This window comes from Carassius auratus, chromosome 32, assembly GCF_003368295.1.
Source record: "Carassius auratus strain Wakin chromosome 32, ASM336829v1, whole genome shotgun sequence".
Lineage (NCBI taxonomy): Eukaryota > Metazoa > Chordata > Actinopteri > Cypriniformes > Cyprinidae > Carassius > Carassius auratus.
In genome coordinates, this window is record NC_039274.1 from 32,525,588 (window position 1) to 32,813,945 (window position 288,358).

Sequence of the window (288,358 nt, forward strand, 5' to 3'; positions counted from 1 at the left end):
CCGTAAAGATCCTGTAATGACACATGACATCAGGGTGTGACGTGTAATGTACGAGTCAACAACGTTAGGCACGTTATACTTTCACTGAAGCAAGCGAGCGATCTCGGCGTCAGCGCGGAAAGTGAGGAACTAACTGATCTCTGCTTCATTACAGTTTGCACATATTTTTTTGTCGCGAACGTTAATCTTCCTTCCAAACAGCCGGTAAAAGAGTTGCGCGATATTGCACGTCATCACTTCGACACGGCATATGATCTGGTTTCTGTTCACACAGCGCTCGTCCCGGGTTGAACCCGGCAATGTTACTAGGTCCCCGACCCGGGTTCAATGCCGGAACCATTACCGGGACATGGTTGCTTTCACACAGAGGGCGACTCGGCAATGTTCCGGCAATATGCCGGGTCCGACGTGCAGTGTGAAAGGGGCTTTGGTAGCCTCTCTGACGACCCAGACAGCAAGCAGTCATGGCCCAGAACCGCCATTTTTTAAATAAACCAAGCACAAATTCTGCAAATGCAAATCTGCAATGATATTTTTGCCACAATGTACTAAATAAACACACTTTACCTACAATAATTGGGCAACTAAATTATCAGTTATATATACTGCATGAATTGCATTGCATTTATAAACCACTTTGCATTTGTCCCCTCAATTTGAATGGGGATGATACTTCTGGTTGGCATATTTTCTCTCTCTCTCTCCCTCTCCCTCTCTCTCATAGTCTCATAGTCCCAAAGCTCTCATATCCCTCCATCTGCCAACCCTCCATCTTCCCTTCTGTTTTGCTGTCATCCATTGCTCTGTGTTGCACATACCCTGATTTCCTTCTCCAATCTCTCTCTCTACCTCTGTTTCTCCTTCTTTTCCCATTTCAGTCGCTTTTTCTTGACTGAACGTGGCACGGAATAAGTTTCTGAAAGCTGGGGAAAGCGCACCCCTGGGACTCTCATGCACTTTTCATTTTGTAGAAAGAAATTTCTGAAGAGAGACAGTGGAAACACAGCAAAAAAAAAAAAAAAAACCTACAGGGAGAGAATAATGCAAAATGCGAAATCAAGCGAAAATCAAGTTCAAGGCCAATCGCCCTTGTCGAATGTTCGTTGAGAATCTAAGCCATTTGCCTAACTCATGAATAATTGATTAGATAATGGAAGTCGTAATGAGGGTGATATTTTAAATTCAAATTCAAATCAAACACTGTCCACGACACACAGACATACTTCAAGATGGCAGTTGTTTGCAGCAGGATGCTGATTGGTTACGTCATGTGTCATGTGACAAGGCTGCAATCATTGTGTCTCGGGATAAAGATGTTAATTTCCATGTCACGTACATAAACGCACACATCTGAAATGGTGAGATACAGGTGCCGAGAGGCCATGGTAAATACACATAAACCATATCTTTGGTTGAAAATGTGACTTGATGGCAGAAAATGTGGGAGCTCTGATCTACAATGGCAGATACATTCCTTGAAATTGTGAATTGTCATCAAGTGACTTTCCTTGATGAATAATTCACAAAGCCATTTTTCACCTGAGAGTGTTTGTTTGCTATAAACTATATGTAGATGGTTATAAATCTGGCCCAAAAAATTATGTAAGCATGTGTTCGATATGAAATACATGCAATACATGTCTGACCTACCAGAATGCAATTATTAAGTCACTTCCCTTATTCTCACTCTGTTGCTCCATCTTTCATATTTCCCCTCTTCAAACTCTGCTTTGATAAATGCAATCCTTTACTGCTCAAAAGTAACACAGTAGTGTTATTAATGGCTGCTCACCTTTCTCCTTCACTCATACTGTTCCCTAGCTACCCCTCTTCTTCTCCACCTCTGCTTCTCCTCCCTCGGTCTGGGTCACTGTTGACATTGAGCTGTCAGTGCAGAAAGAGAGAAAGAGAGAGTTGTAAGAGTTTCTAATTCTCACAGATATTGGAACAGAGAAAGTGGCATGGGAATGAAAACATCACTGCACACACACAAGCACTCACACGCTGTTTCTCCTCCCTCTCATCATTCTCCTTCTTGATCTGTCGGATTGAAGTGGTTTCATTGGAAAATTAAAACGCAAATTTAAATATAAATTAATACGCAATTACAGACATTAACCAAAATACCAACTAACTGCCAAAATAAAAATATGAATTAGACCATCAAAGTCCATGCATGCATTTAATTCTTCATTTTAATGTCATGAATGCATTTACTAAATTTGGTGTTATATATGTAAAATAAAAATAAAAAATATTCTTAATATTTAATAATTTAGTGATTAATTCAATGTCATCGACATGTTTACTAAATTTGGTATTATAATTGTTAATAAAATAAAATAAAATAAAATAAAATACACACACTCTCCAATTCCCAACTGTGATCAACATGTCAGAACATATCAGTGTTACACAGCCACATAAACACACAGTGTACCTCATGTGCACTACATACAGTCCCACACTCAGACATTTCCTCAGCCTTGCACTCCTGTATCAGGACAGTGCAAGAACGATTCTAATTAAATATTCATATAATAGATTTGCCTTGTTAATTATTAAGCAGGCCTGCTGTGTGTCTGTGTATCGGTCCATCTGCAAGGGACCCAAATCTCCCTATTATGTCACAGAAAAGCACTATGTATTTGTGCCCAACATCACAATCCCGATGCCACAGAAGCAGCCACTGATGCACTCACACAGACAGGACAGTGACGAAATGAATTTAGACTTCTTTTTAACTTCATCCTTACCTCTGCCATCACTAATCTGGAGTCTCTCTCTCTCTCTCTCTCTCTCTCTCTCTCTGCAGTCTATTTCTCTCTCATATAGCTCTGATAAATGGCTAGCGGTCGGAGACAATCACAGATCACTCAACACAAGCAATATCTGTAGAGCTCTGCTGCAGTCATTAACTACAAGAGATAAAACACACGCTGACTCCCTTACACACACACACACACACGCATACACAGTCCTCAATCCTGCTAGATCCCACCAAACAGGAATTGACTGTGCAGGACTCTGCTGTATGTATCAGCTGATGTGATTTTAAGGATGGCATAGACGTGGAGGTGAATAAAATAAGGGGTAACACACACATAAAGAAGTGATCGCTGTCTATTGATCAACTCAGACAGACTTAATTATGGCACAACTAGAACACACACTTACACTGAAAATGTAGCATGTTAAAGTGCAAACTGAATGGTGGTGTGTGTTTCTGTATTTTCATTACCTGTGGTGTGAAGTGGTGGGGTGTACATGGGGTTTCAGTTTAGTTTGGTGTGTGTGTTTTGTGTGACAAGCCATCACCATGGTAACGAAGAGACAGCCTTGTTATCCTTGCAGGTGCTAATGGAGATAATGAACCCGCACTTATACTATTTTACCTCTCCTTTCACCTATACCCTAAATTGCCCTCTCTTTCTTTTCTTTTTTTCTTTTATACAGTACATTCACCTTTGGCTTCCATTTATTTTATTTTGTCATGTACATCACATCAGCCCACATCTTTATTTAATGTTCGCTCTCTGTCTCTCTCCATTTTCCTGCCAAAAATGTGATGATATATGTCTGAGGGACACAAAAGATCCAGTCCAATTTGAAATTAGCTACTAATTCACAAAATACAAGTGGCTCATAAACAGGTAGCAAACAGTAGCTATTACCTCAGTTGCTTAGCCTTTTTCCCAGTTAATTTAAAAACTTTTCTAAAGTCTAGCGAGACAAAATCCAACAACATTGTCTACTGTCATATTGTATTGCACAGCTTTGCAATCGAAAGAGCTTTAAAGCTAAAGGAAATCACCAGAAACACTCTGGAAAGGTGGATTCATTAAAGTGAATTGGATCTTCTGAATGATTCATCTAAATAATTGATTCTCAGATTAAATCAATAAGTTATTTTTAAATAAAATATTTAGCTTAATGTTGCTATTCATTGTTGTACTGTATTTTTAGCTCAGTTATATCAATTGGTTGTTGTTTATGTTTATTTAATGTTAATTGTTTAAGTTTAATGTTTAAATCATCTTGACCATCTTGAACTGTTGATACAAGACTGGATAAATTAGATTCTGGCCCAACCATCTGAATGTTGCAGCAGAAATCAAGACTCATCAGACCGGGCAACCTTTTTCCAGTCTTCTGTTGTCTCGTTTTGGTGAGCCTGTGTGAGTTGTATCCTCTGTTTCCTGTTCTTAGCTGACAGGAGCAGCACCCGGTGTGGTCTTCTGCTGCTGTAGCCCATCTGCTTCAGGGTTCGATGTGTTGTGCGTTCAGAGATGCTCTTCTGCATACCTTGGTTGTTGAAGTGGTTATTTGAGTTACTGATGACATTCTAACAGCTCAAACCAGTCTGGCCATTCTCCTCTGATGCTCATTAGATATTTTCTCTTTTTCTATCCATTCTCTGTAATCCCCAGAAGGTTATGTGTGAAAATCCCAGTAGATCAGTACTTTCTAAAATATTTAGACCATCCCGTGTTTAAAGTCAATTAAATAAATTATATAATCGGATGGTAACATATTTAAAGACACTACCACTTTGAATAGCTTAAATGTGGTTTGCTGCATTTTGTTTGTAGCTATAGTGCATAGCTAACTAGTGTTTAAACTATTTTGAATTGCACTGTAGCTGTAATTTAAAGTAGTTAAACTCTAGCCAAGCTAACTATTTTTGACTAAAAGTTTAACTACCTTAAAGGGATACTCCACCCAAAAAGTACAATTTTGTCATGTAGCTAAGTAGCTTACAAGCTTTGGGGAAGTCGTGGCCTAGTGGTTAGAGAGTTTGACTCCTAAGCCTAGGGTAGTGGGTTCGAGTCTCGGGCTGCCAAGACCGTGCCTTAGGGTGTACTCACACTAGGCACGGTTGCCATGAACCAGGCCCGAGTACGATTGTCCACCCTCCCCACTCCCCCTCTGGCCTGCACTCACATATAGGGTTTCAGTATTCGTGCCGGAGCACGCTTACGTCATTATGGTGCGACGGTTTCGGGATAAACAGGAAGAGCAGCGCTCTCTGAACACAATGGAGTCCATCGCTCTGTTTTCTTTGTGGATAATTTTGTGTAGTTTGGTCCACGGTGGTCCACAGCCCTCTCACAGCCTGTTGTTAAACAGATGTGTCGCCTTAGTGGCGCGAAAATTTTCACGTAATCGTGCTGCTCGTATGAGGATGTTTGCAAGGTACCAGCTGAAGTGCAGCAAGGACTTTGCAGTTTTTAGTTTTTATGCGTTTTGCACCTCTGCCGTAGACCAAAGCGACCCTTTCCCTGCCATGTTGGTTTTGGAGCGTCGCATAACCGCGACGCAACACGTCCTTTTCCGTGCTCCAGTACGATTAGCGCTCACACTGCATGCGAACCGCGCTTTGGTGGTCAAACGCACTCAGGCACGGTTCAAACTGCTAGTGTGAGTACACCCTTAGGTGCCCTTGAGCAAGGCACCGAACTGCTCCCCGGGTGCCGCAGCATCAATGGCTGCCCACTGCTCCGGGTGTGTGTGTTCATGGTGTGTGTGTTTACTGCTGTGTGTGTGCACTTTGGATGGGTTAAATGCAGAGCACGAATTCTGAGTATGGCTCACCATACTTGGCTGTATGTCACTTCACTACACAGCTAATATAAAGAAGCTAACTACATTGAGTCAATTCAAAAGAGCAATACAAACCACTGGTGAATGAAACATTTTCAAGGAAAAATGTTTATGACCAAAACCAAAACATGTTCAAATCATTTAATTGTAAAAGTGGACAGGGAGATAAAAAGAGAGAAAGATAACGTTAAATACAAAATATTAGTCATATTTTGCTTCTTCAAGTGTTTCTGTTCTATGTCATTTTCTGTCTCTAAACACAAACTGCCTGACCCTGAAACCACTATTTCCTGCTCCATCACAATACAAGCTGCATCTTCATTGTGGATCCTGTGGTGGCTTCACTAACCCATCAAGTGGAGTGCAACCTCGCTGACTATTTAAGACCTGGTCTTCACATAACAACACACTTATGCTGCTGCACAATTGCAATTTTAAACACACACACAGAGAGAGAGAGAGAGATTTATTCTGCATGCAACTTTGATATATGAATAAAAAATACTAAAACTCTAAATCAAGTGGTCAAATATCCAACACAACCATAAATCTACATACACAGGAGTAGATTATCACACAAGTAATAACATAAATACGCAGATTCTGATCCACACACAAAGAATACATATGCATTTGTCTGGCCACATTAGTATTTACTATGCAGATGGGGAATGTGTATACTGCATGTGCAATCTTCACTCATGCATAATATAACCTGTTTAGAAATTACAGACAGCAGGAGATGAATGTCAAGTCTTCATCACAAGAACTAAGCAGATGCACATTCAGAAATGCTCCGATATTAAGTGTATAGTGAACAGACTCAGATACAAGACCAGACATGAATGCACTTTCAGTATTCATTTATTTTCTCTATTCATCTTATTAAGCTGCTTCCATAGCCTGAAAAACAAGCACTGCTACTTGATTTGATATGATATGAGACAGATTCTGAAATATGAACACTTAAAAACCAAACAAAGATGTATATTCCACTATGCAGTGCATGCTATTAACATTAAATGAAGATCAAATATTTAATGGTATGCTGAAAATTGAAACCCGAAAGAGCTGCAAAAGATGCTTGAGTTCAGAGCACCATGTCTGTAAAGTCACTCAAGCTTTGAATTGTTGGAACCATGGCACCCAAAAATAAAAAAAAATTTCTTCTTCATTGGAACAGAGAAATGTAGCATTACACCATCTGCTCACCGATGGATCCTCTGTGGTGAATGGATGCCATCAGAATCACTGTTGCTAACTCTCGCGAGACAAATAAGCAACCGAAGCTTCAAAAACAAGCCCAATATTTGTTGATGATTTATCATCATCAATAATATTTAATATAAATTATTTATTAACAATAAATGAGTCTGGAACATACTAAACGGAAATTACTCTTTTATCTAAAAAGTAAAAACATTAAAAAAAAAATATTTTACAAAAATCAAAGTGGGAACAATACTCATCTCCAGAATCGGATTAGAGAGATGGAAAAGGAAAAGAACACAAGAGCTTCAAAGGGGAGCTGTAACAGTCAATAAAATATATTCAAACCAAATGTATATACTGTATATATTACCATAAGCCTATTTGTTTTTTGTTTTTTTTGTTTTATTACAGCCCGTGATAATACATTACAAAAACAAAATTATCTTAAATTACCTTAAATTACCTAAAATTACCTAAGTCATGGCCTAATGGTTAGAGAGTCGGACTCCCAATCGAAGGGTTGTGAGTTTGAGCCTCGGGCCGGCAGGAATTGTGGGTGGGGTGAGTGCATATACAGTGCTCTCTCCACCCTCAATACCACGACTTAGGTGCCCTTGAGCAAGGCACTGAACCCACAACTGCTCCTCGGGCGCCGCAGCATCAATGGCTGCCCACTGCTCCGGGTGTGTGTTCACTGTGTGTGTGTGTGTGTGTGCACTTCGGATGGGTTAAATGCAGAACACAAATTCTGAGTATGGGTCACCATACTTAGCTGAATGTCACGTCACTTTCACTTTCACTTTTATTAAAAAAATCCCTCCCGCTCCTCTATTACGTCTACTATCATCACTTGGATTACAGCGTCACGCTCCTTCATCTTGAACATGATGGGCAGAATATTTGATGAATGCACATGCAGCACGTACATTATTGAACTAATTGACCTTTAATTGTGAGCAGACAGATATTTTAATAAATAATGATTTATTTCTTTTTGGCCAATTGTAAGTTATGCCTCAGATCACCTAACTCAACCAATAATCTCACATTACAGCAGGTCGTACATCTCAACATTTCTCCTGCACAAACTCTTACTGACAGGTAAAACAGCAGGATACGTTAAGCCATGAACAGAAATAATCTAAAGGTTAAGACATAATACGACATGCTTTTTCTGGTCGAGGTTCAGTCAATATCTCTCCTTATCACAAAGCCTGCTGGGAAATCACTATAGCAACCAATTTAGGGATTACCGGTTCAACACGTTGACTGTGTCCTAAACCGAATGTAGACAGGGCATTAACATGAAAGCACCTTCTAAGAACCAGTTCTAAACAAGCACGCCTGTCACACACCTGGACTCATTTAGTGTGTTTTTGCCCGTGACCCAGTTTGTGTCTTCGGTGTTTAGTTTGATTAGTTCCCAGGTGTGTCTATTATCTTCCTCATGTGTTCCATGTCCCTGTTAATTTAGTTATTCCATCCACCTGTGTTTCCCCATTATCCTTTGTACTTAAGCCTTGTCCTTTCAGTTCTGTTTTGTCGGGTCTTCATTTGCTACTAACGTGTGCCTACCTCTGTGCTCCATGTTGGATATCTCCTGTGTTGGATATAATAAAAGCCTTATTTCGTTTATCCTCGGCTCCGTGTTCCTTCAGGCAGCGAAAACCGTGACAGAAGACCCGACCAGAAAGAGAAAGTAGAAAACTGCGTCTTTCCCTCCGTTTTGCTTCCGTTTTTTCTCAGTCTTTTTGTTTTGTAGTGTTTCTATGGATCCCCTCTATCGTCCCGAATTCCTCATCCTTCTGCTGAAGCAGGAAGGACGTTCTCTCGAGGACCATACCAGACAGTTTATTCTATTAGCTAATGCCACCAGCTACCTGGACGACGCGCTCTGTACCTTCTACAACACCAGCCTGAATTCCAAATGCAGAGCGTTGTCGTCCGAAGATGGTCCTCGAGAGGATTTCGCCGCATTCGTGGAGTGGACTCTGGCGAGAAATGGCTCATCTTTCACCATCTGCCCCATAGAGGATCTCGCCAGTCCCACTCCCGACCCAGAGACCAGCCAGCCACCATCACGCCGCACGGAGCCAGAGCCCACCGCAGCCGCAGAGCCCGAGCCATCCACTGACAGGGAGCCGGATCTCGAGAGCGCGACTGACCAGGTGTGTGAGCCGGCAACACCGTGCATCGTGGGAGTCCTCGTGGAGATCGAGGGCGTGGAGGAAAGCCCTGCCCACACTCCTGCGACTGAGGGTGAGCTGTATGCAGTCTCTGAAGATCATATGGAGCAAGTTCTGGATCTGATGGACTGGTCTATGGAGGTAATCCCTAATTTTCCTGTTTCCCCGCTGGTTCCGTCCAGCCCTGATTCCCCTGTATACCCTCTCAGTCTCCCACTCCTACCTCCTCCAGTCATTTCCTCTGCTCCATTTCCGCTGGTTCCGCCCAGCCCTGAGTTTTCTGTTTCTCCGCTGGTTCCGCCCAGCCCTGAGTTTTCTGTTTCTCCGCTGGTTCCGCCCAGCCCTGAGTTTTCTGTTTCTCCGCTGGTTCCGCCCAGCCCTGAGTTTTCTGTTTCTCCGCTGGTTCCGCCCAGCCCTGAGTTTTCTGTTTCTCCGCTGGTTCCGCCCAGCCCTGAGTTTTCTGTTTCTCCGCTGGTTCCGCCCAGCCCTGAGTTTTCTGTTTCTCCGCTGGTTCCGCCCAGCCCTGAGTTTTCTGTTTCTCCGCTGGTTCCGCCCAGCCCTGAGTTTTCTGTTTCTCCGCTGGTTCCGCCCAGCCCTGAGTTTTCTGTTTCTCCGCTGGTTCCGCCCAGCTCTGAGTTTTCTGTTTCTCCGCTGGTTCCGCCCAGCCCTGAATCTTCTGTTTCTCCGCTGGTTCCGCCCAGCCCTGAATCTTCTGTTTCTCCGCTGGTTCCGCCCAGCCCTGAATCTTCTGTTTCTCCGCTGGTTCCGCCCAGCTCTGAATCTTCTGTTTCTCCGCTGGTTCCGCCCAGCTCTGAATCTTCTGTTTCTCCGCTGGTTCCGCCCAGCCCTGAATCTTCTGTTTCTCCGCTGGTTCCGCCCAGCTCTGAATCTTCTGTTTCTCCGCTGGTTCCGCCCAGCTCTGAATCTTCTGTGTCTCCGCCGGTTCCGCCCAGCTCTGAATCTTCTGTGTCTCCGCTGGTTCCGCCCAGCTCTGAATCTTCTGTGTCTCCGCCGGTTCTGCCCAGCCATGAATCTTCTGTGTCTCCGCTGGTTCCGCCCAGCCCTGAACCTTCTGTGTCTCCTGTATTCCCTCCCAGCCTCCCTCTCCCGCCTCCTCCCAAACCTGCTGGTCCCTCTACTCCTTCGCTGGTTCCATCCAGTCCTGATCCTCCTGTCCTTCCTCCCATCCTTCTCCTCTCTCCTCCTCCTAGACCAGCCAGTTCCTCGCCATCCCTGCTGGTGCCAGTCAGTCCCGCAGCTCACCCTCAGTCCGCGCCATCGGGGCGCGGTGGTTCGCCGCTGGACTGCCAGTCTCCAGCTCCGCCTTGGCGTGTTAAAGCCCTGTCTCCGCCTCCAGCCTCCGAGCCCTGGACTCCTCCTCGGTCCTTCGACCCAGCGGCTCCGCCTTGGCTCTTAGCTCCCTCGTCTCCACCGTGGCCTGTCATCCCACCTGCTCCACCGGGCTCCCTCGTCCCTCCGGCTCCACCTTGGTCAGTCGTCGACCATCCGCCGCCTCGGGACTCCTCTCCTCTGGTTCCACCTCGTCACTCCATCCCTCCGGCTCTGTCAGGCTCCTCCTTCCCTCCGGTTCCACCTCCATCCTCGGTCACTCCGGCTCCACAGCGGTCTGCCGGGACCCCGCCTCCACCTTGGTCGCCTGAGCCTTCAGCTCCACCTAGGCCCTCCGGATCCTCGTCGTCACCCTGGCTCTGCGGCTGTGCTGCTCCATCTTGGGCTCCTCACCCACCGGTGCAGTCTCCGCCTGTCGGCCCCCTGGTGTCGTCGACCCTTCCTTCACCATGGCTCCTCCCGCCGTCGACTCCACCTTGGATCTCCGTCCTGGCTGGTCTCTGGTGGACCATCTGGCTCCTCCTGCTCCTGTCTCCTCCCTGGCTCCTTCCTCCGTCTCCTCCCTGGCTCCTCCTTCTGTGGTCCCTGTCTGCTGGCCCCCTCCTGGGAGTCCGTCCTCCACCGGAACCTCCTCCCAAGTTCCCACCCACGCCTCCCCCTGTTGTTTCTACGGTGCGAGGACGCACCTACCGGGAGGGGGGAGTACTGTCACACACCTGGACTCATTTAGTGTGTTTTTGCCCATGACCCAGTTTGTGTCTTCGGTGTTTAGTTTGATTAGTTCCCAGGTGTGTCTATTATCTTCCTCATGTGTTCCATGTCCCTGTTAATTTAGTTATTCCATCCACCTGTGTTTCCCCATTATCCTTTGTACTTAAGCCTTGTCCTTTCAGTTCTGTTTTGTCGGGTCTTCATTTGCTACTAACGTGTGCCTACCTCTGTGCTCCATGTTGGATATCTCCTGTGTTGGATATAATAAAAGCCTTATTTCGTTTATCCTCGGCTCCGTGTTCCTTCAGGCAGTGAAAACCGTGACAACGCCATGTCAAGACGAGACCACGCAGAAGAAATTCAAGAGCGCTAGAGATAACCAAGCAAACGTTCAGTGACTATAATTATTTTCAGCCGCTCCATCAGGCATTTTTACTCCACTCACACAGGATTGTGGGATGTCACAGATAGTAGAGGATACATGCTGCTCTTCATGTAAGTAAATAAATATTCCCCATGCCCCACAATGCCCTTGTAAACTGTAAGTGTGACTAAACGTTTCCTAGGAAAGTCTGTCTGGATCCCAACTCATGTAAACTAGAATCGAAAGAGATCACGAAACATTTCCACTTTTTTTTTTACCCTCTCTGTATATTCATGTCTGTTCTCTTTTTGCTCATGTTGTCTCTCACTCTCTCAGTGGATGAAAACCAGGTGTGCCTTCACACCCTGTCTAGCCCCATCTGTTTCTCACTGTCTGAAGGAGTGCAGGAGCGAGGGAGAGGAACGTAAAGAGAAAACGGAGTGCAGAAGATATTCCCAAAGGCAAACAGTAGTAAAGACATTCCAGAGGTGTGAATCTCTTCCTGTGCTCCGCCTACTATCCGTTCAACATTCTACCACTTGCCCAATTCTGACTACTGTTCCAAGAGCCAGAGGCAAGGTATGACCCTGAAACACACACACACACACACACACACACTTACAACTGCAGGATTGAGATGTCATCTGTCAACAACAGATTCAATGCTGCAAAAAAGAAGATACATCTTTTAAGTAAAAAATATATTCGCATACAACAGTTATGTTTTCCTAAGATGCCATAAGACATTTACTCTGTTTATATATTAAGCACTGAGCAACATAATCAAATCATTCACACACACACACACACACACAAAAAGATGAGCATAATTAAAACAAGTGCACGTAAACTAATCTGCATGCGAGGGAGGCAAACACACACTCACACACACACGTGCAGTATTTGCAAACATTTGAATTGCTAGTTAATGGCCTGCAGGGCCCGGGAAGTGCACACTTAATAGTCATAGGTGTGACTATTTCCTTGAACTGTCAGTCAAAGCAGAGGGGAGAAACAAAGAGAGGTTTGATCTCAGTACCCACACACACATCTCATTCACTCTTTCCATCTTCCCATCCGTGAGCTTGTGTAACTGTCCAAGGTCATTCGGAAAATCTCCATGTTCTCCAAAACTGCCTGACATCTGAATATGACACAGAAATGCAATGACCTCCCCTTCACCATGAAGTACCGGTGGGATTTTTCCACATCCTCATAGGCTGTTTTCTAATGCTCGATGCTGCCAGGATCACACACATACACACACACACACAGGGAACGAGAGGCTCAATGTGCCATTAGTAAGAAAAATCTCATAAAGCAGCAATAATAAAATCAGAGAAGTCACAAAGGACTCCCTCTCTCTCATTGGTTTTATTGGTTGCTCTCCAAAACTCTGGGATTGTAATTGCAGTCACACACACACACACACACACACATATAAATGGCATTTGGGGTTTTGGAGGGATACATGGTTTGGAGAGACAGAAGCAGCAAGGAACAGAACAAAGGAAGAGATGGTAACAATTAGAGTCATAGAGAGAGCAGGATACAGATTGTGGTGAGGCCGAGTCACCATTCAAAAATTGGCACACTCAAGCTCTGTTCCAAAACCTAGTGATTTGCCCACCTACACAACATTTTAAAGGATCATATGTATGCTCACAATATAAAGATAGCCTAATGCTGCCTTCTAAGACATCTCAACATGACATCCATTGCGGAGGAGGCAATACTAGAAAGCATTATGACAAGCTAAAAAAACATATATAAATAAATAATAATAATTCCAAAATGGCAGATGAGTTCAAAGAAATATCGATTACAATTACAGTATACTAAGGCTTCATTCAAAACCAAAAAAAGTCAAATCTAAATTAAATTAACTATTCTACCATTTGAGTGTGCTACAGAGAGACAGATAGATAGATAGATAGATAGATAGATAGATAGATAGATAGATAGATAGATAGAAGAGAGACACAAAATGGCAAATAACACCAGACAGAATGACAGAAAATGCAGAATGATAGATATATGATAGACAGAACAACAGATAAAACAACAGATAACAATAAATTAATAGATAGAAAGAATGATAGTTAGAACAATAGATAGAATGATAGAACAAGCTAACAACTTAGGATACTAATTTTACATAGCATTAACTGGTTAAGAAAGACTCTTTTAATTAGCTGCAAGATACCATTATAACATATTACATTTCTGATCAGCCAATGAGGAAGGAGGCCAGAATCGCTGTATGAGTGAACGCTCCGCTCCGCTCCCTCACTGCAGGCCCGGCTCACTGTGATGATGTTGTAGCTGCCAGTCACACATCCACACAGCTGACACTTACATTACAACCACATCTTATTGGAGAGAACACACGTGAGCTCTGTGACTGAGTGTGTGTGTGTGGCTCAGTTGTGGATTAAAGCAGGGGGGTGAAGAGGGGCTCGTCACAAGCAGAGGGGTGGGGTTAATTAATGTCTCTCTCTCACAGCAGATGCTGGGAATAACGTGTCTCTGTGTGTGTGATTATAGGTGCATGTGCATGTGTGTTCTGCTTCAGATATGAGTAATTGCACTGAAGTCCACAGGGAGAAACACACAGACTCAGATTGATATATACAATCAAGAGAGCATGTCAGATTAAGAAGCACTAGAAACAGACTGACATTCTAGAAAGAGAGAGAGAGAAAGACATCGTATTTAGCGGCTAATGAACACTAAAGTTGATTAAAGAAAAATAATAATAATAAGTGTTTAATTGCAACATTGGCAGGTGTATGCACTAATGGACAAAATTTGACAGAATGAAAGATAGACTGGTGGATACTGTATGTAGATATAAAGATTAATTTAAAGATAGTAAAATCACATGCATAACAGCTGCTGAAATGAATTTTATTTCCCATAGCTGTATATTCATATAATAATTTGAATATGAATAAAAATGAAAAAAAGACCTAAATCTGTAGAATAAATGTTTATTTGGTAAAATAAACCATGAGTGCACCCAGTAATCTATAAAACATTTAACTCTGTTATAACTTAAATCATGGAATTAGAGTTTATAAAGTTTATTAGATATTCAGAGTCTTGGTTTAATGAAATATATGCATATTTGCTGAAAACTGACAGTAGACGAGAAAATAGTATATGCAGATAATTACAAAAATCAGATACACAGTGTACACAGTGTCTAATAAACACTAAAGCTGATTAAAGTCAAAGAATAATGCACTAATGGACAAAACTGCATTAAAAAAACACTCCAGTAGAGGACAAAAGTGATGGACAGAAGAAAAGTGCAAATTAAAAGAGAGCTCTGTCAGAGACAGACAGATAGCAGGAGCTGAGACTGATAAACAAAAGGACAGATAAGAATGAGGGACGTGGGGAAGAATAAAGATATAGACAGATATGAGAAGCTGGGAGGAGATTTTAGACACATCACATCCACGTTAATCTCTAACACACAGACACACACTCCTGTGATCTCCCTCACTTACCCCCTCCATCATTATCTCTCTCTCTCACACACACACACACACACACACACTTCTTGAGCTGTGGGTGTGGTGCTCTTTGAACCCTCCATATGGGACACATGTCATCATCAAATATTCATACTATGGTTTTGTCTCATTAAATATTCAGCAGCGCACACACACACTTAAACGTACAGCATGGAATTAAACCTCCAGTCCGTCCTCCCGGGGTGCGTGCTGTGCATCTGCTCTTGTATTGGAAATGGAAATGGTGCGCTATATAATTCACACCAATCTCTGCGAAGAGCCCCAGCAGCACAGGGTCAAGAGAAGCAGACTGATCTCAATGCTGTTATCACTCTCTCTCTCTCTCACTCTCTCTCTCTCTCACACACACACACACACACACACACAATGGAGTGCTGCAACACCAGTAGTGTCAAACGTCCACTCATACTGTATATTCCATACAGTCGTGCTTTTTCTCTCTCTTCAGGCACACTAGCATGTGGGGATCTCCCATTCAATTCCATATCACTGCATAATATAAGCTAATTCTAATTATGGGCTAGGACCGTCAATCGATTATAAATGGTAATTACATGACAAGCCGATTAATTAATCGAATTACTTATAATTAATTGCATATATTAATATTTGCCTAGATAAGCCCTCAAATGAAGATAATTCAATGGCATTACTGTGGCAACTGATTGAATAATCTTCACAAAAAAAACAACAAAAAAACAACAACCTTGTATTATTAAAAAAGAGAACTGACTTCTAACTTTTGAATGGTAGTGTGTATATCCTTAAATAACACAAAATTTTAGTTAAATCAGCAGTTGTAATGCTAGCTAACAGTAACCTGAAAACCCAGACGTTTTTGCATGTTTAGATCTGAATAGAGACAATAATTATGTCCCCTCAGGGTTTTGATTTCATATTCACTTGGAAAAGGAAATACCTAAAAGATACATAAAACTACAGATAAAACATTCACTGCATGAAGTCATGGCCTAACAGGGTCAGTAAGTTTTCATCTGCCTTGGAACTAATTTCCTCATCATTTTTTGTTGTCTCTCTCTTTCTACTATAAATACAAAATAACCCACAACTTTATCAAGTGCAGTATTATTACAATATAAAAATATGGTTTCTATTTTAATATCCTTTAAAATATAGTTTATTTTTGTGATCAAAGCTTAATTTCCATCAGCCATTACTTCAGTATAAAGTGTCACATGATTCTTAAGAAATCATTGTATGCTGATTTATTATTAGAATTATCCATGTTGGCAACAGTTGTGCTGCCTAATATTTTTTTGGAAACTGCTATACTTTTTTAAGATCCTTTGATTAATAAAAAGTTAAAAAGAACAGCATTTGTTTAAAATATAAATATTTTCTTATCTTTTCTGTGCTAACACTCAATCTAACACATCCTTGCGTAATAAGTTTTAATTTCTTCCAAAAAAGGAAAAATAAAAAAGTACAGACCCCAAACTTTTGTACAGTAGTGTATATTGTTAGAAAATATTGCTGTTTTAAATGAATGCTCTTTTTATTCATTAAAGAATCCTGAAAAAAAGTATCACCAGCTCCTAAAACAGTTTTCAGCACTGATAATAAATCAATAGCAATAGATTTGTTTTTAGTAGACGTCTTTAATAGACATTATTTTAGTAATAGTCACAACATCAAAGATTTTCCTGTATTTTTGATCACATAAATGCATCCTTGATGACCACAATGACCAGTGAAACACAACAAACAGCGCTTATCTGTGTTTTGTCTCCAGCTGGCTCTGGCCCAGTTTAATGCTGTCATAAGCACACAGGTAGCCCGAGGCACAATGCAAGCTCTGCTCCATTATACTGTTATACTTCACAGCTCTGTCGTCACAATGTGAGTTTAGCACACCAACTATATATAGTAGCTATTAGCATAAAAAAAGACAACCAAAAGAGAGTGTGTTATGGAAAATAAATCAAGAAATGGAGATTTATTCGTGACCCTTCCATCAACCCCACAGTTCAACCTCATCTGTGTTTTAGGGTCTGATGTCAAGGAATTTAAAAACTTGAAATGAAAATGATTTAAAAATGGATTCAAAATTAATTTAAGACATTTGTACCTTATTTGGTTCCTTCCTTGTTTTACTCTCCCTCATATAATCTTCATATAATTAAAAAAAAAAATTTTTTTAAGAAATTAATATTTTTATTCAGCAAGAACACATTAAATTGATGAAGAAAAAAACAGTATGACTTACAATGTTTTAAAAGATTTATATTTCAAATAAATGCTGTTCATTTCTATTCATCAAAGTGATTGGTAATAAAAATATTTTTTATCTGTGCATGCTGCAAATCAGCATATTAGAATAATTTGTGAAGGATTTCATTTTAAAATACATTAAAATAGAAAACCTTTTAATTTTTTTTATATTTAACAACATTACTGTTATACTGTATTTTTTATCAAATAAATGCAGCCTTTGTAAACATAAGAGAGAGAAAAAAATAAAAATAAATCTTAGCAAACCCAAACTATTTAGCAGTATTTTTTTGTTTGTAAATGTGATGAAATTTACAACACAAGAAAAGAACATGAACATAAAGAACATAAATGTGAAAGAGAAACAGACGGAGAAAGAGAAAAGGCAAGCTGGAGTGAGTGAGTGAGTGAGTGGGTCTGGATTAACCCGACTGACCCACTACTGCTGTGGAGTTCAGATCACACGCAGCGAGATCAAACCTCTACTCACTGTCTCCATTACTGCTCCTGCAGCTCTCAACTCCAAACTTGGACCTTGGAGGTGTTGTGTAAACACTCCAACTACAAGAACGTCTGCTATTCATGCATCTTTATTATTTATAATCACCAAGACAATAATTATCTTTCGTACAAACAAAGTACTGTATCTTTATAATGTGACCACAAAAGAGCTGCTGTGTTGCAGTATACTGGATGTGCAGGACCAGTTTTACACAACATCAAAACCTGAAATCACAGTATATTGTGGAAGGCAGCCAACTGTTCTCATGGAAAATTGATTAAAAACATGATAAAACTAGATATATAACATTTAAAATATATATTTAATAAGAATGTACAAAAAAAAAGTACATCTGTGAAGATTAGATTTAGAACTAGGACTGAAATGTACCATTAGCTACAGAAACAATAAAAATCAATAGATACAAAATAAAAATAAAAACACCATGATAGAAAAGAAAGTGTGTGTGTGTGTGTGTGCGTGTTTGCGTGTGTGTGTGTGTGTGTGTGTGTGTGTGTGTGTGTGTGCAACGCCAAAGAACTGATTAGCAATCAGTGGCATTGTGGTAGATTTCGTAGGGGTTTCATACTGCCTGTGTGTCATAATCTCCATTGAGTCTTAACTGTGTATGTGTGTGCGTGTTTGTGTGTGTGCGCGCAATGTGCTGTGTGTTCAAGCATTCATATATTGCATCAGAACATTTCAGCACATTGATGTATGTGTATGCATGCGTGTGAGTGTGTGTGTGTGTGTGTGTGTGTGTGTGCATGTGTGTGTGTGTGTATGTGTGTGTATCTGTGCTGTACAGCATGTAGCTGTGTTCAGTACTGCTCCTAAATTGCAGTGTGTCCAGGGAGTTTGATTTGTGATAGCGCTATTTTGGATATTCATTATTAATGGACACTGGCCTAATTCAGACCACAGCTTTTAGCACTCCATTCTAAATGAAACACACACACACACCATAAGTGTGTCTCAAACAAATTGCATCTCCCTTTAAAGACCTGCCCTCAAAATTTCTCCCTCTTTTAATTTTCTCCCAAAGTCTCTCTATCATATCAGCTCTCATCTTTCCATCACTCTCTCATCCTCTGATCTATTCTCTCCATCTCTCTCGCTCCATGTATGTTGCAGCATTAGCCGTGTGTCTCCCGGAGGAGAGCTATCTGTCCCTCTTTGCTAATAATGCCACTTCATTAAAAGCAGCTCATTTCTCAGCGGGCCCATCAGAGGCAGGCCTCTCGCTCAGACAGACGGCACTGAACGCGGAGCTATCTCTCCATCACAACACCGCGCTCATGCTGCAAGGAATCTCAACATGGAGCTCCAAATCTTCACAAAACGCATAGTGAGGCATTTCATGTATCATTCAGTTTTACACACAGACATTTTCTCTACTAGCACATTTTGAGAACATCACTATGAGCTAAAATCTCACATTTTTAAGAACTCTCAAACTGTTCTTCCCAAATCTGAAAATTGTGTCTTGATTTACTCACCCTCAACCTGTATGATTCTTTTTCATCCGTGCAGCACATAAATAGAAGAATATTTTCCACAACAACAACATGCAGTGACTTGGGGGGGGGGGGGGGTATACCTAAAAAACAACAACAACACACACACAAAAAAAATTTTCTAAGTGTGGTCAGTCTCTTTGACAAACTTACTTAGGAAAACATACGCTGGCAAAGGGCTTTTGGATTTCATCAGTGATATTTCATTCTATTTACGAAATGAGATTAATCTGCTATATTTACATACATAAACACAAGATTACTTTTGCAGTCAATGAAACAGGTAAATTATATAATGGGATGTCTGAACAGTCCCTAAGTATGAAAAGTGAAAAATACAATACAGTCAAAGCTGATAATTATAATTTAAAGGGGGGGGGGGGGGGGGTGAAATGCTTGTTTTCACTCAATATCCTGTTAATCTTGAGTACCTATAGAGTAGTACTGCATCCTTCATAACTCCAAAAAGTCTTTAGTTTTATTATATTCATAAGAGAAAGATAGTCTGTACCGATTTTTCCCGGAAAAACACGACCGGCTGGAGGCGTGACGTGTGGGCGGAGCTAAAGAATCACGAGCGCCAGTAGGCTTTTGTGTTGAGCGCGTCTGGAAGCTGTGACACAGATCCAGAGGCTGAAATTTAACAAGAGCAGCATCAGCAAACGACGTCTCTATGTGGTATGTACTGAAACTGTATATATTTGCTTAGCGGTTTTGGAAAATGACTGAGTTCCACTTTATGTCGTCTTTTTTTTTTTTTTAGCTGTACATGTGGAAAGTGCAGTTTGATGACAACATCGCATATTGTTTACTTGAAGTGCTTACGCGCGATAGCTAAGTTAACAAGAGATATTTGAAGCAGTTTTACTCACCGGTTCCAACATGCGGTTCCAACACACGATCGTGACCCTTTTTCGTTGGGACTGCATTATCCTTAAGAAATAAACTATGTGCAAACCCGGCGTCAAACTGGACCTTGTTTGTAAAACAAGCATCTTCGAAATGCAGGGAACAAACACAAACACTTGCACAACTCCGTTGATGCTCTGTAAAAATAAACTCCATCCACTGGTCCCTTAATGCTGTTTTTTTTTTTTTTTTGGTAATCTGTGCAGGGTTGTCTTGCCCTGGCAACAAAAAACACACTTCTGTGACATTTCACGACGCTCTCGCTCTGATCAGTGATTGTCTCTGCTCTCAGTGCTCTGCTATACGGGAGCGCGCGCTCTTCCGGGAGAAGTGTCCTTAGGACCCATATAAGGAAATTCCGCTCCATCTAACGTCACACAGAGCCATACTCAAAAAAACTTCCCGAAACTTGTGACAAACCGGAAGGAGTATTTTTGGAACAGAAATACTCCTTCAAACGTACAAATTAATTTTTGAAACTTTGTCCATGTTTAGCATGGGAATCCAACTCTTTAACAGTGTAAAAAACTCAGTATGCATGAAATAGCATTTCTCCCCGCCCTTTAACAATACTGGTCCATGTAATACACTACACCCAATGTACCATGTGTGATTTTGCAAAAACACAAACTTTATTTGAGATCCACAGCAGAAGGGTCAGTTTCACAATAGAATTTTTCTCTAGAACAAATAGGTGGGAATATTGCTAGAAAATGTATTTGTTTGACAGAAGACACAATCAGTTTTGGAACACAAATACAGGCGATGATGAAAGAACTCAACTATTGCCCTTCAGAACATTTGTTCATAACATTCACACAACCGCAGGTTTTAGTCCATTCCCTTTTACATGGGCAGCCGCTTTTGATGAATGTGAATCACAGGAGAGCATTGTAGTGTTTTTCGACCGCAGCATACTGCTTCTGACAGCCCCACCGGACGACCACGACTGTGTTTGTGGAAGCGTTAGGTGTGGATTTACCTGCCTGTGACATAAAAGCATAATATACTGACAGGACACACATCTGTCTCCCCAACCCCTTCACGCTTCCCTCTCTCTCTCTCTCCCCGTCAAGATTTTTCCATCTCCCCGACCCCCAGGTATCCATTCAAATGAACTCAGTTCCCTTGACAACCTAAGTGTGTAATGATTACCAATAATGGCTACCTGTAGCTTTATGAATCATGATTCATAAAAAGGAAATGAACTAGAGTGACACACCATGGAAAAATCAATACAGCAGGAAATGAAAGATAAACGACATCAATCAAGACGCCCATCGCTCTGTCAAATTATGAGAGAGGACTCGGGGTGTCTGTAAAATGATCGGGAAAACATCAAGATTGAGGCAAAAGATCTATGTCTAAATTTACAGTTTTTCTTGTCTTGTACTAACAAACAATAATAATCTGTGGCGGTGCTGCTTTATATATATATATATATATATATATATATATATATATATATATATATATATATATATATATATATATATATATATGTGTGTGTGTGTGTGTGTGTGTGTGTGTGTGTGTGTAACTGATGCATTGTGCAGCTTTTCAATTCTTAAAAAAACATGTTGGAAGATGTGCCCATGTCCATATTCCAGGATGACAGTGTCAATGTTCATTGGATCCAAATTGTGAAATAGTGAATCATTCAGCATGAGGAATCATTTTCATGTATGAGCTGGCCACCACAGAGTTCTGGGCTTAACCCTATTGAAAGTCTTGAGGATGTGCTGGAGTCGACTTTACAGAGTGGCTCAGCTCTCCCATGTCAATTCAAGATCTTGGCAGAAAAAAATTACAGAGCTCTTGATGGAAATAGACATTGTGACGTTGCATAATGCTGTTGAAACAATGCCAAAACATTATTAAAGCAAAAGGCAGTCAAATGAAATATAAGCATTTGCAACTTCAATCATAAAACGTTAAGTATTTGTGACTTTTCTTTTTGCTAGGCAGTGTACATACAGTATATATTCACATAAACACATTCCTGATCATCTCTGGTGCTTCCAATTAAATAATGCAATAGTAATATTAAAGTAAATGAAAGAAAAAACATCTGAGCTGTCTTTGCGAGGAGAGTGAACAAAAAACACATTCACATTCATACAGGTGTTTATGAAGAAATAATGCATGGAAGCTGTTGTGGTTGGAAAGAAATGAGAGCAGCCCAGGATGTTTACAGACGGAGTGAGTTCTGATGAAAATTTGAGAAACTAAATGTCATGTGTGGATTGACAGTGAGACAAACAGAGTGAGGACACTATACAAACACACATCTCAGAGAGACGCGCACGCAAACAAGCGGTGAAGCACAGAAGAGAGCTGGTTTCCTTCACCCCTCCATTTTCCCTTCTTCATCTCTCCTTCCACCCTCCATCACTCCACATGTGAGACATGTTGTCGTGGAAACGGCTTGGAGCGCTGTGTGTTTATTAGAGGAGGAGAGGCTCTTTCAGTCTCTCTCTTAAGCTACCCGCCTTTGAAACCGAATAAAGCGAGTCGAAGAACGAGAATATTAGAGTGAGAGAAATGGAAATGAATAATCTTTCTCCATGTTCTCCCTTTTATCTGTCTTCATATGTACCTCCGTTTTTTAATTTCCTTTTTGTCTCAGGTCATGACCCGCTTCAGTCTCTCTCACTTTGATAATAAGAACCAGGATGAAGGTGAAGTCTTATTCACTCAAAGATGTGTGTGAGAGGTATATGATATGTACAAACACACTTTAACCTGTTATACTTGATTAAACATGTTCAGCGAGGGAAAACATGCACATTTAGATTAAATAATTAGCCTCGCATTTAGTGGCACTGCTGAAAACAAAACAGAAAAACTTCTGTTGGCTGGTTTTAGAGGGGAGTCCCCTTTAGTTGGAAGACCCTCTGACTACCCAGCTAAACTCCAGCTTGGCCGGGCTGGGAGACCATCCTAAACCAACTGAGATCAGAAAACCATATTAGTTTTGATTGCAGAATTTAGCATCTTGGTAAATCGGCACCCAGTCTGAGACACTGTTGAAATTTCTTTTGAAACTAGAGAAGCTACATGTGAAATTTCCTGGGTCTTTTTTCTTACAAAAGCTTGAGACATAAAAGTCTCCATTTGCTTTAATGAATTGCTTTGGTGTTCAGGAGAAACAATAGCGATATTAACAAGATCTCATTGATGATTTTTCTTTCCAATGTCTGCTTGGACAATTTTCAAACGTTCAAAAGGCATGATGGCAGAAGATGGTGACTGTGTGTGTGTGTGTGTGTGTGTGTTAACTTGACACTATACCGTAAAACCTCCTGGCCCTTGGCTTTTAGTTTTGCCTGGTATATTCCTGCATAAAAACCATTATGTGACTGTCTACTGACACAAATAGACACACACACACACACACAATTGGCTCATATTACATGTATAAAACACAGATGTCTGTGTGTATATAGCTGTGTTTGTTCATTTTGTTTTGTACCACAACACTGACTCGAATAAAACAAAAGCCCATTAATCAAGCATGTATGTCTACAGAGAACTTCACTGACAAGAGCAGTAGATCCACCTGTCAGCGTACATTAAACACACTGTGTGTTTGTGTGCACGTTCATTAATTACACTCTGCCTTTCTATGGCATTTTGTATTTCGACAGTTATGCCAATAAAGCGCTATTGAACTGAAACTACACTGTGTAAGAGTGTGTGTGAGAGAGAGAGAATAAAAAAGAGAGGGAAACTCTGTCCGTCCATGTGTGTTTGTGTCAATAATAATATCAGTCTCATGAATGGATATATTGAGAGTTTAAAAAAGTAAATAGACTGATTCTATCTCTCTCTCTCTCAAACACACACACAAACACACACACACACTTCACCTTTCCTCCATCTCAAATCTTTGTCTTTGGCCAGACAGACCACTACACTGTTGTCACGGTTACCGCTCCATTGTGTATCCCGTTGCCAGGTAACCAGTCGCTGTGGCAATGATGGAGAATCCTAACAGTGGGGTTCTGATATAAATCTTCCCTCCTGTTTTAATTTCATGTTTTTCTTCCTCCCTCTTTCTCTGTGTCTCCCATCTGCTGTGTAAAGGGGCAGAGCGACCTGTGAGAAACTGGACACACAAACAATGAGAGCAACGGACAGATGTCTTGTTTATTTTCTTTTCCCATTTCATCCGTCTTTAATGAATGTCTCGAATGAATGTCTCGATTTTGTTATTAATATCTTCTGCCACTCTTTCCCACTTTTTTGTGTCTCAGCTGTCACTTTGTGCTTCCTGTTAATATCAGTGATGTTGAAAAGAAAAATACCCTAGCGTCAGGATACCACAATTTTGATTCAAACAACACTCAAAAGTTGTTCTTTCGTACTTTCTATTAGTCAATGCTATTATTAAATGTATCACGGTTTCTATAAAAACATTAAGCAGCTCTGTTTTAAACATTGAGGATAAGAAATTAAGCACCAAATCAACATATTAGAGTGATTTGATGCTAAAATGTATAATATGAAATCTATTAAGTTTGTTTCCTATTCAAAATTTCAGTCAAAATGTTTGTGCATTACTATGTTAAACACCTAGCACCCACCTGTAACACCCTAACAACCACACAGGACACTAAAAACCACTTCAAACATATACACAACCACCTATGATGCTCTTGCATTATGATAGTGAGCTTTGCAGGAACAAGCACCTATCATATCTTCTTCAAACTTCAAAGTTGTAAAAATCTGTTTTTTTGTAACTTCTGAAACACACAAACTTGCCATCTCATTTTATTCGCTCTCATAATACACTGGCAACTGTCTGTCTGTCTGTCTTGTCTGTCTGTCTGTCTGGTCTGTCTATCTATCTGAGTGTCTTTCCGTCTTGTCTGTCTGGTCGGTCTGTCTGTCTGTCTGTCTGTCTGTCTGTCTGTCTGTCTGTCTGTCTGTCTGTCTGTCTGGTCTATCTGTCTTGTCTTGTCTTGTCTTGTCTGTCTGTCTGTCTATCTTGTCTTGTCTTTGTCTGTCTGGTCGGTTTGGTCTGTCTGTCTGTCTGTCTTGTCTTGTCTAGACTTGTCTGTCTGGTCGGTTTGGTCTATCTGTCTGTATTGTCTGTCTGTCTCTCTGGTCTGTCTGTCTTGTCTTGTCTTTTCTTGTCTCTCTGCCTGTCTGGTCTGTCTTGTCTTGTCTTGTCTTTTCTTGTCTCTCTCTCTGCCTGTCTGGTCTGTCTGTCTGTCTGTCTGCCTGCCTGCCTGTCTGTCTGTCTGCCTGCCTGTCTGTCTGCCTGTCTGCCTGTCTGTCTGTCTGTCTGTCTGTCTGCCTGTCTGTCTGTCTTGTCTTGTCTGCCTGTATGTCTGTCTGTCTGTCTGTCTGTCTGTCTGCCTGCCTGTCTGTCTGTCTGTCTGTCTGCCTGTCTGGTCTGTCTGTCTGTCTGTCTGTCTGTCTGTCTGTCTGTCTGCCTGCCTACCTGCCTGTCTGTCTGCCTGTCTGCCTGTCTGTCTGTCTGTCTGTCTGTCTGCCTGTCTGTCTGTCTGTCTTGTCTTGTCTGCCTGTATGTTTGTCTGTCTGTCTTGTCTTGTCTTGTCTTGTCTGCCTGCCTGCCTGCCTGTCTGATCTGTCTCTCTGTCTGGTCTGGTCTGTCTGTCTGTCTGTCTGTCTGTCTGCCTGCCTGTCTGTCTGCCTGTCTGTCTGTCTGTCTTGTCTGTCTGTCTGTCTGTCTGCCTGCCTGCCTGCCTGCCTGTCTGGTCTGTCTGTCTGTCAATCTGTCTTGTCGGTCGGTTTGGTCGGTCTGTCTGCCTGCCTGTCTGTCTGTCTGTCTGTCTGTCTGTCTGTCTATCTATCTATCTATCTATCTGTCTTGTCTTGTCTGTCTGGTCGGTCGGTTTGGTCTGTCTGGTCTGTCTGTCTGGTCTGTCTGTCTGTCTGCCTGTCTGTCTGTCTGTCTGTCTGTCTGTCTGTCTGTCTGTCTGTCTATCTATCTATCAATCTGTCTTGTCGGTCGGTTTGGTCTGTCTGGTCTGTCTGTCTGTCTGTCTGTCTGTCTATCTATCTATATATCTATCTATTTATCTGTCTGTCGGTCTTGTCTTGTCTGTCTGGTCGGTTTGGTCTGTCAGGTCTGTCTGTCTGTCTGTCAGTCTCTGGTGTTGTGTATTATTTGTTTACGAGGGATCTCCTGTCTATGTGTGATGATAATCATGATCCAATTTGGCCTTCATAGTTACAGGAGAACAGAATGGAGTTTGCATCTGATGTTTGAATCTGAAATCAGCGAGTGATATAGTGCATTTCTGTGTGCATGTGGCGCAGACGCTGAGAAGATGCTTCGCTGATTTGTATGGTAATACCGCCTGTTCACGCAGCAGGTTCTGCCTTCTGAAACCATCAGAAAGACAGAGAGGAAGACAAGAGAGATAAGATCAGTCGCTGTGAAAGCGCGTGGCACCATGAGTGGGCCGCAGGTCAATAATGTCCACAATGAATGTATGTGTGAATGGATGTCTGCTCACCTATATATGTGTGAGCTGAAGTATGGACTACTGTAAATCCAATCTTAGCTTCATTACAAGAGTGTTGCATGTGTGAGACGGGGAGATGAAATACATGAGTTCCCTATGGATTCCATATCTTTTTCTTTCCCTCGAGTCGGCTATTTACAAAGTATGTGTCCTAAGGGAATATCGAACATCTTCTAGCAACCAAATAAACACCTTATGGTGCCTGTCTTCCTGTCTGTCTGTCTGTCTTCCATCTGCGAGATGTGAGCCTCCCACCTCTTTTTCATCTGCAGCATTTGCTCTCCCTGTCTGTTTCCTCACACTCATCTTCTCTCTCTCTCACTCTCTCTCGAGGGCTGAGATTGAATCAGCGTCTCGACCCTCAGCACAGCACCTGCGCAGCTTCAAATGACTAACCTGATAGGAGGAGGGAAAGAATTATGTGTATAAAGCATACTACTGCGTCTTTCGTGCACAATAGTTTCATTATCTGCAATATTGTTACTTTTCCATTCAGACTTTTTCAGCTCCTGAAACAGAAACATTCAAGAGTTATGACTCATTATGTGAATCAGAGAGGGATCTGACCTGTCTCCAGTCAAAGGAAAGAACAAATCATAAATGAGAGATCTTGTCTCAACGTGTCAGTTGTTTCTCCTAGGCAGCTATGAGATTGAACTGAGAGGAAATGTAGAGTCTCTTGGTTTAAAGAACTTTCTCCTGAAAAAAAAAAACCTTAGCAATTATTATTCCCCACTGACGATCTCAATGTCTCAGATTTGCCAAAACATCAAAAAAATAAAATAATAATAATTAATGAAGTCAGAATAATTAAATATATACTATATATAATATAAACAAAACAATATAGTCCAATTATACAATAAAACAATTAAAACATGCAATTAATGAACATATTAGGATGACTTGGAAGACTGGAATAATGGTTGCTGAAAATTCAGCCTCTCATAATCACAGAAATAAACAATAATAATTAATTAATTAAATGTTGATAAAAATAATACAGTCTTATCTGTATTTTTGGTACTTTTAAACAATATTATTATTATTACTTGTATAATTACTTGTTTTTTATTACACATGTACACACAAAGGTCCACGTCTGAGGTTTATTTTGAAGCAAACTGGAGCACAAGACCATCTGTAAATGCCACCATCATAAGTACTTGGTTAAAGTTGAGTGATATAATTTGTGTTCTTAGCTAGTGTTTTTTTACAGTGACAATGGCAGTGAAAATAATTGATATTATTGCTGTGTTTGTGACAACATCATGCATGCGCTTACTTAGCCTTGGGCTTGTAGTCCTATGAGAGATACCTTGACAGTCAACAGAGCAAAGTGTTGGCAGAGTAGGACACATTACATTAGATAGGCCTCATACAAATTGGGGAAGCATGTAAAAATCACTCACGCACACCACAGGTTATCTGTCTCAGATAAACCAGAATTTTGAACAAGGTTTCTTTCATTAAAAGAATAGTTTAGCCAAAAAAAAAAAAAAGAAAGAAAATGGTTGAAAATATACTCACTAAATTTAGCATTACATCACTTGCTCACCAAAGGATCCTCTGCAGTGAATGGGTGCCATCAGAATAAAAGGTCCAATTTACAAGATGTTAATTGATGGACAGTAGTCATGATGTAATATTAAATTTGTTTCAGTTACATGTTCATTTCAGGGTGAACTATTCCTTTAACCATCATCTCTCTCTGACTTTATTCATTGTCTGCATTCATATTTCCTGTTTCCTCCTTCCCCTCGTCATCTCCATCTCTCCCTCGGCCCGTAGTGACCCTGTTTCCCTCACTCTCCAACAGAAGGTGGTGGTGCCTCTCCAGAGACAAACCCAGAAAAAATGAATGGAAATGGGACAACGGCTGAATACATTTGCCAAAACTGAAAGAGGGAGAATGAGATGAAAAGATACATAGATGGATTGGACTCATCTTATTTTACCTGAATGAAACGTGTGTATGTGTGTTTGTGTGTGTGTGTGTGTGTGTAGCCTCTCGTTCGTACACCAGACTTTGCCACTGACGCATCATAATTATGACAAGCTCTCTGCTGTACATCATACTGTACGTGGATCGACACACACACACTGATTTATCTGGTGTCCCCCTGCAGGCATCACCACATTCATCAGCGCAGGATTAGAGAGGCATCAGGCTGAGGGACCGATCAATACTGAAACATATAAATAATCACTAACAACTGACCCGAGATCAGTGGCTGAGGCAACAAGTTGCGGCTGCAGCACTTCACTCCGACAGCAGATGGAGAACAAGAACTGCCCACTGTAAAAACACCACACAAAAAAACGTTACTACAGATCAAACACATGCTCATAACACAAAAGCAAACATTAACACTGCTATTGCTGCTTTTCAAACTAACTCTTTCACGAGTTAGCACATAACAGCTGGCAGAGGGCACAGATGTGTGTGTGTGTAAGAAAGACAGATGAAATAGACTCCACAGCTGCTTTTCATTGTGGAGTATGGAATATGAGAAAGTTGAGCGGCGTTTTTATGAAGCAAAAGCACGCAGAGTAGGATGCGCACGGTCCTCGCACACACTTACTGGCTGGAGGGCACATGCACAAAAATACAAACACACATACTGTAGTGTTCGGTCCTGAAACCGAAAGCTCTGAGATTCAAACCTAATGGAAACCATATTGCCGGAGAAAGCAAGTGTGTTTTCCATGTGCATTAGTATGTGACTGATGGCTTTTGCATTCTGGTGAACATAGACTTCCATATTCTGTTAATTAAACAGACTCATTTAGTGGGTCTGTATGAATTAATATCTACACACACACACAGAGTTGTATGGAATAATATTAGCACTCTAGTGCCGTGATGCTCACAACTGTAATTAGTTGAGCACACTCAGCTAACTGAACAAACTCACTCGCTCTCTCCATCCACAAATTTGGAGAAACTAGAAGAACGCTATTTCCAGGTACATATCTGCATAATTAAACCTGTCACAAATGCATTCAATTTAAGGCCTGGAATTAGATTTGAAAGGACACCTTAATTATTTCTGCCTAAAATGTAAAAAGTGACATTGGGAAATTGCGCTTTTCAAAGCTTGATGAAGCTATTTTTGGATAAACTGCACAGACATTTGCAGGAAACAGTACTTTACCAAGCACTAAAACACTCACACGCTGGTTTCTATGATGGAGACTTTACATCTGTTTTTATATTCAGCCAACAAACCTAAAAATATCTATAACATGAACCACTGTGCATTTTACATCTAGTCACTATTATTACTATGTTTTGCTTAATGTAGGCAATTTCGGATTTTAATATCCTTGAGAAAATTAGTCAACACAATGTATAGGCAACACTTGCCCAACTCCCATAAATACACTTAAAAAAAAGGAATCACTGAGAAATTGATATACAGATATACAGATGCATCTCAATAAATTAGAATGTCATGGACAAGTTCATTTATTTCAGTAATTCAACTCAAATTGTATGAAACTTGTGTATTAAATAAATTTAGTGCACACAGAATGAAGTAGTTTAAGTCTTTGGTTCTTTTAATTTTGTTGATTTGGGCTCACATTTAACAAAAACCCACCAATTCACCATCTCAACAAATTAGAATATGGTGACATGCCAATCAGCTAATCAACTCAAATCACACAAAAAAATATATAATTTTCTTGTAAAACATTACTTTGCTATCTATAGTGAATTCTTAAATAATAAAACAGTATTGCTTGTATATGATCATATTTTTGAGAACATCACCAAAAGCAGTTGTTGTGGTTTCTGGAAGCATTTTAGAAGCACATTTTTCCCTAACTACAAACATGCATACTTGCACATACACAAAGAGCCAAATCATAAATACAGCAATGAAAAACACATCACATTCATCATTGTATCTCATACTTCTCTTAAATGATGTGTTACACACCCACAGACACATGGTCTGTTAACGCTACGCTGGTTTATGTGTTGGATGGTGGACAAACTCCACGACAGAGCACTTTAAGAACAAAGAAGAAAATCTCTTTCTCTTTCCACTACAGTGAACAGTTTGTGTGCATGTGTTTTCACAATCTTCTCACAATCTGCACACTGAAAAAAACACTATCTTTGTTGCCTAGTACGCTGATAAAAATGATTCTGTGGTGAAGTAAATATACGGAAAAACATGTAATTTCCACATTAAATTATTTAGTTAAAGCAAGAATTTAAAGAAAAGAGTAAATTCTTTATTAGTACTCATTTCAAGCTTGTAGAAATTAAAGTTTAAACTTATAATTAATAAGGTTGAATTTTTTGCTGTTTTTACACAGTATTTTGGTTGCTTTTGTTGTTAGGTTTAGTAACTTGCTGTTTTGGGTGATTGGGTCATTTTTGGGGGGAGAACCATCATATATATTTTGGATTCTGTCTTCAACCACTTCAACCGATTTTAGTATCATTGAGACAGTATTATAGTTTTTAATAATATTTTAATTTTTAATTTTCTATTTTGAAGTTAGTTTTTAATAATTTTGTGGTGTGTATTTGTCATTTTTAGTAGTTTAACATATTTTTGTTTTACATATGTTTTATACAAACATATTTATTTTAAATGTTTTTATGGTTTTAATTTCAATTTTAGTTCTTCAGCAGTCACGTGTAATTTTTGCACCACTAATGGTCCCAAAATTGTCACAAAGTGTGAGATTTGGAACAGGGACTAAAACAGAATTGCAAAAATATATATATATATTTTCAAATAAGTTACCCAAATACTCCCTATTTACCATTTGATATTTGATGTGCTCTATGCATTTTGATCATTGTTTAGATATAAATAACAGTCTAAATTATATCTGTTCATCATTAAAAGCAGTCAGATCTCTTCACAAGACTTGGTTTTACAATGCCTTTATGAGATTTTGGGATTTTTGCTTACCTGGTTTTTAAATGGAGGGACAGAAACCGCTCAGGTTTCATTAAATTACATTTTTCTTAGGAAGATTAATCAAAGTCTCACAGGTTTGGAATGACTACTATATCCATTTAAGCTGTGCTAGGAGAACACATTTCCTTTAAGTATAAAAACCTCAGACAATAATTATTGTATTACTCATTTTTACAGTAATGCTGTGTGTTTAGCTGCAATAGCAATATTTTAAAATACTGTATGAGTAAAACACACATACTGTGAACGCCTTTTGTGTAATGCTTTTTCCTGCTCATGTGATTTTCACATCATATATTGTTTCCATATGGACATAACACTCAATTAAACTACAGAGCAGAACAGAGTTTACCTAGAGAGAAAAGGAGAAAAAGACATTATACCTGCTCAAATGCACAAAAACAGCCTTAGATCAGTCTTATTCTATAAAAGAACTAAGCATAGTTTACAGAGAAAACTCTACCTCCCCTTACACACAGCTGCAGGACAGAGAGAGACAGGGATGTTCATGTGTGTGTATTGTAGACTCATATTAGCGCAATATTGTTCCAAATGTCAGGGATAAGACACCAGCCCCACAGAGACTGCAGGAGCTGTCAGCACACACGCCTCTCCTCTCTTTTCCTGTCCCACTCAATCATTCCATCTTTCTTTCCCTCCTTTCCTGGATTTTCAACCCATAACGCACAATCTCTCGCTTTATCGCTAGCTCTCTCAGTCACTCAAACACCTCATCCCTTCATTTTACAGAGGTGAGGATATTTTAAAGGCCACAGATTGTGTGGTGGTATATGGCCAATAAGGTCTTATGGGAGATTAGAGCTCATGTCAGATATTGCTTTTTCCTCCTGTCATAATGAATCCCGACAAGTTTCAAGAGAATTACATGTAGAATTCACACACAAACTCCTAAATGGTGAACCAACATACACATACTGCTTGAATTTTTAATTTTTTTACCCTTCACAGAATTTAGTTGGATGATTTGAACTTCCTGCAGTCATGTCTGAACTGCAACAGGTGGACCAGGACCACCAATGGTGCCCCCTTCTAAAAAACACACGTACACACACACACACAACAAAAGCACCCATAAAAGAACAAGAAGACTGATGTGAAGCTAATGATGACCCAAAAGTCACATAAACACACGCTCGCACTCAAAAGTAGCTTTTATTAATGTGACCGCAATGACACTTTGAGAATTTATGTCTTCTATCTACCGCTTAGCAGCTCACACAAATGCACACATGCAACGACAAATAAATGCACACATGTGTGGAGCATGTGTAACGGTGGTTTAAATTAAGACAGTTGTAAATCTCGTTTCGGTTAATTAGACAGAAATGAAGGTTTAAGATAAATGTTGCCATGTGCTCTACATCACAGTGTGTGAAATGTGGTGGTCCGGCTTCCTGTTTTAAAAGAGCCGCATATGAGGGTGTGTGTGCGTCTAACAAGGAGGTGTGGCATCAAGGGTACGGCCGCAAAGGCTGGTAAATGACGCCATCCAGATAGAAATACCCACAGAAAGCCACTCAGCATTGGTGACAGGATCACGCTGCAGCATGTCTCCTCACAGGAATTTAACAGCAGATTTTTTTAAAGGGATATAAAATGAAGTGGGAAACTCCCAGCTAGCATTTAATCTGAAGACACACATGCTCACAAATGTTTGAGCTGTGGGATCGGAGTCAAAGGACCCGTTGTTGATTCATAGACTGGGCCGAGAGTGGTTTTTGCGTGTCCTAGGGCTGGTGGGCTGCCTGGATATTAACTTTAGACTCAATCCTACAGAGGCTTAACCCCTAAACCCCAACTAACCAAACCTTCCTTTAACCTCAACAAACCTCCCCCATGACCTTATGCCATCGGTTTCTCTTACAATGACCTCTGACCTCACTCTCCGCCTTCTCCCTGTGCACACACACATCCCCATCCACATGTTTCTCTCTTCTCTACAACAAGATTCCAAATTGGGATCCCATCTGAAAAAACAGGCCGCTCAGATAAGCACATCGGCCCTGAATGATGCCGTTACGTTGATTCAGCGTTGATATAGCCTCGATATAATACAGTAGATAGCCAGGTGCCTGCAGTGCAGAGATACCGTAACAATTGCAGACTGGACAAATGTTTCCTTAAATGTAAGGCATCAAGCTGGAATCTTGCTGGTCTAAACGTTTTTTTTTTTTTTAAACCAGATAAAAGAAGCTAAGCTAGAAAAGTGGGTTGCTTTTAAAAGCGGCGAGTGCATCAGTGTGGCACAATGATAAAGTGTGTGCGAGTTTGCGTATGCATGTGTAGAAAGGGAAGAAAAAAAAGGAAAAAGGGACTTAATGACAGCAATCACTGTAAAGAAGGTGCGAATTGGAACTGGCAGCAAGATCAAATCAAAACTCCACAGGAGAGAAGAAACGAGAGAGAGAGAGAGAAAGAGAGAGCTATGTACTGTTCCTAAGAAAGGGACAGAAGGGCAGAGAACAAAGAGAGAAGAAAAGACAGGAAACCAGTGAATGAATCATGAGGAACAAACAGACTTTAAGAGGACAAAAATAAAAAAAAATAAAAAAGTCAGTGAGACTTTTAGAGGAAGAGAAAAATTAAGAGGAAGAGCTAAATTTATGTTTGAAAGGGAGTGCATCATGTCTTTTTTAAACTACATTTGAAAATCATTCACAGATCATTCACTGATCTTTTTTTTTTTTACAACACTGGTTGACTAAATAAATACCAATATACCCGGCTGAATATGTCAATATGCCCTTGTAAATGATGAAGAAGAGTTATTAGTGGACAAATGCTCATTAATAATATTTCTACAAAGCCATTCGAATAGCTGCACACAAGGGAATGGTTTTATTAGCTGAAAATCATACCCTCGTGAACCGTATACCAAAATATGACATCAGTGATGACAAACACTTCCGGTTCTCATGTGTGACGTATTGAATTTGAGAGCTGCAGCAGAGGGGAACAATTTAAGTGAAAAAAGTCATACAGATCTGGGACGAGGGGGCGTAAATGAAAACAGAGGATTTCTTTTTGGGTGAATCATTCCTTGAAATAAGTAAAAAAAAAACTTAACAGAGAAGAAGAGAGAGTCCAAGAGGAGAGTGAAGGAAAGAGAGCGAACGGGTAGGGAGGTTAAAGCCAAAGTCAATTGAACAACTAATGTGAATCGATCAGTTTCCTCTGCCATGCTCTTAGGGGAGGGGATGACATTTTACTGGCATATTTTATTATTGAGAGGAGAAAGAGCAGCTCCTTCTGAACTACTGCACTCACACCACACTGACAGCTGGGCTTTCCTGCAGGAAAAAAGACGAAACTGGGTGTGTTTGTCAACGTGTGTGTGTGTGTGTGTGTGGATATTAGAATTATTTATTACTACTGAGTGAAATCTGGTAGCCCTCAGAGCCAGCCTAGAGTGAAGACGAGAGGAGAGAGGAATGATGGGGGGGGTGAGAATAGAGCTCAATTAAAAATTAAAGCCCTTTAAAACGAGATCCACCCTGCTGCCAGGGGCATCGCTCCCAGAGGACGACTGTGAGTGTGTGTGTGTGTGTGTGTGTGTGTGTGTGTGTGTGTGTGTGTGTGTGTGTGTGTGTGAGAGAGAGAGAGAGAGAGAGAGAAAGAGAGAGAGAGAGAGCAACTGTCACACAGAGGAAGAGCAAAATCTTTTCTTTAGTTCTTCCTTATATAATTTTCTCCTCCAATGGATAGTCAATAAAAGCTGTACTTACAGTATGGAGGCTCAAACCAGCAAAACTCTGTGTGTGTCTGTGTGTGTATTAATGTGAAAGAGCGGATATTTGAAAGAGATACAGAAAAGAGAGAGAGAAACTAAAAGATGGCAAAGAGGAGACAAAGACAGAAGAAAATGGGAGAAATATTTTTAATGCACGCATGTTCAAGGATGAATGCTTCAAAGACAACACAGATAATAATCCCTCACACACACTCTCACAGGTGCTTGCACACACACACACACACACACACAAAGAATGAGAGAAGACATACGTACACAAACACACCACTCACTCTCTGTCGTGTGTGATCAAGTGAGAAATTAAATTTTTCTGATGAAAAACTTGTCATCCCTTCCCCTCCTTCCCCCTTTTAATTTATTTACTTGTTTATCAAACGTTTGTTTCTCTGGCACAGAAAAATGAGAGCCACATAGCTGTGTGGACCATGTCATGGAGATACTCCGATTATCAATGGGCGTTTGAGTTTAGTAAACTAGTTCAACTTTAAGACAGGTACCTATACAGTATAACAAGTCTACGAACAGTAAACAGCTACATAGAGTGTAGATGTATTCAAACAAAATTTTACTTGATTTGATTGTCTAATTAATTATCTCTTTTAATGGGGAAACATCAAATTCTCCAAAACGGTTCACCAAATTTACAATTACATTTCATTTTTGAAATCACCAATGAGTCCCGACAACAACTGCCTCATAAATGTTGTTTACTATGCTCAAATAGTGTTAAAAAGGCATATTTCCAGGATATATATATATATATATATATATATATATATATATATATATATATATATATATATATATATATAATCTAAATGACAAAAGCAGATAACAAAATTACTAAAGCTAAAATTTTAATGAAAACTGAAATTATACAAATAAAAGCTAATTTAAAATATGAACAAATACTGCTTTATTACAAATAATACTAAAATAACTGGTTTTAATTAGGGAAGCACCAATACAGAAAGCATGACTGTTAATTATTTTTAATTTGTAGCCTAATTTTAATAATTATGTCACGTTGGTTTGGCATTTGTTTGTGTTCTTTTATTCTGTAATTCATGCTCCCAGTTCTTCTTCCTGTTTGTCACTGGAAGACAAGTCTGCAACCTTTAGCCAAAAAAGCCTAACAACTAATGTTAACACTTTCGCTTTAGCAGTAACTTACGTGGGAAAGGAGACCAGAGGCCATCTTTATTTTTTTTTTATTTTTTTTTTATGGATGTCAACGGAGGATAGGCTTCACTATGCTGAATAAACAGATTTTTAGAGGAAATGGCTTATCATTTAATGAAATAACAGCCTGTCTGCTAATCTTCATCATGTTTTACACTAAACGATGCTTTTGGATTTAACTATTTTTAGAGTAGAGTAAAAAGCTGTTTTATAAGAGAAGTCACAGACTTTTTGCGACAGGTGGGATACAGCTTACAGCGTTTCTCATTCATTCCTATGGTGTCCGTAAACGACGACTGAGTGTCGCACTACATCATTCCCTGAAATTCACTGATGTCAAGGATGTAATGTGATTGGTTATTAAAGCACACATGATCAAAGTTGGCCGTTACGCTTTCTCCTATAGTAAAGGTGCATTCACGCCATATGACAAACGCACTTGCATGTGTTACTCTGCCTCGACAACGATTTACCAATGATAAACTTTATGTCAAACAATAAAGTGTGTCCACATCACTGTAAGAGCAAGTACATTTTTGTATATTTTTTATAGGTGCAACAGACCTTGGATTCACTATATGCACACCAGTGAACTAATCTTATAGATATACTGCCCACTATTAGAGACTAATTAACACTCATTAAGTCATTAAAACTGACCAACATTAAAATGTAAACCAACATTAATGTACCAACATTAAAAGCCCCAATCTAAAGTACTGTATAATTGCATCAAGTGATATTATGTTAAAATGGAAAACAGCTTTTAATTTAAAAAAAAGGCACATTTTTATTTTCTCACAAATGTAGATTTACTTTGAACACTGAAATAGACTAATTATTGATGCATGTGTCTTTAAAAAAAGGCAAATGGAAAATACAGCATTCAGAAACTTACCATTTTGTACCATGGTACAAAAATACCATGTGTCAACATTTATATTAATTTGTGTTAAACAACAAGTAGGCCAACTTAAATTAAAATATATGTGCATGTATATATTTGGCTATACTTAAGATTAGTTATTGGCTTTGTTTATTCAAAATTGTAATAAAAAGTTGGTCGAATTAAGGTACCTCATGTACCAAAAACATTTAATGTAAAAAAAAATCTGAAAGTACCAATAATATCCAAAAATGCAATTTAAATCGAAAGTAAGATCTACAATGTCCAAAAACGCAGCTATGATGATGCAAATGCACCTATGATGATCAAAACAGTATTTGAACCAAATGCTGCCAAGAGTGCTAAGTTTTTGAAGCAGAGCCCAAGTGTGCATTAAGTGGTTCAGTTACCCCTTTCAGCAATCTTGCCTGGCAGCAGTGCACAAAGTGTTACTCGTTGTCTCAGCAGATTAAAACCGTCTCACTGCACATCTTCCTTTACCCCCCTCTCCTTCAACAAATGCACACACTCAGATGAACATATGCAAGGATCCCTGGAAAGATGTAGATCTTGTGCACTTGTGAATGTGTTCTACTCTCATTTCATTCCATAAGACATTGTTAACCGGGTAACAGACACCACACAATTTAACTTTGTCCTTAAACATGAAGAGCATGTTTGTGTGTGAGTGTGTGTGTGGTTAGAGAGTCCCATACCAGCAGGGATTGTAGGTGGGAGGATGACTTAGGTGAGACCCAAGAAACCGAACCGCCAACTGCTCCCCCTGCCCACTGCCCCAAATGTGTGTGTGTGTGCACTTGGATGGGTTAAATGCAGAGCACAAATTCTGAGTAAGGAACACCATTACTGGCTACACGTCATGTCTTTCATATATACTGTGTTAATATATCTACAGTAATATGCCCACACTCTCTCTCTCTCACACACACACACATACACACACACACACAAACTCACACACAGACCTACATGCTATAACATACTACTGAATACTTATGTACTGTACACTGTCTGAGAATAACAGTGTGTGATATTATTATATATTTATTTAATTATTCTAGCTGACATTGTTTTCGTAATGAGATTATTATATTAGATAAAAAAGGCATTTTGATAAATTGCTTATGGAAAGTTGAATAAAGGGTATAAAAGAATAAAGATTCAAATAAAAGAATAAAAAGTACACTGTGGGTGCTAGTTGACCAGAATTGAAAATTGGACCAAATTTACCAACAGTTAAATATCTGGCTTTGTGACACTAGTCCCAGAGAAGCATGAAGTGCCAGTTCTAAACAGAGCTGTTCTTTATATCTCTTTATTTCTGTCTTCTTGCTTTAAATAAACATCATGTGTCTCTGAATACACTTAAAGCCATGACATGCTTTCCAGAGTTCTGTTGCGTCTTCCTGCCTTTCATTCAATCCGTCTAGCAATTATTCCATCATTCAGTCTATCCTGCCAGACACGCGTCCGTCTGGTATTCCCACGCCCACGTTCTCCCAGCATGCATCAGGCTCTGTTGCAGTGGGTGACTCTGTGCAAACATATGCCCCCTGCACAGCGCCACACTTCTGTCTGCATTCTGCCTCTCTGTAAACAGTGGGCGAATGGAGGCAGGGTCTCAGTTTTTGACAGATAGCTCTGTAGGTTGTGGTCAAGCCCAGACATGTTAAAGACCGGCTGGGCATCAATTGAGCTCGTTGACATGCTGATTGGTGGAATGTTGTCATTAAGTGGCAGTATATATGTGTGTAGGTGGATGGCTCCATGTTCGACATGATGCTCCTGTTTAGATTGGACAAGCCTAACGCCCACAACATCCATGCCTGTCATTCTCCGCTCCCACTCCGGCCACAAGGCCTCACAGACAGGAAAAATCCCCTTTTGCGCCCCCTGTCAGCCTATAGATCAAGACTGATTGACGTCTTGTTTAAATGAGTTATAGAGCAGTCTCGCAGCATTGATCAGCCGATGTAAAAAACACTAATCAATAGCTAGTCATGGTGAAGAGGAGGATGAGGGCTTTTTTACCCCCAGATTTACCAGTTCTCTAAGGTCACTCTGGAGTCATAACAACTACTTAAACCATCAATCACATATTGATCGCTTGTTAAAAGCCTACAGCCAACATCACCCATCATCTTTCTCTGCCCAGATCCCAGCTAGTCAGTCTAGGGTCTAATGGACATACACATGATATACGTCAGCCACAAACAGATTTATCAGCCAATCAGTGACCTGTCTATGCTTTACATAAGCCAATCTAAATTATTTATCAAGCCATTATCAAGCTGTAGTTATGCATAAGATGACATACTGATGTCACATGCGTGTATGTCAGACTGGTCACTAGTGGGGTGACTATAATTGCACAGAAATTTCAGTATTTCATTTGTTTTATTTGGATTGCTTATTTGGATTATTTTTCAATTATTAATTTGAATTGAATTTTTTTTAGATGTAATTATTAGATTTTCATCAATTTATGAACCCAGCGCTTAGGTCAAAATGCAGTCCAAACGAATCAAAAAGTATTCAGATTATATCACTTAAAATGTGAACAGCAATTGATTGTTACTAACTTCGTTTAATTTGTATTCATATAAATATCTGTATGTAATGAAAACATTTGTAGACAGTAAGTGATGTTGTTTAAAAATCTATTCGATCACAAAACAATGTGTGTGTGTATCTTAAACTACAGAACATGTTGTTATATGAATAATAAATTACAATTATTGAACCTTGTAGATAAAAAAATACACAAAACCGGCTTTACTTTGAGACAGACATGACAGAAAGTAATAAGTAGCCATTTAAGCGAATCAGTGATTGATTTGGTAATGAAGCTGATTCAAACCGGTAGTTCATTAACGATTCATTAAAATAACCATTTAATGAAAATCATTTGCTTGTAAACCAGACTACTCTAATCATGGTGTGTATTTGCATGCATCACACGTAAACAACTGTAGAAAGGCATTTCTTGGTATTATTTTCAGTGCACATTTTTTCCTGTCACCACATTCAGTTGCAGACTGCAAACACATCTGTGGTTTTGGTGTGGAGCTGTTGATTCTTCAGCTGTGGCGATCAAAGCAGTACAGTGATGTATGACCATTGTTTATCTTCATGGCGATGGTCCAAATCCTTTGAATATACATATAATCAATGGTATTGAATATTTGCAGCTGAATATTGTAGCGCTGATGAAAATACCCAGACTAATCTGTGTTAAATGGAACGAAGGAACTAATTAGGAATGTGCACATAGATTGTCTACATCATTTTCATGATCACACTTCATCAGTCTATTTACAACAGTTATATTCAGAAAATAAGGTGTGAGAGGCAAATCATCCCATTACAGTCTTTTTTTTTCCCCTGCTAACCATGCTCCTTATCTTCTAGGGTTAAAAACAGAGCGTGATTTTTTCTTTCTCAAATGCATGACATGCAGTGAGAGGAATTGACATCTTAACACAATAAAGAGCAAAATAAACAGAATAACCCTCATCGTTATAATTATCCCTGAGGCTCAACTATGAATTATTCATTAGTAGTTAATTAAATGCATGTGTGAGGCATGCAGTGACAGTACGTCACAGGGACGTAACATTGATATGTGACATTAAGGAAATAAATCTTTGTTTATTGCAATCACACCCAGCAGTCAGCTCCTCGTAGGAAGGGAAATCTGAATTATTATCTTTGTTCAGAATTGTATTCTCATACAATAGAGCAGGATATTTATGACTTCTGAGTTTCTTTGCAGAATAAGCCAAGCTATTCGGGTCTTGGTTGCTAATATTATGGACAAAATGTGATCTATTACAACCAGACAAAAGGTCACATGGGCCTCTTTTCGTGGCTCAATGCTTTGGTTTAGTCTTCATCACATACAGTATATATGACATAACGTCACCTCACCCAGTCCACAGTGTCCAATTCCATAACTCAGAAATATTACTATTAGTCACTACTTTTATATTGTCATTATTAAAAGAGAATGTATGTGAAAAGAGAGTCTATTACGTTCTGACGTGTGCATGTGTGCGTGTGTCCAAGACCACTAATATCGCAGTCTGGTCTGTACTGTAATAACATTACACTCCATTCACTTTATTACACATTACAGGGATTGTGGTCGGATTCATTTTGCCCTAATGGCTCTTGGTGGGTTTACTAATCAGTCTCTAGGGAAGATTTTGTCTCCAGACTACTCTGATCCTCTAGTATCTGCATGCACACACACACACACACTCAGCCCGGTAAACAGGATAGATAACACTACACTCATGCAGCATGGGTACAAATCATGCCATCAACAACATCAAGAATCTTGCATCAGACCAGCTGAAGCATTTAAAACTCTCCTGTGGTGTTTCAGGCTGCTTTCAAAATACAAGCTGAATTCTTTTGAGGAATAAAAAAAAATAGATCCACATTTAGCAAAATGTGCAATATGCACTTTAGCACAGGGTTGTTCAAAACTAAAAATTGTAGAATTAGCTTCCTTTCAATTCAAGAGTGTGAATGAGAACTGAATTTTGATTTGGACAGGAATTTAAATCAGAATGAAAGCAAGATGAAATTACTGAATTGCAATACAAAGAAATTCAAAAGATGCAATGCATTCTGGGAAATGAAATGTTCTTTTACTTCTATCAATCAAAGCAGTTCTTAACCAGAGAGCAGAGGCAGTCTGGGGGTGAGGCCTCAAGATTATTTACAATTATTTAAAATATGAAAAAAAAAAAACATTAATGCAGCAATCTGTTCCAAAAACTGTGCATTTCATGCCAGACACTGCCGGTGAGTCTGAAATGGTTTAGTTTGCTTTCAGCACTCCTTCACACCTTCCACAGTAACCACATCGCATACTTTTATCAAGCACACATGTGTCGTTAATGAACGTGAAGGTGTTAGATGATAGTTGCAGCTCAGAGAAAAATTAAAAAAGGATGTGGCAGTCAAATCTCTCTTACATTTACCTCAAGCACCTACATAAAATGTTTGCTAGAACAAATCAAGTCTCCACATGAGCACAAATGTATCTTGCCATGAACAATTGAAGACACAAACACATAGAGGGCAACAAGCTCAAGGTTGAGCACCCTGGGGGCTCTTGGGTGGATTTGAAACTCAAGACGGCTAATGTTCTTGGCACTAAATCTTCATTACTGATTCCACCAACACACCATCACCGCCCTCGTTCCAGCTGGGTCTCCCGTACCGACAGACTGGCAGACTTTAAGATGCCCAGGTGGCACAGGAAGCCCTGGAACTACGCCTAGACGAGTGGACACATGCAAATACACACATTAACAACGCAGTGAATATAATACATTTTGCACACAAACACAGACGAAAGTGTCACTCCACCTTTGCGCAATTAGCGCGGCACACATTGCTCGAGGCACGGGAGGAAATGAGTTTTTTGCTAGGCGTGGGGAAGATGGGGGAAAGGAGGGAGGGATGAAGAAAGAGAGAGAAGGGGAGCAGGGTTCAGGAGGATTAGGTAGGCGGTGGGATTTTGCTTGGAGGAGGAAATATAATGCATGGTATGGGAGCATGTACTCAGTAAGGTAATCACCTGGCACCCATATATATATATGTGCACATTTATTTATTTATTTATTTTTAAACTCTGGTTCCCACCGCTCTCCTCACATGTACCTGTCTCCATCTAGTGCTCGTGCTACCCAGCCCTCACGTCGCACCTCTCGCACTGTCACGCCTAATTGCAGGGAAAAGCGGGATGGTGACAAAGCAAAATGCATTGTAAAAGTGAGCTGTGCTTAAACAGGCTAATTAACTACTGTCAGCCGCCTTTTCCACATGCGCCAAAAAGCAGTGGGTTTAATGGGATTTAATTAAAATTTATCAAAAGGCAGTTCATTAAAAACACTCTTGTTTCCACATTATGAATCATACAAATTTCTACAAATAAATGTGTCACGGGAAGGACGTACAGTTATTTATGAACTCTAATACTGGCTCACTGCACAGAGGAACTCCAAATCCGAGGTTGTGAGATTCTAGGTTAGGACTACAACTGTCAGACTATCAGACACATCTGCCCTTGCCGGTAAATGATCTTCTGGGATAGGAGAATACATATGAGGTCTTACACACACTATCTCTGCCACTCAGATGTTCAATCCCAAATCTTGCGGAAGTCAGAACATGCTTTAAAGCCACTTTTGAAGGAACAGATCATGCTTATTTCTGCCGTTATTTACGTACCCTCATGTTCAGGCCGCTTTAGATCCCATAGAGTAGATGTCTGCAATGCCTGACCAAAAAAAAAAAAACACAAGGTGTATAAAAACATATCATTTGCGTTGCTTATTTTATATTTGGAAAGTTTACCCAGAAATCATGTCATTTACTCACCCTCTAGTTAACCTTGATGAGTTTCTTTCTTCTGTTGAAGGTAAAAATATATTTTGAAGAATGTCTATTTTCTAGGTTTTTTAATCAGGCAGTGAATAGAGAATGCATTAAAGTGAACTATTTTTAATATACCAAAAAATTTGCATTTTGCATTCCCATTTCCCACACTAATTTAGGACCATTTTGAAAAGATTTAAAATTGTAAGATGCAAGTCTACACGAATATGCACACTAAATTAAGGGGGAAACCCATTCTGTAGACATAAGTGAGAAGAAGCTGAGACATGTTTGGCACATGTTACTCACCAGTTAATTTCATATTCTTCTGAAATGAGGAAATGTCGGTGGGCCTTGCGCAGAGGACCCTGGTGTTCGGCTTACTTTGGCAGTCTTAGGGTGTGCAGCCTGAGGCTTTGGAGGCCCCTGGCAAATTGAGGTCCTGGGGCATTGGGCCTACTGGCTCTATCCATAATCCAGCCTTGCACATGTTGTTTCAAATCTGTATGACTTTCTATCTGCAATGGAACACAAAAGGAGATGTTTTAAAGAATGTTTTTTTTTTTTTTTCCAAACACTGAAAGCATTTTGTGAACATGATCTGGCAAGCTTTAAAAAGGGCCAAAAATGCTATAAAGGTAGTTCATACATATTGTACAATCATTGTTTGTTTTTGATATAATTAAAAGAGAAGTGTTGCAAAAGAAAAATCACACCAAATCGTAGTTACTGTTAAAGGTACACCATGTAACTTTCACCGCTCTAGAGGTTAATAAAAAAGAGCATGTGTCTTTAGCTGGAACAACTTCTCTCTGTTTATGAACATGATGAATCACACAGGTCTCAGCCACTCCATAGTGGTTGGCATCCCACTCAGTCTAAAATAGAAGATAAACGCTTATTATAGGTGTACTGCAGGATTTGTGATGTACTCGCTCATTATATCATGTATTTTGTACATAAAAAAAGTTACACAGTGTACCTCTAACTAAAATGAAACCTATTATAAAGTGTTCTCATTAACTGAAGTACAAGGTATGGAGGCTATTCTGTAGTGTGAAGGTGCTAAATTAAATTAGCTAAAGTACTAACAATGAAATAAAAATAAATCTAAATGGAAATGATATAATGACTAGAACTTAAACTAAACTTAAAATGAAAAATGGAAACATACAAATAAAAGGTAATTGAAAATATTAATCAATTATATAACAGTACACAAAAAAAAAAATTCAAACAACGGCTTGGCCAAAATGCGGTCAACTAAAAGTAAAGAAATTGTTTTTTGCGTTAACTATTCCTTTACATGCTTCTGGGTTGTCCCACAACACATTTCAGCAACCATCTAATTACTTTAACACAGAACTCTTGTAGAATTTGAAAAACACTTCTACCCACTCCTTAACAAAACATAAATATGCCAATGAAGCGAAAGCAACTGAGTTTGAGTCAGTAATGACCGACTTAATGAAAAATATTGGCTGGAGAAGAGAAAGGAAAGTCATTAGTGTTTTTCAAAAGAGAGAATGGAGGGAGGGCCTGACATTTGACAGTCTCCTCTCTGTCTTACTCTCGCCTTCTGTCCTGTTGTGTCCTGATGGCAGATGGATACTGCATGACAAGAAGGTTATGAGGTCACAACCACACAGGGCGACACGTGTGTGTGTGTGTGTGCGTGCATGTGTGTGTGTGTTCCCTGCCAATCTAGTACATGGATGAATGTGAGCATTACATGTGTCACCAGACGGGTGACAGCACGGCATTCATTAATAAAAACAAAAAGAGTTTAGCTCCAGCAGTGCAGAAGAGGGGCTCGAAAAGGGGTGCAGGGAAAAAAGGGAGGGATATGTTTCACAGACAGGCTTGAGTGTTCAATACTGACACGGTTGTGAGCTTTCTCTATCACTCTCTCTCTCTCTCCTTTTCTTGCACCCTGACAGAGCCAACAAAGAGCTCACACTCCAGTCTATGCTGAGGTAAGCCAGATCATAATGAAGCTGAGGTCTCAAAGGGGATTCCCTTGTGTGGCAGCACAACTCAGTGTGTGTGTGAGTTTGTGTGTGTGTAGCTACACACGATGAAAGTATGTACCCCTGAATATTATGTCTCCAGAAGTGCGTTCAAACATCTTGGAGTGTTTAGTAGCAATCCAAGCTCTCTCCCTCCGTCTCCCATCTGTCTGTTCACTGCTGAAATGAACAGGTTTTCTTATTAGGCTGCTTTACTTACAAGTCTACATACTGTAGGTCAATGAGGCTATACTAGCCCAAGTTAGATCAGCACTTAAACCAGAATGGAAGTGATAGGTCACCCAAAAAAGATTAATTTGTTGCTGTTTATTTACTGTCTATACAATGAAAACCAAATGGCTGTACAATCGATTGAATTTTTATTTTTTTTATAATAATTACACAATGTATACAATTTACATCAATACATGCACTGCATGTTTTATATTGTGATGCACAGCAAAACTGAATAAAAACTGCTTATAAACAGTTTGTTGTCCAAAAAAAGCTTGAAAGTTTAATGTTTGAAAATTAATAAAGACAGGACTTAAATTAATATACAGGACTGCAGCCCAGTTTAGTATTACAGCTATATATAACAGAGAGGCTGATACATTATTCTGTTCCGGGACCCTGCACAGCCCCAAACCACTGCAGACTGAAAAGCTGAAAAAGAACAAATTAGGAGTGGAAGGAGGTGTACAGGGGGATGTAGTTATGATTGGGAAAGAAAAAATGTGCGATCAGTTATTTTTGGACATGCATCATTTTCCCTGCAAAGGAGCCTGGCAGCTGCTGCGTGAGCAGGAAGGAGGTGCTGGGGCAGATGGGGGTCGGGGAGGAGCCGAGGAGAGTTTGGGTGAGCTTTTGCTGGTGGACGAGAGACCCTCCTTCAAGCATTGTTTGGAGAGAGAGAGAGAGAGAGGGAGAGAGAGAGGAGGAGGGGATGGAGTGACTGAAATCACAAATGAAAAGGAAAGGAGGGGGTGTTACACAGAGACCACCTGTTTTAAAACACACATTTTGAACTGATAAATGAAATAAAAACATTTCCCAAAAATGATTTATAATTAGTGAGGATTTCTAATTATTAGTGATCTTGGGGATTTGAACAAATCCGTAACTATAAGTATTCAACTCTAGCGTGTGATTCGTCCATTTGTGCTACAGACATGACTACATGTGCTATGTTGAGGAGAGGTGTGCAATCTAATGATTTTCACCTGGAAGAGAATAAAACAAGCAAAAACATCCCACAGACTTATACCACAAGAAGGATGTGAGTCATATCTGGAGGCTAAATTACATAAGGTAATTTATGCCTGTTCTGACCCACCTCAGATTCTAGTATAACTGTTTACGGTGTACAAACTGCTGTGTAAAATGCATTTACTGTAAAGCCACCTCTGAGCAGCATTAAACTGTCTGTGCCACCTTTGCATTTGGCAATAAGGCCTTAGGTATGGGCTCCTTTTGACCAAAAAATAATTACCTCTAGAAGTGCCCTAACAAGCACACAGGAACGTACTGGCAACCACCCAGAACCAACCAGTGTTTGGTTTCATCTATCTGATCAAAAATTCCTGTGATGGCAGAGCTGAATTTACAACAGCCATCACTCCAGAATACATTCTTTAGTGTCCTATGATCATTCAGAAATTATTCTAAAATGTTGATTTTGTGCTCTAGAATTTCTTATTATTATCAATGTTGAAAGGAGTTCTGCAGCTTAATACTTTTGTGCAGACTGTGATTTGATGAACAAAGTTTAAAAATACAGTATTTATTTGAAATGTGTTGCATTATAAATGTCAAGCCCAAACTTTTGAAGTGTACTGTAGATTTACACCAAGAAATGATCAGGATTTATTTTTACTGTCCAAAACCTACTTGGCCTTTCCAAACTTTTGGACTGCGCTTTCTGTTAATCATTGTTTTTGTGTTCATGAGGATTGAGATCAATGTGTAATCTGTTGAGGTTGGAGACCTTAAGACTGTCAGTGGCATATATGGAGGAAATTATAGGTTTAGTTTAGCCAGGATAAAGAGATTTAGGGCCTGCCCAACATGGGGCCGTCAAGTGAATCCCATCAAACATTCCCAGATGGTAGACTACACATATACATCTGCCTTCTGCCACAAAGATTGATAAAACCAAAGAGTGTGTGAAAGAGGATTGAAAAGAATATCGCTAAACTGCCCGCATGTATTTTTGAGGCAAAGTGTGACGCAACACCTTTGTCTCTCTGTGGCCTACACACACACATTCCTTCTCTGACACTGCTGATGTCATTTGCAGCAGTGAATCATTGGGCCCACAGTCCTGCTGTGTGTACTGGGCCCCTCACACACGTCTCGAACCAAACATGGGCCCATCTTTTTGCTTCACTTTGCATAGGAAGTCAAATATTTATGAGGGTGCCCAGTCAAAACAAATATTCCTTATCTCTTTTCTCCTCTTCTTTTAATTTAAACCTTTTCTCTCTTCTCTCACTGTCTCTCCATCCCCCTCACCGTTTTAGCAAGCTAGCACGACTCATTGGCCCTCTGGACACACTCTATTCTGCCACTCCATTGTCGAGCCGACAGCCTTTGTTGTATGAAGAAAAAGAGACCCCCGCCGTTCTTTCTCTCTTACACACACAAATTCCACAAGCACAGAGGTCAAAGGGTGCAGCTGCCTCAATAAAGCAATGGGAGTTTGTGTGTGTGTGTGTGCGCGCGTATTAAAAAGAGAGTAAGTGGGGGAGTAAGGGAGGTGGCAGATTCATTTTTACTTTTTTCTCTTGTCTGGGCTGAAAGAGTAAGTGAGGGAGGGGAGATGAGTGGACGCAGGGTAGCTATTCTGCTGCTGAAGGACTCTTGTCAATTGGGGAATTTTTGAGAAAACTTTTCAAATTGAATTTTGAGGCTTTGTGGGGTCCGTTATTGCCACAATGTTTGGTAGACCATAAGCGTTTGTGCATGTCCATGAGACTAACAATTTTGTCCTTTTTTCCTGTGACATCTTTTTCAATGTCAAAGAAACACCATAGAACACTTTTTCCTCTGGGACTCGAAGAAATCCCTTCAGACGAAGGTTGTATTGATTTTTGTTGTTGTTGTGCTAACTCAAGGTGTTGAAGTGTTAAAGCAAGGTAAGATTGACCTCAGGTCACTGGGCATCAAAACAGGTTGTAAAGATGAGAGATGGACGGTTGGTTTAGGAACAACATGCTGAGTGGATGCTCTAGAGATGGAAGATACATGACAATACGGTTTAGAAACAGACAAACTTTAAGTGAACATACAAACTGACAGATGTTTTACCAAGCAATTCTGTTAGCTTCACAATCCCCTTAAAACATGTAGTTTTCCACTATCACTGAACCACAGATACATCCATTATGAAAACATTGTGAAGTTAAAAAAAGAGAAAAGAAAATGTGATGCATTTCTGCAAAAATTAACAAATAAACTAATCAGTCAGTATGTCTCAAGTCTCATGCTCATCAAGGCTGTATTTTATTGATCCAAATACAGAAATAAATCATTAATATTGTAAAATATTATTGCAACTTAAAAGAAACTGCTTGATTTTAAAATATATTATAAAATATTATTTATTTCTGAGATGACAAAGGTGAATTTTCAGCAGCCATTACTTCAGTCTTCAGTGTCACATGACCCTAACACACTGATAGAAGTTACAATCTATATAAAGGTGACTTGACTTGATGCTCTAGAAACATGTCTTACAGTATTATCACTGTTGAAATAAATTAAAAACTGCTTTCTGTGGAAAAAATGATACATTCCTTTTTGGATTGTTTGATGAATAGAAGTTCAAAAGATCAGCACTTACCTGAAATATAAATATTTTGTAACATTATAAATACCTAGTGTGATCAATTTTAGGTTGATTATTATGCTATAATTTTATTATTTTTATTTTTTGTTTATTTATATGGATATTTCTTATGCATTGCTGTCATTTTTTAATTGTTCGAAATAAAGATTTCATTCATTCATTCATTCATTCAATTTAATATGTCCCTGCTGTTTTTCAAAAAAAAAAAAAACTATTTGCTAACCCCAAAATGCTTTCACAGGAAAAAATGTGTTCTACCCATCAAGAATTGATTGGACCTTGAAAAGTGGGTGTTTAATACCACAATATTAGGTACAAATTTGCAGTAGATTTTTGTGAAGATTAAATTTTTGTCCTAGGCATCAGCACATATTTATTTGAGCCACTGCCAACTGGGAACCAAGATGGTGGAGAATGAAGGTCAATATCACCCTTAAGAGCAACTTGATGTATCCCAGTCACTTTATTTGCTCTTATTGCTCTAATCTTTACATTTACACAACCAATCTACAGTCTATTCAAGCTATACATTTTGTCAGTTCATTTGTTCTCTGAGACTCAAACCCGTTGACTTCGGCATAGCACCATGCTCTACAGTTTGAGCTCCAGAAATGTTTTAGGTTGTAACAAATTTTAAATGACAGCTTGGCAAAATTATAAAAAGGCTGAGTGACCAACAACAGCAGCCTCAAACAAAGTCTTGGTGACATCATACAAAAAGAAAAGTTGTTTTAGAGGTGAAGCAAGTTTGAGGAAAGTTTGATTATGAAGAACAAACATTTCACTTCTTTAGCACGATGTGCATAATTGCTCAAAATAAGACCAGAGACTTGCGGTAAGAAAGTAATACGCCAATTTAGAGTTCCCCTCAACTCGAATAACATAAGCAACCAAAGTATCAAAGATGAAAGAAACACTCTAGATATAATGTGAATGAATGATGGGTGAGATCATGGGACCTCCATGCAATTTTCTGTGTGAATATCCGAGGGCAAATGATTACCCATAACTCACAGCCATGTTTGCGAATGCTATCATATAGATCTAAGAGTTTGTGAGAGTGTGCGGTTTGTGCAGAAAGTGGAAGGGAGAACATGAGACTGTGTGGGTGTATGAGCTGTATTGTATCGGATATTTGGCTGGTATGGTATCATGTTAATGAATTAATCATCTGAAATGAACACCCTCTGACTCTCTCTCTCCAACTCTGTTGCTTTATCAGCTTCATTTTTACCAACCCAGATGTACTTGTCATCGGACCCGTTATTAACTGTAGCAGTTTGTTTTTCTCTCTTACAACATAAAGAATGCAAGGCTTGAGCAAGAGGAGAACAAGGGAGAGATGTCAAAAGAGGGAGAAGAAAGAAATTCAGATGGAGTGAGAGAGAGAATGTCCCTGTCGGAGATCAGAGCTGTGGTGGCTGTGAGACCGAAGCAGAGATTAAGCAGAGGGGTTCCTGGAGCCGTCTTTTCATCAGTCACTTCCAGTCGACGCTGCCTACAGGTGCAATCAGAGACAGAAAGAGAGAGAGACACTTGACTTTCAGCCCTCACCTTTCCTCACCTCAGCCTTTAGAAAGGAAACGCAGGGAAGGTGGCCAGTACTTCATTCTCCTCTCCCTCTTGTTTCTCTCTATCGCTCATTTTGCACATTTGATATGCAGATGACTGACCAGCTTTTCAAACGGCCAAATTGCAGGCGTCCAGGAAACGATATCTGGCTCTCTCTGACCTTCAGGAGGGTCCCCATAGCAACGCGGTCTTAAGGCTCCTGTGGCGACATTCAAGTCAAGCGCGCCGGTCTTTGGGATTTTTAGCCTTGCCGCCAAAACCTGTTCAAATCTGATTATAGAGGATTATCTCCTAATTGATTTCACTCTAGGCCAAGTTTGAGTTTTTTTTTCTTTCTTTTTTAATAACACAATAGAAACTGTGCTCCTCTACTTCACAGAAAAGCAAAGCTGTTGTCAGGAAAACAGCAGAATGTGTCTTTTCATGGTATATTAAAAAGACTTAATGCATATATTGTGGTAAATATATGTAAATAATATATATTTTTTTACAAATAATTATTATATACACACCAACACAAACATTAATTTAGTTCATTATATTAGCTGTTAACTATTATGTTTAAAATACTTAGTTATGAATCGATATTAGTAACGTTATTCATAACTGAGACATTGGTCATGATGGTATTTGGTATGAAACATAGCATTTATCTCACGCCACAATACTCTACTCACATTAATGGGGTAATGATGTCGTTGAGAAGCCAAATCCTTGTTTTTCGAAGTGAGTGACAGCTGTGTGAGACGCGCCCGGAAGTTGACGTGACGTTGCAGAAAAAAGCATTTGTTTATTAGTAGATGCGGATGAATATTAAGAGCACTTTCGCTCTTAATGTGAAAGTTGTTTTTTATGTTTTTGTGACTATGCGTGATGCGAAATATTATAGATCCAGTTTAGACTTGTTTTCATGTGAGTGGCGAGGCAGAGCCAAGGGCTTTTCCCTTATATCAATTGGCTGTCTGATCGGGTCTGATATGCATTTCTATATATATATATATATATATATATATATATATACATATATATATATATACATATATATACATATATATACATATACACATATATACATATATACATATATACACATATACACATATACACATATATACATATATATACATATATACATATACATATATACATATATACATATATACATATATATATATATATATATATATATATATATATATATATATATATATAGCTTCCCGACCAGGATTAGGAAAATTTATAATTTAAGGGCTGCCTTTGCCTCCTTTCAATTGACTGTGCTGTGTTTATTTAACGGCCACGCCCACCGAATAATGAATTATAATTTGAAAGGAAATATACCAAAGTTGATTTATGTGCAAGGCTGATGAAATATATGGAATATAAAATACAAATGTATTACGTATGAAAAGTGTATCTTGGTGAGATTTCAAACTGCAGGCCACAGGTTCATGATTATGTTAACACATTAAACTAATAAAATGTCTATTTTTTCTAACTAAATATATCATATTTATATTATCAAAATTTAACACGCACATTTTTATCACTATATATATATATATATATATATATATATATATATATATATATATATATATATATATATATATACTGTATATATATATATTCCAAATAATGTGAAGATCTGCTAAAATCCAATACTTTTTAACAAAAGGTTAACATTAAGGACCTATTTAAAATTCTAGGGTACTTAAAAAGGGTTTTATGACTTTTTAATTTCTTTTTGAATGCAGATTGGATGTATTTGTTTCTCATTTTGAAGTTAATCATAATTAATTAAGGTCCTATGAGTTCAACTGGGGAAAAAAGGTAATCACTCTCAGAGACAGCAATGATTTTAAATGGAGATTATTTTGCTTTAGATTTTATGAGCTCTAACATGTCTTATTACATTCTTTCAAAACCTAATTTTCGCAATCCACATTCATTTTTATCACTAATTATATCACTAAATTCTTGCAAAAACCTAATTATCTATGCAATCCACATGAATTATATCTCTCTATTGATTGTACCTCAACAATAATTGTCTAAATTTGCTGAGGTTTCATTTTTAAATGAGGAAACTGTAGGAGAAAAATCTGAGACACAGCTGAGAAATTCTCTGAGCAAACCTTGGGCAACAAAATGCTCCTCTAGGTCATTAAAGTTATACAAGCACATTTTAGAAATAAATATTACGTGACAAAGATTACCACAGAAGCCTATAAGGACATTTTTAAGTGTTTTTGTTTGTCTCCCTTGTGTTCCAGAACCTTCTCCTTCACACTTAAATCACGTTAAACCAATGAAAGGATTGTTGAATGACATAAGCGTTCCCAGGCCAATAATACAGCCGTCCCCTCTGCATCACCTGTAACTGTGTGGAAACCTCACAGGGACAATCAGTACCAGATTTCGCAAGTTTTCATAAAAATGAAATTGTTGCCAGAAGGCAATGAATGACATTATGTAAAACATACAGAAGGATCTAAAGGAAAAAAAAAAAAAAAAAAGTTAGATACAGTCTTGAACAACTAATACGACTAAAGGTATTACTGTGCACTTAGAGAACACATTCATTTCTTAACAGACAATAGATGATGACTGTAAAAGCCAGTGTTTACTTTAGAGAAGATGAAATACCAGGAAGAAGAGATTTATGGTAGAGTGGAAAGAAAAATAAGAACATGGTATCTCTCTGTCATTCAGTTGCACGTTCAGTGGAAGGCCACAAAACTCAATGCATTTGAAAAATGAATACACACAAAGTAAAGAAAATCCAAGAATGCACTGTAAAGTTTTTTTTGTGTGTGTGTGTGTTTTAATCAACATTTCTTCAAAGGAATGTATTAGTTGTTTAACCCTTTTAAAGGCATGTTGGCAGGAGGGAAAACGAGAGGGGTCGTGAGGATGGGAGATGGAGGGATGGACACGGAAAAGAAAACAGCACACACAAACATGGTGGTTTACAAACGTCTGAACACATCACTGGAGAGGAATGGAGGTCTTTAAAGTGGCCGCCACCCGCTGGCTATTGGCACAGAGAAACACGTACACACAACCGAAGCGTTCTCTAAAAAAAAAAAAAAAAACACTTTGTTGTTTCGTCCCCGCTTGTGTCTGCGTACAGAATACTGGTCCCAGCGTTTGTGGTGAAAGCAAGTGCACAAAGAACTGCTCGATGTGAAAGATAGAATATGGACATTTCTGAGGTCAGATGATCGATAAACGAGACCTAAAAAAGCAAGGATGATGAGCAGAGAGAGTTTGTGTCTCCTCGTGTGTCCTCTGTGATCCGAACGCAACAGCACACCCTCTGCATCAGTCCGTCCATCTTTGAACGATGTCCACGTGTGTTTCGGACATACGCACACCTGCACGCACACACATACACACAAACGTATCCAAGTCCATGTGCACAGGGTCAGAGACATGGCTTACACTGATTGATTTAGTAAATGCAACAGAATTTGAACAGAAATCGAACGCTTATATATATATGAAACAGCCCACGAATACAATAGCGCCGAACAAACGTAACACCTCCACATTTTAGGCAACTTGATATTGAAGTAACAAAATCCAAATTGGCGTGTAAGAAGAAAACATCAATGTGACAGGAAAACAATGTCGTGTTTCTTTTTTCTCACAGTCTTGATGCACCGGAGTGACACAAAACGAAATGCTTTTGAGAGACAAATGTTGAAGCTTTCTAGGCAGATTGAAAACAGTAACAGATTGTTCAAGTCCCAACGTCAGTCTCAAATCACATCTGCAAAATAAAACCACCAACATATTTTGGTATGAATATCTTGTTATTATTTGCATGTATGCAGTGTATTTCTTAGCGATAACATTCTTTTACACACATACAAAACACACGGTGACAATTGCAGTGAAACAAGGCCAGAACCATATGCTTTGCAAGTATGTGGACGCTAATGTTTGGTCAACACATTGCAAGTGCAAGAACGTTGTGACCTGCTAAGTTTAGCTTTTTTTGGAATACTATACTAGCTTACTACTTTTGTTATGGCGTCCTGCACATTATATGTGGAGGGGAAAAACTGATCACAGATGAAGAAATCCTATGATTTATTGATTTGTAATTAATTTGTCCGGACCTCCCCACCACCCCACCCTCATGTATGGAGCTCTGTACTTACTATTTCTGCCATTTAGCTCATTTTCCTCTGCTAATTAGCTAAAGCTAGTCAAAGGCTGTATTCGTAATAGTATACTAGTTTATTAGTATGCCGGGTGCTTTAGCTAACGTTTCAAAACAGCATAAGTTAGAAATAGCACATACTATATGACAGACATTTTAAGAGTAGTATCCTACTCCAAATTCAGCCATTGACTAACAGCAGCTAACTAGCTTTCTAAGATTCTTTCCCAAACTGTTGATCCGCCATGTCAGAGAAAACTGACCATACAAGATTTAAGTTTATGTTAATATGTCCTGAGAATGCAACTGTTCTAACACAAGCGTTTACGCTCACATACTTGCGTAGAGTATACTTCAGGCAGAAAAGAGAGATTTTCATTGGCACTAAAAGAGAGACACACACACACAAAGCTAGTTACAAGGCTGCATGATTGAATGTGTGTATGTGTGAGTGTGTGTGTGTGTGTGTAAGAGAGAAAGAGATAGATAGAGGGAGAGAGAGAGAGAGAGAGAGAATGTGAAAGAACAACGCTAATCATGGCATTTGTTGAGGTAAACAGCATATATGCCCAATCAGAATGGCTTTTGATTGTGTTTTGGAGCTGTTCATGTGTGTGTGAGATGAAAATCTCCAAAAGAGATTTTCTTTGTGCCATGGCCATCAAGTCGTTCTCCGTGTGTGTGTGTGTGTGTGTGAACATGTCTACTTAATTGAGATGTGTCCCATACTCAAGAATTTGAAATGAGTCTAGAAATATTTCCACTTCACTTCATGTGAACAAAAAAGAGCACTGTGTGTCTGGAAAAAAGTAATTCTGTGTCCATCTATCCTGTTGTCCATCTGAGAGAATGAGTTTCTTTCTTCCCCTCATCTGTCTCTTTGTACCTCAGAAGACCATTGGGCCCAAATCTGCGTCTTCCACAGCTTCAGACGAGTTTATTAAAAACCTTTCCATCCCTCTCTCTCACTCTGTCTCTCTTCTCCTTCAATCAGCTTTTGACTTTACTTTTCTCCCCCCACCTCCCTCTCCCCTATTTTTTTTCTTTTACTGTGTCATTCTTCCATAGTTTCACAGTTTTACTAGAAGTTTCCTTACTCGTGCGTTTGCTTTCACGACAGGCCGTGTTCGCATTTTTTCTTTTTATTTCACCCTCATCCTATTCTTCCCTCCTTTCTGTTTTTTCCCCCTTTTTTCCCCAGCGTCTTTAAAAATAATAATAAAAAAAAACCTTCTCGGATTGTTCTACCTCAACACATTCACAAACGAGGTCTAGCTTCAAAACTACATCAGAGTACAAGGAGTAATAAAAATATATGTGTAGGAATGACATTTTTCCTCCTGGGAAAGAGGAAAATGAGGGGGAACCAGACAAACTCCGTTTCCGCAACAGAATGAAAGCATTAAATTAATTTACAACTCAAAAATGGAGAGAAACAAGGTCAGCATGTCATAAAAAACAGGGGGAAAAAATTAGGCCTAGCAAACTGTAACATTACATAAAAAGGAAATCTAAAAATTATTTTACTGAGTATTCATATATAATTATAATCTATTGTGTTGAAAGCGATAAAAAACCTTTTGTGATGTTCGCTCATATTTTTGTATTTTGGTTTTAAAACAGTCTAACAAACACACGCGCCCATGCTCACGCTAACACGTTTACTCAAACACACACTCATTCACGCACAAAAACACTCGCGAGTTGTACTGAAGCACACCAGTCGCAACGTGCAACAGCAGTGCCGGAATATTTATCCTACACACTCACAAAATACACACGTTATTAAAATATACAAGATTCTCCACGCCACTACAACTCCACCAATCAAACACATGGGTCCTAGATCACATGACTGCAGCCCTGTGTGACTACTGGCTGAATCAATGGCCCCTCCCCCTTTCGAAGGAGTTTAACACAAACTAGACTGCTATTTGTGAGTAAATGTAGCATTCAAAGTCAAAGTTGTCTTTGTAGGTTTGGACTGGTTGAGTTTTCTTTTTCTGTGTTTATAGTCTCAGTTTTTGGAAGTACATCAGAAAAAGTTTTGATGCTTGTGCTCCATAAAGCCCCCCCAAAAAAGGAGTTTTCACTTGGCTGAATCACTCCAGGAGTCTTCTCTAGCTTTAAGAATTTTTCCCCCATGTGGGACGTCAGAGAGAGGGAGGCCCTCACATCAGGACATTCTCTCTCCAACAAAAGGCCGAAGTTGGGGAGAGTTTGCGAAGAATTGTAACACACACACACAGACACACTCGACCACGGGCGGTCAGTGTGTCGGAGAAATGCGTGTTAAGGTAAAAGGATCTGATCTATAGGGGTGCAGACTGTGAGGGCGGGATTTAGGTCGTTGTTTATTAAGGTGGGTGTGGTCTTAGCAGATGTTGTCGGTAAGGTTGTCTCCAGTTTCTCATACTTTATAGTAGATATTGGCGGGACTCTGAGGGGGCATTTCCTGTACGATGTAGACCGGATGGCCGTAATCCCCGCTCACTTTCTCATAGTGTGGGCAGTAGGCGGAGTCAGAAGTCCGCAGAGGGATGATGATGTCGCTAGGCTCCGAGCCATTGTTGTTGCCGCCTCCTACGCCCCCGACGCAGCCCCGTTTAGGCGAGGTCAGGGAGGAGAGGGAGAGGGGAGGGTGGTGTGATTCGGAATGCTTGGCGTGTCGTCGTCGGTAGCACACTACGCAGATCACGGCAGTTACGAGCAGCAGGAAAGCTGAACCGCCTGCTGCACCTGCGATAACTGCGATGTTGGAGGGGGGAAGAGGGCCGTTTTCTCCACCAGGACTTCTAGGGGGAATTCTGGGATGCGTTTTGTTTCCAGCACCTGCAAAACAGAGAAACATTTGATCAGTTCAACAGACATATAAAGACACTCTATATATATGGGACCTGCTCCATCATTTTGAGTCATTTTCACCCAAATATATTTATTTCAAGATTTCAAGAAAGTTATATAAAATAATGAAGTATGTAAGAATAAAATGATTATTTCAACATCATTAATAATACTTGTTCAGACAACGGCCTCTTTTTCGGACTTTGTTTAGGAGTTTAGGTGATTTATTATAACATTGTACACTACCAATTAAATGTCTGGGGTAAGTATGATTTTTAATATGATGATTATAATAGTATTTCCCCATATTGTATTTTTGATTATACACAGACACACACACACACACACACACACATATATTTATATATACACACATACATACATACATACATACACACACATATACATACATCCATACATATATATATATAAAATAAGCTATGGATATTGAATGACTTTCAGCAATGCAGCAATCTGTCACACCATTTTAAAGAGTGACAAAACAAAATTTATTGTTTGTATTTATAATTTATAATATGAATGCTGTGAAAGCTTCAAATTCATCAAAGATAAAAATAAATAAGCTTATAATCACATTTCTCCACAAGCAGCTCACATCTGCCAAAATGATAGAGTGTGTCACATATACTGCTATTGCTTCTTTGAACAAACTTTGACATTAGATTAGTTTGCATAGCTCCCCTAAATTGATGTCCCTTGGCTAAACAGTTTTCTAAAGTTCATTGCTTTTTGTTAGGGAAACTTTTCTGGATTGCATGTGGTGATGACACCCATTAGTGAGATGACCACCTTTAACTTGTTCCTGTATTGGATTGCAGACTCAGAGAAGTGCCCTCTGACACTGACATGAGTATTAGTCTGATGTAGTTGGTTCATTAGCGCTGCCACATCCTGCCCTCTAGCATCGCCTTCCTCTGTCTACCTCATCATCTGATGGGCTAGTTAATGACTTTAACCAATCAAATGGAACAAATTAAACGGGTCAGTCATCTAACCCTTTGATTGGCTTGTTCGTGTCCTTAACAGATCAGACCGAACCAATTAGAGTCCTCTGTGTTCACTCAAACTGTCAGAAATATGAATAAAATTTGGAGGATGTTGTAAAGTACTGGAGTTTTCTCTGAACTCATTGACCAGTGATTCACATCACAATGAGTCAAGGTGGATTGGGTTTGCGCAAACATGCATGCTTTGGCACGGGCGTAAAACACGCACTATAAACCTGTGGTCAGCCAGTGGTCTGGCAATGGAGATGTGAACTGCAATCATCAGACCGTTGAGTTGAAAAATAAAGATGAGGGGATGAGTATTTGGACACAGCATTAAGACCTGTTCACATGAAATAATGGTTCAGTGACAAATCTCAGACAAAAGGTCTTTTAACAATGACAGTAAATTGGAAAAACCTTCCATAATCTGGCAAAGTTTAATCTCTAATATGAATAGTTTCAAACAAGGACTCGTTTTTTTAACTCAAAGTCTCTTGAGTGAATATCCAACCATGCTGGATATTTGCTCTCTTTGTGAAATTTGGCCTTTACAGCGCTTGCGGTTAAGGCCACACCATGAATTATTCTTAATATAGCAATGTTTTTTTGCTAATGGAAATTGTTTATGTATATATAATTTTTTTTTTTTTTACCATAAAAGCTGTTAAACACTCAGAGGATGCCCCAGGGAGCAGCAGCTCTAAACATTCTCCGCTGCATTAAAATAAACATAATAAATAACTTTTTTTAACACATAGCAACATGAGCTGTGGTTTATGTGCTGCAGCTTTAAACACAGGAATCGTGTATTTAGCCTCTTCTATGAACAACAGCTGAGAGTGCATTTTAATAGATGTGGGATCTATGAAGCTATATTAGTCATTTATCTTTACATAACGGGATTATGGTGTGTGGGAGGCGTTTTGCATTGGAAATGCAAGCCAATCTAAACACTGTGGCTTGATTGGGCTCTTTTGACACATGAAAGTAGTCCATATGATTGTGTGTATATTTAAAGACTTCTAAAGCAATATGATAGCTTCGAGTGAGCAACAGACTGTTATTTGAATGAGTTTTATAATGTAAATCTTGCTCTCTGTCCCCCATCATGTTTGGTTGTGCAATATGTAAAACCAAGGGTGTTAGGTGAAATCAAATTAGCTTGAAATGGCAACTTAAATTAATTTTCAAATAACAACAACTTGATACGGTCACTTCTGGCTCCTTGATTGTAGCATTTGAAACATTTTCTGTAAAGCACAATATATGTTGTGAAAAGTGCTTTACAAATTAATGTAAATTGAACTGAATCAAACTTAAAATTTGGTGTTCACACAAACCTTCTGTATGGCTTCAGAAGAATTGAAATATGACAGTTTTATGGACAATTTTTATGATACTTTTTGACAGCCCATAGTCACTGTATACTTCTGGTCTATGTAAATGGCCAGTTTGAAGATTTATCAAAAAAAATAAAAAAAAACTGTTGGGTGATTTTGGGTGAACCATTCCTTTAAAAAGGCAAACTATAGCTCTGGCAATGGGAAACACAGATTGGAAAAATACAACAGATTTGATTACACACACACATTAAATACAAGACATGGAACAAATGACCATTGTGCCTACTTAGCCGACATAGCTGATGTTTCAGCGTGTGTATATGTGTGTGTAGTGTTGATCTCAACAGGAGACATTGAGAGCCCCTGCCGAGCAAGAGAACAGTCAGAAATACAGGGATCTGACTGAAGGCACTCTCAATTGGCCTATCATTATTCTTGACACAATTCCTCTCGTTTTCCTTCCTCAATTCTCTCGCTGTCCCTCACTCCTTTCCTCCACCTCCTCCTTCGCTCCGTGTCTCTATGACTGTCCGTGTTATTGTGCTCATAATGACCTGCAGCCCTCCCAAACCCACCTACACCCTTCACCACTCCAACTGATGACAGCCAGTTAGATAGATAGACAGACAGACACTCACATAAATAAACAGACAGACAGAAATACACTCACAAAGACAGACAGACAAAAAGACACTCAGATAGATAGACAGACTGAAAGACAGAAAGACACTCAGACAGACAGACAGACAGACAGGCACTCAGATAGATAGAAAGACAGACATACACTCAGATAGATAGACAGAAAGACACTCAGACAGATAGACTGACAGACAGACAGGCACTCAGATAGATAGAAAGACAGACATACACTCAGATAGATAGACAGATAGACAGAAAGACACTGACAGACGCTCACATAAATAGACAGACAGACAGACAAAAAGAAACTCAGATAGACAGACGGACTTACAGACACTCACATAGATAGACAGACAGAAAGAGACCCAGGCAGACAGACACTCAGACATACAGATACTCAGATAGATAGACGGACATACAGACTGACAGACACTCACATAGATAGACAGACAGAAAGACAGACAGACAGACAGACACTCAGATAGATAGAAAGACAGACAGACACTCAGATAGATAGACAGACAGACAGACAGACAGACAGACACTCAGATAGATAGAAAGACAGACAGACACTCAGATAGATAGACAGACAGACAGACAGACAGACAGACATACAGATACTCAGATAGACAGACAGACAGACACTCAGATAGATAGACAGACAGACAGACAGACAGACAGACAGACACTCAGATAAATAGACAGACAGACAAACAGACTGACAGACACTCAGATAGATAGAAAGACAGACAAACACTCAGATAGACAGACAGACAGACACTCAGATAGATAGACAGATAGACATACACTCAGATAGATAGACAGACAGACAGACAGACAGACATACAGATACTCAGATAGACAGACAGACAGACACTCAGATAGATAGACAGACAGAAACTCAGATAGATAGACAGACAGACACTCAGATAGACAGACAGACAGACACTCAGATAGACAGACAGACATACACTCAGATAGACAGACAGACACTCAGATAGACAGACAGACATACACTCAGATAGACAGACAGACATACACTCAGATAGACAGACAGACACTCAGATAGATAGACAGACAGACACTCAGATAGATAGAAAGACAGACATACACTCAGATAGACAGACAGAAAGACACTCAGATAGATAGACAGATAGACATACACTCAGATAGATAGACAGACAGACAGACATACAGATACTCAGATAGACAGACAGACAGACACTCAGATAGATAGACAGACAGACACTCAGATAGATAGACAGACAGACAGACACTCAGATAGATAGAAAGACAGACATACACTCAGATAGACAGACAGAAAGACAAACAGAGATAGGCAGACAGACAGAGATACTGACAGACACTCAGATAGATAGACAGACAGACAGACAGACAAACAGAGATAGGCAGACAGACAGACATACTGACAGACACTCAGATAGATAGACAAACAGACAGACTGACAGACACTCAGATAGATAGACAGACAGACAGACACTTAGATAGATAGACAGACAGACAGACAGATACTCAGATAGATAGACAGACAGACAGACACTCAGATAGATAGACAGACAGACAGGCACTCAGATAGACAGATAGAAAGACAAACAGAGATAGGCAGACAGACAGACAGACAGATAGATAGATAGATAGATAGATAGATAGATAGATATTTTTTTTGTCTTTATGTCAAAGAATAAAAACAGAATAGGACACAAGGCACCAGTCTTGCACTCCCAAATGTCAAACCCGTGCAAACAAAGTGAGTAATTTACTCATTCTATCCTCCCACACTAATCATCCCCCTTTCCTTCCCATTTTCTGTGTCTTTCTTCCTTTCAGGACCAACTAAACCCAAGCAGCTAAACTAATGGCATGAATAAGTCTCCAAAACAACAGCTCTCTCCTCCTCTCATGCTTTATCTTTCCCCATGCGGCCATTACCCCCACCGCATTCTGCTTCCAGTTCACGGCTCCAGGGCCTCTGTAGAAGACACTGAACGGAGGAAAAGAGGGGAAAATGAGGGGATGTGAGGAGGAGAGAACAAACAAAAGGGGTGAGTATATCAAAAAAGAACCCGAGTGCCAAGACGCCTGTTTCTCTCCATCCATCTGTCGCTTCTTTCCCTTGTTCCTTTAGTTAGTTCTGTTCTTTTATTAATGTTGTGTCTGTTTGGTATGAGCCATGTCCTCTTGATACCAAAGGCAGCTGTGTTTACCTGGATTTGGGTTGTTGATACGGTCCGCAGGGTCAGGTTTGGGAGATTTGGCTGGCAGACCATATGGACCTACAGATACATGATTGAGAAACCGTTTAGTAATTTTAATGGTTCAGTCAACGTGCACACAGCATAACAAAAACAAATATGCTACTGTATCACAACCATGTAAGTGATGAACTGTGATTTAAATGCAACTTTGCAATCAAAAGATAAATTGCATTTGAAAATATATCAAGTCAGAAAATAGTTATTTTCAATTGTAAAAAATTTTTCACAATATTACTGTTTTCACTTTTTAACAGTAATTAAAAAGCAAATTTTAAAACCCTTTAATCAAATAAATGCAGCCTGGGTGAGCATACAAGACCTTGTTTTCTTTTTTTTATTATTCCAAAATTTTTACCAGTAGTGGATATATCAAATCATACATATATAATTGCAACTTTAAGGAACAGAATAAAGCAAAAAAAAAGTGTAGAATATGGTTCCTTTAAGATGTTTCACACCATTGTGTTATTTCATAGGGGCTACCGCTGAGGGATCAAACACTTTAGACAGCAAATAGACATTTCACAATCACACACACACACACAAACACAGTCATCTCTGAGCTTAGGGTGAGCTGTCACACTTGTCAAAATGCCATGACAGTCTATGTGTGCGTGTGGGCACATATCAGATATCTCCAGCTGAATCGCCCTTTATTTAGATGACAAACAAAACAGACATGACCTTTCAGCCACGAAGCAGATAACAACTACAGTGAGGGAGACCAACAGGGATTTTTAAGAAAAGTCAATAAATGTTGTGAAGAAAAAAAAAAAATCTAATTCAAAGCCAAAGATGGAGACTGAAAATAAAAACATCCAGGTAAATAAATACAAAATGTTTCCTAGTCTTTTTTGCTGTGTTAATCCTCTCTTATTCAACAGTGCATAGTGATAAGCATGACTGATAAATAACTCCAAACACACAACAGTCACGAGGGGTGTACTGTTACGGCTCAGGGACTTGTATCCACAGTCTGTTTGGGATTCACTTACCGCTGTTCTCCTGAGTTTAATAATGAAAACTAACAAAGGCCTGACAGAGATTGTGTTTGCGTGTAAACAAAAGCTATTGGTCACGAGCGTGGTCATGTGTGGCACAGAGAGAAACACTTTACTGAGCCTATGTTTCTGCAAATGCAGCATCCGTAACTGTTTCAGGTGAGCAACCCTCTGGATTTGTCTGCCGATATGCTCCCAAGAGTGTGTGTGCCGGTGTGTTACTCACTCTGTCCCACTTTCAGCACCACCTTCATGCCCTGTGTAGCACAAACTCCTCCTCTCATGCTCTCCAGCCCCTGACGCGTCCCATCTGATGTAGCTGTAAGAGAAAAGAAGAGATTTACTTCTTACTATATCATACATGCTGCAATGTAAAATAATGATTTCTTAACCAGTTTAATTAAAGGTTTTATGACTTGTTTTCAAGTATAAAAAAAGATAAATACACTTGAAATGCAATACTGCATAACATATTAAGCCTTGTCTTCATATATTCTATTTGGAATGTAAGTGTACCTATTCTGGTATTTTTACAGCAAGTGTAAATTTGTTTTACTGCACTGGGAGATTTTTTTTCATGTTTAAATTTTTAACATGAAAAAGTCTTGATATCTTATGCAGTGTAGCTTCTCATGTAAATTTTTCTTATTTTCAAGACAATCATACTTAGCACATGCACGGAATATGCAGATCGGAAAAAGTCACGGAAACGGAAGACTGAAACAGATGAACTATTGAAAAAAATTATGTGAAACAATATGAGCTACGTTATTCTATATCTTCAATTCAATGTTTTATACTGAAAATTCTAAAACTTAATTTAGCAAGTGTCAAGCTGCTGATACTTTGGATATTAATGGGTTTTATTTTTCCTTTAATTTTGAATTCAAAATGTTATTCTTAATCCAAATCTGTGTAAAAAATATATATACTTTTGGCAGCCTAATCAAATAATGAGTGACTCTCTGTACTTATATAATGCACATTTTGGCAAATTGCCATCTGGGTTTTTTATGACAAAAAACACAAAAAATGTACTCAATGTGAACAGCATTCATAGTGCAATTTTTTTATATATATATATAAAATGGTGTCACAAGCAGACTCACAGACAGATCTGATACTGTAGCAATAATAGTTCCTACTGGCACACAGTCAGCCTGCACAGATATTTGATCTAATGTGGATTAACACACACAAATGTCACTATGCATCATGGTGCAGCTCTAACGAGGCCTAATTTCCGGTCCCAGAGGAGGTCATTTAACATCCTAAATCGCTTCAAACTGCATCACTCACTCACTCACTCACACTCACACTTACACACACACACACACACACACACACAAACTTGCTTAATCCAGGACTCCTCCAAAACAAGGATATTGATAATTATATTGGTGAGTTTCATGGACCTAAGTGGGCCAGCGATGGGCGCTCCTGATATGAAGTGGGCTGCAGGTGGACGTCATGTGAGATGCATGTGGGTCGAGGCCGACGGCTGGTTACATGTGGGCCAGACACACGGGCCAAAGACAGGACAGCTTGTCCTTGGTAATAAGGTCTGGCCGTCTTAAATGAGAGAGAGAGAGACAGAAAGAAAGAGAGAGAAATAATGATCTGAGGTAAGTGAGAGTGCTAGATTTTATTTACTGAGAATGGAGAGAGAGAGAGAGAGAGAGAGAGAGAGAGAGAGAAAGAACTGAAATGGAGGACAAACAAACCTCTGCCCCTCACTTGTGTACTATGTTATCCAGTCTTTCAAAGCCTCTAGATTCTGATTCCTTCATTTATTTAAAATCTATCACTCACTGTCAGTCTCACATGGACTTTTTAAACGTTTTGTCCATTTCAGAAAAAAATACCCCTGGGCAGCAGACTAACATTCCCACCGATGACCCATGGAGGGTGTGAAAAAAAAGAGACCTTCACACCTTCATCTCTCCCTCACTCATGCTGTCAGCCTCACTGAAGGACTGCACAGTGTGTTCAGACAGGGGCATAAAAAGACAGACACACAGACGGACAGACAGACAGATAGTGAAGGATACAGGGAAGAGCAGGAAAGTCAAGGTTAACTGTAAAGTTTTCACCCTAAAATTGAGATATTCTTAGCCATTTTGTGAGATGGAAAGAAAAGAGAGACATGGAGAGAGGGGACACTGATGGTCTCTGACAAGCTGTTACTGATGTGATTGAGATGAGAGACGATAGGAGGTGATGGAAAGACCCAATGTGTGAGCAGACGACAGAAAAAAAATGTGTAAGGAAGAGTGGAAAGAGAGAGAGGGAGGGAGTCTGATGACACGTATAGATGTGGCTCTTCCCTATAATCCGAAATGTTGAAAGGTCTTGGGGCAGAAAAATAAAACAAAAGACAAGCAAGAACAATAGTGTTTATTTTAAGTAGCAAAGTAGCGACTCTCCTTTAAAGATAAATGGGAGGCATAGAGACAAACAGAGGAAGAGAGAGATAAAGCGGTAAAAATTGGATGAGAGACTAATGGGAACACAAGAACTAGAGAGGAAGAGAGAGAAAGAATAAAAGAAGGACAGGACAAGTAATTTAGACAATGATCAGCACTGATGGCGGGATGAAGAGAAATGGAGGATGGAGTGGCAGAGGAACACCATTCTCCAAGTCCCATGTAACAGGAACAGAAAGAGACGAAAGGCTGAAGAAACATAGCAGTCATTTGTTCTTAATCACGATGTGCATGTTATTCACTTCAGTGTTTTATTTCTCCGGGATAGGAATACAAACTTTCATAAAGACAGAACCTACTGCATGTCACAAAGATTCAAGAGAAAAGAACTGATAAAAAGAATGAGGTGTAAAGGAAAGAAGAGTGAAAACAACATACAAATAAAGTCGAGGAGGTTGTGTGTGTGTGTGTGTGTGTGTGTGAGTGTGCATCTCCCACGCATGTGTTTATGTAAAGGGTTCTGGGATGCCTCTTGTCACACTAATGATGGTGATAAAGCGCAAGTCAGTCAGACGTGTGTGTTATGTGTGGGTGTTATCCAACGGCTATTATTGTGTGTGAGTGTGTTTATGAGAATTACAGACAGTGAGATAATGTGTGTGTGTGGGGGGGGGGGGTGCATATTAAATGTAATTGTGTAGCATGCGTGTTAGATATATTTTCTATATATTTACAGATTAAAAATAGTCACGAATATTGAAATATTGTGTGATATTTCTAACCTGTCGATTACCACGTACAACAATTTTCATATATATATATATATTTGAACGTGTATTTTGGTAATCAACCTCATGCAAATGCAATATTGATGTTAGATGTTTTGCAGAGTCCATATAGTGAACGTGAATGGTGACCAGTGGCTGTCAAACTCAAAAAATGACAAAAACTACCATATCAGCATAATAGATGGATATGTCTTCTGAATCCATAGTTCTGTGTGTGTGGAATACATAAAGATTTTATTTGTAAACTGGAGCAAATCCACAGTGTTTAGAGTAACATCAGTGACAGTAATTCATTCTCAGTTTGCATGTTTAGGGAAACGATCCTTTTCAGAAAATTCCAGCTTCACGTTTCTGTTTTCATTCCCTCTGGCCCATTTCGCTTCCACTCAAAATGCATATATAAACAGACTAAAAGCATGTTTTCTCTGTTACAGACCGAGGAACAGGTCAAAATTAATGTTCTATGTAATCGGCAGCATTCCACACATGCTCTTCATAGACAATAAGCTGTAAATAACCCACAATATTGCATTCAAAGTGCCCAGATCTCAAAACACATCAATTATTGAGCTGCAAAACATAAAGTTAGTGTGAGAGTGTGAAATACGATGTTTTTTTTTCTTCAGCACAATACTGAACCAGGAGAGATTTGCACTGCTGTCCTCAGCCAAATATTCCCTCCTTTGGCTCACACTTCATATTTCCTGAAACCAAATAAGACTCAATAAATCAGCAGCAACACATTCGTACGGTTGATTTAAACCATTAACAAAGCCTTCATAAGCAATTAAAAGAGTGCTGACAGCTAAAAAGAGAGAAGGACGGAAGAATTCACACACACACACACACACACAAAAATGCCACGTAAGACATGACATGACATGACATGAAATCATAATGATTTCCATTAACTTTATAAGCAGGAGAAACGGCACCAAGTTCTTACGAGGTATAAGCCATTATCAACTGAAACAATAACAATTTATGAAGGGAAATGGCTGCTGACTTCGAAACAAATGCAGATTTTTATGGCACTTCTCTTAATGTTTCCGGAGCAGAGCGGTCTGTGTTCTGATTGGTCAGTTTCTGACATCCACAGAAGAGGCACAAGAATGGAGGACAGAGTCAGTGTGTGCTGTATACAACATTCATCCTGATGTGTGAGACAAGACCGCACTGTCATTATAATGGGCCCTGTGTGAGTTTAAGATAAAGAAGCACATTTGAAAGCTTACAGGCTAACTTCAGATCACGTGTGTGTGTGTGTGTGTGTGTACATCTTTGTGTGAGCAGGATAGATTAAGGAGACTCTTGAGGTAGGTTTGAGTATATCACACTGACAATCTTGGCAATGATGCATAACTGCAGCTCATAATGTCCCAGATGATCACATGCACACAGTCACACTAGAATACAGTTGTCAAAAGCAAACATGTTTAAAACATAAACGACATATGAGAGTGTATATAATCTACTCCCCTCACACACATATAGGCAGGGCTGTAGCTAGGAATTCTGGGAACTCCTGACTGTATATTGAGCTGGGCCTCCTTTTTTTGTAAATGTAAGGAGATAAAACATTTACTGATCCCACCTAAACTGCATTACAAGATTTTATGTTTATCAGTATTTCTCTCAGGAGACCGTGGATCAAACCGAATAAAAACACTTCACATAGTTTCTGAATTAAGTGTTTTTAGGTAATATTGCAGGCTCAATAAATGTTAAACTTAATCGACAGCAGTTGAAGCAGAAGTACCACAAAAAATAATTGACGTGTCAATTGTGTTTTATTTTTTATTTTAGAGGACTTTAAAAGCATTATACACTATTGTTTATAACTTGGGGTCAGTAAGATTTTTATTTATTTTTTTATTTTTTTGAAAGAAAGATATGAATACTTTTATTCAACAAGGACATATTCAATATTTATCAAATGAAACAGTAGACTTTTTTTTCTATTCATCATAGAAATGTGGAGTAACTTATCAGTTTCCACAAAAATATTAAATAGCACAACTGATTTTAACAAAAAAAAAAAAATTGTGAGCAGCAAATCAGCATTATTTTTTAAGGATCATGTGACAATGAAAGCTGGAGTAAATTGAATTTTTAAATTAATTTAAAAAACGAAAATAGTTATTTAAAACTTTAAATAGGTTAATGTTATGTAAAATGTTTTAGGTTTAAATAATAGTTCATGCTGTAACTGTAGGCCTTATACATTATGTTCCCTATGAACTGCATATGTGAATATTATGTAGATATATTGTTTAAATCAAATATATGCTTTAAAAGTACGGTAATCATAGCAGGTTTCATCCATAGTCTGTCCATTTAAATGTTTAGTGTTCAGCTTCAAATGGTGTATTTGGAGACAGTTTTCTACAAATATGATTTGCATTCCAATTCTGACATTTCTAATAATTCATTGTCTGTATTTCATGGATTTCATTTATTTCCCTCCACTTGTTACCAGTGTTTTTCTGCAACCACAATATATGGTGCAGCTGCAAGCGACATAACTGTGACTTCTACTCCAAACTGGTCTATACTATTGAAAGAATTAATGACTTGACTTGTATCGAACCTGCAATATTTCTCATATTCTGACGTAAAATTAACATGCGGTCATTCGCACCTTTGACCCTATTAGCTACAGCCCTGCATGATCTTTCCTATACGATCAATGACATTTTCACTTGTGGCCAGTTATACACGTTTCTACCTATCCAGACAGATTACGGTCATTCCTCTCTCGCCCCAGGGGTGGCACAGCGCTGCCAGCTTCTTCAGGGGGACGCGACCACAGACACGCAAGGAGCACATATACTTCCTCGTATATACACACATGAAAACACACTGTTACAAAGTCACTAAGCTGAATCCAAAGCATGCATGACACCACACTGGTGCACTGCCAGCGCATACATTTCCATGCTGTAAATGGATATTGGAGTGTCAGAGCGAGTATGAGGTTAAAGGCTCCAGTGGTTGAGTACTAAGAGAAGGCTGTTACTGGAGGCCTGCCAGGCAGGCTCGTGAACCACTAGAGAGAGTTTAGCCCGTCTGACCTCTTAACCATTCCATCTCTAATACTGCTCCAGCTGCCAGCCCATCAGCCTGTATGAGTAAACACACAACACAAATAAAAACTCCAGCAGAGCAAGTGTCCAAGAGAAGAAAACAGCTTACGAGGGCAGAGGTAACAGTGAAAGAGAGACAGATCTGAAAAATCCCTCATCCTTTTCTTCAGATAAGGTTGCTCTGAGTTTAAACAACTCTATAAATAAGCGTGTAAGCAAATAAAGCATTTGGTGGCTCATGTAATGAGATCAGACAGCTCTAATCCTGTTCAGACTGTAAAATCTGCTGGACAGTAAATCAGTTGTGGGATCTACTGAATATCAACACCATCAAGGCTTATAAAGCCTCTAAATATATTACATAAAATACAAAACAGATTAAATTTAATAAGCTGATGGAATATGCTTGGTGCAAAAAAAAAAAATCCATGATGCAGTGGTTAAGTGCAGACACACACATTGAGACGTGATCATATTCCCTGTCATTTTTTAAATAAATAGAAATCAAATATATATATATATATATATATATATATTTTTTATTTCGATATACATTTCAAGTATTTATACAAATATATACTGTATTACAATGTGCATTATTTGCCGACTTGCATATAGGATAATTAATTCTTCTTCAATGAATAAAGAATATCATAATGCATTATAAAACAATTACATGCAATTATATGATAGGTAAAAATTGATAGCCTCAATCAACTGTAAGTCGCTTTGGATAAAAGCGTCTGCTAAATGCATGAATTTAATTTAATTTAATTGAATATGCTACTAAAAGGCCTTTCCAGATAGCAGCATTCTAGTAAGCAACACTATTGCGGAGTACAAGAGTGGAACAAGGCATGATGGGATATCTCCGCAGGACTCCTAGGTTATGTGGGGTTACAGAAAGAACGTCATCGGCGTTCAGGCACAGATCTTTCGTAACCCTGGAAGAGTGGCGGGCTGACAGTGAGGATGTGGGTTAGAAAGGAGGAAGGACATCCAGCCTAAGTGGGTCATGTCTGTGGGCAACGACGTTTGAGTGGAGAGCATGCGTGTGGATCTATGTCTTGTGCACTGCAAAACGAATCTGGATATATCTGTGTGGGTTCAATTCAAACCGGATGAGTCATGTCTGCATGAGTCTAAACATCCAATGAATTTTAATTATAGAAAGACAAGAGAAAGAAAGACTGAGAGAGGCCTGGATGAGATCAATGTATTTGATGCTCAACAACACCTGTATCTGGCCACCAATATATCTGTAATATCATCCATCCATCCAAACTCTTGCCTATCTATTGGTTTCTCTCTCCATTTTGTCTAATCAATTTGGGCTGTTCTTACACTCCTCCTTGACCTGCTGCACCACACGCTCAACAACTTGTTAAATGAAACCTAGCCACATAAAATACACAGCGCTGACGCAACACAGCCAAAACATTTGTTTGCCCTCCGGACAACTTTCACTTCAAATGCGGAGACGATAAAGTTGTTGAGGTGAAGGACAAAAGTGTGGATGCAGAGAAGGAGCAAGAAAAGAGGGAAGTGGGTCAATGGTCTGAAGGGAGGAAGGAGATGGCATTCGGTGAAAGAAAACGAGAGGGAGAAAGAAAGAGAGATAAAGAGATGGAGAAAGAGGGAAGGAGGGGGTTGCTATATAAAGAAAGATGCCAGCAAGTATGAGACTGAAAAAAATGGAGAGGAGTAACAGAGCGGAGAGTGTGGCTGAAAATTCTGGTGGACTGTTCGTTTCTGGGTCATAACAAAGCCAAACGGCAAACACACAGGCACACGGGAGGACAGCTAAAGTGGTTTCAGTGAAAGTAAAATAAAATCAATAATCCAAATAATTTTCTAAATTGACTGGTATTTCAGATTTAAATTTTTTTTTTCACAACATCATGGACACAAATGAATAAGACTCATAATAGTGCAGAAAAAAACAAAATGCTAATCAAAAAGTGAAAAACAAAAGATTAACAATAAATAATAAACAAACATGACTGGATGATTCAGGATTTTAAAACGACATACATGTCTTGGGGTTGGTAAGATTATTTAGATATTTTTTAAAGGGGTCATATAATGCTACATGCACTTTTACAAGTTGTTTTAACTGAAATGTGTGTTGGCAGTGTGTGTACACAACCACCCTATAATGATAAAAAATCCACCAAGTGTTTTTTTTTTTTTGTAATCTCATTAAAAGTTTTCCCCTTTCTCAAATCGGGCCATCTGACCGTGTGACGTCACACGGTCGGAGGCCCCTCCCCCGATTGTTTGATTGACAGCAGCGCTTTAGCACAGACTGGACTTGTGTCTTACCTCAGACCCACCCTGAGTGAGCCGTCATGAGTCCGAGATGCAGACGAGCATGACTCCTAAGTGATTGAGGTGTTTTGTTGGTGGATGTAATAATGAACATAGCATTGTCATTTACTCCTGACATCTGAATGACTGAAATTGCAGGGGATTAACTTACGTTTGGATCTACAGGAAATGCGCTCTTGATTTACTTAAATGCATTTATGTTCGCGCAAATCATTCATGATCCAGCCTCACCTACAGAAGCAGTGAGTATAATGTATTTTAATGAATCACTTCTCATTGCCAACCAACTAAGTTGCTAACAGGTTAGCAACTATGGTTTTGGGAAACACACCCCAGTCTGAGAGCAGTTCTAAAGTGAGAGGCGGGGTCAGCAGAGCTCATTAACATTAAAGGAGAATTCCATAAACCAGCGTGTTTTGAAAAGAGCTGTTTTTACAGGGTAAAAAATTTGTTTTTTACACTACCATTGAAAAAAAAAAAAAAACTACGTTACAGACTTTTCATTAAGACCCTAAAGAAGCATATCAACTCGTGGAAAATGGGCATTATATGACCCCTTGAAAGATTTTAAAATGTGATCCATTCCTGTGACGACAAAGCTGAATTTTCAGCAGTCATTAATCCACATGATCCTTCAGAAAAAAATCTTTTTTTAGCATTCTTCGTTGAATAGAAAATTAAAACGATTTTTTTTGTACCATTATTAATGTTTTACTGCCACTTCTTATCAATTTAATGTTTCCTTATAGAATAGAAATAGGAATTTCTTACTGAACCCAATCTTTGAATATACATATTCAATATGTGTGCATGTATTCAAAAACAGTATTCTACCTCAGAAATCAGCACTGCAGGATCTCTACCACCCGACAAATTTCTACCATTGCACAGAATGAGCCAGCGAGCCACCCAACCCTACTTCAGTGGGTGCCGAACACTGTCAAACATCTTAAAGACTGTAATCACATTTCACTGTCGTTTTAATTACAGGTTCTAATGAAAGCAAGCAGATTACTGGCAAACGAGAAAAGCAGTACAGCAGTGTGTCTATGTGTGCACGTACTTAAGCCAAACACAAAATAATGAACACACAGGAAAAAAATCTGAATCCACTTTGGCCCTTCTGTTTTATAGAACAGCCAGAACCACACACACACACACACACACACACACACATTCATACAGTCCAACATCTGGAGTACTTAAGGGCTGGACAGATTCTAGAGCCAACCATAATTCTCTGGCCATGTGTGTGTGGAGAGAGCGAGACAGACAGACTGAGAGACCAACTAGGGACAAAATGTTCACATTCTGTGAGAGATCCTGTCGAGCTTTTAGCTCTTCTTTTATCATTTGTATATCCGACATCACTATCAACATGATGGCACAGGATGGAGGGGAATAGAGACCGAACACAGAGAGAAAGGAGGAGAAATAGGAGAAACATGGGAGGTAGCCAGTCGAAATAATGCATCCTGACATCTGTGCCTGCTTAGGGCTCGAGGGAGAGAGAGCGAATGAAAAAGAGGGAGATGGACAGAGAGAATCAGTGGAAACAGAGATGATGGATTGTGGGAAAGAGAATGAAAGCCATAACTAAGATTTGTATGCAAGTACGTGAGTGCGTGTGTTTCTACTGTGACAGGAAATATGTTTGATTAAGGCTTGTTTGTGCGGTTCGATTTGCTGAATGTGACATACTTTCTGTTGTCTGTTTGTCCTCTGTGGATTCACAGAGCAGGAATAGAAGAATAAGGGCTTGGACGGCTGGGAGGGAAGATCTTTTGGATGTGTTTGAGTGCGCGGGGGAAAGAACGACAGAGAAAAGCGGCGTTGGTCTGTGTTTAAGTAAAGCAACACAGTGTGTTATTCAAGCTTGTCCAAAGCCACATTGTCTGAACAAGACTATGCTGGTTTTGCTGTAATGACAGGATGTATAAGAATATTTAAGTGTTTGTGTGTGTATCCAAGAGAGAGAAATCTATAACAAGAGAAAGACAGCATTTAAAAAAGATTAATACGGTTTTACGTTTCCTACACAAAAACACTGCCTTTCCTTCTGACTATGAAAGAATAGTTTTCTGAAATGCATTATGAAAACCCACATTGAAAAACTATGGGAAGTCTGAATAATTTAAAATATTTGGTTCATTTAGACAGATTTGTTCATTTGTTTAGGGCAGACATACACACACACACACATACAAAAGCTACAATTCCTCATACACAGTAAAAAAAAAAAAAAATGATGTATAGTAAATGTAACATTAGGTCCAATTCATTTTAATGAATCAAGCATTTGGACACTTCATTTCAGTGAATCATTTCCAAAATACAATTAACTTACCACAAAATTTCTAAATGTACTTATGTGTGTGTATGTCACAAACAAACATACAACATCTAAACACACACATAGTCCTAATCGATACAGTAATATTCTGACTTAAAATTTGTTTCGTAAAATTGGTTCATTTGGGACCGGTTCAAAAAATTTATTCACCAACTCCCACGCACACATAGACATAAGCGTTATAAAAGATATTAAAACTTAATTTTGCACAGTCAGAATCGTTTGAACAAAAACCTGTTCATTCAAATTAATCTTTCAGTGAATAAAAAATAAATAAATACATAGTGTTCTAAGAAATAGTGTTCTTTTAACACAAAGTTTTTAATTATACTTTGATTACCCTTATGAAACAAAAATATATTGCAGTATATTGGAAAATATCATGTAATATATTAGGCATATATTCTTATATATATATTTATTTTTTCCAATATATTGCAATATATTGAAAGCGGCAATCATTTGTATATTTTAAAATATATTATATAATATATGTATCATCAATATATTATTAAATGCATTCAAATATATAAAATATTAGAAAATAAAAAGGGAAAATAATATATTACAATATATCACAATAGATTTTAAGAAATATATTGGTAAATATATTTTCCTTTCATAAGAGTAAGGTATTTAATCTACATATTTTTGCTGTTCACTCTATTTCAAACCTTTGGTTAAGTTGTTTGCTAAATAACCTGCTCGAATAAAGTGTGCTATTGGATCCTCAATACGTCACTGTTCTACTCAGAATTCTCCTTTACAGATGCTTTGTAGGTTGATTCAAATGAATCATTAAAAAGAGTCGCTCACAATGTTCTAAATCATACCTTTCTCCATTTCCTTGGGTTTCCATGCCTGAGGAGTTTCTAGAGCCTGAGTTTGAGAGCAGTCTGTTAGCTACAAGACAGTGGATCCCTGGCCCACATTATCTGAGACAGCTTTGTGTTTGGAGTGTAGGGCACAGGGATTAAGTCAGATCTATAACCGTGAACGGAGGAGTGTTGGGTTCCTCTCTCCCACAGAATTAATTACCCTAATTAGACTCCTTAATTGCATGCATTACAATTCTGGTTTCAGAGGGGAGGAACAGGCTTCAAACACTGAGCAGAAGGTGCGGTGGCACAAACCCAGCTGAGACATGCATCTTCTGCTCCATATTAATAAACTCATTCGCACAGCTGTAAATATATGGATGGAATATTAGCACTCAAAAGAGCTCATTAGTCAGTAGAAGAGCATATTAACCCATCGCACAGAACATACTGTGGAAATGTCTAGTCTTTAAACGATGGCTGATATAATCTGCCCTGGCTGTGGTGATGGTAGGGTTCTGTCCTATTCTATTTTCAGCATTTGGCTTCAAGCTTTACAGATCTGTTGATTATAACAGGAATAGTCCCGGCCTCAGACGGACGACCGGATTCACAGATGGATGCATATTGCACAAAAAGTGCCAAGAGCTTTCTCAAATTGGCAAGCGGCATTTTTGGGAAGTCAGGGTACTCAGGTTTTTATCTGTCCCACAGGAACATCATGTTTACAATCTCCCAAACTTACAAGTCTCTTTCTGTCTAAGTAGTCGGTTTGTGGCCAACACAAAAATGCAAAATGGATGACTCAATGTGAGACTGATATTTTGCACTTTGTTGGTGTGTGGGGGGGTCCACTTTGTTCAGATCTTGGGTCTGATTTACTGTATTTTGCACAAAAATGTAGGAAGGTTCTCCTCCAGCTGGAAACCTACAATCTGATTGGCTGCCTCAACGCAATTTCCGGGAGTCGGCGCGCAAATGTTTATATCAGTGTGCTGGGAAACAAAAACTGCTATAATGAGCACTTCCGAGAAAGAACTAATTGCTGGATTTGCCAAAGCTTGTAAGGTTTATGACACTGAAACTTTCAGAAAAGACACTCAATATGAAGTAAATAAAATATCAATGAGCACACCTATATACAGTATTTCGCTTTGCTTGTTTATACCAGGTATAAGATAAACCTAAACCAATCTAGACATCATCTAAAAAGTAAACTGTGCTGGGTTTTGAATGAATAAGATAAAAGAGGTCAGACGATGCAAAATAGGAGGAACTTCATGTACTTGCAGTGTAGAGAGCTCTGATGATCATAACGAGAGTGTTTTAGTGTAATGAGCGGTTGTGAGTCAGGTTGTGAGCTTTGCTGAAATGCTCCTATGGAAGTGTGGGCGAGAGTTGTACATACACACACTCAAAAAATGCCTGTGTGGCTTTGCATTTTTTAAGTTTATTAACATCTTGGCACACCAGCCAATGCGCTTGGTGAATTATTGCTCTGGCATGGAGAACGGCACAATGAGAAATCTGCCAAAAAAGAAAAATGGGGGCTAAAATGGGATAGGAAGAAAGAAAGACTACAGCAGTGGTCAGATAAGGGGAAGAAACTACTTTGTGCTGGTAAGATACACTAGCTTACAGGAAAATAAATAGACTAAGATTAAAAGATTTATCTGAAGGACAGATGAGTGGATGAAGATCTGGAAGGAGATGGAACAACAAATCAGAGCAGAAAGAGCCAAATGAACGTTGAGATTAATGCGTCCAACAGAGGGGACTGAGTGCGAGTTAGGATTGAGAATTAAGAAAATAAACTTGGGAATAAGAACTTTTACTAAACAGACAAAATGCAGCACAATCTGTTTAGTCTGATTTACAAAAAAAAGACTATTATGACTAGGTTATTTTCATTACATCAGTCAAAAAGACTCACAAGTCAGCCTCCTCAAAGTACTCAAACAGCTGATAATGTAACCATTGACAGAAAGTAGCCTATTTAAAACCCTTTTTTTACTTCCATAATGTGTCAGATTTCCATCCAAAACAGGATATTTAATAAATAAAAAAAACGGTAGATTAGAACCAGATTTATTTTATTAATTTTATGTGTTTAATATGTTCTTCTTATAAGGCTACATTATATCATATCATCATATTTGATCAGAAATAGAGTAAAATTGTAACACTGAGGAATATATTTACAATTTAAAATAAATCTTTTCTATTTCAGTATATTTTAAACTATAATTTATTTTTTGATGGCAAAGCTGAATTTTCAGCAGCCATTACTCCAGTCCTCAGTGTCACATGATCCTTCAGAAATGCTGATCTGATTCTCAAGAAAATGTCTTATTATCATCAATGCTGGAAACAGTTGTCCTTCTTAAATATTCTGTGGAATTCTCAGAATGAAAACAAAAGGACTAGGTGACATCAGCTGAAAAGGCAAATCGTTTCAGAAGCAGAGAAAGTCGATACATTTTGATGAAAGATTACGAGGACAAGCATTTCTTTCTTTGGAAGAACATGACCAGCAATGCACATTAAAAAGGTAAACAGAGTCCGTTTTTATTTCACATTGACTATTCATCCAGAATCAGAATCTAAACCAGAATTGCTTGATTCCTTTCTTGCTTTTTCAGCAGCACACACTGCAACCATTTCACTCTTTCTTTCTCGATCTGTCCGTCTTTCTCGTGGACAGCTGGTCAACCCCAATCCCACCCCACCTCTTTAATCTCCCTCCACACACAGTAAACATCCTCTCTGCCTAAAGTCTGTTTACCCAAAAAGCGTGTTTGTCATGTGAGTGTGTGGCTGATGAATAGATGATCTATGAAGATGATCTAAAGAGCTTTGTGGGCTTGTGTGTGTGTGGTTATTGTGTGTTTCACATGTGTGAATTAATATGAGGGATGATTTGTTTGTCACTGTGCATTCACACACACACACACACACACAAGCTTTTGTGGCAGCTGTGTGTGTATGTGTGCTCGTCGTTCATCATTACTATTAACGGGTCATGTTTGTGTGATCTCGCACACTAAATTGCTGATATGTCATCGTGTTTCTTAATTCGGCCTAGTGAGGCAATGTCAAGGGTCACACGCTGGATAAGCACCCCCCAAACCCTACCCACCCCCCACCCCCCATTCCCGGGAAACACATCCCTCAACAAGTGGTTCCTCAGCAAAGTGAGGCACAATGCCGGCTTTGTCTACTACTGCATAGACGAAAAAGTGGAGGCTGTGTGTGTGTGTGTGTGTGTGTGTGTGTGTGTGTGCGCGCATGTGAGGTTAAATGAATCACACAATGTTAACTAGTGGAAATCCAATTAGTGTGGTCTTTTTTTCTGTCTGACCTTTGGGGAGTATCTGTCCAATCCATCTATCCACACACATAAACACACACACACACACTGGTTTCACTATTTCTCATTTCTCAACAGAAGTGATGATATTTGCTAAACTGTAACCCTAAATCTGACCCTCACACAAATCTGTCAATATTAGTAAATGTAAAAAAAGACGTCATCAAGCCAAAAACTAAAGGGGTCATTTATACAAAAACTACGTTTTTCTTTTCTTTTTTTCCTTCTTCTGTGGAACACACACAAAACAGAAACATTTTGAAAAAAATATAGCTTACTTTACATAAAGCCTTGCCTAACTTTAACAAAAAGCAATATGATAAGATTATTTAATAAAAGCACAACTGCTTATGTTAGTTCATGTTAGCTCAGGTCCTTTACATTAACAGATATAACTTTTGATTTTGATAGTGCATTAGTAATTGTTGAAATAAACCTTAAATTACATTAATAAATGCTTTAGGAGTATTTTCACTGTTAGTTAATGTTAACTAATAGAGTCATCTCATGCTAAAAATGGAATCCTATTGTATAATATCTTTATATGGGATGGAATTAGACTCAAAATGATTAATAGATGCATGCAAAAATATCCCATAATACTATCCCTTTAAGATGAATTCAAGTGTCCTCACAAATTGGTTTTGGTCATGTTGTACTATATTTGTTAGGACCTTTTCAAAGATCTGCCCCTGACAAGTACAGCCAAACCTGTGCACACACAGACACATAAACAGTGCTGTTCTGATTCTTGACCTAAATTGGTGAGGCGACCTGTCACATTCACTAACTCACTCCATTCTCTACAGACTCTTTAAACCCAAAATGTTCCATATCTGTTCCACAGAATCTGCTAGAGCTGGGCAAAAACTTGATTTTCTAATTAGACCAGATCTTCATTTAAGTGATGCTGATAAACGTGCTTTAAGTCCCAAGACTACTCTGTCAGTGTCTTCTGCACTGCTTTCAATGGCATTGCACCCCGCTGCTAAATCTACAGCCCATGAGTAAAAGAAGTCATATTTTACCTGAGTTTACAGTCTGAATTGTATGTGATAAAATGGAAAGCTGTCTCATTAAGTAATGGCTTAAAAATCTTTACGTTAAAGGGTGAAGTAGTAATCCGAAGCACAAATAAATGACTCTTATCACTGTCATCACTCAGCGAATGGTTGTGCTCATCAATATGCACCAAAATGTTCTGATTGGCTAAAGCCGCGAAATGAATTTCTTCTGAACGAATCGGAAAGTAAGAGCCATAAAAACAACTTGCTCTGGCAGAAGACACAGACTGCTGGGAATTTAAGTGTAAAAATCTCTTTCTCTCTCGCTCTCATTCACCTTTCTCTTCTCCCTGGTGTTTGTGGTTAGCTTTTGTCTCAGTAAGAAGGGAAAACTTCAGTCTGGAGGCTTTAAAACGTTCAAATATTCATCAAATATAGATCTCTCGGAATCCCTCGCTCCCTTTGCTCTTCGACCGCCTCTTTTATCTGTTTTCTTCTTCTTCCCACCTTCTATTTCTGTCCTTCTTGTGTTGCTCTGTTCACTCAAATATTATAACAGTCACCATTAAAGAAGCAATTCATACGGATAAAAACAACATGGCACCATGAAACACTCAAGGCATCACACGTACACGCACAATAATGATGATTCACAGAGTCATAAAACAACCATACAGAGATTTTTTTTTGGCATCTGCGTGTGTGTCTGAGCTGCTGTTCTTCATCTGTCCATCTTGTTCTTTCTTCCTCTCTCACTCACTCTCTCATCCTCTTTTCCTCTTGAGTTCTCTTCTCTCAGTTTGAGTGACAGTTAGCCATCTGTCTGTGTCCGCTGCCACAGCAATGCCACGGTGATAAGAAGCCCAGAGCAGCTCCACAGTCAGGTACCTCAAATCCCTCACGCTGACTGACAGCAACATGTGTGTGTGTGTGTGTGTGTGTGTGTGTGTGTGTTTACCAGCAACTGTAAGCTGTAAAAAAGATACTGGAATGACTGCAAAGCCAGGAAAATCATGTTTAATGGAATAGCTAAGCCATGTACTCATCCTCATTTCATTCCATTCGTACTTTCTTTAATAGAACACAAAGAAGATGCTTTACAACAAAAGCACATGGTGACCGTGAGCTGTCAAATTACAAAAAGTACCATAAAACTAGTTTATATTGCTATTGTGTGCTATTTTCACTCTAAAATAAAAACATTCTGATGTTAAATAATTTGTTTATGCATTAGTTGCATGGATATTAAAATTCTGACTGACACCATTTAATTGTATGGCCAATTACCAGTAAATGAGTGATAATGAAATTATGCGATTTTATTAAAAATATATATATATAATAAAATAAAAAATAAACCCAATGGAAAATAAAATAAAAATTACATTTTGTTTTTAAATTATAATGCAAATAACAATAATTGGTTAACTCATTTTCAGTTTATTGTTATCAAGTAAAACTAATATAAACAATAAAAAAAGTATAAATATTAGATGAAAAACTGAAAAGAAATTGAAGTTTTGCCGTCAACTAACTGAAATAAAATGTTTAAGCACTAAAATTAGTCAAACTAAAACTGAAATCAATATAAATTAAAGCTTAAAAAATATAAATAAATACAAAACTAAAATTACTAAAACAATTCTAAATAAAAATATAGAATTAAACATTGAATCTAAAATTCTAATTATTAATAGTCTATAAATTATACTAAAATAACACTGCTACAGGTTTGGACATGAAAGTAAGCAAATGATGTCACTCATTTAACAAATGATGATCATTTTGATTTTGGGGTGAACTGTCTCTTTAAGTGTATGTGTGTGAGAGTGTGTAAACACTGTTATTAGTGACCTAAGGGCGTCTTCATGACCCATGTGATAATTAGACAACGAGATTAGAGCAGCCATAATGACCTGTCAATGCTCTCTTCCACATAAACACACACTCTCTCTCTCTCTCTTTCTCTCTATTTCATGAATCATTCCTGTTCCAGCTCATTTGAGCTAGGCTGAATAAATTAGCGCCTGTTAAGGTAGGTTAATTAATACCATTCTCCTTAAGTTTCAAATCTCTAATGCACACATACCCTTACACACACATATACGCCAACACATGGGCATAAAGATGTCAGAAGCCATCAAATGTGTACTCTTAAAAAAAAAAACAGAATATAAACCAGTTATGACAGATGCTGTATAAATGCAGCCAAATCGCACACACAACTATTTTTTTAACACGTATGCACACGCATAAACACTAAATTAAATGTTCAATGACCCTTAAAATCACTTTTCTCCGTTTTTCCATGAGGACGCTTGTTTGATATCTCGGTATCTCTCGCTCTCTTTTTCCATCTCGCAGCCTGCGTGTGTTTGTGTGTGTGTGTGTGTGTGTTTATTCCTCTGATCTTGCATTTGAGGACTGTCGATCGATTCGTCAGGCCTGTTGGAGTAACGATAAAGCCTGCATTGTGTGTGTGTGTGTGTGTGTGTGTGTGTGAGTGTGTGTGTGTGTGTGTGTCACTGACACCTACGTTAAGGCTTAACAGAACACGGAAGCGCCTTGGAAACTTCCTGATGTCCACATACCAGAAAATGCACACTTGTTTGCCCATTAAGCAGCCAGTGGAAGGAGACAGATTCTTATCACAGAGTCACAGTGTCTATGAGACCTGCAACTGCTAAGATTAGACACAAAGAACCCACCACACCTTCACACACACTTTGCACGTCATAAAAACAAACACCAAAATATAACCCTGGGCTCCTAGCACCAACGATCTATTATCTCCTGTGTTTGAAATGCGTATAATATCATTATCTGGTTTTGAAAAGTATGAATAGAATTTGACTGATAACTAAACCTGGTGAAAGAAAATCTGACACATCTATAAAGCCATCATCTCTATTTTTGGTCTCATCCATTCTTTCTCTCCCAATATTTCAGTTCTATTCTTTTTCTTTATGTGAATGAAGAGCTCACACACCTTTTAGCTAATCAAAATCCTTTTTACTTGTCCATGTTTTTTCTGGAAAAAAATATATTATAGATATTGCTAGAAGAGATTCCCACACATAAGGTGCGAATCTTTGGGAAATAATATATTTAAAGAAATTTTGTGAAAAGTTTGTGGTAAGACTGGAGTAATGGCGGATGAAAAAATTAAGCTTTGCAATCACAGGGATAAATTATATTTTACATTTAGATTTTAAATGACAGTTATTATAAATTGTAATAATATTTTACAATATTACAGTTTTAACTGTATGTGTGATCAAATAAATGTGCTTTTAAACTGAGGATTTAGGGATGCCAAACTAAATTAAACAAACATAACAAACTGGACTTTTCCCAGACTTTTAGGATTTTTACTACACTTCCACTGAAAATCTTTTAGAACTCTAAGTGAATGACTTTTCCTGGTTTTCTTTGACTGGGAGAATTCTGGCAATAGATGCTAAAAATATGCCCATTGCGCGTTTTGGGTCTAAGCGTGTTAGGACATCACTTTCCTGTGTCAAATCTACTTTCTGAACTGTTGATATTGACGGCTTTCCGTTTACGTTGACCTCATTCCCTCAACAGTAAAGTGCACTGAATTAAAAAAAAAGCCCAGTAACGCAACCCAAAATAAGATGGTTCCAGATGATAAAGTCACAATCAGCCGAAAATTTTAACTACGTTTACAAGCCTGAACTAAAAACAAACCCAATAGAAATGCAGTGATGAAATACCATCATGCCATCTCTTCTAACATAAGTGTAAGTCAAAGTCTATTACCAACAGAAGAACTTTTCACAACTAAAAGTTTCTGGTCAAAATAATCAGAAGTTGTGATGTGTGTCGACAGACATGCTTTGGTGCCCTCACTCACCGATGATGAAGTAGTCCTGATTGGTTTTAAATTCGTGACCCCACAGGTTGGGCGAGTACTCCTGAAACTTGATGGTGAAACGCATATCACTGTTGGGCTTATCGCAGGTGAGAAGCAGGTTGGGGGCTCCGGTGACTTCACACCTGTCGGCCTGTTCCCGTGATGACACCAGGTACAGTTTATAGTACTCGTATTCGGCAGGGGAACGGGGACCGGGCGGCTCAGACGCGGGGCAAATGAGGTCCAGGCGATCCCCGATTTGAGGGTAGAGGACATAGCCCTTGTCATCACTAAACCTGGAGAAAAACAGAGAGGGAAAGAGAGAGATTTCAATGTCATTACATTAGAAACATACATTTAATGGCAAAAAAAAAAAAAAAAAAAAAATAGCATGGCTAAAAACCAATAAATAATTTAAAACCTGAATACAAACATTGTGTGTCTTAAACAACAAAATAATTGACTTTTAACTTTTTAAGCTTTTATTAATAATTAATAAAATAGGCACTTTTGCAAGTCATATATGTAAACAAATTAAATTATAAAAATACAAATAATTTAAAATAACTGTTTTCTACTTTAATGTATTTTAAATTAAAAAAAAACATTATTATCAATGTAGAAAACAGTTGTGCTGCTAAATATTTTAGTGGAAAAAAATGTCTTCATGATTCTTTAATTAATAGATTGACATTATAAATTAATCAATGTACTTTTTTTGGTTGTTTTGTAGTTCCATTTAGCTCAATTCTTGTTTGTAACTCTTTTCACCATTCAACTGAATACAAAATTCAATGCAAAATCAAAAATCACAAAAATTCATAATTTTTTCACTTATTATCTCTAGTATTATTCATATTTCACACTACACCAAAATAGACTGTAAATGGCTCATCACATTGTCTATATCAGTTTGTCTTCATTTAATCAGTGAAATGCACATCCGGCGTTTACAACATGATATACAATAAAAACATTCACATTTTTATCTTTGTCTTTGTTTGTGGCAGAGCAAACTTGCAAAAATCTGTCAATTATATGGATCAAGGGGGCAAGGATGCATCATGGGATACGAATGACTGGCTTAATATTGCACTATAACCCTTCGCTTCAGGACATTCACTGACATCACCACACACTTCACATGAAAATATCTGTGGGTGATGCTAGCTGCCTCAGGAACAAGCTAGCATTTACTGGCGCAGGTGTGGATCCAAACATACCCCACACTCTCACTGTGTTTCTTCATTCACTAAATTACCTTCTACAAGTAGAAACTCATCCTCTTCTTTTACACTTCATTCATCTTCTCTGCTCGTCTCCCTTTCTGTTTATTCATAGCCCTAATGAAAGTGCTCTCTACCGCTGTGTAAATCATCTGAAGGTGCTGAGACTTCAAAGTTTCTGACAACTGAATTCCTAAAAATATGATATTTTGTTTTCTAACTTCAACAAGTGACTCTAATGAGAATGAATGGGCCAGTCAGGATCCAAATCCCACCCAGAAACGCTTGTTTCCAAAGGAAACCGTGTCAGATCAAAGCTCAGCAGAGGACGTGTCTGGAGATTCCAATTTCCAGGAGAATTTGGCTGTTGCGGAATCTCAGCGAGCTTCCTTTGAATTCTTTCTATGTAAACAAATGACTAAACGGCTCACATATGCTAATTAACATTTTATCATCATCTCTAAACAGCCGGCAACTCCAACGGCTATTTACATGTAAACAATTTAAGGCAGTTGGGCTTTGTTTTTTTGTTTTTTTGTCTTTTGTTTTTTTTTTTACGGGCTTCATGTTTCCATGTGAAAAGAAATGCAAAAATATGTGCCGTAATGATGGGCGGATCCATTTACAAATCACATACATTACCATAACATGCTAACCTAGAGCATGCTAAAGCTAGTCACTCTTGCTCTTAAGAAACAGAAGAAGAGTACGTGAATTTGAAACTGTGTGTGAGAAAAAAGGCTTCTCTCTCTCTCTCTGTGTGTGTGTGTGTGTGTGTGTGTGTGTGTGGATTTCCTATAAGAGAAGTGCTTTTGTCACACAGGTTATGAAGGTTATCAGTAGCTCTTACAGTGGAGAGAACAGACACTCAACACACACTTCACATGCTACAATTAGACTGACCAATAGCCGAACACACGTGACTTTAAAGGAATGTTTTTGAGTTCAACACAACTTCAGTATTTGTGGCATGGAAAACAACGGACCTGTGACTCAGGCAAAATTTGTATTTACAGTAACATACAGTACACTACCAGTCAAACGTTTGTTGTATGTGAGATTTTCAATGTATTTGAAAAGTCTGTAATGCTCACAAAGACTGAATTTTTTTATCAAATAAAAACAGCAATAAAGTAGGCCTAATATAATATTGCAATTCAAAACAACTTCAAAAAATGTCATTTATTTGGGTGATGGCAAAGCTGAAATACTCCAGTCTTCATTGTCACAAGATCCTTCAGAAATCATTCTAATGTGCTGATTTGCTATTGTTTTTGCTAATGTTGAAAACATCAATGTTGTGCTCAATGTTTTAATATATTTGATGAAGAGAAAGTTCAAAAGAGTTTAATTTATTTGAAATCAAAACTGGAAGATTATAAATGTATTTAGAATCATTTTTGATCAATTTAATGCATCCTTACTGAAAACTATGCTAAAAAAAAAAAAAAATACTGAGCCCAAACATTTGAAAGGTGGTGTCCTTTGTTTTTTAAAAATGTTTAATTAAAGCACTTACATTAATTATTTAACATGTTATTTGAGCTGTAAAGTTCAAATGTCCCTTATAAAGTGGGACTAATGTTCTAGGTTGATGAACTTCTGATTTTGCATTAGCAATGTAATTCCTGTGGGTTTTCTGTGAGTCTGTTGTGGCATTCAGTTCATGTCAGAATGATCATATTTTCAAGTTGAGCTCATAATCATTGAGTCAAAACTACTAGCGGACAAATCAGGACTTTCTTCAGGCTCAAATGGTTAGAGCTGTTATGACGTGTGATTTCAAGAATTACGATTGAAGCAAATTGCCACTGATCACGACAATTGTGAATGTTAGCAGTAAAATCAGAATGTATTCATTTTGTGTTCTAAATACAGCCAGGAAATATTATTAATTTAGCTTGTTTATTAGGAGACATACTTGTCACCTCAAACTACATTTCCCATCATTCTCTCCAGCCAAACTATTATGATAAAACACACAAATAAAGCATCAATTACACATTTAATGTGCATCCTTCATTATGTTGCATTAGCATTAAAAAGCTTCCTGGTTTTGTCAAAATGAAAAAGAGAGAGGAAAATACAATAAATGTCCTGTTAGTCCATTTTGTTCAGACTAAAATTACTTGAACGTACATCATGTGGAACACATGTTAGGAGAGAATTGTTAGCTTGAATGCAATGTAAGTCGCTTTGGATAAAAGCGTCTGCTAAATGCATGAATGTAATTTAATTTTAACTACCATTTCTAAACTCATGAGTAGGAAAGTAGAAGACCTGAATGTAGCATTGCATCACATTCCTTTCAACCACTGAACACCAACACAAGCCTTGTGGTTACTTTTAAAACAATGTGCATTTTAATGTTTATTCTATGTTTTATTACTGCAACTGCAATTTTGGATAAGATAAAAATAAATGGATAAATTTAAACTTTCTGTGGTAATCCACATTAAATGCTGTCGAATGAACTAAAGCTAACAACTTATCTCTAACCTGTCCTTCAAACCAAAACAAACCAAAACAAAACACAGACATGCCGTTGCGAAGTGTTTTTTATTTTTTTATTTTTTCAGGTAGACAATATATACACTCCGGCAAAAACTGATGCACATAATTTCAAAACATCCTGCCGATGCAAAAGACATTTTTTGCATACACATTCTGTTAGGTAAATTTTTGTCTGTTGGTTTATCTCAGACATGGTCACAGGAGACTTGACTTGAAGAATGGAAAGAACAAACAAAAAGACAAACGGAAAGAGAGAGAGAGAGAGAGAGAGCAAGAGAGAGGTGCTGCAGATCAAAGGAGAGAATGAAAAGGCTGAATGAAAGATAAAATAGCTTACAAAACCGAGAGGAAAAGAGCAAACAGAGACGAACAATGAGGGAGGGAAGAAACAGGTGGACACAGAAAGAGAAGCAAGCAAGCAAGCGGCGGATGCAGCAGATAAGGGAGCTGCTCACTCAGTTCTGGCCGTGTTGTTGACATGGTCACGCCGGTCTGCTCTAACCCACTGAACTCTCTGCTGAGGCCCAGACACACAAGCAGAGGAATACTGTCCTTTATCACCACATTCACACCTTCTCTCTCTTTCCCTCCCTCTCACGCCCTCTGTGTCAGCGTGACAGAACAGCATTTAGTCAAACTCACACTCGCTGCTAGCAAACACGCATGTACACACTGCAAAAGCTAGATTGCTCACGTTGGGATCAAAGAAGCGGTCTATTAAACACAATGCCAAGAGCGGCCATGTGTTAGCTGTTCTTACCTGGTTAAGGGCTGTTGCAAAGGACACAACAAAGTTACTAAAACGAGCTAATATTAAAAATAAAATATTCAAAATATTAATTTTTAAAAAATGATCTCGATACGGAAATAACTTAATTGTGGCAAATTGTTTATTCTTCTTGTTAGTAATAATAATAGTCTGAAAAAAAAGTAATTAAGCTCATGATCCTTAATAGGCTGCTTACGGTTGTCAAGCAACACAGCACGTTGAATCCCAAATAATGTACTTTACACTCAGCACTCTGACTTTAGAAAGGAAGTCTCAAATGGAAGTATTTTATTTAATATTTAATATTCCCAGAAGGAAATTATGCTTCAAATGAACCTGATGTGCCAACTTTAGCACTTCATTTTCATCAACCTAGCACTATGTCTGCTACAGAATGACACACAAGTATGCAATTATAAGGTAAATTGCTATATTATACAGAACGTGCTCAGCTTTGTGGATAAAAAAGACCGTATGCAAAAAATTATACAACACAATTTTTTCTATAGCTAGTGTCAGCAACAACCATAATGGCAAAGCAACAGTTTGAGGAGAACCTTGTTGAGAAAGTTAGTCACAAAAAGTCTAGTTAAACAAAATTATGAACTCAAAAAAAAAAAAAAGAAACAAATACATGGATTTGAAATTTCATGAAGTGTAAAAAAGTGAAACTGAAAAAGCAGTCCAACACAACAAGCGCTGTGATCCATCAACGTTCTTTTTAAGGCATGTGTGCGTGCCAGACCCTTTCGCACAGCCTGTGTAATTACATATGTTTCAGCACTGGACTGCATTAGCCTTCGTGATTGAACAACTGTCAGGCAGCGATGTCTAATGAGCAAACTCAGGGTTAAGCAAGCACTCGGCAGATAATTAGAGAACGTTTGCAGAACCTCGCCAAAGAATTTCTGACCCGCGTGTCAAGCTAGAAAAAAAAACGAAGGAAAAGGGACGCGTATAAAAATGTGGCCACAAAGTCAAGTTTGAGCGTGTGGAACTGAAGCAGGATGAGAACACCAGAGTTATAGCAGTCGTGTGCGTGTTTGTGCTCGCAAAGCTCCAAAAAGCTAACCACACACACGGGCAGGCCTTCAAAGCACAGATTAAAGCGAAATCATATCGACTTCTCTGTTTACTCTAAATATAAACATGATAATACACTCCTCCAACCATTCCTTCTCATCCCAAACACTCATCATTCCCGTTTTGCTCTCTCTCCCACCCTCCCTCAGTTTCTCTCCCTTTCTCTCTTGCTCTGAAACAAAGCTGGCATTCATAGTCACACACTGAAACAAGGAGTGAGGGGATGGAGGGGGGCAGAGGTGACAGGAGTGTGTGCACCAGCCTCGTTTATGAGGGCAAAAAAATCATTTTGTCAAACTTCGCCGACACCCTTCCCTGACCCTGACAGCTCTTGAAAAGAGCCGAGTGTTAGTTTCACCCCGTCCCACCCCTGACAGCACTGACCCTCAACCCCCCCACCCTTCCACCCAAACCCACCTTCTCTTGTCCATACACCCCTCCACCATCCTCTTGTTCATCAGTATTGCATTACAAAGATTCCACAAGAGAAACTCGAGCTGTGTCCAAGAACAAGCTCGGGGCGCAGGTGCAGTGAGGTGGACCTTTAAGTGTGTGTGTGTGTGTGGGTGTGGGTGTGTGCGCGCATAAAAAATGGAATGTCTGAGAATCCTTCACATGATAAATGCAGAGGTTTCAACACACCCTAGTTGAGGACATTAGCATGTCTGCAAGTACATTAATATCACATATCACAAACAAATTCTGGAAACTGAATTTTTAAAGAAAGGAAAATACGGTGGTGGCCAAGGTATTGCTTAAGCAATTGCTTAAGGGTTTTGTATGTGGTTCTTTATTAGCTCAAGTCAAAAGACATATAAATACATGAATACATAAAACATAAAAAAGCAGCATAATTTTAGGCCTCATTCATGCACATAAGGTAAGGATTATTGGCCTGTTGTATCAATCACCAGGTAAAAATCTCTAAATTAAAAAATAAATAAATAAATAAATAAATATATATATATATATATATATATATATATATATATATATATATATATATATATATATATATAAACAAATGCAGCATCAAATGCATGAGGTCTCATTCATGTCTGTAGCACAGTTTATGTTTTTATTTTATTTTTATTTTTCATCAGGCAAAAGAATAAAATAAAAAATAATAACACTCTCTTCTCCAAGATGCATAAATCTGAAGCTTCATTCATGTCCATTAAACAAATGGTACAGAATGAGTTAGTGTCGAAATTTAACGCTTATGGTTAAGATTTGCTCCAATCTCTAATCCTAAACTATGCCCTCTTTACCAAACACCACTAAAAATGTTCTCCTGCAGGCTCAACAACTTAAACCCCACCAGTCAAAAAAAAAGCTTTCCAGATTTAAGAATTAGATCTAAGTCGGTGATTACATGTGATAACAAGCTATCGAGCTAACACCAGCTGGAATCCTTCAGTTCAAATCACTTTGAAATACCGTGAGAATGACTTTTGACTTCTGCAATTTCCACTTCATTTTCAGCTTCTATTCCACTTCACTAAGCTGATTTTACCTCCAAGCGTGCATTGATCTCATCAGGAGCAGGGCCATGGAGGGACTGGAATCACGGCCAGTGGTGGTCCGGAGATATCAGCCCTCTCAGAGGATGAGTAAATTTCCCATCTCTCATTCTCTCTTTTCTCCTCACGGCTATATCGTCAGCTTCCAGGGCCTGATTAAACCCTGTCCAGGGTCTCGAGTGACCAACACCTACCAGTTAGACATCCAAGCCCTTATTACACCGCATATAGACCAGCAAAAACAGAGAGGAAAAAGTGAGAAAGAGAATGTAGCTATTAAAAACAAAAATGTATTAGAAAAAGTAGAGCTCGGACTAGACAGACAGAAAGACAAGCAGACGGAGAAATAGATAAAACGATCGGATGATTGATTGATTGATAGATAATGTGTGTGTACCAAAAAAAGTGTGCAAAAACATTGCAAACCAAAACAGAACTTTTGCGTCATGGTTGATCGCATGCAGCCACAGTCCCATCAGAACCCACAACCATTTAACCATCTTCCATTCTTTTCACATTAACTATGTGCAAACATCACACACAAAAAAAAAAGATTACAAAAGTACGCGCAGAGACTAAAAATGAGGTCATATTATGCCGATTAGCATCTAACATCCACAAACACTTACGTCTTGAAAATGATTTGTGATTGTTTACAGACAGCTAAAGGTCAGTATGTAAATACGACACGGTACACTCAGGTGTTGGTACAGACTTGCCAAACTGTCTGACAATGAGCAGATCACATGTGGCCAATTATCACATGACCTCGGCAAACAAACTTTGAAACCGATGGAAATGAGGACAAGGAAAACAGGTGAAAGATAAAAGGGGAGGAGAGGAGGGAGAATGAAGGAAGGAGAGGCTGCTGTGAAGAAAGAGAGAGCTGGAGGCACTGCTGGAATGTTTGTGGTGAGAGAACAGCGGGTGAAATGGCTTCCATATGGCCACTCCTGGAGGGAGAGAGAAAGTGAGGAGAATTACAGAGGGAAACAAAAGAAAAGGATTCAAAATTAAGTTAACGTTAAGGAAAAAAAAGAGGCTTGATGGAAGGGAAAACTGGAAAAAGATGCAAATGGAAGACAGGAAGTGTGCTGCAAAAAATCATATTAAGTTTGTTTTTGACTTATTTTCTACTAAAAACATCGAACCATCCTCAAAACACAATAAATGTACATCAAAAGCAAAACCACATAAGACATTGTTTTAAGATTTGTGTTCAGATAATTTGTTCAGATTTTTGTTCAGAGTTTTTAATTTCCATTTCACGCCAAATTTAAAGCAGGGTTATTACAGGTAACTGAAACATTATCTGAAATAAAATTAAATATAAATATTTTTATTTCAGTCAGTTGCCAAGGCAGCATCTCTCATTTGAGGTACTGAAATAAAAAAAATATATATATATATAAAATTACAAACAACAACAAGATGGCAAAAGTTTTAACTAAAATTAAAGTGGAATCAGAAAATATAAAAATAAACTCAAATTCAAAAGATTAACAAAAAGAATAATGGTACATCAATGAAATTGGGTGTGATTTGCACCAATAGTCCAATAGTGGCACCCAAAAGAATTGCAATCTGTTTATTAATCTTGATGTGAGTGGGATATAATAACACTCAACAATATTGAATATTACTTTTGGGAATGAAAACCATCAATTTACCTTTAAGCCTAAGGAAGTATTTTAGAATAGATTATAGTATTTTTAGTTGGAGGGAAAAATATGTCTTTATCTTGTCCCTTTAATGGAAAGCAAAACAAAATCGGTGTTGTGTCTGCAAGCACAAAGCAGATGAACAGAGAATCTGTGTGTGTGAAGGTAAGTCTGTCCTTGTCACCATTACAGTCATGCCCTTTCCTGACAGGAGGAGGTCTACATCGTTCCAGCGCCAGTGTCATATCCCTCCACGCTACGCGCTTTCAAACCAGAAAGCAGAGAAACTGGATTTCCTTGTGTTTCTTATTCAAACATCCCTTGTTTTCAACAGAGTGATCCTTTCCACGCCCTCGGAAAGCAGTCTGGAAAGTTTAGCATTATTCACATGTGAAATAAATGCTAATGAACGGCCAACCCCCTCCTTCTGGCCAAAAAAACGAAATCAAAATCCATCAAGACTGACAGAGAGAAAGAAACGAGAGAACATATGCTTTCCTCCTCTCATTGTCTGTATTTCGTGTCCTCAGATCAGGCTTGTATATTTATGCAGCCGTATGTTCTCAAAGCCCCCTGTTCAGAGAAATTAACATACGTGTGAGTCTGTATGTGCACATGAATATGATCCACGGCATAATTAATCATAATGCCGTTTAAAGACGTGAGCGTTCATGCCGGATCAGAGGAACACACACAGAGCGTAGGTGTGGATGAGGGGGTTTTTAAAGAGTGAAATGAGTCTTTCAGCCCAGCTGGTGTGTGACCGCAGGTCTCTGTGTCAATGCCCGTGTTATTCTGGGTGAAATTAGTGTGTGTTCTTTTTAAATGTGTGCATATGAATGCGGTCTGTGTGTATTAGTGTGAGGACTCTATCCTCGGGGGAGATGACTACATGTTAAGCTCACTCTCTCAAACATAACGGTCTTATTAGACCAAGTCACCGGGGGTCAGAGGTAGACAGAGGGGCCACATACTGAGGGGCCCCGTGGAGACCCGCCGCTGCCCCACTGTCCACCTCACAGAGTCCAGAGCATCCACAAGGCCTATAAACACCCCAACAAGCGTCTCAGATGTCTTTGGGGCCCAAAAACTGTTACTCAAAGGTTCACCTGACTCCATGTGCATGCAGAGATTATGAGCTACTGCGTACAATTCCTGAAAGGAAAAAACTGGACCGATGAAAATCACAAACAGATTTAGAGTCCTGGGGGTTCCTAAAAGAGACAGAACACATAAAACAATGTGCTATCGGCTTTCAACGTCTACGCACTTGCAGTCAAAGGATCCAGAGAGAAACACAATTCACAGCTTGATGCCTCTAGAGAACTATTGCCAAATAATTATTGCTTTAGCAAACTCAAATTTCACATCTAGCTCCATTTTGGTATAAATATTCCCAATTTTTCTCACTTAAATACATTTCTGATTAATAACATCTACTCAAGTGGATATGCAAATCATTTGGCAGAAAGATGGAGCAAAGCAATTTGTAAATGCTTTAAAAATGCAATTCATTTATTTAGTGCGCATTTAAAAGTACTGAAATCAACGAGTTAATGTTAATTTGAGTGAACATGTCTAAAAATCCTTGAAATAAGATATAATGCATAAAATATGAACAATTATACAATACAGGTAGATATTTGTTTAAAGCATAATCAGATAAAAACATAAGGAAAAACATGTGTGACACTAAGAAAACAAGTCTTAATGTTTCATAGTGTTGCTTAAACAAAACAAAATCAAATTAAATCAATTTTTATATAAAAAATTTTTTATGAGATTTAAGTATCAATTGATCAAATACATTTATTCAAATATTAAATTGCATTTTCTTTTAAAAAAATTACATTGATAAATTATTTACCTTTCACTTCTTTAAATGTGGCACTCCTAGTTATCCACTGATTAATGTTGACTTTAAATTACATTTAAATTAATTCATTTAATTTATAGAGTGCTTTTCAGGGTACTCAAAGGCAATTTACAAAAGATTGAAAAACAAGCAATATAATAACAATACATCCTTAAAGATCCATAAAGCTATAAAGCAGAAAATACTAAAACTTAAAACATTTCTGAGCATTCTTATGCCAACAAACCATGTATAATAGTGAGGGAACGCCGGCTTGACCATTAATCTGCTGACGTTATGTGGCATCCTTCAATTTGTGAGCTGTACAAATCTCCCAGAATGTGTTTTTCAGAGTGCCTCACCATACAAATCCTGTTTCTGTAGGTCTGCAGGTCTCTGATTTCTGGCCTAACAGGACTGTGTGGTGTGCGGGGAGAATCAGGGCCAGTGTGGAGTGATGACAGGCTGCTATTCCACACCCTGAGGCCCAAAACAGCCCTCCGGCTTCACAAATCAACCTCACCGACTGTCCCAGCATCTGAAAGTCATTTCATTCTCTCCCTCTTCCTTCGACACTATTTCTATCTTTCTTTTAGCATTTTTTCCTTCTGATTGCCTCCCCTTAACTCCATTTATTCTCCCTCCGGTGGGTCTAGCGCTGTCAGGCCAGGGTCCCGGCTGGACCCGAGGTCGAGGAGCCCTGTGGTAAAATCAACAGCTACAGATGCAAGAGAGAGAGAGGTTTCAGCACACAGATGAGACTGACTACTGCTTCAAACACCTCTGCTTCCAATCCTGTCAAGATATGCATCATGCCCGTCTCTGCTGCGATTGTGTCTGTGTGTGTGTGTGTGTGTGCGCTGTACCACAGGAATCTCATCTCCTCCAGAGTGCCGAAGGGCATCTTTTTAGCACACAAAACTTTCATCTCAAACTCATATAGGGTCACGGGGTCTTTATAACATTCTTCTCTCCCCGACAACCAATTAGAAACAGCCTCTCTAACGCTGTTCTCAAGAGCACTTCCTGTCGGGGGGGAAGATTGACAGCTGAAGAGATGATTGACAGGCCTCTGGCAAGACAGGACTCGCAGGCTTTGGAGCTGCGCGGTGGTGCATGGGAAAGTTTTCTGCCGGCAACCCCTTTCATTTACATGAACGAGGGATGCTGGATAAATAAAGAGAGCGAATACATTTTGGAAGTGAAGAACATGCATCCCATTGGAGTAGAGGCACGTTTTCGAGAATGCAGTGACGTTTAGTGTCCCGTGAGAAGAATACCACAACAACCGATCTATTCACACACACACACACACACACACACACATAGAAAGAGAACGACAATTTCAATCTGCTACAACTACGGTCACAAACAGGACATATGCACACTCTTTCTGAAAAGATGCAGCAAATCCCTGATGATTACGATAATTAAATATGAAAGGGTTTAAAAATACCACATTTCTCCCTTAGTATCATTGAATTCTAAAGAGACCATTCACAAAAACAGTGAACATGGAAACCCTGAAAAAAAACTGAAAGCAAAAATTCCCTATTCACCCTTTTCTTGACTCTCTTTCTCTCTCTCAGCCCTTCCCGCCCCTCTGTCTCTCTCTAGAGAGAGAAAGAGCGAGAAAAAAATGCCTGATCATTATTCCTATCAAAGTCTCAGGGAAAGAATGTTCACACCAACTTGCTGACTAGGTTAACAGACTGAGTGACAGAGAGAGTTAGAGAGAGACGGGAAAAAGGGTGTGACGAACATGAAAATGTGTTAGATGTTAAAATTCACTCCAAAAAATCCTTTACAGGATTACTACCGTAATTTAGAGCCAATCCTAAAAATCCTAATGGGATCATATAAGAGTCCCTTAAAGATCAAATACAAACTTTTTGGATAAATGGAAATTAACACACACAAAAAAATTGATTTTCTTTCTTTATTATTTTTCTGTTCTTAATGGATAGTCTCTCATGCTCAGTAAGGTGGCATTTATGTAATTGAAAATACTGCAAAATAGTTGTTCTGCTTACTGTTTTTGAGGAAACATGATACTTTTTTAGGTTTCTTTGATGAATAGAAAGTTCAAAAAACAACATTTATTTAAAACAGAAATCTTTTGTTACATTCTAAATGTCTTCACTGTCGCTTTTGATCAAAATGCATTCTTGATGAATAAATAATTTACAAATAAATATAATGTTGTGTTGTAAAAAGATGGATGAATAGGATTTTTTTTTTTAAAGGAATGTGAAAAAAGAATGGAACAGGAAGAAATTACTGAAAAGAATAGACAGATCTGCTCCATTGGTAAAAATCAGACAATAAAAACAGAAGAGAAGTGGCAGAGCGGAGCGAGGGATGGAGAGACAGGGAGAAAAGATGGGACGCAGCGATGTCCTGCTGGGTTCAGCCAGGTGTCTTCAGCAGAGTGTCACGAGAGGAGAGATAGGAAGAGAAAGAGAGGAGAATAATTAGTCAGACCTCCAGCCGCGGAGACTGACAGGTAAAGAAAGAGAGGCAGAGAATGGTGAGGTAAGAGACTAAAAGCGCGACAACTATGGACGGACAGAGTCTGAAAGTGAGAGTGCTGGAAAGAAGAAAGAATGAAAGAAGAGAAATGAGGAGACGAGGGAAGGGCTGTGGAAAGAGAAAGAGCTTGAAAAATGCCCTTTGTCATCATTTTACAGAAGAATGGATGACAAAAGGAGACAAAGAGGGAGAGAAATCTCAAAAAATGCATGACCCCGGCCCCTTTTGGACAACAATGAGCACTTGTCTATCCATCAATTCAGCTCAGTGGTGTTTTTGGTGACCTAAACACACCGCAGAGATTCATTGTAACATGATGGCACTTCCTGTCAGCATCTGCCCTCAGAAAGCCTCCCTGAACTCAATGCATAAGCATGCTTATTAGTAAGAATAATTACTTCTACTTAGACTTATACCGGTATTCGGTAATGCGATATATTACGGTAATGAATATGCACAATATTGTTATCGTGGGCACTTATAAATACCGCAAATAATTATATATTACAAATTATTCAGAATTTGAAATGCATTTTAAGAAAACTATTCCAATCAACTGGTCAAACTGCAGAACACTGAGATGCCTGAAAGACTGTGTGAGCTCTGATGTAAACAAGCACTTATAAGAAGCACATGGAGGAACGTGAGAGACATTGTGGAAAGAAAAAAAAATTGTAATTGTAAGCTAAGTTTAATCAAAACCTAAACCAGGGTAGAAGGCATATTTTAAGGGGGAGATGTTAAAATACTTCTCATACTTCTCCAATCCCAGTTTTACATGAAGAGACGGCTATAAGTAAATGCTTTCATTAGGCTTGTTCAGTTATATTAAATACTTCTTTGACTGAATAAAACCAGCTAATCAAAATTTTATTAACATAAAGTACATTTTAACAGACAAAAATTTTTTTTTACAGCGACGGAAGTAATGTGAAAATTACAGCTTATTCTGTTTCTAAAGAGCATTGCCATAAAGAATCCTCAAGGTCACCATCATAGATGACTATATATAATTATTATTTGATTATTATTATATATATATATATTTAATGTTATTTCCTCAGAGGCACAAATATGCACAATTATATTCAGGACTGAAGACGGGCAATATTTCTCCCCCTCCAGCCCCTAAATAAACGTCTGCATTGACTCTAGAAAACATAACTTCCTGAAGCTCCTCCATCTTCACCTAAAGGTCCCCGCGGGTTTCAGTTAACAGTTTGCCACTTGATCCTCAGATCCAGCTTGTGTGCGAGTTTGGTCCGGAGCCAAAGGTCGTGTCTTGTTTGTGCAGAGGTTGTGGTTTGATGCCTCTGAACTGGTATTAAAGGGGCTGTTTCATGAAGCACGGGCACCACAGCTGGCACACGTACACACAAACTTCCCCTTCCGTTCAGACACCTTTAAAAGGACCGTTTCAGGTTTAATACAAGAAACCCTCAAATAGCATTTGTGGCATAATGTCTGTTACCACAAACTCATTGGGTTAAACTAATTGTCTGCAGTTAAGCCACAAATACTGTCAGTAGAGCTAGAGTTCTATAAACTCCAAACATTAGACTTCTCTGTAAAGGTCATGCAGGAACATATGCACAAGCGACACACACTCAGTAAACAGTCAGAACTAAACAATCTTTCACATTTATATCACTCCTTCTTTCTCTCTCCTCCATGCCTGAATCTATAGCAGCTCATCGCAGTGTAATTAACTTAAGAGTTCTTATTAATTATCTATGCGCGAGATAGTTCATTACCGCATCATTTCAGGCATAGCAGACGCCACTTAACACAACCCACTTCCTCCGCACTACCTCCCAGTTTACATCTTTCACTGGTCTCGAAAGACAAGCGACGTTTTCTAGCCCTTTAAATTCATATGTCTCTACTGATGCAGGGAGGTTTTTTTTAAGGAAACACAGAGTTATATGTTTCTTTTAAGTATCAACTTGGCCTCAAATGTTTCTCCTAACATTTCTTGACAGTATAAAATAGAAACACATTAGACAGTTGACAAAGTAAAGAGTGCAGAGCTATAAAATTAATATTGATAGCCAGGAGCATAGTCTCCATATGTAAGAGAGGGCATGATATAAAATTGATCAGCTTTGTTCATTAATATTAACTGCAATGTGACATTCGCCAGGAGAAAGTGTAGACCGATTCACAAACAAATGACTCTTATGAGCTCATTCTTTTTAGTGAATTAAAAAGCGTGTAATTTAAATATATGTCAAGTCCATGCAAAAGAAAAACAGCAATGTTTCTTATTTTGTTTAAAATTTTTCTTTAATAGAAATTCAATCAAATGCTTGTGTATTTGGAACTGAATTGAATTGGGAAATCTGTATCTTCTGAAATCTGACGTTCGACTTTGGTGTAGAGCTGTTTGTGAGATCGCTACTGAAGCTTGTCTTTTCTTGTGGGAAAAGAATCAGAGAATTCTTCATTTGCTCTACAACTGACTCGCACCGCTGCTGCATTCTAAACAATATTCTTTCACAATACTGAAAGAATTTCAAAATTATTTTTGTAAATGTCATTTGCCATCCCTTTGTATAAGAGAACCAGAATCCCCATGGCAACAGGCATCCCTTTCAGAAACGGGCGCTGTGAAATATCACCCTCCCATAACATGTGCACCACGCAATTACTTTCCCTGTCTAGCATGGCTCTAATCTCTGTCACTGGTCCACCTATTATTGCTTTTCCAAGTCTCTTTCCATCCATTTCTTCCCTTCAACCTCACCTCTCGTTTTCCATTTCTTCCACCGCATCCCTCTATTCTGAAAGCAGGAGCACTTTCCTCTCTTTCCCTCGTTTCTTATCTCTCATTCACCTCAATATACAAGAGTGGAACAAAAACAGAAAGAGAGGAAGAAAACGAAAGAGAAGGAGAAAGGCCGAGAGTAAGAGAGGCTCTGACGTTAACAAGATAGCTCGTTAAAGCAAGGGGACAGGAACGAGAGAAAGAGAGAGAGATGGAGAGAGAGAGAGAGAGAGAGAAGTGGATGTAATTGGTGGCTTTTTGAAAAGGAAAGACAGAAAAGACAGAATTAGGTTTTCCATCTGCGGCCCTGAGTGTGTGTGTGTGTGTGTGTGTGTGTGTGTGTGTGTGTGTGTGTGTGTGTGTCAAATTGATGTCTGTGACAGTTTCAGATATCAACAGGTCAAACACACAGTGCTCACTTATCAGGCTCTCTATGTCTCATTTATACACATGCGTCTATTATTGGAGTGAAGCATATTCAAGCATCTCAAATTTGTCACTGTATTCACAGTATAATAAAAAGGGACTAAGAGAAAGTGGTACAGCCTACTTCGGTTTCTAGCAGAGAACGCATAAAAGGTGTGTGAAAAGCTGCTTAGCATCGGCACGGCATCTTCACGGACTATTAATAACATGAAAACATTGCAATTAAAGGTAAATGCTGCTTTCGTGTGTTCAGTTTCATTGCAATAAGTGGTTTTCCGGCATGCATATAAACGTACTTCTTACACTGTGTTCAGCATTTCCTTGAGGAAAAACTAAATATACTACACAACCAGTGTAGAAAGATTCTAGAATAAATGGCTATTTTGAACCCACTCGTTTCAGTGACTTCTAAATCATGCTACGCAACCAGTATATAAAGAAAAGACTCCCATGAATCAGTTCTTGTAATGAAAAAGCTTTAACTGCTCCAACTCTCTCTCTGGTGCACTCTGATTGGCTGTCAGCTTTTTATTGTTACTCTGCTGGAAAAAAAATTTGTTCTGAAAGTGATTCCAATGATTGTCTTTAACGTTTTAGAAGCTGTGTGGAAGTCTCTATTCTTACAGAATTTGAACCATTATTAAAACATTACAGTTTTTGTAATTACTATAGTTATTGTACTTGTTGCGAATGGACCTTTACTAATTTAAATTAAGTCCAAGAGAATCGGAGAGAAAAACTCTGAGAGAATCTATTTCATATAGCCTATATACATAAACAGTAACATTATGATGAACTGAAATATACCCAAATGTATCAGAATCGAAACTAATAAAAAATCTGAATCTAATTTATACTTTGGATGTGCTAGTCCTATTTAAGAAAATGTCACATGTCACATTTTTTTATTTTATGTAGTATTGGATTGTATGAAAATCAATCAGAACTAGGTCTTTGTTTGTAAATTTTAGGAAGTTTGTGTGTGGCAGGCTCAATTTATGTGTATGTGTCTGTGTGTAATTCTTCCTAATCCCATCTCTGATGGGCTCCTCTTATCCTCTTCTCTCTGTGCCAGACACAGCAATATTCTGCCAATGTCAGGAGCCAAGCACACATGCACTAACACTTACACAATATCCTGAAATATCCCTGCATCGTGTCTATGCCACAAGCGAGCGGCGTGACAAAAGTAGATCACTTCCTTTATAATCAATGAAGCCAAACTGCATATGTGTGAAGATTTTAATGGGAGCGATCCAGTTTTGTCGTGTTACATCACTCATTTGATGTAAGCATAAAGGCCTTTCGGTCCGCGGGAACCTTTTCATAGTACCAGAATACTTTTTGCAGTTTTTGTATTTTATTTCGCAAGTATGATGAACAGCGATAGATGGACGGATGCTGAAGTGCAGGCACTTGTAGCAAATGTAGCACTGCCAGTTGTCGTTGGAGATTCTTAATCCTCTTTTCCGTTCTTTCAATCACTTTACGTAAACGTCGACATTTCATGTCCATTATTGGGAAACCCGCGAGACACAACAAAAACACAGCTCCGATCATAGCGTCCTCCTGCCTCCTGTTGTTAACGTTGTTCTTCTTTGTTTCCGTTGTTGAACGCCGTGCACAAATTACGTAACGGTCAACCGGCTTATGTCACGTCCTAGTACACACTGTCGGTGTCAATGCATCCCTTTAAATGGTACTGGGAAATAGTTCGCGGAAAATCGTCCCACTACTTTAGAACTGTACATTTAGTACTAGAATTAAAGCGGTGTGATGATGCGGTGTACTTTCTTAATGCATGTTCTTGGCCTTATTTGTAAAAGATTTAGTTGACCTCAAGGAGAAACTGAACATGAATTGAGACAATTACACTGATAACCACTTACTTAACCACAAAAATGCATGAAATTAAGCTTGCGTACTTATAAAAAAAACCTGATGATGAAACGAATTTGCTAGTAAATTTCATAAAATGTAATGGCAATAAACGCATTGAATGAAACATGAAATTTTGATGTAGAAAAGACTGGAATAATATATTCTTGTAAAACATTTGTTATATATGAGTCTTTGTTATATTTACAACTTTGAAAAATAATTTTTACAGTATCATTTTTTACTCCAGTTTTGCTTGTGGATACAACAGTCTTGAACACCTAATCACAAAATTATGCTAATGCAAATGCAAAAATAATTTTTTGGCAGCCATATTTGTCACAAATGATTAATTTGTTTCACAAAATGAATGTGTTGAATAACATGCGGGTAACCAAGATAAAGTGAATAGAATTCAGCTGGCCTTGTGACAAAAGTGGGGCCCACTATAAAGGGGCCCCTTATTATGAATAAAACCGTTTTCAGGCATATATTACTCTTAAAAGTGCATTTTGTTTTAAAATTAATATCCCAAGGAAAAAATTACCTCAAGTCACCAAGAAATTATGATACACATGACAATGACGTGAGTCGCACCACATTTTCACCGCCCCCTCCCCAAAAAAGCCACACCACAATCCGGCCTTGAGAGGGAGAATAAGAGAGAGGAAGAGTGATGATTTGACACAAAGACGCAGCCGGCAGCTCGCCATGACATGGCACTATGAAACGGTTAATGACGCAGCTTTCGGCAGGATGGATTATCTCTCTCCTCCTCTCTCCCCCGTTCCTTTATTGGCTTTTGTCTGATTGTGCTACATTAGAGAACAGCAGTGAGCTGAGTTTAAAGGAAGCTGCCATTCTCCAGAGGAGCCATAATTAATAACGCAAGCATATCCATCTGTTCTAGACTCCTATACGTTCTCTTTTCTCCCTTTTTCTTTCACTCCTTCTTTTGCTTAAACATTCCACTCTGAGTGTATTGTGTGTGGCATCTCACTCTTTTGTCTGGGTGTGTGCATGAATGCATATGGAATGTGTGCGTTTAAAAGAGAGGGAAAGAACACGTGATAAACTAAGCTCAGCCTTTCTTCAACATTTAAGAATATAGCACACTTAGAAATCGTATATGCATCAATGTAATTTTAGTATTACTGAAATACTATAATAGTTTTTGTTCTGATTTTGAATTAGATTAAATTTTTTATTTATATTTTCTGTTTTCATTTTCATCTTTGCTGATGTTTCAGTAATTTTATGCTTTATATATATGTCTATATATAGTTTCTAAAGTTGTTTAGTTAGTTATTTAGTTAATTTAGCACTTCAACTTAATTTTTTTATTCTATTTTATTAGGTAAGGTTTATGTCAAGTAATTTTTTAATGTAATTTTGAAACTTTTTTATGGTTTTACTTTTAGTTAATGATATATATTATATATATATATACAAAAACATATTCTTATAAAAATTATGCACGAGCACACACTTTTTAAGTAAAAAAAAGCTATACAAATTAAAAAGAGTTAACAGAGTTCTGCTTTGTTAAAAGAGTATATACAATATATGTGTCTCTGGACCACAAAAACATAAGGGACATAAGGGACAATTATGAAATAAGCTTTCTATTGATGTATGGTTTGTTAGGATAGGACAATATTTGGCCGAGATACAACTGTTTGAAAAATCTGGATTCTCAGGATGCAAAAAATTGCATTTAAGTTTAAGTTGTCCAAATTAAGTTCTTAGTAATGCATATTACTAATCAAAAAGTAAGTTTTTATATATTTACGGTAGGAAATGTACAAAATATATTCATGGTACATGATCTTTACTTAATATCCTAATAATTTTTGCCATAAAATAAACATCAATAATATCAATAATATATTCACACAATATTCAATGTATGTATTCCATGTCTCTCAAATAATATAAAATCATAAGAACTGCATGTATATTAAACACACAAATTAAATTAACTGTAAAATACTTTCAGATTAGTATATCACAATAACTTCAGCTACCCACAGAAATCTGAGAGGAGACAGGCAGAGAAGATTCAGCTAGATACATATGAGTCTGGATCTATTCAACATCAGGTTAATGAGGAAGGTAGAGTAACATAGTTGTTTGCAGTGTGCTTATTGAAACTGTTGAACTTATGGCCTTGCTTATTTAGACGAGAGAGAGCGAGCAAGCATGCCTAACTCTCACTTATGACTGTGGGTTTAATCAGAGCATCAATCTCTAGCAGAGGGGAACAGAATAAAAAACAAATCTAATTACAGCAGATCATTCAGAAGATGAATTAAAGACAGAGATAACGTTACAGACAACCACGTTAAATCACCCCGCACTTCCTCTCTCTCAACACACACACACTCACAGCTCCCTGTTTTTGCAATAACAGGAAAATGGTCTCTCTCTCTCTGAGCTCCAATCATGAAGGATTAAAGCCTGTGCTTATTCCTGCTATTTTATCTGATTATCATGTTAACCTCTAGGAATGAGCCCCAGACATTCACACTACCAATATTAGAAAGACAGAAAGTTGAAAGAAGGAGGAAAATCTTATTCAAACTTTTCTACAGCATTATAACATCAGCCCTGTGTGTGTGTGTGTGTGGCCACATGAAGGACATTGTTATTGCTGATATGTTGCTCTTTCATAGCTCAAGACATCACAAACTTTCTGATTCCACAGACATTTGCCTTATTCAAGTAACTTTATCAGATGCTTCTCTTAAAATTGCTTTGTTTACTTTGTTGTTGTTTGAAGAGATCCAATATAAAACTCTAAAGTTAATGCAAACGGCTTAGCTAAGAAAATCAGGTTTGAATTTGATGAGAAATGCTTGCATTCAAATTGAAATATGTCAATGACTTTTGATTTGGTGTGGGTTTTAGTTTCTCAGAGGATCTGAGTGCCGTTGTAAATCAAGATCTGAACTGAAATTTCTAATAATATAATAAAAATGATTCAAAATAATAAAATCATTTAAACATTCAGCTCAGTAACTTGTTTTTAATCGAAGAACATTCAGTTCTTGCAATTTCTAGTCACAAAATGAATCAAGGTTAATTTAATATCAATACTCCTTTTTTGTGGATTTGAGTGAATAAATTATTGTTATTATATAAAAATAAAAAAATCTAAATTAAGATGCTAAAAAAACTAACTGAAGATGTAAAGTGAAATGTATTTCTTACATAATACTAAACTTCCTGAATACAAAATGAATCTAGCTAATTATTTTAATATCAATACTCCCATTTCTTTTTTCTTTTTTTTTTTACAAACAAAGCTTTGTCAGAATTACAGCAGAAATCCTGGAAGTAGCTAATTTTAAGAGACATTTAAATATTATGCTGGACAACAGGGGCCTTCGAGACAAAAAGTTTAAGCACCACTCATCTAGGAGACACAATTGAGCGATTAAAGAGATCACAGTAGTGATTCTTCTTTCCTGTGATTTGTGTTGGTCTGGACGAGTTCAGGATGATTCTTGGCATCCCTTTTTGCAGTCCGCGTGTGTGTCTGTCACTGCGGCTCCTGGCACAGCTGAGCGGCAGCACCCTTGCCAGACACCCCTCCATCTCTCCCACACAAACGAGGGAAGAGGGACGAATGGGATGAAGAGATAGAGCGGACAGACACACAGAATTGTTAGAGAAAGCAGCTTGAGAGGAAAAGCAGGTATGGCGAGAAGATTACAGCCAAGAGGTGAGGAAACGAATGAGAAAAAGAGAGCGAAAATTAAAGAAAGAGAGAAAAATGAACCGGATTTAAACACAGCTGCCAATGAAGGGAATAAGTGTATGAGATAGAGACACACAAGAGAAGAAAAAGAGAAAGAGAGAGGTCTAGAGGAAGAAAGACAGGGTCCTAATCCTGTAACAGACAGCTTTGTGGCGTGATTGACAGCCGAGTGCACTACACTGGGGCAGCCCTGGAGGGGGTCTCAGAGGGGTGTGAGTGTAGGGGGATTATCCACCCATCGCTCATACACCCCTAAGACAGGGTCAAGTGGTACAGGCCATTGGCTCTTGTTTTCCCACTCACTTTCACACGTCCATTGAGCGACTTGCTCTGTTTTGTGTATGGTTTTGGTTTGCAAATGTCGCCTTAATATGGACAGATAATTCAAAACACCCTCTCTCTTCCCACCCCTGTCCTTTCAGTGAGCTGACATAATTATCTTTGCTTTTAAAGACAGATCCTCCCAGTTTAGCCAGCTGTCAAACCGTTTTGTGACTCAAAAGAAAAAATATATATATTTTGAGAGAATTTTAACAAGATATAACTGCGATATTTCTCATATTAAGTGTACTTTATTAGGATTTGCATCAAAGTGTACTTTAGGCTAAAATTGATGCATGTGTCTTTCTCTTATTCAATGAGACACAGAAAATAGTTTTCAATGACAAAAAAAAAAAAAATGAATCAATTGAATTAGACATCACACAGGACCTTAAAGCTACAGTTCACCCAAGATGAATGACTTTTGAATTAGATGAATGAACACCATTTTCTTTCCCAGAGACAAAACCATCATGTGGCTTCGAGTGGACTTGAAATGCAGAGCACACCGACTTCTTTATTTTGTGTGCTTTTTTTGGTAACCATTCATTTTCATTAAATGGAAACGAGCAACTTTACATGAGAAAATCTTTTTAAAAAATTCAAAATTTGGGGTGAACTGTTCCTTTAAGACATCACACCAAAGTAACTCAGTGTACTTTTATCTCTCAGAGCCTCATTGTGATTTGCATTAAATAAATAACACTTTCCAATACTGCCACAAAATCTCAATGGACTTAGTTTTCAAATTCAAGACACCAAAATGGCACACAAAAAAAACAAACATTTAAAGGGGGGGTGGGGGGGGTACAATGCTGTTTCATGCATTCAGAGTTGTTTACTCTGTTAAAGAGTTGGATTCTCATGCTAAGCATAGACAATGTTTCAAAAAACGATTTGAATGTATGACAGAGTGCCAACATTTTACTTCCAGGTTGATACAAGTTTGCCTCCATCGCAAAGCTGTATCTTTCTTTTATAAATATGATAAACTAAAGACTTTTTGGATATATGAAAGATGCAAAACTACTCTGTATGGACTCAACAATAACATGAGATTTGGTGAAACTGTGTGTGTTATGCCCCCTTTAACACTACACAAAAATAGTTACACCCTGAACAATCCCATTTCAAGATCTTACAGGAGGACTTTACGAACCTGATCTTGTCTGTTCCTGTCTGTGCTCCAATTCCGATGTGAAGAATAAATACATTATCTGTACTGCAGGGACTGGGGGAGGGTGCAGCTATGTTTTCCTTCATGATGTGATATTTCCCTGAGAAGAGAGATGGCAGCACCCTGCGGCCTGAGATGTGAGGGAGGCAGAGGGAGAGAGAGGGGGAGTGCACAGGGTGAGGACAGACCAGTTTCATCTGCACCCCATTTCCCTTCCGAACCCAAGCGAAACTCAATATCCCGCCTCCTACTGAGTGCGAAAGACAGATACAGGGAATGCTGCTGCTTGACGATGCCTATCAAGCCCCATTCAGCCCAGATCTGGGCACTTATTCATGGAAGGAAAGAGAGAGAGAGAGAGAGAGAGAGAGAGACTAACATAAACCAGGTGGGTAGGAATACATGCACAAATAAAAACTCTGGAATGCCAGGCAAAGATAGTGTGTTGCACTATATGAAACAAGGCACACTGTACCAATCATACTAAGTGAGTGTTTGAAAGCATGCATGTAGATTAGAGGTCTTCACAGTGCACCCGAGACCCGTCGACCCCGGACCCGACCCGGGACCCGTACGGGTTCAGGTCTATATTTTAAATCATCAGCCGGGTCCGGGTCGGGTCCGAATCTATTACCTCGGGTCCCGGGTCTGTTTAACATTGTGTGTAATACCCATGCGATCGGAGTCATCGGACTCGGAGAACATCCGGCCGTGATCAAAGACTGCTTGTGTTTTTTGTAACTTGCAACTTGTAAAATTAGGAAAAGAAAAGTGTGAGCCAAAAAAGGTGATCTCTCTCTCTCTCTCTTGAGACTTGACACACTCATGTTTAATATATTTCAAATCAGCAACACAATCTGAGGTGAACTGTCACATGAATGTTTTCTATGACGATCAAATTGCGTTAAAGCATTTTAGGTTGATAAAGCTAGCACGCATGTGCAGTTATGTTTCTATGGCAAGCAGTGAGGGACACTTCGACCGCCAAACCGCGTTTTACATTTTCTCCCGTTTTTATAATATTATAAATGAACCATTTAATCTTAACGTTTTAGTGGTTCAGATTCAGACTCGATGCAGAGCAGAGAGCACAGAGATCAGATGATAGCAAATAAATAACGTCAGTGGCCATGGCATTGCACGAGCGATCGTTATTATAGTTCAAAAGGCAAACAGTGTAAGTTATTATGCGAATTAACTTGAGTCAGAATGTACATGTGCACAGTAGCATTTGTCATCCGTCACCATGACATCAAGTGGACTTTTGAAGCTGAAATAATGAGTGGATTCAGCTTGGACTTGGAATAACATGAATAACTTTCTTGACGGAGGATTGTAATGCATCACAGGCAGTCAGGTACAAGGAAGAGAGACCACGGCTCTTTAAATTAGGTGATATGTGAACGTCGGGTCCAGTCGGGTCTGTCTTCCCGGCGGGTTCGGGTCCAGATTTAAAATAATAAACGGGTCCGGGTCGGGTCCGGGTAGGCATTTCTCAGATCTACACGGGTCAGGGTCCAGCTTTTGAAATAATAGACGGGTCCAGGTCGGTTCGGTGTAGTACATTACGGTCTCTGTCGGGTTCGGGCACAAATTTTTGGACCCGTGAAGACCTCTAATGTAGATATATGTGTGTAGCATCATGTTGGATGGGGCCACCCATGCTAAAATTTCCAGTGAACACAACAACAAAAAAGTCACTGATTGCATATTTGTGTGCATTAAATCACAATATACAGTCTTTGTTTACATTTGCTGTCCTGACTAACCAATCAGACACATGATAACTCTCAAAAAGCAAGCTGGACCAATCACAGAATTAAAAACGCAATTACTTACATGTTCATGATTCTAAATTGTTGTCACTTCCTAGCATTCAAATGGAGACAGATATCTTGAATTTAGACCCAAACACACTAAATACACATGAACCTGTCAAAAATGACCTTCAATTATATTATAAAATTGTCCAACTAAAAAAATCCATCTATTCACCATGGATTCAACCCAGACACACTATATACACAACTCTACACACACACAAAGCTCCATCACTTCTGCCCAGTAAAAAGCTAGGGGAGTCTTTGTCTCCATCACCCCACAAACCCTCACACCCTTCCGCCTGGCATTTTAACCCCCCTTTCTTTAGGTGGACAGACAGAAAGAAAACCTCTCCATCTGTTCTCCCTCCCATGGCTTTGGAGTTATACTACAGCCGGACTCCAACAGAGAGAGAGATGTTGAGAGAAGGAGAAACAAAGAAAAGTGCATAAGGACGGGGTAAAGGAAAGGTAAAGGGGGATTGATTTTCTTGTTGTCCAGCGGTACAGCACTGAGAAGGTGTGAGTCACACGGTCACACGCTTTTCTGTTCTGATTGTGGAAATACAAAACAAATAAAATAATACAAAAAATAATAATTTAAAAAATCTCAAGTCAACTATAAAATAAAATACATTTACATAAAATAAAATAAAAAAGTTAAATAATTTTGTTTGCCAAGTAAGAGGGCCCAGATATTTTGGGTGAAACAAAATTACAAAACAAAGCTTAGGCATCAAAACAAAATTGGGTTTTACAAATAAAGAATTTGCTAAACATTACACTAAACATAGACATATAACGTTTTTAAAGATAAACTTGAAATGAGCATCTAATATTGGGTGATAATCAATATGATTCTGACGCATTGTGTTTTGCGATCTTGAAACAGCAGGTGCGTTTTCATGGACACTTTTTACTTCCATCGGAATGAATTCAGTCTGACTGATGAATCCGAACGTAGTCTTTACATCCATCCGATCAAGTGTTTACATGTCCTCTCACTCGGATTAAAAAAGGGATAAACCACCCCTTACAATCCAATCAAAATTTTAGTCGGATCGAGCCAATTCAATCCGACTGACGTGTTTACATGTGACATTTTTATTCTGATTGTGCTTCTAGTCCTATTACGATCGGATTCGAAGGGTCCATGTAAACGCAGCTAGTGTTTTGCCAACTTGCTTTTAAATGACTTTGACTGACAGCATAATCAAATTTACCATAGAAGCATTCAAAGAGCATGAGACACAGAACTTTCTGACGTGTCCTGTGGCTTTAAACATCAAGTGCATTCACAAGAACAGCTGTGTGTGTGAAAGTGCATCTGAGGTGTTCGGACTGGCACAAACCCGTCAAACCACCCACTTCAAAAAGACAGACAACACAGAGGAGGAACACAAGCAACTATTTAAACCCAGCACACACACACACACACACACACGTGTAACACGAGAGAGCAACTGGATTAAGAGACAGGAAAACTAATAGAAAGAGAGATTGAAAAAATGAGGGGAAGGTGGAAAGCAGGGGGGATTCATTGAGCGAAGCATAATTTTTGGCAAATGATTAAGTGTTTTAGCTGGAGTATGTTTGTGTGTGTGTGTGTGTGTGTGTGTGTTTGAGGTCTTTCAGCGAAGCTTTGTTCTGAGGGGAGGAGAGGGAGAGGGGGCAGAGGAGGAGAATCTCCAGAAAGCGAGAGCGATACGCTACTGACGGAGTGAGAGAGGGAGTCCGGCCTCCTAGGAAATTTAACCCCGAAGTTGGATGTGATCCAGCGCTCTGAGCTATAACATTTTTTAAACAGATGTACACATTAAAGCTTTTCTGCAGAAAGGAAAGGAACAGAGAAACAGAAAAAAAGGGGTGAAAATCATAGGCGACTGCACTCAGAAGTGCATCTCAAGGCTGGGATGAATTATAGGAAATATTGCAGCTGAAATGCTGAAGCGATATTAAAACATGGCATCAGCACCGGGGACCAAACTGGAGCTGCCGTCCAGCTCCCGAATATAGGGTTCACCCTGCCGCCCCATTTAAACACACACAAATACATAAACGCTTAACAGTTCCCTTACTGTTGAGGAACACTGATGTGAACTATGCCCAGAAACCCTAAAAAGATGGCGGTGTCATCTGATATTATAGTCATTTAATGAAAGCTTAAAGGATGCATACGTTTGAACTTTAAAGGAAGTTCATTCAAAAATGAAATGAATGTACCTAATGTCATTCTAAACCTCTGTGACATTCTTTCTTCCGTGAAACACAAAATAAGAAATTAAGTGAAATGCTGAGAACCTTATTTTATATTCAATTAAGGGCTGCCAAACTTTTAACAGGACAAAAGATCATACGAGTAATTCATATTGTGTGCTATATGCGAAAATGAAATTGTAATCAGCTGAAAGTCTTTCCATCCAGTGCAATTCTTAAATCTCAGTTACGCTCGTATTCAGTTTAAATCTAGCATGGCAAGACATATCACATCAGGTTTGACACCAATGATATTAAATGTACAGTCATTTATTCTCATTACTGTTGTAAAACTGTGCTGCAACACTTCTTTAAGTGCTATTATGAGATGTTTAGTGCATTTTCAGCACATTAAGACTTAGATTTTTCAAGGTTCAAAGAAGTGTGTAACATTGTATATTGTTTGAGTCGTATGGAGTCTAAGAAAAGTGTCAAAGCTCATTATGAAAAAGAGTAAGAATGCACCAAAATTTTAATTCTGGCTTATAATAAGAAGGTGAAAATTAAATAAACAAAATAGTGTAGCATTAATTCATAAACACATGAAAATTATTAAACAGGACAATTAGTAAAATCAAACATAAAAACACGAAATATTAAAAATAAATTACTTAAAACTTAAATAAATCATACAACCGCCTCAAAGCTTATCATGTAAAAGAAGAGGAATTAACCGATATTAAAATTCTGGTTAATTACAAGCTAAAAATTAAATATTAACAATTGACATATACATAGCATTTCTATATTACAAATAACAAAAATTATTTAATATAACAATTAGGAAAAACAAACAAACAAAAAAACACTTAAAACTGAAACGGAACATTTTAAAATCTAGTGAATATATTCAATATCAATCAAAACCTTATCACTTCTAATATTAGCTTAACTTACTGGAAATCATGCATCCCTTTTAAAAGAGCACTCTTGAAATTCTGGAATAAACTCTTTGGGTGCTCCATGAAGATATAAGTCTCGTAAGGGTTTAGCGGCATGAGGGTGAGTAATTGATGACAGAATGTTCATTTTTCCTTTAAGGGAACTGATTCAGAACTGATTACAACTGTTGACGGTAGTAATTATAGTCTCCATCATTTGTTTTGTCCCTGTAAAAAGTGATCAGTGACAATAGCAGGAAACAGCACTGCTGGTGGGACTGGTTTATGTTTCCTAACATGACGGATTCTTCAAGCTGAAGTGTGCAGAGGAGCCGTGGGAGGCCCATGAGTTCTCGTTAGGCTGGAACGCGGCCCTAGCGCTGTCACCAAGTGTGAGTGCTGCGTTCTGTTTTCTAGAAGGGAAGACTGTGTGTGTGTGTGTGAGGCAGGAAGTCTTCAGGGTCGTGATCCATTGACCATCTCTCACACTCTGTAAGTAGGTCACGTCAAACCCAAGGCCCCCTAACTGACAATTACAAACTGTCACACAAACACACATGCAAGGGCATTTTGGTCATTTTGTCTACTCAAGAACTTACAGATAACTGATAACTGATTACTTGAGAGTAGTGGACGGGGTGTAACATTGTAAATGTTGTTCATGTGTCTGATTTATAAAATAGAAAGTAAGAAATATATATATATATATATACTATTACCCTAGTATATACATACACACACACACACACACTTCAAAAGTTTGGGGTCAATAAAATTTTTATGTTATTGAAATAAGTCTCTTATGGTCACCAAAGCTGAATTTATTTGATAAAAAAAAAAGTAAAAGCATATATATATATATTTTTTTTTAAATGTCATTAATTCCTGTGATGGCAGAACTGAATTTTCAGCATCATTACTCTAGTCTTCAGTGTCACATTATCTTTCAGAAATCATTCTAATATGCAGATTTGGTGCTCAAGAAACATTTTTATAATTATCAATGATGAAATGCAATTTAATACTTTTGATGAAACCAACCTTTTTTTCAGGATTCTTTGATGAATAGAAAGTTCAAAATAACAGTATTTATTTGAAAAAAAAATTGTAATAATATAAAAGACTTTCACTTCAACCAATTTAATGCGTTCTTTCTGAATAAAAGTTTAAAAAAAAAACACCTTTTGAATGCTAGTAAGTAAACATATACCCTTGGCCCTACAGAACCATATTTGTTCCTGATATATTTCAGTTTATCTCAAATCTTCAAGAGGACTTCATAAAGAAAGAGGCTTTAGAAGTCCTAATACACACACACTGTATTTTTAGCACACGCATTAACACAAATCATAGGGGCCTCATTCAAAATCAAACAACACAGAACTACAACTTCACAATCAGACGACAGGAGGACAGGAAAGGTTTGCACATTGCACACTCTTTGAATACAACTGCAGATAACACAGTTTCCGTTGATAACTGCTGTTCCTCTCATGTCTTCCCCTGACTTTTTGTGTTTAGCTGTAGAGACGACGATGCAAATGAAGTCTGGCTGCCAGGTCTGTCTCTCATTTACAGCTCCGAGATCAGTCACCTTCAGCCCAAGCAGTGACACTGACCCCATTACTGACCCAGAGACCGAACCGCTATCTCACACAGATTTTAGCCCTAGGACCTTTAGATCTGGAATCAGCCATGTAAAACTTGTTTTTTCTTTGTTTTCCATAACAGAGCTGATTCCAGATTAAGACAGACAGAGAGACAGCGGAAGTCGATTAAAGTGGGCCCGGGTGACATGGGCTAATCTATAGGAAAAAAGTGGTTTTCCTCAGGCTAATTACATTTACAATTCATCTAATCAACAAGCAAAAGCTTCTAATGATGCTATGTTGTGGTCAGTAGTTGCCAGGGTGTTGCTATGCAGTTGCTAGAATGTTACTAGAATGTTAAGGAGCATTGCGTAGGTTCTGAAATTTCTAACCGTTACTGACACCAGTGGCCGTTAGAGGAACTGCAGCCAGTCTCAGTGCGCACGCTCATACGAGCACGACCACATCAACCAGGGTTCCCGCAGCAACCACTGACGGCTCATCGAGATTCATCAGCATGTTTGAGGTAAGAAAAGTTATAGTGCTTAGTATAGCATAGTACTTAGTACAGTATAGTAAGGTTATTGTTTGACAGACCATATTTTAGTAGAATGTTGCAGTGCTACTTTATATTATCAACTAAAGTCTACTTCTAAAAGTATTTTAACACTGTAACACACACACTCCCAACACTCACAGACCTCTTATTTTGACTATTGTAGAGTGACGCTAAATTATATAACGGAGTTGAAGACGTTATGCTTATTTTTAGATTTAGTACAATTACTATTGTAGTTGTACTACTATACTATTTGTAGAATAGCAATACCATTATGGTAAGGTAACTCTAACCTTGATGTATGAGCTTGTCATGCTTTAATTTCATTCAGAATACCACATGAAATGTTGCACTAAAAACACTTGTCAAGAATCAAATGCCGCTCCGATGTTGACTCTTGACTTTGCCCGACGCCGGTCGCTCTCTCTTTTTGCCACACTAGATAGGTTTTTTTTTTTTTTTACATACGAGGAGTGTCCATGGGTGTCTGAATTGTGCTGCCAATAATAAGTAATATTTATTAAACAATAAAAGACAATAAAAAGTTATATTTGTTTTTCCAATTAAAAAACTGGAGCTGTTTTCTATTTGAATGTACTGTATATTTATTATGTAATTTATTCCTGTGATTCCTGTTAACGGCTGTAAAAAAGGAAAACATTATCAAAAACATTCTACTAACTGAAAACAGTATATCACATTAAAACTTAAATTTAGGGGAAATCGTGGCCTAGTGGTTTGACTCCTAACCCTAGGGTTGTTGGTTTGAATCTCGGGCCGGCAATAACACGACTTAGGAGCCCTTGAGCAAGGCATCGAACCCCCAACTGCTCCTCGAGCGCCGCAGCATAAATGGCTGCCCACTGCTCCGGGTGTGTGTTCACTGTGTGTGTATGTATGTGTTCACTGCGTGTGTGTGTGTGTGTGTGTGTGCACTTTGGATGGGTTAAAGGCAGAGGACGAATTCTGAGTATGGGTCACCATACTTGGCTAAATGTCACGTCACTTTTTTTTTAAACTGCAAGCTAGAAAGCAAAAAGTAAGAAAAAAAAGAACTTCCCTGTCTCATTAGCCAAATCCAGGCCTGATGGTATGTGTATGTGCGTGTGTCTTTGACCCAAGCTGGACCTTATGGCAGCAGGAGAAGATGATCCTGATTAGTCTGTGTGAGAACTGACCAAATCACACACAAATACACAGACAGAAAGCCTCCTGTCCAACGCTCATGTGACCCTTTAAACCTGTGAGTGGAATTAGCCAAGAAAGAAAGAGCGTGAAAACAGAAGTGAAGGTCTCAACATCTGTAGGGTCAGGTGGTTGCAGACCTTGATCAGCTTTATTACAAGAAAAAAAAGAAAAACAAAAGGAAGACAGCAGAGATTGAGCTGAACTGATTCCCTGTTTCCTATTCGGTCTGCGTTCTAATATTATGGCTTAAGTGAGGAGGCCCAGTTTCCGAGAACTGTCATCACGTACCTGCACACACAAATACAATGATTCAAACAAACACAGAGTGATGAGGGATGTTCAGAGCGAGACCACACACACACCACACACACACTCGTACCATGCTGCAGGGGTTTAGGAGGCCCGGGTCCCCTGGGGGCCCGCTCTCGGGAACAGACTGTTCCCTGCCCGTTAGCATGAGTTTAATAATCAAACAGTGTGTGTGACGATTTACGTCCTTTCAATTATTTCTAAATAGTTTCAATTAATACCCCACAAACGTCTGGATGTATTTCGGCACACAGGAGTGTGTTTGTGTGAAAATGTGTTCCTTGTATTTGCATCACACAGCCCCTGAACACACTTCTGGCTGTCTCCGCAGGGAAGGCGCCTTTGTTTCCTCATTATATTGCCTTGTTTGTGTGTGTGTGTGTGTGTGTGTGTGTGTGTGTGTATGTGTGTGTGTCTGGTCTGCAGGCAGGCTGCAGTTATTCTGCCACATCAGCTGAGAGCCATTTTCACAGCTCCTGTTGCTGAGAGCTCGTAAAACCTCTAGCAGACCCAAAACCACACACAAACACACACAATTTTCCCCATTTCTCACTGTAGGGTCCTGAGCAGATGCTCAAATGCTATTTCACACACTTTAAAGCTATCTAAATTACACATACACGCACTTATTTACTTAGCAATCTAAAAGAGGAGAAAACATATATTGTTATTATGTTTTTTTTTCAATGACTAACCAAAAATCAAGCCTAAAACAAGTTTCCCTTGTGCAAAAGTTGAATCCAGTCAGGAAGCTTAAATGAATCTACTCAGTTTAGCAAATTAACAGATTCAATCCTCTAATCCATTTGCATGTTAAAAAAAAACAACTCTCTATGTTTGTTTCTACATTTACATTCATTTGGCAGACGTTTATTATGCAAGGCGACTTACGAATTAGGACTTTCTGCACACAACCATGTCTGTCAGTGACCTATTGAGAGTGTCTCTATTCTAATCCCTTCTCCCAATGACCTCCCTCCCAAATTTCCCACGTACTTTGCCTCATCTTAAGCCTTGACATCAGTCAGCTAGCGCTTTTATCCAAGCCCAATTACCCTGCGATAAATTAATTATTAAAAATCCAGTGGGGGTAACATATTTCTTTGAGAGCGAGCGCTGATACAAAAAGCCCACCACGCATACACACACAGACCCATTTATGGTAACACACAAATCCTTACAGTTACCCACATTCGCTCGTCTGAATTCATTATCAGAAACCACATGTTTGAGCTGGATCTGAATCTCTGAAATGCAATTACCGAAAGGCACAGTGATTTAGAAGAACATGGAAGCCTTCTGAACCGTAAGTAACCGTTTGGGATCAAATTACCCAATCCACATCTTAACATAGTCAATTGTGAGAATTACACAGCCCTAACTGACCCTTCAGAACATCAGTCAGAGATGTGTTTGCTCATCCAGAAAGAGCCGGGTACCAAGGACACACAAACACACTGTCTTTCTTATGTGTATACAATGTATCAGGGGTGTGAATGTCAGAAAGTGAAGGACGCTTCCCAGACAAAGCTGGCTCACTGAGAAACACCATTTACTGTAACTGTACACAAAAAAAGCCCTCCAGTTTCATGCCTTTTCAGTCTCAAGAAACCATTTTTCATGTATGCCGCCTTAATTAAATATACATTCCGGGAATTGCATTAAACTGTGAAACAAACACAATTTTTCCTTTATAGATTTTTTACCCTAAGCAGACAATTTCAAGGTGATCTTTGTGCTGGACTTGCATTTTCTTAAGCCTAACTCAAACTGACATTCATGGCTTAGAAGATATTGATTTCTGTACATTTAAGGATGCGCCCCGCTGTTCATCCCTCGCCTCCCGATCCCTCTTTCCTCCCATCACTTCTCAACTCCTCTTTCGTTCCTCTGAAGGTTACACATGTTTCTCATTTCACCCAGGGAGGAGAGTGGCAGCACCATCATGAGAGGGTGAGATATAGTAGTAGTAGTGACGGAGGGAGTGATGGGACTGAACGGGTGAATAAAACATTCTACAGGTGCAGGACCTCATCTTCAAAGCACTGAGGAGCAGAGGTTCACTGATCCCTATTAAATATACAGCACTGCCAACAATGTAACCTGCGTACAGCTACTTTTAGAGGGAACTGTGGAGACTCCTGTAGCCTGGAGCAAAACCACAGGGTGCAGATGTCTTGTAAGTGCACGTGCGTGTCTGTGTGAGCAGCCAAATTTACTCTGCACATATTTTCAAATCAAATAACGAATATGGAGACGCTATGTTTATGTATGTGGTTTGTACGGAAAGAAACCAGACTTTACATTACAGTGTTCAAGCTACCATGTGACACAATAATAATTAAGTGGTTAATACAAGCAAACAGTCCATGTAGCCTAATGTATAGTGCATTTGCGGCCAAATTAATCTGCCATTATATGGCCACTTTGATATTGTGAGCCATTAACCATGCTTCATTTGCCAATTCAACTGACTGTCCATTAAAAAAACAAGACATTTTCGTTTTCATTTTTTTGTGAAAGGTTATTTACATGTTAATGTGTAAAATGAACACTTACTGCAATGTACAGTTTCAACAAAAATGAGACTCCCCCCTTAATTGTGACCTTTCCCATTTGGAAAATAAGTGAATTAGGATAATTTAAAGTGTGAATAATCTGTGTGAAAACCATTGCTCACTGCTGATCGACATACATTGATTACAAGTGATTGCATCAGTTAAAAACGATTGTCAGCGGTGCTGCTTCTCTCACTCCCAGGTAAAGGTCACGCAGACAACGCGCGGTCACGGTCATGCCTCCCAGCCGCGCGCGCTCCCGTTTCAAACGAGGTCCCCACAAACCCCTGCTCGATTAACACAAGCAACACCAACAAGAACCCTCATTAGGAGCGTCTGCCAGCGGCCGCTGGGACAGAATAAACCCCCTCCATCCCCCCCGGCAGCATCTGTTGAAGCGCAGAGCCCGGTATATGCGCCACATGGACACATTAAAAACCTATTCGTCTTTCAAGAGCTCGTGGCACCACTAATAGCCCCTCATAACCCACATACCGATTTAGACCGGGCACACAAGTGCTCCCACGACGCCGGGTGTCCATTTAAACAAGCTCAGTAATGACAGAAGGACGAAAGAAAGAAAGGGGTCTGCTCGGCCATAAATCGTCGTTTATGCGCCGGACACGCCGTTTGCATGGGTTTCTTTTGCTCCTCACTAAATGAATTCACAGTTGCTGGGTTGCAGAAACCTCCCCCTTATTTACAGATATTTTCAACGATAAATCTAGCCGTAAAATAGGCTACCCACTATCCCTTCCTACCGCAGAGAAAATCGTGTCACCTCCGTGACTGGAGAATAAATTTTGCAGCGTGAAATGGCACTTGGATTGACCATTGTAAGTTAAACTTAACACTTGCGTGTGAAACTTTTCACTTCAGGTGCTTCCACGTTAACTAGTCCAGTGGAAGGTGTTGACTATTTTTTTGCTTTAACTCCTGTCATAACAGCAGACAAGTTGCTAACTAATAAAAGTCCCCAAGGAGTAGCTAACTACGGTGCTGTTCCTTCACGCTTCTAGTTAAGGATACATTTTAGTTTGGTTCAAAGTTCGAGTTGTATTTTACAGAGTTGTCACGTTGCCTATAAATACAAGTGCAGATGGTTTCAAATTCATGTAGCCTAAACATGTATATATGGCCGGTGTAAATAGGTGTCGACGAAATCTAAAGTTTACAGTCTCTTTTGTTTTAACTGCTGTCATGACATAAGTTAAGCTGGTGACTAAAACAGCTCTGACTCACAAGTTGAAGCAAGAACGATTTACAAAGGTTGCATTGTTTAAATGGCATTAAGACGGAAAAATACTTGGTGTTGAGCAACTAAAATTCATGCCAATCGAACTGGAGCGTATCTAATAAAGGAGAGGCAGTGAAACAGTGCAGCGTCAATAACTGGCGGCTGTTGTCGTAAAATTCCTCAAATGTGGCACTTATTAGTCTGGCGACATTGATGCTCGTAACTCCTGCACACACTCGTGGTTATCCACTAAGGGGCTTGTCTGCGTAATAGCGCTTAACAGCTTTCTTTCCCCCTGCGAGAGACGTTTCAAAGCCGTCCTCCAACGACTTGTGCGAAAACACGAGGTGTTTCCAACGCGAAGCTCTTCTTAAATAAACGGGGAATAAACGCCGTGCCCGATGCCTTTAGTCGCGGCTCTTACCTTTTGTTCACGGAATTCCAGTAGATGGGCTCCATGTTGGTCGCCGTGATCCCGAGTAAATCCACTAAGAATAGCAGGAGAATTCCCAATCCATTTTCACAACCCCGACTCGCCATCTGAAATCCCGAATTCCGTCTATGTACTCCCATCAAATCTGCGTGGGATACTCTCCCAGAGGCTGGAGATCTCTGGACTCGGAACAAAGCGTGTGTGCTGCAGGTGAATCCGTCAGTGTGATCAGGAACAACGTGTTTTGGGAGCCAGCATGGGTAGCATATCTATTAAAACACACGCACGGGAGGATAGATTGAACAAAGGTGCTGTCTATATGGATCTATGTAAACACTCCACAAAAAAAAAAAAAAAAAACACGTCTTTTGGGAAAGTAGCTCGTGGACAAAACTCCGCCACAATATCAATTCCCACAGCCGTTTTGCTTCAATTTTCCATGCAAGAGTTTACTTTTCCAGTATTTCGTTATGCTTATTGTTTTTCTCCCCCCGCTGGGTTTAGACTGAACCTATCTTTCCCATTTCCCTTTCACTCCCGCTTCATTCTGTTTTTTTTTTCCCCCCGACGAATGTGATTGTAGATGGATGATGGTTTGGAATGAGCTTGTCCTCGCCTCTTCAGAAGAACATGTTGATGCTGGACAGATCTCTCTGCTTCTCTTTCTCTCCTCCAGTTCTCCAATTAAATTCTCCTGCTTGATTCCGAGATGCCAATAATTCCGTATGCACTTGAAATATTGAGGCGGGCAACAAACATTCCAGATAATTAGCAAAAAAAAAAAAAAAAAAGCAACACGAAACTAATTAATGCAAATGAAAAACAGACATCTCAATTGGATACAATTAGAAAATGTGTCGGGACTGACAAAATTATTGCCAGATTTTCCAGGGTGGAAAAAAATATTGCAAACCTTAATCATGGGTCTCGGTTGCAGGGTATTTGAGAATATGCTCGGATGTGGCGAGTCAGATAGTTCATTTCTCGCCTGCCCTGCTTGGATTCTCTCGATGTCTCTCTCTCTCTGTCTCTGGCTGCAAACCCGACTAGTGAGACTTGTTCCTAACGCTCGGTGCACACTGACAGACTGAGTGCGTTGTGTGAGAGAGAGAGAGAGAGAGAGAGAGGCGGAGGGAGGGGGAAAGGGGAGGTTGTGCGCGCTCGAATAAGAAAAATCCCATCTTCCGGCTGGAGTGCGCACTAACGGAGCGGATTTTTCTTTGGGGGATTTGTTTTTCCGCATGTAGAGGTGCTATTAGCTTAAATCACGTCAGTCACGAACACATCCATATACCATGTAAACATATTTCCCCACGCTCATGTAAAGGATTCTCTATATCCATAAATAAATAATAACAGTCTCAGAGCTCGTCTTTTTTGTGACTGCTTCTTTCTCGGTTTGATATGATGATGATCGTGAATTCGTGATCCCCGGCACCCGATCACACCGATCAGCGCTGTGCATTCAGAAGCGACGGCTTATAGCGCTACAGCGCCCCCAGTGCATTCACTGCTAACGGTGCATGTAATAACATTTCATGCTGGTGGTAACGACACTAATGACAAGCTTAGTAAGATGTGCAGCAGATAAAGAGGTTGTTTAATAAATATATCTACCGTCCAATTGAAACTGGAATGATTTCCAGCGCTCTGCGTATGTGAGAAATCGGTAATTAATTGTGTTTGTATGCTTGTCTATTACAACTACAATTAAGAAGTGTATTATGGACTTAAGTGCTGCTGATGGGACCCAAGGAGTTAAACCTTGCCTACACTGACACCCAGCGGTGAAGTATCTCTTTACAGACAGCACGCTGCAAATCTCGACGCCCTTTTGGACAGCCATATCAATTTTATATACTATATTAATGTAATTGTATGTTAGAAACGATTAATCCATTAATTTTATCCATCCATCCATTCATGTCACATTTCTTTTAAATGTTACTGTCTTAATTCATCAAAAGATTTCGAATGGCATTTAAAAAAAATGTATTTAAAGCAGAGTAGTTACTAAATATCTCGTTTTTTTAACGACTAGCAAACGTCTAGTAAACGAGGTAATTTTATTTTAAAAAATTATTGAGGCTTGTAGCAACAGCCCCAATATATAAATATTTGGATCAGTGAGTAACATTACACACAATGCATGTTAATGTAATTAAAATATGACAACATTAACAATATGTAAGCTGCTCCAGGAAAATATTACATATTTAATATGTTTTTGTTCATCAGTAGTGTCAATCACTACACTATAATTTAAAATAAGACTAATGGGGTTTTAAATATGCTGAAGTATTTATGAAAATGTGATCTGATAAACCAATTAGTTCAATATAGTCTTACTACAAGATTTTATCTTGCAACACTGCAAAAATGTGCAATTTATTTATTATGAAAGAGTTGACATGTTTCATTACTAAAAAAATACTTTGTTAAGATAAATGTATTAATGAAAGTATATTTTAGATGCCACAATCTTTTAACATTTATACGTTTCAAATGGTTTTAGACAAAGTACAGCGTGTAGTGTAGGACACTGCTTTGACTGCTGCTATGACATGTCATACTCAGACAGTGTACACACTGCCATCACAAATTAGGAGGTGATCTCATCAGTCTGTGTCGCGGTGTCCATGAGACCTGGCTCTCTCCCCAGTCTGCGCAGCTTTAAGAGGTAATCAGAGTGGAGCGAGGAATCAGTCAGGTCCACAAACCGCTTGTAGCTGGCCTGCACCTTCTGAAAGACAGAAAGAGAGAAGGAAGCACACAAACATGCTGATTCAGTTTTAGTTCAACAGGTGCAATTAGTAAGACAGGTGGATCATCATAATGACCAAAGATGGAAACGTCCTCAAGCAAAGAGTCAAATGTCAATACTGTTATCTATTAAGACAAGGAGGAACACAGACTCATGGGGAGAAACAAACTAAGCTTAATAAGAACCAAATGTCGGAGGACTGTGCTGGCATGAGAAAAGAGAGAGTTCTGTTATTCCGTCATTTTGTTGCAGGGTGTTGCAGATGCTGGATTTGAGCGGGTCCCTTTTTTAAAGCAGTTCATTTATTCACGATGACCTCATTACAAGGGCTGACCTTAAACTCTGCTTCGTACTGAATGCGCTCCCTGCAGGCCTGCTCCAGACTGTCCTGCAGCTGCTGTATCCTGGAACACACACGCAACGTCATGCACGACTTTGAAACATTATTAACAAACAAAGAAAGAAATTCGTGGAGCAACGGTGCTGATGACGACAACAAAATCTATAGGATTCTGGTAGAAAAGGGAGAAGGTAGAGGGATACAAAGAGAGAAAAAGTATGAAATTTACAAAAGGCCGTGAAGGAGAAAGAGAATAGCTGAGATGCATCACAACATGAAGCTGGGGTGCGCAGGAGAGTTTCATGTGTATTTTTACCAGTTTTGTAGCTTAGATATCTTCTCTTCATGTCTGTCCTGTAGGGCCTGTTTCTCTCTTTCTGCCTCCATGTCACACTCCTCACGAATACTTTTCTCAGCCTCCTGCACACACCTCCTCACACACTCCTGACACAGGCAGAGGAAGGAAATGAGCGAGGTGAATGACTCACAACTCTACTTGATTCTGATTGCTTAGGTTTTAAACTTTTCATATGTTGTTTCTTCACCTATTTGCGTAGTTGATGTATTAGTTAAAACAAATCAGTAGTCGCCTAACTGTTAATTATTATTCATTGTGTTGTGTCTGATTTGCATACAACAGAACCGGGTGCAAATTTTCACTATGGCCCACGCATAATGTTATTCATTATTTACGGTTTCATTGGAATTAAATCAAATATGCTACTTTATTTTGTATGGTGTATGACTTATAGTTTATCATGTCACATAATTTAGTTGATTATTTTTTGCACTTATTCTTACCTGGCAAACCAGCTCGTGGAAGCCCATGCATACATTTCTTCATGTGATTTTTGAGGGGATGGAAAATCAATGAATGAAACAAAATATTGTCTTCTCAATTCTCAGCCATACAAGCCAAGTCAGTGAAATGATCTGTGATAACTATTAAGTTCGACCCAACTCTTCGCGAATGCGGCATTATTTTGCGGGCACAAACATGCTTGCAGACCGCCAGCAAAACGGCCTACATTTGGCTGCTTTCCTCATCAAAATCAACGTCAAATTCAGTTTTAATACTAATACATTATTGTTAGTGTTCATCTTGTTGTTGTTGTTTGAAGAATTCCCGATTTATTATTTAAGGGTAAGTGGAATAATGTATAGCTGCCAGTCCTTATTGCTAATTAGATCAACTGATTATACATTATCCAGCAATTATTTTCTGTATCTTATATTTATATTACCATCAGTTGGTCACACCAGTTGGTCTCAGAAAACTGTTGGCGAGTGAAAATCAGGCCTAAAATCATGTAAGGGATACCCGGCATGAGAGAACCACCTTAAGGACGGTCACCCCAATGTAGGTTTATCTGATTTACCTACTGTATTGTGTGAAGCAAGCATCCCACCTGTGTCTCTTCTCGTACAGTGTGTATTATTTTCTCCCTGGTCTCCTCTGCTTCTTTGTGCAGCTGGTCTTCCAGCTTCCTGCAGGCCTCCCCTACGGCTTGGACCTTGTCTTCCTCCATCTGAGCCCTCAGGCCTTCAAATTGAGCTCGGAACTGGGCCTGCAGCTCGACCTGGAGCTCTCGCCTCATTTCAGCCTCCAGCCTGTCCCTGGCTTGCAGGGCCTCTTGAAACCAGGCCTGCAGACTCTGGGAAAGAAGTGATGGACAACAGAGGAAAAGGGATTAAAGTGGATGGGGAGGACAGAGGAGAATGAATTGAAAAAGGGAGAGAAGTAGAGGAGATGAAGATGTTGGGGTGAAACCGGAAAGTGGGAGATGGAGAGGTAGAGAGAACACAAGGAGACAGAGGGCGTTAGGGAGGGAGAGAAAGAAAAGGATGGATCAGCAGTGTTGGCAGTGCAACTGTACTGGGCTTTTGAAGAGGAGAATCATCTCTGAGTTTGGCTGTTGCTTGCTTTCCTTGGAGAGCAATTACACAAGCAATTACATCCCATTACAAAAGCTCTTCTCATTTCTCTGACACAATGGCAAAGCTTTGACTGATACTGGCATTGGAGTAGTAACCGGATCATTCATAAAATCTGACACTCGGACGCAACAAGGAGAGAAGTTGAGGATTATGCTGCTGGACACGATTAAAGAAGTTGAATAAGAAGCTGACTCTTTTTATCAGAAAGTTTTAATCAAGTCCTAATAAAATCTCTCCGAACTGCTCCCCTGGAGACTGAAATATGGATTTTTGAATTCCAGGCAACAGGGTGTTACAGTCTAATGTGTCTGTATTAATTACTTTTTCAACATGGTTCACTTAAGGATTGCAAATATTCACCTCCTCTTGGAGTTTAAGGGCAGCATGTTTCTCCTTCTGCGCCAGCTGCTTAAATTCCTCCATGGCGGAGACATCAGGCTGCTCTCGTTCAGTAGCAGGCCGTGGATTGACCAAGCTCGGAGCCAGTTTTAGGTGGTCATCTGTTCTAACACGGGAAGATGACCATGGACATAACTGTTCTCCTAGTTCTGAAAGAAGTGGATTTGGCATGGGAGTCAGTGGTTGATGCAGGTGGCAACTGATCACAATCATAAAAATTACATGTGGCTGTTAAATATTATATGTTATAATGAAAGCTCGTATGCATGTCACATGAGGAAATGTCTCAGATGCACATAGGAAAGAAAAAACATAAATGTTATCTCTAATATCTCACTCGTTTATCTTGGACACTGACAAGATTTAATGGAGAGCAAATGAAAACTTTGGTGTAAGTCTTTCCACATGTTCCTCCTGTGGACAAAGACCCACTTCTAGACCCCTCCTTCTAGAGTTTCAGAAAGAAAAGTTTCAGACTGTGCTCAGATTTTCCAAGTTACCGAAGTCAGCAATCTAATGAGATTTTTCCAAATATTTCTCATCAAGTTCTTACAAGACTAAAGAATGTTAGAATTTCTGTCCACATTCATTTACAGTGCAGTTCTATTCACGCAATGACAAAAACTGTACTATTTGTGTATACTTTTAATTTAAGGAATTTTAGAAGAAAAATTACTTACATACTTACAAGTCACAATTAATACATAAAAGAAACTAAACCAAAGCTGTATTATAAGGACAGTTCACCCAGAAATAAAGTGTCACTTCATTCCAAACCTGCAGGATTTTCTTTCTTTCATGAAATATTAAAGAACATATGTTTTTGAAAAAAAAAATTCCATTCACACAATGAAAGTCAATTGTCCACTTTTGTTTTGCTGTTTAACAACAAAGTCATCCAAGTTGAGGCTCAATAGAATTCAATTTTTTGGCAGAAATATTCCTTTAAGACTTTGAGTAAAATGTCTTTTTGAGTTATAAAAGAGCAGCTTCTAAGCAAGTAGGCTTTCCTTTGGGTGAATATATATATTTTTTGACCCTCTATTTGTACATTTCTCTATATGTGAGACAAAAGTCCAGCAGACATTGCGGTAGTAAATGCCAGAGTCATTAGGCTGGATGTAGGGAGGTTGATTGCACTGTGCTTTGCTCTAGTTGTCCAAGGCAGAGAATGTGCTGCCCTTCGGAAAGAATTCAGGTTACACTACTGGAAGAGATCCTAGATGCGATCTGGTTCGAACTAATGTCGGCTTGAAGAGACATGTGTTTGTGTAGTATTAAGGCTACACTCACCCAGAATGTGTGTGTGGAGCACTCTCTGTGTGCTTAGAGTCGTCCTGTTCACCATCTTCTCGAGAGATCTTGTGTCCCACATTTTGCCTTCACAAACACTGCACCTTGGTCTACACAGAAGCACCAGAGTTCTTAAAAACTCACTATTTCCTGCCCTCCACCACGTCTCGTTTTCTTTTGGGATTTGTCTTTTCTCTCAGCCTGTGACTAGCTGATGGTCGCTTGGCAACATGGACAACAAAACAACAGACTGTGCTGCTTAGCATTCAAGAATGATTTGATCCAAGAGATTTGAGACAAGATGCCTGCCAGCGTGTGTGTGTATGGGTGTGTGTTTGATTGTGTGGAAGTGTTTTATGAGCAGCCTCCCACTGCGCTAGTCATTTGAGATGTTTTGCTTCAGGGTTCATGCTCATTTGTGGGTCACATTTTGTGCAATCTAAAGAGCCCAAAATGGAATATAATGGCCAAAAAGGAAGCTCACAGATATTTTGAAGCCATAACATATAAGAAGATGTGACAGAAATACTTTGAAACACTAAATCAAATAAAAAAATCAATCCAAAAGCTAAACATCCATTAAAACAAACATTATTTTTAATAGTAATATATTAAAATAAAATGAAACTAGTTTGAATTTTCCTAAAAACAATATAACTGTTGCTTGCCCATGCAAAAGTTTCTGCCATGAGCCATGATGCTATCTGTCCCTACGGGAAATGCCCACTGGAGTGCCACAGGGCTCTGTACTTTGCACTTTAATTTTCCATTTAAATAAAATCAGTTATCGTCACCTCTAAAAACTAGGCATCCTCATGAATCACTGCATTTCTGATAAGTATTCATGTCTGGATGAATGCTCATCATGTTAAGCTGAATTTAAATATAAAATTAAAAAAAAGAAGCCCTGTAGGAACAAGCTTTGCCAAGATCTCATTGTTCTCAGTTCTTTTCACCCACACATAAAGCAAAGAACCACACATCACACTCAACACTCAACAACTGCCTGTCACTGCACCCACATACAAGTGACATTTATGCTGTATACAATACAGTTTCAAAGCTGCTTCAAAGTAATAAACCGCAAAATAACAGACACACATTTCTTTAAATATGAGAGAAATTCTGCAGAGCAGCTGTAAAAATAAAGACAAGTATCATTATGGATTGCAAGTCACTTCAGTTCAAAAGCTGTCAATGTTGCAAAATCAATCCATTATGAAACAAATTTGATTCTTCTGTAAAGAGCTGGCTTATACATGGCTAACCATAAACATCAGATTCGTCCAACAAAACATCCGCCATGCCACCTGGGACCATGTCGCACCTTAACTTTGTCTTCAGATGCAGACTCTTGGAGCTGAAGCACTTTTTGTAAGTTGATATCTGCATAGTTTTAAATGGTTTTTAGTATGGTGCAATACAAAGCTCTTAAGAAAATACCTAAAAAATGCTTAAGGATTTGCACCATGGAACATCCTTACAAAATTCTTAGAACTTTCAAAAACTTTCTCACATATTTTCTTAAGACAACTTCTGTGAATCAGGCCCATGATTGCTTTGAAAATCTACATATAATTAATGTATCCAGGACAAATACAAGTAGTTACACACCTAAGCATGAGCAATAGTAATAGTGATTACTATTGGCTTTGCAAACACCATTAATTACAGAAACAGAATTACAGTTTTAATGTAAACATGTTTATTAATATTTTCAGCCACAGTGATCTACCTGTTGTAAATAGTTCCTCCAAATAGAAAGAACCACAAGCAAATTTGAATGATGTGGCTTACAATCCAGAGAAACTGTACAAAAAAGATCTGTATTATGTATTTGTACAAACAACTGAAGCTTTCAGCAGTGAATGTAATATGATATTCAGCAGTCTGACTAGAGCATGTTTGGCAAGCCTGAAACATTCAAACCCACTGCTTTAAAGAGTAAATTACAGGCACAAAGCGCGCGCGCACACACACACACAAATTAAAGCTGTAAAAAGTGCACATTTGTAAAAACGTACACCATTGTATCAAGATTACAGCTAAAATAGAATATGTAAAGGCTCTCTCTCTCTCTCAGACACATCCACAAACAAACATAAACACAGGTTATTATAAAAAAGAATGTGCAGCCTCAGCTAAAGCAATTAGGTCCATTGAAAGACAGGAAACCAACTACATTCACACACAATAAAGCAGATTACTGGCTTACAAAAATATATTCACAGTTGCCCACTGCAGCTCTATGGCACATTTAACATAAGATAAACCGTCTCAGTCCATCACACATAGCCTTCCCATAGACAAAAATGGATTAAACCTGCTCCTGAAATAACTGCACCATGTTCACTGACAGTCCTCAAAGTAAATCCCAGACAAGACTCAAAGTGTTTATTGAAAACCATCTTTACATGGTGAAAGAAAAACAAACCAATGCAACTTGGAAAATAGGCTGCACTGCTATTTCGGAAACCTGAGAGGCATCACACTCCAGCAAAGACAGAGCATCCTGAAAGCTTTGCTGGTAAACAACCTAAACATCATTTTGGGGCCTGTCCAAACAAAATGACTGAGTCTATGAATGAATTATTCATATTCCAGATCAGTGTTCCAGGTGATCTGAATTGTAATATGCTGTCAGAAAGGGTTTAAATTCAATGGCTTTTGGAGGACTTCAGTCTAGACTTTCTAGACATTCATGGAAAGAGGTTTACAAACCCAGCAACATGCCCCCCCCCCCCCTTTTTTTGCCAAAAAATTTGGGATTTAAAAAGGGACTATTCTACAGTTAAAATTGATACTACCCTTCACCTAAACGAACAGTATTACAGGTTTGGCAGTATATTATGGGTCGTCATCACTACAGTTTTACAAATTAAAAGTTCTAGCTCTTAATAACTTCTGACTCCTCCTCCTGCCCCCTCTCATTGGTTGAGCCCAATGGGCCGGCCCACCACAGCACCAGAGCATTGTCCTGTCGTACGCCATTGGATGACATCACATTCCCCTCGTCTGAATCGGACTCTGAGTCCTCGCTGTCAGACGGCCAACAGAACTTACGTTGACCACTGGATGAGGCCACCAATGGCATGAAAGGGTGCACACTGTTGAAATGAGAGAGTAAGAAAAGGAAGCAAGTAAAATGAGCAATATTTACTTATTGGCATTCATCTATTTTGCAGATGTTTACATTTCAGTTGTGTTACAGGTGCGATGCCATCACCTGCAACCTCTGGCAAACATATTAAACATAGCCCTATTGACAGTATCTGAGTCATCCTTCAAGTAGGGGCACATCTTAAAAAAAGGCAATTATTATTTTATGTAATATGTACATGTTCATTTAAAACACAAATTGGATTTACACTAGCGTTCAAACATTTGGTGTCAGTACGATTTTTCTTTTTTGAAATAAATGCTTTTAGTCAGCAAAGATGCATTTAATTGATCAAAAGTATCAAAGACTGTTACAGAAGAGATCAAGCAAATGTTCTTCTTTTTAAACTTTCCACTCCAAATCACAAAATATTAATATTTTTCAATACTGAAAATAATAAGAATATCATTACAATTTCTAAAGGATCATGTGACACTGAAGATTGGAGTAAAGGAGAACATTTAATTTAAACCGTAATAATATTTGACCAAATTAATGCAGCCACGGTGAAAAAAAAACTTACTGACCTCAATTTTGTTTCTCCAAAACAATGCATTGATACAACATAAACTGATAATATGATTTTTAAGTAGATATTACAAATGATAATTTCCATAATTTTAATAAGCATATTTCAGAAGACACAAAAGGCTGGATAGGGGACAAACCCAAGAGAAATGCTGCTGCAAACAACCTTTCAGTACTCCTTTAATTAGGAAAATGAGTTAAAGAGCTATAATAAAAGGTGATTATTGATAAAAGCCATGATTTTAAAGAGTTCATGACATTTACATTTTATAAATCACTTTAAGTTTTTATATTTCCAACATTTTATTTAAATTATACTAATTATACCTGATGCCATTAGCACAATCGGTGTGTGCCTGAAACTGTAGCAGTGGCGGTAGTGGCTCCTCATTCCCATCAGGTGGCGCTGTGAGGGTGTCCCACACTGACACCACACCATCTGTGTCCCCACTCAGAAGATATCGGCCAGATCTATTTCAGACCCACAAATATCAACATAAGCAAAACATAAATGGGTCTAAAACACTGTTGTATTTAATAAAACTGTGTATCTTTATCTTACTGGTCCAGGTCAAAGTAGATCCGCTGGTTTGTGCCGACGTTCCTGTGCATGGAGAACAGAACTTGTCCCGGATCTCTGAGGTCCCAGCACAGGATCTCTGAATCCTGAAAGCAGGAATGTATTACATTAGCTAGAGAATCCAAGACTTGCAACATATAACAGTGTTTTCTAATTGGTGGATGTATCTGTCATAGTGAACTAGGCAAAGTAAACCTGTGAGGTACAGAAGTACAGTACATATGAGCCCCCTGACCTTGCGACCACCCGTGTACATGTGATAGCCGTTGGGTGAGAACAGCAGGTGTGTAAGGCCTCCGCGGTGTCGAGCGGGCAGCAGAGTCAGCAGAGAACCGTCCTCACAGGAGTAAAGGCCGGCCGAACGAGAGTATGACCCACAGGCGTACATGGAGTGGCACGAACTGAAGGCAATACAGGAGATAATGCCTGTCTGACCCTGTTTCTTGTCTTAAAAGGAGAATGAGGAGGTGTAAAATGAAAGGAAGTAAAACAGGAACAAAAGTTAATTGTAATTAGTTTGGTTTCATATTAAAAATCCATGAAGAATCACTGAATAATGAGAAACTACGGAGCCAAGTGTCCAGACGAGGAAGAAGCTGACTTTAAGAAGTCAAACAACACAACTTTAAACATTGATAGAGTTCAACTGATGTGCGATCACAGGTGTTCAAAAGTTTGAAGATTCTTTCATGTTTTTGAAAGAAGTCTCATTTTCACCAAACCTGCATTTATTTGATAGCATGTTTTTTTTTAAACATAAATATTGTAAGATATTATTACAATTTAAAATAGCAGTTTTCTATTTTAATATATTTCAAAATGTCGTTTATTCCTGTGATGCAAATCTGAATTTTCAGCATTATGCATGTATATCAGCTGCTTCATGACTACATGTTATGTGGCTCATCCAATGAGAACATAAAGATGAAACTATATTACCCATTTTACAATATAAGTTTGTGTTTTTTTTTCTCTTTTACATATTTTGAAGGTTTTTATCCAATCCAGTCAGATATTTTATGAAAAAGAAAATGTCTCTTCATTTGCATTATGATTAAAAACTGAACATGATATAATATAATATAATGTAATGCAATAGGCAGCATCTTTCAACCTTTCATCAGTCTGAACAAAGATCTTTAATGTCACATCCAGACCAATAATTACAATAACAGTCTTGAAACACAATGAATTACTCAGTCACTGCAAACATCCTAAGATAATTATATCCAGAGCTACTGTCTAGATCAGAGCCACGCATGCCATGCTAGCTTAATCAAGCCAAATATGTGTTTCCCGCCATGAATGTGTTTGGAACGAATCCACCCAAGCAAACAAAAAGAAATGAAATAGGATTACAGGCATTCCTCACCTATGCCAGCCAGCCGTCTTAATGACCCCGGTTAAGAACCATTTGAAGAGCAAGCGTGATTAATAAAGCGGTTATTCCTCTACAAGAGGGACCCTCACCCGTGGTGGGCCTCTGCTCGCAGTCTCTCCCAGGACAGTCGGTGTGGAAGACCCTGACTATTTTGTCAAAGCCGCAGTAGAGCTGAGAGCCGTCAGGAGAGAAACACAGCGAATGGGCCGCTGTCAGCTCATCCAGATGGTTGTAGGGCCGAAAAGACGCTCGGAGGTCCCCGTAAAACGCATCCCATATGTGGACAGGGTTGTCCCGGCTACTGCTGGCAATGCTGAAGGGGAAAGAAAAGAATGAAGGAAACTGGAATATATTGCAAAATCGTAAAACTTCACCCACCCCACCAAAAAATCTATTGTTTTAGGACAAACAAGAGATTGCAACATCAGACCTGACAGTCAGACTGGCTTTCTTTCAAACTCGCAACACAAAAGACCCATTCACAACAGATAATCTAACAAATGAAGAGCTAAACCATTTGAAATGAAAGACGGCGTCATCTGCTAGATAAAAGAATAAGGCATACGAGTATGTGGTTTATAAACCATCTGATCGGTTTGGCACGGAACAAAATGCAAGTTCTCATACGAATACCTGAGATCATGCAAAGTTTAAATACTCTCATGAACATACTGTGGATGCTATGATTTTACAGAAACACTGATAAATTACAGTGATGGTTTTTCACCAAATTTGCAGCTTGTTTTGAAAGTAACTTCTGTGTGCTGTGCTTTAGGTCACAACATTATCGACAACAGACCTCTTGTGTCTATATTTTGCTAATGTGACCACACATTTAAGGAAGAATAAGTCCATTCATATTCCCGATCGTAGGGATTCCTGTTGAAATGACTAGATTTTTTATTAAATGGATATTTATTAAATGATCTCTGCTTGTGTTTCACAGTTCAAAATCAAATGCATTTGGAATGACAAGAGGGTGTGTAAATGATGTCTGAACTTCTATTTTTGGGTGAACCATTCTCTTAAGTACAGATCTGATGTTCTGTCCCAACAGGAGGCCAACACAGTTTAAAAGTGTATAATGAGAAACCACCACATGCCTGGAGTCGAGATGGAGGAAGTAAATGACCTGAATACTAAGCATCTCCCCTGGAGGGAACAACCAATGATAAGTCAGAGATAATGATCAACCCCTACTGACATTCAAGCTGCTCTTCAGCCAATGACAGCAGTCAGAACATCACGCTACGAATGCCTGGAAGAGCTTTACACGAAAACTGCTGCGTTTCACGATGCTACAGTTATACCTGTAAACAATATCACTGCCACCAGGCAGAAGATGACACATTGTTACTGAGCACGTCTCATCTGACTGCCTTAACCTCATACTCTTCATCTTCATGAGTTCTTTATCAAGTTTACAGTTTCGTCCTTGACCCACAACTTGTCATTCCTTTCTTTTCTTTGTCATTTTCAATTGCTGCAGGGCAGTTGCTGTAATGCCAAACAACGTTTGATCAGAACTGATGCTGCGTGTGGGTGCCACAGTCAACGAGCCCTCGATAGTAACCTGCTGCAGCTATACGTGACGACACAAAAAACATAACCATCAAAGACAACATCATTAAACGAGAACTGAAGTGACAGAGGACTGGAGAGGAAGAACAGGAGACCACTTACATCCTCCCTAAACAATTCCAGCACTACTTTCAGTTTACTCTAACACACACACACACACACAACAGTGTTATATAAAGAGAGAGAGACAGGGCTGGGAAAAATAACACGTTAATCTCTGTGAAATTATTAATGCAGCATCAATTTTCACTTCCTGAAGTAGCTATGCTAATGTCTTTTTCCCCACAACCATTCTCTTGAGCAACAATAAACGATCACACTTGTATTAATTGTGAAAATTAAATGTGCAAAATAAATTAATGGCAAAAATTAACTGACAGCTTAAACAAAGAGCTGACAGAACACTGGGTTATACTGGGTTTGTGTGAATATTGTTTTAAGTTCACTTAAAAGTTATGAATTTATGTTCTGCTTATGTTAATGATAAATAAAACATCTGATAATTTGCAGTTTAGGCCTGATTTTCAATTACACTGTAATGTTGAATGCTATAAAGATTCAGTTCATTCACATTTTTATTATTAACAACATTAAGCAACATTTTTCCAGTCTTCTATTGTCCCGTTTTGGTGAGCCTGTGTGAATTGTATCCTCTGTTTCCTGTTTGTGTGGTCTTCTGCTGCTGTAGCCCATCTGCTTCAGGGTTCGATGTGTTGTGCGTTCAGAGATGCTCTTCTGCATACCTTGGTTGTTGAAGTGGTTATTTGAGTTACTGTTGCCTTTCGATCATTTCTAACCAGTCTGCCCTTTCTCCTCTGACCTCTGATATCAACGAGGCATTTTCATGTTTAAAGTCACTTAAATCCCCTTTCTGCCCCATTCTGATGCTCGGTTTGAACTTCAGCATGTCTTCTTCACCACATCTAGATGCCTAAATGCATCAAGTTGCTGCCATGTGATAGGCTGATTAGCAATTTGTGTTACCAAGCAACTGAAGTTCAGTTGTACCTAATAAAGTGGCTGGTGAGTGTGTGTGTGTGTGTGTGTGTGTGTGTGTGTGTGTGTATATATATATATATAAGATATTTCAGAGCCAGAACTAATTTTTTTTTTCACAGAAGGTACAGAAACAAGAAGGGAATGTGAGCAGACTCAAATACAAGCCTTGAAATTTTCATTCTGGGCTGAATCCAACAATCTCTGCCAGAGGAGGAGACAAGGCTCATCAGCACTGATCATAACAGAAGGGAAACAAAGCAATGCTGATCCAGAACAATAGCAGCTTAATTAAACAAAACACAATCTCTTTAAAGACATGCCATGTCTCTGGAAAGAATTAACTGGGTCACTTTCTAATGCAGACAATGGAGACTGTAAAAATGTGCGTGTGGACATCGGTGATTGAAACATGACCATTTGTGTTCTTTATCAGCAGCACTGCTGGACGGATAATGGCCTACAGTTTGTTCTGCTTTCTTTCTTGGCTGCTAGCTTTCAGAACATCTCTTGAGATAGAAAATGAGCACTAATAATGAGGCTTTCAGTCCACCCAGTAAACACAGTCCTTCACATTCCACACACAAACCACAGTGACAGTGATTCTCAAAAGAGCCGAATTAATGGAAAAGCCTGTTCTTAACGCTCTTAATTAACCCGAAGACAACAGACATTATAGAAAATATGAGAAAACTCTCATTTTAGAACTAACTCATTTTAGAACTAATTTTTTTAAATTAATTAAATCTTTTAGTAAGAAACAACGCACTAAATTGATGAAAAGAAAAAGTATAATAAAATAAGTTTATATTGTTACAAAAACATTCGACTTCAAATAAATTCAGCTCTTTTTAACTTTTTATTCATCAAAGAATCTTGACTAAAACATCCACAAAATGATATTATATTAGCACTGTACGATGATTTCAGAAGGATCATGTGACACTGAAGACCGGAGTAATGGCTGCGGAAAATTACACTTTAAAATATATATAAAAAAGTTAAATATAATAAAATATAGATAATAAAAATATAAAATTGTTATATTAAATTGTAATCATTTCACAACATTGCAGATTTCAAATCAGATAAATGCAGCCTTAATTCGCCTTTTAAGAACTTTTGAATGATTGAATATATATATATATATATATATATATATATATATATATATATATATATATATATATATACACACATACATACATATATACATATACACACACACACAAATATAAGTGTATGTGTGTATAAATCAAACACATATCACACACATATACATACATAAATATGACCTGTTTGATGCTTTTAACTGTTGATTTAGGAGAGCTTAAAATGGGACAGACAGGAAAACTTACAAACATGTGTCTGGGTCCATAGAAGTCATCTTGGGGAACCAGCAGTAGTCATAGATGGTGTCTCCTTCTGTCATCTTCAGCACTGGACTCTGAGAGCACACAAACAGAAGCAACACCATTATGGTCCCACATCCTGCTTCCAGCAAATCAGATTTATATGTGTATAAGCATATCAAGGGTTTGGAAGTAAAAAATGTATCCTTTCACTCCAGAATTTCAAAATGAAGAAGCCAACATTAAGTAAAATCCATATTAAAATTTTGTCACGAGACATTTATCATCTTGAACACTGGCCTAAAGTCATACAAAGGAAACTGATCTCAGCCTAGTATTTTCTACTTGTACAGATAAATGTGATAGGATATTCTAAAAGAGGCTGACCATCTCAGAGAGCATGTCCCAGTGGCTGCTGTACAGCTCAGGCGGGAGGTTATACACACGAAGAATGTTATCAGCGCTGTTTGAGACAATGCAGGAACCATCCGGAGCCCTGCAGAGAGACGTCATGAAGAGAGATAGATGGTGCATTAGCATCTCTGTGAAACAGTTTCTACTCTACAGCCATCAGAAACAGCTTGCTTTCATCAGCGATCACCATTTGCAGCCTCTGAGGTAATTCTCAGCGGTGTGGGTGTACTCGGCCCAGGAGCCCGTCAGCATCTGAGGGTTCTGGCTAAAGTCGAGGCTTGGACTGTGAACACAGCAAAGAGACAGCATACACTGACTGACTGAAAATATCCCTGTCCCGCTGTAACATATTCGTTCCCACCATATTTCCTTTCACGGCAAATTAAGAGGAGCGGTACACTTACTAGCACTGCGCAACAGAGTTGTCTTCTGAATTGTTCTTCTCAGGCTCATTTGCTCCGTCCTCTTCATCTAATCCATGCGTTTCGCTGTTCTCTGCTCCGTTTTGATGCCATTCCACGTCTCCTTCGACTTCCTCAGGTCCCACAGCCTGTCCTGATTCATCAGTCTGATGACAGGCAACTGACAGAAACAAATTAACATGGACAGCTTAGGTGACAAGTAAACTAAGACACTTAAGTGCTTGTATTTACAGAATTTAGAAAATTTTTTTATTTTTTGTGCATTTGAAATGGACTTTAAAGCAACACTATGTAAATTTTGGTACTCGCTCATTATATACATTATGCACATTTTGAACATAGAAAGAGTTACATAGTGTTGCTTTAAATTGGGAAGAGAGGAATATTGTCAGCAATAATTTTAAGGCAATAATCATCTCTATTTGTATAACATGGCAACATTTACTCACCTCATTCTAAACACACGACTTCCTTCTTCTATAGATAAGAAAATTAAGTATGTTGCTCTATGTAGCTTAATGGTCGCAACAATTAAAATAAATGGGAACTGTGGCTTTTAAGCTTCAAAAGTATCACGAAAAAATAAGAAAATGTATATTTTTGTGTCAAGAATCTGATGTCCAAATCTTAATTTATAGTATATAAATTTTTTACAAATTCAATTTAATAAACACGACATAAGCCAAATATTATTTTGTATGTTTGTACTAGGGCCAAAATACAATTTATTGAAGCACTATTCTCTACTTTAAAGTGTATTACTTGCTACTTTACTGTTACTTGACAGTTATACTGAACAAGTGAGCGACATTCAATGGCATGCACATGTGACAAACCATTAAAAAAAAAAGAACTCTGAACAGTATAATCACATTTCATTTCAGAGCCAAGAAAAATAACGTCATCCAAATTTATGGAAGGAACCAGCAGTTCACTCACAGAGAGCTGCTTAACTATAAAATTAGATGCATATGAAAGACTAAAGCACAAAATCCATGTAATTCTTCAAATATGGCAGCAAGAGTACCACATATGGAGTTTATATCACATATTAAGACATCAGAAGGGCATACTGACAGTGTGCCAAACAAGATGCTGTATATCAGACGTTAGAAAGTGCTTGTTAAAAAAAGACAAAGGCTCACCTTCCTCTAAAGTCCCAGCAACACCTTGGCTCTCACAGGTGTCCACTGAAGGCACCACAGGCGTCTGTATCATGTGTAAATCAAGACCTACATCTTCCTGCTCCAGTCGAGGCTGTTTTGCTGCTGGTGGTGCTTCCTCTTCTCCATCCACATCTCCCTGATGAGAAGCCTCATCATGAGGAGGTTCTCCATCAGCTTCTGCATCCTGTCCTGCACCACCATCACTGCTCTGAACTGCACCGGACATCCTGGTCACAGAGGTATCTATATGTTCAGTGGCCTGTGGAACATGCACAATTTATATCAGGTACAGATTATATACACTGGCAGTGATATACATAAGCATACACATTCAAAGTTATCTGATTACAATTTAAAAGAAGATATATACCGTATTTTCCGGACTATAAGTCGCACTTTTTTCCATAGTTTGGCTGGTACTGTGACTTATAATCAGTTGCGACTTATCAAAATTAATTTGACATGAACCGAGAGAAATTAACTAACAGAAAACATTACCATCTACAGCCGCGAGAGGGCGCTCTATGCTGCTCAGTGCTCCTGTAGCCTACACTAATCAGCATAGAGCGCCCTCTCGCGGCTGTAGACGGTAATGTTTTCTCTTGGTTCTTTGGTCTAAATCAGTGGTTTCCCAAACTGGGGTGCACGCACCCCTAGTGGTGCGCAGACTGACCACCGGGGGTGCGCGATAGAATGTTTGTAATGGTGGGGGAAAAGATTGTCTCTTTATTATTTTTACGTATTTAACTGAGGTAAACTTCACATGCGAAAGTTTTATTAAGAAATAAAATTACACATTCCAAGCTATAAATTACTCATGATTTAATTTCATTTTACAAACACATCTGTCACAATAGCCCCACACTGTTCATATTATGCGATAACTGATCATTCGTACATTTATTTTTCACTTACTACATTAATCAAAATGGACACCTGGTTAAAAACAGGCACTTTAAAGAAATCAAGGGAGAAATCTTTTGCATTTATAACAGATTTCTTTGTTTTCTAATTTAAAGTAAATATTTGTATTTAGTTATTGCAAATAAAAATGTGAAGTTTAAGCGGAATATTTATATTTAATTATTGCAGTTAAAAATGTAAAGTTTAACCAGAGTAAGGTGTTGGGGGGAGCTTGACAGGTGTCAAACTCTAGAAAGGGGTGCATGCTGCAAAAAGTTTGGGAACAACTGGTCTAAATAAATGCGACTTATATAAGTTTTTTTTCCCTGGTCATGACTTATTTTTGGACTGATGCGACTTATACTCCGGTGCGACTTATAGTCCGAAAAATACGGAAGTAGTTTTACAGTAATGTATATTATTTATATTACAAAAGAGTTAAAACAGTGACATTGCGTATAATAAAAGGAAACTCATTTATGAAGCCCATGAATTCCAACTGAAATAACAGTTTCTGCTATATGCATATCAAAGTTTCAAAAGAAACTAGGAAGAAAATACTACGTTAGGAATCCTTTCCCTTTTGAAATCAAAGTACTTTATCGTTTCTAAATTATAACGAGGCAGGAACTTCTCAGAATTTTCTTTTACTGTTTTAGAATACATATAATCAGGTTTACAAAAATACTTAGGCCTAATATATATATATATATATATATATATATATATATATATATGTATATTATATATATATATATATATATATACTGTATATATATATATATATATATATATATATATATATATATATATATATATATATATATATATACTGTATATATATATATATATTTTTTTTTTTTTACTGCCAAAATGCATTTAATATGAACAATATACATGCATTGTTGACTCCAAGTTTAAATAAGTAAACAACTTATGTATTAATAATGCATCATTTCACATACAACCTATACAAGAAAAAAAATGTTTACCTCCAAAACCACAACTGCTAAATTATAATTACAATTGGTACTGTCCTGATAATTCTAATAGACATGTTCTTATATATGCTAAAAACACATCTCTTCCATCTTTATTTCAGCCTTTAGCTCGATCAGTCTATTTTAATTTTATTCTTTAAAAAACACCCCCCTTTTAGACTTGCACTGTATTTATTAACTACCATCTTGTTTTCTTAAAAAATAAACTAACAATAGCTTCTCTAATCTTTTTGTATTCTATTTGTTTTCTTTTTTATTTATTAAACAATTAACAAAAGCAAAAAAGGCATTAACACTAACCTGCTCTATTCTTTTCCTATTCTATCCTTTTATTTATTTTTTCGTTTTATTTTTATTGTATGATTAAAAAAAAAAAAAACTTGCTACCTGTACTGCATTAAGCTAACTGAGACTTGTCATAGCACTGGCATATTATTGCTCTTTTGTTGATTTTGATTGCCTCCATTGAACTCAAATGTGAGTCGCTTTGGAATGCGTCTGCTCAATAACCAAACGTATATAAATTTATGAAACGTATGTGTGTGTGTGTGTGTGTGTGTGGTGTATAAGTTGTCAGGTCTTCAGGGTTGTGTTCTTAAAATTACGAATATTTTCCAGTGTACAACAGCAATAGAACTCGTACAGCAAAAAAAAAAAAAGGAAAAAAAACACACACACACACAAAAAAGACCACTCTACCTGTTGTTTCTTTGATTCGTATCAGTCGTGTTGTGCTCTTACAAATCAGACAAAATTCCTCAGTGTATGTGTTTTGCTAAGTTCAGAAGACAATGTCGGAGCATCTCAACTACAAACGCATTGCGATGAAACCATGGACTGTATGAAACCTACAATACACACAGGAACTCATGCGTCGTGTTTATAAGCACAGAGCGCCGCCATGCCTGCTTTGCCAGGTCACCTGACTCTCGCGATATTTGCGAGATAATCTCAGGAAAGATTTCAGGAACGTAGTTTATATAAATTCTCATTGATTAATGATTAACCATATTGACATCAAATAATTGTGTGCCACCCGCATTGCAGCATCTTGTTAATGGTATAAAACTTATTATTTACTTATACTTGATTATATATTCCGTTTTTGTCTATCATTGATTTTCACACATATTTGGACAATTGTAAATAATTACGTTGTGTGAGTCTCTACCATTAAATCCTTACCATGTTTGTCCAGCATTTGGTTTCTGTACTTCATTTGGCTGATAAGTACTGATAACAAGTAGACAATCAAACCTTATTTATGACAATACCTTTGTACATACTTTATAAAATCTGTTTTAAAATGCATAACAGAAAATGTGACGAATGATAAACCATCAACACACTGTAGACAGTAAGTACTGCGAAGAAAGTTGAATGCATTTTTTAAAATTAAGATTTTATGCTTCTGACAAACATTTCTGATGATCATTTCTACATGTTCTTAGATGTGTAACATGATATGTCAAATCAGAGGACTCCACAAACTAGTGTGGCATCATTTTGTGCCTGTCACAGTTGTCTAAAATATTATTTGTGAAGGCGGATCCAATCCGAGGAACATAAGTTTAACAGAATAATTTAAAATGAAGTGAAAATATTCCTTTGGCCTGATATGAGAAGCAGCGTAAGGCCATAAAAACCTCAATGGCAGTGATTCTCAACTCTGATCCTCAAAGTAAATTTCCTACAGTATTAAGACCCAACATTGATCAAACTAACTGTAACTTTGTAGTAATCTTAGATCTTGATTTATTTGCATGTTCTGGTGTATTTTTTAAGGTTGGAGCTAAACTCTGAAGGAAAGTTGACCTCGAGGGCCAGGGTTGAGAACCTCTGCAATAAAGGATTGGCATACCTGTATAGTATTTTACTTTATGATCATCGTCCTGAGTTCACACCACAGCAGTCAGTTTTCTTCTCCACACATAAGTCACATTCAGTTTGTGAATGACACTTCATTTTAATTTGTGATGTCAAATGCCTAATAGTAAAAACAAAACAAAAACAAGTGCTTCTTTCTTAAGTATTTATTGTTTTCTTCAAACAAACCATAAACCCCCAAAAACTATTTACATAATTTTCAAACATTATTGTCAATGGTTTATTACCTTTTTTTAATTGTTGCATCTCTGGAAATTTCAAAAGACATCCACCTCAGATGTGTGATAGCATTGATGACTAGCATAAGATTTAATAGTTTAGAATCAGCCAATGCCTCTGATATTCAGCTGATCACTTTACCATGAACACACACCTCTGTGACAGTCAATACAGTATTGCTGCTTCACACACTAAATTAATAAATATAAGAAGCATGTATTTTTATCATCACAAACATTTTAAACCATGGATTTTTGCATACCAGTAAAGACATTAGGCATCTCTAGTTAAATCTGACCTTCAAACCTTACACAATTAATTATCTTTAAAGGGCTATACTTACTATGATAATGTCGTGCATCACTTACACCAACAAATCCCATCCTTTCTGATCTTAAGCTCAGTAACAGCTGAAGCTGACCCTCAAGCATGTGTTAGTAAAAGTACTTCTGCACAGACATCTTTTTTTTGAGATCAAAAATGAAAACATTTAATATTTCTGACCTGGAAACAGTTTTTGCCTCTAATATTGAAACTGCAAAGCACTGTTTGTACATTAGGTTGTATCATCAAAAATACTTGCCCATTTAAAACCAAGAAGTAATTGCATGTCTTTTGTGGGGATAATTTGTAATGTCACAAATCATTTTGCAGGTTCATAATGTTTCAAGGGTTTATTAAATAAAATCACACACTACAATCACAGAGCTAGTCTCGCTGACTATTAACACTTTTTTTTTTTTGCTTTACGCATCTTAAGTCTGCCTTAATAGGCAAATCTGAACTGTTAAGGCATGTCATTAAAAGAGAAGAAAAAAAAAATCAAACCTGAAACCCAGCAGAGAAAGGGAAAAGGGTTAGGGATATATAGATTATTTACATGGCAGCCAGAGATGAAGTGTAGTTGAGCCATGTCAGTGTTCGTGTAATCAACAATACATATTTGGATGTGTATGTTTGTGTGTGTGCAGGTGTATTTCAGTTATTAATAATGTGTGCACAGTGTTTAACCCTGGCTGCACTCGAGCAGAACTATTCTGTGCATGTTTGAGATCTCATAGTTCTCTGTTCCAGCATTCACAGTTCACTCCCTCCTCCTAGCAAAGAAACATGTTCCTCTGAGTAGTCCGAATACGGTGCAATGAAGCTGCAACCCTCCACTTCCTCCTGGGCTTTTAGTTCTCGTCATGCAGTCGTCATTTCATGTGCTGTTTGAAATTCCTGACCTTGGGATCTATCTCTGAAAGATGAGAACAGGACACGATGCACTGGAGAGTCTCGGTCTTCATCTGAAGATCTGGAACAGCAAAGATCTAATCAAATCAGAGAAAAGGAGGAGGAATTAATTGGGTTGCCGAGTCATTTTTTGTTAGTTGAACAAACCTTAACCTGAAGTTGCTCAACAGTTATTGCTTTAGGATAGGAGGAAAATCAATAAATTAATGAAGCAATTAATGAATGAACATATATAACCAAACAAATGTGAATAAATAAATACTGTTCATTACCAAACAGACGGTCTTGTAGGGCAGTAACTACTTCAAGCCAAAGGTGAATTTCAGCCATGCAGTCAGCAGGTGGCGGTAGAGATTTATCTCCAATACACACTCAAAGAAAAAATGTTTTTTTTTTTTTTTAAGCATTTCTCAGTCAATGAAATAATTCCAGTCCACAAAAAAAAAAAAAAATCCATTGGCTAGCACCCTGGACCGAGCGATTTAATCCTTTTTACATAACGGAGAACACAGTTGAGTGAATCGGTTCTCAGTCTCCATATTTCAACCAAGTTTGGAAACTGTTCGTATAGTCTTAAATATCAACATTGTTCAGTGAAAATCCTCCATGAGAAAACTCCAATGATTTTTCCTCAAGTCCCAATGTGTCTGAAACTTCCCTTATCTATACACAGTAAAGCTTGCGTGGAGGCGTTCTCAAGCAGACTGAGAAACAACCACCGGAAGGAGAACGAGTCTCATGCAAGGGTGTCTAAAACTCTCCAAGCGTCCATCTTCTGACAGAAACGGCCAACTTGCACTCTGTCTGCGTTCCCCAAGCCCAAGTGAAAGTTCCCCACAGTTTTGAGCAAATGAGAAAAGTGCATTGCGAGGGTATCAGGGCAGTGCTAGTCCCTTTGTTAACTTATGAAGATGATGGCCATGACACCCCGTCCAAAACAATTATCTGGCAGATCTGAGGTCATACATACGTTCTCTAGTTGCTCTTCTCATCAACATCCATCATAGATGTGTCCATCCAAAATAATCCAAGCCAAAACAAAAAAAAATAGATTGGGTAAAAGGGAAAAATTATAAAGCATTCAATATGCATCTTTAAGTACCAAGAGGTCATCTGTGCGGTCTTGATTTTTGCCTTCTTTCCAGGTACATAAAGCATTTCTTCTGTGTTCATCAATGTGAATCCATTACAAAAGAAGATTAGACAAAAGTAAACAGAAGTTTGGTAAACAAAATATGGTCGCCTTTATGATTCTTAACAACACACCCTGTCCGTGAGATAAATGTACAAGAAGAAATCTTTGATGGAAATCCATTACTTGTGTTCCAGCGATCCAAGTTTGTTTCGGTCAGCAAGTTATATAGGCTGCGTTCATATCCACATGCAAAGAAAGGGTCTGACATCATGCCATTGAAGTCCCCCCCCCCAAAAAAATATTCTGAAACTGCAGAATCACATATTCAATCATCACAAAAATAAAGGGGGAAAAAAGCACCCACAAATGTCCGTGTGGTTTGTAAACAACCAAAACTCCAGTATGGAATAGAATTTCTTTGAAGTTCTCCTTTTCATAGTCCAAGTCTTTATGAACAGGATTGTAGAGGCAGTGTGTTTTTGTGGTAGCCTTTCGGGAGCGATTTTCGATTTAGCTCCTGATGATGTCCTGCTGATTACACTTTAATATCCTGTGTTGAGCAACTCCATCTACACCGTTACATTTTGGAATACATTCAACATCTTTTTAAGAAGGAAAGAAAAAAAAAAGTACACAAATGCACTTCACATGGTGGCAAAAAAAAAAAAAATCCAAGACGAACAAAAAAAGTAGCAGCCCCAAGTGCTCTTCCTTTGTAGTCCAATACTTTGTTTATATTCAGATTCATATAGTCATATATAACATTAAAAGAAAAAAATGAATCACCATCATTGTCGTTGACAACAATGAACAAGTAACAAAATATAAACATTTTGTGCACTGCTAAGTGCACTTGCACAGTTTGCTGCGATCATTTTTTTTTTTTTTTTTAAACCAGAAATAGTCAAAACCTCAGTCACTCAATAAGAAAGTGGACAGAAAGGCAATGTTAGGTCACAACCTCCAAATATCAAACAATTCTTTCATCCGCACATCCCCAAGCTACAATAGAACTGTACAGAAATAGGCTCTTGATTAATAAGCATGGGAGGCATGTGGGGGGCGGAGCCTTCCAACAGAAACCACTCCCCTTTGCTAAAAAAAATCATGTCTCAATGGCAGCAATGAAATCTAAATCATTCTCACTTTAGTTCTTAGGCACACGTGGGGACAGAAAATAAACACACTCGCAACATACGTACCACAAGTAACCATTTCCTAAAGGTATACAAGACTGAGCTCTTCAACAAAAACAAACAGAACAATGACATGACATGTTCTTAAACCTCACAGAGGCAAGATGGAGTGGAGGCAGGAAAAGACGTCTCTTGCCCTTCCTACCATGAAAACTAAGAGTGCTGGTTGGCGCAAAATGGGCTAAAGCTTTTGAGTTTGAATCTAGAGGTCATTCTTTGTTGGGAAATTGAAGGGCTGGTGAAAGAGGATGTGTTGTGCCATTGCCCCCTCTCTTTGTCTTTCATTTGTTCATTCGTTCGTTCACTTACATACTGCACATTTACAAGAGGAGTAATACACACAGTTCCTCCTGTACACAAGCATTCACACATTCAGTTCATAGAATAATAAAAAAAAATGATCATACGTCCAAGCGATAAAAAAAAAATACATTGTGCAGACTGGTATGTTTATAACACACACACATACGCACACACTCTCATTCTTGAAAAACATGCGTGCATAGACATACACACACAGGCACACGATCACAAAAATATTCATCTATTATATCGAACTTTTTTTTATCTTTTTAACTTGCATTTTATTTGAGTGCAAATCTTCAAGTTTTATAATCAAAGTTTTTTTATAATAGCTTTACGTTTTTTTTTTTATAGAAACTTTATATATATTTATATGCATATAAAAAAACAACAGTGTTCGTCTTTAAAGAGAGGATTTGTTTTCTGATAATATCTGAACTAAAACACACAATGGTCCCCCAATCGCCACCATTTCCTCCCAGCACAAACTCCAGTTCTGATTCAACACACACACAGTATATATATATATATATGTGGTAATATTTCTGAAGCATACCACATAAATATACAAGTAAATCTTCTCAAAATAGAAAAAAGGAAAAAAAAAACCTATCTTAATAAAGTGCATTAGTCTGAGTGTAAGGTGCTTAATGCTGTAAGTGCCAGAACTTTTTTCACCCCCCTTCCCCTGAAAACACACACACACAAAAATAAAGTCACACCTGTTCCCTTCCCAGGTTGAATTACATTCTTCTATTCCCAGCGCAAAACCCACCCACCCCTAAACTGATACCTTACTCCTGGCTTATCCCCAAAGCCCTCTCCCTCAAAGCAGTGCACATTCGACTTGCGGAGTCTGATTAGGTGGACCCGCGGGTTTAAAGGCCTCGTGTAGCTATTGCTGTGTATTCAGTAATCCTCCACCATCTCCATCTCGTTTAGACCATACCGATCAGGACCACCATGGAATGAGTACCCTAAAAAATACAGAGAGAGACAGACAAATTCAGTTTTCAGAGGTTCTCGAGAGGATGCATGCCAAAATACCAAACAAATCAAACATACAGTGGATTAAAAGTCCACTACCATTCGAAAGCTTGGAGTTGGTAAAAATGATAACTGATAAATCCAATATTGTAATCACGATTATTTGGATTAATTGCACAGCTCTACCAGCTAATAGAGGAGTTACTTGTTCTGGAAACAGCTAAATGTACACAAGGAAAAAGGGTTACCTAAGATGCTTGGGTCAGAGTGCAGCATCGTGGGCTGTTTCTTCTTCAGCTTTGCTGCCTGTTCATAGGCCCCACCCCCCTTCCCAGAATGCATTGCCTGGAACAGGGCACTGGGGTTCATTCCTCGAACAGTGTCCTAACAGACAAAGAGTGTGAGAACGAGAAGCAAATATAAGACTTAAAAATCAGATAAACGACTAATGAGACTTGGTTCTGCCCATAATGCAAACACAAATCTGTTCATATAGAGTTGCACTCGTACCTGCAGAGAGAAGTTGTTCATGCTAAGTCCAGCCATCTCTTTGGAGAGCTATAAAAGAGGACCAAGATCTGCATTAGGAGTAGGCAAACGCAGACAGAAAGACTTGACATCTTCCTGTCTCTCACACACACACCTGCTGCTGCTGTCTCTGGTGGTTAGCTTTCTGTTTGGCACGGCGCTCCAGGAACTGTCTGGCGAACTCTTTGGCTTCAACAGTGTCACCCAGGTAGGAGCAGATAAAGTTCAACACTTCATACGGGGACTCCACCTCCTTCAGGTACGCCACAATAGTAGGCACTGTGAACACAAACACACGCTCCCATTTCTGCTTCGAATCTCTTTGTGTTTGTTTTACAAACAGTCTTAATGACTTCCCACCATAATCGTCAGCTTCAGCAGATGTTGTCAGAAGAGAATTAGTATTTCAGATTCATTTTTAATACAATGTGTCCCAAATGAGACAAAAGCTGGTGGGTGTGCAAATGCTAAAAGAGAGATGTCTTACCATCCTGGGAAGAGGAGCAGTTACTGGCGGAGGTGTTGAGCGCATGCAGCATCTGTTCACACCAGGTGGTGAAGCCGTCCTGAGACTTCACCCCCTGCAGGAGTTTCAACAGCCGCTCCTCTTCCTCAGTGCGTTTACGGCCTCTCATCATGTACTGCTCACTGTAGAAACACAGCAACACCAAGGTCATGGGTTCAAATCCCGGTTTACTTTTTGGCAAATAAAAACGATTTGAGTTTAATAAAAATTTCTTATTATCAATGTTAAAAATATGTTGTGCTGCTTAATAATGTTGTGGGAACCATGCATAAATGCAAACAAAAGATTGTATTTTAAATTACCTTTTTTGTCATTTTTGATTATGGTATAGACAATTTTAAAAACACTGATTCAGATCGATTTGCTGGTTAACCATTTAGACCATTTTTTGAACCAGTAGGGATGTGTAAATACTAAATGTGTACCTTGAACTCAAGGTATGTCGCTTTGGATTCAAAAAGCATCTGCTTAATTCATACAATTTAAAGATCTATTATAGACAATCAAATATTTGTATCTACAGATATAAAATTTATATCCGTATTATAGAATCTTCTTGATTTCAGTAAATATTGTTAAAAGAAATTGTATATTACAGCACTTTTGTGTTTATGTCTCATTTGCGAATGCAAAATTTGCTCTAGATTTTGGTATATGCCACTGTGGTTTTTGTTTACCTCAGTGAGGGACTGCTCCGGCTGTTCTTCAGCCCTATGTTGCTGCGAAGTGCGCTCTGGTTCTTGAGGGCCTCGTCCCAGATTCCCATCCCTCCTCCAGAAGGGCTGCCACCTCCACCCACCTTTCCATCCAAAGATCCAGCCGTTCCCCACAACGAAGAGGCATCACCCCACTGCAGAGCAAGACATTCATAATGCATTTTATTTGGTTTTCAGGAGTGCACAGCAGTGCGGTTTATATGTGTGTATCTTACCCTCTGCTGCTGGACTCTGTGCTGTTGTTTGTGCATTCTTTCAGCCTCCTGCTGGATTTCCAGGAGGTTGTGGGGCTTGGTCTGCTTTCCCAGCCCAGGGTTGGGTCCTCCGCTCCAGCTCGACCCGGAGCCTGAGGAACCCTGACGCTGAGTCTGCTGGAGCAACTTCACCAGCAAATCCTGTTGCTGAAAAAAAAAAAAAAAAGTTTTTGACAAATGAGATTGAGTGTAAGAGAGAAAAATATACAAATACATAACTATATAAAAAAAAATGTTACGCCATCATTCAAAAGTTTGGAGTTGGTAAGATTTTCTTTTTAAAATTTGAAAGATGTCTCTTAAACTGCATTTATTTGAGTGTGTGTGTGTATGTGTGTGTGTGTGTGTGTGAGAGATTTATTCCTATGCTGGCAAAGGTGAATTTTCAGAAGATTATTATGATGGTCTCAAATTCATGATTCAAGGCTCTTAAACCTGTTTGCGCCTGTAAATCTCCTCCTCCTCTCTCCTTTTCTGCTCTTCTCGCCTTTTCTCATCCCTCCGTTTTCTCTCCTCATCCTCACGCTTGGCCCTGAGTTCAGCTTCTCTCCTCTCATGTAGCTGAAAGACAATAGAATGCAGTGCAATGAGAACAGAAGTCTGAGTCCAGAGCATTTCCTCAGATCACCAGGAGAGGCCATCAGAGACAACTCTCACCTTCTGAAGCTGTTCTAGAATTGGACCCTGAGTTGAAGAATTAATTAAGTCCCATAGACTGGCCTCACCACCTGCTCAAGGAAGAAACTTCATTTATTTTCAGATGTGAGTGTGAGGGCAAGTTGTTCTTTGAATGTGTTCCTCTGGGTGTACCTGCTGGCTGTGAGGCTGAGGTATGCATGTCCCACATGGACCCTGTATCTGGCACTGACATCGACCTGTTTAACGAAGGCATCATACCCTGCTCTCCACACCTACATGAAAAAAAAAAAAAAAAAAATTCAAGAAGTTTGTAACAGTATTAAATACACAAGATGTACTCCGTGACACTGTAAAAAGACACACAAACAAACTCACCTGTTGATGAGCTGGAACAGCTGCTGTTGCTGCTGGTAAAGAGCCTTGGCAGCAGCTAATTCCTGCTGTTTCTTCAGCCGCTCCTGATCCATATTACCCTGAAAGACACAGAGAGGGCAGTTACACATTAACCCATGACAGAAAGATCAAATACATGTTGTAATGTAATGAGAGAGAGAGAGAGAGAGAGAGAGAGAGAGAGAGAGAGAGAGAGAGAGAGAGAGAGAGAGAGAGAGAGAGAGAGAGATGCATGAGCACATTTGGAAAGAGTATTCGCATGCTTCAGGAAATTACATTTCAGTTGTAAAAACACCAATATAACTAAAAAAATGAAAGATAATATTTATTATATTATTCATATTTAGTGATTAAGTACCGGTTTTAACACATCGAAAAAAAAATCTAGTGTGGTTTAAGAGTATTTTTTTTTAGCTTAAATGGTACTTACTTTGAAAATCAGTATGATGAATGCCATGTTTTGCAAAATGCCACAAAATCAAGAATGGTATTTGTTCATTCTCTTTAACCTTATTAACTGAAGTAAACATTTTTTTTTTTTATGTTTTCACTGGCAAACGTCCCAACTTTTCTGGAATTGGGTTGTAATTTTATTTTAACAGATAAAAGGAAAAATGGCTGTTCTAATTTCTTTGCTTTCAAACATTAAACCATAGCTATTATTTGAGCAGAAGTATAATAAAAATGTAGGACCTACACAAACACTAAAATTTTGTTTTGTTTTGCTAATTACAAAATGTATTTATAGTTTTATATTTTGGAAAGTGATACTTGAATACTTTAATATTTTAAGCCACCCTGCACAAATTCAGAGTGAACAAATATGCTAATTTAGACAAACATACGTAGAGATAAACACATTTACAAACAAGCTTACTGAATTAAAATAAAAATTAGCAGACGGAAAAACTCCCCAGAATGCAAATAACCCAATTGAAAATAACACCCAGACATTGACTCTTCCACCCTGAGACTCACGGTTGCCCCCTGGGGTGGGTGAGGGCGAGGGTGGGCTTGATTCCTCACCAAGAGGGGCGGAGGGGAGGGTCCAGGGGCGAAAGGCACACGCCCCCACATCTTAATGACATCCCCCAGTGGCTGAAATCCCTCATCACAACCACGTTTAACAAGCAGGTTCATGTCGAAATACCCCGCCTGAAACCATTCACACATCTCCACTGTACTGAAAGGTCCTGAGATAGAGACAGAACAGACAAAAGACAAGAAAAAGAGACCGTATTAATGGACTATACTCAAAACACTGCTCCATATGCATGAGTTGACCTCCTATGAGAGAATATGCAAGCGTACCCTGAATCTCTCCTTGCGGGTCTTTGTAAAACCATTTCATGGCAGAGTCATGGGAAAGAGGAAGAGCAGAGGCTGTGTTTCTGCCCTCCTGAAGAGTCTGGGTGAAACACTCTTCCTCTAGAGATGTGTCCTGGAGCGCTGCCACCATCTTCTCTGCCTCCTACACACATAGATCACCTTCAAAAACTTGCTTCCGCTAAAAGAATGAAAGTGCGCTACAAACAATGCAATTTATTTAAAGAGGAATTCTACACTTTTTATAGCATTTTATTAACTATAACTGGGGCATTTATAATGTGAATCTACCTTTCTAGCATAAAAACATGCATTATAAATAATTCTAATAAAAAGCATAAATAATAATTTAGTCATAATTTAGTTTAAGTTAGAATTTTGTTTCTGAAACAAAAACATTATGAATTATAATAGAAAATATAAAATTTGTCAGTTTAGATTGAGTCTATTTATAAATGTTAATCCAGGTTTCTAGCACAGAAGATAATTGATTAGAAATAAATTATAACAAAAAATATAAATAGTTGAATTTTACAGGATCAGTTCCCTACCCTCTTCTCTAAGAATTAAGCAAATGGTTTTTGCTCTTGTATATTTAAGACACCTCTATGTAAATAACCTTGTTGTGATTGGCTAACCCTCACAACTGTGAAATGTTTAACAATGACCTCAACAGGTCGGTGAAGACTGAGCATTTAATAATATAATCAATTCAGTCAATGTTAATATTAATATATATATCCGATAATCAGTGAGATATGGTTACTCTCAGAACTTGTTTTCTGTGGTACCTGTTGCAGGTGCTTCATGCCCTCATCGTCCTCAATATCACCCCCCGGTGGTGGGAGGTCAGTAGCAGCAGAGGACAAAGAGGGAGGCGATGAAGGCAGACTGGAGGAGGCACTGGGGCTCAAATCTAACATGGCCTCTAATAACACTACAAAAAAAAGACAGTACACAAGTGAAGCATCATGCATCTATACAACTACAAGAAGAAGAAAAAAAGAGGGGAAAAACACCTTTTTACCTTCACTTGGTAGTTTGTTGGGAATGGAGGGGGCAGGCTGAAATTTCTCCAGGCCAGAGGGGGCAGCAGAGGGCACAGCCTCAGTGACAGGAGGTGGAAGAGTTGGAGGGACAGGAGGGAGAGGAGGAGGAGGAGGGGAAGGAGAATCTGGTTTCACTTCAGTTTCAGACACTGGAGCAGAATCAGTCACATCTGTAGAAAGAGAAGAGAGAGAGAGAGTGAGTGATGAAATCAATGGAACACAGATATCTTTAAAAATACATCTATTTAAAATCATATTTCAATTAAATGCACAATTTTTAAAAACTCCACAATCCAATTTCACAGCAGTGTTTAAAGTGTATCTGTGTACAAAAAAAATTATTCAGTCTGTTCCTCACATTAAGCAATCGTATACTTTTTTGCAAGAACTGTGATTTAAGAATCACATTTATTCAACTGTACAGCGTTCCCACCTTTCTCGCTTATTTCAGCTCCAGACTCATTTTTCTTCTCTTGATAAACACTGTCCTCCTCCTCATCCTCCAACCCCTGGAACTCAAACTCCTCTTCTGGAATGGGGTCTTTCGGGCCCTTCTAAGATAACAGAAGAGGGGAAAAAGTGAAGAACACAAAACCATAGATAAGAAGTCATTAGACACTTGATCGTATGGTCTCACCTTAATAGACATAAACGCTCCAGAAGAATCAAAGGTTCCCATTTCTCCATCTTCCTCATCTGTGCACCACTCTGGCAGACCATCTCTCTCATCCTCAGCTCCTTCGCTTCCTGCTCTCCTTCTGCCTCCCTCAATCCCTCCATCCCGGAAGTCGAAGTCAAACTTCCTGCGGCGAACTTCACCTGGACCAGAATGCTCCCGCCAACCAGCTGAGCGAGGACCACCATCTAGGAAGAAGTGGCACAAGTTTATACACTACCATTCAAAAGTTTAAGCTCAGTAAAATTGTGAAATATTATTACATTATTATTATTTTTTTTAATGTTTGGTCAAACTGTTCCTTTTAAATGGCAAATGTAAACGTGTACAGTTACCATCTCTTCGTGAACCGGTGAGTCTCCAGCTGACACCAGTCTCTCCTGCGTCCTCCTCCTCCTGTTCCTCTCTCAGTATGCGCCAGTTGTCACTATCAGAGCGCATGAACTCCTTTCTGCCACCTGGAACCCCCTCCTCGAAACCCAGGCGCACAGCTTCTCTCCGCAGAGGTTTCTCAAAACGTCTTTCACCTCTGCAGAATGAAAAGAGGTAGAGGCTTATCAAGATGCTTTATAACAGCAATCTGAATCTAGATTGTATGCTGATGAAAGGATTTTTATACTCGTTGCGACGAGCTAATGCAACAAACTGGGATAATAATATAATTTCATAGAATTACTTTTTAAAAATTACTTAAAATAAACAACTAGAGGTAACGTAAACATGCAATTTAGACTAAATAATATTCAATAATTGAGACTACCTGTCATCCCAGCTCTGACTGCGATGCACCTCTCGAACGCTACGACCAAAACCGCCCTCTACTTCCTCACTGCTTCTTTGGTAGAATCCGATCTCTCCTCCTCTTCCTCGACCTAAACACACAGCATGACATAAACTTCAGCATCTCCGCCAATACATGAATAATTTAAATGCATGTACACATAACTAGATCAACTTGCCTCGACCGCCTCTCACGCTGCCTCTTCCTCGGTTCACCCCGGCCGGGACGGCCCCACCCCCCTTACCCATAAGCCTCAGCACAGCCACACTGTTGACAGACATGGAGAAGTTCCTCTGCAAAGAGAGAACACACATGAAAACATGACCACACCAAAAACCACAAAATCTGTGGAGATAAAATCATTGTAGTGCCGAAGGCATTTTTCATATAAGGGAGTGTTTACGGTTTCTAAAAAATGTGCTCGCCCCACCTCTTTCACAGGATAGTGTGTGTGTGATGCATGTCTAATCAGCAACAAGCTCAAAATGCCAGACGCTAAGTGTGTGCCTCTCACCTGCTCCTCTTCAGTGAGAGCCAACAGTGCCAGTGGCTGTTGAGGCTCATCCTGCAGAATAGCAGCAAACTCTTTATCCTGCATTTCTTCAGGGACCTGAAAACACACATAAGACTATGACTCACTCTTCTCTGGCAATTGTTGGATTCAAAAAAATCTGAAAAATTTACGTCTGGAAAGAAAAACATTTGAAATGTACAAAAAATCTGGACTGTGCTGACCTGAGTCAGGTTTAACCCATCAACATTCTTCTGAAATATTTTGTACAGCACATTTTTTTGTATGTCCAAAAGGCATTTTGTGCCCTTATAAGGGCACAGCATCATAAGTGTTTCTGCCCTATAAGGAACTGTGACTATTCAAGGGTTAAGTTTGCGCAATGCTGACATAGCTTCCTATAACAGACACTAACTAGCCAACCTTTAGACATAGTCAAATCAACTTTCCAAAATAAGAGAAAAATCTAAACATTTCAAGGTTCACTTTTAAAAGCCGTTTTAGATTAGTATTTTTTCACAATACCAGTCCAACGCAGAGACTCTGGAGTGCCTGGATTTCTTGAAAACGCTTTTCAAACACTAAAAGTGTAATTACAACAAATATCCATGCTTGATTAGTGCATACTGAATATTTCTTCTGCAATAAAAAAAACATGGTAAATTATTATCTTAAGGCACAGTTTCTGCAGTCTATTTTTGTTGCAACAGAGCTCTGGAGCTGCCGTTGCCAGTGGAAACCTTTATGATTTGTGTCAGTACTGGTAAGAAATGTTTTGCATTTTAAAGTCGACCAGTGGAAACATGTACTAGACACATATTGCGTGTTAAATCTCAGGCCATGTGAATGCCACAAAAGACATCCATTAAAGGGACCTGCAAAAGATCCCTCCACAATCACTGTGTCCATGAAACACTTATAGAGTGACATTTACAAACACACAGAAAGATCAACTGTCCGAGTATCTAATAACTTTATCATATAAAGCAAATTACGTTTACAAAAGTAAAGAGATCAACTGATCAATGACCAAATGTCACTCAAAATACTCTTGTTCGTTCTTTGGAATTAACAACTACAAAAACAAGTTATTTAGCAGTATTTCCAGTCTGCCCTCTTCCATTTAAATGTACAGGTTGTAGGACCTGCCACTAGAGGGCACACTATCAAAACAATAACAATCGCGTGGTTTGATGACACTAAAAAGGAGCGTGGAATGATGGGATTTGTTGTTTTCTACCCAACTGCTGACGGCCATCAATCAGACGGAAAGATAATTCATGGATTTAACGCAAGTTCAATGATTTGCGCGAGTAGATTACATTCAAAAGTCAATGCAAAGACGCGATCAGACTATGGATCAGAAGCATCCTCGCGCAGATCTAGAGACGCAATGCCCCACGTTTGGCGTGTATGCACCATAATATTAATCTTGTTGATCATTATATAATAGCATATGTTTTCTGTAAAGATACGTATCAAAACAACTCACCTGTCAAGTAAAACACAAGCAAGATCGGCATCTCTTTCTAGTTGATGTTTGTTGCGAAGCTACTTCCGCATTTGTCCACAACACTGCCGTCATGTGGCTTACATTTTTGGGAGTTGCATTTGCAAGTTTTGTATCAAAAACTGACCTAAAGTCTATACTTTAATTCTATATATGTATGTATCGTTACCACTTCCATTGTATGGAAAAATGCATAGACAAATGATAAATCAGAATGGCGTTCCACAGAACAAAAACTTGTTTGGAGCAACATAAGGGTTATTACAAATACTTTTTATAAAACTGACTGACCAATATAAGTTTTCCCAGCGGCCGATGTAGATACCAATATATAAAGACCAGGGCAACCGACCAGAAATGTAGAACAATGTACCACCAGCAATTCAGATGAAGACAACATTCTCCTTATAAAAACTTGATTTATAGAAATAATTTAATTATTATCTAACAGCTGTTAGCTGATTGAAATCGCCCAAGTAGACGTGAACAACTGATGCCTTTATTGGCAGATCACCTGGCTAAATACATTTAAAATAAAATACGTTTAATAAACAATCACTCTTATGTCAAGAGGTAAAGATGCAGGTACAATCATTGCAAACTGAATGCTGGGATATCACCTAGATTAATAATAGGCCAACACAACCCAGGATTGTTTTAAGGCATTTTCCCACCTTGTTGTCCTTGACATAAAGTGCTAGCATCTCCTCTCGCCCATAACGGTATTCGGCCAACTTGTACTTTGGCATAGCAGGAGAGGCAGGAGGGGAAGACACATTGCCTCCACTGGAAAGTGCACGGAGCCTGAGAGAGAGAAAAAAAATCATTGAGCAGCAACAACGTGGAAGCTTCATTGAGAAATACTCAAATCCTGTCTACCATCTCTACATCCTGCTTTATTTAGGACTTCCCTTTTCCAAGAAAATGATGCTGAAGCTTATACTGATGCTTGGGCAGAGGAAACACCCTTAAGAACTAAAAAAAAAAAAGCTAGAAGTTATGCCCAAAAAATCCATATCACTTAATTTACAACTACACTACCTTTAAAAAAAAAATTGTGACAGATTTTTATTTTAAGAAATTAATACTTTTATTCAGCAAGGATGCAAAAAAGGTAACAGCAAATCAAGGGGCTGGAGTTGCATTGTCAGATACCATATATAAGAACTGTGCTTACACTGTAAAAAGCTCTGCTGATTGAAATGGAAGCAATCTGGTTTTGTTTTGTGTCAGAATCGCCTGAGTTTTTGTTGTTCTGACGAATCTACTTGGTGCTGACATTATCTCGCCCCCAGCATTTGACGTCAGCAGTTCCTGATTCAAGTCCAGCAGCTTTTAGGGGCCAATGCAATGTTGTTTTTCCAGACTGAAAGCACTTTTCAGCAGTGGAAACATGTAAAAATGCCCAGGTTGAGGCACCTTGTTGGTGGGAAGGGGTTTCAGAGCTGTGGGTGGCTTTGTAAACTTTACATAAATACTACCCCACGGAGATAATTTGATGAAGAAAGCTTTGAGGAAGCATACCACCCCTGCATTGTACATGTCAAACCCAGGAATTCACTTCTGTTGGCTGGGGACCAACTATGCACAGAAGAGCCTCAGTTCAGCACAGGACCACGCCTAATGGTTTAATTGCTGCATAATCATTTCGTATGTGCCAAGAGGAGATACAGAGAGAGAAGGGGGTTGGAAAGAAGGGAATGACTAGAGAGAGAAAGCCTAGCAAATACATGGGGAAAGTAAAGAGCAGTGCTGAGGAAAATACTTTAAATTGAGTAGCTCGTAGTATGGTAAGGGGTTCGTTAAGATTTTTAATATAGATTTGGGAAAAAAATAACAGTATTTATTTAAAAAACATTTAAACATTTGAATTAACTTTTGATCAATTTAATGCATCCTTGTTGAATAAAAGCATCGCTTCCATGAAAAAAAAGAAAGAAAAAGACCACCAAACTTCTGAACGCTAGTGTGTGAGGGGCAAGACATTCTATGAGAGTGCTTGATTATGACCTGTACATGTAATCCAAATAGCCTTTTGTCACTTTGCCTAAAGTAGCTTATTACCAGAAAATATAGTGAGGTAATAACATTACTGATTGCATTTCATTTCTCCAACTGTGATAAAAAAAATGGAATAGAAAAAGAAGCAATGAAAAACAAATGTACAAGAAAATTTGAAGAAAGAAAAGAAAGGAAGATCTGGCAACAAGTGAATGAGACACAGAAATAGAAAAGAAGGGATTTTACCATTCTGGGCCAAAGTTAAGTGTTTCAGCAGTCATATTCTTCCTTCCTTCTCAGAGGTGAAAGTCTACAAACAAAAATGCCTTAGCGTGAGTATGCAACACACTGAAATATGCCGCAAGCATACTTCTGTTCATAAGTACACACATATTCTTTTATTACACTGCAGTGTAATGCACACACGATTGACAGACATATCAATACAAGCAATATGTTATTCTTACCCTGTCCAGGGGAGTGGCGCAGGCAAGACTAGGCTGGACCAGGTCTGAGTGAGAGGGCTGAAAGGTTGTGTGTGTGTGTGTGTGTGTGTGTTTCAAAGTAGCCAACTCAAGAGAGACTAGGGTTATAGCTGCCTTATTCAGGGTATGTGTGCAGGAGAGCAAAAACACAAAAGTTCAGACCCGGTAAGAGCTCTCTTGTTCACAGCCAATGAAAATAAAAATAATAATAATAATCAAGCCCGCCTAAAATGAGTAATACCTGTTGGACTGCAAAAACTGCAGAGCTTTGATACTGATGTCTAAAGTCGATCGACTACAAGAAACAAACAAAATAGACGAACAGACAAAAAAATAATAAAAAGAATCTAACTTGTTGATAATACAGCTGCCAGAAGCAGATATGAACCCAATAAGCTTCTTTCTATCTCTATGCGTGTGTGATTTTAAAACTTTTTTTGTTGTACTGGCAATGCTGTGTGGACCAGGTCCCAGCTGGTTTCCCCGTCCTCACGCCGACAATCCCTCTCCCTCCTTTATCTGCAGGAGAAGAGAAGAAATGAACACAGGCTATAACTGAAGCCATTAAAACAGAGAAAAGAGGACAGTGCACTAGTGTTACTTCAGTTTTATATACCCCATTATAGATGTAATTAATATTCTGAATTAGCTTTTATTTTTATATTTTCAATTTTCATTCTAATTGTAGTTATATTTTTAGTAATTTTGTTATGTGCCTACCTTTTTGTTTAAATACTACCATTTAGCTTTTTATTGATTGTTTTCTTTTAGCTTTGTTTCAATGAACAAAATGTTTTGATAGTTTTTAGTTCTAGCTTTAGTTAACTATAGTAACCCTACAGTGCCCACTGCCCTACAAGCTCCTGTGATAGTATCATATCAACTTAAAGACCAAGGGTACATGAAAATAATATCTCTCCATTTTTATTATGAGAGATATTTTCTTTAAGAAACAGGGGCCACAAACAAACCATGCCTTAGGAAACATATAGTAACATATGTTCATTTGTGGCAAAGTTTACCAAAACACTTTTGGAAAGGGGAAGTGTGCGTAACTTCCTTTGCAGGTAGATTTAGGCAAAAATCTTTCTAAATTATTGACACTGCACAACTAAAATAGTTATTGCAATCAGGACAACATGGAGATGGAAAATAAACATCCCAGGGGTTTAACAGCACCCATAGATGTCATAGCAACAGAAATATCTAAGCAACAGAACAAACCCTTGAGAATAAACAGAATTGATTGGGGGAGTTAGGCTCTTTGACATAAAGTACAATATGAGAATATATTTCATGTCAAGAAAGACACCTGTAACTTCAACTGCAATTAGAAATACACCAGTATGCATGAAGTCATAATTCATCATGGAACTAAAGCATTTGCAACGTCCATGTGAACAAGCTGCCAAATAACAGCGAATTGCTCAAGTCTGAAAGGACAAGACGATCCCTGACATTTTTTCATGCACTGAATGCACTTATAAAACTACATAAATCACAAAAGCATATTTATTTTATTTTTAAGGATGTTAACTTGTAAGATCAACTAATAAGGGTGTTTTTACGGTCATTTCAACGCCGTTCAGTTTGTTGCAGACATAAAGTCTATAACAAATGAAATACAATTTGCACATACATGAATACTGCATTATCTGACACTTCTTGATTTGAAATGCTCATAAATATATTTCCAGCATGTTTTATTTGTAACAATCATTAGTCGAGTGTTTGAGAAATCCTTCTGTGAGATTATGTGGCTTCTTACACAGAATAAGGCAAGCAACATATTTCACAGTATTCTAAGCAGTGATTAAAGTTATGCTGATTAGCATTGCACTATCATATACTTTATTATTATAATAAAACTTTTAAATAGGATTGGACACAGATAAACCATATATTGTCACAGTTGTGTGTTTATTAGTCAAGTTGAATCAATGAAAGCAGTTAAATCTTCTGTTTATTCAGCAACCGCTATAGAGTTTTCATGATTTCTTCTGAGGGGCACATTTAAAGTTTTCGTGTCTGTTATTGTGGCGACATTTCCACACCCCAAAGCGTGATGCTTACCAAATCGATCTGTGATTGTTTGTTTGACATGTCGGTCAAACGGCCTCATGGGTGGGCCTTGGCCAATGAAAGCGGTCATGAATTTGCGACTACTGATCACATAACCAAGCATCACTAACAGATATGCATGCCAATCGCAGCTTTTGCCTTTGCGATTTAATTTAAATTAATCGTGCAGCCCGAGGAAAGGCCATGTGTGGCAGAAGTACACGATCCAGTGTTTACAAGTGTGGAAAAGGAGGGCCGTTCAAAAGTTGTTATATGTTGACTGTACGGCTGGGAGAAATATTGAATATGAACTAAAATGTCGCAATAATTTTGACGACAATGTAAAATTTTACAATATTGTGAATATCGAATATTTCAAATTCAAGCATACTTTCCCAAAATACAGGTCCTTCTCAAAAAATTTGCATATTGTGATAACAGTTCATTATTTTCCATAATGTAATGAAAAAAATTAAACTTTCATATATTTTAGATTCATTGCACACCAACTGAAATATTTCAGGTCTTTTATTGTTTTAATACTGATGATTTTGGCATACAGCTCATGAAAAACCTAAAATTCCTATCTCAAAAAATTAGCATATTTCATCCGACCAATAAAAGAAAAGTGTTTTTAATACAAAAAAAGTCAACCTTCAAATAATTATGTTCAGTTCTGCACTCAATACTTGGTCGGGAATCCTTTTACACAAATGACTGCTTCAATGCGGCGTGGCATGGAGGCAATCAGCCTGTAGCCCATTTCCTGCACACGCCTGTGCACGGTGGCTCTGGATGTTTCTACTCCAGACTCAGTCCACTGCTTCTGCACGTCCCCCAAGGTCTGGAATCGGTGCTTCTCCACAATCTTCCTCAGGGTCCGGTCACCTCTTCTTGTTGTGCAGCGTTTTTTGCCACACCTTTTCCTTCCCACAGACTTCCCACTGAGGTGCCTTGATACAGCACTCTGGGAACAGCCTATTCGTTCAGAAATTTATTTCTGTGTCTTACCCTCTTGCTTGAGGGTGTCAATGATGGCCTTCTGGTAAGCAGTCTTACCCATGATTGCGGTTTTGAGTAATGAACCAGGCTGGGAGTTTTTAAAAGCCTTAGGAATCTTTTGCAGGTGTTTAGAGTTAATTAGTTGGTTAATAGCTCGTTTAGAGAATCTTTTCATGATATGTAAATTTTTTGAGATAGGAATTTTGGGTTTTCATGAGCTGTATGCCAAAATCATCAGTATTAAAACAATAAAAGACCGGAAATATTTCAGTTGGTGTGCAATGAATCTAAAATATATGAAAGTTTAATTTTTATCATTACATTATGGAAAATAATGAACTGTTATCACAATACGCAAATTTTTTTAGAAGGACCTGTAATGCGCCGAACGTCCAAAAACAGAACATGCTATTGCAAACTGCTCTACACTCCTCTACTATGTGAGCTCTCATGAGGGCGGTTGCCAGATTTCAAGAGTTCAAATCCCCAAATCAGAGCTTCGCTGTTACATGGATACATTTTTTTACTGGTGTATTGCTTATGATCTGAAAAACAAACAAGCTAGAGTTTAGTGATCTAAATGAAAGCATAATTCAGCCGGTCTGCGTTCCATCATGAGATCTCGACTGTTTTGTTTGCGATTGTGGTCATTGTATAAAAGCAATGTATAAAAGCACTAACTCAATTGCTGTTGTATAATAGAGAAACTTGGGCTATGGCAATGTGGAATTACTATTAGGAATTTCACTGTTATCATATTTTTCATTTGTTTCATTTGTTGTACCAGTTTTCATAATATAGACAGATATGTGCTACAGCACATAGCTCCCCATCTGAGAGGGTTTTTAGTGCCAATGGGAACTTAGTTTTATGCCACAGAACTTCTTTTAAACCAGAGACAGTAGACAGACAAACTTGTGTTCTTAGCTAAAAACTTGTAAAAAAAAATAAATAAATAAATACATATCCCAGTTTATTTTTTATGTTGGTACCCCCAAATGCACAGTGTAAATTGGGAATTGCAAAAAGTTGACAGAACAAATGTGTTCATTTAAAAACCAATAAGTGATCACTTAGTCTAGTTTTTTTTTATTATTTAAATGCAAACATATTGAGATATATATTGAATATCGTAAAAATTGACAATAACTAATACATATATATATATATATATATATATATATATATATATATATATATATATCTCGCCCAGCATAGCTGACTGGCACAAATTTATGTCTTTGTCTTAAAATGGTCAGTTCGTTTGCATATCCTGAATGCATTTACATTTTTTGAAACCTTAGAAAGGTCTTCATCTAGGAAAATGCCTGACCTATCCAATGTGATTGCGTAATGTGTGAAGTCATGGACGTGCATCACAGAGCTAGTGCAAGATGAGCATTTGTGGTTAAAAAGTATATATATTTTTAATTTAGAAAAAGACCGATGGTTTCGCTAGATAAGACCCTTATTCCTTGGCTAGGATAGCGCAGGGCCCTTTGAAGCTGCACCGAATCTGCAGTTTGGACCTTCAACCCATTGATTCCCCATTGAAGTCCATTAAATGGAGAAAAATCCTGGAATGCCAAATTTCTTTTAGACTGAAGAAAAAAATGCACGAATATCTTGAATGACGTGGGGGAGAGTAAATTATCAGGAAATGGTCATTTTGGAGTGAACTAATCCTGTGGAATAACTTACTTTTCGTCTCACAAGTGAAGTCCTCGATTCACTCCAAATGCTCATGATTCTCGACTTATTGCGAATCTGACTGATCTCAATCCAAAGAGTCAGCGAGCTGATGACTCGACAACCTTTCAGACGGATTCGGTCCGGTTAGTGAGTTCAATCGAATCACTGAAAAGATCCGACTCAAAACAACGAGTCGTTCACGGATGGGACGAAACTACTAACTAACTACTCGCCATTAGGCCAGAAATATAGTTTCCTCGCGCTCAACGCAAACATACGCCCAGAAAAAAGGGCTAACGTTATTTTGTAAGACATGCGAGATGTCGGTGTTTAATACTTCTCGCGTAAAATGAAAACGACCACTTCTGGTGTCGTTTCACAACTGATTGGAGGAGGTTTGAGGGGCGTCGCATTCGCAAGGAGGGGGTGTGCGTGTGCATGTGTGTGCCCTGCCTGCACACCCCCCTCCCTGCCCACGCGGCGCCCCTCCAAACTCCACTCCGCTGCTTCCCGTGGCCTTCAACCAACGGCCACAGCTGCCTTACCAAACACAAAAAACCTCACAGCTTAAAACAGCGCCATTTATTCCCGCACACCCAAACGCTGGCCACTTAACGTTTCATATGCACTAATATGCATTTGCTGTTCCACTGCCCTTCCCCTTTCAAGATAGCATGAAACTTAACGCAACACCCATCTGCCATTAACGCCTCAGACATTCAAGGAGAGAGAGGTACACAGTTGCTGACCGTATTTCTGGAGCTGTCGATGCGATTTTACTGTCCAGTCACCCCGTCAAACTCGACGATCTTCACTTTGGATTCATGTGCAGTTGTTTGTGTTCCGTGCTCCTCCTCGAGAATCGTGCTCCGTGTTTACTGTTGGTTTGCTCTCTCTCTCCCTCTCCAATGGTCGGTGCGTGTTGATGTCTAGTACGCTCTTGTTGTTTGTGTTTTAGGGAAGATGGCTGTCCTACTCGGTCAGACCACGTGACCAAAGTGTCGCGTTGCTTTTAGAGGAGCGTGAAGATACTGACCCCTGTCGAAAGATTTGTATAGCCTATAGCCTATAAGTGCCTAAAGGACAACAAATACATTGTATATCCCATTTAAACAAGTAATTGTTAACTAGACTATTACTTTGTTACAATAATGTTATCAACGAACTCTGCATGTGTCGATAATAGCACAAAATACAATTTTACAAAAATTGCCTAAAATTTACTACGCCCTTGCGTTCATACCATGGATGATAACCTTAAAGTAATTGTAATAGTATGTAAGGGATGTTTATTAAAAAAGAAGAAAATCTGCTGCTTTGCTCTTGGGAAGATATTAGCGCTTCGACTGGAACACTTGCATTTAAGAACGTCATAATCACGGACTTTTAATTTGAAAATCTCGTGAACGCGCTGGCGTTGGGTTTTCCGCGAACATGGAGGCGGTTGTGTCAGAACTAGTGGCACCTGAAGATCTAAAGGTAAAATATTTTATTCTTTACTTTCATGGCTGTAAATCCAAAACGACATCAGTTTCGTCTTGATGACAAGCTTGTATTTGGTGAAATTACCGAAATCGGGTTTTAATCAGGAGTTTCACCAAAAGTCAAAACAACAACATTCATCATGACATGTTGCTACCCATAGATAGACTTATATAAGAGTAGACCTACTATTATACCGCGGGATATACATGCACAATACATTTATCAGCGTATTATTGTTATTTTATCATCTCACCTACTATTTTAAATGTAATCAGACGTTTTTCTGCTTTGCAAATTCATGCTGTAAAAGGTTGTCTGAGACAGTCGGCCAGGGGGAGCACATGACCGTAGCATCATCCATCCACTGAGTGCATTTGATTCTTATCTATCCATGACTTTTTGTCTTTTAGAGATTTGAGAAGAAGTATAACACTGAGCTGGTGAAAGGACCCGTTTGCAGGGAAACCACATTTGAGTATGCCTGGTGTTTGATCAGAAGCAAGTACTCCAATGACATTGTGAAAGGCATTCAGCTGCTGGAAGGTCAGTGTTTTTGGTTAGTCACGACCTGCTTGAGCTCCAGCGGTAACTACCTGTTCTTGATTTTAAATTATTTAAAAATTAATCCAGGTTTCTTTTACTAGAACTGGTTTCTACGAGCAAAAAAGATGATCAGAGAGATTTTCTTTTCTACCTTGCCGTTGCAAACTACAGACTTAAGGTGGGTTACCCTTTTCCTTTTTTTGGTATGTGATGATTTTGTCACTGCTAATAAATGTTATTTATATCACATATCTTTGCACGAAGACATCTCTGGCATCTAGTTAAATCAGTGTTTCTCAACTCTGTTCCTGGAAGCACTGCTACACTGTAGTTTACTGCATCATTTCTAAATCAAATCAGATCAAATAAAGAACTTTATTGTCACGTCACCATATAAAGTAGTGTAATGTGTAAACGGTTCAATACAAATATCAGATGAAGTAAACGTAAAAAAGTGAATCTCTCAAACCTGTCAAGTACATGTCCAAGTAAAATTTTACCCAAAAATCAAGGGAAATGCATAATTGAAATACACTACCTTTCAAAAGTTTTGGGTCAGTGAGTTCTCTCATGCTCACCAATGCTGCAATTATTTGATAAAAAAAAAATACAGTATGAACTTGGCTTGGAAATACTTGGATTACATTGAATTAGTTTCCATTTAATCTCTCTCTTTGTTTTGCTCTCTTTACCTCCCTACATCAAACTTTTTGTTCTTCTATCAGGAGTATGAGAGAGCACTGAAGTACATTCGTACTCTGCTGAAGAATGAACCAGATAATAAACAGGCCCTGGAACTGGAGAAACTCATCAACAGTGCACTAAGAAAAGGTGAGATAAAAGATACTTTGGGGTCAGTGTTACTTTAAGTTTTAAAGAAATAAATTATTTTATTCAGCTAGGACTCATCAAAATGCTCAAAAGTGACAATAAAGACTTTAACATTGCTAAATATATATTTACATTTATGCTATTATAATAATGTAATACGGTTACCATTTGTCATGTTAAAGCAGAAGGACAGTTTACTACATAAATAATAATAAGAAATGTTTCTTGAGCACCAAATCAGCATATTAGAAAAAAGGAGTTTTTCAAGATCCATTTACAATGAGGAAAAGCGTGAGGTGGTGACTGCTTTTACGTTCATATTAATATTCCGATGTTAATCAGAATTTAGCAGTTGGTATTCAGACATGTAAATGCCACAATCCTATTGCTGTCTTTTTTTTTTTTAAGACCATTATCGGATTCCTCAAATTCCGATTCCCATCCCTGGAATATACGTTTTTTAATCAGAAATTTGTTGCATGTACCTTAATCAGAAAATCCACTTAAAAGGAAATTGATGTGCATGCTCCACAATATATCCCAGTTTGACAGCAACATGCACTGCAACTGTTTTCATCACATTCTCAAGGATTGCACACAGTTTGTGGTATTTCAATATTCTAAACAATATTCACATCTTTCTCCTACCAATCCTTGCTGCAAACTTCCATTCACTCTCTCTTGTTTTGTTGCTGAGATACCAGCACATGACTGCATGTGCTTTTTGGCGATTGCCAGATTACCTCCATTTTATGACGTTATGATGTTATCAGGCATTTTTAAAGGCGAGATATTAAAGGCGAGTCCTTATCAAATTATAGTCTTGAATAAGATTATACTGTCATACTTGCAGATAATTTGATGTGCATGTAAACAAATTTAAAGGTAAAAATCAATAGTCTGAATGCACTGTAACTCGCTTTGGATAAAAGCTAAATGCGTAAATATAAAGGCAATAGTGAATTAATCTCAGCTCTTTTTTTTTTTTGTATTCTTTTTCAGATGGTTTAGTTGGCATGGCGATCGTCGGCGGTATCGGTTTAGGTGTGGCGGGATTGGCTGGTCTTATTGGTTTGGCTGTGAGCAAAGGTCCTAAGTCCTAATATGGAGTTCCTGAAGAGCGTACTTTGATTCTGTTCCTCTCCAGAAGAGAGACTTAATGATCTCGTATAATCCTATAATCACAGAAAACCATGAGGAGGCCCGTGCTTTTTTTATTTTGTATTTTTCTGAAATGACTTCAATGACATTTTGAGCGCTCATATTTTATCATGTTGCTTTTTGCTTTACGATTCTTCAGCTCTTTTTGGTATGTGTAGAGATGTGGGGTTGGGATAAAGTAATAAGTTATGGGTTTTTCCTCTGAAACCTTTCATTTTTCAAAGGAAATTAAACTTCAGAGGCTTTTCCAGGGACTTGCAGTACAAGATAAGATGTATTATGATAATATGTACTTTTTATTTAATATATATAAATATACTTACACTATAGATAAGTAATATGGAACATTTTTGATAAACTACATTAAAACCTCATGTCTGTTAATGAATTAAAATGTGTGTTGACTGAACTAATAAGGTGTGTTTAGATGCATTGCACGTGTGACCAGCCTTGCAGTGCATTTTCTTACAAGTAATCGTTGTCAGCACCTTGTTTATTACCTATTGGTTTAAGTGTGCTGTCAAGTGTATCATCTTCCCTGCCTTGTGTGCATTTTATACTGAAACAGCTGCAAAGGAAAAAGCACATTTTGGCCAGTGTTTCCTTTGTCCTCCACACATTGTTAATATGGATCAAGAAATTGGAATCAAGGCCATCATTCAACAAGCAAGGTATTTTAAGACAAGGAATAGGCAGATGAAGGGATTTATTGAATGAAATCTTCTAAGACAGGGTTCCCATGTTAAAATTGTGATTTCCAGAATATTTAATTGCCTAGAATTTGCTCTTAATGAGTGCAATCTCTATAAAGTTATTAAGAAAGTCTTAAAAAAGAATTAGTCAAAAGATCTGGGAATCATGTTGAGAAAAAGCTGATTGCGGTCTGAAGCGGCTGGTTAAATAAGCACTCACAAACTGGTTGTCCTCCATGCATCATTAGACCAGACACTCAGATGTGGGAGTATCTCCAACACTGATTTAAGTCAACAACTACAAGGCCTTGAAAGTAAAAAAATGTGTTGTAAAACATGTTTATTTAAGATAATAGCTGATAATGGCATTCAATTTAATGTTGGGTTCAATTTGTACTTCCCACATTATTCATCGCAGGCACATGTTAAGACATCTCAGCTTTACAATGCTGGCTTTATGGTTGCCATTAGTAACATCATTTTATAACACAGTATTCAGGTTACTAATTAACAGGTAAAGCAAATGATGAGAAGTCTGATGCACAAGCTGTTCTCTCTCCTATTTGTGACTTTGCTGGCATTACATTCTGCTGGCCGTGTCTAAACTTTGTTTGTGGGACAAACTAAAATCTGCAGTGAAATGAAAGGGCGAACAAACTTGTGAATAAAGATGTGATAATAAAGATTAAAGTCATGTTCCCAAACTCAGAAAGAAAAGTGCAAAACTGTCACTGGGGCAGTACCCTTTTAAAAGTTACCGATGTTTGCTCTTTAGCTGCTAATATGTAGTAACATTTAGCAATTAAGGATTAATCAGGTAAAAAAAAAAAGCTTTTAGGATTCTGCCTCAGTGACAGGAGGTCATTAACAAATGTGCATTGTAGATTATTTCGAATCTGTTAAACAATACCAATGCAGAGGTGTTCCTGGTTATTTAATAATTTGGCTAGCCTCTTGATGTTACAAGACGATAAAGAGATCATAAAAAAGATTTACAACAGCCCTGGGTTCAGAGCTCGATCATAATTTTCGTCTGTCTCAAATTTCTGTAAAGCAATTATAAGACACTTTCTGTGTGTATAACACGCAAACAAATCTCCCCACAGCGTATTCTTGTTTACACACATCTATACATTTATATTTGTCTTGTCCACTGCCATGTTCCTAGCTAAATTACAGCCATGACTCAATCTTGCTCCTGGAAATCAGCTTTTAAATGACACTTATCAATAAATTATGCAATTTCATTTAACAAAGCAAACTTGGCAGGGATCCTTCATCTCTGATAGAGCTTTATGTTGAAGTTGAATTAACCCTGCCGAGTTTGTCGTGTGCGTTAGAGCAACGAGGACTCAGCATCTGCAAAAAGTCTGCTTTAACAGAATTATTTTATGAGCTCTTTTACTGGCCCCATAAACGTCAGATCATTGAAAGTGTCATCGTCTGTTTTAGGAGATGCATAACCATGTGGGAAAACTATTGTGTTTGTTAAAAGAACAATTAAAGTTGACTTACAGCAAAAAGCAAGCCAGCTAGTCATAAACATGACCTTTAAAACCAAGAACAATCATCAGCTTATCACACACAGACGATTCAACACAGCGGCTTTACCTAGTCTAACTTTTGTCCTCTCATTACTCACGTGTAAAAGAGTTAAACATTTATTATATATTGGTTTATATATATTGATTTTTTACATTGATACATTATATGTGTATATATGTGTGTGTATATATATGTTGTGGTCAGAATTTGACATAGCCTACACTTTGCAGTGTCTGCAAAATGTTAATTATTTTACCAAAATAAGAGGGACCATACAAAATGCATGTTATTTTTTATTTAGTATCGTTATGAACAAGATATTTGACATAAAAGATGCTTATACATATGGTCCACAAGTTAAAAATAATAGTTACATTTACTAAAATCACCCCCTTCAAAAGTTCATACGTGCTTAATTTTTTTTTTTATGATAGTTGTTCATGAGTCTCTTGTTTGTCCTGAACAGTAAAACTGCCCACTGTTCTTCAGAAAAGTCGCTCAAAGTCTTTCTTTTTCCATCATCTCTTGTGTATTTGAACCCTTTCCAATAATGACTGTATGAGTCAGAGATTACTTACATGCAGCTATTACAAAAGGTTGAAACGTTTGCTGATGCTCCAGAAGGAAAAACAATGCCATCAAGAGCCAGGGATGTAAACTTTTTGAACAGAATGAAGATGTGTACATTTTTCCTATTTTGCCTGTATGTCTTATATTTTTCATTTAGTTTGAATTTACCCTGATCTTCAAATTCAAAGAGTTTTCAGCTTAAGGCTCTTAATGCATTGTTCTTCCTTCTGGAGCATCAGTGATCACTTGATCTCTCTCTCTCTCTCTCTCTCTCTCTCTCTGGCTGGCCATGACAGAAAGCTGTAAGAAGGGCATTGCATTTGCAGTCTGGTCGGAGTGCCATGAATGGTGATGACCTCCGTTCATCACTGAAAGTGGCTACAAGGGGCATGTGATGGTCAGAACTGGACCATGTAATGGAAGTAATGGAAGTAGCTCTGAGGAATCATGTTTAGATCAGGAGTATGGTTGGGTACATGTGTGTTGTTTACCTAAGAGATGGCAGCAGGATCTGGTGGATTGCTCTGGGCAATGTTCTCCCGGGAAACCTTGAATCCTGGCATTCACGTTGATGACCTCCATAAAGTTTGTTGCAGACCATGTAAACTCCTAATGGCGAAGGTTTTTTTATTGCAGTGATCTCTTTCTGTGCAATATACACATATATTTGAATACACTGCATTTGATAATTTAGTTCTACAGAATTTTATAATGTATAGTAACATATCTGCTTCTTTTTACTGGGAATCAATTAGGGAATCAAGGTTTAAACTTCCAAGATACGGTTTGCCATTTTGTCTATTTCCTGTACTATTCACTCAAAATACCTTACAGTCTCAAATCAATAAAATAAGTTAATCACTTATAGGTTTTTATACAGTAAGGATAAGTGATAGTTACCTGGTTATTAATGCTGTTAATGCTTAAAATCAGTAGGTTCTGTGTTGTCCAGAGCGATTTCACAATAATCTGAATACTTATTATGGTCAAATCTGTATGTTTTAGTTATTGCCACATGAATTTCGCCTCTGGTGTGTCCAATTTTGTTAACATCATCTGTTTTTTCAAATTTTTCCTTCTAAGCCATTAAACATTAATGGAATATTTGCATGTCATGTAACGTTTTATTTAAACTTGTCGATATCATCGATGACTAAATCCTAATCAATCTCTTGAATGTTGACACTGTTATTCTAAAACACTGGCAGGAAAATAATGCAATATTTGTTTAAAATAGTTGTAGTTACGTAGTTAAAGTTATCTTTGTGAATATATTTTCTTAATATATCATGGATTATACGTTGAACAATGTTTCTCTTTTTTTCAGTCATGGGCAGTGAAAGTTCTGTGCACCATTTACAATTGAAGAGAAGTTTTTCTTCACTTTATTTGTGGTTACATGCAAGATGTGTTCTTACTGTTCATCTGTACTTTATTTAAGTCTCCCCACAATCTTTTCAGTGCTCAGTGAACCTTGTATAAGAAGTGTCAATTACAAATAAACAATTTTTAACCACTAGACAAATTTATCCATGGTGACTCTTGAAGTGAGGTTTCATTTGGTGACTATGAACGCGTTGATCTATAAGCCAGCAGATGAATATATGACGTAGAGAGACAGATGAGATAAAGGCAGTAGATAAACACTGTCAGTAGCTTCTTCAGTTGCTCATTTAATCACTGCACCCAGTAGTTCCCCTTTTCCCTCTTTTGATAGTGTTCTCTGAAGACAATTCCAGAAAATATTACTAAAAACTTCTGAGTAGCCTAAAATCTGTTATTAATAGCTCAGGTTAACATTTGAACGTGTTTAGTCATAGCCGGTTTTTATGTTATTTTTTGTTTTGTTTTTTGAGACGTTCTATAATTTGTAACCTAAAAGCACTCAGTTTTACCGGCTCTTATATGTCCCAGTGCCAGTTGTTTTGGGGTTTAATATTAATTTATGGGCAACATTCAAATGTTTGGAGTCAGTAAGATTTTTTTATTGACTTATTTAAACTGATTAGGAGAAAAGAACAGTAGGCCTGTTTCAAATGAAAGCAGTTCTTTTAAACTTTCTAGTCATCAAAAATCCTGAAAATTAGGTTTCCATAAAATTATTGAACAGCACAAAGTGTTTTCAACATTGATAATAATAAAGCACCAAATTAATCATCATATTAGAATTATTTCTGAAGGATCATGTGAACCATCATAGCCATCATTTAAAAACTATATTAAAAAATAGTTATTAGAATAGAAAATACTAATTTTAAATTGAATTTCACAATATTACTGCGTGGTTGCTGTTGTTGTTTCTAATCAAATAGGTTATGTAGCTTTAGTGAGCATAAGAGACTTCAAAAACATTTTTTTTAAAGTCTTATCAACCCCAAACTTTTGAACAGCAGTTTATAGTTATTTCAGAGCCAACAAATATTTTTTAATAAGGATCAAAGCTTACTTAATTTTTCTGTGATCACTGGTGTCTTTTCGCTTTGTTATTAAGTAATCACATTTTACAGTGTTCAATGTGTTTGAGTAGACCTGAAACATGATGGATGCATTGCCAGTGAAGGTCAGGGAACGACCATTGAACTTTAGTGATAACCAGCTGTTGAGTTTCGGGGTGTAAAATTCAAAAGCGAGACATGCACGCGAGAGAGGAGGGCACACAGAGGCTATAAATGACCCATCGCTCCTTGTAACAGCACATTTTATGTCAGACACACTGCTGCAATCTCGCTCTTAATGGAAAACCTGCCTCAGCTCACGAAACGGCTCGAGAAATCCACAAAACCTGCTTATTTTTCCTAATTTTTTGCAGCCAAATCTGAACACATTTCGAAAACAACTAAATAAAGTAGAGAATCACGTACGAAATAGACGATTTTGGCTCATTTTGATTTTTGGCGTCTTTATAATCTCAAACAGCCATGGATCCGGTTATTGAAGTCGTTGCTTTATTTCTTGGCTTTGTGAGTTGGATAATGGTTGGCATTGCAATTCCGAACCGTTACTGGAAAGTATCCACGATAGACGGGACTGTGATCACCACCTCAACCATTTACGAGAATCTGTGGATGTCCTGCGCCACGGACTCGCTCGGAGTGCACAACTGCCGTGAATTCCCCTCTCTGCTCGCCCTGTCTGGTAGGACAAAAACAGCATATATTATCATCAGTTGTAGCAACTTGATAGACACCAAGAAAACACCTGTAAATAAGTTTGTTTTTGGCTGAAGCGTTGGTTTCCATTTATTGCCCCTCACTGTTAGCACGTGATTTGAAATAATTTAAAGTAAATATTTTCTTTTATTTTCTTTGTCAGTCTTATTTATGTCTTAATGTTTGTCTTATGTTTTAATCAGGCTCCAATATTTATGTTTGTCAATTTCAATTAATTAAATAGACTGGGACCTATAGATTGCCTTTGCATTGTAAAAAATAATAATAATAATAACCTTAAAAATTAGAGGCTTTATATATACATGCATTGAAAGAGAGGCTTTATACATGCACTGTTATCTATCTATCTATCTAGTACTTATTTTGTATTAATTTGTATTTCTTTCATCCCTTCCTTCCTTCTTTTTTATTTATTTATCATTTCAAATGTTTTATTTAGGCTATTTGTTTTAATTTTTGCTTATTTTCTTACTGCTATTTACATTTAGCTATGTTTCCTCTGCCTTTTATTTATTTATCAATCATTCCAGTTAGCTAATTATTTTCAATTAATTTGACTTGCCTTCCTTTGTTATTTCTTTTTATTTATCTTTTCATTATTTTATTTTTGTTAATTCATTTGTTTAGCCATCAATTGGACTTTCTCTGTTTATGCTGTTTATTTCGTGCGGTAATTATTTACTAGGCTATAGGCTATAATCCTATATATTTTATATTCTTTTTTCAACACTGTATTCAGATCTTTTAGTAATGACATTGCATTAATAAATATATCGATTTGTGTTTCCTCAGGTTATATCCAGGCGTCTCGCGCTCTTATGATCGCGGCAGTGGTGTGTGGCACATTCGGAGTGGTGGCCACCCTCATCGGCATGCAGTGCTCGAAGGCCGCCGGTGACAACTACGTGCTGAAAGGCAGAATCGCCGGTACTGGCGGAGCATTTTTCCTCCTGCAGGGTAAGACACATTACTATTTAAAGATGCACGTGCATTGCATAACGATGACTGGAGTCTCCTAAACAGCTCTTATCAGTTTCAAATTCCGAAAGCTTTATTGCTATTATATCTGTTAATCTTTAATGTGTTTTAATCCCATCCAAAGGTTTGTGCACGATGATATCAGTCTCATGGTACGCGGCAAACATCACTCAAGAGTTCTTCAACCCGCTCTATCCTGGCCAAAAGTGAGTGCTCCATGGACTATTAAAAGCGAAATGCTGCCTCCTGCTGTCTGATCTCATACTCGACCAACTACTCTCATCCAACACCTGTTGGTGGTGCTCATAAGTTTATAAAGTATTAAACTTAAACTGCAAATTATAACTAAATTGCTGTTTTTTGCATGTGTTTGAGCACTCTCGGAAACTCTCAGTTTTTTTGTACCATTAATAACATGCACACTTAGGTACTAATATGCACACACGAGGCAAAATTATGGTAGAAATGTGTACCCTTTGAAAGGGTGTCCCAGTGACATCTTTCGTACCTTTTTTTTTCTGAGAGTGGATGATGGAATCTCCTGTGTTTGTGTAAATGAAACTTAGCACAGTGTGCTGATGGTGTTGATGAGTTTAATTTAGTTTTAGTGGAACCGATGTTTGTTAGACTGAACCTTATTTTTGTGGTGTGCTATAGGTATGAGATTGGAGAGGGTTTATACATCGGCTGGGCCTCTGGTGTTCTTGCTATCTGTGGTGGAGCCTGTCTCATGTTCTCCTGCAAGTTAGGCACAAAGGAGAAGACGTGAGTTTCTTTGTTGCAGTGTCTTACACTCGCTCAAACACTTCTCCCTTTCACACACTTTCTCAAATAACATTTTGGCCGTTGTTGTTATTTTATTCATTTGTGCATGTGTTTGGGAGCATGGTTTTTACATTCTGCATCTTCTCTTGCAGTTACTACCAGCCCACACGTGAAACAGTTTACTCTGCGTCCACCTCCAAGAGGGACGCTCAGAGCACTTATGGAAGAAATGCCTACGTCTGAATGAAGCAATTCTGGTCAATTTCATGGCCAAACAAATGTAACATAAATAGTTGACTGTTAATATTCTATCAATGTTTTATCTGTGAAATTATGTAAATATTTATACTGTATGCACAGGTGGTTTTTTGGCACCTAAAAATAAGTCATCAATCAAGTAAAATGTTACAAAGTCGTTTTTGCTGTGCAAAACATCTCAGAGAACATTATACAGAATGAAAGTTGATTTAGTTGAAATTTCTTCAATTTTGTTTTGAATTTTGAATTATTTTGTTTCCGTTACATGAATAAAGATTTTTAAAAAATGAAAGAAAAAAAAAGATTTATAACATGTTAATTATTTTGTCATCATTTATTTGTACAAATGACCCTGTTTTATATGATGTTTTTATACAAACAATAAACAAACATGACATTAAAAGGCCATTATGTATTTGGGGATATTTTATTTCTTGACCCGACTCACACAGTGACTACAATAATACAACATTTCATATTTCATTGTATTCTCTATTAGTAAAAACTTTATAAGTTACACTATTTTATTTTATTTTTTCTGGTTTGGTCATATCAATAATAACAGCAAATTAACTACAGTTGTGGAGGCCATGGTTATTGTAGGACCCTGTTTAGGGACCAACATAAGAAAGCCATTCTAGAAACAACAAAATACAACAATATTTGAAAGGCTCTATTCTATTCTATTCTATTCTATTCCATTCTATTCTATTCTATTCTATTCTATTCTATTCTAAAGCTTCTTACTCTGTTTAAATCAGGTCCCAGATTAATATTTCGAATGATACTACTAAGTAAAGTAATAATGATAACTGAAGCAAGAACATGACATTTAAAATGCCATTATGTATTTGTGGGTGTTTTATTGTTTGACAGAGCTTACACAATAACAACAGCAATACAATACAAAATGTCATATTTTATATTATTTTCCATTCTTGCAAAACTATATAATTTACATTACTTAATAAAGCCCTATATTTATTTATTCTGATTATACATATAATTAACAATAGCAATTCATTATAGTAATGGAAGCCACAGTAAATATTCGAAAGGGTCTTTTCTATTCTATTCTATTCTGTTCTATTCTATTCTATTCTATTCTATTAAAGCTTTGCAGTTTGAAGTGGGTCACATTAATTTATTTTGATCTTCAGTAATAATAATAACTCAAGTGTAGTATGGCATTTTGGTGGAAACCTTTGTTACTATTTTCCACATTCTTTTAAACTGTATTCTGTTCTATATAACTGTGTTATAAAACAGCATTTAGAACAGAATATAATAGAATAGGTCAAAAAAAAGAAAAAAAAAAGTCCATTGTTTTTGGGAGTATGCTCACATAATCAATTAAAAACCATATTTACCATGGTAAATATTTGAAAATGTCTTACACTGCAAGTAGCTTTTTACCAAAAAATTGCTATAACTTAAGTGTATTATGGTATGTTGGTGGAAAGTTAACATGGGACATTTAATAAGGTTCTATTCTGTTCTGTTGTGTCATATAATGCTATAAGAACATAATAGAATAGTATAAAATAGAATAGAATAGATTATTTATCATAGTAACCACGGTTTCCTTAACTATCGAGACTAAAGGACAGGAGAAAATAAACATATCAGCTATCAGTCCATTGCAGGACGAGGGCGTGTCCGTCCAGTGCTCTTAAATAATTCGGCCAATAGGACGGGACCACGTTTGTCGGCCAACACGGATGTGAGCAGCCAGTCACCGCGCTGATATGTAGGGCGATTTGAATTGTACACCCAGGAGGTTCAGAAAGAGACTTCTAAAAGTACGTGGCAGACACCTGTTGTGCACGGTCACTGTCACTGTCACACTGGGCTAAGCAACTCCCTATAAATTACAATACACGTTTTCTCCCCCTCAGCAGTCGGGAGAGTGTTAATTTTTGAGACACGCGGAACTAGAGTTGCGCATTCCTTCATTCCACTCGGAGATATTTATAACCCGGACAACAAAAACATCTCCCTTACTACTGTCTATGCTCCCTTATTGCCGGATATGTCGCTGTTATGATGATCTGAGTATACGTACTCTTTCTGTCCTACTGCGAGTAGCGAATTAGACTGGAAAGGCACAGGGTTGAATATCGGGTGTGATAAATGTGATCATGGAGTCGGGACGGCGGAGAGGTCTGAGCAGTGTCCTGTCCTCCCTGTCTCTGCTCTGTGTGCTCCTGGACCTACAGCTGGACGGTGAGACTTTACTTTTCATTCACACCTGAGAGCTTGCTTAGATTGAAAGGAAACCAGTCCCACCCCCACCCCCCAGTTGGTTTATCATAGTATTACCATGTACCAAGGATTATAGCAATACTATGGTATTCTTTGAATTATCACTTAACATTTTAGTACAGGAATAAGATAATAATTAAATATCCTATATATCAGAATATCATGCTACCATCATCTCGTACTATAATTCTACCATGACACCTCCACAGGTGCTCAACTGTTAGAGTCAAGAAAGAAGTCTTTCAGATAGTAGTATAAAATATCATATTAACTTTTAAAACTTAAAAAAGGTGCCTATCTAGACAGTATTTTGATGCTACCCAAGTAAACTGTTTAGGTTGACATCTCAGTAGGATTTGGAGCACAGACGTTATTTAAAACTACTTTCCTTGAGAATCTGATTTTGTTCAAACAATGAAGCACCATAGTACTACCATGTTATTGTTATTGGACATAAACACTGATTTTTAATTATTTTTATTAATTTATTTATTGATATACTAATGTACTACATATAGATCTAGAGGTGATAGTTTGTTTTTAATTAATTACGAATGCATTATAGTGACATTCAAACATGTAATGACCAGGAGTTGTTAATATCATATATTTAAAGCTTTTAAAAATCTTTATTGGTTAATGTTGAACAGAAACTGTACTAGAGGGAACAGAGGTGCAAAGCTGCCTCAAAAAAGCAGGTGTCATGTGCAAGTCACCTGTCTCCTTATTTCAGGTGTGTTAGGAGCAACACCTGTTGAGATTGAGCATCATCTGGAAATGGGCCGTAAGCTGCTGGCAGCCGGACAGCTGGCTGAGGCCCTGTCTCACTATCATTCAGCTGTGGGTAAGACATATTCAAACATAATCGCACATGAAGGCTACACTGCCAGTCAACATATTAAGCTCAGTAAGAGCTTAAGTAAGTTTTTTTTTTTTCAGTAAGCACTTACCTCCATGTCGGTCCAATCGCATAAACAGCTCAGTTCGTCTTCAGAACACAATTTATGATATTTTTTCTGAAAACCTGGAGGCTTGACTTTATTCAATAATTCACTCACCGTGCTGCGTGAGCTCTTCTCTGTCCTCAGTCACAAGGATGTGCTGTTTTCTTTCAAATCAAAGAAATAAATAAATTATGCTTTAAAATAGAAAACAATTTCACATGATTTATTTCTTATTAAATAAATGCAGGCTTTGTGAGCAAACAAGACTATTAAAAACATTTAAAAAAATATATATATTACTGAATCCCGAATTTGTTGTTTAGTTCATGGCTTATCAGTATTAAAATGCATTTAGGTTCAGTTTTATGTAGATATTTCAGAATAAAGAAAAGCTGCAGTTCATTAACAGATGCATACGTCTTAAACAGAGGGTGACTCGAAGAACTACCTGACATACTACAAACGAGCTGCTGTGTTCTTGGCTATGGGCAAGTCCAAGTCAGCGCTGCCTGACCTCAGCCAGGCCATACAGCTCAAGCCAGACTTCCTTGCTGTGAGTTTATTTGTGTTGTTGTGAAATCAAATGAAGGTATAGGTGACTGTACCTTATATACATGTTTATGGTGTGTGTTTTTCTTTTGTTCAGGCCAGACTGCAGAGGGGTAGTATTCTACTCAAACAGGGAAATACTGAAGAGGCCAGGGAAGATTTTCTAGCAGTAGTGAGCGGAACAATTCTCTTATTCTTTTAGAACCCACCAACTTAATTCTCAAATCAGATCACATTCTGAATCAACTTTGTGCTCTGTTCTATTTCCTGTCTACTGCTCTCTTAACTTTTCTCTCGTGCAGCTGAACCGTTCCCCGGATCACGAGGAAGCACATGATCAGCTCCACAAGGCCGATGATCTGGAGTTGCTCCAGAAAGAGGCACATGAGGCCCATCACCGTGGAGAATTCATCACTACTGTCCAGGTGCTGGAGAAAGTCATAGAGGTGAGTTAGTCTGGAGATCAAAAATGCACATGAAGCAACAGGTGTTTAAAATATACATTGCTGTAATAGTAATGTTAAAGGAATAATTCACCCTAATAATAAAAAAGGTTTTATCATTGTATTGCAAATTAAAACGGTTTTATTTTTTAATAGATTTTAATTTATTCATGGTGGTAAATCTGAATTTTCAGCAGCCATTATTCCAGTTTTCAGTGTCACATGATCCTTCAGAAATCTGATTTGGTGCTCAAAAAACATTTCTCATCAGCAATGCTGAAAACAGTTGTGCTGCTCAATATTATTATTTTGTTGTTGTTGTTGTGGAAACGTTTTTAATAAATAGGATGCATTTATTTAAAAATAGAAATGTAACTTTACTGTATACATGTCTGTACTGTAACTTTTTATCAGTTTAATGCATTCTTACTGAACAAAAGTATTTTAATGGTATTAAGTCATTGTTCACTGAAAATATGAAAGTTTTGGACTATGTTTAGGTGAAGTGCTTTTTAATTATTTAACATTTTATCACATATCACTTTATTTCTGTATTATTGAACTTGATTTTCTTTGAGTTGTTAAATTAGTGGCCCTACAAATAAAATGCAAAAAAAACAAATAACATATCAAACATTGTAGTTTAAACTTAGCATGTCTCTGGAGATTCAAAAACACGAATGCTGCATTGTCATCTAGCTTTGTGCTATGTAATCTATTCCTTTCTTTCCAGCTCTCTCCTTGGGACCCTGAATCTCGAGAACTAAGAGCCGAGTGCTACATCCGACTCGGGGATCCACGGAAGGCCATCATGGACCTGACACCAGCAACACGTCTCCGTTCAGACAACCGAGCAGCCTTCCTCCAACTCAGTCAACTACATTACAGTTTGGGCGAACATCACGACTCACTCAGGTATGCCGTTCATTATGAATGACAGACAGCCTCATTCTTTGGTTATTAAACCATACAGCATCTCCTGTAAGCCGTTTCAAGGACAATTTTACAGTCATAACTTTATTAAATACAGTTGTCAGTCCCACACACTGACTGTGTGTCCATGTTGTTATACAGTAGTTATAATATACCAATCTTGTGTCAAGCTAAAAGGAAAGTTGTCTCCCCCTTTTGCTGCTGTTCACTCTGTCTTTCCCTCTTTGTTTCTGTTTTCAGTCAGGTCCGTGAGTGTCTGAAGCTGGATCAGGATGATAAGGAGTGTTTTTCTCACTACAAACAGGTCAAGAAGCTCAGCAAGCAGCTGGACTCTGCAGAAGAGCTGATCTCAGAACAGAGGTGCTGAAAACATCTCTTCCCTCTCACTTCTAGAAATTACCTTTTAATTCACGTCTAGGCTCACTCAAAATCTTTTTGGAGTTTTTGGCTTTTGTTTGAGATTTGTTATATTACAGTTGTTCATATTTTTAAAATGTGTAATATTTTATTTTTGTGCTATATTTATTGTTTTATTTATTTGATCACACATTTAATATTTATTGCATGCACTAAAGGTTTGAAATTCTTTCAATCTTTATCAATAAATCAGTCAAAACACACTTTTTTTTAAGGATATATATATATATAGTGGCGGGAGGAGCAAACGATAAACACAGTGGGTCCAAATACAAAATGCCAAGATATATAGGCTACTGTATACAGCAAATCAGCCAAAAAAATACAGAGATATACATTTTTGCTCATATTGCTCGTCCCTGTATAGAAGTGTACTGGAGTTTTTTTCTTTTTTTGGAAAAGCAAAAAAAAAAAAAAAAAAAATTGCTAAAATTAACTAAACCGTTATGGTAAATCGTAAAAAATACCCCTGCATTTTATCAGTTTAAGAACACACACTTGTTGAGTACAAAAAGTGCATTTATTTTTAAAAATATAACTGATTTGGTTTTGAATGGTTTTATATCTCCATCAGTTTTTTTTTTCCCTCATTTGTATTATTGCAAGCTCTACAGTTCTCATGATTTAATAATAATAATTGTCTTGCGTTTACGTCTCCTCTTGAATGGCAGGTATCAGGAGGCCATTGAGAAGTACGAATCTGTGATGCGAACAGAGCCGAATGTGGCATTCTACACTAATAAAGCAAAAGAGAGGATCTGCTTCTGCTTAGTCAAAGTACGTTCATTTTCAAATTGTAGTTTAGCTTTTTCACAGCTTTTTAAGGGGATGAAATGCCCTCTAGTCTAGCTGTCATGATAATTGCCATTTATAATGTATGTGCACAGAAGTTCATAAGAGTAAGAACATCAAGAGTCTGGTTTCGGTGTCTAGCCTCACTGGTTATGGTTTCCTCTCCCACTCTCTTGTGACTCCTATAGATGAAGAGTGCTGAGGAGGCCGTAGACATCTGTTCAGAAGCCCACCAGAGAGAACCTCAGAATATCCACATCCTCCGGGACCGAGCGGAGGCCTACATCCTACAGCAGGAATATGAGAAAGGTTATTACTATAAAGATTACTATATGATGTACTGAATATTCTAACCTTTTCATTTTTTTTTGCATGAACTCATGTTTCTTCCTCTGTTCCTCTTCTCAGCTGTGGAAGACTATCAGGAGGCACGGGAGTTTGATCAGGAAAACCAAGAGCTTCGTGAAGGTCTTGAACGAGCACAGAAGCTCCTCAAGCAGTCTCGCAAGAGAGACTATTACAAGATCCTGGGGGTCGGCAGGTAACGCAATGACTGACGATCGAAATCGTGCCTGAAATCGTTGCAGACCGTGTTACTACCTTAACTGTTTCTGTCCTGTTTTATGGGAATGATGCAGCAAATCTGCTCAAAGGTTGTTGCTGGGGCACCTGCAGTAGTAACAATATAGTAACAGTGTGTATGCATGTTTGTGAAAGCCAAAAGAGGATGGTTTGACTGAAATGCTTGTTTTTTTTTCACTTGTTTTCAGGAGTGCCAATAAACAGGAAATCATAAAAGCGTATAGAAAGCTGGCTCAGCAGTGGCACCCTGATAATTTCCAGTCTGAAGCAGACAAGAAAGAAGCAGAGAAAAAGTTTATTGATATCGCATCAGCAAAGGAAGTACTCACAGATCCAGGTAGGAAAATGAACGCAAAATCTAAATGAACCATGAAGCCCTTATCAGTCTGTTATAAGTCAGTTATTGAAAATTTCTATTGTTAGTCAGTCATATTTTTTTTATTTTTTTTTTACATTTTGTTTCCGCTTGTTTTATCGCTGGATGTACATTACTGGTCAAGTGTGGCCAAGGCTACATTTTTCTATTACATTTTTTCGAATATTATTTAATATTATATTAATATAACATTTTTGTGCAAACCATGATACAGTACCAAGTTCAAAAATTTGGGGGTAAGAAAAAAATTAATTCATACTTCTATTCATCAAGGATGCATTAAATCGACCAAACTTGACTGAAGTTATGGCTTCTGAAATTTCAGCTTTGCATCACGGGAATAAATTACTTTCTAAATATATTACAAAAGAAAAAACTTTTAGAGGCTTCTTTCAAAAACAAATTATTATAACTATAAAAAAATAGTGTGTATGAAGATTAATTTCACATATATGGATGATTCTTTGTTGCTTTCTATACAGAAATGCGTCAGAAGTTTGATTCCGGCGAGGACCCCCTGGACCCTGAGAATCAGCAGGGTGGAGGAGGTGGAGGAAGCAGAGAATGGCCCTTTGGCTTCAACCCCTTTGAGGGTGGAAACTTTCACTTCAAATTCCATCGACACTGATAACCGTGGCTGATGCAGTATAAACGGACAATGACTTGGACTAAGAAACCTGGTTAGAGAACCAGCTTTATCCAAACTGAACTTTGGAGGAATCTTATCTTATCTATTGGAGGAGTTTTTTTTTCTTTGTTGTTCTTGAGACTTGAATCCACCGGCTGCTGGACTTCTCCAGGAGCAAATGACTTGATCTGGCAAACACTATTAGTTTGGTGTTTTATTTAGGATTAGTTCACTTCCAGAATGAAAATTCGGTCATCATTTACTCACACCCCACTTGTTCCAAACCTGTATGAGTTTCTGTCATCTGTTGAACACAAAAGAAGATATCCTTAAAGATGTTGGTATCCGAACAGTTGACAGTATTTTTTTTTTTCTGCCGTGGAAGCAATGGTGCTCATCAACTGTTTCTGATAAGCCAACATTTTTCAGAATATCTTCTTTTGTACGTGTTCAACAGAAGAGAGAAACTCACACAGGTTTGGAACAAGTGGAGGGTTTGTAAAAGATGGCAAGGCATTCGATCTGGAAGTGAACGAATCCTTTAAACCCAGCGGAGTCATTTCGGCTCAACATTTTTTATCCTTCATTGACTTATGTGCCATCTCTATTATTACTTTATCTCTCTCATGCTGTCATATGCTGCCTTTTTGAATAACACTCCAGAATTTAGGGTTGTGGTTTCTTTTAGACTGTGCCATAATATTTTTATTACACTTCCAACTGCATAAAGCCACCAGAAATGACCATGCCCTTGGGCTGCTTCATAGCCTGACACCTTTGATCTGATACCAGTTTGCACAATAGTTTTTTACTGGAATCGTTGCTTAAAGTTTACATGTCTGTTGCTAATGATGAACCAGATGGCAGTCTATGAAGCAGCCTTTGGTGGATTTAATTTTCTTTTGTGGAACAAATCAAAAATATGTTGCACAACAAAGCTTTGAAACCATTATGTAAACTTGTTGAGTTACCTCTGCACTTTCTAAATTTGAGTTGAAGGTCTATAAAATGAAGAAATCCCTTGCTATTTGAGCATTTTTTGGGTTTATGCTTGTTAGGTTGTGCTGACATGCCAATGCAATGTCTTCTTTGACCTTACTGATGTTAAGGACATGGGTCTTCCTAATGTTTCATGCTTGTTTGTTTTGTTCTAAGCTAAACAAATACATGAAGATCTCCAAGATATACTGTATTTAAAAAAAGAGAGTATTGAAGACTTGTCAAGTGTCCTTTTTAATTTATTTTTTAAGACTTTTTTTCTTTCTTTCTAGGATATATGTATGGAATTGAAAGTCGAGGCCAGCATCAGCATTTACTTTTATTTAATTAAGGGTTAGAGGTTCTCCATATTTCTTTCTTTTCCCTCTTTCTTCCTTTCTTTATTTTGTACTTCTACCCAAAGGGTGAAAAAATATGATTGAAAAAAATAAATCCAACATAAAAAATACATAAGAAATTTTATAAGCAAAACTAATAAAAATAAAAACTAATAGCAGCACTGTACAATAAGGAACCATTAGTGATCATGACATTACTTTAAAGCATTTCTTCATCTATGTTATGTTAATTTGAACATTTACTAATAGATTAAGTATATCATTGAATGGACCGTTGTTAATTTTAACGAATACATTAACTAACGATGTCTATTTATGAAGCTGTACTAAACTTGTTATGAAAACAATTGTGCTACTTTTCAGGGCTTACGTGGGTTGCGCGCGCGCTCCTCTTCCTGTGCTTCGGTTACCACAGCAACAAGTGAGCTTGTGCGCGCTTCCGTGGCCGCCTCGCAAGTAACAACAAACAACCGCATAAACAGTTTTGTTTCTTCAAAATAGGAGTTTTGTTCAAATGCGGCGGCAAAAGTATTTCACGCCGACGGAGGTATCCCTTCACAACACTCTCAAAGATATATGGGTGTCGTACCTGGGCAAAGTCTACGATCTCACACCGCTGCTGGAGGAAAACAAAGGCACGTAATAATTATGTTGTCCCCAAACTTTTGCAATGTAGTATGTATTAAGTGTTTATTAAAAGCAGTATTTCTCTCGTATAGGTGATGTGTTGTTGAAACCCATCATAGAGTGTGCAGGAAAGGACATCAGTCACTGGTTTGACCCGAAGACAAAGGATGTAAGCCACTTTAAACATTTACAAAACTTATTGAAAGTATATTTTAATATTTTTATGTCATTTAAGACAACCAAGGACTGTACAGGAAAATATCCCACACAACGAACAAGTAGCCTAATTAGTTAATTAAGTTTTTCAAATATATTTTCATACTTGTAATGATCATATCAAAGATAAGAACCAAAACTAAAATCTATATCTTTTTGAAAAATATTTACATTTCAAAAAAGTTTTTTTTTTTTGCCTTAAAGGGAAAATTTGATTATTATCTAGTTGTTTTGTTAAAGTCAACATGAAATCAAAACTGACAGTACTTTTTATGGAGCATCGCAGTATTTGTTATAAACTTGTTTTTTCCATGTACATCATTATTTTTAATTAATTTGCCCTTGTAATCTTTAATAATAATAACAATTGATAAATTTCCCTCACTTTGCAATGATCTCTTCTCTAATGAGGTGTGGGCCAGCAACCTGTCACTCACATGAAAATGTTGATAAAGTGGAAATGTGGTAATTAGCAAATGACAAAGATCCGGTCAACTCTCAAAGAACAAATTATTTCATGATTATGGGGCTGATATTTAAGTGGATTCACAGTGTTGTGTTTTTCCTTTTTAGATTCTTACACATGTTGACCTGATGACTGGCTGCATCAAATACTACACCCCTAGGGGGCGCTTTTTACACATACCCCCTCCCTGCCCTCGCACTGACTGGGCCAATGATTTCGGGAAGCCGTGGTGGAAGGATAATCGCTATGAGGTTGGGCTGCTGTCTGCCAAAACACGCTGGATCCGCATTATCAACACTTTAACCGCCCAAGAGCAGAGGCTGGAGGTAGGCCAATATTAACCTGGCATGGGTTGTAGAGAGCATGCTGACTCATCTGCAAAATGACTTCAGGATTGTGCCCCAAAATATGCTTATTAATTATTTAAGCGTTCCTGAGATAAAATGCCTGCACGGAGCACATTCCTGATGTCTGATTGCATGCTTGCACTGTGCCACTGCATACCGAAGAGGGCAGAGTTGCACTGTTTCATCGCTTTGTTGCTCCTCTCCATCTTTTGATTTCGTCCTCCCTCCCTCTCTTTGCATCTGATCCTTTTCCAGCTTGAAGGAAATGGACGTAATGTCGAGCCTCTGGCATTACAAGCATTTTCAGACTGACCGTGCTGATTCACTTGCTTCAGCGGCCACCAGGCTGCATCTTAAACTCTGGGCTGAATAACATCTGGCAGTTTTCATTCAGCCCAGATACTTCTTCTTGTCCTTTTTAAGGGCCTGTCGAAGAAAAAATTCTTGACCTCTGCTCTGTCTCTTTGTTGGACTATGTATGTGCATTCACAAAATAAACATGTATTTGGAGCACTTTTTAGCAGCCAAATAGTTCTAAGCTGTTGTTTTCTAAGCAGGTTTGCTCTGAGGAGACTCTGGATGAGATTCTCCAGCGATATCTGTGCTACAATTCCCATGCAGCAAGCTACACCTGGAAGCACAATGGCGTAAATTTAGACATGAGCAAGACCCTGAGTGAAAACGGTATCCCTGAAGAGGACGAGTTTTACTGTGGAAGCCCAGAGTGTAACCTCTTCTCTCCATCCATATGTCTATATTTCAACGACGACCTCACTGAACTCTAAGAAACGCATGCTATTAAAATGAATAATGGCATATAATTCATTAGAATTTTCACTGCATGCCGTTTTGAGCGAGAAGAATATACCACATCAACTATTCATGTGTTCAGTGTTTCATCGATTCCTGTCTGTGGTTATCTTATTGCAGCTCTGTGCTTCATCCAATCAAATGCTGAGCAACAGAATAAAAAAGATTAATGCCAGCCTACATAATAACCCCCTGAACCATTAAGTCTGGTGGTTGCCATGGTAATTGCTCGGAGGAAATGCTGTAGCTACTGTATTGTAGGCCCCAGCAGGCTCTCAACCCTAATTAAGTAGTATTATATATGTATGCATGTACACACAAATGATTTCATGCAGCCAAGATTTCAATTTAATGACTGCTTTATGAGACTATGTCATTAACATCTGCAAACGTGGATCTTTTTGTAAGCAGTTTAATTTGCCTGTGCACTGTTTACTTGGTCTATATTTTTGGGAAGCCTTTTGTTCCGTGTGCACAGGAAAGAACATCTAGAACAGTGGTTCTTTTCCAGAGGGGCCGGGGCCCACTAGAGGGGCGTCAGATTGCTTAAAATGATTTAATATATGCTGGAAGACCTGGAAAAGTCATGGACTTTTCTAAAACAAAAATTTATTTTTTCTAGTGGTCGAGGTTTAAAAAATATTGTTTAGAGTAGAGACTGCTGAGAAATCAATATTTGCATGTTAAAAGGTTGAGAACTGCTGATGTAATATATACCAACCAAACGGAAGTACTGCATACTTCACTAAAAAACTAAATTAGACTAGCTACATAAGAGCATTTGTAACTGAAAGCAGGAAGGAATAGATGAAGCTTATTTGCATCAGTTACGCTTACATTAATGTTTTGCTTATAGCATGCGCATATGAAATGCCAAACGTCACAATGCAATATGTGTACTTGCAAAATATTATTGTAATTCAGCAGCTAATGATTTGAAAACGATCTTTTCCATTTCCAAATAGCTAATTATTTAATCTTTTCTGGTCGGCTCTGATAACTTGCTTGGTTTTGTCCTGACCTCAAATAGTTAATTTTTAAGCAATGCAACATGATGTAAGTGTGGGCATGGCTGCAGCAGCGCTCCCCCCTTCAGCCAACTTCACATCAGCCCCGTTTCATATATATTCCGCTATATTATTATTATTATTATTATTTTTTTTTACAAAGGCGGGGGCATAAAAAGAATATTAAGATGGCCATGTTTGTTCGATCCGCGTTGGGCTCGGTGTACAGTGCGCGCGGCCGTTATTACGTGCACTTGGCACGTCTGAAGCAGAGAGCGAAAGCGCACACAATAAAACGAGCTGAAATACAAGTTGCAATCAGCCCCCCTCCAGTAACAGTGTGATTATTTCTAAGGAGGGAGGGGAGACTGGAGAGAGAGAGAGAGAGAGAAAGAGAAAAAGTAAAAGGAGGAGGAGGGGGGCGTTCTGAAATAATATAGTCAGCCATTTTTATGTAAGGGGATTTTTCTTATTGGGGGGTGGGGAGGGGGGGTTGTTAAAAAATAAATATAAGGGCGGCCATCTTTGTTTCTCTGCCTTGTAGTGTAAAATATTCCAAAACGCCCCCCACTTTTTGTGTGTCGATTTGAATATTAAATAAATATCATAATTCGAAAGGAATACACTTTTGCATCTCGCGGAACGGGGTCACCGACGGGAATATAATGTCCTCTCTTCTCCGTTCTTGTGAGGAAGATGAGGGCACGGCGGTTAATTCCGAGGGAGGAGATTTTGATGAAGAAGAAGACGACGGAGACCTGGACGAGAACGCAAGCGACATAAACTCACCGGCGGCGCCTACAGAAACTGCAGCGAGAGCGGCGCCAGGTACCGTACAGTCCGCGGCACACGCGGGAGCGCGCGTGGGGCACAAAACACATCGAAACAAACGCGAATGGTCCTAAAAACTGCGATAGCGACAACTGCGTTACTGCATACTTCATTCTGGCTCCTCTAAAGCGGTTGGGCGTTGTGAACGCATTATTTATCCGCGTGCATTTCAGCAAAGAGTTGCATAGAGTTTGGCTAAAGTTGACCGATCCCCCTCTCTCTGTCCCGTCTGTGTCATTCATCAGGTCTGTCATATGATGGTGCTTTTTCATCTCCAGCTGTGATCCGACAATGGATCATTAAGCCGCCACCATGTCGTTTTTGTCTGCCCTGAAGGTTACAGACTCAGCACTTAAGCAGATAAAGAAGAATATGACAATGCATTGATCTAAAAGCGGGCCGGAAAGAGGCGTGAGCATCAGGACTACCGTTGTGATTGTGACAATGTAAATAAACTTGACCCGACCCACTGTCAGTACAGGGCAGAGATCTGCGATGCGATGCTTTCACTTTGCAAAATGCCAATTTGTACACTGTCATCACCCCTCGGGTATGTCAATAAAGCGCTAAATTATTATGCATATCTATGGCATGACATCAACAGATAGTGATGAGTCCAAAGTTTCCACTATTCAGTCGATTAATGTGCCACACTGCATGAAATGGTATCTTAAAGGTTAGTTACAAACATGTTTCCTTAAGCTGACGCTCTGAAATATTATTGAGAAATTAATAAAACTTAGTATTTATTTAAAAAAAATCGTATTGACTTAAATCTAACTTTTAATGCCAGTCACTATCCAGCTGTGCTGATGTTTGTGGGCATTTTTGGGGCCTCGCTAAGTGCGTAACCGCTGTCTCGCCTTCACGACCTTCAGCTGCGGTTCATCTGGTGGTCTGCTCTCAAGGTGCAAGAGTTCACGACGAGGGGAGCATCAGCTGGTTTCGCGGCCTCTCAGTCACCGAGCCCCGAGTGCGTGCTACTGCCGCCCCTGGCTGCAGCGCGCGGGAAAAAAGGCTCTGCCCGCGCGCCCCGGCAACAAAGACCCAATCGAATCTAACTCGTTTATCTCAGCACAATGGCGATAATTCTGCGTTATCAGACATGGCATTCGGATACATCTGCATTCATACAAACAAGCTATATCTGGATGAATGAAGCGGTGTAGAAAGTTAGAAGATGTACTTGTTATCGTGAGGATTCATTTCTATCTTATCTGTCTTGAAAAAGTCTTTCTTTGTTGTAAACTAATGTAGTCAGGTTGATGTAGCCAAATTATATTCTGGACTTGGTCCTATTATGACCAAATGCACTTTTGAATTCAAACGGACTTTTACACAGAACTGTTTGCGTTAAATAAAAGACCAAATTGGTTTGGTTTCATTTGAAGGATTTTACATGGCTTGCTGTAAATAGTCACATGACAAGAGCTGTTTAACTCCACGTTGGCCCTCTGAAAGATGATATCTGTGTCAAAGCGCCTTTTATGGAAGCATGTCAAACTTGTCATAATACAGGCACCTTATTTGGAATATATAATATAAGCAATTGAAGCATATTTTTAGGTGACCTGACAGCAGATTTTGATTGCTTGCATGATTAAAGAACAACTATATTCAACATTTTGTGAAATGAAATTGGGTTACATATTCATTTAAGGATTCCTTATATATTTTACTAAAAGTAACTTCTATTCACACAGTGACCTGAAATACTCATGTTATGGAGTGCTGCATGCAATATTTATCACCGTCTTAAAATTCACTCCGTAAATAGCTTTCGGAGAGTCGTAATTAGGTCATGTAGATAATCATGTTTGTGAGATTAATTCATTAAGTCCTAAAGCTTAGTTCAAGTCAGAAGTGGAATGGCTTATATTTCCTGTGTGACAGGCTCTGTCCCTGCACCGCTCGTGTTGTTCAATAAATGAAGTGGGAAATGATTTGAAAGGATACCTCAGAGGGTTTGTGAAGAACTATGGTCAATTTCATTTCATCAGTCCTCCCATGTTCCCTCATTTCACTGCATCTCTCTCACTTAGATGATGGCGATGACATTGGGGAGACATTGGACAGGGACAACCTGGGGAAAAAGAAACGAGGCCCTAAGAAAAAGAAAGAGACGAAAAAGAGAGACAAGGACAAGGAGGGGAAGATGGCCAAAGCACGCAAGCGCAAAAAAATAGTATGTCGTTCATGTGTTTTCTATCTTAATGTTCAAATGCATCTTTTTCATTAAACTTTCATTTAATATTGATTTGCAAACAGTCAATTGACTATTAATCAAATTACAATATAATTGCAGTTAGTCATAAATATCAATATTTTCTGAAAAGAGCCCCTTGAATGGAAAAATTATTAAGATAATTGTACTAATGTATTATTATATATAGTTATTTATTTGTTGTTTTTTAATTAATGGATTTTAGTGATAGTTCTAATTTGTTCTTAAGCTTGATTTTACTTTTGCTGTCTCTTACAGGACAGTGACATAGAGAGAGACTCGGAGCCAGACTATGCCATGAACTCTGACAGTGCTGCCAGCGATTATGGAGGAGAGAAGAAAAAGAAGAAAAAGCACAAGGACAAAAAAGAGAAGAAAACCAAGAAAAAGAAAAAAGAGGATGAAGACAGTACACACGAAGAGACCACAAAGGTTATCCTTTAGCACTTTCAATGTCTTTTCTTGCACTGTTTCCCATCAACTTTGGTTATACAGGTTGTGTGCCTCAGGGCGACGTCCTGGGGCTATTGTGTTTTCCAGTCTGGCTACCAATAAATTCACTTCTTTGAATTAGGTTGTTACTTGTAGAGGTGAAACGGACTGAAGTTGATCATTTGCACATGTTTCTAAGGGTGCTTTCACACTTTGTTTGATTGCCTGATCCGAACCCGACTTTGATTGCTCCCCCCCCCTCTGCCCCAACTGGACTGTTTTCATATTATTTTATTTAGTTGGGAAGATGGTGTACACATCATCCAAACGTACCGAATGCTGACATCAGTCGTACCCGAGTACACACCAGAAGGGTGAAAAAGCACCCTTAGGCCCTGATCACACAGAAAGTGTTTTTTGCAGTGTTTTTGGTTGGGAGCAGCTCGCGCTATAATCCTTTGATTAGACTGACAGGACAGCTGATTTGGTGGTTGCCTAGCAACATAAGAAAATGGAGCACACTGCCCTTTTTTAAAAGTAATTTAAAAAAAAACTAAAAAACGCGTTCATTGTTATCGGGGCTTAAGTCTTTCCAATTTAAACATTCAGGCGTTTTAAACGTACCGAACACTGACATCAATCAAACCCAAAGAAACGTCACAATAGTCCACATATAATCAACTCCAGTCCATCAATTAACATCTTGTGAGGAGAAAAACTGTGTTTGTAATAAACAAGTTTATCATCATTTATTTTTTAACTTATAAACATTGATACAATATCCTTTATCCATAATATTGCTTTTGTCTAGTGAAAAAGTAAAATCAAGAAAGAAGAAACAAACTCATCTCCATCTTGGATGAACTGGCGATTAGTAAAATTAAAGCAAGTTTTCATTTTGGGGTGAACAATTCCTTTAGTGAATTAACTCAAATTAACTCAGATCTATGATTAAAGTATCAATTATTATGTAATTATTTAAAACATTTCTGTTTGTATGGTGACAGCTTGCTAAAATTCAACAGGATTCAAGTTCACAAGAGGAAAACCAATCACCTTAACTCTGTCTTCTTACAAAACACGAGTACCAGCTACAGCAAAACAAGAGTTTAAAAGAGTTAAGACCCATAATAAATACCCTTGATTTGACAAAGCATTCATAATTAAATTCTTTAAGTGCAAGGGCCAGTGGGTGTTTCCCACTGTCTCAATTTTGATATTTTCAGAACTCATGATTTAATGGATTTTAAAATAAATAAGTTAAATAAACCAAATAAGGAACTTTGAAATTTGAGATTATGAATCCAAATTGTAATATTTCAAGTAATGATTAGGATTGTTTTTAATCAATGAGTTAATTTGTTAAGGGCAACCTTAGGGTTAACACTGAAACAGTATCAAGATCAACTAGTAAGAGCTGAAGCATTTTAGGGATAGTTCACCCAAAAATGAAAATCCTGTCATCATTTACTCACCCTTCATTTGTTTCAAACCGGTATGATTTCTTTTTTCTGCTGAACACAAAAGATTATATTTTTAAGAATGTGGGTAACCAAACAGTTTCTGGTCCCCATTGACTACCATAGTATTTTTGAATATTTTGATGAGGTTTTTTTCATACTGTGAAAGTCATTGGAAACCATCAGCTGTTTGGTTACTCACATTGGTCAAAATATCTTCTTATAAGTTTCAGCAGAAGAGAGAAAATTCATGCAGGTTTGGAACAAATTGAGAGTGATTAAATGATGATAGAATTTTTTTGCTGCACTATCTCCTTAAAGGTACAAGTTGTAGGACCTGCCACTAGAGGGCGCACCATCAAAACAATAACAATCGCGTGGTTTCATGACGCTAAGAAGGAGCGTGGAATAGGGCTGCACGATGTGTCGTTTAAGCATCGATATCGCGATGTACGAATCCACGATAGTCACATCGCAGGCTGTCGTAGTTGATCTGTTATTCATTAACTGTATGGGCCAGCTGCTCCCCAGCCCTTGACGAATTTGATTTGCGGATTAATTGCACAGCTTAACCATCATAGAGTGAAAGTTTTGACAGGGCAGAGAGAGAGCACGTGCGAGAGAGAGGTCGAGAGAGAGTGCGAGAGAGAGCACGCGCGTGCAAGCACGCGCGTGCAAGAGAGATAGAGAGAGAGCACCCTCGAGACTGTGCTCTACTCCTCCCTCCCTCTGGGGGGGACCGCTCACAGGGACCTGTGGGAACCTGCGGGTAGGACAGACGAGGCGAGAGAAAAGGGGATGGAAGGAGGAGCGACAGAGACGAGAGAGGAAAAAAAAAAATTCTGGTTCCCAGACGCACTGCTGCTCGGCCCTCCACCAACTGGGTGATCTCCTCCACGGTGGCACTGGACGGCCCTCGGCCGACGGCACGACACTCCTACGGTGGACGGCGAAGGCTCCTCCGGTTTTGGGCAGCCAGCAGGAGTCCCCCGTTCCCTGCTCCTCCCCGTTCAGGCGGACGGCAGCAGGCTCCGGCTCTCTGGCGAACGGCTCCGACTCCTCCGCTCCCTCACGGACGGCAACCCCCCCTCCACATCGTGGGCGGCCGGCAGCTCGCTCGCTCGTCCCCGGCAACTCACTCCAGCCCACCGCCTCGAGCGTCCATGGCGGCACACTCCTCGCCAGCTCGATGGCACCGCGGATTCACCACAGCGGCGAGGGATCTTCAGCAGCGCGTCCCTCCTTCTCCCAGGCTTTGGCACCACTGTAATAATATAAAACTTCCTAATTATCGGGAAGAAGGAGGCGGGAACCGGCGCACAATCAAACATCATTTTAATTATTCAAAATAAACACAAAACTGCGCATCAGCCCCTCACGGACGACTGATGAGCGCAAATAAAACGCAAAACATAAAATAAAGCCCAGGCCTGGTCCTCTCTCGTCCTTCACTGTCGTCGCTCCAGTTTTATATCCTTCCATCTCCTACGTGGGACTCGAGACCGGCGGTGGGTGCGCAGGTGTCACTGATTTCCCAATCATTCCACCGGCTCACTCCTCATTCCCATGTCCCTCGGCCCCGCCCCACTCGTCACAGTGTCTTTGCATACAAAAACCTTGGTTTTCACACATTCCTGAACCCATATGCAAATACACAATCAGAGGTTCTCGCACTGAAATGAAAGATTGACAAGTACAAACAGTGACATGGTGTTTCTAGCTGTTGCACGTCCACGATAATGTACAAAACACCTAATTACTGATCCAGTTAACATGTAGTGGAGTCTAGGGTGCAGATGTTTCCAGATATTTATAACCCATCCTCACCATGACAGCCATATGATGAAGCCTCTCTTGTAGCCGGTAGAGATGAAAACATCGGCCCAGCTGGCTAGGGAGTGGGGACTGGAGGATGTCGATCACACATTCACAGAAGAAGATTACCGCACACTAACCAACTACAAAGCCTTCAGCCAGTTCATGAGGTACTCACCTTCACCAAGGGTTTCATATATTGTAGTTCCTTTGCAGCAACATTTCTGTATTAAATGTTTGATCTTCTGCAGACCCATGATTGCTAAGAAGAACCCAAAAATCCCCATGTCCAAGATGATGACAATTCTGGGGGCCAAATGGCGAGAGTTCAGCTCCAATAATCCATTCAAAGGCTCGGCAGCAGCCGTCGCTGCTGCTGCTGCAGCCGCCGCGGCAGCCGTTGCTGAGCAGGTCTCTGCAGCAACAGCCTCCCCTGAACCTCCGCCTCAGCCACCACCACTTCGCAAGGCCAAGACCAAAGAGGGCAAAGGTAAGAGGTCACAGTACAGGAGTACTCAGTTCAGGATTTGTTAATTCGCTTCAAAAATTAGCATCAAAAATGTGTGTTTTTTAATACACTAATAACTAATAGATAACACCATGATTTCCCCCAGCTGATTAATCACAGCACATTAAGACAATGGTTTTGTATACGTTTATTGTTGTTTAAATATGCAAATGAGGCACTACTTAATTAAATATGCACAAAGAAATCAGAACTCCAAATCTGATAAAGTCACATAAAGAATTATTGTTTTCTTCAAAACATTTTTAAAATTAAAAAAAAAAAAAAAAAAAAATCAGTAACTTTATTATTTAACTAGTTCCTTTTTTGTGGGAGGGCCAGTGAATTTGTTTTGTCAGGGCATGTAAAAATTTGAACCATAGGCCCAATCGGGCCAGTAGAAAGAAATCCTTACCCTGCATGCTCCTATCCCATATTTTTACATTAAGGTTACTTTTGACCTCATTTAAAGTTAATATTTAAAACCCTGATTTAATAATGTTTTTAAAATGTAATTTAAAAAAAATCTCAAAATCTAGATTTTTGTTAAAGATTTTTGTTTTAAGTCTTTTATTTTGAATGCATCTACACAAAATACTGTTTAATTTTAACATTGCCTATTTATTGGCTATCCACAGGCCCTGGCTTCAAGAAACGCAGTAAGAGTCCTCGTGTCTCAGATAAGAAGAAGCCAAAATCCAAGAAAATGGCACCTCTGCGCATTAAACTGGGAGCGCTTGGTAACAAGAGGAAGAAGAGTAGTTCGGTGAGAGTTTGTGTGCAATATGTGTGCACATAAATGTGTGTTGGGTGCAGTGGTTGTGTTTGATCATGTGTGTGGTTGTAATGCAGAGTGAGGAGGTGGATGAAGATGATTCTGAGCAGGAAAACTCTAGCGTTCACAGTTCTTCAGTCCGCTCTGACAGCTCGGGACGGGTCAAGAAGAACAAAAGGGGTCGCCCAGCGAAGAAGAAGAAAAAGGGTGAGGCATTTACTTTTCTTTATCATTATTCTGGATTTGTCTTTAAAAATGTACCCTTGGATGTATGAATTAAATCAAGAATCAAAAAACTCCTTTTGACATGAAAACAAGACTAATCATACACAGTTTGTTCATTCATTGCAATTAACCTTTCTTGGTTCATCACCATAGAATTGTGGGTAAGTACTAAAGATTATCAGCCGTAGTAGTTTGGATGCACACCCTTAATGTCATTATATACTCATGGTGGAGTTCTTTGCTTAGGGGAAAAAGAAGTTTAAATACCTTTGCTTCGTTATACTGTTAATGAAAATGCTGATGCTGCCCATGTTGCTGAGAGTGACGCTTTTATTGTCAAAGAAGGCGGAGCCCCAAAGAAAACCTGTCTGATGCATAATCACCTCTAATCAATGATAGTCTGAAGGTGTTCACCAGCCAGAGCAAATTGTTCTTGCAAGTTTGCCAGATTTTGTGAAAAATTATGTCACATAATTCTGTTCTTTGTTTTTGTGTGAAGTATATCAGTGCCTTTAATGATTAAAAATAACTTTTAAAATCTTTTGAATGCATGGAAATTATGCATCAGAGGGTTAAAATCTCTCGCTCTCTGCTTTTCTACCAGTGCTGCTGGGTGATGAGGATGGCGATGGTTATGAGACTGACCATCAGGACTACTGCGAGGTTTGTCAGCAGGGAGGAGAGATCATTCTGTGTGACACCTGTCCTCGAGCGTACCACCTGGTCTGTCTCGAGCCTGAGCTGGAGAAAGCCCCCGAGGGCAAATGGAGCTGCCCTCACTGTGTGAGTCACCTCCACCCAACCTTACAGAATTACAGACATCATCTGATACATTTTCTGCATTTATTTTAAAATTAGAATCATTAATAAACATCAAACAAAAAATGTTGGCTTGGATATAGTATGAGATAAATCATAACTTTTTTTCAGTTTGTTGTTCCCCTGTTTAAGATCTTCAGATTGAGCTTTCCTAGATTCATTGTTATGAAAGTGCATGTTTTTTTGTTTTGTTTTTTTTTTCAGGAGAAAGAAGGGATCCAATGGGAAGCGAAGGAAGAAGATTTTGAGGACTTTGAAGAGGAGTGTGATGATGTCCGGGATTTGGAGGCAGGGCTGGGTGGAGAGGAAGAGGAGGATGATCACATGGAGTTCTGTCGTGTGTGCAAAGATGGAGGAGAGCTGCTGTGCTGTGACTCTTGCCCGTCATCCTATCACATTCACTGCCTGAACCCCCCAATGCCCGAGATCCCCAACGGAGAGTGGCTCTGTCCACGCTGCACTGTGAGTAATGCTCCACCACTGTACTGCCAATTTTAGGTCAGAAACCTTAATGTTTATTTATTTATTTTTTGTATTGAAAGTGTCTTGAAAACAGTACCCCCATCAGTTAATACTTTCTCATTTTCAAGTGTCTTAAATGCTAAATTTACACAGTTTATTGTTTTCCTCATGTCTCAGACCCAAACATTCCATTTAAAACTAAGAATTAAAACTATGATAATAGAAACACAAACCATTTAAATATTTATTGTGAAATAAATGACTTATGGGATTGCTGACCTGTAGTTGTGGAGTCACCATTGACAAACAGTTTTGGCCCTTGAAAAGTTGTTTCAAAAGTTAGCGTACTTGGTTACAATGGAGTCCATGGAGAGCATGCTTGAGATGAAATATGAGACATGTGATGTGTGAAGAAGAGACGGAAATTCAAGGTAAATATCATGAACAGATTTTTATTGTCATTTTTAGTCAAGCTGTAATGTTGTTTAATTAAGGAAAAATGTGTGAAAATATTATTTTACTATGGGTGTTTAGAATACATATCATGCTAGTGATGAAAGAAGTTGTTTTTATTTTAAAATTAGGACAATCATCCTGTATATGTGTGTGTGTGTGTGTGTGTGTATATACAGTATATATATATATATATATATATATATATATTTGAGGTCACCAAGTTTTTAAATAATTTTATACTTTTATTCAGCAAGGCACATTAAATACATCAAAAGTTATAGTAAAGAATTATTAAATTATTATTATAATTTTTATAATAAATACTATTTTTACAGACTTTCTTTTTATCAGTGAATCCTGAAAAAGGGTATCACAGTTTCCACAGAAATATTGATTTTAATATAAATATATGATTTTAGATGTGCTTAGCTGCGGTAAGTGAGTCGAGTTACTTGTAGTAATTTTGGTTTGGTGCAAAATTATTGTGGTTGGTTTTGTCTTTAGTGATTGTTTTGTGATTTATATGGTTACTTAAGGAAAAGAGACATAAGCTTGCGATTTTTAATTTGTAATTTATACTTTGCAAATTAATGAATGATTGTCTTGTGGAAGTATGTAATATGATCTGCAACTTCTGTCATCTGTTTTTTAGTGTCCCCCAATAAAAGGGCGAGTACAAAAAATTCTGCACTGGCGATGGGGTGATCCACCACCCCCTGTTCCTGTCCCTCCACCCCCAGACGCACCCCCTGATGCACCGCCCCCTCCGCCTATGAAGGGTCGTCCAGAGAGAGAATTCTTTGTAAAGCTAGCAAGACAGTCCTACTGGCACTGCACCTGGATCACAGAGCTACAGGTGCGAGAGTACGACAGTGTGAGACTGACAAAACTGTTCGAGGAAGTGCAGACATTTCCCTTATCCATATCTGTCCTTCCTCAGCTCGAGATCTTCCACTCTGTGATGTTCCGGAACTATCAGAGGAAAACAGACATGGATGAGCCACCCAGTCTGGACTATGGCTCGGGGGGAGAGGAGGATTCTGGGAAGAGTGAGAAGCGAAGGGCCAAAGACCCTCAATATGCCATTCTGGAAGAGAAGTACTACAGATATGGCATCAAGCCAGAGTGGATGATGGTGCACAGAATAATCAATCACAGGTGTGTGTTTTTTGTTTTAATCTACTGCATTATACTGTATATACTAATAATTTGTACTGTCAGAATATTACATTTGATGTATTTGTGTGTTTGAGCACAGTGTGGATAAAAAGGGCAACTACCACTACCTGGTTAAATGGCGAGATCTGACCTATGACCAGTGCACCTGGGAGAGAGATGAGCTGGACATCCCTGAGTTTGGTCCGCACAAAGCGGCGTACTGGAGACACAGGTACAGTTATACATGAAGTCACCAAGGTTATGATTTCTTGCAGAATCATTGTTTTCTAGCAGCGTATATTATTAGATGATGGAATAAGCAGTGTTTCGGTTCTTTTTTTCTCACAGGGAGGAAGTGATGAAGGAAGACCCAGAGAAGCCAAGGAAGATGAGGAGGAGAGAGGAGAATGATGATGCTCCAAGCACGCCTGTTAATGACGTTAGTGTCACCCCTGTCTTTTATTCCAGTGGTTCTGGAATAATATTTTTAAGGACAAGTATCATTTTTACTAAAATCTGTGGTTTTCCGTCAGGTGTTGTAGTGTTTACTAGAAAGCTGATGAGTTGAATCAGGAGACATATAAAGTGTGCAGGGCTTGCGGACAGGTTTGAAAACTCCTGGTCAGAATGGCGTTCCCCATTTGTTTTTAGCACCTGATATTTTTTTAAACATAATATATAATAACATTTTTTAAATAATATTGGTAATATCCTGAAGTTAAAATAAACCATGCTGCTGCTAGACTAGCGCTTCTCAACCAAGGAATGATGAAGTATTTAATTTATTAAAGTATTAATATTTTAAATTAAGAAGTTAAGTGACGTGTGGCCAAGTATATAATAATAAATAAAGTTAATAATAGATAATATTAATATAATATTTTAGTAAATTAAATTAGTATTATTTAATATGTTATTCATAATTTAACTTTAAATTAAAATTCTAAAAAACACATTAAATCATAATTTGAACTGAAATCATATTTACCCCCCCCCCCCCATAACTATTGCTGTATTGATGAACATAGTTGGAATCACAAAATTAATTGTGATTGATACATTTAATATGTGTATATATATAATTTGAGGCCTAACAATAACTGCTGCTTTCTTCTTGGTGTTGGGAACACATGCAGTGCTGTGCCTGTGCGAAGCTATATTTAAATTATAAAGATGTTGAGAAAAAATAAACATAAAATTCCAAATGGAATAAAATGTTGATATTATTTTGAAATAGTAAAAAGTAAAAAAAAAAAAAGTTTCCAGTAAACCTAAAGATTTTGATTAGCTGGTTCAGGTGTTTCATTAGAGTTGGAGCTAAATGCTGGCCTTCCAGGAGCAGGGTTGGGCACCCCTGCTTTAAAACTATTGATTTATGTAGCATACCACATTTTGAAAGCCACTCTTTTATGTTGTTGATTAATTCTTTATCTGACTATATTTGTTTTCTTGAACTGTCTATCTACCTGTCAGCAGCCCACAAAATTTTCAAGATTGCTTTATTCTTTCCTTACACCTTTTTTCTGCCCACTGCCTATTTTAACCTCCTATGATGTTAGATTTTTTAACTTTTAAGGCATACAGGATCACCTTTCTCTCCCCTCTTTCTTCCTGCAGCCGACAATCAAGTATGAAGAGCAGCCAGACTTTGTGACAGAGACGGGAGGTACATTGCATCTCTATCAGCTGGAGGGGCTGAACTGGCTGCGGTTCTCCTGGGCTCAGGGAACAGACACCATCCTGGCTGATGAAATGGGCTTGGGCAAGACCATCCAGACTATTGTTTTCCTCTACTCACTCTTTAAAGAGGTCTGTGAGGGCCAGGTCACAAAAGTGAATGTTAAATGACAAGTGATCTTTTGAGCCTCTCATTATATTGTGTTCTTCTCTGTCCATTTCTCTCTGCAGGGACACACTAAAGGTCCGTTCCTGGTGAGCGCACCCCTGTCCACAATCATTAACTGGGAGAGAGAGTTTGAGATGTGGGCTCCTGACTTCTACGTTGTCACTTACACCGGAGACAAGGACAGCCGGGCCATCATCCGTGAGAATGAGTTCACCTTTGATGACACGGCAGTGAAGGGAGGAAAAAAAACCTTCAAATTACAGGTGAGAAGGAGAGGAGATGAGCGCTGGGAGGTGGTGAAATGCAAAGATGGACAATGTGAGAAGGAAAGTAAAAAAGGGGAGAATAAGAGGAGCCATATTATGAGAGAAGAGGGAAAGGATGTCATTTGGTGCTGTAAAAGTGACTTTTCTCTAACCATTATTTTCATTTTCCCTCTAGAGAGAAGCTCCCATTAAGTTCCATGTATTGTTAACATCCTATGAGCTTGTGACCATAGACCAGAACGTCCTCAAGTCCATTGAATGGGCCTGTCTTGTAGTGGATGAAGCCCACCGCCTCAAAAACAACCAGTCCAAGGTACACTGATACTAATATTTTAATTTATATTACAATAGTTTCTGATGACAAAGCTGAATTTTCAGCAGCCATTACTCCAGGCTACATGTCACACCATTCTAATCTGCTGATTTGTTGCTTAAAACAACTTTTCTTGTGCTAATAACTGTATTTGTGAAAACCTTTATACAAATGTATACAAATTTACTCCCATTTGGAAACTTCATTCAAAAAGGTGTAAAGTAGTTTGTGATTGGCTGCACATAATGGTTTCATATAGGGATGTGCCCGAAATCTAAATCTGAATTCAGAAAGGCACAGAAAATGAGTAACACATTCTATTGAGCCCTTTAAGGGACATGGTTAGGCTTGGTTAGTAAAGCATCTTGTATATTTCCAGTGAAGTGAAAACTGATGATGTTTTGGTTTGTTAGTTCTTCAGGAGACTGAATGACTACAAGATAGACCATAAGCTGCTGCTAACAGGAACTCCACTCCAAAACAACCTGGAAGAACTTTTCCACTTGCTCAACTTCCTGACGCCCAACCGCTTCAAGTATGACCATACACATAAAAAAAAACAGACCATAAAAGATGCCGAAAAAGAATTTGGCTGATTATGTTATATAATGCAATGATATGCATTTTTAGTGTCCAGATACTTTTTGACAGACAAGACACTTTTTAATGTCTTGTCAACACAGACATGTTTCAATACTCTAATTAATTTTACTGCATCGCTTTATTTCTGTCCCTCAGTAATCTAGAGGGTTTTCTAGAGGAGTTTGCGGACATCTCTAAAGAGGACCAGATTAAGAAACTGCACGACCTGCTCGGCCCACACATGCTCCGGAGACTCAAAGCTGATGTGTTTAAGAACATGCCGGCCAAAACTGAGCTGATCGTCCGAGTGGAGCTCAGCCCCATGCAGAAGTAAGTCAAACAACATTGATTTCATGAACAAAATGTAATGTTAAATGTTAAAGTTATTAGTATCAAGATAATTTAAGATTGTTTAAATAAATTTCTTACTGTGCATGCTAGTTTATTTTCATATGTTTTTATGTGCACACTGTGTATAAACAGAAAATACTACAAGTTCATTCTGACGCGTAATTTCGAGGCGCTGAATTCTAAGGGAGGAGGGAACCAGGTGTCTCTGCTCAACATTATGATGGATCTAAAAAAGTGCTGCAACCACCCCTACCTCTTCCCCGTCGCTTCTGACGTAAGAATACACACTGTATTTCTGACAGCAACAAAAAAAACTTTTCATTTGGATGGAGTTTTCACTCTTCTTGGTCCTATCTTCGACTGGTGCTTGGTTTATTTAGGTAGTGTGAAATACACAATACTGCCACCTGCTGTCAGAAAATGTTATTCGAATATTATTGAAATGTTTCAGATTTAGTTTATTGCACAAGTCATACATAACTTAAAAATAAATTAAAAGTTTTTGTTGTGCATGTGTGTATCATAGGCTGTCTTGCTGTGTTACAGGAAGCTCCCAAAACACCAAGTGGAGCGTATGAAGGTTCAGGTCTCACTAAGGCTTCTGGGAAACTCATGCTGCTGCAGAAAATGCTCAGAAAACTGAAAGAGCAAGGCCATCGAGTGCTAGTGTTCTCTCAGGTACAGACACACATTAAAATACTTTCACTCAACCTGTATTTTATACATAAGAAGCTTTTCTGTATTTGTTATCGCATGAGCTCCCAAATTGTGGTTGTTTAGTGCCCCCAGGTGGTGCACAGCACAAATTTGGACATGTGAAAACATTGCAACTTATAAAGGTTTTTAAATAGTGTTTAGTTTTATATATATATATCATTTCTGCTCCATTTTCAAATTCTAATAGTTACAGTGTAACATGGAGCTCATGACAGGCTAGGTGGTACTTGGATGGTCTAATTTAATCAGATATGGTACTTGGTCTGAACATTTTGATTTAATTATGTTTTACTAGATCTTATTTATTCTTACACACTCTGTTTCCCCCTCAGATGACCAAGATGCTGGATTTGCTGGAGGATTTCCTGGATTATGAGGGTTATAAGTATGAGCGAATTGATGGAGGCATCACTGGAGCTCTCCGACAGGAAGCCATTGACAGATTTAATGGTAAGAACAGCTCACCAGGCCTTTATATTTTGTACATAAATTATCTGAGTAATATTTCTGTTTGGTGTTTTGGATACAGCTAGAGAATTAGCCAGAGCAGTGATCCTGTGGTGCTTTCAGGTGATATATGACACGGAAAAGTATACCATAACACTGGCGTCTAGTGGTACTTAGATGGTCTGATATGAACAAGGGTGGTATGGTTTGAAATGTTTGAGAACCACTGAGTCAGGTTAAGTTTTAATAACTATTCAGATGCCATGGCAAAAAAAAATCACCATTTCTGACTACTCTCTCATCCCAGTCCAAATGTTGATGATTCATGTGAATTTAGAGAGGGATTTTTATTTGTTGGTAAGACTTATTCAATTATTGGAGCAATTGAGTTAGTTGTTTTCAGATGTGGAGAAAAATCTATGCCAAATATTGCATTTCTTATCTTAAAATGGCAGTTGATTAATTTTATTCTTGGGCAAGAAGAACTTGACATTTACAAGGGCAAAATTACTTGAGAACAGACAATGGTTGTGATGTTATATCTCTGTTTAAACCATTTATAAAGTCTGGAATCATTGTTAAATTTGAATGTTACAAAGATTTGAAATATATAAACATTGGAACAACAGTTGTGCCATAATTATATATTTTCTGTTGTGTTGGTGGGAGAATTTATTTTGTTGTTTTGTGGTGTTGGGGTTAAGTGATTGCGTTTTATTGAGATTTTAATCATTTTGCTATTTGTTATGATGACGACTTTTTGGGTGGCTAAAATGTATGCTGAAATCTTACAAATCAGATCCCTTTCTCTTTCTGTCACACAGCTCCTGGTGCATGTCAGTTTTGTTTTCTTCTCTCTACACGAGCGGGCGGTCTGGGAATAAACTTGGCCACTGCGGACACAGTCATCATCTTTGACTCCGACTGGAATCCCCACAATGATATACAGGTAATAATAAAAAAAGAGGAATATCTCATACAGTTCATGCCAGCGCTCACAGATAATCGCTCTACTTATGACACTTGACAGGTTTATTCAGGTGTTTTCTTTGTCATGTGTTGGTTGACAAATTGAGTATGGACTCATGAAACATAGATTCCCTTTCAGTCGGTCACTTTGACATTGTGTTGAACTTCCGACACTAGGGGTCGCACTTGGGATCCCAGACACTTCTGACATCAATGAGAAAAGGTAGATGAAATTGGCTAGCAAAATTTGCATAGCTGGCCATGCCCTGAACATCCTGGTGTGGGCCATGCCCACACTGAAGCAACCATTGTGGTTGGGTTATGTCCTTCATGTGAGGACATGCCCATAGGCATGCTGCACCCGCTACTCATATTCTTTTATAAACGACAATGACTCAGCTGCTTCTCATCCTGGTTCTTCTATTTTCATTTAAAAGGTCTCTGTGATGTGCGTTGAGGAAGAGAAAGGATGCCTCATGAGAGTAGCTTTGCCGTGTGAATCTCTGCAAACCTCTCGTTCCTGCCATAGCTAGTCTTCCAGTAGAGTTAACGGATGAGGTTGAGAGCTCGTTTCAGCTAGAGTTTAATTTCTCATTCGGGGCTCGTGAGGAGGATGAGCTGTCGATCACAGCATCGGAGAGTGCACTAGTACCATTAGAAGCTGATGAGTCAGCTGGAGCTGCACCTTTGGGTGCTCTGTTTCATTCTGAGGCTAACACTGAGATGGCGGCTGTGCTTACCCATGCAGCTGAGAGCATCATCAGTAGACCAGCTTGTGTAGACTTCTCCATCCTGCCACAGATTCTGTTGGTTGGATGACCTGGCTCTTGGGTTCCGAGTGGGACACACAGCTTTGCTTTGCCCCAGTTCTTTTCTTCATGCTAGTGCATGAGCTGACAAAATTTTGGAAGGCACCTTTTTCTGCCAGAAGACAGTACACGGCTCCTCCGTTCTCATCACTCCCAAGGGTGGTTTCAGCCAGGCTTCCCAGGTTTTATCCAGGATGTTAAAAAAGCTGCACAATGGTGGCCCCAACCCTGAAATGGTGCAGGAACTGTGCTCAGTGACTGATTATGCCCAACAAGTTACAAAACTCATGGTGCAGGCTCTGAGGAGGGTAATGTCCACACTAGTGGTCCAGGAATGCCACTTGTGGCTCAACCTGATGGGGATGCTGGATGCTGAGAAAGTTTGCTTTCTTGATGTCCCCATTTCCCAGTTTGGTCTCTTTGGTGACACTGTCGAGGATTTTGCCCAGCAATTATCGACAGTTAAGAAACAGATGGAGGCCATTAAACACACCTTGCCTTGACATGGATTGGATTCTACCCCCAGAACTCTGAAGTGACAACCTCCACCTTTTCATCACTGGGGATAGCCCCCTGTTAGGACTGCACCAGCCCCACAGCAGCCTGGGCTGGCATTCAAGCCTGAACAATGGCAATCCAATCACAGAAAAGTGGCACAAAATTATCATTTACCTCATCATCAGGCTACTAAGAACCCTTGGAAGTCTTCAAAACAGACTTGAGATGAGTGACTCAGGGATGAGGGACTTGCCGACCAGCCTAGCTCCACTTCCTAAGGGGGGATGGGAGGTGGATAGAGCACCACTTTGGCTGTTTGCCACTTGGCAGTCAGCCACCAAACGGTCATTATAAAGAGCAATTTCCTTTTCCCTGGGTCATACACACACACATGGCATTCATGGCCCTCATTGTCATGACAGCCAGGCACTGAATTTAAGTATCAGAGCCTGTTCAGATGCAGACACACTGCCTCCTCACATTTTGATGTTCCAGGTGTGTTGTCAAGTCAGGAGGACGAACCTTGGCAAACTCTGGTTCCTGTTTCTCTCTGTGGCTTCTTCAACAGACCTGAGGAGCAAGGTCAGTGTTGCTCATCTATCACCAAGCATCATGTGGGACACAAAGTCTTCCGGTATGGTGAGCCTTGCTCCAAAATGCCGCAGGAACCCTGCCTCAAGTACATCAAAAGTAGTTCCACTGGTGCGTGTCTGAACGACTGGGTAGCACTCCCCAGCCTGTACTGTTGGCTTCTCAGAACCAATCAACTCGGCTACACAATTCGTTTGCCAGGCGGCCATCAAAGTTCAGTGGGATTCGTTTTACAAGATTAACGACGAGATTAAAAAAAGGGTTTTACAGCCCTTACTTTATTGTACTCAAGAATTTCACTTCATTGTGCCCATCATGGGCTCTCGTTCAGGATTCTCACCTTGTAACATGTTAACGTGTGTCAGTGGACCTGAAGGACACGTACTAGCACATGTTAGTCCAGACAGGCAACACAGTGACGGTAGCTTATATCAACCAGAGCATTGTTTGCTCCCGTTGTATGTCACAACTCATCAACCATCTCTTTATTTTGAGTGAGTAGAGTCTCAAGTCTCTGTGAACCACTCACATTCCATGCAACCTCAGTCACACTGTAGACTCACTCGCATGACAGGTTACACTCCAGGGCGAGTGGAGACTCCATCCCCAGATGGTTCTGGTGATTGGGAGTCATTTTTGGCCAGGCACAGATAGATCTGTTTGCCTTGCAGGAATCCTCCCATTGCCCACTGTGGTATTCCCTGACTGAATCTCCCATTGGCATGGACACAGTGACACACAGCTGGCCCAGGGACCTACACAAATATACTTTCCCCCAGTGAACCTCATCGCACAGACTGCAAAGTCAGAGAGGATATGGAACAGGTCTTAATAGTGGTGCCATATTTGCCCAACAAAACTTTGTTCTCAGAACTCATGCTTATGGCATCAGCCCCTCCCTGGTGCATTCCCCTGAGAAGGGGAACTTTCAGCAATCGGACACCTGTGCCCAAACCTTTGGAACTTCCATGTCATGTCTCTGGATGGGAAGAGGAGGAATTCAGAGGTTTTTACCCACAAAGATAAATACCATTACTCAGGTTATGGCCCATTCAGAAGAACTGGTGTTATTCCTAGGCGTAGGACCGCTTGTGTCAAGGGCTGGGGTTACTGTGAACAACAAGATGGACAGAAACTATTGATTGCCATTTTTAAAATAGCAGCTAAACACAAACATGTTGATTTTGCTGTGTTTAGATGGCGATGTAGATTGCAAAGCCATGAAAATCAATAGCAATGCAATGTCCACCACTGTTGATTGTGTGTTTAGGCTTGCTTGGGATGCATTGGCGCTGCGTGGACTTTTCAGTGTGCCGCAGGGAGTGATTGGAAAGCAAACCAAACTCTATGCTTTTGGATTGGTTTTGCGGTGCTTTGGTATCATGCGCCAATCGGTCTGCATGACGCCGATGCATCTCGAACAAGCCTGTTGTGTGTGGAACTGCCACGCTAGTATTACTGGGAAAGATAAGACATAATCAGTGACGTAAGTCCTGGCTCTGTGGTGGCAGACTAGCCCATAGAAAGGCAAACCAGTTCTTAAAAGGCTAACCAGTTGAACCAACTCCGAACAGGCAATAGCACTGGCTCTAAAGTGGGTTGAGACGCTTTCTAGACTCCTCAGAATAAAATGAGTGCGCAAATGCCCCACTGGCCTATTTATACCCGGATATCCAGGGTGTGGTAAGCTATGCAGATTTTCCCGCCAAATTCATTGGACTATTCTCAATCATGTCAGAGGTCTCTGGGCTCACAAGTGCGACCCCTAGTGTTGGAACTTCGATACAATGTCTTGGCTTCTTCCATCAGGGAACAAGGGTTGCCATACCTAGCCAAGACAATGGCAGGTTGTGGGTTCAATTCCCAAGGAACACATGTTAAGTAAAAAATGTTAGCCTAAATGCACTGTAAGTCACTTTGGATAAAAGTGTCTGCTAAATGCTTAAATATATATCTGTGACGTTTCAAAGTTAACCGTATTTTAGGAAGCTCAAAGTAGCAGTTTCTACATCATTTTGAATTTTATCTCTTTTTCTCACAGGCCTTTAGCCGAGCTCACCGTATTGGTCAGGCCAATAAGGTGATGATATATCGGTTCGTGACACGGGCCTCGGTGGAGGAACGAATTACTCAGGTGGCCAAAAGGAAGATGATGCTCACACACCTGGTGGTGCGGCCCGGTCTGGGATCGAAAGCCGGATCCATGTCTAAACAAGAGTTGGATGACATCCTCAAGTTTGGCACGGAGGAGCTTTTCAAGGATGAGATTGAGGGTGGGATTGATAAATTAAAATGATTGATGTGTAGAAATAAATGAACCAGCAAATCACTTGATAATTTAGTCAAATAATGAATTTGTTATAAATGTTATGAAAATCATTTGCTCTGTATCCCGTAATTGTGCCCAAAGTCTGCAAAGCTTTATTACGCTGAAAGTTTACCATTTTTCTATCTTTTTTTTTCAGCAGGGGACAATAAAGATGATGATAGCAGCGTAATTCACTACGACAATGTTGCTATCGAGCGTTTGCTAGATCGCAGCCAGGATGCCACAGATGACTCTGACATGCAGAACATGAACGAGTATCTGAGCTCCTTCAAGGTGGCCCAGTACGCTGTCAGAGAAGATGACAAGGTGGGAGACGTTTTTGAGGAGTATTCAAGAGTTGGACTTACAGGGAATTTGAAAGATGACATTCAGTCACCTCACCAATATTACAACAAAAATTCCGAAAAATTAGATGAGCATAAGAGACATACAAATTAGTACTGACCACAAACCTTTGGACGGTAGTGCAAAATAGCCACAATCATTTTTGACATACAGTAAGAGTATAGAGCTACAAAAGTACCTTGTCTCAGATAATTTAGTCTTGCAAGAATATGATTAGAAATGTTTGAGTTATAATTATATATAGTTTTTTTCTCAAACTCTAGAGCAGTGTTATTTAAGAGTGTGATATAATTTAATTAACAGTACATTTCAGTATTTTTATCATGTACCCCATCCATCACTTCGCCTAACCCAGGGGTACACATACCCCAGTTTAATAACCACTGCTCTAGGGGATACTAGAATTTACTGGGGTCTTTTTTCAGGGTAAACCGCTGAAAAGCAGGAGATGTGGTCATTATTTCTTTTCCGTAGAATATTATTGGTGTCTTTGAGAAACAACAGATATTAAGTAGATCTCATTTGTTGTTGTGTGTCCAGATAGAGGAGATCGAGAGAGAGATCATTAAGCAGGAAGAGAATGTGGATCCCGATTACTGGGAGAAACTCTTGAGGCATCACTATGAACAACAGCAGGAAGATCTGGCCCGCAATCTCGGCAAAGGAAAGAGAGTCCGCAAACAGGTCAACTACAATGACGCGGCTCAGGAGGACCAAGGTACAGCACAACACTTCCTACAGGATTTTCCTTCAGCAAAACAATTTGCGTGAAAAGTTAAAATGAATGAATTTCAGTATTTCTTATTATTTGTATAGTGCATTTTGCTTCAGTGATAGCAGCACTTGAACTCCATAAACTTTCCTGGTTTTTGTTTGTTTTGCTTTTTAAACCTGACGATCATGTTCTCCGGCATAATTTGAGAACAATCCAAAACGCTTCTTGTGCTTCAACGGAAGAACTGTCTGTACAAAGGAGTCACGTGATCTATGTAACAAGTTCGATAGTGATTGGTGACCTTAAAACAGTGGTAAAAAATGTGTCTTTGTTTTAAGTTTGTCAGGGTTTAAATTCAGTTTTGAAGCTGAGATTTTCAGTGTGGTCTCAGACTTTTGGACCCCACTGGATTGTAATTAGCCCGTTCTTCTTGGCTTATTACAATAAACCATGTTTGTGCTTGTCACATAAATGTAGCATATTATCTCATTTAAATCTCCAAAATTACATCTTGTAGCAGTTTCATTCTTGGCATGTGGTTTACGACTTTACTTCTGATTGAGTGGGAAAGAAAAACGATTTCCCACACTGCTGTTTTGGTCAGGTTAGAACAGCCACATGCAGTTGACTCAAAATGGCTACATCCACTACACCCAGGGGATGCCGAAGTGTGGCAGCTTTTCATTTATGTGTCAAAAGGAGAAAAACAAAATGGTACGGAAAAAGACAAATGACAGAAAAGAAAAAGTAGGTTTCCTCCAGAAAGGGAAATTTTGGAATTTATGGTTTTGTGATGGCGCTTACAGCTGCATAATTACAGCGATAACTGAAATGAACAGTTGGTACACATACTTTTCTTTGTATATCCAAGCAAGCTGACTTGCAGTACTTCCTCTGCAGAATATATTGCAAATGCAGAGAAAACAATCAGCTGGCCTTTTTAAAAATTTGAGCTTTAGTAATTGACATTAGTGGGTTTTCATTTTGGTTTAAGCAGCCCTGTAGGAATAAATCATTCTCTCTGACAGCTGAATTTGAACAGAACGCTTGTGCAGAGTTAGATAAGTGCAGATACAGAACATTTAGTCACAAAAGAGTCAATGTTGGAAAGGATTGCTAAACAGATATATAAGATTTCGGTTGGGCTTTATTTGAGGATTCTGGTGAATGGATGTTGTTTGACCACTGCTGAACATACTCTGTACAGTGGTTTGTACTTAGTATTCATTATACTAAGTATTCATGATAGTGCTCTTTTCTGTACGCTGTTACAGAGTGGCATGCTGACATTTCAGATAACCAATCAGAATACTCCGTGGGCTCTGAGGAGGAAGATGAGGACTTTGATGAGAGACCTGAGGGTGAGAAGCAAACAGACACACTCTCAATTCTCATTAACATATTGTTCTTTATAATAAAAAATAAACATAATACTATGTCTAACTAATAATAACAGAATCATAATAACAGTGTTTTTATATAATAAGTATTATTATTGCAATATTATATTTATAAATTAAAGCTTTACTCAGAAATGTAGAATTATAACTACTATATCCCCACACATTTGGCCCCTTTTAGACTTCGATTAAGACGTTTATTTGCTCCATTTGTGTCTCTTTGACTTTTGGTACCTTGTTGGAAAATCTTGCGGCTTTGTCAGGTTTTGCTATTCTTCTGGAAGCACATTCACAGTTTATGCATTGCAGCTGTTCAGGATCATGTATCCTTCCTGTGCTATAACCCTGTTTCCTGATGCTGGCTCAGTGAGATGGACATGTTGAACTGATCTCTTGGCTGACTCTCCTCTCCCCTCGTCCAGGTCGCAGACAGTCACGCAGGCAGCTCAGAAATGAGAAGGATAAACCACTGCCTCCCCTGTTGGCCAGAGTGGGTGGCAACATTGAGGTACTGTGCACTTATTCTTTATTTGTTTAAATCACAGTTTAATGTGATTTTATCATTTATTTTCTGAGTGTTTGCTTATCTGGAGGTCGCCTGTGTGGTATAGTGCATACAGCATCTTTGGATGTGTGCCTCTCATAATTTAGTTGACTGACATAACTGATACTGAATTGACTGAGATAACAGTGCTGCATTTTTTCCCGTTTTGAGAATTTAGATTAACACATTTAGCAGAAACTTTTATCCAAAGCGTGTGTTCCCTGGGTATTGAACCCACAACCTTCTGCGCTGCCAACACAGTGCTCTACTACTGAGCCACAGGACTCTACCACTTGCCTAGGAACGTTTCATAATGTCAATAAAATCATACCTGCTTTTCAAATAAGGCTTGATTAGATTAAAACTATGCACATAAAAATGGAATCTGTCATTTTCTGCTTAATCGTGTGTTGGTCAGGTATTGGGCTTTAATACGCGTCAGAGAAAAGCTTTCCTGAACGCCATCATGAGATGGGGTATGCCAGCCCAGGACGCCTTCTCATCCCAGTGGCTCGTGCGAGACCTCCGCGGCAAGAGTGAAAAGGAGTTCAAGTATGACTTTCTTTACCAGTAAATGTTTTCGGAAAATTTAATTTGATATAGAAATGCGTACATTTCAGACTTGGGTACTGCTAAGGAAACTTCTCTTTTCCATTTTCTTTCTTTGTTTCCCTGGCAGGGCATACGTGTCTCTCTTCATGAGGCACCTCTGTGAGCCGGTGGCTGACGGTTCAGAGACCTTCGCTGATGGTGTCCCGCGAGAAGGGCTCTGCAGGCAGCCGGTTCTGACACGTATAGGAGTCATGTCTCTAGTAAAGAAGAAGGTTAGTGTAGATCTGCCACATATTTTTAATTCAGCAAAGATGCATTCAATTGATCATAAGTGACAGTAAAGACTTACACATTGTTATAAAACAGTTCTGTTTACAATAAATGCTGTTCTTTTGAAACTTCTATACATCAAAGAATTCTGGAAAAAAGTATGGTTTACACAAACATTTTAAATATTAAACAGCACAACTGTTTTCAATGTTGGTAATAATTAGAAATGTTTACTGAGCACCGTATCTACATATTAGATTGATTTTTGAAGGATCATGTCACACTGAAGACTGGAGTAATGATGCTGACAATTCAGTTTCAGTCATCACAGAAAAAAAAAATATTTTAAAATGTATTTTAAAATAGAAAACAGTTTGTTTTACTGTAATAATATTTATCTTTTTATGCTCCACTTAGCTGTTATAGATTATTTGATTGATTGCACAAATTGCACTAGATTTGTGTTGTATTGAAGAGGCAGGTGTGTTTTACATTGTGTGCAGGTACAAGAGTTTGAGCACATTAACGGGAAATGGAGCATGCCCGAACTAAAGCCAGAGATTACTGTGGACTCCAAGAAATCTTCAAGAGCTTCTTCACCTGCCATTAAGACAGATACTCCCACACCTGAAATGAGCTGCAACAACACACCGTGCACCTCCAAACCAGGTACAAATCCACCTTAATCGCTCATGTGCAGCTCAGAGAGACAATCTCACAAACACAGAGACTTCACCTGAAATAACATGTTTCCACAGCCACTCCCTCTCCACCTGACAAGATAGAAAAGAGTACGAAAGAGGTGGAGAAAGACGAGTGTGAGTCCCAAACAGAACCAGAGAGAGAGAGAGAGAAGGAAAAAGGAAAGGGGGGGGAGAGTGTGGAAAGCACAGAACATGCAGAGGTAAGTGTGTGGTGTGTGTGTGTGTGTGTGTGTTGCTTACATTTTGAGGACCAAATGCAAAACCTGAAATCATACATTGTGGAGACAATCCAACAAGGAAACAGCTTAATAAGCATACCAAATTATGTCTTAATGGAAAAGCATGAAAGGTTCGTGCAAAGCTTAGGTTTAGGGGTTATAAAATGTCATTAGATCAATATAAAAATAATAGAAGTAAGAACAAAAGAAATAAATATGCAGGATGATAAATGTGGGTGTGGCAGGGACCATTTTAATAGGTAGATTTAAACACTGTGTGAACCTGTCTGAATAACTGTATTGTGTAGTGTGTGTGTGTGTGTGTATGTGTTTGCTTGTTTTATGAAGATAAAATTAAACCACGATAATCTTCAGACAAGCTGCTTTTAGTGATGGCTTTAATGATCTCTTGAACATTATATACAGTAATTTATTAGTAAGTTAATAAAGTCACACATATGATGTAGAGTGTGGCATAGATTACCATTCAGAGGTTTGGGGTTGGTCAAACGAATTAATGTATTTGTATTCTCTAGCAGCCCACAAGGCTGTATTTATTTGATCATAAATACAGTAATATTGTGTAATAATATTACAATTTCAAATTGCCATTTTTCTAGTTTAATGTATTTTTACTATAATCATCAGTGACACACAATCCTAGAAATCGTTCTAATATGCTGATTTTCTGGGAAACATTTCATATTATTATCAATAGGGATGCACTGAGGTATCAGCCGCCGATATTTATCAGCCGATTTTTCCTCAATTTACAACCATCGTCATATCGGCTATATAGGGAAAAAGGCCAGTATAACAAACCGATAGTTTATTAATTAACTGCATGAAGGCACTGAGCTGTATAATGTCTGTTGCATAATCCTAGCGCTGCTGTCTGCATTTTAATGCTAATCAAATAACAAAAGATCGCACACTATTCTTGACTACCGTAAATAAATTTTGGAACTTTCATAAGTGTAGCGGACCTCATCTGAATGATGACCAAAAACTTTACTGGTGTTTTATAAAGTTTATTGCGTCCTTTTTCACCACGAGCTAAATAAAACACAGCACGAGAAGTGCACATTAAACTCTCTCTTTCAGTTGCATTATCAGAAACCTATTGCAAATTACATAAAATGCTTATTAAAGCTAAACAAATATATAAAGATCTCATGCCTTTTCGGGGGGTGCTTAATAAACTGACAAACTTTAAATCCCAAGAATGATGCTGATGATGCTTAAAAGGAGAATGTGTTTCTTTCTTTTCTTTCCAGACTTTCACCACAGCGAAAGAGGGTGAAAAAGATCCTGAAACCAGTGAAAAAGCCCAAACATCCGAAAGTCCAACAAAAGCTTCTGATGATTCAAAAACAAAGGAAAGTCCTGAAATTTCTCAGTCTTCTCCAAAAGAAAAGAGTGAGAAAGAAAATCAAGAGGATGAGAGCACTGAAAAAGAGGCCTCTCCGGAAAAAACGTTTGATTCTCCTTCTGTTAAAGACGAGAGCAGAGGTAACTAGTATGGGGAAATCTGATTGGCTGTAGTGCCAGTCAGTCATTTTATTGTGATTTGTGGCTGATTGTTGTCTGTTAATACAGAGGCTTGAAAGGGAAAAGGAGAGAAACGAGAAAAGGCTGGAGAAGAAAAGGAGAAGAGTGAAGTGGCATCTCCTCCCACAGAAACAACCGAAAAGAAAGAAAAATTAGATCTATCTTCTGATGTCAAAAAAGGTGAACATTACAATGCTACTCTTTCTTTCTTGGCATTGTGAAAATTCTATAGTTGTATGGAGTAGAATGAAAAACTATGGATTCTATCACACATATTTACGAAAACTGAGTACAGCACCTAAAGTCTATGGTGCCGTCATCATTTCCACTGCAGTTAAGACTTCAATGTAGAGAATAAATAACTGAACTAAACATAATGTAAAAAAATGTCTTGTCCATCGGGTCACAGAGGAGGTGAAGGGTGAGAAGGATGCTGTGAAGGAGGTCAGAGGACAGAGGGAGGAGGTGCCCAAAGGGAACAGCAAACCCACAGAGCGTCCACGATTTATGTTCAATATCGCAGATGGAGGATTCACAGGTAAATACAAATGAAGTTGTTTAAAGCTGCTGTGCCATTCTGTCTTTGTTGAATTTGTTAAAGATTTCTGTAAGCATTCCCATTTATCTGCTCAGGGAGGTGCTCAGTATTTCTGTGAATAACCTGAGCCATAAATGTTTTGACCAATCACATCAAGACAACGCTGATTAACTGTTGTGTGTATATGTATGTATGTATGTATGTGTGTGTGTGTGTGTGTGTGTGTGTGTGTGCGTGTGTGTGTGTGTGTGTGTGTATATATATTAAAATATTAATTTCTATCTATTAAAATTTATTTACTAATTTAATCTAATATATTATCTAATATATAAGGAAAAACATTTTTTTTCTGTTCAGCAAGACTTTCTTGAGCACTTTCATGAGCTGGCAAGAGCAAAATACATATTTCACATAAATAATTTTGAATGGCAGTCAATGGAGAAAAAGTTATTTGTAGCATCTACCAATAGGGGCTAACTGGACCATGTTAAGAAGCATTGTTTTTTACATTTTGTTTGGTTCTAATAGCACTGAAGTGGCACCCTGCAGCCTTAAGGATGGAGTGTAAAAAATCATATCGCTAATTTAGCAGATCACATCACTTATATTAGCGATTCTGTCTCTTCCAAGCAGCTAACCATCTTGATTCATGCTTATCATTATAACATCACGTTAATTCATTGTTTGCCATGCCAACGTTATGTAAAGGTGCTCTCTCATGTATAATAAAGCATGTACTGTTATGATAAAACGCAGTGGAACAGTGTGTTGGTGAGGTAACATTACAGTGTGGTCACATTCTGAAGAGCAGTTCAGTTTCTGTTGAGTGGTTTTACCAGGAACGGCAAGCAGTGATTTCATCTGTCAGTGGTTTACAAAGGCTTTCCTTAGATTAGTTTCCATCATTCACCATTGATTATTTCCTAAAATGACGTGTTGAAATACCAAAACCTATGATTTTATGCATTCAGCTTATATTCATGGTCAGTCAGCATGTAAACGCCCGCTTGTATTTATGTTTTGTGTGCAGATACTGGATAAGTGCATACATCAGTAGTTCTCTGTTAGACTACTATGAATAATTGGTATGTGGCAAGGGTCGATACTGTAATGGGAGTACTGGGAATATAAAGGGAGATTTCAGGAGTAGGAGTACCATTTGCTCATTACAAATTCTTGAAAATATTTTGACGATGAGTGTAATGACCAACACCAAATGTTTTCTCCATCTACTATGATTCTTAGACTAAAATAATGAAGGCTTAGGTCACTTGAAAAAACAAATTGTATTTGCTATTTTCTTCCATTTTAAACTGTTAACTACCCAGATATGCTCCACCTTTTAGGTACCGGACTAGTCAAGTCAAGTCAACTCACCTTTATTTATATAGCGCTTTAAACAAAATACATTGCGTCAACGCAACTGAACAACATTCATTAGGAAAACAGTGTCTCAATAATGCAAAATGACAGTTAAAGGCAGTTCATCATTGAATTCAGTGATGTCATCTCTGTTCAGTTTAAATAGTGTCTGTGCATTTATTTGCAATCAAGTCAACGATATCGCTGTAGATGAAGTGACCCCAACTAAGCAAGCCAGAGGCGACAGCGGCAAGGAACCGAAACTCCATCGGTGACAGAATGGAGAAAAAAAACCTAGGGAGAAACCAGGCTCGGTTGGGGGGCCAGTTCTCCTCCGACCAGTCGAAACCAGTAGTTCAATGCCAGGCTGCAGCAAAGTCAGATTGTGCAGAAGAATCATCTGTTACTATGATAGGCACCCCAAAAGAAGTGTCCCAAAAAAGTGGTAATATACGGTTCGCTAGTTTGCTACCATTCTTGGTAGAAGCAAGAATATATTTCTTAGATTTTTTCCCAGCCCCAGTGACCATAAATAGTTTCAGTTCCCAGAAGCTAATCACTTTATGTAGTTATTTTACAGCTTTAAAAGAGAACAACTAAACATCAAGGGTTTTTTACTTAGCGTTCATAAACATTTCACCAACACTGTGCAAACACAAAGCATACATTCTACACTCTGGAGAAGATTATATCTATATAACATGATTTACACGCATTGTTACCTTTTGTTTATTTACCTGTCAGCAGGTATAAATGGATTGTAACTGATATCTGGCCGTGTTGTGTTTTTCTTTTATGCACAGAACTCCACACTCTTTGGCAGAATGAGGAGCGGGCGGCCATTTCATCAGGCAAGATCAATGAGATCTGGCACCGGCGGCACGACTTCTGGCTGCTGGCAGGCATCGTGTGGTATCCTTGGAGATAGGCTGCTGTCACTGTAGAAATAATCCAGTTCCATGAATGTATATTTATACTGCATTAGCTAAATGAAGAATTTGTTTAAAGCTCAAAGCCAAGAAGAACAAGGAAATAAAAGGAGAGCTCCTACAATTACACTTTTCCTTGAGCTAATGCTACAGACAGCGATTATTCTTGTAGCGAAAATAAAGATCTTTGCATTTGAACACATGTCATGGTCTAGTGTAGTCTGACAGGTTTGAACTCTGATCCTTGACCTGTTGAAGCCATGGCTATGCTCGGTGGCAGGACATTCAGAACGACCCGCAGTTCGCCATCGTAAACGAACCTTTCAAAACGCAAGCCAACAAGGGAAACTTCTTAGAGATGAAAAACAAGTTCCTGGCCAGGCGGTTTAAGGTATGTTGCAAAAAGAGAATATAAGTTTGGTTTCTTTTCTTTTTGTTTGTTGTGATATCCGTGGTGGAGTTTAATTTGGTTTTCACTGGGGCTTTTGCAGTTATTTTACACTCTTTGTCTTGCGTTGCGGTAGGTCATTGTTTGACTGCTAGCTCTTTTGTTCTGCATTTGTATCATAAGTATATACTTCTGGTTTTTTTTTGGGCTTGCTTGTTACTCTACCTTTTGTTCTGCTGTTTGTTTGACTCCTGCCTAAAGATTTGATCTCTACACGTTGACGCGTCAGAATCGCCAACCTGAATATGCTGACACGCATTCTTGTGAAACAGCCTTGTCTCATTGTTTTTCCTGTTATTCTTTTCATGACATGTTTCATATCCTTTTCTGTACATCCTCCTTTTTCTTTTCTCAGCCTCCCTCGCTCTCTTTCGGTCTCTCTGTCTTTTTCTTCACTTACATAATTCTGATTGCATTGAGCAACCGTAGAACCGCCGTTATTCCAGTGGAACTTCTTTTAATTGGAAGCTGGTGCTTTCTCATGCTCATAAATCACTGGAACAGTTCCTCATTCCAGATTACATTTTTCTGTCAATTCTGTTCAATAAATTTCTTAATTCCCTATTATTTTGTGGCCTCTATCGCTTTCCCTCAGTCTAGCTTTAGTTTTTAAATCTGTTTCCTTTATTCTCTCAGCCGCTACACTTTCAACCATGACTCGTTTTCTAAAGCAGGAATTTGAGATTATTTTTATGCTTAGATGATGTAATGAGAAGGTTACACTACCGTTCAAAAGGGATCAGTAATATATATATATATATATATATATATATATATATATATATATATATATATATATATATATATATATATATATATATGGTTTTATTCTACAAGGATGCCTTTAGATGATCAAAGTGATGGTAATTTATGTTACAAAAGATTTCTTTTTTTTTTTTTAATGCTGTGCTTTTGAACTCTCGTTTCATTAAAAAATCTAGAAAATATTCCAAATAAATATTAAGCAACTGTTTTCAGCATTGATAATAATATAAAATGTTTATTGAGCGCCAAATCAGCATATTAGAATGATTACTGAAAGATCATATGACACTGAAGACTGGAGGAATGACTACAGCTTTACCATCTCAGGTTAACAGCACTTCTTAAAAAAAAAATATATATATATATATATATATATATATACACACACACACACACACACACACACACAGAGAATACTATTATTTAACATTATGACATTTTATCAACCAGTGTTGGAGGTAGCGCATTACAAGTAACTCGAGGGACGTAATTAATTACTTTTTTCAAGTAACTAGTAAAGTAACGCATTAATTATTAATTTACAAGAAAATATGAGTTACTTTTTCAAAAAATGAATTTAAAGTGTTAATTTGTCTTCCCATACTGACAAGTCTCCTGTCCCCATGTTTGGACAAATCAGAGTACAGATTTGTTGTGTGCTTTGTGTGAACATAATGTAGTTCTAGAATAAATGTGAATGTTCATTAATTCATACAACTCGCAAAAAAACAGATTAAGTATTCATCAAAATGAATTAAAACTGAAATACAAAATCTTCATCAAAATGAAATAAAACTGAAATACAAAATCAGAATATGACACAAACCTTCAATAATTAAATGTTAAATAACACATTAACCCATTTTATTAACTGATGTCTTTGCTGCCGACCTTTGATGATTCAGTTCATCCATACTAATAAGCAAAAATGATTTTAGATAAACTAACAATTGTGCTTCATTGCTGAAGAGTGTTGAACCTTCTTCTATTGTGTTCTACTGTACAGACGTGAATTTACTTTTCCTTCAGCCTGAGGTTTATTCATTACACGTTTTTGTGTGAAAGGGCTTTTACATGTGCTATAAATAGAACTTATATTAAAAACAATCAAGCCCTGCTCATATTTAAAAAGTAACTAAGTAACGTAATTAGTTACTTTTTTAGGGAGTAATGCAATATTGTAATGCATTAATTTTAAAAGTAACTTTCCTCAACACTGGTAAAAACATTATTATTTTACTGTATTTTTTATAAAAATGCAGCCTTAGTGAGCACGAGAGACTTGGCTTGAATCTTACTGACCCAAAAGTGGTGTTTATATAGGTATGTACCTCGAAGTTGGTATGAATAAAATAGTAACATAAAATACATAGAAAATATAATATATGCCTTTTAAAGCACCATTACTTGAGCCATACACATTTAGATGGTCATCTGTAGCTGCTGTGCCACTTCATATAGTCATTGGGTTGCCTGAACAACTAGCTGACTAATTTTGTAAGCAAACAGTAATTGTAATCACTCTCTCTCTCTCTCTCTCAGCTGCTAGAGCAGGCCCTGGTGATAGAGGAGCAGTTGCGTCGTGCTGCATACCTCAACATGACCCAGGATCCAACTCACCCGGCCATGGCCCTGAACGCTCGCTTTGCTGAGGTTGAATGTCTAGCCGAGTCCCATCAACATCTCAGCAAGGAATCACTCGCAGGAAACAAACCTGCCAATGCCGTGTTGCATAAGGGTGAGGAAATTTGTGTTTGCGTGGGATTTATCTCAAAAATATCTTTAAAGGGGTCATCGGATGCTACATACACTTTTACACGTTGTTAGAACTGAAATGTGTGTTAGCAGTGTATGTACACAACCACCCTATAATGATATAAATCCACCAAGTGAGCTTTCATCAGTCCGTAATATAGAAAAAGCAGTCAGCATTTACTCCCGACATCTGAGCTGCTGAAGATGCAGTGGACTACGTTTTATTATTGAAGGGAATATACCATCGGTCCACCTAAATGCGTCTATGTTTGAGCCAGGGTCATATGATGCTAAAAAGAACATTATTTTGTGTATTTGGTGTAATGAAATGTGTTTATGCGGTTTAAGGTAAAAAAAAAAAACACATTATATACCACATACTGTACATTATTGTTTTCCTCTATGCTCCACCTTCTGAAACGTGTAGATTTTTACAAAGCTTATTGTTCTGAAAATTGAGGTGTGCTCTGATTGGCCAGCTATCCAGTTCATTGTGATTGGCACAATACCTCAAGCATGTGATGGAAATGATATGCCATTTACCATACTGTGATGCCTGGTGCGACGAGACAAAAACATTCAAACCCATTAGAAACGAGGCATTTATTGCATCGGATTATAATGACTATAATGCATCGTGCCACGTAAACATAAAACCAATCGGAGAAACGACAAACAACAAGCGCTACTCTACACTGCTCAGAACTCGGATTTGAAACATCAGTGGCAAATCCTTTAAATATGTAAACGTACTTACAGACTTTGAGTCAGAACAGCCGGCATTGTAGTCTTCTCTCCCAGGATCAGGAAACAGTCCCCCATAAAATGTGCTGCACACATCTGAATATTTGGGTTGAATTGTTCTGCTGCTGTGTTGTAAATAGAACTCAACCACTTGTTCTCTTTTGGAAGCCAAACAAAGTATTTTTGTTTTTGCAATGAAACACACAGCACTTCACAACATGGTGGCAGCAACAATAAAGTTACACATTTTTTTCTTTGCATGAACATTTGGGCGGTATTATGCAAATCTTCCCACACGGTGACGTAGACATATGGGTGCGTGTTTGAATGAGGTATTTTAGGAGAGCGTAGAAGAGTCTTAACTTTTATAAAAAATATCTCTTTGGATTTGAGTCTTTTATTCTTTGCAACTTTAGGGATCTTATCTATTCACAAACAGCTTGTAACACTCCAAAGAGAAAGGAAAACTTGACCCCTTTAAAGAATCTTTGCAAATCTCCTTTCCTAATAATGTGCTAATTAGCAAGTTTCAGGATTAATCAGTCTAAAGTAAACAGTCCCTCAAAGAGCAGCTCGGAAGAGAGGGGCGGGGTCAGCAGAGCTCATTAACATTTAAAAGAAAATGCTACAAAATGGCTTGCTCTGAAAAGAGGTGTTTTTTTAGACTAACATTAAGACATTGTAACCAAACTATGGTCCAGGCTTTTCATCAAGACCCTAAAGAATCATATCAACTTGGGGAAAATGGGCATCTGATAACCTCTTTAAATGAAAAATGAGAGGGAATATGTGTGTAACTCAGACAAAGTTTGCTAGTGTCTTGAGGGTCTGATAAAAGGCTTCTGAATAGATCCAGTGGGACCAGTGCTCCTGCCAGCTCTGATATGGGAACAGTTCAAGAACGCAAGGCAATTTTATTGTCCTGGAGTTTTCTCAAGCTTGTTGTTTATTCTGTACCGATAAACCATTTATTGGATACCAGTTCACTTGGCTAGTCACTCTTATTATTGTCTAAAATTACTGAGAGAACTGCTAATAAATTTGACTTTTGACAGTCAGAATCCATTATGTCACTTTCAGTTAGCTTTCTGAACTGTCAATTCGCTTTCAAAACCAATATTGATAAAAAGTTGCCTCTATGATAAGATATATATATATATATATATATATATATATATATATATATATATATATATATATATATATATATATATATATATATATATATATATATATATATATATATATATATAGTAATATTTTGAATTTAATAATTTAATAAGTTAACTTTTATTTTTAGATATTCAGGTTTAATTTTAGGTTTAAATATTTCATTTGATTTATTTCATATTGTAAGTTTTAGTTTTAGTAATATTGGCACTGAAACTTATTCTATTTAAAATGTACGTTTTTAATCTAGTATTCATATTTCATTTTATTTGTTTTATTTAAATTCATGAAAATGTTTTTTTTTTCAGTTGCAGTTTTACTTTTAGTTAACAGTAACAACACTGATCAAAATCTCTTCAAATAACCGTTTTGAAAATATTTAATCTAACTGATTTCAGATTTAATGAATTTCAGAGTATTTGGTAGAGAATATAATAATGCTTCATGCTCTTTTAGTTGTTCAAGTCAACATTCCTAAAGGGATAGTTCACCCAAAAATGAAATTTTATGTTTATCTGCTTACACCCAGTGCATCCAAGATGTGACTTTGTTTCTTCACTAGAACACAAACCAGGATTTTTAACTTAAACCATTGCAGTCTAAACCAAATCCTGTCTGCTCCTGTTAGTTTCTACAAAATTGGCATGTTGTAATTATAGACATTTTTGTAGTTCTTAACCAACTGGAGGAGCTTCTGAGTGACATGAAGGCAGACGTAATGCGGCTCCCAGCCACACTCTCTAGAGTCCCGCCGATCACAGCCCGCCTGCAGATGTCAGAGAGAAGCATCCTCAGCAGACTGGCCAACAAAGGCAACGAGACACACACACCGCCGGTAAATACACAAACACATATAAAATCTAATTTCTACTGTATATGAAACTTCTTGAGGAAAAAAATAATTGAAAAATCATACTGATAGACAATAGTGTACATACACTCTTCTCACGTGGCAAATCCTCAGGCTTTTAAATAGTTACCTATTAATATATTTACATTTGTTTAAATAAATTATAAATGTATTCATGCTATTGAAATATATTTATGATGGCTGACACTGAAATGAATTAATAAATAAAATAAGAGTAAATATGCTTCCATTTGTTGCAGCCATTAATAAAATTGTGCAGTGTTTCAAAATAAATCTTATACATAATCTGAGATAAGTTTGTATTTTTTTAGCTGCTTGAAACTAAATCTCTTTGTTTCTCAGGTTTATAACACACACACACACTCTCTCTCTCTTTCACTCTTCATCTAGCCTATTCCTCCAGGCCCGTACGCCACCCCACAAAACTACGGCCCTCCCTTCACACCTGCACCTTCAGCGGCTCTTACTCTGGCAGGGGCCAACTACAACCAGATGCCCCCTGGCGCTTTCATATCAGGTCAGTTTTGCTGATCCATCCCCAAAAAGGCACCCAAAATCAGCCTCCATTGATCTGATTAACTCTGAACCATTATAAAGGCTTTTCATCTGCACTGATGAAAAAGCATATCAGCTTTTGTTAACTGCTCATATTAAATGAGGTTTGATTGCATGCAAAAGCACTCGAGGTAAAAAACTTAATTTGAATTTTAGAAACAGTCTGTGTTGTGCTGTTTATGTGTATATATGGTATAATTGTCTGAGCTTGTTTTTGACAAATGGAAACGAAAGTTCTGTGATGTGGAATTCTTAACCTAAATTTCTTAAAAGACAAAGTTGAATTGAAATCTGTTGTGACCAGCTGGGGGTACTGATGTGTGTTTGGTTGGTTTGAATTTGAAAGGCAGATGTGCTTGCCATCTGTTGGTCATGGCAGTCTCAAAATGTGAAAACAAAGTGCTTCTTGGAAGCAGCTGTGGATTAGAGCATCTTCTGGATGGTGAAATGGTGAGGTTAATTTTATTGGATATAAAATTCTCCTATCACAGCTTAATATGCAGAGACAGCTAGAAGTAGGCCGTTCATAGGTTGATTCTGCAAAAAATAAAAATAAACACTGTGGCACTGTGGTGCTATCAAAACATTGCTCAATAAGTTTGAGCATCCACTGGCATGAGCTGGGGGCAGAGCCACCTGTTTGGCACAGATGGAGAGGGAAGTGTTCTGAAAACCTGTTTGCAAACCATCATTATTCTTGCAGTTCCTCTTGGTGACAAGTGGTGTAGAATGCAAAGAGGTGCAACTATACACTCAAAAAGACAATACTGATTTTTCAAAAAAAAAAAAAATGTTTTTTTATTAAATTGGAATTTATTGCAAGAAAATCTCTCTAACTTTACCTACACATTGCACAATTGTCCTAAAAACAATTGTTCAGATTGAATTGGTATTTCAGCTGATCAAAGTCTTTTTGATTCATTGAAATTTCTGTTCAAAAGAGTCATTTGTGAATCAGACTACACCAGTGTTAATTTAGTATTAATTATATACTATTATAGATATTTTGAAATGTTTTTATTTTTATATTTTCAGTGTTTATTTAACATTTTAACTTTAGTATAGTTTTTAGTTATTTTATATTTTAGGAAACTTTTTAGTTTGTTTTTAAAATCTAATATTGATATTTTACTTAATTTCAGTTTTATTTCAGTTACCAAATGAGTTTTTAATAGTTTTAGTTTTTAGCAAGCAGTGATTTATTAGTTGATAAATGGACAGCTCTTTATAACCTTACCATCTAATTAATGTGGCAAAATCCTCATGATTCAACTTTCCTCTAGTTTTCTGTTTAGTTTGTTTAGTTCTCAGTCTATTTGTGTTTATGTGGGCGAGGGCGTATATGTGGGTGTACGAATGCTCTATTTCACAATTAGTTGTGAGGTCAGTGTATGAGAGGCCGGATTTGACATTTGGAATGTAGTTTCTTTATAAAGCACTGATTATTAAAAAAGGTTCATCAGTTATCATACCTGGAATGATTTGTGTTCCACAGATTTCAGTATTTAGTATTTTCAATCATAAAACACGGTGACAAATTTAATCCCTACTCAATATGTCACTTTTCAGAAATGCAAATACTGTACATGTTCTGTCCTAAGTGAAAAAAAAAATACACTAACAGAAGTCACACTTTATATATTCATATTTCTGCAAATATATGATTCTGGTTAGCACACTTAATTACAACTGATTTCACGTTCTCCATCTTTAGTCCAAGAGAACAGATTAGCCCTGCCAGTGAGTTTATTGTTTCAATATTAGCTCTGTAACAGCATATGTCTGCAGGAAGCATTAAGAAAAACAAATCTAGTTGTTTTTGTTTGCCGTTTTCGGTTTATTCTTTCAGAGGCCATCGTCCTGACTGTTTTTACCCATACAGAGTCGAAAGGGTTTCTGGATTGAGTGTCCTGATACCAATCTTTCTACCACAGCGTCTAAGGGAGGCATATTTTCTTGCCATAGTGCTTTTTCTGAAAATGTCATTACATTTATCCAGTACCTTAGCCCTGCCAGAAATCGCTCTGCCGAGGGAAAATTTTTTTTTTTGCTTTTCTACTAAGATATTTTTAAAAGAGTAAAAAAATATATATATAAAGAAACACAAATGCGCTTGTGCCTTTACACTGTTTTTTTTAAACCCCCTGGAGGCAGAACTAGACTCTTGCTCGCTCGCTCGCTTGCTCTCTCTTTGTCTGTCTCTCTCTCTTTCAGTCTCTGTCTGTCACTGAAATAGCCCCAGACTTCAGATCCTGGTGGGTGCAGAGGCTGATTGAGTTTGTTGAGGCTGTACACGACGAACCCTCGCCTGGCTAAAAATATGCCCCACTTGGGGCCCGTTTGAACCCTCTGGTCCCTGATTAAGACAACTGCGGTGACCCCAGTTTAAACCGAGCCAGGGAGCAAGATGAAAACAGCATGCCAGACTAAACAAAAAATCTGAGAGAGAAAGAGATATAAAAGAAAAGAGAAAAATGAAGGACAGACTGTGTTGATCTGTTTAACGTACTCCATAATAGGACATTTTTTGGCCCCAGTCAGACATCTCTCTAAAAGACAGAGAAAGAAGTGAGAGGGAGGAGAGAGACAAAATGGAGTGTGAGCTCCGCTTTGCCTCTGTAGAAAATCCTATCGCTCTCAGTCATTCTTAAAGTTGTCAGAAATAAAGACCTTGGCGAGCATGTCTTGTTTTCTTTTTTAAGTCATTGCCACTTAAACTCTTACCGTTTTACATGTCATGAACTTTATGGAGCAAAAAGGTTTAAGACACATTATGTCAACACGAGCAAAAAATGCCCGAACCGCTAACATCTTTTTTAACATTTTTTTTGCCTTGTGAGAGTTCAGTGCGTCACTGCTCTTGAAGCAAGTGGATATCCTGACTCTGGCTTTCGGGATTATTTGTAAGAGCGGGAGATACAAAACGTTTTGAGAGAAGGCATTCTTCCAGCCTCCTGCCTACAGTTATGTTTTGGTTTTCTCAATATTGAGGACTGATGCTATGCCACTGATTGACCGCTCCCAACCCCCCCAGTGTCTACAGTCTGCCCCCTTTCTGCCTCCACAGAAGCTCCGTCCTGCCTGAAGACCAAGGAACACGACGTGCTGCAGCGCCAGAGGGTGGTGGACCTGTGGAAGGATGGCAAGTCGGAAGGGTCAATTGGGCAAGAGCTTCGCATGCCCAAATCCACTGTGCACAGCATCATCGTCAAGTATCGCCTCAGCAACACGGTGGAGAACCTGCCACGCAACGGACGGCCCAAAAAACCATGACCTGAAAGAGGGATGGATGGAGGATGAGAGGGATGAAGCGACTGTAGAATGTGAGGGGCAGAAAGCCTAGAGAAAAAAAAACATGATTAAACTAGACAGCATTGGAGGGTACAAGGAGGTGAAAGCGTCTGAAAATACTGTAGCCGAGAGCATATTGTAGCAGGTTAGGAAGAGCTGCTGGACTTCTTGAGAGAGGATACTCTTCAGTCAACATGGTTAATAATAGATAGACAAAATGCAAATGAGAATGCAAAAGAGAGAAATGAAGTAGGAAAAAGAGAGCTGAAAGGAGAGCCGTGTGGACGACGAAAACACAGACCTCTTCTGCCCTTTCCAGCACTTTTTTTCTCTCTCACACTCTCTCTCTCCCCTTGCCCCCTCCATTCCCTTCCTTTAATTTGTCGGTCCGAGAGAAGTCCCAGCAGATTAACTTTTCATTTGGCCAAAGGAGTGAAAGTGCACGTTTAAGTCCCCGAAACCTTCCCTCCCTAATTCCACCACAAATCACTATTCCTCTGCATCAATTTATACAGTATCTCTTTCTTTTAACATGTATCCACTCTCCTTCTCTCTCACACGCACATGCTGCCTCACAAAGTCAGATGAGAAGGATTCCAAAGAAGCCAGTTTTTCCAAAATACCACTTTCATTAATACCCACGACCCAATCAAAACTGTTTTGGAACTGAGGCACAGTGGAGTGGAACTATCTTTATCCTGGAAACTGCGGGCCTCTTGAAAAACTCTCCAGCCACGGACTCTCTCCGTTCCTAAACCAGGACTGTGCAATGTTAAACTGGCTTGAAATCACTCCATATACATGAAGACTGACTCTTCATCACAGCAACCTGTCCAGTGGTGTGATATCTGCACCTGATGTGAGATTAGATCTTCCAGAGCTAACTTATTGAAGGAATGCACTGATCCTGGGTCAGAAGACCTTCGTTCTGAGCGTGCACACGATTCAGTTGGTCTGACCACATTCCTGTGCTGTGCTAGAGCCAGATTCAATCCCCAGCAGGACGTTTATACAGTACATGACTGTTGTATGAGAACTCCCTGCATTCTACAAAAATGCACAAACACTCCCACGTGTGCACAACTCATGCACGCTTGAGAGCCACTTAAGTAGCTCTGTGTTTTCCACCACATGGTGTGTTTTGTTGTAATGGCAGTTGAGTGTGCGTGGTCTTGCAGTATCAATGAACTGAAGCTGATTGTGCATATGTTTGTGTTCGGGTGTGAGTGTACTGTACGATTGAAGATTGAAGGGCTGCTGGTGTGTGAGTGATTAATTGTGTGAGTGTGCTGGTTGTTTGGATAGGCTGGGTCACTGAGGCCAGCTGCCATGTTTCTGCATGTTTTTCTGGTTTACGGAGAAGTAGAGAGGCTGGAGTGCAGGAGCAAAACTGGGTGCCCTCAGATAATGTTTGGTCAGAGAAAGTGGCATACAGAGATGGTTGAAAGGCAGACAGTCTGAGAAAGAGATCGGAATAACACTTTTACGGGCAACTAGTGGATATTTTGATTTAATGTGTTGATTTTTTCTTCAATTAATTGGGATGAAAAAGCCTAATTTATTTTCTGTATTTTATAAAAGCAAGTTACAAAAGTTAAAAAAAAACTGCATATTAAAGGCTGTAAACACAAATATAGATGTATAAAAGTGGGCTTTACTAAATACAATGGACAATAAAATGAATACAGTCAAATATAAATGTTACAAAAATCAACTGTTTACAGGAACACAAACATTTCCAGACATAGAGTTTGGGGTTTAGTAGGGTTCGTTTAATGTTTTTGAAAGATGTCCGTTATATTCACCAAGGCTGCATTAATTTGATATATCATTCTAATGTGCTGATTTGGTGCTCAAGAATAGTTTTTTTTATCAACTATCAATGTTGAATAGTTGTGCCGCTTAATATTTTTGTGTAAACACTGATGCATTGTTCACACTATTCTTTGAACAGAAAGCTGAATAGAAAAGCATTTATTTGAAATAGAACTTTTGAAACATTATAAATGTCTTTAATGTTAATTTGATCAATCGGCATTATTTCTTTGTAAATATATATCTTACTGTCCCCTTACTTTTGAACAGTATTATTGTAACGTGTTATATAATATATTTTTCTTCTGAATAGGTTTTCCTGTAAAGGACTTTTTATATTTATATCTCATTAGAGTTACTGTGCTCTGTTAAAAATATTTGTACTGGTGTTGCATGTATTTCAATTACATAATTAAATTAGATATTTAAAATCCAAATTTAACATACAAAAAAATATATATTTCATCAAAATGAATTATTGACCTTTTAAGTAAAACAAGGCCTAATTAATAGATAATGATAGTCTTGTTTTAGATTTCATTTGTTTTTATCATATTTAATATTCATTATTATTGATTTGATCATTTAATCATTAAAGCCCTAGATATAGAGGCAGACAGCCTGGCAAGAGAGAGAAGAAAAAAAAACTAAAAGAAAGAGTCAGTGAGAGTGAATTGCTCTGAGAGGGACAGAAACACACGGTCTGAATGAGACATTTTAAAGTAGATAGACAGTCTGGTTAAAAAAAGTAATCTGAGAGAGACCGTCTGTGAAAAAGAAGCAGTGAAAAAGGCAGTGAGACAGTCTGTGAGAGAGACGGATAGTTCCAGGATTGTTGATTGTAGAAGCAGAGAGTCAAGTCACTCCGAGATCTGAATCTGAGTAATGAATTATTTTCCTTGGCTCACGCTGGAGGAGTATGCAGTACAACGTTCAGAGATATGAAAGTCACCCAGCGGGTTTCTAGCTCAGCATTTCCCCCTTGTAAAGAGCCTCAATGCATTCCAAGCTCTCTCCAGACGCGTTCCCATTTGAAGGCCATGCATTCTTCTTTTCTTATTGCATGTTTACGAAACGGTGCCAGTCTTAATCAGATAATTGAACTCGAGCATTAGCATTAGCCTGTTCCAGTGCACACATTTCTTTTTTGCACACTCCAGAACATTAATCTCAGCCAAAACCTGCAGCATAACAAACATCTCTAGCGTTATTGTCCTTGGAAGAACTTTGGTTGTGTAATTTTGAGGAACACATGCCAAGAAGGATTGTTCCTTTGAAGATCTTGCAACTGTTCCTCGGTTCCCTGCATGTTTAGGCCTGAGACAAAACAGGTGCCCCGAGTGCACAGTCAAGGTGGCTGTCAGTCACCTTGTGTTCAGGATATTGTGCAACAAATAAAATACATTTTGGTTTTGAAAAGGTATGCAGTTCTTTAAACAAAAGGTAGTAAATGCTATAACTCCAATAACAGAATAGAATAGAATAGCAACATATTCGCATAAACATCTTGAACGTCAGTAAAATCTTCCAATCTCATGCAAAATTCAGAATTGTGCAGATTCCTGTTGAAAAGACTGGATTTCGCCCGTGATATTTCGCTGAGCAATGGTTAACGTAACCGTAATTTTATATTGTAGGTCATTTATAATAATTTCATGCGTTCACTAGAACACGTACAGTACTGTAGGTACTGTCTTAGAGGTTTATATATGACTCGAGTCATACTGTGAGTTTGCAAAAAATAAAAAAAAAACTACACATACAGCAAATGAAGCTAAAAAGTTTCAAACACTATACACTCACTATGTGCTTGTGTGTGGTGATGAACTACAATGCTCAGTACTGTTGTCCTCACATATATCGTTTTATAGAAGATGAGGTTTTGTATTATTATTAGTATTATTAATACTACTGTGTATGGTATATAGTACACTCCGACTGTATGCAAGTTTACCCATTAAAGGATGTTAACAATGGACCTCAGTGTGGATGTATTTATTTATTTGTCTGTGGCTAGGTAGGGATGTGCAATATATTAGTAGTGTATCACTTATTAGTAATGAATAATGTTTATTGGTTGATTTGGGATATTTAATTGTGCAGGTAAATTTCCCCCATTTTTACATTTAGGTTACCATTGATGGCGTCTATGCTGGCAACTACAAGTCAATCTTTAAAAACGCTTAAAATTAGTGACAGATCTTTTCTTCCACATTGTTACTTACATCCAAGGAAAAATAATTATTGGAAAAATGAGCGAATAAGAAAATGCAAAATCGGACTTGGTTCTATCCGTTGGATTTTAAGGTGTGGGTGTATATACACAGATGAATGCTTCACTGTCAGACCAATAAAAGATCAATTTACAAACTGTACATTTCATGTTGAATTTGATTGTGATATTTATCTCAAAATGATCCTCTCTTTTATACTTTCAGTTCTAAAACATCTAAAACGACTGAAATCCAGAAGATTTCTTTTTAACATCTGTTAATCTCTGTTGATCTCTTGTTCATGTTGCTTTGGATAGAAGCTAAATGACTGCTTTCTAAACAATGTTAGGAAAGCCAGTGGGTCAAATTCACCCATAATTGTGTACAAGTCTTCAAGTATGTCATTTACACACATATTTTTCCCTGAATAGTGCATGATTGCTACAACAGGCATGATGGGCATGAATCCTCTGCAATGACAGCATTAATGATGACTAACCAGATTTATGGATGAATCATGACTTCTGTGTGAAAACATTCACGCATGGTTTTTTTTCCCGCACAAATATGTGCATATTCACAGTTAGTGAATGAAACTTAATGAGAAAGAAAAAGAAAAGAGGAAGGAGAAGTCAGCCGCTGAGAAATGGAAAATGTGAAACAATAAAGATTAGAAGGTCAGATTCAACTTTCAACTATAATTAGTGCACAGATCATTAACTTCCCTTACTTTATGTTTCCCTACAGTGCTGAACGGACCTCCCATGTCGGTAAAGAAAGAGAGGGAGGCAGAGCTTCTTATGGCACGGAGGGAACAGCGCAGCGGGGAGGTGATCTGCATCGACGACTGAATTCACACACACACACACGCGCGCGCTGACTCAGTCAAAGGACATCTGCATGCAAACGTAAACACAACTATTCCTAAACGCATACATGCACACATGCACCTGCAGTTGACGAGCGAACAGACTACCCTCAGTATCACGGCAGCACTTTCACGACCCCTCGAGTTACAGCTACTCAGAATTCAGCAGAGCTTAGGCTCGCCTTTTGTTATTTCCTCCTGTACACATACTGTATGTGCGCATACACACACACACACACAAATATTTCATTTCCTCTCATAACTATCTGTCCCAAATCAGCTTCACATTTCAGACCAGTCCACACGCTCACATTCATCCCCTCGCTAGCGCCCCTCGACACAGACATGAAGCTGCATGTATGTGGAATAGCTTCACATTACCCGCGGTGATATGTTTTCCGACAGCATGCACCTCACAGTCCACGGTTTAGTCAAGTGCACTGAGCTGTGCCGACTCAAGCATTGTGCAATCTTTTTAGCAAACCCTCATCGTAAGCTAGCGTGACTGTTTTCGAGAGGCCGTGCACCATCAACAAGCTACAATCTTACACCACTCTTTAATGTTAATGCTTTAACAGAATTGTTCGATCCTGTCATCATTTACATTCCAAACCTTTAGGACTTTCTTTCTTCAATAAAACACAAAAGAACTGTCGAGATTTTGGAAAAACTGTTTGTTTTTTGTTTTTTTCGTCCACACAATAAAAAGTCAGTGGGGTCCAAAACAACACCGCAAACACTGCAAACAACACCGACTTTTGTTGAATGGTCAGAAAACACATTTTTCCAGAATATGTTTTCTTCCACTGAAGAAGGAAGGTCAAACGAGTTTGGAATGACGTTGATGGCAGAAATTTTATTTTAGAGTTATCCGTACCTTTAAGAGGATTTGGGTGGTTTGGGAGGATATACACATATTTTTACATAAAAAAAGAAGGGGGGAAAAATAACAGTACCCTGGTCTGGTTTCTTCATCTTTAAAAAAATAATTAACAATTAGCTTATAACCTACCACGACAGTAAGGAAGTAATGTATAATGTTCGATTAATACAGTATTGGCTGCAGTATTGTCTTGGGATGAAAAGACAAGTTTAGTTATGAAGTTTTGTTTAGCCTTATATTGGGACATCAAGCATTGATATGTAGAGTTCCCTGCCTTTTTAACTATGGACCCTTAATCTTGTGTTACGGTGAGGTGAAGAGGCTTTGAAAGCATCTTCAAACCTCCATAATAGTGTTAAAGATTGTTACTGAAGCACGTTTGGCAGTCCTACACTTTCTAAACTCCTCTTTCACTCTCTATCTCTCTCTCTCTATCATCCCCCCATCACTTCACCCTCACCTTCTTTCATTCAAACGAATCGCTTGCATCTCAGTCCTATCCACATTTCTACTCGTTTTTACGAAGCTCTTTGATATTGTTTGCGTATTTAAACTAAGTTTCATTGTGTTCTCTTGTTTTTAACCTCGTTATTATTACAGCTAAGATTAATGTTGTTGCTCCTGATGTTGTCCTTGATTGCGAAGCTTCTACCAAATGAAAATAATAAAACATTGATGCATTGTATGTTCGGTCCATGACATTTCTCTATACCGGACCTCTTGTAATAATATTCCACAAAGAGGTCAAAAGGATTTCAGATTGATTGATATATCATTGCTATCTAACGGACATTGCTTATATCTAGATTTTGGCCTTGCAAATGCAAATGAATAACTTGTATGCAGTGGATCACATGAAATTGAAAACATATGAATGCATATATTCAAATCAGCAAATGGAATTCCTTCCGCAGTGTTTCTTTATGATCTTTGGCTTCTATAAAAGCAAGCCTTGTGATGTAATCGCCTTATATGGTAATACAAGTGTAAAGGGTTAATCAGCTGATGTGAACTCTTGTATATGGCTGCAGTTGAACTATTCCTAGCTAGGCCTCAACAGTTAAGAGTTGAAATGTTTTAATTTATTTGCCCTTGTGCCCGGTATGGTTCTTCTGTTGAAACTGAAATATTGTTGATTTCAGTGCTTGGTATTATTTGGGAGAGTTGTGTCAAATCAAGCACTTTCTGTCCATTTTTCATTTCTGTCTTTTAATATTTTTTTTTTGTTGTCAGTCTTTTTTTGTTTTTGCATTTAGTTTCCTGCTAAGCGTCACTGGGTCAGTCAGTCAGTGACATTGATGTGATCGACATTCTGCACACTGAACGGAACATGTTAATAATGCATCTTTCTCTCTTTTGTTTTGTTTGTAATAAAATACAAATTCAGATGAACAATTTCTCTTTTGATTTTCTTGTTATCAAGTACAGAATGTTGGGAGAGTTTTGTCGATTCATATGCAAACATTTGCAAAAAAGCGACACTTATAAGCCGGTTCTTTTTAACTCGCTTACTGAATTCACAACTGACTCCCTCACAGATCCACGAGTCCAGGAGCCATATATGGTGAAAAACTACACACAAAAAGAGCATTTCGGCACACTGAAGGGAACAGGTTAATAATCTTCTCGACTTTGGTTTAAATGAAACATGCCAGACAAATGCTCAAATGTCTTAATATTATGTCCTGTTTGTCTTTTGGCTTTAAAAACATACAGAGATTACGTTTCTTGATAACATCTCAGTGCCCATAAATGTGGGAACCCTTATATCTTCAACCTGATCAGATCTTAAAAAAAATATGCCCATCAAACAAAGAAACACTCTGTGTGTGTGTGTGTGTGTGTGTGTGTGTGTGTGTGTGTGTGTGTGTACGCTCTCTGTCACCTCAGATTCACACGTTTACTCAGAATCTGACTGTACTTCATCTAGACCCTGTCAGGTTTATCTTGGATGTTTTAAAAGCAGAAACGGTGCTGCTGGCCAAATGTGGATTTTATGCGAGGAGTGAACCCAAACAGATGAAGAAGAAAAAACTGAGTAGACAGAGGGGAAGGAATGGGGCTAGAGATCAGGGGGGAATAAGCACATGTTTTTCCTCAAAGTTTTTTCAACTATTTGCTGCAGATTCAGATACAGGAAGTGAGAGTCCAGAAGCAAGTGGAAATGAGAAGGTTTGCAGGGGTCCACATGAGGGTTCAGGAAATACAAAGAGGAAGCCGCCTGTGTTATTGGGAAACCCATTTGGGGCAAAGTGCACGGTTGTAATTTCCATTTCAGATTTAATTGACAGTATTGACAAGATTTGCGAAAGGCTTCAGGAGCTCTAGGTCAGGTAGACATTGACAGATTGGAGTCACCAGTGGTTTCATACATTTCTAACTAGTGAGATTAAATGAAATTACTATGGTGTAAAATTCTGTTACTTAACCTTTCAAAAAAAACATGAAATTGCACGTTAGATAAAAATAAAAGGCATACTGTGACTTTTTAAGAAGAAGGTGTGCCATCCATGCCATCAACCTTCATGCCATATGTACACAGTCCACTTTCAGTAACACAGTACAGTACACAAGATACATCATCTGCTTTAATAAGTCACTGCCTTTTCATCGATAAATATTCATATATGTTTCATATGTCACAGTGACAGTGTGTTTGGAAACTGACACGTCAGGCAACAACAAAAGTAATGTTTCCTGTATTATCTGATGCATATTTAGTCACTGAGTTTTCATAACGACCAACCAAAACCTTCATTTTTCTGCTCTAAAACCCATCCAGTGGTAAGGCAGTTGAGGAACTAGGGCAACTCTGTTTTGGTCCAGCCAAGTAACCAGTGGTGAAACCTCTCATGCTTGTAGTGGCCTGCAATGCTGCTGAAAATTCATCGTCCTTCTGGTCAAACTGGTTATGCCAGTATATAAGCCAACCACGCTGCTGGAGCAGTGTCTCTGGTATGCTGTAATTAAATGCTATATTTATATAGTAGAAATTGTGCTGGTTTGCGTTTAATAAGGCATTTGAGGCCAAACCGACAGAGTACCAAATGATTCTCCATAAATTGGTCCAGCAAGGCAAGTTGTGCAGACATTAACATCCAGATGACATCGTCATGGAAGGGCACTTGAGTTCATAAAGAGGTCATCCGTGACCATTACAGTCTAAATTTCCTCTTTTAAGGCAACGCCAGGTTTAAAGAGACAGGTTTAGGTTAGGTGCTTTCAGGCCAGTGATCTGTGGAAAACTATAAATCTATTTTGTTCATACAGCTGAGGTGTCTGGAAAACTGTCCGTGCCGCTAGTTAACTTTGAAGAGGCCAAAGTAGTGTTTGCCTGACATCTGCAGACTGAAGGAAGCTCCGGTGACCGCCTTCAGCTCGGCGCCCTTGTTAAGGCGTAGGAGGCCAGAGACCTGGCAAGGCTTTAGGAAGTGAAACTTGTGGGAGCCAGACGCTGGTGTGGTTCCGTACCCTTCGATGCACTGGAGCAAAGGGCCTTTAGGAACAGACACCTCGAGCTTCACGTACTGACTCTGGTTCTCGTTGAAGTGTACCTGGTGGTGGAAATGCAGAAATGGGAATGTTATGATGAGACACCAATTCAGAGCAGGAGACATAGCAAAAGGCTTTCAATGGGGAGCAGAATAAATGTTATGACTTTTGATTTGATTTAACAGAAACTACAGAATAGGGCTTTTCACACTTAAAATTGTTAACGGGTAAATGGAATCTTGTTTCACGTTTCACACTGCTCATACTTTACCTGGGGTTAATAGTTAATCCTGGGTATTCTGTACTAAACCCTTGGTTAATGTTCTTATTTGCATATTTGCAGTGTCGGTGGCATTGATTGGATGAATGCAGCATATTCATCTAATCACATGAAGGGTCTAGCACTGCTCATCCTCATATACTGCAGACTATACTATCAAGTTTTTCCTGAAAGGATATTTTGAACTATAAAGGAAACAATATTAACAGTCTCTTCGTTGCTCCAAGTTACATGTTTTCTGTCACCATTTTTCCATGGTTTATCCAGGGAAGGGTTTCATAACCCCAGGTCTATTTATCTTCATCCTCTGTACAAAATAGATATAAACTTTCAAATATGAAATAGAGAAAATAGTAATTTTTGTTTATTAAATAGTTAAATTGAATTTCTTGGAATTTCAATTCATTTGAATTCTACTACCTTATAATTCAAATGGCAATTCTGCATCCCGTTTGCGGTCTCAATTATTAAGTATTATGTTTATTATGACCAAAAGGGCACTGCAATTTTGATATACATATGTATATGGCAATGCACCTGGAAAGTATGCAGAAAACTTGTTTAACTCACTTGACAGTACAGGAAGTAGACGCCGCTGCGCTCCACTTTGAAGGTCCCAGTCGCTGGATTATAATCCACTGCTTTGCTCATATTCAGCTGCTCCTCAGTCCATCCTTTAATGACGCCCTCACTGCCCACTAGGACACACACATCATTAGAGAATATTCCATACGACACGTCCTGTTAGAGAACATTCCACATATATATTCTCCCAAATAACTCACCCTCTTGGAAGGAATCGCGGGTTACTGTTAAAAATGAGATATATATTAGTCCGGGTGGAAAAACAGCAGTTGGATTTTTCATTGTTCAAATAAAATGATTCGCAATACTGTTCACTTACTCTCAAAATGAGAGGCCACTTTTCGTCCGTTTCCTTTCCTCCCTCCCGCTTGCAAGATAAAGACAAAAGAAAGGCATGTTTTGGAAAAAGAGACACAACTCGGTGGGATGCAGATAAGAGTCATCCACGTGGAGCTCCTGCAACTTCCAGCATTAAACAGCTGTGCAGATGCAAACATCATGGATTAATCTAGAATCATTTATACACCAGCCGAAGTCCTGATTGTCAAAGCAGATGGGGAAATATTTCCTTTCAGCTCTGCTCTACACTTCTCCTAGCCTTTGTTTTCAGTAACAGCACTATGCATGGTATTTTTTATTTTTTTTGCTTTCACCGCACCAGCTGGTTCCAGTCAACAAAGAGGCAAAACTTTGAAAAAAATACTAAAAAATAAGGCATTGCAAGAAAAATGAGTCGTCGGCTCTTTCTTAACCTTTCTCATGCAGAAAATAATCTTCCTATGAAATTATACAGATTAACAGCTATGGCTGCTGTTCAACTAAATGCAGTAATTCAAACAAACCACCTTGAGAAATGTTTTTTTTTTTCCTTTGCCCCTCACCTCAGGGGAGCTGCCTGAACCCCCGCTAGTCTGTCAAAATGTGCATTGACTGATCACCTAAGTCTCAGACTTCAAAAGGAACTTACTTCACAGAAATGGTTAAAACGACTGTTATTCCTGGCTGACTGTTTTAACTTGAAGCCGTGACTGTCCCTAAGGGGCACTATTCTGGGCTAGGAAAACAACATATTTTGAGGAATGATTGTGGATAAGCATTTTGGCCCTGAAATCAGACAGCCGTCAGGTGTCAGCTGAAGACTTGCGGCTGCTTATTAGACTTCTGAAGGTCCATCTGTTTCTACACTAATGTTTATTTTGTTGATCTTTTTGGTCGTAGTTCAAAAATTCAAGGCAGAACTAAAGTAAGTCTATTGCTAATTAAAGCTATTTCAGTGGAAGGGGTCACTTGTTTTAGAATGCTGCTAAAACCGCTGTGCCCTTGCAGTCCTCATACCAATTGGTTTTTGCCTTGTGCGTGTCCATTGAGCTCAAACCTGTAATTTCTGCTGTCATTCAGCCTGCTGCCTACTGTTTCCTGTTGCAGCTTTTGGAAACACATGCCCAATGGTTTACCCAAGGTGCCTTGGTGTCCAAAATAGTTTGGCCTCTGTAAATATTGTGTGCAACGACCAAAGAACATCTTTCTGCAGCTGCAAAGGCTGCAGGTGATCCAAGGCTTTCTGACAGCTGCTGTCATGTGTCAGTTTTATGGCTATGCATTTAATAGTGTTTTATACATCCCCTGCATTTTTGTAATCTCTATGGTTTTATTCAATTTCCTTGAAAGAGTAATCTGTGATTGTTATAATGGATAGTCTGCGTCTGAATCTGTCACAACCGCAGATCATTTGTTCAGCGTTTACTAGTCAAGTGCTTTAAATGGATTTCAATAACTGGCTTCATGCCAGACATTATGACATATGATGTCCTTCAGTACCATCTCTGCGGAACCTCTGACTCTCCAGCAGGTCGCGTTTTTCCAGGATGAGCTGGAAGATGGCCTTGCGCTGCATATTCACCTGCAAGAGTGAGAGAAGAAAGAATAACATTTTTCATTGTGCTTAACAGCTTTTGCAGACAGATCTGGGAGACAGACTCAACCAGAGTTTGACTGGGCCAGGAATGGAACCTAAATATGTGTGTCAAGTACGAGCAGGTCACTGGGGAGAAACACTGCTGGCTTCTATTAACTGCCGTTTTGTGGCTAACCTGTGCAGTAGTCATAGCTTTTGAAATAATAAAACCCAAGCTGGAGGCGTTCCGGAGCGCACACACATACAGTCACCAGAAGACTGGCAAACAGGTCAACCACTTCCCCTAAATGAAATCCGGTAATGACACCTTGTAGGTTGCACCCCCCCCCCAACCTCACCCCACCCCACTCCCTTAATCCAATACATTCTGCAAATGCTTGTCTGTTAAAGGGAAACTTTAAGTGGAAAGAAAAAGCTGACAAACAATGTGACAGGCATGTGAATGCTTTGTCAGCAGTTTAACAAATGTCTGGCAACAGAAACCGCGGTTGTGTCTATAAATGAAGTAAGTACCTGTCCATCTGGACTTTCAGTCTGCTCCAAGCAAAGTGCATTTGGACCTACACTCAAAATGGCACACAAAAACTGTACTGTGCCAAAAAAAAAGTTAAAGTCATATGCAGAGTTAGTACCATATTGTTGTTGTTGTTTTGTGTGTGTATTTGTGTGGGTGAAATATGGGTGAACTCTTGTGAGATATTGATGGCAGAATATCACGTAAATGCCGCTGTTGCCAGACCATAACTGTATATTACCAAATAATTGTCTGTATTTTAATTCAGTAACACGTTTGTAATTCTGTAATAAGTAAACAAATGCTAAGACCGATTCTCAAGAGTTTTCGAATCACTAAAGAGAGCCGTCTCACTAAAGTCCGGTAGTGACGCTGTATAATTGATTCCTGTATAGTTGATTCCTTAAAAAGAACCGGATCATAAGAGTCATTTGTTCGGGAATCGTTCTACACGGGTCACTCTGAAAGGTTTGATTCCCTAGAAAGAACAGGCTCGTAAGACTCGTTCATTCTGGAATCGCACACTGGTCACGGTATGATTCGTATTCAGGAACAGTGTAGGGCGCTTGGATAGTTGCGCAGGAACTCTCTCAGATTCAGAACACATTAGTACTGCGTTCCGTCCACCCTGGCGGAAGAACGGGCGTTCGAGCGCACTTAGTTATAATAACAACAACATACTCATGATAAAGTTACCCATTTGTATCTGAGGGCAAGCTAAGACGCGAAATGGTAGCTTACGAGTTGCAAATCATTTAACCGTATTACACAAATGCTTCCACGAGACCCGATTCTTTAAAAGGCAAGGTCAATTGGCTTCGAAACGCCCTCGTGCCAAGTAGTCTAAGATTTCCAGTAAACTGCCCTAAACAAGGAGCAAAACTGGCAACAGAAGCATCACACTTGGCAGCGACTTTAGAAACTAAATAGGCCATAACTCAGCACCCCGCGCGCAAAGTCTGGAAGGATCATAAAAAAGCGTCCCGCAGACCCCCAGCGGTGCAGCAGCTGTATGTTTGTATAATCAAGTGCCTCGAAATTATATGATTACATTCTTCATGATATACCTCCCCCAAAAAAGGCTTGCAAATGGCTTTTATGCACATGACCTCAATAACCTTATGATTAAAAGAAAGAAAACGGCATAATTGCAAAAGCACTGCATGATTAACGAGAAGCGCTTTGACAAATGCGCTTGTGAATGCATGCATGCGTCTAACGTGCGCTTGAAAGACAAAAACCAGAACAAATGGGCCATCGCGTTTACCTGCTCTAAGCGCTCCTGCAGAGTTTGGAAAGACCTCGACAGGTCCCGCGTCTGTCGCATTGTCCACACTGTAAATATGGCACTGCACACAGCCAGGGACAGCGCGAGCACGGCCATGAGCGACCAGACCAAGCGCAGTGAGCGGATCCGTCTCCTCTGAAGAATTAACTGCATTGTTGCGCACACGGGTGGTTTACCGTTCTGGAGCTTCCACATCGATCATTCTGTCCATATTCCACGAGAACATCTCTGAGCCTCTCTGGTAGGTCCCATGCGCGAGAGCTTCTCCAGAGCGCAAATGCAGCTGTTGCAGCGCGGTCAACGCAAACCTGGTTGCAATCGTTGCGAGATTGACCCAACAAATCAGTCGCCGCTGGCAATGCTTTGGTATATGGAGAACTGTCTGTGTTTATTGCATAAACTGGCCCAGTTGGAACAGCAATATTCCTCTCATTCCTGTGCAGAGAGCTGACAGTAGCACAGCAACACTGTGGGTTTTGGATTTTACTCGCATCTTCCAGAGACCTGATTCTGTGGCATGAGTTCCTCGTGTTCTCTTTGACAAATAGATCTCGGTCTAGTCCACAAGAGGTGTCATTTCAAAGCACTTCTGCGTCCATGTGCTCAAGTATGCACTGCAGGGAAGTGAGTCCTGCACAGTGCACAGCAGTGGAAAACAGATTTCCTTCACCCCCCACCCCACCCCCTCGTGCGGTGCCAAGTATTCTTATTCTGCAGCGAAATACTATTTAGCTCAGTCCTGCCTCAAATCAACAAGTGCGCTTGTCCGCTTGTCTGTTTTTAGAGGGCTGGCTGAGTTCCCTAAAGTTTTACAAAGTGTGACCATGGATTAATGGAGTGAAGAGGGCTTAATAAATTGTCAACACAATGCATTCTAAGATAAACAAATATATATATACTATAAACTTTATGCGTGTTATTTCTCTAGCAGGGAATATTAAAATATATACCTGTATCATCTTCGAATTACATGTACATTGTTTGCTTTTGTCTTTTAATCCTAAATATATATTTTTGTAAATCTTGAAAAAAAAATTTTTGTTTGTGTGTCTCTTCTATGATACCCCTAATGACAAACAGCTCAGTTGAATCATTGCTTAATTGTTTCCTAACATAAATGTCAATATTTTGAAGATGTGTCTAGATCTGCTCTCCCTGTTGTTCCCTTCCAAAAGTCCCAAACAACAGGCTGCTTTCCTGGCAGTTAGTTTGATTACTATGAGTCAGAAAATGAGCTTGGGTTTGATTCACAGTTTTTTTTTATTTTTTTTACTTGAGTTAATTTGCTACGAAACGTAGCATACGCACGTCACACTTGTCTCGGTTGTTTCTGTCACTGAAGCACTACGTGAAAGCCTCAGTGTAGTGCGCTGGAAAAAGTCCTAATTATGGTTTCCCGTGAATCGCTTCTGCGGGTGACCACTTGGTGTCGCTGTTGACTAAGGTGTGCTGAACACTGCAACATGTTGGCGTTTCAGTAGCTTAGAAATGTAGATCTGAGGCCAAATGTGAATCCTGCTTCCAGCTACGACTTATCTTATGGTCATTGATTCAGAAGTGGCATTTACTATGTTTATTTTATGATTACTTTGTTCAAAACTTAACTAAATTACACTGTTATAAAAGCTTTATGTCAAATAAAAACACATGTAGCAAAACCATGGGCAAATGTGCTTTAATCAATGGCCAATAGAACAGACTGTACAGTACATTGGATACAGCAGCTTGTAACAATATAACGTTGCCATCATCTTCACAATGAGGCTACACAGAGCTTCTCTTAAGTGCTACTACATTTTTTTTTTTACCAAATGAGGTACTTATGGGATGTATGTTGTTCACAATTATTATGTATTCAGTAACAGCACAAGACTTTTTTGTCAATGACCTTTTGGCAATTCAGATAAAATATCTGGTTGCTAAAAATTGTACACAAATAATCCACAATGCAAAATGCCCAAAATATCATGTACAAGGCAAAGTAAACAATTTAGAAAAGCTAAATCCAATCATGGTTTCACTCACCAATAGTATATAGGATTTAGCTTATAAACATCTGTAGTGCATTTTTCGCAGTGAGCTTATTCTCTCTTATGGCTGGTAACAGTTACCAAAAGTTAGTCGAGGAAAGTATGTGGCTCAGACACATCTTCATCTTCCAGAATCGAGGAAGTCTCTTGTGTACCAGTCAGTTCTTTATACATTACAACATAGTTTTAAGAACATTACTTGTGCATAATTTCAGATAAAACTGATTTGTGAGTGAGACCAAGTAGATGTTCAAACAGATTTTCAAATGTAAAAATAAAATGACACGTAACAAAAAATAAAATGGCTTTTTAAACAGAACTGTTCTAAATTCTAAATACAAATGATGGTTCAGCACTAACTGTAACAATTTCACTTCCACTCTTTCCACTAGTAGGAAAATGATTATGTCATAATATGCCCAAAATATATGCGATTCACAGTGCACTTATGAATCTTTGGTTAGGTCAGACTTCACAATTTAATTACGTAGAATGAATCAAATGTACTTTCTGAGACAACATAACTAAGCAACATTTTCTGTCTGTTGTTATCATTAATATTGCACACCAATATCGTCTCATAAGGTTGCGTTTCTTTTAGAAAATGTATTGAGCATGGTTACTTGTTCAGTTTTTCCATTTAACTGTCAGTTTACTGTCTTCCTGTGTTTATCAAACAACTTGTTACTTGTGGCTCTGGTTCAGGGTTTGACAGGGAAATCTATGTGCTTCAAAATTTAAAGGTCCCCCTGGGCCAAGTGTTCAAGGGCAACGCCTTCACAGCGCATGCAGTGATAGCCGAGGTCAGAGGTCACATCCCAGCAGCCCTGCTTTAGGTAGAAGTCAAGAGATGATTTGTTCCAGTCCAGTACAGTGAAATTCAGCTGGGTGCAACCAGCAGCCAGACCAAGCTGAGGGTGATCGTAATCACAAACATGTAAAATTATACACAATCAACAATAATCTAAATCACAATTTGTTAACAACAGATTCCTTGCTAATGTATTGTGAGTGTGTGCCATACACTGCCATTAACTAGTTTAAATAAACACCCCTCACCTGGGACACTTTGGACATCAGAGCCTTGCCAATGCCTTTCCCTGGAAATACTCCATTAATCAGTCAAAGGGCTTACAATTTATTTTCAATTCAAATAAACAAAAGCACTAAGTGTGGTTTCCTTACCTCTGAACTCTGGCATCACATACAGATCCTCCATGTACACCGCCCGACCTTTCCATGAACTGTATGTGTAGAAGTACAGAGCGTAACCAACCTTGGTATGACCTGTAAAGAGATATACATACATGAATCATCTCTGTCAGCTTAATGGCTAAAATAAAATGTTAAAATACCACTAATGTTAACACCAAGGTAAACACAAAACTCAAACATACTCTGAAAAAACAATATCAAGTTGTAAAGCATGCAGTTACCGCAATATTAGCACATCTGGCCAGACATTTAAAAGAATAGTTCAACAAAAAATTACATTTTACCCTCAGCCTATCCAAGATGTAGATGAGTTTGTTTCTTCATTGAAACAGATTTCATTTGCTCACCAAAGCAGTGAATGGGTGCCGTCAGAAAGAGAGTCCAAACAGCTGATAAAAACATTACAATAATTCACAAGTAATCCACACGACTCCAGTCCATTAGTTAATGTCCTCTATTCCTAATATTGCTTTCTCCAGAGAAAAAAAAACATCTAATCTGAATCAGGAGAGAAATATGCAGAAAACAAGCACTGTTTAAAAGCAAAAACTGTTCTAAATAAATATAGGGATGGACTTTTTCACTGGAAGAAGCATCACGGACTTGTATTCAGCTGGAAGCAACACTTTTGTTAAAACGGCTTAATGATTGATTCATTTCTTAAAAATATGCAGCTTTTCATTTTGTAAGACATTAAATTACGTATTGGAGACATGTTGATTACTTGTGGTTTGTTGTAATGTTTTTATGAATTGTTTAAATTCTAATTCAAACGGCACCCATTCACTGCAGAGGATCCATTGGTGAGTATGCAAACTAAGTAATGCTACATTTCTTCAAATCTGTTTTGGTTAAGAAACACACTCATCTACATCTTGGATGAGCTGAGGGTTTGTAGACTTTCATGTGTCCATGATTAGATAACAAATATATATCCTAGTGCAGGACATCACAGAAGATTGTGGTTTTAATAGGATTGTTAATCCAAGATGATCCAAGATGCCTATTTCTTTTTTCTCACCCTCTTTGGATTTAAGGTCCTCTGGCACTTCAGCAATGATTCCATGGAAAAAAGGGTTTTTAGAGAATCCATCCTGCTCCAGATCTACAGTAGAGAAGTAGGATTAGCATCAACTTCAAATTCTTACTGAAGCTATCCACAGTTTTATTAATTCCAAGCAAATGATTGTAAACTGTAACAATCAGGCCTACCTCTTTGTGTAATCTTGACCTGGTCAGAAACCTTCTCATACTCTGCCAGTTCCTGGTGTGAAGGATTTGACAACAGAAATAGTTTAACTCTATTGCTCAATTTTGCCTTGGCGACAAGCCAGTTTTCTTCACTTTGCAAGCACATGATGCATACATGATGACAAAAATATAGATTAAAGATAAAAGAATGACTAATAAGCCTATACAGTGTTTTTTCTTATCTTCTTTTTCTCATCAAGGCGGTAATTTAATCTTGAACTCATACTGCACCATGTGGAAGATGCACATTTTTGCTTGAGATAACCTTTCCTAGAAAAGCATTTTAAAGTCCTTTAAAATATTGAAGAAATTGCTTAAATGTGTTTGTTGCATAGCAGGAGGCATGGATGCAATTGAGGCAGGCACTATAGCAAATACTATATTTTATTACTAGATTTAAATTACCATCATTTTAAGTATATTTTGAATTCAATTATATTGTCTAAAGCTGTTTCTTTTTACTATTCTGACATCAGCAAGGTGTTTTTTTCTTCTTCCCTTTTCTGGCACACACCACAACTAACAAGGTTTTAGTAATTACGTCCATTTAATTAATGACGTGACAATGGTCTGCCGCAACAGTCGCGGCTGACAGGTGAAGGCTGCTGCACGTTTCCGAGCATCCCAAATACCCTCCACTAGACTCCATGAAAGAGTCAGATTACAGTGTGCCAAATGAATATGGCTTACTGTAACTCTGTCATCAACAACACTGATGCAATTGCGTGTGTTACACGTTAAAACAACAGCTGTGTTTGGAATATAATGAAAGACCGCGGATGCTGTCTGTGACGCAACAGATCTATGTTTCAATTTTTCATAAGATTCTAAAATCGTCATGAATGTACGCACGCATATGACACGAGGGCACGTCGACTCACCAGTATCATGCGCGAGATGTCCTTGCAGTCCTCGAGCGTGGCGGCCCGGATTATGAATCCCATCCTGTGTTCAATAGGCTAATAACAAACGGATCAAAACAAAGAAAAGTAAAATAAAATAAAAGAAATAATCAAGAGTGTTTGTCGACGTGGACTATGAAATGGACATACGGAAGTGATGAGTTCATGTGGCTCTGGCTCTCACGCGGCGCTTATAGAAAGTGCTAAAACAGCGCCATCTGCAGGTTCTGATGTGATAACACAGTCATCACTATTGGCCATTTATACAGTTATTGTAAAGAAACCTTTGTAAACCTTTGATTTGATTTTAAAACACTGGGTTGAAATGTGTTTAATGTTAGACGCTTAAATGTATCTTCATATATGCACGTTATCGTTTGACTGATTATTCCACAGAAACATACAGTGGGCTATAATCAACGGTTGAATCATGAGAGCTGTTTTAACAGTTACTTTCATTATTGCTAGTAACATTATGTTCATTGTGGTGTTTAATATTAATTTGTGCCAGTGGCATTCCCCACTCGGTAGAAATCTCTAAGAAATATATCTAAAACTTTCTACCAAGGGGGAATCTTTAACTTGTTTCATTTTTTATATTAAAGCTGAATAACCTCGAACAAACAAAACATGTTTTCATCTAGTAGCCTACAAGTATTCCAAGCCGAGGTTTATTAAGACAACAGACTGAAGATCTTGAAGTCTACATTAACTTAAAAGGATGGTTCACAAATCTGTCATCGTTTACTCAGCCTCAAGTTGTTCCAAACCAAGTTTCTTTCTTCCTGAGCAAAGCACAAAAGATGTTTTGAAGAAAAAGGAACATAGGAACATTCCAACCCGATATTGGAACATTCTTCATACAGTTGACGGTAACCATTGACTTCCATAGTATGGAGAAGAAGAAAAAAATACTATAGAAGTTAATGGCTACCATCAGCTGTATGAAGAATGTTCCAATATCCGGTTGGAATGTTCCTATGTTCCGATGACAGAAATTTCTGGGTGGTAAAAAAGTGCTGTTTCTTTCAAATGTAATTACTTTAAACTCGAAGGCCTTTTATTCTCAGGTTAAACTTATTCCCATAATAAATAAATAATAGCTACTATGTGGCTAAACAAGACTCCAAGAGTGTTTATGTAATGCTATAAACATATTTAGCCTAGGTCTATATCCAAAAGTGTTTATCTAGAATAACGCAGTTATAAAAATGTATCCTTTTTTTTCATTATTTAAATTCAGTCTGCATATGTAGCCCAGCTCATAATATGATCACTTTCCCTTGTCAGTGTGACATAAGCTCATTAAACGTAAGGCCTACATTAATCAGAGCCACACATTCCACCACAAAGGCGCTGTTTAACTCAGGGATGTGCACTGTATTTTCAAAGTTTGTATGTTGCTAAATAATAAATATAGATTCATGGGCTCAGGCAATAGTTAGACGGACAGGGCGGGGATGCTTTTATTTCAACAGTTATATTCAGATTTCGCTCTCAGAAACTGGCCTCGCGCCAATCAAAACAGGTCTAGTGCTGAAGTAACGGGCGCTGCTGACTGAACCGTTGTCTGAGAGGCTGACTAACGCATGCGAGTAGGAAAATGCAGCCGTTTCCCATCAGCTACGCATGATCCTGTGATGACGCACGTAAAAGGTCTAGCCGCATGCAGTGAAACTTCTGTCCATTTATTCGACGGGACGAGCGCGTGTGGGTTTCAGACGGAAACATCAAATTGCGTTCGATATCCTTGAGTAGGCTTAATGGACAGGTGAGGGCGAGAAAATCTTGAAAGACCATACGATAGCAACATCTTCAGACAAAATTGTCATGTGACACACATCAGCCACAAACAGCATATAGGCAAATTATTATTATAATTTTTTTTTTTCATTGAAACAGACGCATGAACTATATCATGAAATATCTTGATTCTCACCTTCATAGATTATTTTTAGATATATGCGATTGTCAAAGTAGCCTTATAATGTAATCTATTAACTATGCACAACCTGTCTGTTAACAGATATGGGTGTCATGCCATAACATATTTTTAATACGACTGACTTTATATTAAATATAAATTTAACATTGAAAGTTAATGTGATATAAAAACGTTTATAAATTAGGCTACTAATCTTTCATTGTAGGGAAAGAGAGCAAAGAACATTTAAAATGACCATATAAAGTTCAATAAATCTAAAACAATACCATTAAAATCACTGAAACTGTTAACACTCTGAAATCGATATCTTATTTATAGATTCGTACACACACTTTGCGAGAAAGAGGTATTCAATCAGCAAGCGAGTGAAGGAAGCACCAGCATTTTAGCGATGACTCATTGGAACACCACTGATTGGCCACTGCATTCACAAACTCAACAGAATCTTGTGCAATTGGTTATAATGCACAGTGCTGTAAAAATGCAACATTTCCACGCCCTGAAACGTGACGCTGAACGAAAACAAAATGTGACTGGTTGTGTAACATGTTGGTCAAACGGCCTCATGGGTGGGCCAATGAAGTCTGACATACAGGTGCTGGTCATATAATTAGGATTTATTTCACTAATTCCATTCAAAAAGTGAAACTTGTATATTATATTCATTCATTACACACAGACTGATATATTTATAATTTTTATTTCTTTTAATTTTGATGATTATATCTGACAACTAAGGAAAATCCCAAATTCAGTATCTCAGAAAATAAGAATATTGTGAAAAGGGAAGGAAAAGATGTGGTAGAAAAAAAAAAGTGTACAAGAAATAGGGATAACCACACCCTGGACAGGATTGTGAAAAGAAACCCATTCAAAAATGTGGGGGAGATTCACAAAGAGTGGACTGCAGCTGGAGTCAGTGCTTCAAGAACCACTACTCACAGACATATGCAAGACATGGGTTTCAGCTGTTGCATTCCCTGTATCAAGCCACTCTTAAACAACAGACAGCGTCAGAAGCATCTGAAGACAAAAAGGACTGGACTGCTGCTGAGTGGTCCAAAGTTATGTTCTCTGAAGAAAGTAAATTTTGCATTTCCTTTGGAAATCTGGAGGAAGATGCGATATGTCAGACCCAAGAATGCAGAAGAGCTGAAGGGCACTATCAGAGCAACCTGGGCTCTCATAACACCTGAGCAGTGCCACAGACTGATCGACTCCATGCCACGCTGCATTGCTGCAGTAATTCAGGCAAAAGGAGCCCCAACTTGTGTGTTGTACATGTTCATACTTTTCAGTTGGCCAAGATTTCTAAAAATCCTTTCTTTGTATTGGTCTTAAGTAATATTCTAATTTTCTGAGAAACTGAATTTAGGATTTTCCTTAGTTGTCAGTTATAATCATCAAAATTAAAAGAAATAAACATTTGAAATATATCCGGTCTGTGTGTAATGAATGAATATAATATACAAGTTTCACTTTTTGAATGGAATTAGTGAAATAATCAACTTTTTGATGATATTCTAATTATATGACCAGCACCTGTACATTCCAGACCTTCAGCCTTCAGTCTATGCAAGACTTAAACTAATTTGTTAACTGGCTGCTAGAGGCTGGCTGCAAAAGGGAGTCAATCCCAGAAAAAAAACATGTTTAGAGCCTGGTTCAAACAATTATTTTGGTTTATATAGTTAATTTCGCCCTTTTTTCAATGCCCTTCAGAAATCTACTGGTGACGTCACATACTGTACATTACCTCGGCATTTTCAGTCTATGGATTTAGTGCATTTTATTATTATAACACTATTATAACTCAATTGTAAACATTGGCATCATATTTTTTAAAACCACAAGTTTGTGGCTGTTTGTTTTGCAAGAACTACAATTGTCTGATTTCATCAACTCACAATCCTTGTCGGAGTTGTTGAACTTATTTCGGAACTAGTGTGAAAACTTGAGTGTAAAAATAAAGTAGTAGTCAAATGTGGAAAAAACAGCAGCTTCAAAATGTATTATGTAGGCATAATAAAAAAAAAAAAAAAAGGGAAATCTCTCTTCAAGTATTGTTAACCATAGACCTTTTATTTAATCTGAAATCCAAAACTGACATTTCAGACAGTTGGGATCGAACCCATGACTGGAAAATGTTAATTCTCTTCTGGGTTTTAGAGCCACAAACTAAACTGCTGTATTTGTGCCTGAAATGTCAAGGACATCACTGACGCAAAAGACAACCTGCGAGTGATCAACAGTTTTATGAAAATGTCGAATGTGGCAACATGAAAGGAGATAATGGAGTTTTTTCTTTACGCTACATGGTGCTCCAGTATAGACTCATTAGTACCATGATAGTGCCAAGAACCATTATATAACTGACATTAGCACTTCTAACTACAGCACTTAGAAAACTCATGCATTCATGGAAAAATAGCGCCCCTGACGTCACAGCTAGTAGCCTAAGACCTCTTTATACACACCTCATAAAGAACAGATGGAAGAACAGAGGCACAGTCACTCTGCACGTGGGATGCAAGAAACTTTAATGCAGAATTTAACTGATCCAAACATTAGTGAAAAAAATATGGATCTAGATGTTTTTAACAGTCAGTGTTAAACAGTGTAAAGTACACTAAATTAAAATGTAAACAGTGCACACAAAACAACAGACTACACCCAAAATAACATCAGCTGAAGTTCCACTGATAGCCTATATAATGCAATCCTCTCTTGATCTTGTGCAGGGCAGGAAACAGTCTTCCTGTTTAGTCTATGACACGATGACATTCTTTTTCTGCTACTATAGTATCTTTTTTGGGGTGCTTTCATCCATTTAAATTGGACATGACGAAACTTCAGGCAACTGAATAAAGTTTATAATGTAGATATACCTTTAAAAAAAAGCTGAAGATATTGTGATCATAGTCAAAATCGAAAAGCAACATTCTTAAATGAAAGCATTTAGAAGTTTAGCACAGTCTGCTCTGATTTGCCTAGAGAACATTTATGCAAAATCACTAATACAGTTGAATCACTTATTTTTTTGTCAAATAAGTCAAATGAATCATCTTCTATCTAATAATCAATGGCTATTCATATATTTATATATAGATCAGATAAAAAAGGAAATGAGCTCATAATCTAGCTGATGCAACTGAGCCGCAAGAGAATTCAAGAGTGAGGAAAGGAAAAGAAAAAAGAACAAGAAACAATCTCTTATTCGGTGAACAAGGCTAACGTCCCTCTTTCCCATATTAGGAGAGGAACAACTGTTTGTCATCACAATGTATGCGAGTGAGCGAGGAGACAGACTGAGCAAACATTGCCCGTCAGCATCCAGACACAGTTAGGATTAGTCATGTGACATTCGATCTGTCCAAGCTGTGGCTTTTCGGCACAATAATTAATATTTTGTTAAACATGAACTGTTTCAGCCAGTGAGTGAGCCATTCAAAAATTTTGTTTTCCCCACCTAAACTACATCTCCTATTAAAAGCAGTATATAGGTAAAACCTTATTCTATCATGGACGGCTCTTGACCACACTACACTGACCTCCAGAAATGAACTGAAATAGCTGTTCTTCAGGGTGTGTTTGCAGCCAAAACAAACAAGTACATTTAGTTCATGTGTTATTTACACATCCAGACAAACGTGAGTAGAGGCACTCATGGACATAGAGTGTGCCCACACCTACTCATGCCAACAAGGAAGAACATTGAAGGATTTATTTTAGATAATGTGAGTGCTGTAGTGTTTTAGATTTGCTAGCTATGTATGTACAAGATCTTCTTATATAAAAAAAGAAAAAACTTGAGGCCCATTATTTGCCTGATTGTTTCACATGGTAATTTAAGTAGTTTCTTTTGATGGAGTGACCACATTTTAGCAGACTGACTAAAAATGATCCAAATTAATTGGTGCTGACATAAAAAAAAAGGGGCATTATTAGAAACGTGTAATTGAGGTACCAGTTGTAGGTTACATTTTAAAAAATTTAACAAATCATTCATCGGCAGGAAATTCTTGAAATTAATTTAACTTGTGACATTCTTTTTTTCAAAGCATGGGTAAAAAATAAGTAAAATGCATTAACTTCGAAACTATAAACACAACATATACAATCATATATCTTAAAAAGATAAACAGGAAGCTTATGCCTAGAAAATAGTTTCTGCACATGTTACTGCACGTTAAGTGTTGCTCAGGTAAATCTAGCATGGTATTTGCCTTGTTTGGTTATAAACAGACTGTTTATGTCTATTCTAAAACATTAGAAGAATACTACATCATACTTCAATAGGGTTAATAGAAGCTCATCTAATTAAGCATTAGGCCTATATTAGACAATTAGATTGATGTTGCGTTAATGATAAAAATCCATGCCTGCAGGTTACTGTAAGTATGTGAACTCCAAACATGACACGGGACATGCTGTGTAAATTTTCACAAGTAATCAAATAATGCTGTTGATGGCTTGCTCACCCGTTACTAAATTTAGCAGCAGTGCTTTGTCAGAGGTCACACAAATATTCCAGCACGCAGCTGTCTCTGAATCTGCTACAGCAGACAAAGTCCAGCACTAATAAATGTCTTATTGTTCCAAATTAAAAGAGAAATATATTTGTGTTACAGCAACTCTTCTGTACTTCCATAATGGCTCTCAGTCTTCTCGTACTATTTTACCCTTTGAAGAAGTAAAGGGATTTAGGAAAGTTCATTAAACAGACAACAATTATGTTTTATCTTTTTAAAATGTAGAATTTGGAGTTTCTCTAAATTGGAAACTACTTGTGGGAAATAATATACATCTCTCACTGTACATTTGAATCATATTTGTTATTGTAATTACTTGTTATTGACCTCATTATGATTAAGCATCATTACATAGCATTAGAAGAATGTATTTGTGCATGTTAATAGATGTTCACAGTTTCACACAGACGGTCATGTAAAGCAAGTTAAACAACTTAAACTCATGCATAGCAAGCTGAAATGTCTTCGCACCCTCAGGCAACATCGGTCAGGTTGCTCCAAGGGAATCGTTCTGATAATATGTGGCGCTTTGGATCAAAAATCTGCTTAAATGGCTACTTACTTACTAGAGAGATGAAAAAATACAAACAGTTACGTCAATCACATTTTGGTCAATTAAAATGTCTCCTATTTAGAGATGTAATTTTTGAGATTTTCTTGTTTTTGTTGGAAAGTTTTGGTTCAGGCCTGTGAGATGAGATATGGAGGCTTTCAGAGAGAAGTGGGTGGTTACTCTGATTACTAAGATGTTGAGTTTAAAAAAGCATGCAGAAAACACTTTTTATGCTTTGCTTCCATGAAGTTCTCAGGCTCCACAAATAGCAACCCCCGCCCTTAAAAACAACAAACCTTAATGGACATTAGATTAAGAACAGAATTATCACCAAAAAGATCACACATCCAGAAATGGCTAGATTTATTTTTATTTTTATACAGCATTTGGTATTAAACCTTGCTTGCTTACTGCCATACTGGCAACAAAAAAATAAAAAAAATAAGTGGTTTACGTCAAATGCTTTACCTGTGACAATTGTTCAGTTATTCTTGTTTTGGCACTGTGCAATGAACCTGGCACACTGTTTTTCATGTTGGGTTTACATAAAAAAGAAAGTGTGTTTGTACTGAATATATTGGACTCATTATGCATTTAGTTCTGTGTGTGTGTGTGTTTTGTTGGGGGGGTTGGGGGTTTTGGTTGGATTGCGTCACTGGCAGTTGTATAATAGCACTGCTGTGCTACCAGAGCAACTTTGGTGGGTGTGTCTCCCAAACCTCCCATTTTGATGATTACACAGGGGCACAGTGTTCCTTTCTCAGTACTCAACACTTGGCATGAATTGACTCGATTCACTTTCACCCTGTCTGAAAAACCAAGCAATCTAATTGAAATGCATCAAATGTTTCAATCATCAAAAAATATAAAAAAGACATCTCAAATTCTGCCTTTGAGGACCCTAGTTTCAAAGAACCAAGGTTCACCACTTAGTTGAAGAGATTCCCAATTTTCACAAAACCACTCTAGTGGATATCATACTCACCATTGTGTACTGAAATACAAAGAAATAATGTGTGCAGCACAAAAATTATTTCATACAACATAACAATAAAAGTACAGTGTGCTGTGGCATTGAGGGAGTGAAACATAACTGTCAGTGCAGGAGAGCAACCAATAAATCAGTTACAGCCAGTTTACAAAATAGTGACTAGCAGTTTGAGGGGGCAGCAGTGAGAAGGCTTTGGTTGTAATGGAAAAGAAGAATTCACTAATTTCAGAAACAGTTGATCTCTTCAGCTCTGAGGTTAAGGGGATAGTTCAGCTTCAGTTGCTGGTACACATTGACTTGCATAGTGTTTTTTTTCCCCCCATCATACTATGGAAGACAATGGAGACCAGCAACTGAAGGTGAACTATCCCTTTAAATTATTTGATCTGGCACAATGGCAATAGATAGGATACCTTGTTAAATTCTCCAAGTGATGAATCACCTCAATATGGGAGTCAACAAGCAACTTTGCATTAATAACCCAGATTATTTACCATTACATTACTCACGCCACAAACTAATGCTATGAAGGTTGTTTGCTATGCATTGATGCTAATTTTCTAAATTAACCCATGTTAGTCACTCTCACAGTTGTGTCAGTTGTCTTTACCATCACATTTTGAGAAATCTTTTTCCAGTAGAAGTACATTAGAAAGAGTTACAACCTTATGGCCAACCATAATACTTCTAGTTTTTTTTTTTAAACATGTATATTAATTTTTTGTTGTTGTTGTTAATAATACATTTTATATAAGTTATAATGTTATACAAGTCTTACAAATTCTACTGTCTCTTTAAGGAAGGTGGAGGTCATAATGGTACTTAAACATTCCCCGATTTCCTCTACAGGTGTTAGCTCGTTTAATAAAGTGTCAAAATCTGAACTTGATTTTAAATAATAACTAAGCTACACACTTGTGATTTTTTTTCACATTAATTTATATTTTATATAGGTAGGCCTACTCACCTTGCATGTACGTGCAGGTAAGCACACACCAGACATTCTGAGCGTGCAAAAAACGACTAAATATAGTAACAAACAAATGCAGGTGTTTTGTTTCCATATCAGTCTTTGTATCTACAGCAAGCTCGTCATAATTCGATCCTATCTGTATCATGCATTTACATACTCACTTGCTTGACAACCAGTGGCGTTTACCGCCTTCCATGTGTTCAAAGATACATTGTCTTTGTCCCTGGTGAATCCTAGTTTGGGTACTTAGCTGACGCTCTCATGAGGGCTGAACTTTGCCCACACCCTCCTCATACACTGCCAGCACTCGTTAACTCCGTGTCCTCATCGTTGTCTCACATCACCCCGCGGACTCGGAGGCGTGCACACGGAGCTCAAATACAGCTCTACAGACGCGCGCACTTGACTCATTCGGTTTGTCGCAGCGTACAGTGAGGTAAGCAGAGCCGCGCTGCCCACGCCAAGGAGAACATGCGTTTTGTCTCGAACCATATCCACTCCCGACATTGAAACAGCGCGTTCGCCTTAGTGTATAGTGAAGCGCCACTACCGCTACAATTCCGATTTTGGTGAAAAAAGTTTTACGAGGTACAACGGCTTGGACATTTACTTTCCGTTTTGCTGTTTGCGGAGGACGCATGATTGACCTGTGCCGGACCAAAAGCGAAGATTGCATGAAAGGTGAGAGTATTTCAGTGATACAAATAATATTTATTTGTTCTGTTGTACCAGTTTAAGATTGTCTTCTAGCCTGACCCACTGAAAAGTGGCTACTGGTCTCAGCTTATGTCTTTTTAGCTGGGATATTTCATCATTGTATATTTGACTTTCTTGATGGACTGTAAACTAGTGATGGATGTCTGCTAGGCCCATTAGTCAACTGAACAAATAGCTACTATGCACAAAAAAGTGTTTATTTCATGTTAATATAATTTAAATGTACACTTAATAATTTTACATGACTGGAGTCCCAGTAAAACCAAGATGACATCAGTTACTTAAAAAAAAAAAAGCAGTATCAGTCAACCACTATGAGGTAATTGCACTGGTCTGTAATAATTTAACACTTGCAAAGTTGTGGAAGACCATATGAGGACCTCTGAGTAAAGTTAAAGATGGACTTTCACTTAAACCAATGTTTTTTCTTGTCTGTAGTATTAGTCTGCGAATATGAGATAATCATCAGAATTGCTTTACATTTTATGCCTACTGTATTTGAATGTTCTTATCGTGAGGATCTCTTTTTACAGCAAATGAGGCAACAAAACACATTAGACAAATCTTAGATTATTCAACTTTAAAAAAAAAAAAGAAGCTTTTTTTGACATAGTTCACAAAGCGCATTCTTGTTCAGATGTTCACAAAGGTATTCTAAAAGAAGGGTAATTTCCTTACAGATGTGCTTGTTTGAGTGTCTACTTGGTGCCTGTAGATCAGATCAGTCTAGGTTTTTTCTTGTTTGCATTTCTCACTCGACACACACGCTATTACACACCATTTTCTTTGGGACAAGAAATATTTTGAAGGTGGCGGGATGTCGTCTAAAGCTGTTTCCTGTAGAAAGTTTCTCCTACACAATAGTGATTGGAGCTAAAACGGTTGGAGGTCTGAGTCGAGACCAAAATCAGTAGCGTATGGGGAGGTGGAAATAATGGGCCAGAAAAAAAGGGTGAGCGGAAAAAATAAAATGCAGCACAATGTTATCGGCCACATGGCTGGCACTATGAGGGAATAAAAGTGAGCTGTTTTTGGGAACACGAGACAAAAGAAAAACCAGCCGCAAGTGTTACGTAACTTCATCAAGGCAGAACTATAGCACCCCTCTGTGCATTTAGACTTGGCATAATGAGGCCCTCAAGGGCATGTTAACACAGGTTTGTTAAAATACATGTTTGAAATGGGTGATGAAAAACATGTTTTAACACACTAAGTATATAATTAAGAGAAATGCTTGTTCTTAACTGCAAGAAGCAGGTTAAGAAAGGAATTTCTGGGATGGTCATATGTCAATGTAGATTGACATATGACGAGTTTCTTGATCAGTTGCAGGATGCATGATATTTTGGTACCATATTGATTTTCAGCTGATGTTAAATATTTATTTATAAGGATCCGTGCTGAATATTTGCTTGTGTGCACGCTCATTTTTGACAGAATTTTTATTTAAGTCAGTCCATCCCAACTTGGAACAAAATCTAACTTAAACATGAACAAAATCTTATAAATAAGATAAATCTTAATATAACTTGAAATGAAACATTGCTGAATTGAAGAGGAAAAGTACTTCTCGATGTCCCCACACACGTTTGTTATTGTCCTTTTTTCAGCAGTGTCTCGGATGACTCACAGACGACAGACGTTCTTCCACTCTTGCTACGCAAATGCGGCCTGTTTAATATTTGAAGCTCATGTGCTGAATGCAGGAGGAGACCGTGCACAAGTGTGCGTTAATGCTGGGCCGAAACGGATCCTATCCTAAGATCTTGGGTGTGGGTTTATTTGTAGCCGTTTTTCCATGAAGAGCTGACAGACAGCTGCAGTCGGATTGTAACTTAAGAACATAATGTTCTGGGTCATTTTGTTTAAACATTAAGGTAGTGTGTAGCTAAATATATATGAAGTGAAAAACATGGTTAGGAACACTAACACTTGGACCACACAAGTAAATGTCTCACTGGGGAAAAGAGCATGTTGTGATGAGATTTTCACCTCATGAGAATGACAGCATCTTTCTCTTCCTCCTTTGCTTTAGATCTCAAGGCTGTACTCGGCTGCGCCACACTGGGAGGCTTGCTGGATAAGCAGAAGCATCCCTGTGACTCCACAAAAGTGAAAAAACTCCAGCTTCTGTCTTCTACAACGATGGCCTTGGCCTCCTTCCATCTGATGCAAACTCTAAAAAACTCTCCAGCTGCTCTGCGTAAGCGATTCTGCCGCGACCGCACAGAGAGCCTGTCTCACGGTGATCCCCTCTTCAAGGTGCACTACCTTGGCACCAAGAAGATCTTCTCCCTGGATTTAGAGCAGGCGGAGGATGCAATCGATCGACTCCTGGATGGGGCCCCTGGGAAGCTTTCTAAAGATCACGCACTAGTAGTGCGACCCCGATACGTAGAAGTTAAAGAACTAAGCACTGGAAGACAGCTCACCAAGACCTACTTGCAGGATATCGCATACTGTGCCTCGCACACGGCTAGACCCAATGTGTTTCTGTATATCTGCAGGCAGCCCGGTCAGCAGCTACAATGCAGAGTGTTCTGGTGCAGTCGGGCAGAAAGGGCAAAGGACATGACTGCCTGCTTAGCAATGTCTTTTCAGAGAGCGCTCAACGACTGGCAGGGAGGATGTGCCACGTTACCGCAAGGGCAAGGAATCACTAAAGAGCCAGAGATTCCTGGAACACCCACTGCACCCAAAGGGTCAACATTGCCAGCTAGTTTGGGAAAAGGTGAGTTGAAACACAACAAAGTGGAAACGGATGAGTACAGTATTCCTATAGCTCAAACAGAAAGGTGCTAGCAATGCCAAAGTCATTGGGTTGATTCCCAGGGAATGCATGAACTGATAAAATGTGGACCTTGAATACAAGTCACTTTGGATAAAAGCATTTGGCAAATTATTTAATCTAATGTAAATGAGTGGTGATGAATGCAACCACTAGAATCTTTGATTATTTTACATTTCCTCCAATGCTCTGTTTTTCTATTTCAGTGTTGTAACTGTATGTGTTTTGGATTTTGTGTTGCAGTGCGTTGGAAGAAGAGGGGGTCGGTGTCCCGCAGTCCTCTCCGTGCCATTTCCAGAAGAGGTTCTGCAAGTGACAACTGGCACTGATGTTCCCCATCCCACCGTGAACTTTGACAACAGTCATTTTGGGATGCTTGGGAATTTCCAGTGTTGAATGTGAGGAAAAAGAACAACCACACCTACAGCTGATGGAATTTTTTTGCAACTCGGGTGCAGAGTCTGTATCTGAAGCGCCACCTCATTTGACTTTACCAAAGTGATAAAAACTTCTAGATTTCTAGAGATCATTGTTTGGTTTAGGAAATTGATTGGTTCAGTCACGCTGGTTTAAATTTCATCTCAGTTTGCTTAAGGACTATTAGACGATACCAAAACTGCTCATCTGAGCTGAACTGGTGTCTAGTTTTAAAGCCATGTATGCATCACAGAGTTGATTTTTCAACTCAGTCTGACGTGACTGATGAGCAGTGAGACAGTTTTTGTTTGTGTTAAAGGTGTCAGATGATGATCTGTGTGGAAAGTGGGTGGATGCATGATGGTAAACAGTACCAGGATCAGAACATCAAAGTAACTGCTTTGGAAAACTGTTTCTATCCCAAATGCACAAAAGGAAGCAATGCTCTTTTTCATATGGCCAAAACCTCCACACATTGTTACTGATGATTGAATTGATATTCATCTCTCAACGTGATCATTCATGCTGTATTATTTACTGCATATTTGTATACCAACTTGACAATCAGCACTGGTTGTAATTTAGCATTAGAAAAAGACAGAGGTACTGATTCTTGTTTCTGGTTGGTCTATAATAGCCATATCCATAGTTTGTAAAGCTTTGAACTTGAAGCATAGGTTCCAAACAGGTTAAGAGGAATGGAGTTAGTGATGTTGCTGTGTGCTCTTAAAATGAGAGTGTTTTCTCCAAGCACCTGCATTCCAGCAATTTTTTTTAGGCTTTTTTCCGTAACTGCAAGTTGTTTCACTACATCAGCCCATTTTTGTTTAAGAAGTCACTGTTTCCAGGCAACAGCTTAGGACATCAGAATGCTGATTGATTCAAAGGTATTCTTGCATTGAGCATCATGTCCTTGGAAAAAAAAGCATCTTTGCACTGCAGTTATGTGGAGTTATAAATCACATTTTTAAGTGGCCTAGTTGCATAAACCAAGTATTTGAAACCAGGACACCCAGCTTCACATGAATAGAACAATCAAGATTTCCTAGTAGAAAAGGTCCAGCACCATAAGTGGCTATTTGCTTCACACTGTTACATACGCTCACTAGAGAATTGCATTATATAACAGTACTATACAGTCAGTGCCTCGTGGTATAAAAAATTCTGCCTGATGTTGTGCCAATTACATCAAAGGATTTTTACCCATTTTATCCTTATGGATTTTATTTAAAGTCATATTAAACCGTATCTCGTACTACAATGACCTCAGATCTGTTCTTGGATCTGTTCTGTCTGCTTTATGAGGTGTTTAATGTTCTATGAATGTTCTTGTACTATTTTCATGTACGTATTTAAATATTATATGTATTTTATGGAATATTAAACTTTTTATACATGAAATGTCTGTGTCCTGTGTTCCATTAATTTATTAAACCCAAAGACATCAGTAACTTTTAAAAAGCCAGTTGTTACTTGAATTTCAGGACAGATTGGATCCTTAAAGAGGGAGCAATTTCTGTGTAAGTCATGGGGCGCAAATCTTTTAATACGAGGGATTAAAATGCTCCTGGTCTGATTTCATAACTTTTCAAAGACATGTATGTGATTCACAAAAACATGCCATGGCTGATATTTACAAGCTTAAAGTCACGGGGCTAAAGCTATCATATATTAAACCTCTTTGTTTATACATAAATTAATGCTCCTTTTTTATATATATATATATATATATATATATATATATATATATATATCAGTGGTGGACAGTAACGGAGTAGCTTTACTTCGTTACTGTACTTAAGTACATTTTTCAAGTATCTGTACTTTACTTGAGTAATTTTATTTTGAGTAACTTTTACTTTTACTTCACTACATTCCGAAGCATAAAATCGTACTTTTTACTTCACTACATTTCATAAAACATATCGTTACTCCCTATAATATATCACGTTCTCCGAGACGCAGAAGCGGTGTCTGATTCATCATGAATGAACTGAGTCTTTTCAAAATAAACCTTTAAATCGGATCGCGAATCGCACCAAACGATTCGTTTACGAATTAGAATGATCCGATTGCAGCTGTTCTGGAGTCGACCACTCACTGATTCAAATGAACCGTTTAGTGCGAGTCTCCAGAAGTAAGAACCGGGAGATCTTGTGAGCGCGCGTGCGTCTTATGTTGCTAAAAGTAAGGTCAGAATTTTCAGTTGTTTGGGAACTAAATCCGTTGTAAAGAGTGATCTATTTAAGCCCACTGAAATGCTCGAGTGCAGACACATCAATATTAGGTAAAAAAAACAAAAAACAACAACTTTAAATAACACAGATTAAATACAATAACTCATGCACGTTCAAATTCCCCGCTGCCATAATGTTAACAGTTTTATTAAAATGTCCTAGACGAGTAGACAGACATGAATGTTTATTCATAACCGTACTGAAAATAAGTAAATATTGTTAGCTGATGAAAACTGTCTAGCTAACAAGCTTGTTGCTAAGTTGAGGTAATTTTTATAAATAATGTCCAAATATTTTTATTCAACCACCTATATATATATATATATATAGAGAGAGAGAGAGAGAGAGAGAGAGAGAGAGATTACATCTGGGTAGAAAAGAAAGGATGTGATGTTCAGAACATGGTAACTACAGTAATTATTAAACTGGGAAGAGATGCACCCCGTTTGGCCAGGGTAGTTTTTAAACCATAGACAAGGTCTGAGAAGGAAAAAATCATTATGAAAATATAATTATATTTTCCATAATGTTCTTCCTAACTTCAGGCCTTATTATCATGTCATATATAAAGTTACAGTACAGACCAAAAGTTTGGACACACCTTCTCATTCAAAGAGTTTTCTTTATTTTTATGACTAAGAAAATTGTAGATTCACACTGAAGGCATCAAAACTATGAATTAACACATGTGGAATTATATATGGAATTATATTAATAACAAAAAAGCTTGAAACAACTGAAAATATGTCATATTCTAGGTTCTTCAAAGTAGCCACCTTTTGCTTTGATTACTGCTTTGCACACTCTTGGCATTCTCTTGATGAGCTTCAAGAGGTAGTCACCTGAAATGGTCTTCCAACAGTCTTGAAGGAGTTCCCCGAGAGATGCTTAGCACTTGTTGGCCCTTATCTCACCCCTAAACCATCTCGATTGGGTTCAGGTCCGGTGACTGTGGAGGCCAGGTCATCTGGCGCAGCACCCCATCACTCTCCTTCTTGGTCAAATAGCCCTTGATGCCTTCAGTGTGACTCGACAATCTTCATAGTCATGAAAATAAAGAAAACTCTTTCAATGAGAAGGTGTGTTCAAACTTTTGGTCTGTACTGTAACTTTGATGTTCTGTAAAACAAACTTTAAATTACTTTGTTCTTATTGGTGAAAAACAGATGGTCAACTCTGTTTTCTCTCAGGTACATCACAGTGTAAGCTTCACAGTGAACATTACTCTCATCAGCGTAGTCCATATCAACAACAAAAATATATCTTGACTCCATATAGTGGTTATTTTGGAAAAAATCCCAGGTATTTTGAGCAGTAGGATTATAAAAAAATATGTGCTAATTAGTGCTGTCAATCGATTAAAAAAAATTAACTAATTAATCGCACAATTTTTTAAAATTAATCGCGATTAATCGCGATTAATCGCAATTAAAAGACTGAAACTTTTTGGATAGGTAAATGTAAAATGTAAATAATTAATGTAAACTCAAGACAAAGAAACTATTTAAATTCAAAATATGATTGTTTATTGGAATTTTTGTTTAACTTGTAACACAGATTTTCTCATGTAAACAACATACCTGCAATAAACCATCAATATCCTCCAAATTAACTGTTGGCTTGAAAGCCATATTTATTACAGAAATAAAAACACAGGCATGTAAGTGCCATTTGAATTTCAAAACAATCAATGCCAATAAAAAACAAAAATGATTTCCATGTTGAATTCTAAGTGGACTGCAAAAAAATTCCAAAGTATAGTCATTGCCAGTGCTTTAAGTGGGCCAGTACGCACAGGTACTCAGTACCGCCACTTCCAAATATAGCTCTTGAGCGTACCGCCACCTCTCCGTGCGCCCAGAACGTGCTTGTAGCGTACCGGTACGCGCATTTGGACATCTGTTTTAATAGAGGTTTTAATCTTTTACCTGCACTGCCGATTTTCAGAGCGCCCTTCACAATGCAAGCTTCCTAATTCATCCCACCCAGAGCAGAAACTACATTACCCATTCACCCTTAAGTTATGCAAGTGAATAGCGCATGTGTCGCTTTTCCCACTGTTAAGTGTCAACAACTCAACGTGGCCGGAGAAGGTGTGTGAAACTCGTTGTGAGTTATACTAAAGCAAAATCTTGAGTATTAATTGTCTGATAAACATTAAAAACTGTCTGCGGAGGTTGAGTCGTCCTGCAGCCCCCGCTGGCTGTTCATTGGCTGCAGCATCTTTTTTCTAAGTTCTAAAAAAATACTGTAGACGGCAAGGCACAAATTAAGATATTCATTTATCTAATTAATCTATAGCCTATGCACAAAGACAATATGATCTTTTTGTCCCCTTTTTGTTTTAAAGCTTGATGAAGAGAGAGAGCGCAAGTTGCTGCAGCTGCGAGGAGGACAGTGATGCACGCGCACAGGAGTGATTGACAGTTCGCGGCACTGTGTACAAAAAATACTCCGCTACACAATTATTCCGTTATTTTCGTTTAAGCTTATTAACAACGTTAGCGTTACAGAAAGGTCTGATTTACGCACTGTTACAGTCATTGTTTTTTTTTTTTTTTTTTTTTTTTAAACAATGACATTTGAGTTCATGATTTTAATGTTGCTGTTTCTTGTGGCAGACTAAATGAAGAGTAATGTTTCTTGTGGCAGACTGAAGAGTAATCCGGCAGAGTTTTATACTGGAACTTTCCATCTAAAAGTCCTTCCTTGGTCTTATCCATATTTCTTTGCACGTTGAACACACATAAGCCACAACTGGAAATAAAAAAAACTGCAACCGCGTTAATTGCGTTATTTTTTTTTAACGCGTTAAATATTTCAAATTAATCGAATGCGTTAACGCGCTAATTTTGACAGCACTAGTGCTAATATAACATTAAATTAAGTAGCCTATATAAAATTGCAAACATCTATCTTTCAGTACTTTTGTACTTAAGTACATAAAAAATTTAGTACTTTTGTACTTTCACTTGAGTAAGATTGAAAAAGGAGTACTTTTACTTTTACTGGAGTAATATTTTACTATACGTATCTGTACTTTTACTCAAGTACTTGATTTGTGTACTTCGTCCACCACTGATATATATATATATATATATATATATCATACATGCATACATGCATACATGTTAGTTTATGGTTAACATTTTTACAATTCTAGATTGTATTGTTTAGCCCAAATGATAAAAGCAGTGATCCTTTGGAGTTTAATACCCTTGTATGTTGTTGTCCATTTTCATTTGGCGGGTAATGAGTCCTGAGTCCTGTTGCTACCCTGAAATCTTTGGACCTCAGAAAGGCTTTGGAAATGAAGTCTTCTCAGTGGCTTCAACTCTTCCACAACTAAGACACAAAGTGAGGGAAACAGTGTATTAGAGGATTATGGTTTAATCTAATCTAAGGCCAAAAACCTTAACCACTGCGGCTCTAGGCAGAAAACTTCTGTCCCACAGTGAAATTAATATATGCAACAGACACAGGATATATATGAAGATGGCCTAAGACTTTGCTGTTTGGATTTTTGTATTGTTTTTCTTACTCATACCTCTTATTGAATGAGCACAATGACTAAAGAACATTCAAAACATTTGGATCCTAGATTTCCCAGACTCTGTGCTCACCCAGATCATAGAACATTTCCTCTCGGTTTCCCTGAACCACAATCATCTCCAGGAAATTCAGGAGGGCCCCAGTGACCAGGAAGCGCTCTGGGAGAGACAGGGTTTGGAGGTAGCTCATGTCCAAAGAGAAGGGGTCGTCGGGAGGCGGCATGGTGCACAGTCCCACCATCTCACTCACTATGTCCCAAACATGAGTTCCTACAGGGCATATAAAAGGTTTGTGTGTTATGCAAGACCCTTGTAAAAACAAAAGTACATTATACTTAGTAAGGAACTTGCTAAATATTTGGTAAAGGTAAGATGGTGTGATGACAGGTTGATATGCATTATGGTAACACAAAAATACATGGATGTACAACCACCAAAAGCCACTAAAGTAAGTTGTGTGTGTATTTATATATACTCTTTAACCTTTGAAAAAGGACAGTAAAACTTTGATATGTGAACATAAAGAAATTGTGTTTATAATAAAATTGTGAAAATATGGCGAATAAAAGTAAAAATAAAAGATAAAAATCTTAAAACCTTGGGATGTTGAAACCCAGTCTGTGATGGACTTCAGCTTCATTGGTGTATCTTTGACTAGCGTATCAGTTCCTCCGACGTTTACTAGGCGCTCGTGATTGGATCGAATCCAGGCATAAGGTTGCCCATACTTGGCATAGCCGGCTAACAGGAACAGGGTGCAGTTAATTTCCTGCAATGAAAAAAAAAAATTTTTTTGAGAGCCTTGATCACTTTTTGACAATCAGAAAGTTTGTCTTTATATCTCATTTAAAAATATTGTGGATTATATTAAAATAACAGTTATTTTAAATTGCAATAATACTTCACCATATCACTGTTTTTACTTTATTTTTGGTCAAGAGAAATCTTAAGAGATCTCAAATAATCTAATGGTTTATTTTCTCCAATCTAAACTAACATCGCCAGTGGATTTTAAGATTGGTAATGTTTTTAAACTGTGAATTTGACATTGGCAATGATACTCACAGGAACAGCGATCTCTCTCTCACTGGGTGAGGCTGGGAGAAGATGAGAATCAACATTCCTATAACTGAGTAATGAAAATAATTGATACACAGCACTTATCTTATAATTGCTAAATTCTAAGGATATTTTTTCCTCCACCTGCTGGGAGTTTGTTGCTGAGTGGTATCTGATGTCTCTTGTTTGTGTTGTGGAAGTGGCCCTTCTCCTGCTGAAGGGAAGCTGCTATAGTCGCTGTCCAGGCTGTAACTGCTACTGCAAGTTGAGCTGGTAAAGGTGGAGGCCGCAGAAATGGCAAACCCAGGAGAACGGCATCTCTGTGAGCAAAGAAACACTCTCTGTAAAGATATAACTGACACTGATGCAGCAGCACTTAAGCCTGACTATGTTTAATGTTTCCAGAGATATACTAGTAAGTTTAAAAATGTGTGTTTTATATAATTAACATCTCCAAACATCTTCTCAAACACATTTTTCCATATATATATATATATATATATATATAAAGTGTGAGATAAATCCCACCAAGTCATCATTGACCACAGTCAGCAGAAGTTCCTCTCTGCCTCTTAGCCAGGGCTGGAAATAATGGAAGCCCTGCAGTCAGACATAAAAGACAGTGGCATGAGCTTTAAATACCTCCGAAAGTCCTGTAATTTTAATTAAAAATGAAATTGTACATAGGAAAAGCTCACCTGTAAAGAACCCAGTATTGAAAGCTCCGACAGGAAGTGCTGAAGTCTTGCCCTTTGTTCTTGTCCCTGCATCAATCACAAAAGGCCAAACAATTTATATAATTAATTCTTATAACGTACACAATAAACACTTATATAACAACAAATAGTTTTTAAACCCATATGTAGAATGAACAGGATTTGATGAAGCCGACGTGTACTGTACTAAGGGCTCGTCGCTTCGTTATTATTCAACGGCTGCCCAGCCAATCATTGCCAGTGATGGGTTGAGGAGAAAATAAAACCTCTTGCATTTAATATGTGAATTTACAATTAATGTTTTCACCAAACACTTCATCATAATACGACCTCTGCAACACCGTTTATGACTGCCAAACTAAATCTAACCAATTACCTAAATGATTTTGAGCACAAAATAGGCCTATAAATAAGCATGCAATCAAAATAACATTTTCATATACTTACACCAGAACTCATGTTTTACATGTACAGTGATGGACAATCAAATAAATCTGTTGTAACCAGATGCATTTACATTGAGCAAATGAATGCCAGGACACTGTCTCGCCTATTTCCACATCCACTTCTTTCCCCTGCAATGCATTTTTGGGGAGAAATTAATAATGCGAGTAATAGTCTCTTATCCTAATTTTTTTCCTCCACGGTTTTAGGTGTTTCGGAATTCATGTCTTTATTTCGTTTTTATTGCGCTGTTCATTCTCCAGATGCTTCTGTCGCGCAAGGGATCATCTGCGTGTTGTGTTCTTACAGAAAAACGTAAAATCACCCATTTATAATACTTTAATGTATTTTTTGCAGAGTAACATTTTAACACACCATCATAGGATACATTTGACGGATCAAATCTAATTAATCCTAAAACGAATAGTCAGTGACTTTTAAAAGTTTCATGATTAAAAGTTAATTAAGACCAACAGGCAAAATCTGGAACTATTTGCCATTTGGTTTCATAGCCAATGATACACTGCCATTTTGTATTCAGTTAAGAAATTTCCAATGTTTATGTAACTTAATATAATAGTGCTGTGGTCAGGCACTGTAATTTAGCAAAAGTAGCCTAGCAAGGTTATTATTTGCATCAAGCCACATTGCCAGGTCATCACTTATTGCCTAATAACACAGTTAACTGATTAAATGAAGAAATGATGCAGTATTAAAGCTTATGACACTGTGGTTTGGCTTTCGTAGGTGGGTTAGGCTGAGGTTTAGATGGTTGGCCTGGTGGTCTCCCAATCTGGTCAGCTAACAAGTGCCCGAAACCACTATAAAACCATCAAACCAGACATCAGAATTCTCTAATGACATATACTAATACTGCCTGTGCCAATAAATTGGTGACTTGTACATCAGTACTTTTGTATGTTTCAAGTACTTTAATAGTTTCAACCGTTTATCATAAAAGGTCAATAATTTCTTCATATTTAATTTCAGCAAATTAATCAATCACTCATTAAATTCAGGTAAACAAGTAAGGACTTAATCTGTAGCCGGAGAATTCTGTGTTGACTACAATTCAGCTGTAGACAGACAAATGACTCACTGCATATATCAAGCAAAATGATGTCAGGCCACCCTGTTGCCCACAACAGGAAGTGAACACAATAGCAAGTTCTCAATGCTGCCAGAATATATTCAGTGGAATGTGTATTGTCAACTTGTGGAGCTACAATAAATAGAAGACATTATGTACTTTCTGTTTTAATGAGTCAGTGATCTTATTAATTGTTCTGCTGTAAAACCAAACGCTGTTTCACTTTTAGTCACTTCTCAAAATATAATAAAGTGTGATATGAGATCACTGTTTCTCATTTTAGTTTGTGAGAGTTTGTTCCTTTTTCTCACAAGGGGACCATCATTCCTGAACGCTACTTCTATATGGAATGTTCAAATGTGAAATTTTTCATTTTTATGAGTGTTACATCTGTTCATTTAAGTGGTTATCAAATGGTTTAAATTTCAAAACTGACCTCTCATACCCGTCTGACTAGCAAAAATCAAGACTCCGTTCGACTGACCTATCTGCTAGTGTTCAGAAGGGAGAGGGCATTGGAATATCCTTAAAATTATACATTTGGCACAGTATAATTTTATAGACCTGTTTCTGCACCCTTTCAAGCTGTTTAACTTGATCGGTAGTCAAAATTGCGCCAAATAGGTACTGCACATGTTAACACAGGGCGCGCATACCCTGTGTAGATGATAACCAATTCTTGACCTCAAACATCAAGTGCCTTTAGCCCGTGTAAAGCAAACAGCTTTCTGTTGGCTGAGGTCAGCATATGATCCACTTGACCATCCCATTTCAAATCACTCTGGGTGGTACCCCTAAAATTTAAGTCACATATTTCAAAAGTGTTCTGATCTACAGAAAGTGATGGCCAAGCTGGTATCGGTTTCATGTGGGTAAAATGTAAAACCTTTTTTTTTTTAAAAGTTTAGTTTTTCTACCCAGATGCCAAGATCATTCAACATCTGTTGGAGAGTACAGGGCAGATGAGGAGTCCACCTCTGAGCCATGTTGTCAACATTTCCAGTGGTCTGTTTGATTCTGGAAGGCACTGTTAATCAGTGCTAGAAAGATTATGGGTCCCAGTATGGTTCCCTGAGCAACTCCACATGAGGGATATTCCCAATCAGATAGATATCCCTGATAATGCACTCTTTGATGACAATTAGACATAAAAATAACAAATCCATGGAATGAGGCTAGGTCTCACTCCAAGATCCAGGAGGCACAGTATTGCTAGTATATGGTCTACTACATCGAGTACATCACATTTGAGTACTCTCTGGGAATTAAATAGACTTTGAACATCATGCCTCAAATGGAGGCCTATTACTATTTTTCCTCTGTGACTGCTTTCGTCCTTGATGTCCGTGATATCCAGAATATCTGTAAAAACCAATAACTCTAGCGTTTTAAAAGTTAAGGTTTTACACTTAAGGTATTGGCCATCGGAGACGTCTTAACACATTAACAACTTAAACACATTAACAACTTAAACACTTTTTTCTCTCTCCACAGCCCCTCCGCGTTTAGACAGTGTGTGTGCAGACTAGGCATAGGATTTATGAAGGACCATAAGAAGAACGATTACTTGTGGGACATTACCATCAGGCCCTACACTGACCTCACAGCTGGCATCTGAGCATGGCTACATCATGAACAATTAAAACACCACCTTAGTGTTGCATGTTCCTCTCTTTACCATTGGATATGTCTATGAGGTTAGACTTGATCCCAGTTGCAGTGTCCACTTTAAGTTTATCAGTTACCCTTTTGAGTTGTTGACTGTGTGGCTGACTTATAATGCCTCTCTCTGTTAATAAGATATTACTCTGCAGCTGTTCTATGGTATTGTTCAACTTCAAACCAGACATGTGAAAACGTTGAAGATTGAGCAGTCCTCGGCCAAACGCCGCCTCTTCCGAACCACTGAGCTCTTGGGTAATGTAACAGTTTTTACTGGTTTCACCCAAATCTATGGCATTGGTGTCAGAAAGTGCATTTATTTTTGTTTGAGTTTGTTTGATCTAATATGGGTCTAGGGATGGAGTGGTAAAAGATACAATATTCATTTTGGTTGCAGCTAAAGTTTCTTCTTTGCAGTGTGCTCTACTGAGGATGTGATAACTGTAGTGAGTGACATCACTAAAGCGTACCTACAGCAGACCCTGCCAGAAGCACACTATTGGACAGAAACTGCAGACTTCAAGAAAATGATGAGTCTAGAGTCCTCTTCTCTTTTGTACTTTACACCTGTGGCACTAGATTTCAGGTGTGTTACCGAATTTCTCCACAAGAACAGTAAATCCTTAAATTTTGACCTTGTGAGGATGGGCCAGGGTTGCCAGGTCTGGGTAACAAAGCCAGCACTGGTAACAAAATTGCTCCAATCACATTCTAGTGGGTCCTCCTTGGTTTAAATTTATTTCTGGTATTTTTAAGAGATTTTTTTAAATTACTACTTCTGTAATTTTAAAAGCTAAATTTGTCCAAATGTGACCCAAATAAGTTTGTTTTGTTTTTGCTTGGTTTCTTGGCTTATTTCTATATTTCTATCATGACCATGAGGTGCATTTACCCAGTAGTACATGGCATTGAAATGTGGGCAGAGCTGAGACACCTGGAATTGGACGTATCAAGGACCCTGTGAAGGGCAAGTTAATTAGCTTAATTAATCAATGATTTTAGAATCATGTGTGTTTGTAAATGCTTATCACACTTTTCAGTTCCTTCCCAAAAGCTTAAGCCCATGCAACTGCAGAAACACACTGTTATGAAACCCTCTTTTCAGGGACCTGTTGCAAGGAAACCAGCTGGTGGCAATCATCTGTACACTGTTTATAAGAAATCTTCAAGTCATGGCAACTTGTTTTAATTCAAGTTGAGAAATTTGTACAACAAAGTTCATTTTACTGTACAACAAAGTTCATTTTACTGTACAGCAAAGTTAATTTTACTTTAAGGCAGCAACTGAACTTTCTTGAATTTCAGAAGCTATATTTTTAGATTTGACGTAATATTTAATAAACTTATCTTAAACGTTGTCACGTGCTGTTTAAAATAAAAACAGTTCCTTCAAGAACTTGGCATCCTTTTGTCACATTACAGTGGGTTCTTCGATTTGCAAAGTCCTTAAAAACACTCTTGAAAGCAGTAATATATCTCTTATGTTCTTATGGCATTGAAGTTTTTAAAAAATAGTTCAAGTCAGTTTTGGTATGTCAGTTATTGGGTATCAGCCCATGGTTTACTGACACTGTCCTGTATGCTCAAATGGAGCCCGTTTACCATGGATCCTCTGTTATAGAACAGTCCTCCTGTGTCTACACTGTGAAGGGAGCCCCATGTCTGCTGGTGCCCAGTGTGGAGGGGTAACGGAGGTGCTTTAGACACAATCTGTGGATTCTGGGTGGGAGCCATGCAACTGGTACTGCCGGCCGGGCATGTACTCTGAGTCTTTGTGCTTTGAAGAAAAGCCAACTGGGTCTGTGACTGAACCAGATTCTGAATCAGACTTTGGGTCAGGATGTGATTCTGATGGTGGCTCGGGGTTAGGATCTGCTGGTTTGGATGAGTCAGTGCTCTGGTCAGGTTAAGGTTGTGGTGATGGTTAGGGTGTATCTGTAGTTTATCCCTCCAGTCCTCCTGCTGCTGCCGATGGATCTTCATGTGAGCATTTCTACTTTTGATTTTATAGAACATCCTGTAAAGACATTTTACAAGGTCAAAGGGAAGGCTGAACAACACTTCATATGAAACAAAGACCATGAATGTCAATATTGTCAGTACTATAACACAGGCAAAACTGGTCTATTCTTACTTTCCGCACTGTTTGCAGGGAAAGTTTGTGGGAAGTGGTGGGGTAGGAATCAATCTGTCAATGCTGGCTTGGTTAACCATCATCTTTGTGGCTGGTGTCACCTGCTGGGCAATGCAAAACTCAAAAACATGACATTGTACGAACCACGTGGGATCTATTGTATGTGATGGTTCTGTAAAAAGTTGTATTCATTTAATGCGCAGTGTTTGTTTTGTATGCGATTGAGGTAAGAATGCGCAAAAGCAATCAGATAAAAACAACTGATTATCATTCACATTGTTGTCTTAAATGAAAAGTCAGACTTTATTATAAAAAACATTACACACCGATCATCGGCTCTTATGCTAGTATTGAATGACACTGTGCTGTAATCAAAGTCAGTCTTACCTGACTGATGATGGCTGCAATTCTCTCTTCCTCCAGACTTTCCTTTTCTCTCTCCCTCTGCTTGTTTTGTTTCTCTGAGAGCCTCTTGGAGTTGTAGTAGAATTCAATACACTGTGACACCTGCTTTGTTCTCACCTGAAAGTATGACAACTGTAAATACTCTGATATTTGGTGGTTTTATAGTAGCAAATATATTACCAATATATTACCATTTTGTGTATGAAGGAGAAGTCTTTCCCATAAATTGTAAATGCTTTATGGAACAGCTTTTGTTCACTCAAAGTCCACATGTCCATGCCTAAATGGAAAGTGAAATTGGATTAGTCTCATTTATAACATGCTGACCGTAAAAGTTTTCGACGTTCAACAAATGAGTGTTTACCAGAATAGTGATAGTTTTCTGATGGAGGGGAGTTTTCAAACAACAGCATCTCCAGTGCTGCCTGTTACCAGGAAAAATAAGGAAATTAAATATCATGCTGCATTATTTTGTGAAAGACATGCATCATAAGAAGTCAGAAAGCAATCACAAAATATAAATCTACAAGCATGAATTCATAATGAATATTGCACTCACTAAAATGTTTCCCTGGCAATGAGACAGGCTATGAAGAGCAAGCTCCAGATTGGCGCCACCTCCTGGTAGAACACTGGAGGCACTCAGGTCAAGAAGATTCTCCACTGAGGTTTGAAATCACACTCATTAATGTATAGAAAAAAACAGTGTTTTAATGGTAATTGAAATATGTTATTTTGATTACCGTGCTGTAAAAGGGTGTCATTTTCCTCTAGCTCTGCCCAAGGTTTCCACAACATCTCCTCCCTGACTGGTTCCTCTGGACACACCTCAGGCTCTCTTCCTGTTATCAAATCTGGCAGCTCAGCTTGGAACTCTGGGCCTATATTTATGAACCTTGAGTGTAAATGTGACAAAGTTTCATGAAATCAGCTGTCTCAAAGAAGCTTGACAAATAAGTTTCTTAAAGGGGTCATATGATGCGCCATATGATGCGATTTCAAGTTTTCCTTTCTCTGGAGTGTTTCAACTGTTCGTGAATAGATAAGATCCCTAAAGTTGCAAAGATTAAAGTCTCAAACCCAAAAAGATATGCTTTATAAAAGTTGAGACTTGTCCACGCCCTCACGCCTCATTTAAACACGCCTCCACATGTCTATGTCACTGTGTGGGAAGATTTACATAACACTGACCAAATGTTCACGAAAAAGAATGAAAGCCTAATTTTCCATTGATGATTAAAATGTGAGTTTTGAGCAGTGTAGAGTAGCGCTGGTTCTTTGTCATTTCTCCAATCATAAATGCAGACATGGTTTTATGTTTACGTAGCGTGATACACAATGCAACGTGTAAAAAGACAATATAAGTCATTATAATAAGTAGTTATGTCACCACTGGTTGCTACAAATTCCTTGTTTGCAATGGGTTTTATTGTTTTTGTCTCATCGTGCCAGGACTCGGTATTACAGTTGGGTAAGAGGCATAATTTCCGTCACATGCTTGAGACATTCAGCCAATCACAACGCACTGGTTAGCTGGCCAATCAGAGCACACCTCGCTTTTCTTAACTATGAGCTTTGTAAAAATAAATGTGTTTCAGAAAGGCGAGGCATAGAGGAGAAACACATTATGTACAGTATATGGAAAATAATGTTTTTGACCTTAAACTGCATTTCATTGCACCAAATACACAAAATAGTGTTCTTTTAAGCAATCACCAATACACCAATATATCAACCTCAAATTTGGAACACAACTTAGATTTATGTTTATATTTTTGATTTTCTAGCAGTTTTAGAGTAAAACATGAATTGGAAAAATGTTTCATGTAAAATTCTGCATTTTTGTGCATTTTCATAAAAATAAAATAATTTTTTTTTTTTTTTTTTAGTTTCACTTTTCAAACTTTTTTTATTTTTATTTATGTCTGTGGTCCAAAGCATTCAAGATTTATGACAAGATTTTCATTTTCAGGTCTACAGTATGCACAAAAACTGAATAACAGGTAATAAATGGAACTGGAATTCAATAAATATAATTTACCATGAATCCCCTAAAAAACATGATAGTAAATAATAAAAAAACATAATCAAACTACAGTAAAGTACATCAATTTCATTTAAATTAAAAAAGGTCATTTTGATCACCATGTGAACAATGCCAGAGGGTTAAAATTAGGAAGATTACACACAAACAAGCAGATTCTCAACCAATCAAGAAAAAAAAAAAAAACTTTTGCATTATTTAACTCCCGACAGATTATTGTTGTCGAATAAGTTATGATTTTTTTTAACTGTTCAGACATGCTTTTAATAATTATAATAAGAAGAATAAATCATTTGTATTAGGGGAAATAATATGAAATGCTTCCTGTATGACACCAATGCGTGACCAAAACTGAGAAGAAACAAACAAACATCTGAATGCTTACCTTTGTGAATCATCATCTTTCCTCTCGTCTGTCCACAGAGCTCTGTTTTCCACAGCTAGGGAAGACAATAGATTGCAGAAGAGCCCCGTTCCACTACGTGTCGGGTTCAGCATCGGAGGTGGCGTATAGTGAGGTGTAGTTTCTTCCCAGTTCTCCATGAGCTCTTTACTCATCTGGATCACACTGCTGAAAGGGACTCCAGTGTATACAGAACTTGGAACATTCTAAGTGAGGCAAATAAAGCTGCATGTGAGTGATCTGCTTAAAATGATGCTGTAGAGCCAACCACAGCTCAACAGCTGAAAGCATAAATACTTGTGGTTTTAACCTGTAACAGTTAAAGTTTATATTTATTAAAAGTTGAGGGCTGGTAAGATTTTTAGTGTCTAATGCTCACCAAGGCTGCATTCATTTGGTCAAAAATACTATAAAAACAGTAATATTGTAAAATATTATTACAGTGTAAAAAAATATATATTTTAATATACTTTAAAAAGTAATTTTTTCCTGTGATGAAAATGCTGAATTTTCAATGCCCTGCAATTCTAATATATGATTCGCTGCTCAAAAAACAGTTTCTATTATTACCAATGTAGCAAAAAGTTGCTTTGCTAATATATAAAAATAAATAGCATTTATTTGAAATTTTGTTGCAACATTATAATAGTCTTCACTGTCACTTATTCAGTGAAGATCCATTAAATTTTTTAAAAAAGTATGAATTTGTTTAAAATCTTACTGAACCCAAACTTTTAAATGGTACAAAATTATTTAGTAAATTTAAAGGTCTTTGCCTTTGTGCTGGAGGACCCCAGAGATTTGTCCGAGGACCCGGAACCGAAGTTCAGTCCATTACTGAACCTTGTTCCTTCTCCAGACCCAGACCCCTGCACATGGAGACTAGACTGATGCAGAGAAGGTCCAAATGAATGGGATGATTGCCCAAACTGTCAAAAGATAAATAAATTAAAAATGGTTTTATAAAATGTAATTAATATTGCATGCTAGCATAAACAGAACATGAAAAATAAATGGGATGCTATGATGATAAAGCCATTGATGCATCAATCTAATATACTTGACCAGGCTAACAATCTGTCTGTGCAGATGACAGACCTGAGGCCATGTCGTGTGATCTTCGGATGTCCCGGGCTCGTGACCCAGCTCTTGCTGCAAGCAGGACTGAGGAAGATGATGCTGAACCAGTGAAGGGTTGAGGGACATTTGCAGTGAACAGTCTAAGCAAGAAAAAATAACACTTTAGGTACGGCATGTCAAGACAGGTCAGCACACAAAAGATGGCGTTATGTTATCCGTACCTTTCTGCAGGGAGTTTATTTGTTTCAGATGAGGCCCTCCATGCTCTGCATAAACCATGGAGGAGTTTGAATCTTGTGGGAGGTGCTGCGTTAAGTCCAGGCCGTTGTTATCGTCAGCTTGCAGCTGGAGCCAAATGGGGTGATTGTATCTGCCGGTGGAGGGCGAAGGTAAAGAGGGAAAGAACTGCAGCGACCCATCGATCTGAGTCTGTATCTGCGATTGGCTCAAGATCTGGCCAGGCAACAAGTGTTGAGGTCGTTTAGGAGGAGAAAAGGATGGAGCCGGCAGGGGTGTTGGCGGTGGGCTAAGAACCAGAGGGAAGGAGAGGTTATGTGAGGGAGGAGTAGAGTTGTTGAAGCTGCTCTGCTCTCCTCCACCCAGCATTCTGTAGGTGCTACGACTGCAAAACGCCTCGGAGAAAGAATCCAGTTTTTGTTGCTGGCGCCCAGTTATTTCATAGCTCTCTGATGCCTCTTGTTGGTGGCAGTGAGAACTCCAGTCAGTTTCATAAACTCCAGCTTGTGTCTTGTTCCTGTTCAGTCCCATAGAGGACACAGGGGACGTATTCCCCCAGTAAGCAGCGTTCGCTGATTGATCTATTCCATTCATAGAGCTCCCGGTGCCATTCGTGGCTTCACACGGGACCTCAAACTGGCCGAGGCCATTCATTGATCCTTGTTGGTAAAGGTCGTGGCTTGACCTTTGTCCTTCTGTCTGAGGGCGAAACATGGGAGTGAAGGAGAGCGACTCGGGCTCCGGAGATGTATGGTCAGCCATGTGGCGTTTTGCAAATGGCTGCACCCTCGAGTTAAAAGACGCTCATAGCATCTGAAAACTGAAAAGACACACAAAGACAATCAGAAGTCATCAAAACCCTTTCAATCTCACGATCGTTAGTGAGCAAAACCACACAAACAAACACAATGAGATATGTTCCCAACCGCTGAATGGTTTGTCCTTCCTCTGTAACAATTGGTTTAAAGATAAATATTCACACCGAAATGCGGAAACATTACAGCGAAGATGAAAACGGAGAAACGTCTACAGCTTTTGAAAGAAAACAAACGGCCTTTGTTCTACGGCTTTTGTTTATCTTTTTACTTTCTCTCTCACCCTTCTTTCTCACTCTATTTATCTAGTACTCACCGGTGTTGCCCTTTCTTTTTCCATAACCTGTTGATTTAAATTGTGTGCTTTCCCTTCATGTCGACCTGTGAGTTGTGTGCGACCCTTGTCTCCAAATAACAAAATTAAAATACTGCCACGTGTGAAAGCAGGTGCTCTCTCTAGCTCTTCCTCACTTGTGCACATTATCAGACTTAAATGTGAAAACACTTTCTCACACATATTTCGTTCACAGGTGCCACCGATCAAAAGGTAGTAAGTCTTCGGTTGTCATAGAGTCACTCCCTCCCTTAAAACCCAGAACCGAAAACCACATCCTGAGGAAGCAGTCACGGATCTCCCTCTATCTCTCTCTTTCTACATCTCTCTCTCCCTCTTCTCTCTTGCTCTCCTCCTTAACCTCTTTTCCTTCTCTGTCTATTTTTATCAGTTCTCCTACAACACAAGGCCGCATACTCACAGTCTCCCATTGATCACCATCTTCTCTCGGTCCAGAGAGGGTCTCAGTCATGGTGAACAGACAGACGGTAGAGCAAACAGGGCTGAATCCGGACTAACAGATTTTTTGAACAATTAACAAAAGCTCTAGGATGAAAGTGTGTTGTCTTCAAAGATGCTGGCAAGTTATGAGACTTTTTGGGCTTATTGTGCTTGCGGCTCAGAGTGTTATCTTGAGATTCGCATCTGTTGTGGTTAGTGACTTGAGTGTAAAGAACGTAAGAGTTTTCAAACTGGCAGGTAAGGCGTGGGTGTGCGTGTAAGTGTATATGACATGAGTGAGAGCAAAGCTTCCTGTCGTGTGCGTGTGTGTGTCAGTCACAAGAACAAGACTGTGCATTATTTTGCATTTGTATGTGTTTGAACGGCTGTCTCTTTGTTAATGTTATGAGGTGTGTTAAATTATGAACTTTGAGATTTTGTGCATGCATATATGTGTGTGTTAATGTGTGATTTATTATTTTTTTTCTGTGCATGTGTTTGCGTGGGCGAACTGTGTTTACGCCAGTGAGAATCTGTTGTTGCTCAAAATCATGTGACGGGAAGTTGACCACGAAACAACGACAGAACAGGAAGTGGACAAGGGAAACCTCCGTACACCCCGCCTCCGCTCTCTCGCTCTCTTTCTGCAAGTGTATCCCTCTTATACCCACAATATAAAATCGTTTCCATACCGCATGCATTTTCTCGACACCCCTTTTTCCACCCACACGTAGTGTTTCCCTCTCTTTTCTTTCTTTTTCTCATCATTTTAACTGTTAATTCTTAGCTAACAGCAGTTCAGCCTAACCATGCATTATTATTTTGAATGACAGGTCTATACTACAGGTCCACCCACTCTGTCTCTCTGTGTCGTATCTCGGTCAGAGGCATTAAACTTTGAGAGACTGTTAATCTGGACGGCCCCCGCACAGTTTGTAGGTTTGGCTGATGAGGGCGTTGTTAATTCAGTGGTGAGTACAGTATGAATGTACCTGCAGAAATCACCTACACAAACCTCACCATTAGCATAATGTGGGTGAAAGAATAAAGGTGTAAGACGATGCACCAAGAGAAGACGTATTCCTAGACCAGAGAAATGTAGATTTATCACTCTCGCTGCCCTACTTCTTTAGCATTTGCCTTTTAAAATCAACTTTGTGCAAGTTTATACATTCTAGAACAGAGAGTGTGAGAATTTAGTACTTTAAATATCAGCTTTGTTCCATGAAATGTTCAATCATGAATCAATATTGCATACCCAAAAGCTATACGCGATCAGATAATAGCTACTGAAGAATGGTGAGCGGGTTTAGGGGGGAGAGAAACAACATAGGATATAATTGATGGAAAGAGGAGTGTGGAGGCTGTTTTTCTAGTTTTCTGTCAGATGTCTGAAAGACTGAACAGAGGAGGGGGAAAGCAGCAGAGTGGTTTGGACTTTTTTTTTCCCTTCTCTCTCTATCATTCTATCAAACTGTTATCTTTGAGACAACCTTCATAAGTACATGCAGAGTGATCGCAGACTAATGTATCGAAAAATGACGTAGGAATGAAAGGAGAACCTAAAACTGTTGTTGAATGAATCATGAAGTTTAGGTTACAAAAATAAATGAATGTGTATTTTACTGGTTACGGCGCCTAAAACCTGTAGTTTCTAATTAATTTAGGTGCTTCTGCATTATTAGTCTGCTCCTGACTGATGCAGAGTGAAATGTGCTGATGATGCATTTTAGGAGGAGTAAGAATTCATTCATTTTTAAAACATCAGCTAAATTAGAGACGGCCGTTAAGCAAGCTTCTTCTGAATTTCAGTAGTCAAACTTTCCAGCCAATTACAATTGACAATATGTGGCCATAATTTTATATCAGGGAAGAGAATAGCTGGAAATACATGATGACATTAAAATCTATTTTACTGTTGTGTACATTTACTGCTGTAGATTCTGTAGCATTGTTAGGTCTTCTAGCATGAATTGCTAATAGTGTGAGGTTCTTAATTTAAACTGTATAAAAGTGTCTGCTAAATTATTTAATTAAATATAAATGTACAGTTCTTATGCTTGGCTGCCCATGTTTTCCCAACTCTAACAGTGGGCCTTTTTAAGTCATGAAAGCGTACACTATTACAAAAACAAAATTTTTTAGTTTTGCAGTTGTATACAATGTGCTGGTGGCATTTTGTAATAGCTAAATCAAATAAAAATGATAAACACAAAAGTGTTCGCATACTAGTTAGTGAATAAATGACCCAAAGTCCGTTGAAAGAAACAAAATCTGCAACTAAGAATTATTATATTTATGTATTTGCATGATTATTATTTGCATTATTTATTGCCAGCATTTGTTTTCATAGTCCTTTTTTTGGTGCTAAATGTTACTCATTCTCCAGTCGACCCTTACTTAAATTCTGTCAATAAGGCGACTAATGGATCCGTTTTAGACCTGTACAAATAAAAATAAAAAATAAAGCGATTTTGGATGTTGGGGAGGATTTGTTTAAAAGGTTTTCAAATAAATAAATAAAAAATATATATAAAATGACAAAGAGGACAAAATCTGTATGCATCTCACTGAATCGTTGCAGTCTCATCCATATAATGATTACTGAACAGATATTTTAGAGACGAAAAAGAGCAAATTTAACATTCTCCACTGAGAGTCTTTCTGTGTTCTAATGTGTTTGAATCTATAGATGTTTTTCGCAAAAAGCTAAACATGAATTCTTATACATGGACATCAGATGCAATCTATCCTCATAACAGCTTTAATAAAATATTACATTTTCATGTCAATTATATTGTCAGTTATTTGTATAAGAAAAAATTTACAAAAAATATCTGATGTAAATATCTGTATTATCTAATGACATACAGAAAGCTGCTGATGGCTGTTTTTTTTTTCAAGATTTTGTTCATATTAAACAGGTGCTACTTAGATTAAATATTTTGCCTTTCATATTCAAATAGTAAAATATATTCGTAGTCAAATAACTGCAATGCAACGACTGTTAACTGATGTTTAAGGATCCAAACCTACATACAAGTACATCATTTATTTCTAAATGAAGACACACCATAGACTACTATTTTATATAGAGATAATTAGAATTACTATAGATGAAACCAGCTAAAAACATTCTTAAACTAATTTATCTGACACTGTGTGAATATGTGATTTGTGCGTTTACCTAAAATATCAGTCAGTTTACGTAAAGCCAATGCTACACAATCAATTTCAGATTCCATTATAAAAAGAAAAAAAAAAGAAAAAAAAGCTAATTTGTTTTTGGAGACTTTGTCATGTTCAGTTTAACCCAATACAAAATAATGTAGATCTGAGTTTAAAAATCAACTTAGCGTCCTTACAAAAAGCCCAACACCCATTCAGTACCTGAAAAAAAAAAAAAAACATAATACTGCGCCAAGTATTAATTATTCATATTAAAGATACATTTTTGGCCGCAGTTATCAGTATACAGGAAATATGTCCTTGGTGAATGTCAACATCCTCAAAGAATAGATACAAAACTCTTGCATAGACATAATTAAAAATATTCAAAAATGGTAAAAGTAACAAACGAGAAACTACTGCAATTCTATTAGTAGATTTCATGTTAAAATCTTTTTTTTTTTTCAAGTGTAAAGTATAATCACAAAAATGTGTAGCTAATTATTTATTAAATACACTTTCAGGATTAATCATTGCTTGGATTAGTAGTCTGCAGCACCAAAGTCATAGAGGCGATTGTAGGACATTGCTGAGTGAAGATGAAATGCACAGAAAAGACAGAAGAATCAGACAATACATTATAAAGAGTCCACATTATGAATAATTTGCATGGTCCACCATTAACAAAAAATAGGTCATTACTAACTGCTGTTTGTGTTAAAGGGAAGAACCATGCACACACTTCCATAATCCATAATCACTGACGCAGCTCTTCAAGGAACTACAATTGCACATAAAAGGCGAATCAAAAATGACCCTCAAAGCAAATGAATAAATCAACGTACCCATTAAAAAAATGTTTTCTGAAAATGACTTACAGAATTAGAAGCTGTGTTTCATTATAGAGTTTTTCGTAGTTAGAGCGCAGAACTAAGAACAGGTTTTCAAACTCCTTTTTTTTCGCAAGATTATACGCAATCCAATTCTGTTTCTCATGAGAATGACTCACAGGGACACATGTAGTCTACAGGTTATCAGAAAATGATCAATATTCAACTTTGTCATTCGCGATGCGAAGAATGTCACAGAAGCCACTATAAAGTAGTCATGGAGCGAGCTATTAATAGTGCTGAAAATACTGATAAGTATTATCACATTGCGCATCTCATAAACCAAATAATGTTCATTAATTAAAGATGTCTGTTAGTTAAATGTAAAAAAGTAAAAAAAAAAAAAAACCTCATTCAATCTACACTGCGATTCTAATATGTCCTCTATTCTCCAGTCGTTTTCCAAAACTAGGCCTCAACATCAATGAAATCTTTCATGCTACACGCAGATCCATGTTGCTTAGATTAAACTGTTTTTTTGCGCAAGTCTGATGCAATACACAATCTTATGACTTTCAAAAACAAGTGAAATGCACCTGCATTGCTTTTCATCCAAGATGTAAAAAAACAAACAAGATGAGTGTCAGCACAGCCATATCTGTCTTATAAAACCTTGTTTGCAGAACTGAAATATATGTTCTCATACTTGTAAAACACTAGCTACTAGTCACTTTTAGCACTCGCTAGCTCACTCCACTGTCTGTTGTTGTTGTCTTGTTCATAAACAGAGTAAGATGTCACTCACCTCTCAGTTCTGAAGTCAAGGCCTGCAGGACAGTTGAACTCTACGAGCTACATGCACGTCTGTGTAAACGAGTGAATAAAGGAGGGATGCACTGTTAAGGTAAGACAGACGTAGAGAAAGACATTGAGAGGATCTGCGGAGGCGTTAGTGATGGTTAACTTTTTTGGTACGGCAGACTTCTCTTGGTTCCTCTGATCTTTTGAAGCCATTGTCATTGTGATCCTGGAAACGAGTGAGAGAAAAACATCATACACCGTAGAGGGAGAGAAAAAGAAAAAAAAAACGGTATTGCTCCGACTCAGACCTCAGAGGCAGCTCTCAGTTTGACAAAGCGCCTGTACTTGCCACTACTTCTTTTTATCCCTCTTGTATTTGATTGCTATTTAATGCTGTTAAATACTGTTTGCTAAAAACAATTCTACCATGTTATATTTTATGGTATTAAATACTTTCAACCAGGGGTCCATGAAGGTACTTAATTTGGTAAGGAGAAGATGTTAATAATAATAATAAAAAAAGCATAATAAAATTAATCCACAGTGTTGGAATAGCAGAAGTGTTTTCCATTTAAACAGCGGTTGTTTTTGGCTATCACATGCTAAGAGCAGTTTTTTAGTGCACTGACAATAAAACATAACAGATTTATTAATAGTCGAAATATTATTTAATATAAATTAATCAACCAAAATGCATTTGGAAGCTAGTTTAAAGAGTCAGATTGGCCCTTAAAGGAACAGTTCAACCTTCATGTTGTTCCAAACCAGTACGACATTCTTTCTTCTGCTGAACACAAAGACATTTTAAAGCAAGTTTTGACTTTTTATGTTTGTACAATGAAAGTTAAAGGGGTTCAAAACCAACACTGACTTGTATGAGACTGCGTTCCACAAAAGAAGTCATAGTATTTGGAGCAAACATGAGAGTTAATCATTGACAGAATTTTTATTTTAAAGATGGTTCCCATCTCTACGTGTAGCTGACATATCTCAGTAGGCCATTATTAATGACGAGGTATGAAAATGATTGTTGAAATTTCAGTGCAGCCGCCCTCATTCATTTTAGGGAGAGCCACTATTTCATGCAGAGATTTTGAAGAGTTTGACAAACAACGGTATATATTTGATATCGAAAGTCACACTTTTGCTGAGAATAATATAGTTTGGTGATGATGATGGTAGTGATAATGGAGGGGGTGATGCTTATGAAGAAACGTTTGAGATGAAGATGGGGCTCAAGATAAAAAGGTTTAATGAAGTTTAGTGATGTGAGTAGGCTGGAGCAGTAAAACCGAGAGTCAGGCATGACTGGGCATTGTTCGGTGACAAGTTTCACATCAACAGGGCGAGAGGGGGCGTTGTGTCTTTCTATCTTATTGAGAAGGAGGGAGGAAGAGGAGAGAGAGAAACAGCCAGACATGATAAAGCCAGTACACGACATGAAACGGTGAGTGTGGTTCAAAGTTACCAGAAATGTTTCCTGATTTTAAAGGCACTTCAAGTGAACAACTTGAGTTGATTAAGATAAGTCGCTGTGTGATTTGACTCCATTTTCAGAGTCTCAAAAAACCCGATTCACTGCCGTCAAAAGTTGCCCACAGTCAAAACGAAACTCCCATCCCCACAGAAAAGACACACACAATGACATAGGTGCACACAAACACACACACACACAAAGACATAAAGACACGTTTGACAAATACATGTAACACACACACGGGTTGGTGACCACACGCTGTCATCTCAAGAGTGCGACGTCGTGTTTTACCAGAAACACGTCGCTGTCTCCGACGACTCTGAAATATCACTGTACCCCCCGCTGACATTCAGATCAACACACACATCCACAAACAGCTGTTACAAAGCCGTCTGAGACAGAATCACAGTATCACAACCACTTACTATGTGCACAGATATTATAAAAAAATATAAACAAATAATAGTATAATGACCAAACACAACTTGCTTTATTTCGGTTTATAATTTTAGAATTAAGTCAAATTAAGATTACAATACTTTGGTTATTACTGTGATCCAGTACTATTCTTTGTAAAATAATACAAAATGCATAAAATATTTATATTGGCATAGAGGAGTAACATAAAAAAGAATAGTTTGAAGCAGTTGTACAAATAAGTGTTTTATAGGCCTACCTCATTTTGTACTTAACATTGCAATTAGTTAAACACAGCTCTAATATTTACAACAAAAGTGTCACCAAAATGAGTGTCATTGATAGGGAAAAGTATGCCTGGTTTAGATCTTTAAGCGTAATAAAACTGGAAAGCGCAAGCTAGCTGGTTCAGTCGGTGCACATTCATGCAGTTGAAATCTTGAAAGGTACAGTATGTTACATGTAGAAACTGTTGTTTTGTTCAGTCTTTATCTGAATATCTAATGCCCTTCATGTTTTTTCCCTTTTGATTTGAGTATTTGCCAAACATCTTTTAGTTCTCACCAAACATTTTTTTGTGATATATTTAAAAAAAATATACCTTGTACATTGTAAATTTCACTCAACTTGATTTAGATTATATGAATATGAATTGTTCTCAATATAATTATAATTATTATTTTTATTGATACTATAAATAATTGCTCTTTTATAATGAACAGAAATTAGAAAAATGTGTTAATTTAATTTTAAAGGGTTCTGATGGTTTATCACTACCACTTAATTCAATAAATACATTTTGCTCTGCCATTGAAGTTTGTCTGGATTTTGGACTTTTCTGTACTACAAAATGTTTCTTCTGTCTGTGGGTGGACATGCAAATGAACAGCCCTAACCACCACTTATATCTGGGAAAGTTCACAATCAGAATTAGATAAAGATTTCTAAGATCGATCTCTTTCTGTCTCATACACGTTAACATAGAGATTCAAGCCCAGAATATGGCTTATTGCGGAAGACAATATTATACGGGACCTGCACAAACAGAAGGTAAATAAATGAGAATTATGCACCATTGAAATTTCAGATTTCACCTATGAACTTACATTAATCAACACCAGACTTTCATAAAAAAACAAAAACAAATGGGTCATCAGGTAATATACAAAATTACCAAATCTTGTTGTTATAACTTAAGAGGAACTTTCCCCCATATGCAGTAGTGCACATCCTAAGTAAAAAAAATTGAGTGTCTAGAATATTTTAATTACTGTGTATAAATCAAACTTTTTTGAAAATATCATCATGTTACTTATTTTTTGTTACACTGACCCCGTTCTGCATTTAGGTGCTGGAAGAAATGTTACTTTTTGACATGCTAAAGTGTGCAGGAAGTAATAGAGTTTTATATAGTTCATATCACGATCGCACATGACACACATACACACACCTGTTGACTATAGAGTCTTCCTTTTCCTGCCCTGAGAATTAACGACAAATGGCATAGAGCCAAGACACAAGCGCACAACAATTATATATTGTGTGTATAAAGTAAAGTTTCTTCATTCTAAAATACACAGATGTAAAAAAGGACAAGTAAATATTTATCAGATTTAGTAGTTAAGCTGATTTATTTTTAAGGTGGTTTTATATAAACACGTCTTAGCACTGAAAGCAGACATGGAATACCTTTTTATTCAACTTAATTATTAGATAAGTGAAGTCCAGTTTAATACAGACAATGATTGATACAAGTTCTTTTAAATCACGTTATGATTTGAAATATCTAAAATACTTAAACTTGCAAAAAGACACTATTTTATGAGACCTCAGAGAAAATCAAACAGCTCTGAGACGATATGTGAGGATCTGCATATATGAGTCTAACCATCTTAAGGATAAGACAACAGAACAGCCTGTTTGGGCCCAAGCTGAAACAGCTCTGAGGAGACCACGCTATCCACGGCTAGATTCGCAGCATCTGTGATGAGGCGACCCTGAGCTTGTGTCGGCAGGTCGCTAAAAGTGAGGTTCATGTTTACAGGGGCATTTCCCCAGTTCATGCCAGTAAGGAAGCATTCGCTCTGATCCCAGAGGCGGACAAATGCTAATGAAGTGGGTGAACTGCAGAGGCTGACATATTCTCCGTGCAGAAGCGATCGTTCTTTTCCCCTCAGATGAGTGAGTGCTTTGAAGAAGTTACGAAGTGTTCCTCTTGCAGAGTCTGAATG

The 288,358-nt window shown here is 38.3% G+C and overlaps 14 protein-coding genes and 1 pseudogene across 20 annotated transcripts; 6 read left to right on the forward strand and 9 right to left on the reverse strand.

Moving 5' to 3' along the window:
- Nucleotides 1-54,079: 54,079 nt before the first annotated feature.
- Nucleotides 54,080-121,080, reverse strand: LOC113052187 (ephrin-B3-like). The gene is made up of 5 exons (XM_026216560.1): nt 120,932-121,080; nt 84,616-84,911; nt 64,789-64,881; nt 63,511-63,579; nt 54,080-58,281 (listed from the first exon to the last, which is right to left on the reverse strand). Exons 1-5 carry the CDS (start codon nt 121,078-121,080, stop codon nt 57,860-57,862), a joined length of 1,029 nt encoding a protein of 342 aa, XP_026072345.1. The 3' UTR covers nt 54,080-57,859.
- A 2,238-nt stretch (nt 121,081-123,318) lies between these two features.
- si:dkey-111f13.5 (protein Hook homolog 2) lies at nt 123,319-129,224 on the reverse strand. The gene is made up of 6 exons (XM_026216564.1): nt 127,675-129,224; nt 126,343-126,530; nt 125,454-125,699; nt 124,361-124,488; nt 124,039-124,108; nt 123,319-123,683 (listed from the first exon to the last, which is right to left on the reverse strand). The coding sequence occupies exons 1-6, from the start codon at nt 127,754-127,756 to the stop codon at nt 123,543-123,545; spliced, it is 855 nt and encodes a 284-aa protein (XP_026072349.1). The 5' UTR covers nt 127,757-129,224; the 3' UTR covers nt 123,319-123,542.
- Nucleotides 129,225-129,356: 132 nt separating this feature from the next.
- Nucleotides 129,357-142,075, reverse strand: LOC113052188 (telomerase Cajal body protein 1-like). Its single transcript, XM_026216563.1, has 11 exons — nt 141,858-142,075; nt 139,234-139,513; nt 138,071-138,248; nt 137,854-137,949; nt 137,640-137,748; nt 137,259-137,347; nt 133,413-133,636; nt 132,178-132,389; nt 131,925-132,028; nt 131,690-131,833; nt 129,357-130,781 (listed from the first exon to the last, which is right to left on the reverse strand). Exons 2-11 carry the CDS (start codon nt 139,478-139,480, stop codon nt 130,562-130,564), a joined length of 1,623 nt encoding a protein of 540 aa, XP_026072348.1. The 5' UTR covers nt 139,481-139,513; nt 141,858-142,075; the 3' UTR covers nt 129,357-130,561.
- Nucleotides 142,076-143,176: 1,101 nt separating this feature from the next.
- LOC113052190 (GRB10-interacting GYF protein 1-like) lies at nt 143,177-165,436 on the reverse strand. Of its 2 annotated transcripts, none has more exons than XM_026216565.1 (26): nt 165,021-165,436; nt 159,499-160,035; nt 159,278-159,341; nt 157,705-157,834; nt 155,524-155,619; nt 155,188-155,302; nt 154,989-155,100; nt 154,564-154,757; nt 154,190-154,416; nt 153,986-154,106; nt 153,531-153,722; nt 153,295-153,440; nt 152,489-152,648; nt 152,156-152,370; nt 151,160-151,257; nt 150,956-151,056; nt 150,803-150,873; nt 150,581-150,706; nt 150,107-150,292; nt 149,853-150,025; nt 149,137-149,297; nt 148,765-148,928; nt 148,632-148,679; nt 148,370-148,505; nt 144,773-148,111; nt 143,177-144,577 (listed from the first exon to the last, which is right to left on the reverse strand). In XM_026216565.1, exons 3-25 carry the CDS (start codon nt 159,310-159,312, stop codon nt 148,044-148,046), a joined length of 3,075 nt encoding a protein of 1,024 aa, XP_026072350.1. In that variant the 5' UTR covers nt 159,313-159,341; nt 159,499-160,035; nt 165,021-165,436; the 3' UTR covers nt 143,177-144,577; nt 144,773-148,043. The 2 variants fall into 2 exon arrangements, with proteins under 2 accessions (XP_026072350.1, XP_026072351.1); XM_026216566.1 differs by having other exon boundaries at nt 152,204-152,370; nt 165,021-165,434.
- Nucleotides 165,437-165,600: 164 nt separating this feature from the next.
- LOC113052191 (mitochondrial fission 1 protein-like) lies at nt 165,601-168,713 on the forward strand. Its single transcript, XM_026216567.1, has 5 exons — nt 165,601-165,750; nt 166,167-166,299; nt 166,401-166,477; nt 167,025-167,130; nt 168,133-168,713. Exons 1-5 carry the CDS (start codon nt 165,706-165,708, stop codon nt 168,231-168,233), a joined length of 462 nt encoding a protein of 153 aa, XP_026072352.1. The 5' UTR covers nt 165,601-165,705; the 3' UTR covers nt 168,234-168,713.
- A 5,076-nt stretch (nt 168,714-173,789) lies between these two features.
- LOC113052192 (claudin-15) lies at nt 173,790-176,677 on the forward strand. Its single transcript, XM_026216568.1, has 5 exons — nt 173,790-174,233; nt 175,061-175,225; nt 175,371-175,452; nt 175,904-176,011; nt 176,164-176,677. The coding sequence occupies exons 1-5, from the start codon at nt 174,017-174,019 to the stop codon at nt 176,252-176,254; spliced, it is 663 nt and encodes a 220-aa protein (XP_026072353.1). The 5' UTR covers nt 173,790-174,016; the 3' UTR covers nt 176,255-176,677.
- A 1,209-nt stretch (nt 176,678-177,886) lies between these two features.
- Nucleotides 177,887-185,410, forward strand: LOC113052194 (dnaJ homolog subfamily C member 3-like). The gene is made up of 12 exons (XM_026216572.1): nt 177,887-178,495; nt 179,268-179,378; nt 179,907-180,031; nt 180,125-180,199; nt 180,330-180,473; nt 181,204-181,385; nt 181,644-181,763; nt 182,492-182,597; nt 182,801-182,921; nt 183,021-183,153; nt 183,383-183,531; nt 184,053-185,410. Exons 1-12 carry the CDS (start codon nt 178,411-178,413, stop codon nt 184,196-184,198), a joined length of 1,497 nt encoding a protein of 498 aa, XP_026072357.1. The 5' UTR covers nt 177,887-178,410; the 3' UTR covers nt 184,199-185,410.
- Nucleotides 185,411-185,563: 153 nt separating this feature from the next.
- LOC113052196 (cytochrome b5 domain-containing protein 1) lies at nt 185,564-188,353 on the forward strand. The gene is made up of 4 exons (XM_026216574.1): nt 185,564-186,170; nt 186,255-186,331; nt 186,952-187,170; nt 187,749-188,353. The coding sequence occupies exons 1-4, from the start codon at nt 186,050-186,052 to the stop codon at nt 187,974-187,976; spliced, it is 645 nt and encodes a 214-aa protein (XP_026072359.1). The 5' UTR covers nt 185,564-186,049; the 3' UTR covers nt 187,977-188,353.
- Nucleotides 188,354-189,480: 1,127 nt separating this feature from the next.
- Nucleotides 189,481-235,786, forward strand: LOC113052193 (chromodomain-helicase-DNA-binding protein 3-like). Of its 2 annotated transcripts, XM_026216569.1 has the most exons (40): nt 189,481-189,836; nt 191,882-192,024; nt 192,322-192,495; nt 195,816-195,940; nt 196,022-196,260; nt 196,914-197,041; nt 197,128-197,257; nt 197,880-198,058; nt 198,299-198,556; nt 199,665-199,868; nt 199,953-200,170; nt 200,271-200,402; nt 200,519-200,609; nt 201,788-201,979; nt 202,079-202,279; nt 202,458-202,595; nt 203,009-203,130; nt 203,334-203,507; nt 203,661-203,802; nt 204,075-204,206; nt 204,578-204,695; nt 205,517-205,641; nt 209,601-209,832; nt 210,025-210,194; nt 210,774-210,951; nt 212,223-212,309; nt 212,771-212,856; nt 213,311-213,444; nt 213,572-213,716; nt 214,218-214,383; nt 214,473-214,618; nt 215,914-216,149; nt 216,249-216,367; nt 216,597-216,725; nt 218,891-218,999; nt 219,275-219,407; nt 221,772-221,967; nt 224,570-224,733; nt 225,160-225,286; nt 228,392-230,203. In XM_026216569.1, the coding sequence occupies exons 1-40, from the start codon at nt 189,674-189,676 to the stop codon at nt 228,595-228,597; spliced, it is 6,291 nt and encodes a 2,096-aa protein (XP_026072354.1). In that variant the 5' UTR covers nt 189,481-189,673; the 3' UTR covers nt 228,598-230,203. The 2 variants fall into 2 exon arrangements, with proteins under 2 accessions (XP_026072354.1, XP_026072356.1); XM_026216571.1 differs by lacking the exons at nt 216,249-216,367; nt 216,597-216,725; nt 218,891-218,999; ... (3 more) ...; nt 225,160-225,286; nt 228,392-230,203 and adding an exon at nt 234,714-235,786 and having other exon boundaries at nt 215,914-216,148.
- An 863-nt stretch (nt 235,787-236,649) lies between these two features.
- LOC113052195 (tumor necrosis factor ligand superfamily member 12-like) lies at nt 236,650-243,215 on the reverse strand. The gene is made up of 6 exons (XM_026216573.1): nt 242,448-243,215; nt 240,570-240,651; nt 239,071-239,118; nt 238,952-238,975; nt 238,737-238,864; nt 236,650-237,948 (listed from the first exon to the last, which is right to left on the reverse strand). The coding sequence occupies exons 1-6, from the start codon at nt 242,661-242,663 to the stop codon at nt 237,694-237,696; spliced, it is 753 nt and encodes a 250-aa protein (XP_026072358.1). The 5' UTR covers nt 242,664-243,215; the 3' UTR covers nt 236,650-237,693.
- Nucleotides 243,216-244,120: 905 nt separating this feature from the next.
- On the reverse strand, nt 244,121-257,097 carry LOC113052198 (diamine acetyltransferase 2-like). Of its 2 annotated transcripts, none has more exons than XM_026216577.1 (7): nt 257,022-257,097; nt 247,846-247,923; nt 246,926-246,977; nt 246,735-246,818; nt 245,684-245,785; nt 245,558-245,598; nt 244,121-245,409 (listed from the first exon to the last, which is right to left on the reverse strand). In XM_026216577.1, the coding sequence occupies exons 2-7, from the start codon at nt 247,906-247,908 to the stop codon at nt 245,236-245,238; spliced, it is 516 nt and encodes a 171-aa protein (XP_026072362.1). In that variant the 5' UTR covers nt 247,909-247,923; nt 257,022-257,097; the 3' UTR covers nt 244,121-245,235. The 2 variants fall into 2 exon arrangements, with proteins under 2 accessions (XP_026072362.1, XP_026072361.1); XM_026216576.1 differs by lacking the exon at nt 257,022-257,097 and adding an exon at nt 248,017-248,033.
- Nucleotides 257,098-257,196: 99 nt separating this feature from the next.
- LOC113052197 (uncharacterized) lies at nt 257,197-262,183 on the forward strand. Its single transcript, XM_026216575.1, has 3 exons — nt 257,197-257,541; nt 259,613-260,308; nt 260,609-262,183. The coding sequence occupies exons 1-3, from the start codon at nt 257,499-257,501 to the stop codon at nt 260,692-260,694; spliced, it is 825 nt and encodes a 274-aa protein (XP_026072360.1). The 5' UTR covers nt 257,197-257,498; the 3' UTR covers nt 260,695-262,183.
- Nucleotides 262,184-266,201: 4,018 nt separating this feature from the next.
- LOC113052544 (uncharacterized) lies at nt 266,202-269,070 on the reverse strand. The gene is made up of 8 exons (XM_026216956.1): nt 268,793-269,070; nt 268,328-268,393; nt 268,158-268,229; nt 267,774-267,949; nt 267,636-267,699; nt 267,168-267,339; nt 266,643-266,840; nt 266,202-266,364 (listed from the first exon to the last, which is right to left on the reverse strand). The coding sequence occupies exons 1-8, from the start codon at nt 268,802-268,804 to the stop codon at nt 266,258-266,260; spliced, it is 867 nt and encodes a 288-aa protein (XP_026072741.1). The 5' UTR covers nt 268,805-269,070; the 3' UTR covers nt 266,202-266,257.
- Nucleotides 269,071-272,714: 3,644 nt separating this feature from the next.
- LOC113052199 (uncharacterized) lies at nt 272,715-284,502 on the reverse strand. 4 transcript variants are annotated; one of them, XM_026216582.1, is made up of 12 exons: nt 284,238-284,502; nt 277,829-278,664; nt 277,626-277,747; nt 277,304-277,456; nt 276,510-276,733; nt 274,824-274,975; nt 274,640-274,743; nt 274,445-274,505; nt 274,272-274,360; nt 274,063-274,197; nt 273,676-273,776; nt 272,715-273,558 (listed from the first exon to the last, which is right to left on the reverse strand). In XM_026216582.1, the coding sequence occupies exons 2-12, from the start codon at nt 278,604-278,606 to the stop codon at nt 273,081-273,083; spliced, it is 2,397 nt and encodes a 798-aa protein (XP_026072367.1). In that variant the 5' UTR covers nt 278,607-278,664; nt 284,238-284,502; the 3' UTR covers nt 272,715-273,080. The 4 variants fall into 4 exon arrangements, with proteins under 4 accessions (XP_026072367.1, XP_026072364.1, XP_026072366.1 ...); XM_026216579.1 differs by having other exon boundaries at nt 273,676-273,779; XM_026216581.1 differs by lacking the exon at nt 284,238-284,502 and adding an exon at nt 279,415-280,271 and having other exon boundaries at nt 273,676-273,779.
- Nucleotides 284,503-287,767: 3,265 nt separating this feature from the next.
- Nucleotides 287,768-288,358, reverse strand: part of LOC113052442 (4F2 cell-surface antigen heavy chain-like) — a 6,685-nt pseudogene continuing 6,094 nt past the window's right edge.

Coding starts and splice junctions, on each gene's coding strand:
- LOC113052191 (XM_026216567.1), top strand. CDS start 165,706: ATGGAGGCGGTTGTGTCAGAACTAGTGGCACCTGAAGATCTAAAG. Junction 166,300..166,400: donor AGGCATTCAGCTGCTGGAAG/GTCAGTGTTTTT, acceptor TTCTTTTACTAG/AACTGGTTTCTACGAGCAAA. Junction 167,131..168,132: donor CAACAGTGCACTAAGAAAAG/GTGAGATAAAAG, acceptor ATTCTTTTTCAG/ATGGTTTAGTTGGCATGGCG.
- LOC113052193 (XM_026216569.1), top strand. CDS start 189,674: ATGTCCTCTCTTCTCCGTTCTTGTGAGGAAGATGAGGGCACGGCGGTT. Junction 214,619..215,913: donor AAAGCACAGAACATGCAGAG/GTAAGTGTGTGG, acceptor TTTTCTTTCCAG/ACTTTCACCACAGCGAAAGA. Junction 219,408..221,771: donor TCCTGGCCAGGCGGTTTAAG/GTATGTTGCAAA, acceptor TCTCTCTCTCAG/CTGCTAGAGCAGGCCCTGGT.
- LOC113052199 (XM_026216579.1), bottom strand. CDS start 278,606: ATGGCTGACCATACATCTCCGGAGCCCGAGTCGCTCTCCTTCACTCCC. Junction 276,734..277,303: donor TGGGGTCCTCCAGCACAAAG/GCAAAGACCTTT, acceptor TGCCTCACTTAG/AATGTTCCAAGTTCTGTATA. Junction 274,744..274,823: donor TGACACCCTTTTACAGCACG/GTAATCAAAATA, acceptor TTCAAACCTCAG/TGGAGAATCTTCTTGACCTG.
- si:dkey-111f13.5 (XM_026216564.1), bottom strand. CDS start 127,756: ATGTGGGACACAAGATCTCTCGAGAAGATGGTGAACAGGACGACTCTA. Junction 124,109..124,360: donor ATATCTAAGCTACAAAACTG/GTAAAAATACAC, acceptor TGTGTGTTCCAG/GATACAGCAGCTGCAGGACA. Junction 123,684..124,038: donor AGTACGAAGCAGAGTTTAAG/GTCAGCCCTTGT, acceptor TCTGTCTTTCAG/AAGGTGCAGGCCAGCTACAA.
- LOC113052197 (XM_026216575.1), top strand. CDS start 257,499: ATGATTGACCTGTGCCGGACCAAAAGCGAAGATTGCATGAAAG. Junction 257,542..259,612: donor AAGCGAAGATTGCATGAAAG/GTGAGAGTATTT, acceptor CCTTTGCTTTAG/ATCTCAAGGCTGTACTCGGC. Junction 260,309..260,608: donor GCCAGCTAGTTTGGGAAAAG/GTGAGTTGAAAC, acceptor TTTGTGTTGCAG/TGCGTTGGAAGAAGAGGGGG.
- LOC113052196 (XM_026216574.1), top strand. CDS start 186,050: ATGCGGCGGCAAAAGTATTTCACGCCGACGGAGGTATCCCTTCACAAC. Junction 186,171..186,254: donor GCTGCTGGAGGAAAACAAAG/GCACGTAATAAT, acceptor TCTCTCGTATAG/GTGATGTGTTGTTGAAACCC. Junction 186,332..186,951: donor TTGACCCGAAGACAAAGGAT/GTAAGCCACTTT, acceptor TTTCCTTTTTAG/ATTCTTACACATGTTGACCT.
- LOC113052190 (XM_026216565.1), bottom strand. CDS start 159,312: ATGACTGCTGAAACACTTAACTTTGGCCCAGAATG. Junction 157,835..159,277: donor CTTAACTTTGGCCCAGAATG/GTAAAATCCCTT, acceptor TCTCTCTCTCAG/GCTCCGTGCACTTTCCAGTG. Junction 148,680..148,764: donor ACCAGAGACAGCAGCAGCAG/GTGTGTGTGTGA, acceptor CCTCTTTTATAG/CTCTCCAAAGAGATGGCTGG.
- LOC113052192 (XM_026216568.1), top strand. CDS start 174,017: ATGGATCCGGTTATTGAAGTCGTTGCTTTATTTCTTGGCTTTGTGAGT. Junction 174,234..175,060: donor CTCTCTGCTCGCCCTGTCTG/GTAGGACAAAAA, acceptor GTGTTTCCTCAG/GTTATATCCAGGCGTCTCGC. Junction 176,012..176,163: donor TTAGGCACAAAGGAGAAGAC/GTGAGTTTCTTT, acceptor CTTCTCTTGCAG/TTACTACCAGCCCACACGTG.
- LOC113052544 (XM_026216956.1), bottom strand. Junction 268,230..268,327: donor CAATACTGGGTTCTTTACAG/GTGAGCTTTTCC, acceptor GTCTGACTGCAG/GGCTTCCATTATTTCCAGCC. Junction 266,841..267,167: donor CTGGGTTTCAACATCCCAAG/GTTTTAAGATTT, acceptor TATGCCCTGTAG/GAACTCATGTTTGGGACATA.
- LOC113052194 (XM_026216572.1), top strand. CDS start 178,411: ATGGAGTCGGGACGGCGGAGAGGTCTGAGCAGTGTCCTGTCCTCCCTG. Junction 178,496..179,267: donor CCTGGACCTACAGCTGGACG/GTGAGACTTTAC, acceptor TCCTTATTTCAG/GTGTGTTAGGAGCAACACCT. Junction 182,598..182,800: donor TCTGCTTCTGCTTAGTCAAA/GTACGTTCATTT, acceptor TGACTCCTATAG/ATGAAGAGTGCTGAGGAGGC.
- LOC113052195 (XM_026216573.1), bottom strand. CDS start 242,663: ATGTGGAAGCTCCAGAACGGTAAACCACCCGTGTGCGCAACAATGCAG. Junction 240,652..242,447: donor TGCAGGAGCGCTTAGAGCAG/GTAAACGCGATG, acceptor TCACTCTTGCAG/GTGAATATGCAGCGCAAGGC. Junction 238,865..238,951: donor CCGCGATTCCTTCCAAGAGG/GTGAGTTATTTG, acceptor TGTGTGTCCTAG/TGGGCAGTGAGGGCGTCATT.
- LOC113052188 (XM_026216563.1), bottom strand. CDS start 139,480: ATGTCCGGTGCAGTTCAGAGCAGTGATGGTGGTGCAGGACAGGATGCA. Junction 138,249..139,233: donor TGCTGGGACTTTAGAGGAAG/GTGAGCCTTTGT, acceptor TGTTTCTGTCAG/TTGCCTGTCATCAGACTGAT. Junction 137,348..137,639: donor GGGACATGCTCTCTGAGATG/GTCAGCCTCTTT, acceptor GTGTGCTCTCAG/AGTCCAGTGCTGAAGATGAC.
- LOC113052187 (XM_026216560.1), bottom strand. CDS start 121,080: ATGGGAGTACATAGACGGAATTCGGGATTTCAGATGGCGAGTCGGGGT. Junction 84,912..120,931: donor TGGAATTCCGTGAACAAAAG/GTAAGAGCCGCG, acceptor GTTTTTCTCCAG/GTTTAGTGATGACAAGGGCT. Junction 64,882..84,615: donor TCAGGACTACTTCATCATCG/GTGAGTGAGGGC, acceptor TTTCTCTTACAG/CTACATCAGATGGGACGCGT.
- LOC113052198 (XM_026216577.1), bottom strand. CDS start 247,908: ATGGGATTCATAATCCGGGCCGCCACGCTCGAGGACTGCAAGGACATC. Junction 245,786..246,734: donor GGACCTTAAATCCAAAGAGG/GTGAGAAAAAAG, acceptor ATCTCTTTACAG/GTCATACCAAGGTTGGTTAC. Junction 245,599..245,683: donor TGTGATGCCAGAGTTCAGAG/GTAAGGAAACCA, acceptor GAGTATTTCCAG/GGAAAGGCATTGGCAAGGCT.